Source organism: Candoia aspera, chromosome 13 (assembly GCF_035149785.1).
Source record: "Candoia aspera isolate rCanAsp1 chromosome 13, rCanAsp1.hap2, whole genome shotgun sequence".
Taxonomy (NCBI): Eukaryota; Metazoa; Chordata; class Lepidosauria; order Squamata; family Boidae; genus Candoia; species Candoia aspera.
The window spans coordinates 23450806-23736136 of NC_086165.1; the positions used below are offsets into that span (position 1 = coordinate 23450806).

At 47.8% G+C, this 285331-nt stretch overlaps 5 protein-coding genes across 12 annotated transcripts; 4 read left to right on the top strand and 1 right to left on the bottom strand.

Moving 5' to 3' along the window:
* The first annotated feature begins 6501 nt into the window (after nt 1–6501).
* TP53BP1 (tumor protein p53 binding protein 1) lies at nt 6502–46016 on the top strand. Of its 2 annotated transcripts, XM_063314525.1 has the most exons (24): nt 6502–6557; nt 6640–6762; nt 7909–7966; nt 10678–10865; nt 11894–12005; nt 12468–12559; nt 12833–12951; nt 17388–18132; nt 22233–22349; nt 22743–22958; nt 23208–23259; nt 23476–23568; nt 26740–27220; nt 30248–30400; nt 31610–31887; nt 32385–32555; nt 32659–33059; nt 33163–33354; nt 33605–33787; nt 34009–34209; nt 38375–38469; nt 44867–45066; nt 45226–45371; nt 45697–46016. In XM_063314525.1, exons 4-24 carry the CDS (start codon nt 10772–10774, stop codon nt 45879–45881), a joined length of 4326 nt encoding a protein of 1441 aa, XP_063170595.1. In that variant the 5' UTR covers nt 6502–6557; nt 6640–6762; nt 7909–7966; nt 10678–10771; the 3' UTR covers nt 45882–46016. The 2 variants fall into 2 exon arrangements, with proteins under 2 accessions (XP_063170595.1, XP_063170596.1); XM_063314526.1 differs by having other exon boundaries at nt 6520–6762; nt 30251–30400.
* Nucleotides 45961–83829, bottom strand: TUBGCP4 (tubulin gamma complex component 4). Of its 3 annotated transcripts, none has more exons than XM_063314530.1 (18): nt 83738–83829; nt 83458–83637; nt 83262–83366; nt 81914–81967; nt 77468–77524; nt 77118–77197; nt 76651–76852; nt 59322–59487; nt 58534–58658; nt 58234–58284; nt 58024–58129; nt 57671–57778; nt 57166–57304; nt 56851–57028; nt 56515–56649; nt 52832–52948; nt 47785–47924; nt 45961–47376 (listed from the first exon to the last, which is right to left on the bottom strand). In XM_063314530.1, the coding sequence occupies exons 1-18, from the start codon at nt 83810–83812 to the stop codon at nt 47361–47363; spliced, it is 2034 nt and encodes a 677-aa protein (XP_063170600.1). In that variant the 5' UTR covers nt 83813–83829; the 3' UTR covers nt 45961–47360. The 3 variants fall into 3 exon arrangements, with proteins under 3 accessions (XP_063170600.1, XP_063170597.1, XP_063170601.1); XM_063314527.1 differs by having other exon boundaries at nt 56515–56664; XM_063314531.1 differs by lacking the exon at nt 45961–47376 and having other exon boundaries at nt 47805–49215; nt 56515–56664.
* Nucleotides 83830–88529: 4700 nt separating this feature from the next.
* Nucleotides 88530–204471, top strand: IQGAP1 (IQ motif containing GTPase activating protein 1). Of its 2 annotated transcripts, XM_063314180.1 has the most exons (38): nt 88533–88676; nt 89480–89579; nt 116387–116543; nt 116930–117007; nt 133287–133363; nt 137704–137771; nt 138081–138194; nt 138477–138655; nt 139373–139463; nt 141083–141246; nt 141705–141789; nt 143112–143275; nt 145022–145182; nt 146839–146963; nt 149402–149565; nt 152777–152867; nt 153570–153737; nt 156413–156555; nt 157553–157723; nt 166667–166750; nt 168557–168628; nt 168720–168789; nt 169507–169715; nt 170062–170217; nt 170304–170467; nt 174423–174647; nt 176264–176404; nt 176490–176574; nt 178374–178606; nt 180609–180741; nt 180902–181004; nt 183437–183572; nt 186984–187071; nt 187985–188197; nt 188447–188613; nt 196523–196645; nt 202230–202338; nt 204162–204471. In XM_063314180.1, exons 1-38 carry the CDS (start codon nt 88622–88624, stop codon nt 204273–204275), a joined length of 4980 nt encoding a protein of 1659 aa, XP_063170250.1. In that variant the 5' UTR covers nt 88533–88621; the 3' UTR covers nt 204276–204471. The 2 variants fall into 2 exon arrangements, 1 of the variants encoding a protein (XP_063170250.1); XR_010068681.1 differs by lacking the exons at nt 186984–187071; nt 187985–188197; nt 188447–188613; ... (1 more) ...; nt 202230–202338; nt 204162–204471 and having other exon boundaries at nt 88530–88676; nt 180856–181004.
* A 9545-nt stretch (nt 204472–214016) lies between these two features.
* Nucleotides 214017–216453, top strand: LOC134504583 (zinc transporter ZIP1-like). Its single transcript, XM_063313849.1, has 3 exons — nt 214017–214131; nt 214770–214900; nt 215821–216453. The coding sequence occupies exons 1-3, from the start codon at nt 214017–214019 to the stop codon at nt 216451–216453; spliced, it is 879 nt and encodes a 292-aa protein (XP_063169919.1).
* A 21677-nt stretch (nt 216454–238130) lies between these two features.
* On the top strand, nt 238131–242722 carry FBXL6 (F-box and leucine rich repeat protein 6). Of its 4 annotated transcripts, none has more exons than XR_010068673.1 (9): nt 238131–238463; nt 238567–238725; nt 238812–238875; nt 238976–239107; nt 239244–239351; nt 239845–239958; nt 240837–241068; nt 241476–241735; nt 242289–242419. XR_010068673.1 is itself a non-coding variant. In XM_063314098.1 (9 exons), the coding sequence occupies exons 1-9, from the start codon at nt 238141–238143 to the stop codon at nt 242455–242457; spliced, it is 1551 nt and encodes a 516-aa protein (XP_063170168.1). In that variant the 5' UTR covers nt 238131–238140; the 3' UTR covers nt 242458–242722. The 4 variants fall into 4 exon arrangements, 3 of the variants coding, with proteins under 3 accessions (XP_063170168.1, XP_063170169.1, XP_063170170.1); XM_063314098.1 differs by having other exon boundaries at nt 241486–241735; nt 242289–242722; XM_063314099.1 differs by having other exon boundaries at nt 240915–241068; nt 241486–241735; nt 242289–242722.
* The last annotated feature ends 42609 nt before the right edge of the window (nt 242723–285331 follow it).

Here is a 285331-nt window from a genome sequence, read left to right on the forward strand (position 1 = left end):
CACTGGTTACCACCAAGTCCTCTCACCTTAATCCTAACCCAAATTTGAGGGATGTAGCCTATTTTTGCTAGTGAATGGCCATCCTCAGAAGGAAGGCAAATGATGAAACGTACATTGTTTCATCATTGACCTCCTTGGGGTCAGGTATCATCAGTATGAGGATGATACTCTATTGTATATCCCCAGTCCCTGGTTGACCAAGTGATGCTGCCAAGGTCTTCCTCCAGTGCCCGGAAGCTAGGTGAGAGGAACCTTGACAAAAAGAAGTGAATACAGGTTCATGGTTCTTCTGTGCCATGGATTTCCATCTTTAGTTCTGAATGGAATTGCAAATCCCCAGACAGAACTGCTGAGAAATTTGGGGGTCTTCCTGGACTCACAGTTCCTGTGTAACAATCAGTACACTAGAGCATTCACTCAATGACAGTTCAGAGACTTGCACTCTTTTAACTGTTTTAATGAAGCGAAGTGTCCGATACAAAATCGAAGTTGCGAATGGCTTTTCCCACACGTTCTACAGTTTAAATTAAAAAAGCCTCTAATTCCCCCTTTACTACCCACAAAGGTATGTGCCCCCTCCCTGCACCAGCAGATGGCCTGGATGGTATATGGCCAGATGACCTTGGGCCATAAACACCTAGCACAAACAAAATGATTCACACTCCAGTCCAGCTCCCCCTCCCTGCTGGCGACTCGTAGTCTGCTGACATGGATTCAATGAAGATGGATGCGATTCCAATAAGGTGTTCTGGGAACATCTGATTGGGGAGTCTGACATCCTGCTTTTTCCAGTTGTGCCATTTCCTGGACTGAGAGTCCTTTCTCATGGTTACTCATGCTTTAGTCACCTTGCATGTGGACTACTTCAATGCTCTACATGGGCCTGCCCTTGAAGACCATTTAGAGGCTATAGCTGGTCCACAATATAGTGGTGCACGCTGTTATGGATGTGTCTCAGTGTGCTCATGTAACACCTCTGCAAGCCACGTGGGTTACCAGTGAGCTTCTGGGTGCAGTTCCAGGTGCTCATGGTCACCTACAAAGCCCTTTATGGCCTAAGGCCTGGCCATCCAAGGGATGCATTTCTCCCATTGTTTCTGCCCGTCCTGTACGATCCAACAGAGATCTTTATAAAGCAATGCCATCTGATAGCACCTAGGAGGTGCACCTTCTCTCTCACGGTGTCTGCCCTCTGGAATAGCATCCCCCTGGAGATTTGAACAGCCCTGAGCCTGCTATTCAAGTGAGCCCTAAAGACCCAGCTTTCCCCCCAGATTCTGGGACAGGTTAGAGTGCGTGTATACCTGCACTTAATTATGTCAGCTTTCTTTATGAAGATTGTCTGTTCCAGATGTTAAAGTCATGTTTTCCTTTTTTGGATTTAATGTATTATGCTTTTCTTTTAATTTGTATGCTGCTCAGGGTTGCTGTTGAGTTGAGCAGCCTTAGAAATCTGAATTACAAACAAACAAGCAAACAAATGTTGACACCATAACACAACCACTTCCTCTTATGCACTTGTGTGCAACATCACAATGCAAAATATAAAAAAAGGGAACATCGAAATGCGTGTTTTATAATTTCACATCTGAGTTCTTTAAAAACACTTGGGTGAATGCTGTAATGCGGGTGGTTTGTTACTGTGCAGTGTTTCCAGGTGTCATAGAATATCTATCCTTGCTGCCTCCATTTTTTAATAGATTTTTTATGTTGTCTTTATTATTTCTATAAATAACTCAAGGCGGCCAACACAATACACTTTCCTCCTCCTCTTTTCCCCACAACAACCCTGTGAGGTGAGTTGGGCTGAAAAAGTGACTGGCCCAAGGTCACCCAGCTGGCTTTCATGCCTAAGGCGGGACTAGAACTCACAGACTCCTGGTTTCTCACATTAACCTGTAACTTGCTGCTTTATCAAGACGCCATGCTTTAAGAACTTGGCAATTTTCATTAACAGAACGTGATTAAACATCCCTTGGACTGTCTGATTGTACTGTGTCTTTAAGAGAATCTTTGTGTAATAAACATGTGCATAAGTTAATATTTGACTCCCTGTTGTTAACATTACTTGATCTTCAGCCTTGCTTGAGTTCATGTCTCCACATCCTGGTAATAAATAAAATTTGTCTTAAGACCTGCCAGTGTTTAAGCAAACAACAAGGATTATGTGGTGTCAGAAGTTTGTTTGGATTCTTCTGTTTTAATGAAGACTAATTGTTGCAGCATCTGCCAGCGTGGACTCCTTAAACCCTCCTCCTTTGCTTGTATTACCCCAGAACTGAAATGTTGGAAACAAGTTTATTTCTTATTATTTTATTTTTATTTATTTTCTATCCTGCCTTTATTATTTTTATAAATAACTCAAGGTGGCCAACATACCTAATACTCCGTCCTCCTCCTATTTGCCCCTCAACAACAACCCTGTGAGGTGGTCGGGCTGAGAGAGAGGGACTGGCCCAGGGTCACCCAGCCGGCTTTCACGCCTAAGGCGGGACTAGAACTCTCTGTCTCCTGGTTTCTAGCCTGGTGCCTTCACCACTAGACAAACAAACAAATCTTTATTATGGTCAAAGACCAGCATAAGGAGGGTGGGGTACAGTCAGTTAAAAGCATAGAAAGGCTCTTTTTGATTGGTTGCATTTTCTTTCTGGATTATAAATTTAGAAAGAGAAGTGGCTACAAAAGATGCAAAAGAAGGGAGGAGAGAATCACTGCACAAACAACAGAGTCTACACCAGAGGTTCTGTGAAAGATATTTGAAGAATTGGGGAAAAATGTTAGAGAGACAGTGTCAGTCACTGAATCTCTTAAGGGAGATCTGGAGGAAAAATTTGCAGGTATGAAGAAAAAAATTTGAAGTCTGTAAAACAAATAACTATAGTGATGGACAATGCAAGTATTCAAAGAATATTTCATCTGTATTCTACAAATGAAGCTGTATAAAGAAGAAATTCCATAAGTAGAAGTGGATGAATAGCTAAAGAAACAAAAACTATGAAAGATAACAGACAAAAAAAATGATGAATAGACCTATAACAAAAAGAAACTATATATAAACTGTATATATACAAACTATAACCCGAAACTCCGCATGGTTCACGGAGGAGCTGAGGGTTCTGAAGAGGATTAAGAGATGTCTAGAGCACCATTGGAGGAAGTCAAAGTCCAAATCCAACCAAATGCTAGTTAGAGCTGCTATTAAGGCCTACCTGGTGGCGATAAGAGCGGTGAAGCGTCAATACTTCTCCACCCTTTTCGTGTCCGCAGAATGCCGCCTGATGGCTCTGTTTAAAATCACGTGATCCCTTTTGGGGAAGGTGGGCCTAGTGACTCACCTACAGGGCCGTGCAGAGGAGTTTTTGGAGCATCTGCAGGATAAAATTGCTCAGATCTGCTCTACGCTAGACTCCAAGCGTGAGGCATGGTCCATGGAGATACCAAGGGAGCAGACTTACCTTGTTATCTGGGAGCAGTTTGATCCTGTTGGACCTGAGGAAGTGGACAGGATCCTCTGGACAGTAAACGCCACCACGTGCCAGCTAGACCCATGTCCCTCCTGGATGGTGAAAGCAGCTCGGGAGGTGACATGTGGATGGGTCCAGGCGATGGTTAATACATCCTTGAGGGTGGGGTTGTTTCCATCTGTCTTTAAGGAGGCGTTGGTACAGCCCCTCCTCAAGAAACCATCACTGGACCCTACTATATTGGACAATTTTGGTCCAGTCTCCCACCTCCCTTTTTGGGGAAAGTGGTTGAGAAAGTGGTGGCATTGCAGCTCCAGAGGGTTCTGGATGAAGCGGATTATCTAGACCCCTTTCAATCAGGTTTCAGGCCCGGATATGGGATGGAAACGGCATTGGTCGCACTTATGGATGATCTCTGGCGGGAGCGGGATGGAGGCAATGCATCCATCCTTGCTCTTCTTGATCTCTCAGTGGCTTTCAATACCATCGACCATGGTATCCTTTTGGGGCAGCTCAGGGAGTTGGGGGTGGGCGGCATGGTCTTGCGCTGGTTCACCTCCTTCCTCCAGGGCCGGTCCCAGTCGGTGGTGATGGGGGGGGAGAGATCCAGCCCTCGACCCCTCCTTTGTGGGGTGCCGCAGGGTTCGGTTCTCTCTCCTCTCCTATTCAACACCTACATGAAACCGCTGGGTGAGATCATCCATCACCATGGGATGAGATATCATCAGTATGCTGATGATACTCAACTGTATATCTCCATCCCAGGTGAAGGAAGTGATGCTGTGACTGCCCTCTCCAGGTGCCTGGAGGCTGTGGGGGCCTGGATGGGGAACAACAGGCTTCAGCTGAACCCTGGTAAGACGGAGTGGCTATGGATTAATGGCCTTTCCGTATCCGGGACTTTGTCATCTTTGGTCCTGGATGGGGTTGCATTGCCCCAGACAGACCCAGTGTGTAACTTGGGGGTCCTCTTGGACTCACAGCTCCCGCTCAAAGAGCAGGTGGCAGCCGTGGCCAGAAGGGCCTTTGCGCAGCTTTGTGTTGTGCACCAGTTATTTCCCTTCCTGGATCAGGAGGCCCTTCGAACAGTCGCTTATGCCCTTGTTATCTCCCAGTTTGACTACTGCAATGCGCTCTACATGGGGCTACCCTTGAAGAGTATCTGGAAGCTTCAGCTAGTCCAGAATGCAGCTGCGTGGGCTATTTGTGGCGCCCCTAGGAGGGCGCATATAATACCATTGCTTTGTGAGGTGCATTGGGTACCAGTTTGCTTCCGGGTCCAATTCAAGGTGTTGGTTATCACCTTTAAAGCCCTACATGGCATGGGGCCAGGTTACCTGAGGCACTGCCTCTTCCCTGTTACATCTACCTGCCCCACCCGATCCTGCAGAGAGGGCATTCTGAGGACCCCGTCGGTAAGGGAATTCCATCTGGCGGGGTCCAGGAGGCGGGCCTTCTCTGCAGTAGTGCCTGCCCTTTGGAACATCTTGCCCCTGGAGGCGAGGCTAACCCTAACCCCATCACTCCTGGCCTTTCGGAGGAACATGAAGACTTGGCTCTGCCACCTGGCCTGAGGCGGGGAAGAGAAGAGTCATGCCTGGGGTTGGCTAATGCCTTGAAGTGCCCCTCCCACATGAAGACTGAATAAGATTCAGGAATCTGGACTTTACTTTTATTAATATTACTAATGATACATAATTTTATAAGGGATTTTATATATTTATTGTTTTATTGAGTATTCTGTTGTAAACCGCCCAGGGTCCCTCTAGTGAGAGGAGATGGGCGGTGACAAATTTGATAAAGAAACAAACAAACAAATAAATAAAAGAAGTCTGCGAAGTGATAAATAAGATAAATATGGGGAATGCTCCTGGCACCAACGGTTTGCCAGCCTCCTATCATAAACGTTTCAAAGGTGAAATCTTGCCGCCTTTTCGACAAGTGGTGAATTCTGTTCTAGATGATGGAAAGACACCAGACAGTTGGACAGGTACAAATCTAGCAATGATCCCCAAAGGAGGGCAAGGCCTGACCCCCAAATTATAGACCGACATCCTTATTGAACAGTGATTACAAAATATTTACAATGATGGAAAATGTTTTACAAGACTTTATTCATGAAGATCAATGTGGCTTTTTGCCTAAAAGACATTAGAAATATTCTTAATATATTAGAATATTTGGAGCAACATAATGAAAAACACGTCTGTTGATATTCCTCAATGCAGGAAAAGCATTTGATAATTTGAACTGGACTTTTTTGTTTAAGATTCTGGAAGATACGGACTTTGTGGACAATTTTATTACAGGGTGAAATTGATAGATACTTCAGAAATGGCTCAAATCATTGTTAATGGAGCACTAAATAAATCTTGCGACACACAGTACAGAAAGGAACAAGGCAAGTATGCTCACTTCCACTTTCTTACTCGTTCTTTCACTGGACGTTTTGAATAGAGATACAAGACGAGAGGATTGCAGAAGGTTAAAAAGAAAGTATACAAATTAAGGGCATTTGCTGACAACTTGGTTTTACTTTTGGAAAACCTTATGGAAGGAATAGAAATATTATTGGAAAAATTAAAGGAATTTGGTGCAATGCTGGATTTCCGAGCTCCGAGAACGAGCCCTGATTACTGCGGCAGGCACAAAGAGACAGGCGCGCGACGGAAGGGCCCCACCGCAGCCAAAGGCGTTCCAGGCGGATCGCGGCACCGGGAAGGGGCGGCGCCGGCCCAGCTGCGCCTGCGCAGTGCGCGGAGGACGGGCGCCGCCGGAGCCCTGGGAAAGGCGGGAGCGCTTCCCGCGCAGGTGCCCTGCGGCTGCGCATTTTTCTGCGTCATCGCTCCGCCCGCCCTGCCGCCGCCGCCATCGTCATGGAGCCGTCCGGCTCGGGCTGCTGGAGCGCCGACACGCCTCGCCTGCTGGTGGAGGACTCGCAGCCGGGGCCGGGGCCGGGGCCCGGGCGGGGCGGGCAGGCGGGCGGCGCTCCCCAGCCGCCCCTGGCACTGAGCCCGGTCCTGGAGCCGCCGCCGCCGCCGCCGCCGCCGCCGCCGCCGCCGCGATTCCCCGCGTTCCCGGAGGCCGGCGAAGGTAAGGGGCGCGGGGCGCGGGGCGCGGCCTCCGGGCGCTCGTGCCTGTCCGGGCGGCGTGCGAGTCTCTCTCCGCCTCGCAGGGCTGGCCTTCGGGGCGCTGGCGCTCTCGCCCAGCCAGGACCGGGACCGGGACGGGGACCCGCGCCAGGAGCAGGACCGGGACCAGGCCGAGGAGGAGCCGGAGGGCCGCGGCTGCGAAGAAGGTGCGCGGCGGGGGCGGGCTCCCCTGGGCCGGGCTCGGCTCTCGGCTCTCGGGCTGCGCTTCGCGCGAGCGCGCCGCCCCCGCAGCTGAGCGGCGCCCGCCCGGAGGCCGGTTCCGGCCTGGCTTCGCGTCCTTCCTCCCCTCCCCTCCCCTCCCCTCCCCGCTTCCCCGCCGTCTTGTAGGGCAGGGGGAGCGGGCGGCCCGGGAGCTGCCCGGCGCTGCGCAGGAGGAGGAGGTCTGAGAGGGAGCGCCCCCTTCCTTCTGGCCCGCCCGGCTTTGACCTCCCCTTCCTCGCGGCGCCGGGAAGGGGGGAAAGGGGGCTCTGCCGCCTGCCACCCCTCCCCGAGCCCCTTCCGGCTTCGCCGCCTTGGCTGGGAACCGTTTCCCGCGGCGGCGACGTTCGAAACGTTGGCGGTAGCAGAGCCGGGGACTTCCCCTTGGCTTCGCTTCCCCCGCGCGGTCGGGACACCGCCGTGGGCAAACGGCTGAACCAGAGGCAGTTGAAGCCGGATGAGAATCGGGGATGTGATTTTCTGCCAGGACAGAGGTGGGTGCGAGGCCTGTACCTGGGCAGCAGGGAAAGGCCCTGTGGAACCCTTCTGGCGGGGAGCACTCCTGTGCCCCTTTTAAAATTGGGCTACTCTGCCTGCCACAGCAACAATTGGGGGGCAATTTCTCACGCTAAACAATTTGCAATTGTTTCTGTTCAGAAAGATGACTCTCTTCAGACAGAGAACAGTTTCTTGGCATCACACTTTTTGAAGGACTGATTTAAAATGAAGGCAATAGCATCATTTGAAACCTTCATTTAAATTGTGATGCGATTTTCAGCTTTGGGGCTCACACGTTGGTCTGACCTATACAGCTGGTTTTGTTAATAGCGTGGTGGTTGGTCTCAAAACAACTGTGAGGCCACAGAACTCCATTTGGGGATGCCTAAGTGTGGGCACCTGCTTTGCTGTCCTGGGCAGGCAGGGTCACGGGAAGGCGGTGGGGAGGGGCTGTCAACCAGCCCTTTGTCTGGGTTGGTGCAGACTTGCTCTGGTCTGAAATCTGGTTTTCTCATGTTCTAGTAAAGCCATTGTGGGCAATTTCATATTTTATAACCAAGCATCAATTCCTGGTTCTTTCTCTGTTCTACCTGCAGACCAAGATAAAGCAGGCTGGGACGCAGTAAGAAAATCCAGAAGTGATTATCCTGAAGGGTAAATGTTTATTTATTTATCAAATTTGTATGCTGCCCAACTGGGTGGCTCACAACTAAAGCAGAGAAATACAACTAGTAACAAGTTTTTTAAAAAAAGATGGCAAGAATGACAAACTGGACAGGAACAAGGGAAAGGACAGAAATGAGGACCTCTTGTCAAAGGTCTTCACAGCCCTCCTAAACAACAGCAGAGTGGGGGCCTTCCAGTTCTCGGAGGGAACCTCATTCCAGTGGGCAGGCACTACTACAGAGAAGGGGCGCTTGCGTGGTCCTGATAGATGGCATTGTTGGAGAAACCTGGAGCACTCGAACCAGCCAGGCAGATGCTATGGGCGATAGGCAGTCCCTCAGGTAACCAGCCCTGTGCCATGTAGGGCTTCATAGTTGGTGACCAGCATCTTGAATCAGACCTGGAAGCAAACTGGCCACCCGTGCAGCTTGCGAAGCAGAGGCGTTACATGGGCATACCGAGGCATGCCCATCGCTGCCCTTGCCACTACATTCTGGACCAGCTGAAGCTTCTGGGTGCTTTGCATTTGCTCTCTGGCAAGCAGAAACCCTTCTGATGAGAGAAGTAATAGAATCCTGGGGTTGGAAGGAATTGCGCAGTTGCACAAACTAAGGTGTTTCCCCAGGGAAGGACAGCTTGCATCTTCCTAGGCAGAGAGTTTCTCTGTCCAGCTACTCCTGCCGTTAAGATGCTTTTCCTAATGTCCACCTGGAATGGCCTTCCTGTAACGTAGGATCATCATTAGTCCTTGCCTCCCTGTTATTTAACATACATACTAATCTGCGTCTTATGACAGTTAATTATAGGAAGCTTCTCTTGAAATTATACAATATTACACATGATTTTGCTTTGACTAAATGCATTGAGACAATACTCAAGAATTGACGATTCTTCGTTGAATTCCAGGGAAAAAAGAGTCGGTGGAGAGTTCAGCGGCATGGTCTCCCACAGGGGAGTATCCTTGCCCCCCTGCTGTTCAATATATATACTAATGATCAACCCATCAGTCCTGATACATTCTCTTTTATCTATGCCAACAATCTGGCACTTACAGCTCAGGGAATCAATTTCGAGGAAATGGAAGACAAGCTCACTCTGGCTCTTAAGAATATGTCTGAATATTATAATGAGAATGGACTAAAACCTAACCCGTCAAAAACTAATGTCTGCACATTCCACCTCAAAAATAGGCAGGCCAGATGTAGGCTTGCTACTATCTGGGATGACGTGAGTCTGGCACATTGCGAGATGCCATGTTACCTCGGTGTAACACTAGACCGAACATTAACCTTTAAAAGACATTGTTGCAACTTAAAGCAAAAGATTTCCACCTGTAACAATCTTGTCAGGAAGCTGGCTGGTACTGCTTGGGGTGCTCACCCTACTACCCTTCACATGGCCGCCCTTGCATTGCGCTTCTTGGCGGGAGAGTATGCCTGCCCTGTTTGGGGCCGCTCTGCGCACTCTACACAGGTGGATAGGGCACTTAGTGACACGTGCTGCATCGTTACCAAATGTTTACGCCCCACTCCACTTGATAAATTATATATCTTGGCAGGAATCGCCCTGCCAGGCATTAGAAGGAGTGTGGCACAAGGCGAGGAATATGGAAAGGTGTTACATGATCCGGCACACCCATTATTTGGCCAAGTACCTCCTACAAAAAGACTGAAGTCAAGAAGGAGCTTCTTAGACTGTGCTGGGGAGATTGCTACTACACCTCACACAGAATGATTAAAAAGATGGAAATCTCAAGTGAAGCATCTTCCTAATTAGATAGAACCACTTGAGGAGCTGCCTGGAGGTTTGGAGGAGGAGTGGACGGTTTGGAGATGCTTAAACAGATTGCATGCTGGTTTGGCCAGAACTAAAGATTATATGGAAAAATGGGGGTTTCTCCCTGAAGGCAAGGATATTTGCTGTGAATGTGGCAATATTCAAACAACTGCCCATCTTTTACAGTGCCCTTTGGGACTGACATGCACACAGAGTGACTTATGGGTCAGAAACACCTCTGCCATCAATGTGGCCCGGTATTGGGTTAGAGCTACATTATATAAATTTTATATTTTTATTAAATGTTTTTAACTTCTAGTTAATACTTTCCCCCTCTCTATTTCCTGCATTTCTGACATGAAACAAGACGAGATCATTAGTCCTTGTTGTTCTGCATTCTGGGATGAAGGAGAGACGATATTGACCTGTGTTGCATCCCTTCAGGGACTTGATACGTGTTACCATAATTCCCCTCTTCTTGGCACCACGTGATCCCATTTCCCTTAATCCCTCCTCAGAGGACCGAGTTTGCAGCTTTCTAATTACTTGCGATTGAAAAGCCCAGATTCTTTGATCTCTGCCTGTGCACCTGATGACAAACTAGAGCCAGTGTGGCCTAGTGGTTAAGGTGCTGGGCTAGAAACCAGGAGACAGAGAGTTCTAGTCCTGCCTCAGGCATGAGAGGTGGCTGGGCGACCTTGGGCCAGTCTCTCTCTCTCAGCTCAATCCACCTCACAGGGTTGCTGTTGTGGGGAAAAGAGGAGGAAGGAGTATTAGGTATGTTCACCACCTTGAGTTATTTATAAAAATAATAAAGGGATAAATATAAATAAAATAAATATACCATTGTTTGAACTACCTGAAAAGTTACCAGTTGATGCCCATGCTGGGCTGTGAGAAATATTTGCACTTAAATTCCCCAGTTCAGGCGTTGTGTCCAGCCGTGTTCCTGGAATAGTGCAACTCAATAAAGAAGCTCCTGAGAGCCCAGTTTCTGCATGCCTGCCCCAGGAGAGTATGCCACCAGCGAAGAGTCCTCCTTGGCCGTTAGGGGACGTTGAGCCTGTGTCTTCTACGCAGGAGGACATGTTTGGCCAGAACAGCGCAACAGGTAAAGGGAGGCTGTGAGCTCTTTTGCGCCCACCATTCCCACTCTGGGGTTGGGGTAGCCTGGCTTGCTGCAGCTTTGCTTATCCAGGCATGGGGACGGGGTGTTACAACAGGAGAGGAGCGCACCCTGAGGTCCAAGGCTATGTATGTTCCCGGAAACAGCTCTTTTTTGTGGACCAAGTTTTTACTGAGTAGTAATTTTAAGTAGGATGGTGGGAAACTTAGTAAATGTAGTGTTTGTCTTATGAGCTAAATGCAAATGGAATAAAAGCAAATTTCACATTGGTCCTTTCCCACCCACTATTGCTTGGCGAGTGGGCCGTGCCTGCCATTCAGCGACCTAGAATGGGGTGCCACACCCATTCATTCATTCATTCATTCATTCTTCAAATTTAATTACTGCCCATCTCCCCCAAAAGAGGGACACTGGGTGGTTGCTTCATGTGCAAGGACAGAAATTAAAGGAGGGGCATAATAGCTTCACTTCAGATGAAACATTTAATGCCCATTTGCACTTGTTGCATTACCAAAATCTGTTTTTCAATATGGTAAGTAAAATAAGTTTATTGTTGTAACCACAGGTCGTTACAATGTGAATATTGTAACATTACCCTCTTTTCTTGTGCAGACAACTGTCAGTGGGTTGTGACCTGGATTAGCAAGGCTGAGCAAAGAAACTGGCAGGGCTGTGGGTTTCTCAAAGCAGGGAGATTCTGGTCCTTTTCCTGTGGCATCCTGAGAGCTGCGGTTCTCCGGCACTAAACTACCAACTGACCTTCCAGGAAGCAGCCTCTCCAGGTGGAGCGAGCTTAGCTGATTTACAGAAAGGGGAGGAGGGAATCCCCCCTTGGATGCTGGAGAATGTGAAGCCTCTTCTGGCCACATTGCTCCTTGCAGTCACACAGCAGAGAGGGTCCTTGGCAGTTTGAAGTCGGTGCGGGAAAGCAGCAGCGGCAGCCGGGACGTGAGCTTCAGAGTGATTGGTGTGTGGCCGGAGGTATCACGCATGTTTCAATTCAATTGGGATAGCTCCAGGCAATGGCTGTGCCGTGTCTAGGCTGGAAGAGGCAAGTTCTCCACTGCCCACTCCTGCTGACCCTCTGCACGTCCTTCACCTCTCTGGACAAGGGCCTCTTCCCAAGTAAGTAGAAAGCTGGCCTTGACTGCTCTTCTTTTCTGACTGATGCTTTATTGCTTACCTCTCTCCGGTTGAAATCCCGTGATGGGTGTGGGCCTTTTGGAACGATTCCTTTTTTAATCAGCTGCTTTGCTTGCTGTCCCTACTTTTTCCTTTCGGCGCTCCATGCTTTTGATTGGCTTTTTCTTCTCCAAGAAGTCGAGGTGTACAAAACATTTCAGGGTCGACTCTAAAACTTAAGAATACTTCCAGCCCATTTTGAAGTTGGAATGGCAGATTTGGAGATAAGAACATGTGTGCGTTGAGATGGTTTGGGCATCTCTGCTGAGGCAGGCTGCCATCAGGACTGAGGCCTCTGACCCCTCTGCTCCTAGTCGGGCCTTTCGTGTGTCTTCTGTTGGAGATGTGGAGGGGCCGGGGTGCAGGTGGAGGTGGTCGTTTGCTGACTGTGCTCTTTCCCCTCAGTTGTGCTTCAGGTCTTCCTAGCACAGCTTCTGAGGTCTTACAGCCAGTGCCTTTTATTGTTCCAAGAAGCCCAACTGAACAGGAGGCTGAAGGTACGTCATCCCATTTCGCTAGAGAGAATGGGGGCATCTGTTTGGCCAGGATTAGTTATGATTTTTCTATAATGCGAATGTCTGAGTTTCCCCCTTTGTTCTTAGGGGGAAGAGGGCCGAGGACTGGCCTCTTAAACTTTGGAGCGGTAGTGCAGTGGATTGGCCAGCATTCATTTCCTTTCTTTACTATAAGCCTGTCTTGCTCTAACTGCAGGAATAAGTCCTCCCTGTTTTCTAGAGGGGTTAACCTCCATTTTTTCACCATTTAACCAGGAAAACAGGAAGATGCACCCCTGAAGACTCCAGGCACCCTTCAGGTATCCATTCCAGCTTCTCAAGATGCTTTTCTGTTGATGTCCATCCCCACACCGTCACAGCCTGAGTTGTCTCATGTGAGTGACTGCCTGGGCTGCTTCTGGGGTGGTTGCAGATGGTGACCAGCAAATGAGGAAGGCCCCTAAGTCCCTTGGTTAATGGGTCAATGAGCCTGTCACTTCTACCTGCTTCTTCTATAACAGAAAGATTCTGAAGAAGTGTGATATGGACAGAATATGGCTGTCCTCCTCAGCCTGGAGATAAGCTTCTGGGGGTTGGTTTTTCTGCCCTCTTCCTGAAAAGAGAGGGCTTTCTTGCTGAAGGCCCGTTCCTGGCAGAGGACAGCAGGATGCTCTTTATGGTCTTTTAAAAAATAATTAATTTTTTTAAAAAAAAAGATAAAAAATTAATATAAAGTAATATAAAGTAAAGTAGAAAAAAGAAAGAGAAAGCTAAAAAGTAAAAGAAAAATTGAAAAGAAAGAAAAAAGATACAAAGAAGTGGATTCATATCTTTGTTGTTGTTTATTCATTCAGTCGCTTCCGACTCTTCGTGACTTCATGGACCAGCCCACGCCAGAGCTTCCTGTTGGTCGCCAACACCCCCAGCTCCCCCAGGGACGAATCCGTCACCTCTAGAATATCATCCATCCACCTTGCCCTTGGTTGGCCCCTCTTCCTTTTGCCCTCCACTCTCCCTAGCATCAGCATCTTCTCCAGGGTGTCCTGTCTTCTCATTATGTGGCCAAAGTATTTCAGTTTTGCCTTTAATATCATTCCCTGGCTTTATTTCCTGGAGGATGGACTGGTTTGATCTTCTGGCAGTCCAAGGCACTCTCAGAATTTTCCTCCAACACCACAGTTCAAAAGCATCGATCTTCCTTCTCTCAGCCTTCCTTATGGTCCAGCTCTCGCAGCCATATGTTACTACGGGGAACACCATTGCTTTAACTATGCGGGCCTTTGTTGTCAGTGTGATGTCTCTGCTCTTAACTATTTTATCGAGATTGGTCATTGCTCTTCTCCCAAGGATTAAGCGTCTTCTGATTTCCTGACTGCAGTCAGCATCTGCAGTAATCTTCGCACCTAGAAATACAAAGTCTTTCACTGCTTCTACATGTTCTCCCTCTATTTGCCAGTTATCAATCAAGCTGGTTGCCATAATCTTGGTTTTTTTGAGGTTTAGCTGCAAGCCAGCTTTTGCACTTTCTTCTTTCACTTTCATCATAAGGCTCCTCAGTTCCTCTTCGCTTTCAGCCATCAAAGTTGTATCATCTGCATATCTGAGATTGTTAATGTTTCCTCCAGCGATTTTAACTCCAGCCTTGGATTCCTCAAGCCCAGCATGTCGCATGATGGCGTACAAGTTGAATAGGTAGGGTGAGAGTATACAGCCCTGCCGTACTCCTTTCCCAATCTTAAACCAGTCCGTTGTTCCGTGGTCTGTTCGTACTGTTGCTACTTGGTCGTTATGCAGATTCTTCAGGAGGCAGACAAGATGACTTGGTATCCCCATACCGCTAAGAACGTGCCACAATTTGTTATGGTCCGCACAGTCAAAGGCTTTAGAATAGTCAATAAAACAGAAATAGATGTTTTTCTGAAACTCCCTGGCTTTTTCCATTATGCAGCGGATATTGGCAATTTGGTCCCTAGTTCCTCTGCCTGTCATGAGTGAGGATGGCAAGCAGGGGGCTCCCATCCAGGCTGTAAAGCGCATGTGTAGTACTGAGGAATTAGGTGGCCATTCAAAGAGAGACAGATCGGGCCCGCCTTAGTCTTTGGGGTTTATATGTCTGGTTTTTTCCCACGCTTCTTCAGTTTGTTAGGATTCTCTGTTATGTAGCAGTAATAAAACGCTAGAGACCTATTCCTTGTCTCAGCGTGGTTCCTGGCTGTTAGGACACTGCCTTTTCTAAACCCACACTGTCAAAGGTATCCCGGATATTGTTATCCTTCCTATACAGGTCTTCCATATATTCTTGCCACCTTTTCTTGATCTCTTCTTCTTCTGTTAGGTCCTTGCCATCTTTGTTTTTGATCATACCCATTTTGGCCTGGAATTTACCTCCAGTGTTTCTAATTTTCTGGAAGAGGTCTGTTGTCCTTCCTATTCTATTGTCTTCTTCCACTTCTGCGCATTGCTTGTTAAAAAATAATTCCTTATCTCTTCTGGCTAACCTCTGGAATTTTGCATTTAATTGGGCATATCTCCCCCTATCACTGTTGCCTTTTGCTTTCCTTCTTTCTTGGGCTACTTCTAGTGTCTCAGCAGACAGCCATTTTGCCTTCTTGGTTTTCTCTTTCTTTGGGATGTATTTTGTTGCCGCCTCCTGAACAATGTTGTGGACTTCTGTCCATAGTTCTTCCGGGACCCTATCTACTAAATCTAATCCCTTAAATCTATTCTTCACCTCCACTGCATATTCCTTAGGAATATTAGTGAGCTCATATCTAGCTGATCTGTGGGTCTTTCCTAGTCCCTTTAGTCTGAATTGTGCAACAAGAAGTTCGTCATCTGAACTATAGTCAGCTCCAGGTCTTGTTTTTACCGACTGTATAGATGTCCGCCACCTTTGGCTGCAAAGGATGTAGTCAATCTGATTTCAGTGTTGTCCATCTGGTGAAGTCCATGTATAAAGCCGTCTCTTAGGTTGTTGGAAGAGAGTGTTTGTTATGCAGAGTGAGTTGTGTTGGCAAAATTCTATTAGCCTATGTCCTACTTCGTTTTGTTCTCCCAGGCCATGCTTACCTGTTATTCCAGGTGTCATCTGACTGCCCATCTTAGCATTCCAGTCTCCTGTGATGCAAATAATGTCTCTTTTAGGACCTCTTTTAGGTCCAGTAGGTGCTGCAGATCCTCATAGAACTGCTCTACTTCAGCTTCTTCAGCATTTGTGGTTGGGGCGTTTATTTGGATCACTGTGATGTTAGATGGCTTGCCCTGAATTCAAATTGAGATCATTCTATCGTTTTTTGGATTGTATCCAAGCACTGCTTTAGTCACTTTACTATTAATTATGAAGGCTACTCCATTTCTTCTGTGGTCCTCTTGTCCACAGTGGTAGATCTGGTGGTCATTTGATGTGAAGTGGCCCATTCCAGTCCATTTCAGTTCACTGACGCCCAAAATGTCTTTCTTTAATCTTGACATCTCACCAATAACCACATCCAGTTTGCCCTGGCTCATAGATCTTACATTCCAGGTTCCAATGGTGTGTTGATCCTTCGAACATCGGATTCGCCGTTCACCACCAGCACTGTCAACCGCTAGCCATCCTTTCGGCTTTGAGCTAGCTGCGTCGTCACGTCTGGGGCTAGTTGAACTCATCCTCTGTTCCTCCCCAGTAGCATTTTGACCATCTTCCGACCTGGGAGTGTCATCTTCCGATGGTATACCGACATATCTCTGGTTGTACTGATCCATTTAGTTTTCACAGCAAGAATACTGGGGTGGGTTGCCATTACCTTCCCCAGGGATCGCATTTAGTCTGACTTCTCTGTCATGACCTTCCCGTCTTGGGTGTCCCTTCATGGTTTAGCTCATGGCGTCATAGAGGTGCTCAAGCTCCAGCACCATGACAAGGTAACGATCCTTTGCTGAAGACACTATAATAGTAAACAAAAAATATTCCCAGGAAGGTCTGGTCCATTTGTCTATTTTAATTCCAATTTGTTCAAAAGTGCTTTCACCAAAAAGTAATATTTCAAAATTACTATCCCCTTTATCCATTTTAAACTTTCTTACATCCACTCCTTGTTAAACGTTTTGTCAAAAATTTTAAAGTCTTTGAAACCCTTTTTTTCCCCCTTTTTAGTCCAGAAAGATGGTGGTTGACCAAGTGGAAGTCTCTTATCCTGGTGTTCGGAAAATCTCTCTTTCCAAACGCATTTAAGAAAGTGATGCTTTTGCCAATCTTGTTTCTGTATAGGCTGCATTACAGCTGTTAGCTTGATGGAAATCCCTCAACTCCCAGCTGCTCAACTCACAAATGGAACGCAAAAACCTCACTTCTTGCAGTCTCCTCACAAGGAGCAGCTGTCCGGAGTGCAAGTGGGCGATATCATGATCTCTCCTTGTCTAGAAAGACTGCGCCAGCCAGAATTCGCTGTCTGGCTGTCCATCTCTGCTGCAGTGCCGTCCCTGCTCCTTTGGGGACGTCTAGTCCACCATAGATCCGCACCCAGAAGCTATAGGATGCTGTTTATGGCTGACTCTGGCTGAGTATTCTGCTTGTACTGTGCTCCTTTAAATAAATGGGGCTTAAGCTATAGGGCAGCAGGAAGAGGAGCAGTCCATGCGTGAAGTTTGCGTTGCATATGTGTCTTCACCAGGAGAATGCATCCCCCCACCCCAGGTCATTATCTTTCTTGTCCTTTGGTTGGAGGCGCCCTGGAAGACTAAGCCTCCATCTGAGCTTGGTGTCAGCCACCAAGGCGGCTGGTGCAGGGCTAACCAGGTTGCAAAATGGCAGGAGTGCGGTTGTGCCATCCGTTTTGTTTTTCCTTTGCAGGATACCTTTCTCCCGACTCCAAGCCTGGAGGAAGGCTGCAAGACGGAAGCAGGGAAAGGAGAAAGTTCTGATGTCTCTGCACCGGCAGATGGCTCTGAGGCTCTGGGGGCAGCCACATCCCAGCCAGGGCTCCTAGAGACGGATTGCCTTTTGGCCCTCTCTGCCAGTGAGGGCAGCCAGCTGACCGCAGGGGAGCAGGGGGGGGGCGCTGCAGCTGCTCCTTGTGCTTCGGTGGAGAAGCTTTGCTTGCCTGACAGCTGCGGGGAATGGCAGGCTGAGGAGGACAGCCGGCCCTCACTCGTGCAGTCGGCAGGAAGCACTTGCGACGACCTTAGCAGTCGAGACAGCATACCAAGCCAGACGTCTTTGCTTCCGGAGTGCGAGGCTGGCCCAGGGGCTCCCTGTGAGAAGCCGGGAGAAGTGAAATTGCTGAGTGATGGGCTTTCCCAGGAAAGAGCGGCAGCGGAACAAGCAGAGCGTTCCGTGGTTAGAGAAGCCCCTCCAAAGAGTGATCCACGGGTGGCTGGTGAGCTGGCACTGGCTGGGTCAGGAAGGCCAGAGCGAGGTCCTTTGGACCATCCCAGCGAGTCTGCACTCGATGTGCAGAGCACCTGCCGAAGTATTGATCCTGGAAGGGTGCTGAAGCAGGCCAATTCTGAGCCCCAGCCGGAGCGGGACAGTGGCCAGATCCAGAGAAGAACCAGTATTTTTCCCGGAGAGATTCTGCATGCTGACACCCCTCCAGGTAGGAGCTGTTCCCACAGGGGCAGTGACTTAAGGAAGAGGAGAGCCAGCTGCTCCCATGAGGGGAAGGGGCTGCTGTGCAAGCACAGAGCAGGATAAAATGGCACCCTACTGCCATGTGCTCTACATGAAGTGGCCCTTGAAGGCCACCCGGAAGTTTCAGCTGGTCCAGAATGCGGCAGCGCAGGCAGTGACGGGCGTGCATCAATATGCTTCTGCTTCATGAGCTGCACTGGTTGCCAGTTCGCTTCCAGGGGCAATTGAAGGTGATGGTTGCTACCTTTGTAGCCCTATGTGACCCAGGGCCTGGTTGCTTGAGGGACCTTCTGTCTCCTATAGCATCTGCCTGGCCAGTTTGATCTGGGAGGGTTGGCGCACTCTGGGTTCCGTCAGTTAAACAATGCCATCTATCAGGACCCCAGAAGCGCCCCTTCTCTGTAGCAGTGCCTGCCCTCTAGAATGAGGTTCTCCCCGAGGTTTGAATAGCCCCCCACACTGCTGGTATTTCAAAGGGCCCTGAAGATGTGGCTCTTGGCCCAGGCCTTTGGCAGGCATGACTGAAGCCCCCTTTTCTTCTTTTTTGTTCCCATCTTTGTTCTTTTTGATTTTGTGTTATTTTGTTAATGTTTTTTTAACAATTCGTAAGCCACAAATATAGGGATGTGGTGGCGCTGCGGGTTAAACTGCTGAGCTGTTGAGCTTGCAGATTGGAAGGTTGGCAGTTCGAATCCATGTGACAGGGTGAGCTCCCGTTGCTGGTCCCAGCTCCTGCCACCCTTGCAGCTCAAAAACATGCAAATGTGAGTAGATTAATAGGTACCACTTCAGCGGGCAGGTAACGGCGTTCCGTGTAGTCGTGCCGGCCACATGACCACGGAAGTGTCTACGGACAAACGCCAGCTCTTCGGCTTTGAAACGGAGATGAGCACTGCCCCCTAGAGTCGGACACGACTGGACTTAATGTCAAGGGAAACCTTTACCTTTACCTAAACCACAAATGCAGAGTTGCTGGGAGTCAGGCAGCATATAAATTTAAGAAATAAATAAACTCCATCTTCAGCATCTTCCTGAAGGTTGTCAGGGTGGGGCCAGTCCTTCCCAGAAGCAGCCCCTCTTGGTCTCGGCTCCTTTTCCCATGGGGAACTGGGGATAGTTTCTCCCGAGAGATCCAGTTTGGGTTGAGCAAGCAGCCCTATGAGTGCCCAGGTGCCAGGGCATTGGGCTCAGAGGTTGAAACCAGTACTTTAAATGGCACCTAGAAGCCAGTTGGCAGCCAGCACAGGGCCAGAAGCCACAGGGACTGCTGCAGCCTCCCAGCAGAAGTAAGACGCTTCCTGTCCAGCTTTGGATTTCTGTCAGGCTTCGAGGGGTGGAATACCATGATCCTTCTCTCAATACGAAACTGGCATTTATCTGACATCAGAACGTTTGCTATTCCTGAGGCCTGGACAGACTTGCAGCTTTACTGAGGTGGTCCCTGTGCTTTATTGTTTGCTGGAAGATTTTCTTTGCGCTGTTGCCTAACAGAACAGTTCTATCGTTTGTCTTCCAAACATACCTTTGAAAGTGAAGAATCCTATAGATGCTTCTGCATAGGCAGCTAGAAAACATTAGTAGCATTCTCAGCAGTAAACATTTTAACTATGGATTTTATCCATAGGGTGTGTGTGGGGGGGAGAGGTTTGATGCCACTGCCAGACTAATCAACAGAAAATCAATAGCTCTTCCCAACTTGGTTTGCTGGTCCACCATCCCCAGTTCATTCAAAAATCACGTTGTCATGCTTCATGAGGCTGGTCCAAGGAGGTCTGACTTTAAATGGGGCGGTTTTTCAGCTGGAGATTTGGCTTTTCCCATAATGACACTCAAGAGTTTACACGTTTCTTCCTAGCACTGTTAAAACAAACTATTTCGCTTTCCTGCTTATGACGCTCCTCATTTTCCTTTCCAGGAGACTCTTGACTTTCTCCTTTTAAGTGTTCCTTGGACCGGCCTCAGTATTTTGCTCTTTTTCACATCAGATGTATTCACTTTTATGGTAATTCCTCTCTATTTAAAACCATCATAACTCTTCTGCTGTGATTATGGATTTAGAGCTAAGTCCATTGAGTTCGTGAGGTTGCAGGAGCTACCATTGATCCAGTCCTGTTAATTCTGTTCAGCGTATCTGGCTCGAGCTCCTTCTACCATTTAGACGTTGAAATAACCGCTTATCATCTTGGGCTGTAGGATTTTAAATCTTCCCGAAGGAATCGGGTCCCGCTTCGTTTGAGCCCTCATGCTTGCTCTTCCTTACAGATTTTAGCAGGGCCTTGCATTATCCAGCCTGGAGGGTCTGTCGAGTCCATGCATGCTCGTCTCTGAGCTTCTCCTTCAAAGAGAGAGAAAAGGAAGTGGATGCTTGGGGGTTTCGCTCTCCTTAATTGAAGCAGTTCTCTTGCATGTCTCTTCGCCTCCCCTTTGCTCAGAGCATTTTTTGTTCCAAATGTATTTTCTTTTGCTCAGGCTAAAGTTTCTCTCCTTCTTTCTCAGCCCACATCTCGCCTTCCCTCCCCTCTCCCCACATCTCCTTTAGGCATTCTGTCCTGCCCTCTTGGTCGAAGTGGTCCTCAGGACCTCGTCCAAACGCCTCCTTGAACTGGGGTGTCTTACTCTTCAGCTGGGGCTCCTCTTTCCTCCTGTCCTTTGAGGGGAGCTCGTGCCCCCCTCAGGCCCTCCTGTCTGGAGCGGCGGCCCCCGGGCAGATGGCAGCAGCAGGGCAAGGGGGTCTGCCGGAGTCCTGCGCTGGGCAGGCCTTTCGCCTGGGAGAAATTCTTCAGCCATGTCGGCGATGCTCCTCTGCTGCTGCTCTTGGCGGTGGTGCATGGCGGTGGTGGCGTCAGGCTGCTGCTGGGACACTCTGAGGTTTCTCCCCTGGGCAATGGCCATCGGCTGGGGGTGGCAGGAACAGGTGTCTTCGGTCGCCTCGCTGCCTTTCCCTTCCCATTGGATGGTGAGCTGTGGTGGCGGTTGGGTTGTGGTGGCTGCTTGGACAAGCCCATGTGATTTTTTCCAGATAATTAACAATAATCCTCTGTTTTTCTTGTATTATTCTATGTCTTTGTTTACAGATAGACAGACAACACATACAGTGTGTGTGTGTGTGTGTGTGTGTATATCTTTTATTAAAGATTTTTACATCAGTAAAAGGTAAACATGAAAACATGTTAAGAAAAGTTTAAAAAGTTAGAAAGAAAAACGATAAAAGAAAAAGTGCCGGAAGCAATTCAAGCAGAAAAAGAAAAAAGTGATAATTAAGATAATTAAAGAAGTGACGTCCAGTCTTCTTTACAGCGTTACAAACAAACTTATGAACTTACTCTGTTGAAACTTATTATCCCTACTCCCTCTTTGAAGTTCCATTGCAAGGTTCCCTTCTGTCCCATATTCAACCTGTTTTTTAATCAGCAAATCCAGAAATCACTATTTCACTTCTTCCATTTTCAGCAAAAGTCCATAAAAGGTTTCCAGTCTTTTATAAAAGTACCTGTCTTATCTATGACCAAACAAATCATTTTTGCCATTTCTGCCAATTCTGCCATCTTCACAATCCATTCCTCATTGTGGGCATTTCAGTGTTTATGCATATGGTGATCTTGGACTGCTTGATTCTGTTCCGATTGCAAGCCAGTGAGGGGTAGAGGGGGCGGTGCTGGACCGGGGGGTGGACCTGGCTTCTGGTCCTCTGCCCCAGAGGCTTTTGGGGGGCTTGGGCCGGTCCCTCCTCTCAACCCCAGAGCCAGGGTGGTCCGGTGGTGAAGGAGCAGGACTAGGAGGGGGCAGCCAGGGTCTAATCCTGCCTCGTCCTCAGCCCTAGAAGGGGAGTCAGAAAACCTCTGCCCACCAAGCAGCACCTGGACCGGCGGGGTAGACGTTGTGGCTCATACCCTTCAGCGGAGCAGCCTTCGTCCTGAAGCAGATCGATTCAGGCTGACAGCAGCAGTGGTGATTCTACTTTAAGGAATGCTGGTTTGATTGGATTTTTGTAGGAAAGCAAGATAAACCCAAAGTGTAACTGTCATCAGTTCATGAATGAGCGGTCTGTTTTGCCTGTCATTTCAGAACCTCCCTTTCATGTCTCGTTAGCGAAAGAGGGAGGTGCCCTTCAGCCCCTAACAGGCGTCACCCCCCCTCTTGTTGGCCAGCACAAGAAAGGCCCCAGGCACAGCACCCCCATTGGTGAGTGGGGCACTGGATTTGCTGGGGCAGGAAAAGGGTTTCTGTAGAAGATGCGTGTGCCCTGTGGGTGACGGACACACGAGCCAGAGTGGTGCCAAAACGCCCCCGGGTTTTTTGTTTTCTGAATTGGAGTGACGAAGAAAAATCCTCTGGAGGCAGCGAAACCCAGGTGACTCAAAAGGTTTTGCCCAGCCTCTCTCTCGGGGCTGCTTTGCAGGTTGTCTGAATGGCACTACTAATGCTAGCAGAGCCAGCCAAGGTGGGTGCCAGCCTCCACTGATCTTGCAGAAAAGGAGTTGGTGGTGGGCGGGGAGGGGTTGGCCTTGTGGCCGGCTTTGCTTTAGAAACCGTGGGAACCCTTCTAAAGCTGCCCTTTGAATTGACTCATTCCAGTGGTTGGAAACAATTCGGACCACCCTGCTGTCGCTGTGGATGGCACAGGCGGACTCTCGGCGGGGAGAGCTTTGGCTGGCGCTGCAGAAGTGGAGGAGAGCCGCCGAGGGAGTTCTGTGGTTGCCTGTGAGGAGGAAGGGGGGCTCTCTTTGCGCAGGACCCTGGTGACCCCCGTGATGGAGGAGAGCGATGAGCCACTGTCTTTCAGCTTAGAGAGTAAGAGAGGCTGCCCAGGGACAGTGGTGGCTGGCCCAGGAGGGGCTGGCTTTTTGGGGGTAGCTGCCTCTTCAGTTATCAGGATACTCCCTGGACATCCGGGAGACACAGTTGAGGGAAGTGGACGTTGAGAAGGCCATCTTGAGCAGGAGTGGAACGCAGCCTCTAGCCTTGGGGCTGTCCGGGAGAAAGAGGACGGTTTCTGTTTGAAGGTCAGATTGTTCTGCTCTTTCTCCTTGTTCCCCTTAGAGCCTGAAGCCAGGGAGAGGAAGAGCGGGCTGGCCACCACAAAGGATCTCAGGTAAGACCGTTGGGGTCAGAGATTAAGAGACTCTGGCGGAGAAGAGTTTGTTCCCTGGCATGGGTATCTTGTGCCATGTTTGCAAACTCTCCAACTTCTTTCTTGCTTCAGGAAAACCCATCCAGGATGGGGAAAGGAGGGAAGCTTAACGGGTGTTGGCTTCCATGGCAGGATCAGTCTTTTATGAGTCGCTTGCTGTCTTGCATCTGTCCACAGTTCTCAGAAAATGCCGTCTGTGTTCACGCGAGTCTGTGGAACTCAACCGGAAGAAAAGGCTCTTGGTCCGGGACAGCCTTCTTCACTGTTCAGGCAAGGCTCTGCAACACCACCTAGCTGGGGCTTTTAACTGGGCCTTTTGTGCCTCTGGCCCCCCTTTCTGTGCAGCTGTTCGCAGGAAGCATTCTTCTGCTAAGGCTGGCTGGCTAGGTCCGCCTAAATCTCTGTGTTTCTGGGTCTCTTCTGCTAGGTCCTTTGCCAAGAAGTTTGGACACATTGAATAGAACTAGCTAGAAGCATAATTTAACCTGAGGTATTGTTTCTCCCCCCACCTCCCAGCATTTGCTCAGGAGGCAATGTTGGGTGCTCTGGCTGCATGGGCAAGGGCCAGAGAGCAACAGATCTGGCAAGACCCTTTACCTGAAAGCTGTTCTAGGTTGTGGGAGTTGACATGGTGCTAATGAAACCGGGGGTGGGCTAGAGATACACACTAGCTGAGATACAAAGTGATGTACCTAAAGCTCTTAATACTAAGATAACTGGACCATCAATGCATGGGTAGCAGTGGGGGAAATGGGGCATTCAAGATGGGGTAGTTGTGGAAGGCTCTGGCTGTGTCGCCTTTGATGGAGTCCCTGTGGCTCTTTCTGGTGAAGAGGGTGGGTGCCCCTTGGAATGTCCTGGCATTAGGGTGTGGCCCTCAGGTGGTGACTTGCCCTTTGTACTGAGACTCTTCAGGTAAGTCAAGGTGTGACTCCTGGCCGATTCAGTGGGAAGAAGTGTGTCTGTGCCAGTGCAAACTTGTTTCATACCTGGTACGGGAGTTGGTGTCTAGGAGCAGCAGAGCTGCTGGTCCCTGGAAGGGTGCTGGGAACCCTGCACTAATGCACAAGTGCTGAAGCTCCAGGCACGCCCCCCACACCTGACCAAGGGAGTCCTTGGCCATTGTCCTGCACTGGGCTCACGATCCCACCATCCTCCCGCTGTCCACGTAAGTAGCCTCTGCCTGAGGCACCTTCCTGGGGGACTGGGAGCAAGACCGTCCTGGCCAGGGTTGACCGTACTGGGGATAGAGCCTCCCTTCTCAGGTGAAAGGAGGAACCATGCGAGGGGGAACCGATGTGTCAGGGAGAGCAGGCCCTAGCTGTAATGGTGCTTCTGTGCCAGGAGCTGTTTCTTCTTGGCCTAAGGAAGTTTCCCTGGTGCCTAGGAGTTCAGCAAGCCACTGTCCTACTTCTCACGGTCGTTCTCTGGACTGCCCGTGAATGGCATTTTCCCTCCCCCCGACCTTGTCTCCACCATCTCTCCATCTGGTTTGCTCTCACCTCTCTTTTTACACCACTAAAACAGACAGGGAACAATGCCCACCAGCATTTTTGAGATGGTCCTCATGAGCCATGAGATCCATGGCTTCCTCTTTCCTAAGTGGGGTTACAGGTGGCCTGCAGGCTGTGTGTGTGAAACGCTTGCCTTGTGCGAGGAAAGCCCTAAGGCTGGTTTGGGGACATCAAGTGAGGGGGGCTTCTCACTCTTCAGTTCTTTTGAGAGAGAAGGATTGCCAGTTGGCAAAGAGCAGCACTGAAATGCAAGAACAGTCAGGCCAGTGCACCTGGAGCCTCCAGTGTTCCCAAGGTGTGCAGAGATGCAGCTTTCTGGGAGTGGAGGGCATTTATTGGGTGGGTCTGGCTCTTGGTTCATTTCTCCCCCAGATGGCCCAATTCATCTGTAGACTTCTCAAAACCCTCAGGAGAACCTGTTGCTTTCTTCCAACTCCAGGCTGGCTGATCGGTCGAGCTTGGAAGTGAGAAATGGCAATGCTGTACTTACCCACACATTCAGGTCTTCCTTGAGCAAAAGAGGCCAAATGTCCATTCTCATCCTTAGGGTGCTGGTGTATCTGTATCTCTCAGTAGCCTCAGCCTGGGTACACTGATGGTTGGCTGATGGCCCGTGGCAGTGAGAGGCCACTGAGGCTTGGAAGCCTATCCTGAGGTTCTGGGGAAGTTGCCCTGTTGCCTCTGGAAAAAGCGTCCTGCCTTCCCAGCCCCAGAGATGGGTCTTTCTGGCTGAGGCCTCTCTCACTGGAGGAGAGTGGGAATTCGTGGGTAAGTAAAGAGTTGCTGCTCTTTAATACCGAACAGCTTTTATGGCAAGAGGCCACGTTACGTCAAATGCATCCAAGGGAAACTAGGCGCGTAAATGGAATAGATTAACTGACAAGAAATTGCTTGTTGACTATAAACAAACTCAAATGCTTTGAAATATTTCAAAATGAATGTGGCTTCCCCCAGAACAGGTGTTTTGCTATCCAAACGTATTCCTATGTGGAAGAATTTAATACTGCGAGACACAAATAATTTTATTAATGAAGGCAGGCTGTATTTTGAAAGCTTGAACATTAGGAATTCTTCCACGAGGTAGGAAACCGTAATGAGAAGTCCATTTTAATGTCTAACAGCTCTCGTACTGTGGAGATGTATTCCTTGGCGTGTGAAAAGATTGTATCGAGATCCCAGTAGATGTGCAGAGGGAGGCCGTAGAGAGTGCTGATCCTTTGCAGCATGGGGCTGAGGACATGTGGCTGCTGGATTTCTCCAGAACTGGCACTTTGCTGTCCAGTCAATACCATGCAAGTTTGGTAATAGTTTCCCAGAAACTCAGCCTAGAAGCTGCACAGAGTTATCGTACCTAGATAAGCTGCTTTCATGCAGAAAAGAAAAAAGACACGCCTTTGCGGAAGCTCTGCCTGTTGTGGAACTCAAGAATCGGGCTTAGTCCTTTTCCTCTCTCCCTTTTGAGGACAGACTTTTTGCTGCTGCTTCTCAGTCTTGAGAGTCGGAGTCCTTGACGCCACGTTTACAGAACAGTTCTGTGTGGTCTGAGAGCAATTTCCAGCTTCCTTTCTTACACTGCTCCTGTTGGAATTAAAAGGGCTAAAAGTTGCTTTAGGGAGAGGGTAGCCGTGGCGGGGGGGCATTGGCACCTAAGCCAGTAACGTTGGGAACCTTGGTTGAAGGGAAGAGCCGAGAATGGCCCGTTGCTGCTGTTGTCCAGTGCCTCTGTGTGAGAGATTGGCAGGGAAGCTGGGTGGTGTGGGAGGGGCTTGCTCACATTGGTGTTCTGCAATTGAACAGAGGCAGTGTCAGGCAAGGGGAGCTCAAGGGACAAATAATTGCCCACAGGCTGTCACTGTTTGGAATCAGGTTAGATAGGATATTTGATCTGATCCAACACAGCTGCTCTTAACGTTGTTTTTGATTTCAGGGGTGACTTGTTCAATTTTCCAAGTTCCCAAGAAGAAGATGAGCCACCTCGAACCTGGCAGGACCCGCAGAAATGTGTGTCCTTGGGTCGCAGACAAGTCCTGTCTTCCGAGCTGATTGCTAAACAGCAGTTGGTAGGCTGCACCGAGGTGGGAGAGGCTGTGGATGCTGATGTTGCCCAATTTCAGCAGGGGGAGAATCGGGGGGCCCCAAAGAAGTCAGAGCCAGTGGTGGCATTGGAACGGAAGACTGATGTGCCAGAGTCTAGATCCAGCAACTGCAGGAGCGCCCAGACATTAGGAGAGCCACTTGAAGGCCCAGCAGGCTCGGTGTCCGCAGCCACACAGACAGCCTCTGCCATTCAGGTGGAAACGGGCACCAGCATGGCTTGTTCAGTGCCTCAGCAGTGCAGCACCAGCGCACAAACAGAGGAGGAGTGTGTGTGGCAGCCTGGAAGTGCCCCAGAGGCCCTGCACAGTCAGGTGAGGGAGAAATGGACCGTTCGGGGAGGCCAGCTGTTCAAGGAGCCTCAGTGCAGCTATCTGATGGCAGTGAATTTTATACAGGAATAATAATAATTTCTTTTTACATAGCCTGAGATTACTGACAGTAACTTCCATCAGGTAATCCCAGTGTTGGATACTTCAGGAGACTACAATTTGGGTTTGTTTATTCATTTAGTTACCGCTTTTATGACCCTCTACAATCAGAAGACCCTGGGCAGGTTTCTGTTTTTAGAAAATGATGCAAAGCAATACATGAATGCCAGACACCTCCCCCTCTAGCGGTCGAGTAAAAGCTTGGCGAAGTAGGGCTGTTGGTGGTTGGAGGAATGCCGCGAGGGAGGGGGCTATGCCGAAAGAAAGGTCCAGGATGTGGGGGCACAACGGGAAAGGCCTGCCCTCTGGCCACACCTCCCTGGCCTCTGCCTGGGCGGGAGGCCTGCTGGGGAGAAGTACTTTAGGGGAGAGGCTGCCCTGCAGAGGCGGGATGGGCCTCTGAGTAGCCTCGCCAGCCCTTTCCGGACCAGCAGCAGCTTCCGGGTCACCTCCAAAGGCTGTCCTGTGTCAGGGAGAGCGGTGGTCAAGGCACGAGTCCAGGTGGGGTTCCAACTGGTGCAGCAGGCAACGCTGGGCAAAGGCCCGCTGCCCCACCCAGTCCTGCCAAGGTGTCCCCCACCCCCACCCCAATCTGGCTGGGCCTCTTGAGGAGAGTTTGGTGGCAGAACCGTCCAGCGTTAGGGCGAATGCTAGTTCAGAGGAGAAGTGGGGGTGATCGGCCACCATGGCCTCACCAGCACTTTCCAGACCATCTGCTGGCCACATTCAACAGGGTAGGGAGTTCACCGAGCCCTGAACCAACGTGGCCTCAAGTGCTTCCCTGACACGATTGCAGAAAGAGCTGCCTACTGAGGTGGGGGTGGAGGCACTAAGAGCGATTCTTCCGAGTCCCAGGCCCAGCAGGCCCCCTGGCAGGACATGGTGGTCGATTGTGCTGGAGGCAGCCAAGAGATCTGGAAAGCTGCTGGGAGTCAAGGTGGGGTTGGGTGGCCTTTTCAGTCTCGGGCAGGCAGACGGTGGACCAAGGGAGGTACTGGGTAGCCCTCTCTCAGAGCCGGGCTCGTTGGTTTTCCTGCATGCTGCAGGGGGAGAGACTGGATGATCCTTGTGGCCCCCTCTGGCTTTACTGTTCTTTAATTCCGTGGCCCAGAGGGATGCTGGGCTCTCTTGGGCTGGGCGTGCTCAGGAGGAGCTCAGACAACCCTCTGCCTGAGAGGCTGGAATGAGGGTTCCTGCACTGGGCAGGAGGTTGACCTTGGGGGCCCAGCTCAGATTCGATAGTTCTGAGTCTGTAATTTGGTGCTTCTGGACTCGCTCCTGTCAGTGTGGCTGCTGTGTCTGCCGTGTGAATTTTTTATGTGCTACAACCCTGTTCTGCCATTGTGGTTTCTATAATTGGTGGTAAAGATTAAGGATGAGGTGGCCAACCCCCTGTGAATTATGGCCCTGGAGGGCCCCCCCCCCTTTGCCCCTAGGTCCCTGGCAAACTGGTCATTTTGGGTGAGATGAAGGGCTGTCCCCAGCTGGACTGCCTGCCCCACCCTTGGGGCCGCACTCTCCCCCGCTGTCTCGGCATCCCTGACTCTCCTCCTTCCCTTCCTGCTCCGTACCCGCCCACCCGCTGCTTTGCAGAGCTGTTCCTTGGGAGAACAGATGGGCTTAGTCCAGCACAGCCCAGCTGGTCAGTAGGGAAATAACGGAGGCAGGAGAGTAGTTGCTGGTTGACCAGACCAAGATGCTCTGTGGAGGAGGTCCATGTGTTGGAATTACGTGGTTGGCAGGGCCAGTTGTACAAACGTGCAACAGTGTGATTTCTTGTAGCCTTTAAAGAGTAGGTCGCTTTACCTGGAAACAAACGCACTCCAAAATGAAAGTGGCTGTATGGTCTTTGGGAGGAGCCTTCCCTTTGTCCCTCAGCAGCCAGAGCTCCTTGGTGGAAACTCCAGGGGTCATCCTAGCCCTTCCCAAAGGAGGCCTGCCTTCCTTCAGCAGACAAAGGGGGTCTTTCATTGGCTGGCCTTTGGCTCATGTGTTGTTATGGCTGTGGTAAGTATATAACATTTTTTCCAACAGGTTATTTTTGTTGTGTTTTCTGCCTTTGGGGTTGCTTGTATTCTGCTTATGGCCACAGTGAGGTAGGTTGTGGTTTAAATGTATTTGAATGAAAGCGATACTTTCTTTAAGCATCTGTACTACAAAAACAAAAGGAGAAAAATAAAGCATTTGAATAGGAATCATGTAGAAATAAACTTGCCAATAGTACTTTACTAGATAATCTTACATTCTGGAGTTTTAGGTGTAAATGCTTTTTGACATCGCTTATGTGCAAAAGGTTTAGATTCCATCTGTGTTTTGTTTTTCTTTCCAGCAAGCTAGTGCCATAGATCAAGAACAAAGCATCGGTGATGGCTCTGGCTTGCTAGGAGGAGAATAAGCTAGCATCCTGGCTCGTGAGCAGCGTTGAAAGGATTTAGCTATTCCCAATGGCAGTGCTGTTTAGAAAAGACCCATGCTGTCTGTTCTAAAAGTAGCTCCTCAGACAAAAGGGAAGGGGGAGTCTCAGTTACAATATCCATGCAACTCTCTTGAAACAGGGTGGAAGTGGTTTGCCCCTACTGCCTTCTGAGGACTTTTTGTTTGTTTGACCTCCCAGGCTGGTCTGTAGCCTGTTGATTTCCTAATAGGCTCCCATGTACAAGTACAAGTCAGGTCTGATTCTGCTTAGCTTTCTTTTAATATTGGCCAAACTGGATACATGCTGCTACCTACCATTGTTTAGACTGTGTTCAGCTAAATATGGTGAGCTTTTAGGAGTAGATTAGAATTGGAAGCAAGTATGACCACTTAACATTCAGTGATCTCCAACTAGTAAACTTTTCAATCCAAACATGAGGTTATTTGGTTTTGATGAAAGGAGTCTGGAAATATTTCAGATTTTTTTTTCTTCAGAAGGAGGAAGAATTTGAACTGCCCCACCCACCAGCAGGTAGAGTCCTACAACGCCATGTGAGAACAATTCGTGAAGTGCGCACTCTTGTAACACGGGTCATCACAGATGTGTACTACAAAGATGGCATTGAAGTGGAACGACAGGTGGTTGAGGTAGGACATTTCCAATAAGCCAAATGTTAGATCTTGCTCCTCACAGCAGTAACACTATGGACACCCTGTTGCTGCTGAGAACTTCCTGGGACAGTCTCTTCAAAGATGATGTCCTTAGATGTCAGTCTTTTAGAGTTGCCCTGAGTCAAGGGAAATAATATCTATATCTAGAACTAAAGGAAAGCATGAAGCTGTCAAAAGATATTCCCCATTCTGCTCTTTTCAAATTAGCCACAAATGAGGAAGGAGAAAGGAAGGGATAACCATCTTTGCTTGCAAACCAAGTCAAGTGCACTCATCTACATCTAGAACAATTAAGATTCTGGGGAGCCTCTGATGGTAACATAGTGAAGGCTGAAGGAAGATGGTCAGATGCAGAAGGCTGGCTGGAAGCCTTGAGCAGCTCCCCTTTCTTTTCCCTGAGAGACAAAGTGAAGACAGAAGTGAAGACAGAAGATACTTCTTGGGTGAAGGAACAAGAAAGTGGAATGCCATTTTGCTGCCTGGGCTTGATTGATTCTGTCCTCTTGGCAGGTTGGGTGTATTCCACTCCTCCAAAGCTCAGGAAAAAAAAGATGTTTAGCAATAATATTCTACAGTATATTTGGTTGCAGGGAAACTGCAGGATCCTCACAGCCAAACCCATGTCTTTGACGATAGAGCGAGGCCTGGAGGGCCTGTCTAAGGCTCTGAGCCAATCAGTTGGAAAGACTGAGGCAGGTGTGACCTGAGGGCCCAGCTCATCAAAGAGAGAGACATAAGTATTAAAAAAAGAAAAAGGGGGGGGGGGTTGAGAAAAAAAGGAACTTAAGAGGAAACCACTCCCTAACTCCACAGTTCAGATCTACCATTCAAGATAGGGATGCAAAATTTCTTCTTTCTCCAGGAAACAAAATCTATTTTGCACTTTCCTTTTTATCAGTGGGATGAGAATGAACTTGAAGGCTGCTTTTGCTGGATGGTAATATATTTCAGAGATATACTATATCTCTGATATACAGATATACAGAGATATCTCTGAAATGGGATGACAGCGGAGCATGTGCAGAGCTGCACATTCAAAATGCTATAAAAACACTTTTCTTAGAGCATTGGAATTCCAGTAAAGGTGATGTTCATGGGATTGGCTCATGCACGGGGGTCTGAGAAGAGGGGGTGACAGGAGGATGGCAGCGGCCTCCGCTGTTTGGAACCTCTTGTCTGTTTCAGGAGAGGGAGGAGCCGCACGTGGATTGCTGTGAGTGTGAGGTGGAAGTCTCCCCTTCCCGCACCGGGGCCTTTTCTCTGACCTCCGGGGACCTTGGAGATATCAGCTCCTTTTCGTCCAAGGCATCTGGACTTCAGCGCACTTCTGGCGGAGGAAGCGGTGCTTTCTCGGCCACTCGTAGTGGCCCAATCCCTGGCCAAGGGGTCGGGCTTCCTAAAGAGGGAGCGTTCCAGACGAGGGGGTCTCCAGACTTGGCCTTGCCTGTGGCCAGAAAGCCAAGGTGTGTGCAGGGCCTTTGAGTTGTGGGCATTAGAGGTTGCAGCTGGCAATTTGCACAAAAGCCTGTTGTGCAATTCCTGGGTATGAGAAGGTTGATCTGTGTCTTGGAAGAGAATTTAATGTACTTTTTGTCATGGTTCAAAGACAGAGCTCTGACACCTCAAGCACAGAATGAGTTTAACTTACTGAGGACAGCCATAGATAAATAGAGGTGAAGAGTCAGATGTTTGGCAAACATTTTTGAAGGCCATTTTATTGAAAGTTTCCTCCAAACCCAGATATGAGGAAAAGGAATATCAAACGGTATTCTACTACCTTGCTTTGCAGTATGTTTTTGTGGACTACACAATTACCTTTTTATTTTAAAAGAAGCTCTAGGGTTTTTGAAAGGGAGAGATGGTTTTATGTCCATAGCCATTGCGTAATGAGCCTGAGAGTGGGGCCAGCAGTGGTTGCTGGCTGGCAGGGCAGAAGCTAAGACGCCTCTTGTTTTCCCAGCCCTAAGAAGGGGAGTGGCTGCTGCCCAGCCCTTCGTGACCATGGCACTGCTGCAGTGTGTGAGGAGGGAGAAGACCCAGGCCCCGGCAGCCAGCAGTTTAGCAGTGTATCTCTCACTCCCCGTGGGCGAGGGCGAAGGGGCCGCCCCACTTCCCGATCAACTGGAACAAGGTAGCGGAGTGGTGGTGACACAGTTTGAGTGTTGGCAATCAAAGAGACTGTTTCTTGGCAAGGCTTTGGAAACCTCCTGTAATCTCCCTCTGTGTTTCTGCAGGGGCACCGTGCTAACAGTAGCAGAACTTTCAACAGCCACCTCTTCGGGTGGAAAGCACAGCACGGGCCGACATCTGGAGGGGCAGGAGCAGGCTGACACCTCTCTGCGCCGCAGCGGCTCCCCTGAAATCCCTTTGCAAGAGCAGCCAAGCCTCTCTGATCATCCAGGGCTCTCTTCATCTGGGAATTGCCTTGTGGGCCTCCGGGTGGTGGCCAAGTGGTCATCCAATGACTACTTCTACTCAGGAACCATCATGCAGGATGGTGGGGGGGCCAAATATAGGTTGCTCTTCGATGATGGCTATGAATGTGATGTTTTGGCCCGGGATGTCCTTCTGTGTGATCCCCTCCCTCTGGAAACAGAGGTGACAGCTCTCTCGGAGGATGAATACTTCAGCGCAGGTAACCGTCTTCTGGCTCAGGAGATACTGCGGTGGTCTCGGGTAGCGGGATGAGGGCAGGGGGCGAGACTGGGGCCCGGCCTGTAGTTTTGCCTTTGATGCAGGTGTGGTGAAGGGCCACCGGAAGGAGTCTGGGGAGCTGTTCTATTGCATTGAGAAGGATGGGCAGCGGAAGTGGTACCGGCGGACAGCGGTCATCCTGTCTTTAGAGCAAGGGAACAGACTCCGGGAACAGTTTGGGCTCGGCCCTCACCAGTCCACCACACCTCTGACCAGGGCGGCTGACATCAGCCTAGGTACGGAGTCCACGCCCCTGGATGATCGCGCTGTGCATGATGGCCAGAGTGATGGTGGCTGGGTGGGGAGCCAAGTTACGGGGCTGCTGTGGAGAGGTCCTCACCCTCTGTGAGCCCTGTGTTTGTGCAGGGCCAGAGGGAAGGACGTGGGGTCGTCAGCAGGGAGGGTGCGCGGCGGGGGGGCTGCTGCTGGGGAGCGCAGGATGGCCTCCGGAAGGGGGAACCTGACTGCTTTATCTGGCGGGCCCAGACAATCTGGTGGAGGGAAAGCGGAAGAGGCGCGGCATTGGCTCTCCTGGCACCTCCAGCGGCAGCACCGCTCCCGTCCGCAAGAGCCCGGAGACCCCTTCCGGAAAAAGGAAGCTGGCTGCCGTCTCGGAAGAGGAGCAGTCTCCAGCTAAGCGAGGGCGGCGACTGGCTCTGCCCAAACTAGGTGAGGCTTGCTTGCCTCGTGTGGCTCCCCCTGAGCCTGTGCTGGCTGTGATGCTGCTGTGGGCTCTGCGGCTCCCTTGGCTCCGTCCTTCCCTGCTCAAAAGGCAGCATGGGACAAAGTGCTCCCTGTGGATGTCTTGTGCCTCCACCTTGGGTCACTCCTGGGAAGACCCACAAGGCCACTCCAGGCCTGGGACCCAACACGGCTCTCTCTGTCTGCAGGGGCGGCAAATGCCAGGGAGGGGGCAAGCCCGTCTGTCAGTGGGAGGAACTCGGGAGACCGCGTGGCACCTGATATCCGATGGGGTCCTTTGCCTCAGAACAAAACCCTTTTTTTGGGCTATGCCTTTCTTCTCTCAATGGCAAACGCAACAGATAAGCTTTCTTATCAAAGGACTGCTGGGAGCAGCGAAGAAGAGGAAGGTGAGACTGTCTGGCTTGCTCATATTGACACGTGTTAGTCCTTTCTGAGCACTCAAAGTCCTCTAGGTGAGGCCTTTGATGGTTATGTGTGGGCCGAACTGATGGTGATTGGCTTCATTAAAGCTGCAAGTTAAACTCATTTTGCATGAGGGAAGGGGGAGTTGTTAATATATCAGGTACTTCATAAATATTACATGGGCAGGATTAAGGGTGTGCTGATGGCTGCATTCACAGATCCCACTAGGCCAAAACCAAATACTGCATTCCGATTTCTTACCCTTGGTGTAAAGAGAAAGCCAGTTTGATCTAGTGGTTAAGATGCTGGATTAGAAGCTGGGAAACCATGCTCCAGTCCAGCCTTAGGCACAATATCCAGGTGGGTGAGCTGTGGTTTACAACCTCACTAAGCAATGAGGTTATAAAGCACAACCTCATTGCTTAGTGACAGGAATCCCTGTGGTTCTGGCTGCCATCGTTAACTGAATCCCATGGTCAGTAAGCGAGGCAACTTCTTGCCAGATTCCCACAAACAAAGTCAGTGGGGAAGCCAGCAGGAAGTTGCAAATCCCAGGACGGCTGGCAGATAAAAGGTGCTGCTGCTGGGTGGGGGAGGGGGCTCAGGGTGCGCGGGGAGGTGCCACATAGGGATGTGCAAGAGGTACTGTACAGGTCAGGGAGGGTGTGCAGGCGTGTGAGAGGCGCTGTGGGTTGGGGAGTGTGCATGAGTGGCTGGCGCGGTGCAAGCACAGAGAGGCTGGAGATGGGGTGTGGGTGGGGGAGACACCCAGTGACTTGTGATCTTCCCTGCCAGCTTCGCCGGGGACTTTCTGGGGAAGCTGGCAGGGGAGTTCGCAAATGGTGATTGTTTCATTGCGGGGTGCTTGGCAACCAGTTTAAGTGCAAACAGGTTGCCAAGCACCCAGATCGTGACCACGTTACCATGGGGATGCTGGGATGGTCTGAACACTGAGAACCAAGTTGTAACCACCATTCATTCAGCGCTGTTGTAACTTGGAACAGTGGCTGAATGAATGGTCTTAAGTCAAGAATACCTGTAACAGCAACAATTGTGGGTGAAGTCAATTGTTGATCTGGAGTGTCATTGAGCCAGACACCTGTCTTGATAGGACGCATAGTTTTTCAGATATAGCCTGGGGAGGTTTTTAGTATAAACCAGTGCGCTGGCAGTTTAGCTTTTACATATCCATTTTTTTGAGTGGGCCTCCCTTCACTTAAGGGGAGTGTTCACAAGGGGAGTCTGTCAGGGAGGCTTCAGTTGGGATCCTGCATGGACCAGGGTGTGGACTTGGTAGTTTCAAGGCCCTGCCTAACTCTGAAACTCAAGCAGGATGCCAGCAGTGTTGTCTTCTGGAAACTGAAAAGGTTTTGGTAGTGAGGCACATACAAGGGGCAGAATCTAAGCCATACCTGCAAATAGCATGGTAATGGACCTGACCTACTTTTAGTTGGGCTTGGGACCCAGTCCAGAAATAAGAGAAGCTCCCTCCTGTCTTTGCCACACATGGAAAGGGTAAGGGTAAGGCAGGAACTGGCTGATTGTGGCCAGGCACCATGGCTCCTTCTCAGGCCAGCCTCCAGAAGAAAGGGTGGCATTGTGCATGGATGGGGAAGGCTGTGGGGCATTGCTAAGCATATTGAGGCTTACTGATCACAGCTCAGACTCAGTATGTGCCACGGACCATCCTGACTGTAGTGCCTCCCCTCTCGCTCTAAAACCAGAGCGAGGAGGATCTGCAGCAGTGATTGTTGGAGCAGACTCTGGCCCTGGCCTTAGAACTAGATACGATGGTACCTTGATGTAGGGTTGGAAGTGCAGCCGCCCTGGCCAGCCCCATCACATCACCTTCCTACTGTCCCAGGCTGCAAGCCCACTTCTTCCTTTTTCTTTCTCCTCTGACTGATACGGTCCTAAAGCCCCTTTTGTTGTAGGCCTAAGTTCTTTTAGACCTCCTAACTTCCTTTCTTTTTGTTGGTACACCTTCTTGGTGATGAGACACCTTTCACATACATGCTTCCTTTTAGCTCTTAGCCCTAGGTATCCACAACTCTTCCTTAAATGATCCCAGATTTTGTTTCTCAATGGAATAGTGTGTGATTTACTTCCTTATTTACTTAGCTTATTCATGAGAAGCTCTCAACTTTCTTGTGCTCCCTTTGACCTGAGGACTTCTGCCCATGAAATCCCAGCTATAACTTCTCTAAGCTTGTTGAAATTCTCTCTCCTGAAATCTAATGTCAGCTCTTCTTAAATTTTCCAAAGCATCTCTTTAACCACTTCGATGTTGATTAAGATCATATTTAGGAAAGTCAGTCCATTTGTCTCTTCTTCAACTTTCTGGAAAAGACCATTGAGGAATTTGGGGGCCATTTCATTCTTGCTTGGGATGTTTATAATTGAAGTCTTCCTTTATTGCTAGTGTGTCTTTCTTGCCTGACATTCTGTATTCTGGTCTAGGAGGGCATTACTGTACCCAGATCTTCGGCCTCATTGAGTATCTATAGCACAGATCCATAATATCATTTTTGTTTCCTGCCCTCTATTCCTACTCAAATGCTCTTGACCTGGCCTGTGTGCTTAAATTATAAGATGTTTTTTCTCCATCTATTCTATCTCTTGTCCCCTTTTGTTGGTTCTGTTCCTTTTGACTGCAGTCTTTAGTCTTTGCATTCCACTGCATTCGGATGTCTTATTTTTAAGCTGTTCTTTTTTACAGGGGTCCAGAAAACATCAACAGGAAGGCTCTAGAATCTCTTCTGAAGCATCAGAGAAAAATTGCTCTTTCTGATAAGCTTGGTCTTTTGTGTCACCTTCATCCATCTCTCTGTCCCCTTGCTTCACTTTCATCTATCATCTGGAAGGCCTCAGTACTGCTGTCCCTCTGCAAAGGCTTCATGGGTTCAATCCAAAAATTCCTCATTTTCCCTGGTAAGCTGGACAGGTTCACCTCTAGCCTTTCATGTCTTCCAAGGAAAAATCACTCTCCCTTCACAGCATGGGCAGTTCTTGTCATGTTCAAGGAGAACACCAACTGTAGTGGACAGAGAGAATGGCTCTGAGGACAGGAGGAAGAGCTGCTGCCAAGGCAATGGTCAAATGAAAGGAACTTGTGTTGGGGCAGAACTGTAATATGAGAAAATGTCTTAGACAAGACACTCCCTTGTTCTCACAAAGATGGGGTGGGGGGGAGGAAGTACATAGAGACTTGCAAGATTCTTTTAATATAACTTTACAATAAGAGTAGTATTGGTCTAACATGACTGGTTTCCTGGTCTAGTCTACCTTGAAGTGCTGATATCAACAGGTTGGTTGGTATGTCACCAATCAATCCTGATTTGGAGAGGCCGGGAAACTTTGTGCCAGATAGAAACATGCTGTCTTTTTTGTTGGCTTTCTTTCAAGTTGATGCCAGATGAGGAAATTTCAGTGAAATTTTCCTCAATGGAGCAAGCTGCTCTTGAACATATGATGAGGTAGCCAAGGGAGGCATGCAAAGGATATTTCTTTCGTTGTACAATAAGCATCCCAAGCCCTTCTAAAGGGCACAGAACGGTCCCAGAGATGGGGTAGCCTAGAACAAGAAGAAAAATACAGGAAAAAGGTGCTTCAGAATTTCTGGATTAAATCTCCAGAAGTGTGGGCGGCCAGGGAGGCTTCAGAGTGACAGAAAAAGTCATGCTGTCCATCGCTGCCAAGCTCAGAAACACCAGGAGACCTTTGAAGAAGAGCATTCTGAGAACAGGATATCAAAACGGAGCCTCTTTTGTAAAGGAAGGGAACTTGAGGCGCTCAAGTCAGATGTCCACATAGCATTAAAAGCCTGTGTTCTTTTTCCACGTTCTGCTGCTTTCCCAAAATGGGGCTGCTGCTTTCCTTCACAGCAACCACTGAGGTCCACAGCTTTGTGCAGGGGGTGGGGGTATGTGTCTAGGGGAGGATTATTCTCATGAACTTTATAATCTGCTCTGGGGCTTTGTTGGAGGTGCTTGACGCAAATGCATGAAACCAGTTGCATTCAGCCTCTGGACTGGTTTGAAGGCAGTGTTCGGACATTACATAATCCTTTGACTGGGGGAGAGGGCTCGCTCTACAAAGCTTTACGTGTGCTTGAAAAGTAAGAACTATCCATATACTTCCATGTTCCAGAATTCTTGGAGGCAATACCTTACAACAAACCCTACATTGAACTACAGCTGCAAGCAGGAGGAGGCTTCATCCTAGAGGACTTCAATGAAAGCCAGGTCAGAATTCGGGGGAGGGGAAGGCATGCCTGCAGGGTAGGGAGATGAGATCTGCGCCCCACCTGAGCTCTAAAGGATCGTCTTACCTGTGATGCAGGTGTACATCAACAAGGCAAAGTGGCCACGGTGAGATTTTGGAGTGCTTGGGGGGAGGGAGGGATTTTTTTTAACATTATTTTTCAATTACACGTGTGAGCTGGGGAAGTGTGCCAGGCCTTTTGACTTCAAGGAATTATTTCTGCATTCTGCACATAGTGGATGCTGTATGTCCTGTGGCTCCAAAGGGCTTCAAGGAGTCCATAGTACTTTGGTGATCGGACGGAGATTGCACTTCACTCTTGACACTGTGGTTGGGGGGCTGGGAGTTTTTACTTTTGCTTGGGTTTCTTTGTGGGAAAATGAAGGGGCTTTTCTGGGTCTTTATAACGTTGGGTAGCTCATGCTCTGTGTTCCAGGCACCGTCCCCCTCAGGTTCAGCAGGCAAGTCCCTTAGAGTCGGTGATGTAGCTGGAAGGCCACAGTGGCTTCGAGGAGAGGTTGCTCTTCTTGATACTGGATGCCCAAAGCAGCTTGTTTCATCCCCGAGGTTGTCCAGGGCACCAGGTGCCCCGAGAACTTCAGTGAACTACGTCTCTCGCCCACATTGGTGTCCTACTCTCAAGGCTTTGGGTTCAGCTGTAGTTTGCGCTTGTCCAAACTCTCTCTCCCATTTGCAGCTGCGCCTTTGGGGAGGGAACGTTTGCTGCACTGGAAATTGTGAAGACGGATGGGATTCCTAGAGTTAGACGACAGTGGTCGGCTTCTCCCTGTTGGTTTCTTTCTGGCCCCTGTGCTGCTGCTGCTGCTGCTTGGATTTTCTGATACTGCAACCTCTTTTATGGAGTTCTTATGCACAACTTATTTTTACTGACCATCTTGTGCATTTATAAAACAGAAAGGCAGGGCAACAGATGTAAGGACCAGATTCCTGCTGGAGAAATAATCTTGGCAGGAAATCAGCATGTTCCTATTTATGATCTTGATTTGTCTCCTGACTTTGTGGTCCTGTCAAAATACCCATTGGGGCAAATAAGCTGAAAGAAGGTAACAATCCACGGGTGGAAACTGGTTATTCAGTGAGCAAAGGGAAGCCCAGTGCTTAGCTGGGCTGGTGTGGTCACTCAGCTGTACAGGGCTGCCCCTCCTCGCTGTGGTGACTTACACCCCACCTTCCAGGGTATATAACTTACCAAAGCAGTTTACAAAACCTAACAGGTAAAAGTAAAAATACAGTAAATTGCAGTTGTAAAAATAGAACAAGTCTGCTCTCTTTCCCAAAGGGTAGCCAGTGCTAGTGGGAGCCAGTCCAGCTGCTGCAGCTCCTTCATATGCCTCCTTTCCTCCATTTTCAGAGATCTTAAGTCACCTTGAAATTATTTATGAGGATAATATGATGCATATACATTAGCAGAGGATCCTAATTTCCTTAATGCTATCTTTTAGAATTTGTTTATTCGTTTAGTCGCTTCCGACTCTTTGTGACTTCATGGACCAGCCCACGCCAGAGCTTCCTGTCGGTCACCACCCCCAGCTCCCCCAGGGACGGGTCCGTCATCTCTAGAATATCATCCATCCACCTTGCCCTTGGTTGGCCCCTCTTCCTTTTGCCTTCCGCTCTCCCTAGCATCAGCATCTTCTCCAGGGTGTCCTGTCTTCTCATTATGTGGCCAAAGTATTTCAGTTTTGTCTTTAATATCATTCCCTCAAGCGAGCAGTCTGGCTTTATTTCCTGGAGGATGGACTGGTTTGATCTTCTTGCAGTCCAAGGCACCCTCAGGCACCCTCTAACACCACAGTTCAAAAGCATTGATCTTCCTTCTCTCAGCCTTCCTTATGGTCCAGTTCTCGCAGCCGTATGTTACTACGGGAAACACCATTGCTTTAACTATGCGGACCTTTGTTGTCAGTGTGATGTCTCTGCTCTTAACTATTTTATCGAGATTGGTCATTGCTCTTCTCCCAAGGATTAAGCGTCTTCTGATTTCCTGACTGCAGTCAGCATCTGCAGTAATCTTCGCACCTAGAAATACAAAGTCTTTCACTGCTTCTACATGTTCTCCCTCTGTTTGCCAGTTATCAATCAAGCTGGTTGCCATAATCTTGGTTTTTTTGAGGTTTAGCTGCAAGCCAGCTTTTGCACTTTCTTCTTTCACCTTCATCATAAGGCTCCTCAGTTCCTCTTCGCTTTCAGCCATCAAAGTGGTATCATCTGCATATCTGAGATTGTTAACGTTTCCTCCAGCGATTTTAACCCCAGCCTTGGATTCCTCAAGCCCAGCATGTCGCATGATGTGTTCTGCATACAAGTTGAATAGGTAGGGTGAGAGTATACAGCCCTGCCGTACTCCTTCCCCAATCTTAAACCAGTCCGTTGTTCCGTGGTCTGTTCTTACCGTTGCTTCTTGGTCGTTATACAGATTCCTCAGGAGGCTGACAAGATGACTTGGTATCCCCATACCGCTAAGAACGTGCCACAATTTGTTATGGTCCACACAGTCAAAAACAGAAATAGATGTTTTTCTGAAACTCCCTGGCTTTTTCCATTATGCAGCGGATATTGGCAATTTGGTCCCTAGTTCCTCTGCCTTTGCTAAACCCAGCTTGTGCATCTGGCAATTCTCGCTCCATGAATTGCTGAAGTCTACCTTGCAGGATCTTGAGCGTTACCTTACTGGCATGTGAAATGAGTGCCACTGTTTGATAGTTTGAACATTCTTTAGTGTTTCCCTTTTTTGGTATGGGGATATAAGTTGATTTTTTCCAATCTGATGGCCATTCTTGTGTTTTCCAAATTTGCTGGCATATAGCATGCATTACATTGACAGCATCATCTTGCAAGATTTTGAACTGTTCAGCTGGGATGCCATCGTCTCCTGCTGCCTTGTTACTAGCAATGCTTCTTAAGGCCCACTCAACCTCACTCTTCTGGATGTCTGGCTCTAGCTCACTGACCACACTGTCAAAGCTATCCCTGATATTGTTATCCTTCCTATACAGATCTTCTGTATATTCTTGCCACCTATTCTTGATCTCTCCTTCTTCTGTTAGGTCCTTGCCATCTTTGTTTTTGATCGTGCCCATCTTTGCCTGGAATTTAGCCCCAGTGTTTCTAATTTTCTGGAAGAGGTCTCTTATCCTTCCTATTCTATTGTCTTCTTCCACTCCTGCGCGTTGCTTGTTTAAAAATAATTCCATATCTCTTCTGGCTAACCTCTGGAATTTTGCATTTAATTGGGCATATCTCCCCCTATCACTGTTGCCCTTTGCTTTCCTTCTTTCTTGGGCTACTTCTAGTGTCTCAGCAGACAGCCATTTTGCCTTCTTGGTTTTCTCTTTCTTTGGGATGTATTTTGTTGCCGCCTCCTGAACAATGTTGCGAACTTCTGTCCAGAGTTCTTCCGGGACCCTATCTACTAAGTCCAGTCCCTTAAATCTATTCTTCACCTCCACTGCATATTCCTTAGGAATATTAGTGAGCTCATATCTAGCTGATCTGTGGGTCTTCCCTAATCTCTTTAGTCTGATCCTAAATTGTGCAAGAAGAAGTTCGTGATCTGAACTACAGTCAGCTCCAGGTCTTGTTTTTACCGACTGTATAGATGTCCGCCACCTTTGGCTGCAAAGGATGTAGTCAATCTGATTTCGGTGTTGTCCATCTGGTGAAGTCCATGTATAAAGCCATCTCTTAGGTTGTTGGAAGAGAGTGTTTGTTATGCAGAGTGAGTTGTCTTGGCAAAATTCTATCAGCCTATGTCCTGCTTCATTTTGTTCTCCCAGGTGTCCTTACCTGTAATTCCAGGTGTCATTTGACTGCCCACCTTAGCATTTCAGTCTCCCGTGATGAAAATAACATCTCTTTTAGGCGTGTTGTCCAGTAGGTGCTGCAGATCCTCATAGAACTGCTCAGCTTCTTCAGCATCTGTGGTTGGGGCGTATATTTGGATCACTGTGATGTTAGATGGCTTGCCCTGAATTCAAATTGAGATCATTCTGTCGTTTTTTGGATTGTATCCAAGCACTGCTTTAGCCACTTTACTATTAATTATGAAGGCTACTCCATTTCTTCTGTGGTCCTCTTGTCCACAGTAGTAGATCTGGTGGTCATTTGATGTGAAGTGGCCCATTCCAGTCCATTTCAGTTCACTGACGCCCAAAATGTCTATCTTTAATCTTGACATCTCACCAATAATCACATCCAGTTTGCCCTGGCTCATAGATCTTACATTCCAGGTTCCAATGATGTGTTGATCCTTAGAACATCGGATTCATCGTTCACCACCAGCACCGTCAGCCGCTAGCCGTCCTTTCGGCTTTGAGCTAGCTGCGTCATCACGTCTGGGGCTAGTTGAACTCATCCTTTGTTCCTCCCCAGTAGCATTTTGACCATCTTCCGACTTGGGGGTCTCATCTTCCGATGGTATACCGACATATCTCTGGTTGTACTGATCCATTTAGTTTTCACTGCAGGTGGGTTGCCATTACCTTCCCCAGGGATCACATTTAGTCTGACCTCTCTGTCATGACCTTCCCGTCTTGGGTGGCCCTTCACGGTTTAGCTCATGGCATCATTGAGGTGCTCAAGCTCCAGCACCACGACAAGGTAATGATCCTTTGCTGAAGTATCTTTTAGAATATTACATATCAATTCAATATTAGTATTTGCAGAGTAGAGTTTCAATATTTAATGCATTTTGTGCATTCATGACAAGCTCTATTATGTTTTGAATGGGATTATAATTTTGCAGCAGCTTAATCCATTGTCATACCATTAAGGATTAATAAGTAATGGCTACTTCAACAGAATGAAGGGCACAATGCTAATGCAACACAGTAACAACATAATTCAAGTTATAAGCATCTCAGCTCTAAGTGAAAAGCCCAATTAAGAATCTATATATAATGAGCACAGCATTCTTATCTTTCTGCCCATATCCATTTTGAATAAATTCTGTCAAAGCCACTTTTAGTGTTAACATGAAGCAGGTATAATGGGCTCCAGTAGCTATGAAACACTGAGATTAAGGATATCCCCAATGTCTTTTTTGACAAGCTCAAAAGCTCGTAGCCCAATACTAAATGCGAGGTCACCTGCCTGATGGAGCATGTTTGCCTCCCTTCCTAAGCATTGGTGGGATGCAGGACAACGTTCATGGTTCCTGAAGCCGTGAGTTGCCAGATGAGTATGTCTGTACCCTTAGTGATTTAGGGAAGAAAGGGAAGTGCTGCTGGGCAGAGAGGCAGCGATGGAGGGCAATGCTGTGCATCACCAGCTCTCACAAATTTTTGTATCTGCAGTAAAAGAAAGACCGCCCCCACTCCCTGAAGTTCTGGAGAAGGGACCATACCTCGATGCACTTGGTTACTTAGTCACTTTATTGGCTGCCTCAGTTGCAGGAACAAACTCCAGGTGGCCCATAGAGACAAAAAGGCTAAACCTAGCCAGCAGCGAGGAAGTTCAAAGCAGTCATGCCAGGAAACAGTAGGACAAACATCATGCAGTAGTCCTCGGTTAACAACGGTAATTGGGATCAGAATTTCCACCGCTGAGTGATGCAGTTGGGAAGCACATCACGTAACTGTTGCTTAGCAACGGCAGTTCTGGAACTTCCAGTTGCCATCGTTAAGCAAATCCTGTGCCTTTGAGAGTGATGTCATGTGGTCACCATTTGCAGCGACCTGCCAGTTTCTCTGTTGACTTTGCTAGTTGGAAGCTGGCAGTGAAGGTTGCAAATGGTGACGTGACTGGGGGACGCTACAACAGCGTAATTGTGACCTGGTCACCAAGCACCCGGATTGCGATCACGTGGCCACAGGGACATTGCGACAGCCAGAACTTTGAGGACCAGTTGTAAGCACTACTCATTCAGCGCTGTTGTAAATTCAGTCAGTCGCTGAGCAAGTGGTCTTAAGCTAGGACCACCTGTATTGTGGTGGGTCGTAAGACATTCTGTTTGAGGACCTCTTGGAAAAGCCAGGTCTTTGGGACTTTCCTAAAGGACATTGGGGATATGTGGACTTTGCATGGTGAGGGAGAATGCAGGGCAGCCAGCACAAAGGCATGACTACATGGTCTAGCAAGTTAGCATTGCTTTGCTGCTGCAACCAAGACCATCTGCTCCCCAACAGGGTGGCTTACAATTAAGGCAGGGCCAGATCCATTCTTACCTCCCACTGCTGTTTCTGTTTGCCATGTCACCTTGTGTGGCACCGCCTGGATAAACCTTGAGGTCTAGCAAATGAATTTTCCCACAGGAGGCTGAATTTTTTTTCACCTGCAAGTCTCTGAGGTGGCCCTTGTCTTTGGCTTAAACTTTCTTTGAAGGATTGGTACCAACGTGCTCCCCCTTTCTTAATTCAGTGCAGCGCGGCTTATCAGTGTCTCCTGATAGCTGATCAACAGTGCCGCACCCGGCAGTATTTCCTGTGCCTGGCCCGGGGAATACCATGCGTGTCTCACATGTGGGTCCATGACAGTTGCCACGCCAATCAGACTCAGAACTACAAGAACTACTTGTTGCCAGCTGGCTACAGCCTGGAGGAACAGAGGCTGCTGGAATGGTAAGTGTACAAGTTTGGGCAAGTAGGTGACCTAGTGAGCAGAGGCCTTGTGAAAACCAGCCTGGTTCAGCACAAACGGGGCGAGGGAGGCGAAGATGTTACTGGTCTAGCATGGCAGGTGCATCTACCCTTTGGTGGCCTCATCACCTTTCTTGCTAGGCATCCACGAAAAAATCCCTTCCAGAAGCTGAGGGTGCTCCTGGTATCTGACGAATCCCAAAATTTCTTGGAACTCTGGTCTGAGATTCTTATGATGGGAGGAGCTGCTTCCGTTAAGCAGCAGGAATCATCCACATGGAAGAAAGGTACAGGCAGCTGGAAGCCATCTGGTGAAGGATGAGGGAGAACGATCGTTCGTGCACTTTTTATTGGGGTCGGCACAACTTCCCCCACTGCCTTGCATGTACTATGGTTTAAGGCATGTTTTGCCTCACTGCATAGAAGAGGGCTTGATGTGAAAAATTTAACTGGCATTTAAAGGCCAGTTTCTAGGATATTTTGAGAAGCTGGATGAGTCCCATTGTCTAAGTGGGACACCATCTGTTCCGTTGGAAAGTATTGTGGGATACGCAGTGCCAGGAATCTGTAGTGGAAGCAGCCCCCCAAAGTAACTGTTTCCTCCTCTTGCAGATGTGAGTCTGGGTATGTTTGATGTGGTGGTGACTGACACTTCCTGCCCAGCTGCCATCGCGCAATGTGCGGAAGCCTTACACCTGCCAGTGGTAACCCAGGAGTGGGTGATCCAGAGTCTCATCGCTGGGGAGAGAGTTGGATTTAAGTATCCAAAGTATCAACATGATTATGCCCCACGTTAAAACTCCCTTTTTGCTTTGTGGTGATTTTCATCCTCATCTAGGTTTTAAATTTTCCATGTTGTTTGACCTATGCATGAAGTGCTTGTATATAATTTTAATGTGAACTTTTATGATAAAATAAATGTTGATTTCTTATCTTGGCTCATTATAATATTATGAATTGAGTAATGGAAGGATTTATTAACCATCAGCTACTCTCATCCAGTCCCATAGTTTATTGGATTTACATACACATTCACATGGAGCTATGCCACGTGAACATAGGAAGGAAATTTAGTGTGGGTGTTCTTTTGCTACGCAATATAGGGTTGGGCAATTCCAAACTTGAAACCCTTTCCTGCCTTTTTGCAGGTTTCTTGCAGCAAAACTTTCAGACAAGCTTGCTGAATCCCACATCTTCAAGAAGATCCCTTAAATTAAAAGCAGTGCAAACCAATCTAAATAAATGTACTTGGAAAACCTGATCTGAAGAGCAATATACACAAAAAGGGAGCACGGTGAGGGGATAGCTGCCAAAAGTTTGATTTCCTTTCTGACTGATTTGTGGAGAGAGAACAATAAAAGCATGTTTTTTCTAAGATCTTTGAGATCCAAAGCTATGGGATTAATGTAGGTTACAAGATCAGGCTGGGATTGCTGGCATGTGGAAACAGGTTTCCTGCTGCATGGGGCATTTTCCTGAATCTGCGTGTTTCTCTCAAACACACATGAAGCACTTCACTCCCTCAGTATTTGTTCTTATTCCCCCTATTCCTGGACCATCTACTTCTTGAAAAAATTGACTGCATTAAAAAAAAGACAATGATACCTATTACCTGTTTTCCTTAAGGGCTTCAGCAGTCTTGTTAGGAAATAAAATGGCAAGTGGCTGCCTCACACTACTTCAGGAGCCGTTTTCAGCAAAAGGCAACACATTTTGGTAACGCTGTCGTGCCCTGACTCTTCCAGCCGTGCGTCTCCAGCACAGTCCTTGCACTGTGATGGCTGCCCCTCCGAGCAAGAGAAGCAGATGAAAACTTTGCCTCAGCAACAGAAGTCATTGCATCTCCAAGGCCAGGTTACTTTTTACTTTCTACCCCCATCTCCAGAAATAGAACAAAAATTATTTTTCTGCAGTTAACAACATTGCATTCTTCATAGTCATCAACTGATTTTGGCTTAAAAATGCTGAAGGTGACCATGCCAAGGGGCGGGACTTTTGGCTCTGCCGTCACAGCAAAAACTGCATTTGAAAGCCCAAACCCAGTGGCGTTTCTTACTCTGCTTCAGAAGAAGCCCAAGGAAAGCACTCCTGGGGAGTTATTTATTATACAAAACCCATTTGCAGGTGCTGTGACTGCCCCGGAACAAAACAGACCGAGGTTGCTCAGAGCAGATCTTGTGCCTCCATCCATCCATCCATCTCCTGGAGTTGTCAGGCTGTTGCTGCCATTACAGCAGGGGGACACTTCTTGGAAATCATGGCAAATTGTGGGCTAATCATTCTAATCCCACGCTGTAGAGGAAGAAGAAAAATGACTCAAGGAAGGACATGTTAAGTAGGATAAGTAAATGATGCGCACATCCTAAAATACATGGACAGATTGCAAGAAACGCAGAGAATTATCTAATCACAAAAGACTGAAGGCACCTCAGGACGTGGGAGGCACAAGGCACCTGCCCCCCCTGCGATTATCCCACTTTGTGAAAGGGAGGCAGATCAGAGGAAGGAAAGAGTGGATTGCACGCATGCTGCCCAAACCATGCCAGCCCAGAATGCATCCAGCCCATCTAGAAGCAGTGACCGGGGGGGGGGGGAGCCGCAGGCCTTGGCCACGGTGCTTAGAACGACCTTACGTTCCTGCTCTGCTGCACCCCCGCGAAGCCCTCTGGACATCCTCTGCTTCGGGGTGCTGAGCCTCACCTGCCCAAAGTGCCTCCAGCATGAGTGTAGTACTTGTTGTAGTCCAGGCGCAACAGCAGCTGTGCCAGGTCGGAATTTATCTGGTGGTTGTGAACGCTGGAGAGAATCTTGAACAGAAGGGAAGACTGGCAGCTGAAGCCCTGCAGAGGGAAAGCCACGGATCAGAGCAGCCTCCAGAGCCACCCTTGTCTCTGTTGGGCTGTGGGCACAAGCTCGCCCATAGGGAGTCCAACAGTCCCTTCCTGCAGAATCCTCAAAAAGCAGTTCCAGACAGTTCGTGAATGGCATTGCAATGCCCCAATGTGGAAAATCACCTTGTTTTTGGTCTGGGTTGCGTGGCTGCTTCTGGGGCAGTGATTTTGGCCCTCACCACTCGACAGCCAGGCATGGGGTGGGGTGGGGGGTAGGAAACATGGAAAAGGGGCAGAGGCATCAATGGACAAAGCCTCCTGCAACTCAGGTCACTGAGGGGCTATTTAAGCTAACTGTTAAAGACAATGGTAATCCTCAAAGCTGGTTACCAGCAAGTAGCCAATTTCTGCAAAGAAACAGGCTAAAGCATAAAAGGAAGTTGGGCTCACGGGGGAAACCAAAAGCAGCAAAAAGTTGCAGTTGTGCTGTTAGGAGCTGATAGGAGAGTCACAAGTGCCAGGGAGAGGCGCCTACATAGCTTTGGGATTCTCCTCAAAGAGGGCTGTTCCAAGGGGCCTAAGCAGAACCACTGACAAAAGGACCGACAGGGCTAGGGAACATCTGGTCACTGAAAGTTTAAGTCTCCAGGATAAGGCTAATTACGCTGTAAAGTCTTGAAGGGGCTTGTGGAGGTCATCTTGGAACACCCGCGGTGGATTCCTGCTCTGGGCAGGGGGCTGGACTAGATGATCTCCAACGCTTACATCCTAGGATGCACACATACAAAGTCCCAGCTGGCGGATGCGCTTTCAGGCGCTGCTCAGGGACTAAAGGAACACCAGCCAGATGAGCCATACAGCGTCTCAACCAGGGCGCACCTTTCCAGCAACAAATGCCCAGGACAACTCCCCGTGTGACCTGGTCAGATGAGCTGGTGGCGTTCACAGGTGACCCAGGGGACCTGCGGCCTCCGCTGCAGGCCGTATCTGAACAGCGAGCAGCCTGGTCGTGGTGGCTTAGAGGGCGAAGAGGCAAGCCCTGTGCTCTTCCGGTGGCCAGAGGTCTTACCTTATGGGAGACCCACTAGTCCCCCCTTCCTGGAGATGCCTACCCCTTTGCTTAAGACATTAGGGCTTCCTGCTGGGTAACCCCTGTCGATCTGGCCGGAACTTGGCACTGGGGATCCAACTGGAATTGGCATTTTGTCTTGTCTTTTCCGGGCACATCAAGGCAGCAGCCCAGTCACCCGCACCCCTCCTTTTTCTTGGAGTGCTCAAGATGAAGTTGGCATGCTTGAGCCTGCCAAGGAAGATCCAGTGCCAGGGTCACAGTGGTGGCAGTGGCAGCTGCGGCAGATGAAACGGCCACTGAACAGCCCAGCTCCCCTCGTTGCTGCAGCCCAGTCAATATACAACCAGGAACTCTCTCCACTGGGGAAAATCTTCCCTGTGCTTAATTCTCAGAGGCTGCTGAGCACAAACAGCTTCAGCTTCTGCACAGCCCCAGGATGAACGTCGCCTGCCAAGCTCAGCTTCTCCTGCGCTGCAGGCAGAGACTCTCCCAAGGAACAGATGGAACCTGCCCGTGGCAGCCTCCGCACTCGAGAGGTCTGTCATGAAGCAAAACAGCTAAAACGCAGAACCTCGACTCCTGGGAATCGGGACACCTGGGCACATGCACAGCCGCCCAGCTCAAGCCGCCACCCAGAGAGCAAGGAGGCGGCACTCCATGCGGCAGGGACTCCTGAGGGAACCGGCCCTCTGGGCGAATGAAGCTTGACTGAGTGCTCAGCTATCGCGCAACTTCCAGACAGTCTGAGCACAACTCCTTGCTGTTGGTCAAGAGCACAGGTTGTCTGTTGCTGCTACAAGTGTGAAGAGCACCTCATGACGAGTAGGCAGATCCTTGGGAATCCCGTAAGTAAAAGATACTTTACATTCTTCCTCTACTGGCCTATGCTGTCCTGACTAAGCAAAGACCACGCCGAGACAAGGAGAAAGTCCCTAGCGTTTTGTTACTGCTATTGTAGACAGAAAACCCTACCCAACTGAAGCAGCGTGGGAAAGCCCAGACAGATAAACCCTGAAACTCAAGGCGGGTCTGTTCTGGGTTTCTTTGAATGACAGCTCAAAGTCTCTAAACTACACATGTGTTTTCCCCCCTGGATAGGGGCCTCCTCCTGCTCACCATCCGTGCTCATGACACGTGCCTTGCAGTACAAGTAGTCCTCGACTTGCGACAGCAATTGGGACCGGAATTTCCATCACTAAGTGATGCAGTTGTAAAGCGTGATTGCATCGCTTAGTGACAGCAATCCCTGCAGTCCTGGTTGGTCGTTAACTGAATCCCAGAGTTGTTAAGCAAGGCAACTTCCTGCCAGCTTCCCCACTGATTTTGGTTGTGGGAAAGTGGCAGGAAGTTGCAAGTCCCAAGCCGGCCAGCAGGTAAGTGGCTGCTGCTGTGTAGAGGAAGGAGTGAGGGGGTGCATAAGAGGCATGGCATGGGTTGGGGAAGGTATGCAAGGAAGGGTCGGGGAGGGTGTGAGGGGCTGTGCGAGAAGTACAGGTATGAGAGGGTGCACAAGGTGCTGCATGGGTCAGAGAGGGTGCGTGGAGGTGTGTGAGTGGCCAGCATAGTGCAAGCGCAGAGGGGCTGGGGGGAGGTGCATGGGTGGGGGAGACTTACCCCAACAACTCGCGACTTTCCCTGCCAGCTTCCCCATGGACTTTCTGGGGAAGCCAGCAGGGAAGGTTGCAAATGGTGATCACATGATCGTGCCCAAGTATGGGTACTTGGCAACCGGTCATTAAGTGCAAACAGGTTGCCAAGTACCCATACTGCAATCACGTGACCAGGGGGGTGCTGGGATGGTCATCAAAACATTGGGGGAGATGGGCAGTGATATAAATTTAATAAATAATAACAACAACTCCGAGGATCATTTGTAACCATAATTTGTTCAGCACCGTTGTAATTTAGCATGGTTGCTGACCGAATGGTCATAGGTCAAGGACTACCTGAAGTTGCAGACAGTGAGTGCTTCCAAGCTGGACTCCTCATGCGTGGTATGATGATTGTGGACTCAAACTCCGAAGTGGGAGCTGCTCCTCCCAGTCCTAGGTTGCTAATGGAAGGGGAATGGCTCAAATAGTCAGCACTAGCACCTGTGCCCTGTGTGCTAGGGAAGAGGTCCTCCCACAGCTCTGAGCCTTTTCAGCCTTACCCAACGTGGTAGCAGCTGGTGGCACCAACGGGGATTGTCCTAAAGCCAAGACTGCCCAATTCTCCCTCCCCTCCATTGCTCAGCAGACCTCGACTGGGCCATCCCTCTGACAAGCCCCTCCCTCTCCCTTGACTGCTCTGAGATGGCTTGCCTGAACAGGGTCCCAAATGGGAGGTGAGGTGAGCAAGGAGAGCCGCAGGGGCCACCCCCTTTCCAAAACAAAGGAGGTCTCTACTGGGCAGGGCGTGTGCCTGCACCTGGCGAATCAGGCAGAGCCCCCAACTGAAAAGAGGCCTGATGTAGGGGTGGCGCAACCGTCTGAAAGCAAAGGGGAGCTGCTTTAAAAGGTAAGGGGAGGGGGTGGGAAAATGCCTTTTTCTTTCTAACCATCACAAGCTACTTGAAAACTGAAACTGAAACTATAAATGCAAACATTCTTAAATTAAAATGCGGGGGGGGGGGAGATGTGGGGAGGGCCTCAGAGTCAAGCAGCAACTTAACGCTTCTGGAGTTGTCATGAGCACCGTTGAGCTGAATGCATCAGCACAACGGCACACATGACAATACCACGGAAACAAGAGTAAGGGATTAAAAGATAAGCAAAGCGACGCACAACAACAGACACAGACCCCGAGGAGAAGGGAACGACCCCGGCCGGAAAAAACCAGTCAAGAGAACACAAAGGGGGAAGAAAGAGCGACAAAGACAGGGCGGATCACGAGGCACGCCTGGAGCTGTCAGCAGGAACGCAAAGGATATCGCCCAGCTGACAGCAATCACCTGCCGGAGGAAGAAAACGATCATGAGCGAAGCCCGGGGCACCAGCAGGGGCCCCGCGACCCCTCACCTACCGGCAACGAAGATACAGGACTTGGGGGGATGACACAACCCAAGGGGGGGGGGGTGCTGACCGGCGCGGGCTATTTAAACCCCGCACCGGCACGCTCCCTTCACTCTCAGCTTTTTCTAGTTATGCACTATGCTGAAATAAACCAGAACCTGATCTTCCCTGAATTAGTGTCTGTGTTTTACTCAGTAGTAGGCAGCGCATGACAGGAGTCCTTCATAGCTATTCTTGTTGTCCAGGCTTCTCTGCTGTCAGATCTGGAAGGGCACCCAGCGCTCCCCAAGGCTTACCGAATCACCCCAAAGCACCAAGCCCAGATTGCCCAGCCTAAGCCGAGAGTGGCAGGGGCCTCTCTGGCAGGGATTCAAAGTGGGAAAGCTGATTTGGGGCATGCGCAGGCGGGCGTTCCATCCTACTGGCTGCTCCGTAAAGAAGCCACATCTTTTCCTGGGCTCGCGCAGCTCCAGGAAAATACACGCTTGGCTCAAGGAGGTGCAACGTGCACGCTCACCCACAAGCAAATCACCTTTCCCCTTAAATTGTGGTCACGGCACATGCCTAATAATGCATCCTAGTCACTCCACTGGGCTTGACAGGAAAATTCGAAAGGTCACCTGCCATCTTCAAGAGGCAGCACTCCAATTTTAAAGCCTGAAACGGTACCAAAGATCTGAACCAGGGCCGAATGAAATGGGTCTCTTTTGTTCCATACTTAGAAACTAAGTGGCTTGTTGCATTCTTCACTCAAAGCACCTGAATGTTGTGTTCTGAACATCGAATACTCAAAAACAGCCCGTACTGAAATCACTGGTGCTGGCTTCTGTGGCTCTTCAGGTGGGACGTACCTTAGCCAGGATACTCAGCTGGGCCGTACCCCGTTCATCCAGGGGCCCTCGGTTCTGGCTGACCAATGAACAAAAACTGTGGCAGAGATCTAAGATTTCATTCAGGCAGTGAAAAGCCTACAAAATAATGATCAGAAGTGGGCTATATTATTATGTATTTCATTTATCTCCTCTACCCAATTATACAAATGAAAATACTGAGTATTTCAGCTCTGAGCTGTGAACTTGGATGAGGATTATGGAGAGAATGCTTATCAAATCTGTAGACAGTGCAAAATTGATGGGATACTAAATTCCCTAGAAGACAGAAATCTAGCAAAATGATCTTGATGTGTTAGAGAATTGGGCTAATTGGGTTGAGAAAGTGGTTGCGTTGCAGCTGCAGAGAATTCTGGAGGCAACAGATTATCTGGACCCCTTTCAGTCAGGTTTCAGGCCAGGATATGGGATGGAGACCGCATTCGTCGCAATTATCGATGATCTCTGGAGGGAGCGGGATGGAGGGAGTGCATCCATCCTGGCGCTCTTGGATCTCTCACCGGCTTTCAACACCATCGTGGTATCCTTTTGGGGCGGCTCAGGGGGTTGGGGGTGGGCAGTCTAGTTTTGCGCTGGTTCACCTCCTTTCTCCAGGGCCATTCCCAATTGGTGGTGATAGGACAGATCCGATCCTCGACCCCTCCATTGTGGGGTGCCACAGGGTTCAGTTCTCTCTCCTATTCAACATCTACATGAAACCGCTGGGTGAGATCATCTGTCCCCACGGGATGCGGTATCATCAATATGCCGATGATACTCAGTTATGTATCTCCATCCCGGGTGGTGATGCGGTCGCCACCCTTTCCAAGTGCCTGGGGGCTGTGTGGGTCTGGATGGGGAACAACAGGCTTCAACTGAACCCTGGTAAGACAGAGTGGCTGTGGATTGACGGCCCCTGGGGTTCCAGGAAGTTGTCTTCTTTGGTTCTAGATGGGGTGGCACTGCCCCATTTGGAAACAGTGTGGAACCTGGGGGTCCTCCTGGACTCGCGACTCCTGCTTGAAGAGCAGGTGGCAGTCGCGGCCAGGAGGGCCTTTGCACATCTTCGGGTGGTGCGCCAGCTATGCCCATTCCTGGACTGAGATGCCCTCTGGACAGTCACTCATGCCCTTGTCATCTCCCACATAGACTATTGCAATGCGCTCTACATGGGGCTACCCTTGAAGAGTATTCGGAAGCTTCAGCTGGTCCAGAATGCAGCTGCGCGGACAGTCATTGGTGCTGCAAAATCAGCCCATGCGACACCACTGTTATGCAAGCTGCATTGGGTACCAGTTTGCTTCTGGGTCCAATTCAAGATGTTGGTTATGACCTTTAAAGCCCTACATGGCATGGGACCAGGGTACTTGAGGGACCATCTCATCCCCATAACATCGACCCGCCCCACCCGGTCAGGCAGGGAGGGCATGCTACAGACCCCATCAACAAAGGAATTTCATCTAGCGGGGTTCAGGAGGCGAGACTTCTCTGCAGTGGCGCCCGCCCTTTGGAATATCTTGCCCCCAGAGTCGAGATGGGTCTCCTCGCTCCCGGACTTCCGGAAGAAATTGAAGACCTGTTTCTGCCGCCTTGCTTGGGAGGGGGAGAGCGACAGCTCCACCTGGGGGTGGCTGGCACCATAGCACCCCTTACTGATTATGGTTCCACCTCTGCTTGGGTTTTATTTCTTATTTATATTTTTAACTATAACTTAAGTGGATATGTTTTTACCTCTATTTTATTGTAAACTGCCCAGAGTCCCCCGTTGGGGGAGATGGGCGGTGATATAAATTTAATTAAATAAATTGAAATAAATAAATAAATATCAAAGTGTTAGAAATCAAATGCAGTTTTTGAGTGGGAAAATATCCAGCTCAGCAATAGTACTTATGAAAAAAGATCCAGAATAGTAGCTGATTACAAACTGTGAACCAGCAGTCTGATGAGGTTGCAAGAAAGGCAAATGCAATTTTAGGCTGCGTCAACAGAACCACAGTTCCTAAATTATAGGGCTTAACCATTCCCTTTATGCTGTATTAGTAACTCTCACTTTGAGTGGCGTGTCCGTTCAATTTTAAGGATTCAAACTCACTAGAACGGGTTCAGAGATGAGCAACAAGCAAAACCATGGCGAGATATAATGGCACTCTTCAAGGACCTAACAGGATGTCAATGCAAAAGGCGGTCTAGATCTGTTTTCCTTTATATGAGAGGGCAGGTTATAGAATAGTGGATTGAAGTTACGGGAAGGCAGATTCCAGTTGAATATTCAGAAAAAAATCCTAACAGGAAGAGCAGTTCTTCAGGAGAACCAATTACCCAGGAGACTTTACCCAACAGTCAACCATCTGTACTGGGGGGACAAGTGGGCTACCCCCCATGAGGGGTATGTCACTCTTTCCCATCTTTCCAATGCCTCCTCTAGATTTAAGATCCTGCACAATGGCAGAACATGCTATCTAGACCTGCCAAGCTTAACTGGAGAAATAAAGATGGATGTGGTTTGCTTACAGAGTGATTGTGTGACTTATTTCTTGCATATGTGAGGTTGCATCCATGCCTGACTGGGAGGAACCCTAATGGCAAATGGAAAGCTAATGAGTAAATGCAATAACCCTGGTGGGGGGGCAGGGAGGGTGTGAGAAAGTGTTTCACTAAATCTGGACTGAATGGGTACAAGAAGCAACAAAGGGCAAAGTTTGGAAAGGACACTTTCATGCCAGGCAGGGGATGTTAGACCCAACTTTCACTGTTTATGAAATTTATGAACCCCCCGTGGTGTTTGCATTCACCTGTTACCTTTCTGTCTGCTATCACTGTTCCCTTATATGCATAAAAGGTGTGTAGGTTGGCAATGTTAATGTAAGTGTCGTAATGGTAGATTCCTGCGCTGGGGGTGGGACTTGAATGGCATGATCTCTATGGTCCTTTCCAACCTTTCCATTCTATGATTCTAAGAAAGAAGTGAGTTTTTAAAAAAAACAAAAAGCAACATATGGGTCTGTGTATGGTCACGGCAGAAGCCAGGATGTTTTGCAACGTTAGAAAGGCATGGAGAAGCACAGTGAACGGTGTTGGTGTACATTCAGTTTAGTTAGGTTTCCTTTTCTTATCACCTGTCTTAAATTTGTTGACTACTTCTCCCTCTTTTTCTGATTTGTAATGACGTTGCTCACCCGAAAGGGAACAGTGCAACGGGTATGGATGAGCTTATGCAGGCAAAAAGAATCAACTACACACGTAGGAAGTAGGGACGGCCCGGAATTCACCAGAAGCAAGAAATGAGCCAGCAAGGTGATTCAGAAGTGGCTTAGACTCATAGGTGATCACTGCCAGGCCAAAGAACCACTTGATCCACACTGAGCAGATTGGACCTTATCTCCTGGGTCTTACTCTAAGGATTCAACACCTGGAACAAGTTGAGAGAAGGGCTACTTTTATATATGGGACTGAGCATCAGAGTTAGGTCCTAGGAGATCATTTTTGGTACTGATAAAATCAAAGGGGGACACAAAAGCTCCCCTCCCCCAGAGGCCAAATAACCCAGGAGCCCAGCATTTGCCAGGTTTCCTTCAAGCCCTGCATACACTGACCGGGAGAATGCACTACGAGGATCCAAGAGGGGAAATGGCCATTGACAATTTACAGGCCTAAGAGGTACTTACCGGTTTCAACAGAATGAAGGACTGGGCCAGAAGATTGCTCAAAAAGTGATCGTGTGCCAGTCGGATACTCTCAAAATCACGGGTAGAATTGATCTGTTGAAGGAGTTGTGAAAACTGAGATTCAAGGACATCCACCTGAAAGAAAGCAAACTAGAAAAATTATTTTTAACGCTGAAGGTCAAGGAAAAGTGCAGAAATACTTGTAAGAAGTTGTGGGAGCAATTTCAGCCAGCAGTTCCCAGAGGAAAAATTTGAGTAGGAGGACGAAGCAACTGAGTTGCCTTCTGCCCTAGATGCAGTTCTGGGCCTTTCTCAGCCGCACTGGCAAACTCCTACCTGCAGGTAATATTGCAAATTATCTACGAGAAAAGTCATGTGATGGCGCAGCCGCCACTTGATGGCATCTGTCCGCTTGGATTCCAGGCCCTTGCACTGCATCTGCAGAGCCCAGCAGTGCTGTAGCTCAGCCTGGACTCGCCTCACACTGAGCAGGTATTTGAAGACCACGTTGTACCTGCAGCCAAAAGTGAGCGAAAGTTGGCTGCGCTGGGCCCTTGGCCAAAAGGCGTCACATCCCCAGAACATGGTACTCTCCCTTCTCCCATCCCACCTCAAATGCCACACAATTGACCCAGAGAAAATAGTTCTCACTTTTCCAGGATGGCAGGAGTGAAGAGGATGTGCAAAGGCCATTGAACTTTGTAGGAAAGCCCCAAAGCAGCCCAGCCAGAGGTGGGGGATTCATGGGGAGATAATTCCCGAGAAGGTGTTTCGCGGGTCTGAGAAGGGTCTGAAAAGGAAGTCCAGTGAATAACTTGGATTTAAAGCAGGATGTGGCTGGGCAACAGAAGGTAACAGCTGTCACCAAGAGGCAACAGCTCAACATGTTGGAGCAGGCCAAATCACACGCGCTCTCTGTCACGCAGTCTTGCCTCCTCCTGTAACCTCTCCCTCAAGGAGCATTTTGCAAAGAGTCAAGACAAAGAGGGAGCAGCCTCCTCCTGGGCGGCCATTATGCTAGGTTCCTCGATCCGTGCCTGCTGTCTTTTAGGGGAAAAAATGAAGCTGTGGCTTTATGCGGTGGTCTCTGCTCTAGCAAGGGAGACTCCCATCTGTAATTCCCCAACGCAGCCTGGCCTCTCGCACGAGCACCCACCTCGATGTTCCTTTCCATAGTAATGGATGGTCAGGTGAAGGAAAGGCAGGAGGTTGTCATCATCCAACAGCACTTTGTGAGCTGACTGCTGGAATGCCACGTTCACATCTAAGGGAATGAGTGGAGAACCCTCCTTTCAGCCTGGGGGCAAAAGGAAAATTTGCCGCCTCCACACATGTCACGACAGCAGCAGCTGTCAGAGACCAAACCAGGCACGTTTGGGATCCAATGGTCTCCTCTGCGTTATGGCTGAGATAACGCGGGTATATCTGAACAGGGTCAGTCCAACCTGACAGAAACGCCACATGAGGGGCATTCAAGCTGCAGGGCCTTTCAGAGACTGGGAGACTCACCGTGCTCAGTCACCGCTGATGGTGGCGTCTTTAGCATATGCTGGGCAGTATCAATGAAGGCCTGAAACAATTCTCCTCTCCCCAGCAGATAAAAATCTTTAATGACCTAGAACAAAAGCAATGCCTTTAAAGCCATCCTGTTCACCAGCTTCAACCAACCATCCTTTCCCGGGGGACAGAACCTCAAAAGTTGCAGGAACGCATATTTACCTTCAGCTGTCCTATCAAATCAGACTCTTCCACCATCAGCTTCCATAAGTGCTTAGGAAAGACAAAAAAAAAAGCCCCAGCATCAAAAGCCAGAAGCTGCATCCTACTGCCGTTGCACAATCCAATGCTCCCCCTCACCAATTCTTTGTGCAAGATACTGTCTGCCTACCTCGTGCAGGCTGGCATCCCTTCTACGGATTAGGGTTAGGGTTCTTCTACAATATTCTCCCCGTTATGAAAAGCTTTCTAAGGGTACCTTGCAAAAATGCTTAGCACGCAAAGCCTAATGTTCTGTCTGACCTCAGCCACAGTACTCCGGATCCAGTCAACAACAGACTCGAAGTCCATCAGATTGAACAGGGGCTGCTGCTTGAGACGATGCAGCTCAGCAGCAAAAGTGTCCTCCTGATTCTTCAAGATGGAGCCTGTGAGACAAGAGATTTCCATGGAGGCTTCTCCCTCTTTTCAAGACCTTGTACGTGCAGCTGAAGGCTGCATAAATGCATCGGCTTAGTCAAGATCCCAGAAGCAGCAAACAAGGGAGAGGGGAACATTTGGGAATCCAGGGGAGTTTGCCAAGGGGATTGGTGAGATTTAGCTTACATTGCAGACAATTGAGAAGCTTCAAATACCTAAAAGCAAGAAAATGCACTGTCCTCAGGGAAGCAACGCACTACAGCATTGGAAACAGAGGGAAAACTTCATAAAGGCAAATGGCTGAAAAGGATTGTGAAGGACCTTTTTTGATCTGCTTGTGAGAAAGGCCCTCTTGCAGCCTGTATCACTGATCCTATTCAGATTGGCCTCAGGGTCCTTCTCTACTGGATCCTACCTTAAGGTTCTGCTCATCTGGTCCCACTCAGGGACAAGCAGAACAGGAGCTTTTAGCAAGCCTGGCCTATGTGTAGAGAAGGATCCCCCAGGTTGCTTAGGAACCCTGAGAAAAGAACTGCAAAATTGCTAGGCAGGAAAGGATTTCTGCAGCTGGACTGCAGACAGCATTCAAAGGGTTTCCTGAGCAATGTGTTTGAGGCATCAGGCCCACGATTCTTAGCTCACTTGGAAGAAATCACAACCAACCAGGGTACCTTTTTTGGTAAGGGCCACATTCTGACTCTCAAACATCTGTACAGATTCCCCTACAAAGAGGATTTTTTCAGCAACACGAACTGGTATGTAGGAAGGCAGCATTTCTATCCGCAGAGAGAACTGTTTTGGAGAAGGGGCCAACATGTTCTCTTCTTCAATCAGCCTCTGTCGGAACAAAGATTGGTGGGAAGGAGAGAGGAACATGATTATGGATCAATTCTAACACAAAATGTATGAAAAGGGGGTGGAACTTAAACCCTTTCCAGCTAGCCTTTGTAGAGGATTCGGGGAGGGAGGCACAAGGCAGGAAGGGATGTGCAAAGTGTTCTGAATTTGTCTCTTTAAGGCTCTGGGAGAAACAATGCCAAATTTGGGGAAAAAATACTGCCATTTGAGCTTGTTCCCACTGCACTGACAGATGTTTTCTAAGCGTGCCCAGCCCTGAAACCCTTTTGGACTCTGCTATTAGCAGGGGTGGAAGCAGAGATGGCTTTGGAACCAGTTCCGGAATCCCCCCCAACTTGCACAGGTTAAGCTTTATTTTTTGGGGCAGAGTTTATTCTTCCCTTAATTCTCTTCTAAAGCAGAGAGAACCTTCTAAGGAAGTGAGAACCTGTACTTCCCCTCTACTTTTGTTCCTCCCCTTACATGTTGACATGCTTTCTCATGCTAGATCCTCCTCCTAAATCAGGCTTCCTTGAATCAAATTCCTTCATTTTTGAGTTCTCAGCAAATGTACATTAAATGGAATCCCTCAAATGGTTTGTTCTCCTCAGTGTCTATTACTTCTTCCTCTGAACTAGCATTCGCCCTAACGCTGGACGGTTCTGCCACCAAACTCTCCTCAAGAGGCCCAGCCAGATTGGGGTGGGGGTGGGGGACACCTTGGCAGGACTGGGTGGGGCAGCGGGCCTTTGCCCAGCGTTGCCTGCTGCACCAGTTGGAACCCCACCTGGACTCGTGCCTTGACCACCGCTCTCCCTGACACAGGACAGCCTTTGGAGGTGACCCGGAAGCTGCTGCTGGTCCGGAAAGGGCTGGCGAGGCTACTCAGAGGCCCATTCCGCCTCTGCAGGGCAGCCTCTCCCCTAAAGTACTTATCCCCAGCAGGCCTCCCGCCCAGGCAGAGGCCAGGGAGGTGTGGCCAGAGGGCAGGCCTTTCCCGTTGTGCCCCCACATCCTGGACCTTTCTTTCGGCATAGCCCCCTCCCTCGCGGCATTCCTCCAACCACCAACAGCCCTACTTCGCCAAGCTTTTACTCGACCGCTAGAGGGGGAGGTGTCTGGCATTCATGTATTGCTTTGCATCATTTGCTATTTTTACTGTGCTGTAACTTGCCCAGTGTGGGGGCTGGCTACCTTAGCTGGCTCGCTAACCCAGGACGGGGCCAGCAGCACACAAACGGGGATGAGGGGCTCAGGAAGAAGCAGCAACAGATTTGTTGGAGACTTGTGGGTAGTACTGTAGAAATCTCTAAGCGTGGCTTCAGGGACCCATGATGCACCATCAGCATGCCCTGCAAGTGTGGGTCAGCAGATGCCAAACGTCTTTCTACATCAGGATGCCTTAAACAGCTAGAGCAGTTCTTGGCTGGGCATCCTTGCAACAAGGTGAGCACACAGCCAACTGTGGGTGGGTGGAGGACTCCGTGGCCCCAGGATTTGACTTTGACTTTCAGAAATCATCAAGTTAAAATGTGGAACCTGAAAACACAGAAGCATCAGGGAGCAAAGGAAGCCCCAATTATCTGCTCCTTGGAACCCTCAAGATCCAGGGAGATTTTGTTCTCAGGAAGACTATGCTTACAAGTTGCTGCCTTTAATAACATTACGGCTCTTCATTTTCATTTGCACCCTGGATGTTCTGCCACTGTAAGATTATTCTTGTGGAATAAGCTCCGTCTCCCAAGGAGTGCTTCACAGGAGTCCTCGAGGCAAAACTATCCCTGGGTGCCATGTAGTGCAACTCAAGCCCTCCCTGCCCCCCGCAAGAGCAGCACACCAGCTGGAGAGGGGCTTCAACTGAGAACCCTTAAGGCCAACCACCTGCTGCTGTGCAGAGGAGGAACAGAGTGTGCAACGCAGAGAAGCGGCAGTGGAAACTTGCTGTAATGAGGAGACATGAAGGGAAGGAGCTAAGTGTGACGTGGTGGGGGAGGATTCATCCGTGTGTTTGGAGGTGTTTCTGAGTATTTAGAGGCTTGGGGTGGCTGCTGGGCCTCCTGTCTCTAGCAAGCAGCAGGTGGAATCAGAAAGCCCTTGGGACGGAGGATGGGCTAAAATCCAAACTTAAATGGAAATAGAGTGGATCTCCAAAATATACTTAAACAATCAGGCTAAACATAAAAATGCCAATCTTCTAAAAGAGGTATGAAGGTGGACGGCCAGCAGGGGCAGGATACATGTGGTACAGTGCAGAGTGTCACAAGCATGGCTATCTGACCAATGGACAGAGATGCTGGGGGTGCTTTGTGCAAGGAGCTTCTGGTGCTCGGGGACTGAGCCTGGCCCTTAAGGCCAAAGTAGTTCTACCGGAAGCAGTAGGAGAGGCAGCAGGACAAGGCCCCTGGGGCATGATAGCCAAGCCCCCTCATGGGATGGCAGCTGAGGGAGGGAGGGTCCTGGGGAAGGGGGTAGCCAGTGCTCCCTTAGAAGAATGGGGCCAATTACTTAGGGGCCGAACAGATTTCCTCTCACCCTGAGGGCTTTCCTACCTGGGCTTCCCATGGTAGGTGATATGACAATCAGGAATGTAGCTAGCTGGGTGTCTGGTGGGCCTGCTGACCGCATGGTGACTTGTGTGCCTGGTGCAAAGGTTGTAGGTGTCACCTAGATAGGCTGCTGGGTGGTGCTGGCGAAGAAGTGGTTGTCATGGTGAACGTGGGCACCTAAGATGTAGCTGGGAGATCCTGGAAGCCGAATTCAGGTTGTTAGGCAGGAAGCTGAAAGCCAGGACCTCTAGGGTAGCTTTCTCTGAAATGCTACCTGTTCTAAGCACAGGACCAGCCAGGCAGGCAGAGTTGAAATGTCTCAACGCATGGACAAGACGGTGTCGGGAAGAGGACTTCCTATTTATTAGGCACTGGAGAACATTTTGGGAAAAGCTGGATGTCTTCTGGGGGGATGGGTTCCACCTGAACCAAAATGGGGCCAAACTGCCAGTGTTTAAAATTAAAAAGATGGCAGAGCAGCTGTTTGTTTATTTATGGGACTTATATGACCACCTGTGAGGATCGTGGCCCTTGCACCCTTATTATTAGAAATCCACAGTACAAGCCATTAAGACATATGAAGATTCTTTAATAAGGAGAATTGACCAACAATCTGGCAAAGTCACATCTGAGGCTTTGTGCCTAAAGCATTTGAATAAAATTCTTTCCTTTCCCCTTCTTCCCCGTTGCCATGGCTACCAGACCTTAATGACTCTGCCTGTCTCACTCTGGTTTTGATCTTTCCAGATGGTGCCAGGCAGCGATAACATTTCTCCCAAACCACCTTTTATAATCGACAGGAATGCAAGCCTGCTCCTATACTGTTCAAACTGTTGCTGCACTCTAATGCTGTGCTCTGCTGTCTACTTAACTAACTACAAAAGCCACGTCAGGAGGATGCATCCAGATGCCATCAACTATTGCCTCCTGATTGCACCAGTTCTGACACCACCTATCTCATACAATGACGCAAGGTGGCTCACAACAATTCATAAAACATGGTTAACAACAAAGGTATCCTTCCCCCCAGGTGCCAGACCAAACTTCTTCGCAGCTCAACCCCCATCCTAGCCCAATGCTTGGGGGAAGAGCCAGGTATTTACAGCCCTCCAGAAGGCGAAAAGAGTAGGGATTAAACTGAGGGTGAGGGGAAAGCTGAGAGGAGCTGAGTGTCATGATCACCGTTGAGATGCTTGTGACATCGCAACGGCTCACATAACAAAGAAATGAGCACCAGGCGGATTAAGGAAAAAGGCAACTAGCTAACAAAAGAGAGCAACAGGTGCTGGCAACAAAGTATCGATTCTAGCCAGAGGCACAGGGAAGGAAGAGATACAATGTTGCAAAGGAGGTAATTGACAACACCCGACCACGAGGCACGCCAGAACCGTCAGAAAGATTACGAGCCGGATCGCCCAGCAATGACCCATCACCGGCCGGGAAAAACAATTAAGAAAACACCCGAGGCATAGGAGGGGCTACACGACCCCTCACCTACCGGCGATGGAACCAACGGGGCTCGGGGCACACTCGGAGAAGGAGGGGTGGAGTGCTGACCGGTGCGGGCTATTTAAATCCCGTTCCGGCGCGCTCCACTCACTCTCAGCTTTTCCAAGGGCATGCATTCTATACTCAAATAAAACCAGAACCTAAAGCCTACACTAGTGTCTGTGTTTTACTGGGTAGCAGGCAGAGCCTGACACTGAGGTCCGGAAACAGTCATTGCTTAGGGAAGGAGCTGAAAAGAATTATGTTTGTTCTGAAGGGGAAGCAATATAAATAGGAGAAGATAACAAAGTCAGATGTGATGACCATTCAACAAGGCCGAATGAAAGAAGAAAACGTGGCACAAACCAAAAGAATCAAAAGAACACAGTGAAAGATGAGAACACAGGAGCCTGCAGGCCAAAATAGGTGAACTGGAATGCCTGGTCATGGAAGAGAGTATAGATGTAGTGGGCATAACTGAAACTATTGAGTGAGGGATTATCAGTGGGACAGGCTATTCCTGGTTACAAACTCCATAGAAAGGTCATGGTACTGACGGGGGAGGAGGCAATACTAAACCTACTCTTAGGTAGTGCTGAGGACCTGGTGAGAGAAATATATTCAGTCAAACCGGTGGGGAATAGTGACCATAATGCAGTAAAATTCAACATTCAAAGAAGCAATAACCTACACAGCAGGTCCCACACAGTCTACTTGACTTTAAAAAACGGGATTTCTCAAAACTGAGAAGAGTGGTGAAAAGAAAACTCAAAGGGATGACTGAAAAGGTAAATTCCCTCCAGTAATCTTGGCTGTCATTTAAAACCACAAAAATAAAGACTCGGGCACAAGATATTCCTACAATTAGGAAAATGGCCCCGAAGTCCAAGAAGAGGCCTGCATGGTTGGCCAGCACTGTAAAGTCTACATTATTAGAACCAAGAAAGTATCATTTATATAGTAGAATACCTGTCCTAATGAAGAAAACAAAAAAAAAAAGGTATAAACTCTGGCAAAAGAAACAAAGAATCAGTGAGGGAGGCAAAAAGAAAATGTGAGGAACATAGAGATAAGAAAAAATTCTTCAAACACATTAGAAGCAGGAAGCCAGCCAGGAAGGCCATTGGCCTCTTGGATGAAGGAGGAGTCAAAGGTGTGCTAAGAGGAGAGAAGGAAATTGCAGAGAAGCTGAACAAATTCTTTGCTTCTGTCTTTGGAGAAGAAAAGGTGGGGCAGATCCCCGAGTTTGAGCTCCTGTTCTCAGGAAGGGAATAAGACAAACTGAGCCACAGAGTGGTGAGCAGAGAAGAAGTGCTAGGCCTGACTGACAAACAGAACTCATCAACAGACCACCTGGCCCCGATGGCATCCAACTAGGGTTATTAAGGAGCTCAAAGCCAAGACTGTGAACTTTCTAAGTAAAACACGCAACCTGTCTTTACACTTGGCCTCTGTAGCTGAGGTGGCCAATGTGAGTCCAGTTTTTAGAAAAAACTTATGGAAATTATAGGTCTATCAGGTTAGCATCTGTTCTGGAACTACAACCTTGCTCAAGGATACCCAATGTGGCTTCACTAAGGGACAACCCTGTTTAACTAATCTAGAATTTTTTTTAGGGTGGTCATAAACATGTGGATAAGGGTAAGCTAGTAGGCATCATCTGCTCTGATAAAGTCCTGTCGAAGACTTTTCAGTCAGCTTAACAGCCATAGAATACAAGGTGGATAGAATGGATATTCTACTCTGGATAGGTGGATATTCTACTCTGGTGGATAGAAAATAGAGTAGAATAGAAAACAAAAAGTTGGAGCAAATGGACATTTCTCACAATGGAGGGATATAGCTTGAGGGGTCCCCTGGGTTCTGTCCTAGGATCAGTACTTTTTAACATAATTATAAACAATCTGCAATGGGGCAAAACTAGTGGAATAGCCAAGTTTGCTGATGGTGCTAAATTGTTCAGAGTGGTAAGAACAATTAGGGACTGTGAAGAGCTCCAAAGGGATCTTTGCACATTAAGGGAGCAGGTGTCAAAAGAGCAGAGGCCATTCAATGTGAGCAAGTGCCAGGCGATGCATATTGATGCCAAAAATCCTCACATTGGTGCCCAAAATCCTAACTACTCATACAAACTAATGGGATCAGAGCTAACAGTGACTAATGAGGAAAGACATCTTGGAGTAACGGTAAAGAGTTCAATGAAAATGCTAACAAGTGTGTGCATCTGCTGTAAAAAAGACCAACAGCACGTTAGGGATAATAAGAAATAGTACTGAAAATGGAGATGTCAGTATCATAAAGCCCCTACATAAACCAGTGGTGGCGTCATGAGTGAGGATGGTGAGCAGGGGGCTCCCATCCAGGCTGTAAAGCGCATGTGTAGTACTGAGGAATTAGGTGGCCATTCAAAGAGACACAGATTGGGCCCACCTTAGTCTTTGGGGTTTATATGTCTGGGTTTTCCCACGCTTCTTCAGTTTGTTAGGATTCTCTGTTATGTAGCAGTAATAAAACACTAGAGACCTACTCCTTGTCTCAGCATGGTTCCTGGCTGTTAGGACATCAATCCTAACAAACTCCTACTCCCATCGAAAAAGGGAGGAACAAAGAATTTAAAGGGGAGACATTTGGAAATGTCTTCAGAAAACCAAGAAATTCGGCTCGCCATCCAACAATTGGCAGCAGCCCTGCAACAACACCAACAACAGGTAGATCTACAGGTCAACACCTTACAAGCTGCCATGCTACAGCAGTTACAACAACCAGCTCCGATTAACCCACAACCGGTGCCAGCAGCAGCAGCAGCTCCGCCAGTAGTCTTGAGATCCCAGGGCAGTCTACCAGAGAAGTTTGGAGGAGAAGCAGGACAGTTGAGAACCTTTCTCACACAGTGCACTGTTTTTCAACAGCAGACCGGCAGAGTTTCCCACAGACAGGACCAGAGTCACCTTCATCCTAAGTCTGCTAAAGGGACCAGCAGCCAAATGGGCTATTCCCATGGTGGAGAACAACGACCCGATTCTCAACGACTACCAGAACTTTTTGGCAAGTTTCCGAGCACACTTTGACGACCCGATCAGAGAGGTCACTGCCAGCCGGGAAATTCGGAAGCTCAAGCAAGGTAACAAGAGGGTGGGAATCTACATTGCTGATTTCAAGTTGTTAGGAGATCTGGACTGGAATGAGAGTGCCTTGAAAGACCAATTCAAACAGGGGCTGGATGAAGAAATTAAGAATGAATTAGTGCGCCAGGGAACACCAGCTAACCTAGAAGTCTTATATCAGTTGTCTGTGGTCATAGATGCCAGGCTAGAAGAGCTCAGACAGATGCAGCCGGGGAGAAACAGGGCCCTCAGAGCACTTCCAGGATTTCCAGCTCTCTCCGTGGCATCCACTCACTCAGGACCAGAGGAGCCGATGCAGATTGGGGCGAGCAGGAGGCTTATTTCCGAAGCTGAGAGGCAGAGAAGGAGAGAGAGAGCCCTCTGTTTTTACTGTGGAGCCCAGGGGCACATGGTGAGAGCTTGCCCAGCGAGAAGCCAAGCAACTTCAGTAAGACCCCCAGGGCAAGCAGCTGAAACAAGAGCCATCTCCGCCTCTGCTTCCAACCAGGGAAACTCCGTCGGTCTTCCTCCACAGAGCTCAGCAGGGAGACCGTCAATCAATTAAGGAGGGCTCATTCCGAGGATTCCAGGCAATCCTTTTACTACTTACCAGTAATAATGCATGTCAACCCAGAGCACCAGGTCAAGCTAGAGGCCATCGTGGATTCCGGAGCTTCAACCAATTTTATTGATGTGCAGACCGTACAAGACTTCAACATCCCGACCATAGAATTGCCATGTCCCATAGAAGTGGAGACCATTGACGGCCAGCTCCTCAAGGCAGGGCCGATTAGAAGGTTCACAGAACCGGTGCAACTGACAACGGGAGACCACACTGAGTGGATCCAGCTTTATGTTACTGCATCGCTTAATGTGCCTGTAATCCTAGGCATGCCTTGGCTGAGGATCCACAACCCATTGCTGAACTGGGCTACGGGAGCAATCTCCTTCCCAGCTAAGGAATGCCAGCACCACAAGATTCAAGCCGCTCTCCGCTCTCCAGCAACCAACGCAGTCACGGAAGCAGGGGGGCTCCAGTTGCCAGCCAAGTATGCAGATTTCGCAGACGTTTTCAGCGAACAAGAGGCCACAGCACTACCCCCCCCAATAGGGACTGTGATTGCACCATTGAGTTGATACCAGGAGCCAGGATTCCAGCAAGGAAACAATATCCCATGTCTCCCAAAGAACTAGCCACCTTAAAGGATTACTTGGATTCTAATCTCCAAAAGGGGTTCATCCGACCATCTACTTCCCCAGCGTCTGCTCCTACCTTCTTTGTACCAAAGAAGCCTGACCCATTGGCACCTGCAACCCAGGAGACACCCATGAGAGTGGTCCACGATTTCAGTTTTTTAAATAAACAAACAAAAAAAGAAACTTATCCACTGCCTTTAATCTCTGATTTGCTGGATCGCTTACAGAAAGCACGCATTTTTACTAGGTTGGATCTCAGGAATGCGTACAATCTGATCCGGATGAAAGAGGGGCATGAATATCTAACTGCCTTCGACACCAGGTTTGGTAAATTTGAGTACCTTGTTTTGCCCTTTGGCTTGTCTAATGCAGGAGCCATATTTTCCAGATTTATGAATCAAATTTTCTCTGATTTACTAGATAAGTATCTGGTCATTTATCTAGATGACATATTAATATTCTCTGAGGATGCTACAACTCATGTAACCCATGTACGGAATGTCTTACAAAGACTGAGAGAGAACAAGCTGTTCGCCAAGCTAGAGAAGTGTGCCTTTGATTTAACTGAATTACATTTCCTGGGCTATAAAGTATCAACAGAAGGCATATCCATGGATCCTTCTAAGGTCCAGGCAATTCTCTCTTGGCCACCTCCCTGAAATGTTAAAGAAGTACAAAGATACCTAGGATTTTGCAATTTCTACAGGCGGTTCAAAAAAACTTTAGTGACAGGGCTAGACCCCTCACACAGCTTTTGAAGAAAGGATCAAAATTCATTTGGGGGGAGAGAGAGCAAGCAGCCTTCCAAGAATTTAAGCAACGCTTTGCATCCCAGCCGCTGTTAAGACACCTTGATCCCACGAAGCAATTCATAATGCATTCAGATGCTTCCGATATTGCCATTGGGGCAGTGTTATTGCAATATACAAACAAAACCGAGAATACATTGCTTCCGTGTGCCTTTTTTTCACGCATGCTCTCACCAGCAGAGAGAAACTATGATGTTTTTAACAAGGAGTTGCTAGCAATTAAAGAAGCATTTCAAGAGTGGAGGCACTGGCTAGAAGGTGCAGCCTTTCCTGTGAAAGTTTGCACCAATCACAAGAATTTACAGCTTCTACAAAACACCAGATCCCTCACCCCACGCCAAATCAGATGGAGCCAGTTTTTCTCCCGTTTCAATTTTGTTATTTCTTATGTGCCCGGGGCACAGAACTGTTTGGCAGATGCCCTGTCTCGATCCTTTCAGGCAACCCCCGCCACTCACCAGGAGGTACAGGCTACTATATTACAACCTCACAACTTTGATCAGTCTATGAGGGGGAACCAAACAGAGATTTTAGCAGCAGGCAGACAAGCAGAGGACCTATTTACAAGAGTCAGAGCTCAGCAGCAACAGGACCCGTATGCCAGGGCCAGGATGGATGACCTACAGAGGGGCCCGCAAGACACTGCCTCCCCATTTAATGTGGAGGCAGGAATCCTCTGGCATAGTGGGCGATTATATATTCCCCCTTCATTGAGGGAAGAAGTACTGAGACTTTGCCATGACCATCAAACGGCAGGCCACGGAGGTGTTTTCAAAACTCTCCATAGAGCTCTGAGAGACTACTGGTGGCCTAAGATGACTGCAGACATAAAGGGTTACGTTGCTTCTTGTCATACCTGTAGACGAGCCAAGCCTCTCCCAGAGAAGCCCACAGGACTCTTGCAACCCCTACCCACCCCCAGTAGGCCTTGGGATACAATCTCCATGGATTTCATCACTGATTTACCCCCGGTCCAGGGGCTGACTTCCACACTAGTGGTGGTGGACCTTTTCACAAAAATGGCGCATCTTATTCCTTGCAAGGGCCTCCCATCTGCACCAGCCATAGCGCAGTTGTTCATGGACCATGTTTTTAGGTATAGAGGCATGGTGAATCACTTAGTGAGTGACAGAGGCCCACAGTTCACTTCCAGGTTCTGGAGGGCCCTTTTCCAGTCATTAGGGGTCCAGATCCACCTGTCATCATACGTCATCCTGCTAGTAATGGGCAAGCCGAGAAAATTAACCAATGGTTACAGCAGTATCTCAGGTGTTACACCACTTATCAGCAAGACAATTGGCCAGCCCTGCTCCCCATGGCAGAATTTACATATAATAATTCTGTACAGTCCTCTACCAAGATGTCTCCTTTCCAAGCACTCTACGGGGTTAACCCTCGGGTGTTGCCCACCTCTTCCCAGCAGGGAACTGTTCCAGCCGTGGCTGATTTTCTTAAAGAGCAACAAGCTGCACAGGAGTTGTTAAAGGAGCAGCTGAACAGGACAAGAGAGCTGCAGATGCTCACAGACAAGAGGGGCCAGCGATTGCAGTAGGAGACAGTGTGGCTCTCTACCAAGTTTTTGACCTCTACCAGGCCCTCCAAGAAGTTGGACTCTAAGTTTGTGGGCCCTTTCACTGTGGCGCAGCAGATAAATCCAGTGGCTTATTGTTTACAGTTACCAGCATCCATGAAAATCCACCCAGTCTTTCACAGAGCCTTGCTAGCCAAAGACCCTCCCCCAAGTGCCTTGCGATCGCAACTGCCCCCCCCACCTCCAGTAATTGTGGAGGGGGAGGAGGAATACGAAGTTGAGGAAATTCTGGACTCTAGGAGGAGGGGAAAGGGCATCCAATATTTCATACACTGGAAAGGGTACCCTGAGGAAGAGCGCACGTGGGAGAATGCCAGAGATGTACATGCTCCAGCACTGGTTCATCGATTCCATCAGCCTTTCCCTCACAAACCCAAGCCTCGCACTCTACCAGAGATTCCTCACTTGGATGAGCAGGCAGAGGAATCCCAAGCAGAGGAGTTCGTAAGTTTGCACCTTCCACCCCCGCCTGAAGCCTTGACTCCAGTTACAGAGGAGGGGGGGGGGCCCGCAGCCCTCCACCTCAGGCGTGCATTTCCCAGGGTGGAGGGGGGACGACTCTTCTAATTATCTAGCTATTTTCCAGCAGCGGCCACCTGGGCCAGATGCGTTATCAGACCTGGAGAGCAGCACTGAGTCGTCCGTGGAGGAGTTTTCCTTTGAAGACTTTCCATCGTTCCCATGGGAGCTTGGAGGGGGAGATGGACTCTCATGAGACTCTGGAGGGAGGAAGGAACTCTGGAAGGGAGGGGGCTGAAATGGAATGTAAATCTGGAGGGGAGGGTGATGTCATGAGTGAGGATGGTGAGCAGGGGGCTCCCATCCAGGCTGTAAAGCGCACGCGTAGTACTGAGGAATTAGGTGGCCATTCAAAGAGACACAGATTGGGCCCACCTTAGTCTTTGGGGTTTATATGTCTGGGTTTTCCCACGCTTCTTCAGTTTGTTAGGATTCTCTGTTATGTAGCAGTAATAAAACACTAGAGACCTACTCCTTGTCTCAGCGTGGTTCCTGGCTGTTAGGACAGGTGGGACGCATCTGGAATATTGTGTGCACTTCTGGTCACCGCACCTCAAAAAAGATACAGTAGAGCTAGAGAAGGTTCAGAGGAAGGCAACTAAGAGGATCAAGGGGCTGGAAACACTGTGGCATTTGGGGCTTTTTAGTCTAGAAAGGAATTTTCTTGGCAACGTTTTTTACAAGGTAGGTTGCCAGGTCTTTCCTTAGCCAGCAAAATTCTACTGAAAATCATACAACAACGCCTGGCTCCAATCATAGAAAGGGAACTGCCAGATGTCCAAGCTGGTTTCAGATGGGGTCGTGGCACCCGTGATCACATTGCAAACGTACGATGGATAATGGAAAAATGTCACGAATTTCAAAAGAACATTTATATGTGCTTCATCGACTACAGGAAAGCTTTTGACTGTGTTGACCATGACGGACTATGGAGAGCCCTAGCAGACCTTGGCGTGCCACTACATTTGGTGAAGTTGGTAAAATTGCTGTATGTAAATCAGGAAGCCACTATATGAACTCAATATGGAGACACTGATTGGTTCAAGATCGAGACAGGTGTGCAACAAGGTTGCATTCTGTTACCTTTCTTATTCAACTTGTACGCCAAAGTGATCATCAGGAAACTGGAGCTAGACGAATCAAAAATTGGGGTAAAACTTGGTGGAAGAAACATCAATAACCTTCAATATGCGATAATACAACCCTCCTCTCAGAAACCTAGGAAGGCCTAAAGCACTCATGAGATTCAAAGAAGAAAGGGAGAAGTTTGGCCTCTTTCTGAATATCAAAAAGACCAAACTCATGACAACTACAAGGAATGGAAACATCAAAACAGTAATTGATGGAGAGGAGGTGGAATGCGTGGAAGAATTCACCTTTTTAGGATCACTGGTCAATCAAAATGGCAAATGCAGCCAAGAAATTAAACACCGAATCATGCTGGGTCACATAGCAATGATGAGTATGAATCAAATTTGGAAAAACAAGGATGTAGACTAGTCCGCACTGTCGTGTTCCCCATAACTACATATGGCTGTGAAAGTTGGACGATGAGAAAGTTGAATAGAAGGAAAATTGATTCGTTTGAACCATGGTGTTGGAGGAGGCCCTTGCGCATCCCTTGGACTGCAAAGATAACAAAAATGTGTTAAAGTGCATAAAACCGGTCATGTCACTAGAAGGAAAAATCACAAAACTTAGACTTAGTTACTTCAGTCATGTCATGAGATCAACATTGCTGGAGAAAGACGTTATGCTTGGAACGGTCAGTGGCAAAAGACGACGAGGACGCCAAAGAACGCGGTGGTTGGATGTATTCAAAGCAGACACAGCCCAAAATATAAAGCAACTGAAAGCAGCTGTACAAGATTGGAAATCATGGAGAGAGCTGGCTTATGGAATCGCCAAGGGTCGGATACTACTGAATGGATAATTTGAGTCTAGAACAGAGGCAAATGAGAGCGGACATGATTGAGATGTATAATATTATGCATGGTGTGGATAAAGTGGGCAAGGAGAAAGAAGCTATTTTTCCCTTCCCAAAAGACTAGGACCAGAGGTCACCCAATGAAATTGAAACCTGACAGGCAAAAGGAATTTTCTTTTACACAATGTGTAATTCAACTTTGAAATTCGCTACCGTGAGATGTGCTGCTGGCTACCAGTTTGGCTGAATTCAAAAAATGGTGGGACCAATTCATGGAAATCCTGGGAATCAATGGCTATTAGCCTTGATGGCAGAGTGACTGCCTCTGAAGGCCATCTGCTGGGAGACTAGGGGGCTTCCTTGTGCAGTTGGTTGGCCACTGTGAGGGCAGATTGCTGGACTAGATGTACCAAAAGTCTGATCCAGAAGAGCACTACTTATTTTCCTTCTCACTAGCTTTACCTATACACTGGAGTCTCCTCCCTCGAGTAGCTGAATTGACACTCTTGTTACTGGTGTTTTGTCCACAGATGAAGATCTTCCTTTTAGGGTGGTATTCTCTCCATCAGCACTCAAGATGAAATCATTTTGGGGGGAACCACCTTGATGTAGTAGAATAACCCTGGCAGAAGCATAAATTGCTGGAAGCATCACCCTTGTCAGCAGCGTGTAAAGAAGAGGGCTGAAGCTAATGGCAATCCACAAGAAGGCTAAGGATGACTGGGGCTCTGCAGGCATAAGAAACCAACTCCTCTGGGAAGGGGAACTTAAAATTTCAAGATACTTTAATTGAGTAAATAATAATTTAATAATAATTTATTAAACTTGTGTGCCACCTGACAACAACTCTGGACAGCTCACAACAATCAAAGAAATTACAATAGAATCAATAAAAGATAAAAGATGGCAAGTGCAACAGACCAGATGGAATGAAGCGAGGGGTCTCACTGTCCCTCGCCAAAGGCCTGGGGGAAGAGCCCGGTTTTACAGCTCTTCTAAACAGCAGCAGAGTGGGGGCCATCTGGATCTCGGATGCAAAGAAATGCAAAATATAATAGGATTTTAGGGAATTATCTATTTCCTGCCAATACTTGCTTCATGTAATATATTAATTAGATGAGACCTTATGGATCATACAGGTCAATCTCCACGCACTCCTCTGTAGGGCTTACAGCAATCTAACATCTACCTGTGGCTGCATGGGAAGGCACATTTCAGAAAACACCTTATGCAAAAAAGGCTTGCCCCTGTCAGCCTGGGATCACTGGATCACTCTCTGTTACTCTACTGCAGCTTCTACGGAGATACTTATAGCAAATGTCTAGACCCCCTCATTAGACTGTTCCCCAGATGAATTTATGTAAAACTGTGGGTTAAGGGCTCTTCTGTATCTGGGACTTTGTAATCTTTGATTCTAGATGGGGTGGCAGCCGTGGCCAGAAGGGCCTTTGCACAGCTTCATGTTGTGCACCAGTTACATCCTTTCCTGGATCAGGAGGCCCTTCGAACAGTCACTCATACCCTTGTTATCTCCCATATATTGCAATGTGCTCTACATGGGGCTACCCCTGAAGAGTATCCGGAAGCTTCAGCTGGTCCAGAATGCAGCCATGTGGGCTATGTTTGGCGCCCCTAGAAGGGGTATTTACTGTGCAAGCTGCATTGGGTACCAGTTTGCTTCTGGGTCCAATTCAAGGTGTTGGTTATCACCTTTAAAGCCCTACATGGCATGGGACCAGGCTACCTGAGGGACTGCCTCTTCCGTGCTACATCAACTCATCCCACCCAATCACGCGGAGAGGGCATGCTGCGGACCCTGTCGGTAAGAGAATTCCGTCTGGCGGGGTCCAGGAGGCGGGCCTTCTCGGCAGTAGCACCCGCCCTTTGGAACATCTTGCCCCCGGAGGTGAGATTAGCCCCATCGCTGCTAGCCTTCCGGAGGAAGTTGAAGACCTGGCTCTGCCACCGGGCTTGGGGCAGGGAGGAGAATCGACATACTTGGGGTTGGCTAGTGCCTTGAAGTGCCCCTCCTACGCAAGGACTGAATGAGATCACAGCCATCTAGACTTTATTTATATTTAGTAGCTATGTGAAATTGTTTTATAGTACACTTTTATATTGGAATTTTATTATATATGGTTTTTTGATTATTTTGTTGTAAACCGCCCAGAGTCCCTCCGATGGGAGGAGATGAGTGGTGATAAATTTGATAGATAAATAAATAAACTCCAAGCTGAGAAAGACCCTAAAACAACACAAGCTGTTGCTAAATTTGCATTTCTACATTGCTAATGGCAAATTAATATGAGACTGAGTACTAGTTATATTGTCATCAGTGTCATATGGTTCTGATCTCATTTTACTTTTCGTTTTAACACATTTTCTTATTTTACTGTATTTTACCTTATTTTTATATTCTTGGTGGGTCTGAAACCTATAAGGGAGTCATTCATTTACAATTTCACCCCGTTCAGTGCAGGAATCCACTAAACTATCTCTAACAGGTGGCTAGTCAGCCCCTCTTTGAGGTCCATCCTGTTCTCAGTGCATTGTTCTACCACCATTTAACTCTTCCTGTTAGGAAATGTCTTCTAACAGACCGGATCCTTTCATTCCCTTCAAGATACTGTCCCCCTTGCTCTTGGTTTCAAGAAGTGCCCCTGTGACAGCCTTTTAGATATCTGTATGTTGCAATGATATTTCCCTCCCCCTTGGTTTTCTATTTCACAAATTAAATACGCCCAGCTCATTTAAACCCATCTCTTGTGGGCTCTGATTTCCAAATACATCATCAGACACACAGCCCTCCTCTGAACCCTTTCCAGTTTCTCTCTGTCCTTCTTTAAACTGAGGTGCCCAGACATGAACTCAGCACTCCAGATACTTTACACCCACACTATTATAAAGGTAGGAATTCCCAATCCTCAACTGATGTCTTTGATCTCACTGTCTCACTAACTCTCATTCTAGCATTTTCAGCCCAGTTTTTTAGCCTACCAAGATCAGCTTGAATTAGCTAGGTCACCCAATCAGATCAGTAAATTCGATCAGCATTCCTTCCTTCTACCTCATCCTTCAAATAATCAATAAATATTCTGAAGAGGAGTGGACCCAGGACCAAGCCTTACAGCTCCCCGTGTGATTCCTCATTCTAGAGACTCTGGTGAATGGTGGGCACTCTTGGTTTTTAAATCAGTTACCATCCAGCCCACACTTGCTAAGTTTTCTGAATGCATGCAAAGTGTAAAGACAACATTGCTGCTTTTATTGCTTATAGCATCATTTAAATATCAGTCTTCTTCCCCAAAGACGTTTGTTACTTTGGTTTATTGAGCTTTGTTCACCAAATAAGACCTTGTGGTTGGCAAGGGAACCAGCCTCAGACCAGCAGCCTGAAAACTATATTCTGCTGCTATGTTACTCCTAGGCTATGCTGAAGTAAGTCCATTGCTGCTGTTGGCTTCTGTAAGGTTCTGCAAAGCCTTTGCAAAACACATGCACAAAAGTTGCTTTAAAACATGTTTACATTTGCTTAAAAAATAGTTCCTTTAGCCAATTTTGGTGTAGTTAGCTCTCAACATGGACCTCAACTGTCACCTCATGTAGCTCGAGATCAAAAATTGAGGGAGCAAGCACTTGTTTTGAATTCCCATTTTTCCCTATCACAGAACACTCAGAACATTTCAAGTTTTGTCCTTTAGACCAAAAAATACGTGGCTGAGGCATCTCAACTTTTATCTTGTTGGAGCACAGCCAGCTCAGATAGTTCTGATGAAACATTCCAGGTGGGCTGTTTTGCTCCAAGCTGAAAACAAGCCTTTTTTTTTTCAGTTTCATGCACGCCTCTAGAAAAAGAATGCTTCCTAAGTTCAACAAGTTAAGACTGAGGAACCAGCACAGAAACCTCCTTTTGGAGAACACTTAAAGCCCAGATCATCAATGAGATCAGAACGACTTCGGATTTCTGAACACCAAATCTTACCATATCCTGCAGCTCTCGTAGCTGCTTCCCTGTGAGTCCGCCAATGCCCAGATCTTCTTCTTCTTCTTCAGGCTGGGCTGCGATGATCCCCAGAGAGGGACCCTGCCTTATGAAGAACTCCTCATGCTGGTCCAATAGCAATCCATGCAACATCCAGGCAGAGAGCTGTTTGTACAAAACTGCATGGCACATGGCTAAGACCCTAGAGAAGTGCAGAAGGAAAAAAAGCTCAGGAGCACCAAGCACTGGCTTAACCAGTAGGCAGCAAATGGAACTGGCAGCCAGGCAGTATCTCCTTCTTGAGGAGCTGCGTTCCAATTAAAGCCCATAAATTCCAGATGCTCCGAATTGCTCTCTTTGGCCATTTGCCGAGCTAATAAAAAATGCCACTGAAAGCAGTGGCAGGGGAGGAGGAGGGGCAGATTTCTGGTGTACCCCTAAAGGCCTCATGGATCAGAGTTCCTTACTTTTCTAGAGCCTGATGCACAGGTGGCAAGCCACCACGACTATATTTGTAGACTGTCTCCAAGATCTGACAACCATGAACCTGCCAAGAAACAAATGCAAGCAAATCCGTTCCAGGACAGGAAACCAAAGGTGCCCAAACACCAGCTGCCCTCCAGAAGGCCTGAACCAACCATCAGCGACCACCTGTATTTACCCCTCCTCTTTCTATGTTTCTCAAAGAGTGGCAAAAGAACTTCTCTTCTGCATTTCTCATTCCAGCAAGATGAAAAGAACAAGCTTCATCTCAAGCTACGTATAGCTGGATACATCTTTTTATCAAACTGCTCCACAAACAACAGAAAAACTGTACCTTCTGGGTCTTTATCTGCTCTACTACAATCATCAATGAGGGAAACAGGAGCTGAAACTGTAAAACAAAAATCAGTATTTAAGAATATACTTGTTTGTTGAACTGGGGCAGAAAATAAATAGTTGCTTGGCAGAGTAAGACCTATTTAGCAATCTTGTATCTGGCACATGGAAGAACCTTTCTCCTGGGCTGCCTCCAAGCTATATAACATATTCCCTTTTGGCTGTGACTGTTCTTCTCTCTCTACTTACACTGGCATTTTTCAGCAAAATGGTACAACAAATGCTAAATAGATGCCACACAATGCTATTTTAAATAGGTAGAGCCAAAACAGCCTTAGTTACTCCATCCCATGTGGGAGAGTGCCCTTTCCAATTTTAGAATCTAACATATTAAAAAAGTAGGTTTGAAATCAGACAAAACTCTCAGCTAACCAGTAACTTCAGATTAAAAAAATGTAATACAAATATAGCAAGACACCAAGCTCAAGGCTGAAGCAATGCAACTCTGAGAGCCAGCCAATGAAGAGCACCATCCTAGGCTGCATGGGCTATATTCTATACGCAGAAAGAACGTAACTGGTGAAAAATCCCATCTTTTACTTTTTATCAGCAGAGGGACTCCCCACGTGGATCATCCAGATATTGCAGGCTTCATGTTAAATGTTGAACAACCTGAAATACTCTTCTTCCAAAGGAATGTCAGCCGCAAAATACATTGTTTTGTTTCCCCAAGCAAAGGACCCACTGAAGGCCACCCACCTGCCCACAAGCATCCCTCCCCTTGTGAACGTTACCCTGCAGTAAAGGGGTTTGCACATCCCAATGATGCCGTGAGTTTTAGCCCTGGGATTGTATACCCTGAGAATGGTCATCCGTTAGGGGCAGGCCACAAACAAGGGATCAGACTAAGTCTGACCCACTGGAAAAGGAAATGGCAACTTATTCTGGTGCTCTGCCAGGAAGCCCAACAACGTTCCCGACTGGGACAACATCAAGATGTTACCAGAAGAGGAGCCTTCTGGGTTGGAAGGTATCCAAGCTACTGGGGAGGAGCAGAGGGCAAGGGCTAGTAGCCCTGGTGCTTATGACGTGCTAGATTAAAGTTGAAAGGGTGTCTAGAGGCAACAGAAAAGGCTGATGCTGCAAAGACAGGTATACCTTGGGAAGTGGAATATCAGACCATGAAACAAAAGAAACTTGATGCTGCCAGAGCAGAAAAGTCAAGACTGATATTCTGGGAATCAGCGCTTAAATGGACTGGAATGAGTCACTTCACAGCAGATGAGCATCAGATTTTCAACTGAGGACAAGAAAATCATAGAAGAAACGTAGTGGCCCTCATTATCCACAAAAGGGTGTTAAGAGGGTTTCAGAATTGTGGCTTGAAACAATCCCCCAAATGACAGAACAATGTCAGTCCCAATGAAAAGCAAGCCAGCCACACAATGGTGAAATGAGTCTTTGCTATCCAGATCCAGAGCAGCAGTAGCTGAACAGTTCCGTAACTTGTTTGTCGATGCAACACACACCCCGCCAAACGGTCACGTTCATTTCAGGCAGCTGAGGGGTTACAATGGGAGCAAAGTATCATCTGGAGCAACAGGAAAACTTGACATTGGGATATGAAATGAAGCAGGAGACAACAGTGCTGTCAAGAAAATTCAGTATTTTAGCAAATACCTTCTTCCAGTTCTACACATGGACTAGATTAGCAACACCAAAAATCGAACTGATTACATATTTCACAAGTGAAGATGGAGAAGTTCTGCTGTTATAAAAACAACTCTGGTGCTGTCAGGGAGTCAGATCACAAGCAGCTTCCTCCAAAATTACAAAAGAAATGGCAAAATTGACTTGATTGGGGACAAAGCAACAAGTACTTTTATAAAAGATTGGACACCTTTTATGGACTTTTTGCTGAAAATGGACAAGAATGAACTGGGATCTCTGGATTTGCTGATTAAAAAGGGTTCAATATGGGAAGGAGGGAACTATATAATGTAATTCTAAAGGGGGAGAAATGGTAAAAGTTTGTAACTGCTGTAAAGAAGATCGGAAACCGTGTCTTTAACTTTCTTTCCCCTTTTTTAAATCTGTAGTGCTTCTAGTACTTTTTCTTTTTCTTTTACTTATTTTTTCTTGTTTATCTTTCAATTATGTAAAAACTTTCAATAAAAATTATATATATAAAAAACAAAATTACAAGAGTTAAGGTGGATGGTAGGGGGTGGGCTACACTTGGGGAAGGGGAACTGGCTACTTGAGCAATATCCAAGAAGACCCATTTACAGCTATCCAAAAATACCTTGAGTGGAAATACGGTTAGAAGGCACTGCCTCTGTAAACATCAGGACCAATGGTTGTAGCGCCAGGCAAGTACCTTGAGGTTTGCAACCAAACTACAAGGAAAAAAACCATTCTCTCCAGCTCTTCACGCAAGTAAGTGTTTGCTGTTATGGGCCCAGGACCAAGCTCTGCTCTAAACCATTTTATTACTCATTCCAGTTTGATAAGCATGCTAAGCATTGCTTTCAAGCCAATTATAGATCCTTTTAAGATACACACTATCCAGTATATTTAGTTTGCAAATCAGAATGACATGCAACATATTGTCAAATGCTTTTTCCAGTAGTGTGCAAAACCTGAAATATTTTGAGTTTGAAATGATGTTTCACGTTTACCGTAAGTGTTCCAATGTTGTTTCAGCCATTCTGGAAGCATTTTGAGTTCAACTCTGGGCTGAATTTGAAACTGGTGTTTCAAACTTGAAACATCTTGAATTTAGACCATTGCACTCCGCTAAATATTTTATGTCTACAGCATATCACCCAGGAGGGCCTCCTATACTTCATTGAAATCTTTGGTTGCTTCAAACATTCTACCTTTATTTCTGGGGCATGCAATGAGTAATTAAGTAATTACTCATTGTTAAGTAATTAACTTGCCTAGAGTTGGCTATGGTTAGCAGCGATTCAGAAGTAGAGAGATCTCTATAGCTAGCTCCTTTTTCCTGAGTGAACCAAACTGAAAAATTAGGAGGGGAAATAGCATTTTGCCGAAGTCCAGTTATTTGAAGATATGCAGGGCTGGAACTGAATGTTCAGTTTGTACCTACTACAACAACGAAGAGAAACAACCCATCTAAGAGGATTTAACATCTAAGAGAGCCAGTCTGGGGTCGTGGTTCAGGTGTTGGCCCAGAAACCAGGAGGCGGTGAGTTCTAGGCCTCCCTCAGGCACGAAAGCCAGCTGGGGGACTTTGGGCCAGTCACCCACTCTCAGCCTAACCCACCTCACAGGGTTGCTGTTGCGGGGACAATAGGAAGCAGGAGTATTAGGTCTGTTTGCTGCTGAGAGGGAGGGAGGGAGGGAGAGGGAGAGAGGGAGAGGGAGAGAGGGAGGGAGGGAGAGAGAGAGAGAGAGAGAGAGAGAGAGAGAGAGAGGATAAAAATATAAAGATAATAAGTTATTGTTGTTGTTGTTATTATAGGTAGTCCTTGCTTAACTGCTGAGTGACCTTGGGCCAGTTACTCTCTCTCAGCCCAACTTACCTTATAGGGTTGTTGTGGTGGGGAAAATAGGAGGAGGAAGGAGTAGTAGGTATGTTTGCTGCCTTATTTATAAAAAAAATAAAATAAAGGTGGGATAAAATTTTTTAAAAAACTGTGACCGGCAACTCTGTTGCTAAGTGATGTGGTCATAAAGTGAGACTCATGTGACTATGCAGACTTGCGAAGGCAGTTGTGGCAGTCCCAGTTGCTGTCATTAGGTGAACCCTGTGTGGCCACAGCATCCCGGGGTCACGTGATAGCCATTTGCAGACTCCTGCCTGTTGACTTTGCTAGTTGGAAGTGAAGGTTGCAAATGGCAATCACACGATGCAGGACTGCTTCTGTGATGTCATAATTGTGAGCAGGTTGCCAAGCTCCTGAACTGCGATCATGTGACCATGGCGATGACATGAGGGCTGAAACTACCAGGACCCATTGCAAGTCCCCCTCGTTCAATGCCGTCTTAATTTTGGTCGCTGAACAAGTAGTCATTCAATGAGGACTGCCTGTATTCTCCATCTAATCTAAGAGAAAGATCAGATGCCAGGGCATGAGATGAAAAGCCCCAGTAACCCCTACCCTCAAATGCAGCTTCAGATATGGGCTGCAAAAGAGCAAGAGCAATTCAGCCCTGCACCCCTCTCTTCTGGACTTCTCGATAATCACTCCAAATTAGTTACTAATGGCATAGAATCTTGGCCCTCTCTCTCCGTATTTCAAGCAGGTTCTCAGCTGGCTCCATCAGGTTGAGCCTGGGCTTATTAAAAAAAACAACAAAACAAAACAAAACCTAATCTAATCTATCTCTGCAAGCCTAAAATCTGCCCCTGCTGCATCTGGGGAAGTCTCTTTTCAAAGTGCAGGTGAGAAATGACTTCTCTTGCAGTACTCACCTGGTCCAGAGAATAGTTGACATATGCGATGGTAAGGTGAGGATCGGCCAGAAACTGCCCAAAAAAAGGGATAAAGCATGAGTGTCTACAATGAGCCTTTCAGTGGGAGGTTGTCAGGAGGGTAACCGTCTGCTGTATTTTATTTATCCTGCAACACCTTATTCCAGATAAGGTCCTACTGTCAGAAAATGCAAGCTTGGAAGTGTCTGTCTTGCACAAGAAAAACTACCTTATTGTCAAAACTTGTATTATTACCGTTAAGGTTGGGGTCCTCCTCTGCCGTGCCTAAACATCAGGCTTCCCTCTTGTCCCAAAACCCTGCTATGCGATCTATTGAACTGGCCATTCAGTTCTTCTGTTCCATAGTGATAAGGTCACCGTTGCCCTTCTGAGTGCCTAAGCACTGCCCTTCCAGATTCCTTGCCTCGCAAGGTGCTCAAACCTATAACCCAGAGATCCATCTCATTCTACACTTTGTTTTTGTGACATGGACAGGAACCCAAATATGAACCATGTAAATAGTGCAGGGAATCTTGGGAAATCAGGTCTGCCCTTTTAAGCCTATTACTTCAATCCCAGAATACCACAGAACATTTTCATTTGCCCATTTTAGTGGACTCTGTACAGTCCACCAAAGAAAGAAATTTTAATAAGATGTTCTTATTTTTTCCCATTTTGTGTTGCCACCCCTATAAGGGTACCCTGGAGGGTCAGATAAATTTTATGTACTGTATGCTATCTTTTATCAGATAAGAATGTGTGGCACAGTTACATTAAAGGTTGCTAAGATTTGTCAAAAGCCAAGAAAGGTCCAAGAAGAAATGATTTTGTCAGCTAAGAAATAGATAAACACGAACTTGTTGAAATGGTTAGGAGGAGGCCTTCCTGGTCTGTCCAGCTTGGTACTCTTGTGTACTCCTTGCCAGCAAGGCCAAGGCTGACCCCTTGAAGCCACACTTACCCCTCAGGGCTGCGGGGGTGGTAGTTTCAGCACTAACAAGGGCAGGACCTGTGGGGGGCCTTGAAGTAAAGTGAATTATGCTTCCAGTAGGGTTCACCCACCTATTCTGTTTCTTTCTTAGATGGCCTAAACAAAGAAGCCGAGGGACCAGGTTCCAGCCCGCCCTCAGCCGGGGTGAGCCCCAACGGGGGGCCACTGGGCGCTACTCGGAAGCATCGGCAGCTTCATCCGCCGCCTACAAATCAGCCTGCGGGGGGCTCTGCCCTTGCATTCCCAGCTTCCCTGCAGGAACCGAAGCAACTCCGTCCTGGCAGGGAGCCCAAACTTTGGGGTTGGGCTGGGGCTCCCCCGCGGGAATCCACCCGCCCAGCCTCCGGCGCCCCTCACCTCCTGCTCCAGGCCCAGCAGCGCCTGCCGGTAGGGCTGCAGGACGGCGTCCAGCCCGGTGCAGAAGGCGCGCAAGTAGATCCCCGGCGGGGAGGCGGGCAGCTCCTGCAAGGACGGCAAGGGGTGACTCCTCGGCTAGACCCTCCCCCTCCCCGTGTTGCCCTCCCCCCCGGGCCTCTCGCCGGGACGGGCGCACCTGCGGCGGGGGCGGCGGCACGGCTGGGGCGGCGGGCGGCGGCGGCAGCGGCGGCTGGACGTGCTCGGCGAACTGCTCGATGAACTCGTGCAGGCGGACGTAGAGGGCGCCCAGGCGGCAGACGCGGGCCAGGAGGGCGGCCTCGCTCGGGTGCAGGAACGGCGGCGGCTCCGGGGACACCTGCGGGGGAAGGAGGAGGAGGAGGCGGCGGCGCTCTGGGCCGGGCTCGCGGAGGGGCAAAGACCCCCGCCCCGGCCCCCCGCCCTCCCGGCGCACCCACCTGCAGACCGCCGCCCCCGCCCACGAAGAGGCCGCCCGTGTAGCCGCGCAGCGCCAGCAGCAGCTCGTGGATCATGGCGCCGCGCAGAGACCGACGGGAAGCGGGGGGGAGGGGGCGGCAGCGGCGGGGAGCTGCGTGAGGGCGGGAGTCTTCGTCTTCGCGGGGACCCCGCCCAGATGCCGCCTCCAGGGGCCGGGAGAGATCCGGGGCCTGGCCCTGCCTGGGCCGCCGCTGCCTTCCTGCTGGCGGGGAGGCCCCGGCCCCTGCCCCGCACAAACCGAGGGGAGGACGCAGGGCCGGCAGTCCCCCTCTCCTGCTGGGCTCCAGAGGGCGCCTGGGGCCTCACGAGGGACCCGCGGGGCAGCTCGGGCAAGCCTCTGTCGCGGCCTCCCCCCGACCCCCCGCTAGTCCTGGGCAGCGCCTCGGTTTTCCGAGGAGCCCCGTGGAGACTGGAGGAGGCCGAAGAGCCCTTTTTCGCGGTTACGTTGCGGCGATGAGACTTGGAAATGTCACTTCTCTGCGCTTGTTGCGGCTTCGGGGGGCTAATTCCGTGCTGGGGAGGCTGGGGGCGGGCAAGAATATTTACAGGGCAGCCGTGAAGAATATCCCCCTTCTCGGGCAAATAATGCTGCTCAGATCCGCTGGGCGTTGGGCTTGACTGGGCGAGCCTTGCGGGGTTACCTGAAGCCAGTTTGAGCCTGTGACTCCTGGGGAAGGGAATGGGGTCCTTCGGACCGAAGCCGGGCCATTTGTTCGTTAGCGCCAGGCCCCTCCCGGATTGTTAAGGCTGCCTGGGAGGCGACCGACGGTTTTGTCCGTGCACTGATGTTGGCTTCCATGAAGAAGGGGATCTCCTCAAGAGGGCATCACTGTCCTTGGAAAGAAGCACAGAGGAGTGTGGAACATGTTAGCCAAGCATGAACTCAGTCTGGGAAAACAAGAAAATTCGAGAAAGAAACTCAACATTGACACTCAACTCTCTTTGGTATAAGGAGGGAAGGGGAAATGCTGCCCTTACTGTAGGGGAATAGCTCTCTAGAATATCTTGGAGGAAATGGATTATTGGGAGCCATTTCACTTGGGCTTCAGACTAGGGCACAGTACCAATAGTATTGATTGTGCTTGCTGATGACTGCTGGAGCTGGGATGAGGGTGATGCACCCATCCTGATGTTCCTTGATCTCTCAGTGGCTTTTGTCAGTGTTGAACACATTACTCTTCTGGAGCAGCTTTGTGATTAGGGGATGCTGTGTTTCTCCTTTCTCTGTGGTCATTTTCAGTTGGTTGACAGGGAGTTTGGTCAAGCCTGTGGTGCCTCATAGCTCAATGCTTTTGCCCCGCCTTTTCAACACGTACAGTACATGAAACTGCTGGGTGAGGTCATCTGTCAGTTTGGGGTTCGGTATCAGCAGTATACTGATGATATCCAATTGTATATTTCAACCCTGTGCTGTCCAAGTGATGCTGTCCAGATCCTGTACCAGTGTTGGGAGGCTGTGCAGGTCTGGATGGGGAGCAACTGATTCAAGCTCAATCCTGCCAAGACTAAGTGACTGTGGACCCCCTGGTCCTGGAGACTTTCCATCTAGAGGTGGATGGGGTAACACTCCCACTAGAGACTGCGTGCATCTCGGGGTCTTCTTGGGACTCACAGGTCCTCCTCAGCAGGTGGCAGCTTTAGCTAAGAAGGCAGAGATTCATCTAGAGCACCTGTTGCACTCATTCCTGGATCAGGAAACCCTTCAGAGGGTCACTCATGCCCTAGTCACCTCACAAATTGACTATTGTAATATATTCTACATGGACTGGCCTTGAAGACCACTTGTCCAGAATGCAATGGCACAGACAATTAGCATTCTGCGGTGATACCACATTGCTCTGCAAGCTGCACTGGTTGCCATTCAAGGTGCTGATTATCACCTATAAAACCCTTTGTGGTATGGGGCCTGATTATCTGAGGGACCGCTTATCTCCTGTAGTTTCTGGCCATCAAATAATATCAAGCAGAGTGTATGCACTCACTCCAGATCCCCTTGATTAAACAATGTCATCTATCGGGACCTAGAAAGCATGCCTCCTCCGTTGCAGCACTTGCCCTCTGGAACAGCATGCCTGTAGAGATCCATACAGCTCTAACCCTGATGATGTTCAGAAAGTCACTGAAAACCTGGCTATTCTCCCAGGCCTTGGGTAGGGTAGCCCCCTGTAGGACTTTTATGGACTGTTTTGTGCTGGACGTGTACGATCTATGTTATTTTATTATTGTTTCCTTTTTATGTTGCATGCCACCCAAAGTCCTGTGGAGTCAAGTGGCCTCTAAATTGTATAAATAAATAAATAAATTCCTACAAGGGATGTGTTATATATTAAAGTTCAATCCCATTTCTTCAAAGTTCTCTGTAAAAACTAAAGTATTAAAAAATGCTTCTTGCCCCACTACATAACAAAATACGTACCTGCCATCCACCACCCCTATTGCAGCAAAGGCAACGGGCTAGAGACCAGGAGACTGTGAGTTCTAGTCCCGCCTTAGGCGTGAAAGCCGGCTGGGTGACCTTGGGTCAGCCACTCTCTCTCAGCCCAACTCACCTCACAGGGTGGTGGTTGCGGGGAAAACAGGAGGAGGAAGGAGTATTAGGTATGTTTGCCACCTTGAGTTATTTATAAAAATAATAAAGGTGGGATAGAAAATAAATAAAAACAAAGTAATAAGAAATAAACTGTTTCCAACATTTCAGTTCTGGGATAATACAAGCAAAGGAGGAGGGTTTAAGGAGTCCACGCTGGCAGATGCTGCAACAATTAGTCTTCGTTAAAACAGAAGAATCCAAACAAACTTCTGACGCCACATAATCCTTGTTGTTTGCTTAAACACTGGCAGGTCTTAAGACAAATTTTATTTATTACCAGGATGTGGAGACATGAACTCAAGCAAGGCTGAAGATCAAGTAATATTAACAACAGGGAGTCAAATATTAACTTATGCACATGTTTATTACACAAAGATTCTCTTAAAGACACAGTACAATCAGACAGTCCAAGGGATGTTTAATCACATTCTGTTAATGAAAATTGCCAAGTTCTTAAAGCATGGCGTCTTGATAAAGCAGCAAGTTACAGGTTAATGTGAGAAACCAGGAGTCTGTGAGTTCTAGTCCCGCCTTAGGCATGAAAGCCAGCTGGGTGACCTTGGGCCAGTCACTTTTTCAGCCCAACTCACCTCACAGGGTTGTGGGGAAAAGAGGAGGAGGAAAGCGTATTATGTTGGCCGCCTTGAGTTATTTATAGAAATAATAAAGGCAGGATAGAAAACAAATTAAAAAAAAATGTGTGTAGTCAAATGTTACAAAAAAGAAGAAACAGACCTGCATGGTGTCATCTATATCTGGTTGGGCATACTACGGCCTATCACAACTACACTAAAATCCTAGATTTCTGTATTGTTTCTTATGGACAACTCAACCTCCTAGGCAGTAACCGTCATAAAAATCATAGTGATGGCAGTTGCAAAAATGCTGGCTTCTATTTTTTTTTTTTGGAGACGGATATGCTGACAAGTGGACCCTGCCATAGCGCAAGAATAACGCTAGGAAGAAGTTTTACAGCCTGTTCTGGAATTGCCACTGAGAGGCATTGAAATAAAAACTTAAGCCTTGAAAGAATTTTCATTTTTACCATTGCAATTTGCTGTAAAATATTGAAATGCTTTGAAGCCCAGTTTTTCATTTCCTTATTTAATTTCTTCCATGTTGGTAAATAATTATTTGTAAAGCTTTTATTAATATTTTTAGTAATAATGATGCCTAAATGTTTTAAAGATTTATATACTACTGGAATCCCTAAAACTGGAAATTTCCTTTTGAGTTTTTGGGAGTGTGTGAAAAAACATCAAATGGGATTTATGAAAATTAACTGATAGTCCTGACACCTCTGCAAATTCCTCTTAACACCTTCATATAACTAGCTGAATGAGAGAAGCCTTTGAAACAGTCAAGATAATATCAACTGCAAATAGATTTAAAAGATACATCTTATTTCCCCGTTTTCATCCCGTTAATCTTATTGGACCTAAGTACTATTGCAAGCGCTTCTGTAGCTGGGTTGAATAGTAAAGCTGATAAATGACAACCCTGCTTGGTACCTCTTAAAATCGTGATTGGATCTGAATCAAAACTGTCGTCTTATCTGAGCTTAGATGGTCCGTAAATATGTTCAATCGTCTTACAAAAACCAGCCCCAAATTTAAATTTAATATTTGTTTTAAAAATTGTATTTCCAGAGAATCAAAGGCTTTAAGTATATCTAAAGAACATATGGCTAATGAAGATTTATTAATTTTACTTACTTGTATAATATTTAATAATTTCCTGTAAGGGGTAGATATATTTTTGTTTCGAATAAAGCTCCGGTCGGCCACAGTGCCCAATTTAAGCCCCGGACAGCCCACCGGGTTGCCTCTGCCAAGGCCCCTTAACCGGGGCATTAAGCTCCGCCGGGGGTGCGGGCACGGAGTCTTCCGAGTGCTCGTCCACGTGGCATCCTGGTGGGGCACCCGCTTCCCCACTGGGCGACCCCGGGCGGCCCACGGGCCCCTCCGGCCGGGGGCTTCCTGGGTGCTGGCCTGCCTCGCTCGCAGAGAGCCGCCCGCTGACTACCCCGGGAGAGGCCGCCCGACCCGGGCAACCCGTTTGGCGACGGCGGCGGCGGCGAAGAGGCTCGGCCTCCGCTCGTCACCGCCGCGGCCGCGCCCTCCCCTGAGCCGCCACCCACGGGCGGAGCCGCCCCACCGCTTCCCCTTCGTCTTCCTGACTTCGCCGTCGGACGGCCCGCGCTCCGCTCCGCGCCCACCAGAGAATCACCGCCGCCGCCCGCGCGCCGTGCCCGATGTCTGCTCCGGAGGAATCCGACGGGACGGGCGCGGCCCGGCCGCACTATGGCTGTGAGTCCGCGCGGGGGCAGCGGGGAGGGCCGCGGGGGGCGGCGGGCGCGAGTAGGGCGGGCGGTCGAGTGGCCTCCGCGGCGGCCCGGCCGCTCCTGCCTGGCTTGGCGGCGGCGGGGCGCCTGCGTTGCGGCCGCCGCGCTCCGGCCATCTTGGACGCGGAAGGGCGGGTCCGCCGCCGCTGCTGCCGGGGAGGCCGCGGGGAGAGCGGCCTGCTCCTGCGATCCCTTGCCCTGGGGAGCGCGCTCGGGGCAGCTGCGGATCGGGCGCAGAGCCCCGGCTCCGCCCGAGGGAGCTGCCCGGGAGAGGCTGCAGCTTGGCGATGCCGGCAGCGGCCCTCGCGCTGCGCGCTCTCTGGGGAGGCTCGGCCGGCCCCGGCTCCTTAGCCCGGCCGCCTTTGCGAAAGGAAGGGCCTCCCGTCTCGGCCGCGGTCTGAGGGCAGCCCCTCGGGGGGTGCGGGGGCCGAGGCGGGGGGGGGGGCTGCCTGCCGACGTGGAGATGGGCGACCGTGCCCGGTCCGGGAGCTGGGCCGCCTCGCCCCCGCAGGCCCGGGCCGAAAGGGAGCCGGCGCTTCTTCAGAGCGGGTTCCCCGGTGGCTGCCCGGCCGCGAGGAGGGCTGTCCTGGGGGCCTGAGGAGGTCGCCCCGTCGCCCGGCGGCGCGAGGGCGAGGCCCTCCCGATCGGAGTCGGCGGGGAGGAAGCGGGGCGTTGCCGCCGCACCTCCGTGTCCGGCCGAGGCGTCCCCCCTCCGCTTTTCCCCGAAGACGCCCGGCTTCCCCGGAGTGACCCCGCGCCTCCTTGCAGCTGTCCTAGATAACGAGAGGATGACGGCGGAAGAGATGGACGAGCGGAGGCGCCAGAACGTGGCCTACGAATACCTTTGCCACCTGGAGGAGGCCAAGAGGTAAATGCCCGTGGCACCTGGGGGGAGATGCGGCGGGGTCGCCCTGGCCAAGCGGGGGCGGGGGCGGGGGCGGGTGAACGGGCTGGTGAGGCAGTAAAGGACGGCCGGCTTGTCTGCTGTTAATGGTTTTCAAGGCCTCTTGCTTTCCTTCATTCTGAAATTTAGCAAGAGCCCCTTTTTATGCAAATCCAGGCATTTTAATGCGACAGTATATCTCTTGGGATAATCGAAGGAACGCATTTGTTGGAGGTGGGTTTTGGCGCCTAGTGAGAATTTTTACCAGAACTGAAATTAGCAAGGAGTAGTTTTGGATTCCTTCCTGTATGAAACAGCCTTGGAAATCCATGAGGTTTGGGTACTGTCGGTATAGAGAGAGCCTGAGAATTCAGTAGCTGCTGGACCGGGGCGGAAGAAGTAACCGTTAAGGTGGGACCTCTGTTGGGTGGTGGATGAGGCCCTTTGGTCTCTGCCGAGAATTGAAGTGCTGGGGCAGTGAAGAGGATTTCTGTGATTTATATGTTATAATTGTATTTATATATAAAGCTAATAGGAAAGGTTGTAACTGTATGCTAACTGGTATGAGGAATGGAGATCAAATTTCATTAAATTCTGTGGCTTAAAAATCAGCTAGAAAATTGAAATGCTTTCCTCATCTCAGTGGACGTTTTTTGGGAGTTTGCTTAAATTTTTAGCAACCAAATGATTTGGAAAATAATTAAGACTTTATTTGTTACATTTATATCCTGCCTGCTCATTAAAGAAGCTCATGGTAGCAAACATGTTTTGCTCTTTCTTCCCATGTTTCCCCCCTCACAAGCCAGGGGAGTAACTGTATGGGTAAGAGCCCCTTTTAGGGATTACCTCATGGTGATAAATCTTTCTCTTCCTTTATTGTGTCTGCTGATAGCTGTCCAGCAGCCCTGTGTAGGATGACATCCCTACAGGGTAGGGATGCCCCCTGGAACATCTGGGGCATGATTCAGTTATCTGGCAGATAAAGTCCCTCAGATTCGCCCTACCTTGGACTCTGACTGGGCAGGGCAGACTGAGGTACCTGGGGTACAGTCTGGTGGTATGATCTGGGATGAATTTAAACTGGTGACTCCTGAGGAAGTGGACAGGGCTCTCTGTGCTGTCAGCTTGGCCACCTGTTTACTGGATCCAGGTCCCTCCTGGGTTATGGAAGCAGCCAGGGAGGTGACCTTCAGTTGGGTCCAGGCCCCTTGATGGAGGAGGTGGTGCCACCAGCCTTGAAAGAGGTGGTGGTAGCCTCAAGAGGCCATGCTTGGACCCAACAGTCTTTGATAACTATTGACCCAACAGTCTTTGATAGCTATCAAGCTTCCCCCAAAAAGGAAGAAAACCTTCCTTTTTGGGGGAAGGTTGTTGAGAAGGTGGTCAGTCTGCAGCTGATGAGAACCCTGGAGGAAACGGATTATCTAGACCCATTTAAGCCAGGTTTCAGGGTGGGATTATTGAGACAGCTTTGGTCATGCATCACCACCTGTGGCAGAGCCAGGATGGTGGTGATGCATCCATTCTCGTGCTCCTTGGTCTCTCAATACCGCCAACCACAGTATCCTTCTGAGCCAGCTCCGTGGGTTGGGGCACCATTTTACTGTGGTTCTCTTCTCCGGGGCCAGTTTCAGTCGGTGTTGGTAGATGGGGAGAGATCAGTCCCCAGGCCCCTCCTTTGTGGGGAACTGCAGGGTTCTATTTTCTCTCCCCTCCTTTTCAACATCTACATGAAACCGCTGTGTGAGGTCATCCACCGGTTTGGGGCTCAGCATCATCAGTACACCAATTATATCTTTCAACCCCGGGCCAGCCAAGTGAGGCTGTCAAGGTTCTGTCCCAGTGCCTGGAAGCTGTGCAGGTTTGGATGGGGAGGAACCATCTCCGACTCATTCCTTGGACTGCCCAGATGTGGGGATATTCCATCTTTGACCTTGGATGGGGTGGCACTTCCCCATTCAAGGGTGGTGTGCATTTGGGGGGCCTGGACTCACAGCTAATGAGCAGGTGGCAGCTGTGGCCAGGAAGGCCTTTGCCCAGCTTCATCTGACATGCCAGTTGTGCCCTTTCCTAGATCGGGGGGCCCTTCACACAGTCACTTGAGCCCTGGCCACCTTGCAGCTTGACTACTGCCACACGCTCTACGTGAAGCTGGTCTTGAAGTCCACCCGGAAGTTTCAGCTGGTCTAGAATGTGGCAGCGTGGGCAGTGATGGGCGTGCATTGATATGCCTCTGTTTTGTGAGCTGCACTAGTTGCCAATTTGCTTCCAGGGGCAATTGAAGGTGATGGTTGCTACCTTTGTAGCCTTATGTGACCCAGGGCCTGGTTGCTTGAGGGACCGTCTGTCTCCTATAGGATCTGCCTGGCCAGTTTGATCTGGCAGGGTTGGCGGACTCTGGGTTCCGTCAGTTAAACAATGCCATCTATCAGGACCCCAGAAGCGCCCCTTCTCTGTAGCAGTGCCTGCCCTCTAGAATGAGGTTCTCCCCGAGGTTTGAATGGCCCCCCACACTGCTGGTATTTCAAAGGGCCCTGAAGATGTGGCTCTTGGCCCAGGACTTTGGCAAGGATGATTGATGCCCCTTTTCCTTTCTTTGTTCCTATATAGTTTTGTTTTCTTTGCCATCTTTGTTCCTTTGTTTTGCATTGTTTTTGTTTGTACTGTGCCTTGTTTTTAAATGTTTTTAACAATTTATAAACCACCCAGAGTCACTGGGCGTTGGCTAGCATATAAATTTAATAAATCATCATCATCATTAAATTGTGCTAGGAGATAATGTTTGTCTCAAGGTTACCTATTGACCTTCCATGGCTGAGGGTAGACTAGATGGTCCTCCTGCTACCATATTACATTGGCTCTCACTATATCCCTCCTTCATCTTCATCGTCTAGTTCTAATCTACCTGCCAACTAGGGACAAAACAGAAACTATTTGAACTGGTGGTGTAAAATATAACCCAATCTCTGCATATTCTAACTTTAGTTGACTGATTCTGTTCTGTTGCACTTTCTGGGCCTCATTAAAGGCCCTGGTTATTGCCTAAATGGCTTGAGCACAAGGTTTTGAAAGGATCACTTCCATACAAGCTGGTCTCCAACAACTCTGTTCTGTGCTTCACCTGCAAAAGTACCAAACTGAAAGAAGTGTACTGTGTCTTGGTTGCTCAGAGAGCTGGTATGGTGCTGTTCGTTAAGGTGTTCACCCAGGCTTTTTGACCTCTGCCTATAACCAAGAGTTATTCTTTTACAAAGACAATCCTCAGCCTTTTTAAACAAGATTTACTGAGAAGAAAGGGGCGGCGTTACAAGAATTCTGGCAGCTGAACTATTTCCCACCTAAATCCAATATGTCCCCAGTATGTTAGGGTAGAGTCATCTTTGTTTTCTTCTTGCGTGCCTTCCTGAGAACTGAAGGTCTTTCTACTGACAGAGCTTGCAAGTGGATATTCACACAGCTGTCTCCAGAACCTTTATCGGTCTGGGGATGAACCATAACATCAGAGACAATCGTTCTTCCAGCCAAGTTTGCCCCACAGAATTGTGGATATAAAATGAGAGTTCTATATGTATGTTGTCTTGAGCTGGCAGAGGAAATGTATAATATAAATATAATCTAATGATTTGTTTTGCTTTTGCTGTTCTCTCTTCAATTTTGTAGTTTTAGAGTATTCTCCTGAACTTTTTAAATGGAAATGTACTGTTGTACTTTGTGTCATTTCTAAAGTTAACTAGGAATGTGTCTTTATTAAGCCTGGGGCTTTGCAGGGCTGGCATCACGAATAGCTTTTCCTTGTAGGGGGAAGAAACACGCTGTGATCTGCTCAACACAAATGGCCTGCAATTATCCGGGATCAAGTGCCTAATGTCCTCTCATGGGGGGTGGTTGGGCCATCAGGGAAGCTTTTCTGAGAAGTAACATTGAAATAAATGCTTTTGTTGTGCAGGAACTTAAAAATGTTGCTTGCTGATCGCTTCCAGGGAGCGGGTGACCCTCCAGGCAAGATATTTTGGTTGTCAAGTGGTCTCTGCTTCTGTGTTTTCATTTTGTACACTTTTTTTCCTGGTGTGTAGTACGGATCAATCTCAAGCTCTCTTTATGCTCCTCCCAGTATAACAGGAACTCTTGACCAAGAATGAGATGAGGAAGTGAGTCATTCTTTCCTTCCACCTCTTTCTCTCTTTTGGTGCACGATCTCTGTAGTTTTGTGGGAGATGATCTGTGCAAATAATTGATTTCCCACATGACAGATAACAAAATGCTTTGAAGGGACACATGGATTCAAAGTTTTCACAAACTCCATACAGTGTTGAATAAATCTTTGGCTGTCTTAGTAGGCCAGAACTGTTGTAATTGTGTAATGTATTCTGCTAAAACAAACCATATTAAGGTTTTTAAGGGGCCAAGTGGGTGTCTCCTGAAGCTCCTAGATTCACACACCTGAATTTGGAATCATGGTTCCATCTGCTTTTGGAGCTTGTCCTTGATGTGCCAGACAGACCCCAACATAGCCTTGAACTAATGGATGTGATACCTTGCTTGAGCTTTGCTCAGGTCTGAGCTGTGTAGGAAGCCTACATCTTGTGTGGCCAAACTGGCTGGTTCCAGTTTGGCCAGAGCGAGTGACCTTTGTCCATTTAACTGGAAATGCTCTGCCAATGATATATAAAAATAAAATAAAAATACCCAGTTTTCAAAATAAGGATTTACCCAGCTTTCAGGATGTCCAGCTTCACAAGTAGCTTGCCCAGCTGATTAACTGAAGGTCAACACAAGTTCTGAGGTATAGTGTCCTCTTTTAGCTCAAGAATTGTCAGATGCTAAGATAGTGATATGTGGGGAAAGTGGGCAATGGGTGTATGTACAGTCATTTTGATTTTCAGCAGAGCAGACAAGCTTGCACTGTTATTTTTGGCCAAAAAAGAAACTGAGTCCAGTGACTGACATCTTGAGCTGTGCCAGTATTGCGTGAAACTGTTTCCTTTGTAGCTTGTTGAATGCAAGCTTTCTACTATCGTCATCATGCTTATCAAAAGTTCTAGACTTGTTACAGTTTTGAAATCTGTAGCTCAATACATGAAGTGGTTCTTGTGTGAAAACCTGAAATCTTCCTTCTGCTTTGCATGCTGATTTCTCTTCCTATGATTAAGGGCAGCACTGGGATGTAAGTTAGCAACTGTTATGTGCACCAGAAGAATTATACTGTCATAAAACAATGGCAGGAAGATCCAGAGTGATATATAAAAATATTCTAAAGCAGCAGGAATAATGCAAGGATGAGAAGTAGATTTTATCAAGTTATTTTAATTAGCAGTGTAAGCATTGCACCCTTGTCTTGACTGGTGATGTTCAGTGCATCATCTGCCTGTGATCGTTCGTCTTTGCGTTCTTTTGGGGGATTTTTAAATTGGACTTTCAGGGTGAAGAGTGGAGACTCTGAAAGAAAAAAGAGTGACATCTCTGGGAAGAAGTGTTTGGTGTTGTCTTCACCGTCTCTTCCGCTGTAGACAAAGTGCTGCAGTACGGATGGATGCGGTAGCATTAAGCTTTTACTCCCCTTGGCTTGGTCATGGAATAGGTGCTTCCCATTAATTGTGAGAAGTTTCCAGAAGCATTCTTTGCTCTAGAAATACCTGCCTGTCTGACTGCTTAGGATGGGAGTGAAATGAAAAGCAGGTAACTGTAGTCTTGGCATTAGGTGAATGATACGTGTGTTGCAGATGGGATTCACCATCTTGTTTATATGTTTTAATTTTTTGATTGTACTTTGTTGTTTGTTTTTTATGCTGTGAGTCGCCCAGAGTTGATTGGAGTTGTGCAGGGTCTAAGTTGAATAAGTCTTGGTCTGAGCATGGCTGTCTGGGAAGAATAAGAGGGGGTCTTTAATTCCTTTTCTCCATTTTACACCTGCAACTCTGCCTGGCTGCATGCTAAGCCATAATATGCTTTGTTTAGTTTCGATTTAATAAGTTCTGTGAATTTAGCCATTGTGGCTTGTAAAACATGGCTTATTGCTTGGGTGAACCTCAACAAAATATGATTTAGTGAACCATATGTGAACCCAGTTGCCTGGCTCAGCTACTATGCACGTTGTACTGTGGTTGGTTTGGTTTCAGCTTATATAAATCTACCAAGTTGGAGTTTCTTCAACAACCATGGTTCAACAAAGAGTAGCTTAGTATCATGTATGAACTGAACTAGTTACTGCCTGGGATCATACATCAAACTAACCCAAATGTGATTATATTGTTGGTTCTTGGCATACACTGTGGAGTCAAGTGAAGCTGAAGCTTCTCTCAGTTTCTTATTTGTTAAAACTGGAGGACTGCCTGAACAGGTGGGTTTGGTTTGAGAGGTGATACTGCCTTGGACTTGCCCATTCATTTTTTGTCTCTCAGGTATCTCAGAGTTCTGGTGCTTACCTGTCCCACCTGCATCCTTTGACTGTCCCACTGACAAACCTAGATAAATTCTAAAAAACCTGTGTGGTTGGTTCTGAAATGTAGGGAGCATGACCTTTTTCCAGCAACGACTGCAGGTTTTTCAAATATTCACCACCACCACCACCAAATGAAGAATAGAAAAGAGACATGGCAAGGCAAAGTAAAGTATCACATGGCCAGTGCATAAAAAAACTAGCGGGCAAAGCACATAATAACAAGACTTGGCAATGGCTAAAAGCAGGAAAGTTGAAGAAAGAGACAGAGGGGCTAATTCTGGCTGCACGAGACCAAGCCTTAAGAACAAATGCATATAAGGCCAGAATTGAGAAGACAGCAACAGACAGCAAATCCCATCTCTGCAAAGAAGCTGTAGAAACAGCAGGCCACCTTAGCTGTTGAGAGAAGTTCGCACAGACTGGTTACAAACAACTAGCAACAATGATGCGTTGGGATATCTGCAAGAAATACCACTTGCCTGTAAGCAAGAACTGGTGGGACCACAAAATAGAGTACTAGAAAATGAAGAAGCCAAAGCTCTCTGGGACTTTAGAATTCAAACAGACAAGCATCTGCCACACAACACCCCAGACTTAACCATTGTTGATTAGAAAGACAGAAAAGTCTGGATAGTGGACACTGCAATACCTGGAGACAGCGGAAGAGAAGAGAAAGAACTGGAGAAAATCACAAAATACAAAGACCTGCAATAGAAGAAGAACAACTGTGGCAAAAGAAAGCAGAGTACCAATGGTAACAGGCGCCTCGGGTGCAATCCCAAAACATCTGGAGAACCACTTGAATGCCATCGGCATTGCCAAAATCACCATCGGTCAGTTGCAAAAGGCAACTTTACTTAGAACAGCTTCCATCCTGCGACAATACCTTTTAATATTATTAAACAACAGCATCTGCCTATCCCAGGTCCTTGGCAAGGACTGAATAGGTGGACAAATGCCAAATCCAGTCTATAAATGTCTGGCTGACTGCGACCAACCATAGTAATAATAATAATTTATTAAATTTATATGCCACCTGACTCCCAACGACTCTGGGCAGTTATGGAAATCCTAGAAAAGCCGCCGCAGCAGCGTCACCATTGGGTGTTGCGCTGTCTTTATGGCCTGATAAAGATCTGACTGCTTCATAATGAGCAACGGTCTGGTTGCGCCTGGGCTTGAGGGTTGGGAAATATCTGGAGTTTGGCAACTAGCAGCAGAGGCGAATGTACCTGCACACCTGGTGAAGATCCTTCTGGGCATAGAGTCAAATAACTGCGGCATGCCCGGACGTGCCCCCTTCCTCTGGGGAAGAACGATGTATCCCCAGCCCTCAGCTGCCAGGATCATTAGAAGACTCTGAGCAGGTCTGGCCCTGCTGTGCTCTTTCTTGTGTCCCCCCCCCCCCCCCGTGCCTCAGGTTATGGCTGGGATTGGCAAGGTAGTGCCTGGAGACGCCTCCCTTAGTGCTTGTTGACTCCTTGGCTCATTATTTTTTGAGGTTCTTTTAATTTTTAAAAAGAGAAATTAACCTGGTCTTTTCCAAGCAAGACACGGCCCCTGGCATCACCTGTGTTTGTAGGAATGTGAAGTCCCTGGTGCTCCCTGAGCGCGGCAGCTTGCTTGCAGATGTTTCATTGCCCAGCTAGGCATCCTCATCAGGGCGAGGGAGGGTGGGGTCTGCCGCTGGTTTATACTTGGTCACTTGCCTTGCTGGTGTTGGGGTGTGGTTTCTTCCTTGGTGGTGATAGAAATGGCTCTGGGTCCCTCCTTGGCGTTCTTGGGTAGCAAAAGTGGGGGAGGGCCTAGTGCAACCTCGTTCTTGGTCTGTAATGCATATCCAGAGAGAAAGGCAAGGCAAGCCTGGCAGATGGGACCCCCGAAGGGAATTAGAGGAGGCCAGCTGCTTTTCCCTCGTTGGGTGGCCCAACATGCCATGGTGGGTGTTTTGTGTGGGTATCTGTAACCTGCTCTTCGACTTTGGGGCCGAGATGGTCGCCCTGCAGAATGTCCGCCTTGTGAGCTCCAGCCACTCATGCTCTGAGGAAACTGAGGACACACACAGAGAGGAAAGGGAGCCCCTTTTCAGCACTTTTTAGTGGGCTGTGCTTCTTCTGGAGCAAACTCTGCTGAGACTTCTGACCTAGTGTGATAGCCAGCAGAGTGTGTATCTGACCTGCACAACATGTGGCCCACCAGCACTTGGTAAAAGCTCAATAAATCCACCACTGCCAAATGTGGCTGCCCTGCTGAGGACCCCCAACACCACCAGGCCTGACTGACACTGTCTGCTCTTTCACTGCTGAACAGCTGATTTGTGGGCCAGCTATTCCTTTGCGGTCCACAATTTTTAATTCACCAGTGTGGCTCTGTCCTGTCTATAAGCTGCGCCATCCTGGTGGACGTGAATTGGCCATTGAGGGCATGGCAGAGAGTGGTGTCCCCAGGGGAAATCGGTGACATTTTGAAGGGACTGTAGTCAGAATTGATTCTGGTTACACACCAGCTCAAGGTCACATTCAGAGAGTGTCCACGAATGGCTCCTCATGAAACCACCCAGAGTCCCTCCTCTGGGGGGAGATGGGCAGTGGCAGAATTTGGTGAATAAATAAATAAAATGGGAGTGAGTCTACCAGGGCAACATCAGTGGGGTCAGTCCTGGTGTTATTAACAAATGGACGCTTATGAAATTTGCTAACAGGAGTTGAGCCAGGCAATGCTGGTATGCAAAATGTCTTGAATTTGAAGTGCTCCGTCCGAATTCATCTCAGGCCTACAGCAGCCCTATTCCAACACCCCCTGCCCCCAAAGAGTAGTTTTGATGGGATGTTCTTAACTTGCTTTGAACTTGAAACAGATGATTCGGATTTGACAGGTTTTCACATACCTGTTAGCTAATACTCCAGAAGACAGACAAAATTCAAAATGATCTTGATAGGATAGTGAAATGCACTAAAAGTAATGGAACAATATTTGATAGCTTTAAGAAGTTATCGCAAGATTAATGGTAGAGAAGTGGCCAGAGAATATTACTTTTTTTATTTTACTTATATTTTTGCAGCTTCATCACACTGTTGCCTCATGTTTAGCTTGTGACCAACAAAAATTCTCAGATCTCTTTCACATGAACTGCTTTCCAGTTTCCATCCTTTATTCAATCCTTTGATTTGTCCTACCTAACTTTGCATTTGTTTCTGTTGAAATTCATCTTGCTTTCTGCTTGTTCTAGTTTGTCAAGATCCTCCTGTATCTTGATACTGTCCTCTAAGTTGTTTGCCACCCCCACCATCTTTGTGTTTTCACATTGTATTTCAGGACAATACTTTGAACATTGTTATCCTGAAGTCTTTAAATGTGTTCATGGTAGCAAGGAGCATACTAATCAGAAGGAGGAAGTGGAAACCCAAATTAAGTAAATAAATTTGAGATCCCATTCCCTCCTTATGTCAGTTGTTCTTCTTAGGTCTATTTGAACATACTGTGGTTCCCTTTTGGAGAGAAGATTGAAATACAGTAAGAAGCCTACCTTCTCCCCATCTCTTGATACTATTCTATCTTCCCTTCCAAGCAGTAGAACCAACACTTTTTCATTCTTTTGCTATTGGCAGCTTGTAAAAATCCTTTTGTGTTGCTTTTAGCTCACCTGGCAAACCTAAGCTGCCAGGAAAGCTTACCCTCTTGGACATAGTGAGATAACAATGCCTTCTGGCTGGGAAGAAAAGTCTTCAAATCCTGCCGAAGTAGAGTGGCTATGGATTTGGAAGCCAACTGAGTCCAGAGATGGTTATCTTTGATTCTGGATGAGGTAATGCTCTGTCAGATGGAGCTGGCCCACAATTTGGAGGTCCTCAGGGGACTTCGCACAGCGACAGCTTGTGTGCCACTTACAGCCTTTCCTGAATCAGGAGGCTTTATCACAGTCACTCATGCCCTTGTTAACTCATACCTGGATTGTTGCAATCTGCTGTACATGGGGCTGCCCTTGAAAACACCCAGAAGCTTCAGCTGGTGCCACATGCTGCTGCCCAAGTAGTTACAAGCACACTGAACTTTGCTCATGTAGCACCACTAGTGTGGTGGCTGTATCGGCTGCCAGTTAAATACCACATACAATTCAAGGTGTTGATTGCCATCTTTAAAGCCCTGCATGGCTTGGAGCCTAGATAGTTCTGTAATTACTTTCTCTGAGTTGAATCTGTCCAGAAAGATCTGGTGGAGAGAGCTTGCTGAGGGACCCACCATCAGGGAATACCAACTTCAGGAGCCATATTCAGTGAAGGCCCCCTAAGTAACTTATCCCTAGATACAGTCAAGAAAACAAACAAACGGATCATCAAACAAACCAACCCAGAGTTCTCACCTGAGACACAAATGACCAGCCTCAAGTTATCCTATTTTGGACACATTATGCAAAGACCTAACTCTCTGGAGAAGGCTCTAATGCTGGGAAAGGTGGAAGGAAAGAGAAGAAGAGAATAACCAGCAGCAAGGCGGATGGACTCAGTTACAGTGGTGGACCCGAAGGACCAGATTAGGACCAGATCATTTTGGAAAAAACCTATGTGGTCGCTAAGAGTCAGCAACAACTTGATGGCACATTATCAAGTAAAAAATTGTCATGCTATGTAAAATGGTGGCATATCTCAATGATTGGTTATAATTTTATTAATTTGTTTTTTGTTTTTAATGTTATTATATTAATACCATAAGCTGCTCTAAGTTTCCAGAAATGGAACAGCATACAAGTTATTCTAAGTAAGTAAATAAATGGGCAACCAAGGCACAATTAGGGCTGATATCCATGACTTTAGACCGATTGTTTCAGGTTGTGGAACTACCACCTATGGCCTGTAAAACCAAAATGTTGATGTCCAGGCTTACATCTTGGCCAGAGATAATACATTTGAGTGGCTTTAGGTGTAGGTCATCACAAGTCATGTTTAATTTCCTCTTTTGACCTGTCTTCTATCAGATGATCAGAAACGTCATTTGAGACCAATCCCTATCTCCAGCCCTCTTGCCTTAGCTTGGGAGCCAGGGTGCCAGGTTCTTGGAGGCTCTTTGCTTTGACTGCTGCTAATGTCAGGTCTGCCAGCAATAAATCTCTCCTTACCTACAATTTAATTGTAGATGAGATAGCAGGCCTGGCTTGTATCACCAAAACCTGCTTGAATGAGGAGGGGATGCTCCCTTCTGGAAATGTGGCCTCCTAGATTTTAGGTGTGGCTGAGAGCCAAGGAGATGGAGCAGCCATTGTAATCTGAAGTCCTGTATAGGTGATCCAAGGCACTTAATAATAGATAATGAGGCTTGAGGCTTTAATCCTGAAATAAGTGGGGACTGCTGCTGCTGGACTGCTCCCACTGCACACCATCTTGCTCCTCTATCAGCTTGATCTCATGGCTACTGTGGCAGCATAGTTTCCCAGGCTTATGCTGTTGGCGGGCTTCAATCTACCATCACTGGGATTGAGCTCTGAGGCAGCCCATTTCATGGTCACTATGACAACTAAGCCATCCTTGATGCAGAAATTTTAGACAACTATTGGCTTGTCTCTAACCTCCCCCTTTGGGGAAAGGTTTTTGAGAAAGTGGTGGACCTGCAGGTCTGGAGAAGTAGACCGTCTGGACCATTTTTGATACCGGACCAAACAAGAAATATGGTAGAGGTCATATCTCACTGCCTGTTGGCTGTTAGGGTCTGGATGAGAAGAACAGCCTCAGACCCAATCCCAGCAAGACAGAATGACTGTGGGTACAGAAGCCCTCTGACCCCAAGGATATAAACTCTTTGATTCTGGACTGTTCCAGCTCAAAGAACAGATGGCAGCTGTGGCCAAAGGGATTTTTGCACAGTTCTATCTGGTGTGCCAGTTAACAGCCGTTCCTGGATTTGGGTGTGTGTGTGTGATCACCATTATTTGGAGTCGTCTTGGACTTCAGTCACCATTTTGGACTATTGCAACTCATTCTACATGGCACTACCCTTGAAGACTATCTGGAAACTTCAACTGGTCTAGAATAGAGAAGTTCAAGTACTCTGAGTCTCTTCCCCAGAAGCCTAAACCACTGTTTCCCAACTTTGGTAACTTCCAGATACATGGACAAACTCCAGAAATCCCAGCCAGCATAGCTGTGATTGAGAATTCTGAGAGTTGAAAACTGGAAGATGTCAAGGTTGGGAACTTGATGGCTAGATATGTTTAAGCTTAGAGTGAGGTTGGGCTGAAAGTTACTGAAGTAACAGGCAAGACAGAGCTCCTCAGCCTTCTCTGCTCCCTCCATGTAGTTTCTCAGAGCAGTGGCACTGCCCCGGAGGAAGCAGGTCCATGATTTGGAGATCCTCCTAAACTCATGACTCCTGCTTGATCATGGCCAGGAGGGCCTTTGCCCAACTTTGAATGGTGTGCCCGTTACAGCTTTACCTGGGCTAGGAGGACCCAGCAACTGCAGCTCATGATGTAGTCACTACACATTTGGACTACTGCAGTGTTCTCTGTGTGGGTCTGCCTTTAAAGACCACTTGGAAACAGCATCGGTACAAAGTGCAGCAGCCTATCTGCTAACTGGCACTAGACATCATGAACCAATTACACCTGTGCTTTGGGCCCACATGGTTGCCACAGAGTTTCTGGGTGCAGTTCAAACTGTTGTTTTTGGCCCATAAAGCTCTCTGTGGCTTGACACTAAGGTATCTTCAGGAAGGCCCCTTTCAACCAGAATCAACTTGTCTTATGTACAGGTTGTCCTTGCTTAACATATGCTTGTTCAACAACTGTTCGAAGTTATGATGGCGCTGAACAAGGGGTACTTACCACAGGTCCTCTTAGTTGCAGCTGTCACAGTTTCTATGAGGTCACATGATCGCGATTCAGGTGCTCAGCAACCAGTCTGCAATTACAACATTGTAGCATTCCGCGGTCATGTGATGGCCATTTACAACCTTCCCTGTCGGCTTCCAACAAGCAAAATCAAAAGGGAAGCTGGTGGAAGGTTGCAAATGGAGATCACGTGACCGCGGGATTGATGGCAACTGGGACTGCTGGAACTGCTGTTGTAAGTTGGTATAGTCATGTGACGTCACGCTTTACCATCGCGTTGCTTAGTGATGGAGTTCCTGGTCCCAGTTACCGTTGGTAAGTGAGGATTACCTGTAAGCTGTAAAAATTGCTGTTAGTCCTGTATTACTATGAAATTAGGGGGACCAAGTTTAGGAGAAGATGCTTTTCTGTTGCACCCCAATGTTGTGGAATAGGCTATTAATTAATTAGCATAGGGCCATTGAACTGTAAATTGTTATTGAGATACTGCTTTGATTTCAATTTTTGATAATATTTTTTATGGTTTCACTGTTGTATTGCAGATGTTTTTATTTCTGTAAACAGCCTGCTAAAACTTATTCAGGACCTCTTAGTAGTCCTTTTTATTAGCCATTACTTATGTGTTTCACTTTCTGTGCCTTCTGCATTTCATTTCCTTTTGATTTCTCTTTATCCTGATCTTCCCAGGGTGTCTGATGTTATTCTCAAGATGTATTTCTTAAGGTGAAATAGACCTCCAGATATTTGGTGTTCAGCAAAGCCATTGAGAAAGTAGCCCACTACATTCTGATTAGCAAACAACAACAAAGTGTATACATAGCAGCTTAGGAAAGGTACTTGGAGCGCTCATCAGTGGTTCCTTTGCAGTATTGGAGTGAGTTACTGAGTGGGGTGCCTGTATTTTTCCATATTTTTATTAATGATGTGATAAAGAAGTTGAGGGAATTCTTATCAGATTTTCAGATAACATGCACAATAAATGGGTAGGCTATCTAATACTTAGGTAAAGGTAAAGGTTTCCCTTGACATTAAGTCCAGTCGTGTCCGACTCTAGGGGGCGGTGCTCATCTCCGTTTCAAAGCCAAAGAGCCGGTGTTTGTCCGTAGACACTTCTGCGGTCATGTGGCCGGCATGACAGTCACAGAACGCCGTTACCTGCCCGCCGAAGCGGTACCTATTAATCTACTCACATTGGCATGTTTTCGAACTGCTAGGTTGGCAGGAGCTGGGACTAGCAACGGGAGCTCACCCCGTCACGCGGATTCGAACCGCCGACCTTCCGATCGGCAGCTCAGTGGTTTAACCCGCAGCGCCACCGCATCTAATACTTACGAGAGCCATTTTGGTGTAGAGGTTAAAGCATCAGGCTAAAAACCGGGAGACCAGGAGTTCTAGTCCTGCTTTCAATATGAAGCCAGCTGGGTGACCTCAGGCCAGTCACCTTCTCTCAGTTCTAGGAAGGAGGCAATGGCAAACCGCTTCCAAAATCTTGCCAAGAAAACTGCAGGGAGTCACCAGGAATAAACAATGACTCAAAGGCATGCACGCGCACACACATCTAGTACTTAGATAAATAAAACTCAAAATAATCTTGATAAACTGGCTGAAAATACAAGAATGAAATGTAACAGACAAATGCAAAATTATTCTCTTAGGAAACAGTTCAAACGCATAATATGAGAAATGTCTGGCTTGATAATTATTCATCTGTCATCTCTTCCTCCTCCTCTCTGGAATTTGGTTTCCAAATGAGCACAGTCTTCTCTGTTTCCTATTGCTTCAGCTGTTTTCAGCTTATCAGCAGACAGCAACTTTGTCTTCTCTTGCATTTGGCAGAGAAAATCTTGAAATAGTAGTTGTTTGCAAATGGAATATGGGTCAGCAGTGTGATAAGACTGTTAAAAAGACAAACGCATTGCTGGATTTGTCAACAGTTGTAAGCAACACACTTTTAAATGGTTCAGACAAACTAGAAGAGTTCCAGAAATTAGCAAAAGGATAATTTGAAGAAAAGACACTATCCTATGAAGAGAGATTGAAGGAGCTGGGCATGTTTATCCTTGGGAAGAGAAGGCTGAAATTCTGTTCTTGATTGTTCCGGAACAGAACATGAAAAAATGGATATGTTACAATGAAAAAAGGTTCCTTACTGAATATTAGGAAAAGCTTGTTATGATTAGAGCAGTTCAACAATGGAATGAATAATGCTGGAGTTGGCAGTGTCCCCTCATTAGAGGAATTTAGGTAGTTCTCAGCTTATGTCCATTGGTTCAGTGACTGTTCAAAGTTGCAGCAGCTACAATTTTTCTCCAGCCTGGGCCACCCCCCCACCCGCGTGTGGTCTCTGCCAGCCCTTCAGGGCCTCACACAGCCTCCCTCAGCCGTCTTGGCTCCTTAGCACCTCTTGCCTGGGACCCCCCCTCTTCATGCTTAACGACCCATGCGCCGCTGGCATTATGATGGCAGCTGGGACTGCTGGGATTGCTGTCACTAAGCAATGCAGTGACTTGACGGCTTTATGACTGCATCGCTTAGTGACGGCAATCCTGGTCCCAGTTGCCATCATAACATGAGGACTACCTAAAACAGCTGTGTGTATGATCCTTCCAATTCTATAAATCTCTGGTTTCAGTTTGTGGATTTATCAGCAGTACCTTGTGGGGGTGTAATTTTTGGCGTTCAAGGACACACATCTGGAGAATACCTACTTCGGGGAAAGCTGAAATAAGTTTACTAAGATAATCATGTTTATGCTGCAATACTGTCTGCCTTTTTCTGAAATTACCAGGAGCATTGATATCTTGACATGCTTGTTCTTGGTTCTTGAGCGTTTTTGATACTTTGAAGTGAAAAAGTGGTTGAACAAAAGCTATACAAGTTAGACAGGTTCTTTTGCCCTTCAGAGGAGTATCTTTGTATTCCCACTGTACTACTTGTATGTTGATGATGTTTGTCTCCATTCTTTCCTTTTCTTGCCTGAAATAACTCTTGATTTTTTTGGGTTTTATGGTTTAAGTTGATTATGAGCCATCGCGTCGGTGTTGGCTCTTAGAATGACTTTAAGTTATTCGTACAGATCTGTTGCTTCTATTCCATGGATAAAGTAGTTTGTTTATTCGTTTAGTTGCTTCCAACTCTTCGTGACTTAATGGACCAGCCCACGCCAGAGCTTCCTGTCGGTCGTCAACACCCCCAGCTCCCCCAGGGACGGATCCATCACCTCTAGAATATCATCCATCCACCTTGCCCTTGGTCGGCCCCTGTTCCTTTTGCCCTCCACTCTCCCTAGCATCAGCATCTTCTCCAGGGTGTCCTGTCTTCTCATTATGTGGCCAAAGTATTTCAGTTCTGCCTTTAATATCATTCCCTCAAGTGAGCAGTCTGGCTTTATTTCCTGGAATATGGACTGGTTTGATCTTCTTGCAGTCCAAGGCACCCTCAGAATTTTCCTCCAACACCACAGTTCAAAAGCATCGATCTTCCTTCTCTCAGCCTTCCTTATGGTCCAGCTCTCGCAGCCATATGTTACTACAGGGAACACCATTGCTTTAACTATGCGGACCTTTGTTGTCAGTGTGATGTCTCTGCTCTTAATTATTTTATCGAGATTTGTCATTGCTCTTCTCCCAAGGATTAAGCGTCTTCTGATTTCCTGACTGCAGTCAGCATCTGCAGTAATCTTCGCACCTAGAAATACAAAGTCTGTCACTGCCCCTATGTTTTCTCCCTCTATTTGCCAGTTATCAATCAAGCTGGTTGCCATAATCTTGGTTTTTTTGAGGTTTAGCTGCAAGCCAGTTTTTGCACTTTCTTCTTTCACGTTCATCATAAGGCTCCTCGGTTCCTCTTCACTTTCAGCCATCGAAGTGGTATCATCTGCATATCTGAGATTGTTAATGTTTCTTCCAGCAATTTTAACTCCAGCCTTGGATTCCTCAAGCCCAGCACATCGCATGATGTGTTCTGCATACAAGTTGAATAGGTAGGGTGAGAGTATAGAACCCTGCCGTACTCCTTTCCCAATCTTAAACCAGTCCGTTGTTCCATGGTCTGTTCTTACCATTGCTACTTGGTCGTTATACAGATTCCTCAGGAGGCATACAAGATGACTTGGTATCCCCATACTGCTAAGAACTTGCCACAATTTGTTATGGTCCACACAGTCAAAGGCTTTAGAATAGTCAATAAAACAGAAATAGATGTTTTTCTGAAACTCCCTGGCTTTTTCCATTATCCAGCGGAGATTGGCAATTTGGTCCCTAGTTCCTCTGCCTTTTCACATCTGGCAATTCTCGCTCCATGAATTGCTGAAGTCTACCTTGCAGGATCTTGAGCATTAACTTAATGGCATGTGAAATGAGTGCCACTGTTCAATAGTTTGAACATTCTTTAGTGTTTCCCTTTTTTGGTATGGGGATGTAAGTTGATTTTTTCCAATCTGATGGCCATTCTTGTGTTTTCCAAATTTGCTGGCATATAGCATGCATTACCTTGACCGCATCATCTCGCAAGATTTTGAACAGTTCAGCTGGGATGCCGTCGTCTCCTGCTGCCTTGTTATTAGCAATGCTTCTTAAGGCCCATTCAACCTCACTCTTCAGGATGTCTGGCTCTAGCTCACTGATCACACCATCAAAGCTATCCCTGATATTGTTATCCTTCCTATACAGGTCTTCCGTATATTCTTGCCACCATTTTTTGATCTCTTCTTCTTCTGTTAGGTCCTTGCCATCTTTGTTTTTGATCATACCCATTTTTGCCTGGAATTTACCTCCAATGTTTCTAATTTTCTGGAAGAGGTCTCTTGTCCTTCCTATTCTGTTGTCTTCTTCCACTTCCGCGCATTGCTTGTTTAAAAATAATTCCATATCTCTTCTGGCTAACCTCTGGAATTTTGCATTTAATTGGGCATATCTCCCCCTATCACTGTTGCCTTTTGCTTTCCTTCTTTCTTGGGCTACTTCTAGTGTCTCAGCAGACAGCCATTTTGCCTTCTTGGTTTTCTCTTTCTTTGGGATGTATTTTGTTGCCGCCTCCTGAACAATGCTGCGAACTTCTGTCCAGAGTTATTCCGGGACCCTACCTACTAAGTCCAGTCCCTTAAATCGATTCTTCACCTCCACTGCATATTCCTTAGGAATATTAGTGAGCTTATATCTAGCTGATCTGTGGGTCTTCCCTAATCTCTTTAGTCTGATCCTAAATTGTGCAAGAAGAAGTTCGTGATCGGAACTACAGTCAGCTCCAGGTCTTGTTTTTACCGACTGTATAGATGTCCGCCACCTTTGGCTGCAAAGGATGTAGTCAATCTGATTTCGGTGTTGTCCATCTGGTGAAGTCCATGTATAAAGCCGTCTCTTAGGTTGCTGGAAGAGGGTGTCTGTTATGCACATTGAGTTGTCTTGGCAAAATTCTATCAGCCTATGTCCTGCTTCGTTTTGTTCTCCCAGGCCATGCTTACCTGTAATTCCAGGTGTCATTTGACTGCCCACCTTAGCATTCCAGTCTCCTGTGATGAAAATAACGTCTCTTTTAGGCGTGTTGTCCAGTAGGTGCTGCAGATCCTCATAGAACTGCTCTACTTCAGCTTCTTCAGCATCTGTGGTTGGGGCGTATATTTGGATCACTGTGATGTTAGATGGCTTGCCCTGAATTCGAATTGAGATCATTCTGTCGTTTTTTGGATTGTATCCAAGCACTGCTGTAGCCACTTTACTATTAATTATGAAGGCTACTCCATTTCTTCTGTGGTCCTCTTGTCCACAGTAGTAGATCTGGTGGTCATTTGATGTGAAGTGGCCCATTTCAGTTCACTGACGCCCAAAATGTCTATCTTTAATCTTGACATCTCACCAATAACCACATCCAATTTGCCCTGGCTCATAGATCTTACATTCCAGGTTCCAATGGTGTGTTGATCCTTAGAACATCGGATTCGCCGTTCCCCACCAGCACCGTCGGCCGCTAGCCGTCCTTTCGGCTTTGAGCTAGCTGCGTCATCACGTCTGGGGCTAGTTGAACTCATCCTCTGTTCCTCCCCAGTAGCATTTTGACCATCTTCCGACCTGGGGGTCTCATCTTCTGATGGTATACCGGCATATCTCTGGTTGTACTGATCCATTTAGTTTTCACGGCAAGAATACTGGGGTGGGTTGCCATTACCTTCCCCAGGGATCGCATTTAGTCTGACCTCTCTGTCATGACCTTCCCGTCTTGGGTGGCCCTTCATGGTTTAGCTCATGGCATCATTGAGGTGCTCAAGCTCCAGCACCATGACAAGGTAATGATCCCTTGCTGAAGGGATAAAGTAGGCCCTGAGTTAATTAATTTACAGTGCATTCAGAAAGTATTCAGACCCCCTTCTCTTTTTTCAATTTTGTTATGTTGCAGCCTGATACTACAATCGTTCAAATTCATTTTTTTCTCTCATTAATCTACGCTCAGTACCCCATAATGACAAAGTGAAAAGAGAATTTCAGAAATGTCTGTAAATGTATTAAAAAGGAAAAACTGAGATATCACATGTACTCAAGTATTCAGACCCTTTGCAACAACACTTGAAATTTAGCTCAGGTGCCTCCCATTTCTCTTGATTGTTGCTGAGCTGTTTCTACACCTTGATTGGAGTCCACCTGTGGTAAATTAAATTGTCTGGACATGATTTGGAAAGGCACACACCTCTCTAAAGAAGGCCTCACAGCTGACGATGCATACCGTATCAGAGCAAAAGCCATGAGGTCAGAGGAACTGCCTGCAGAGCTCAGAGACAGGATTATTGCAAGGCACAGATCTGGGGAAGGCTACAAAGAAATTTCTGCTGCACTGAAGGTTCCCAAGAGCACAGTGGCCTCCATAATTCTCAAATGGAAGAAGTTTGGCACAACCAGGACTCTTCCAAGAGCTGGTCGCCCAGCCAGACTGAGCAATCGGGGGAGAAGAGCCCTAGTAAGAGAGGTGACCAAGAACCTGATGGTCAGTCTGACTGAGCTCCAGAGATCCTGTGTGGAGATGGGACAAAGTTCCAGAAGGACAACCATCACTGCAGCCCTCCACCGATCTGGGCTTTATGGCAGAGTGGCTAGACGGAAGCCTCTCCTCAGTGCAAGACACATGAAAGCCTGCTTGGGGTTTGCAAAAAAGCACCTGAAGGACTCTCAGACTGTGAGGAACAAGATTCTCTGATCTGATGAAACCAAGATTGAACTGTTTGGCCTCAATTCTAAATATTATGTCTGGAGAACACCAGGCGCACCGCTCATCACCTGCCCAATACCATCCCAACAGTGAAGCATGGTGGCGGCAGCATCATGCTGTGGGGGTGTTTTTCAGCAGCAGGGACTGGGAGACTGGTCAGGATTGAGGGAAAGCTGAATGGAGCAAAGATATATCCTCAATGAAAACCTGTTCCACAGCACTCAGGACCTCAGACTAGGCCGAAGGTTCACCTTCCAACATGACAACGATCCTAAGCACACAGCCAAGACAACACAGGAATGGCTTAGGGACAACTCTGTGAATGTCCTAGAGTGGCCCAGCCAGAGCCCTGACTTGAACCCTATTGAACATCTCTGGAGAGACCTGGAAATGGCTGTCCACCGACGGTCCCCATCCAACCTGATTGAGCTTGAGAGGATTTGCAAAGAAGAATGGCAGAAAATCCCCCAATCCAGGTGTGCAAAGCTTGTCGCGTCATACCGAAAAAGACTGCTTCAACAAAGTACTGAGTAAAGGGTCTGAATACTTACGTACATGTGATATTTCATTTTCCCTTTTTAATAAATTTACAGACAGTTCTAAAATTCTGTTTTCACTTTGTCATTATGGGGTACTGAGTGTAGATTAATGAGGAAAAAAAATGAATTTGAACTATCAGGCTGCAATATAACAAAACTGAAAAAAGTGAAGGGGGTCTGAATACTTCCTGAATGCACTGTATTTTTGAGCTGCTGCTTGTTACAGGTTATAGTTCAGTAATCTGCAGAGTAAGCTTTTCCCCAATTCATCAGACTGTCAATTGAGGCTAACTAGAGAATAGATTTAATTTTTTTTTTTTAAACTGAAGCCTGAAATACAAGCTCCTGTTTTCTGAAGTCAAGCTGGCAGCCACTGAATTTTGACAGCCACTGCTACTGTTGCAGATTGAGAGCAGAAAGTCCATGTTGCGCCTGGACTCTGGATTTCTCTAGCGTTTAGTTGTGTTATTCAGCCTAACCTAGCTGTCCAAGCACATTCAGGGTTACAGATGTTCTGGGTGTGGTCTGGAAGGATATAATGCCTTCGTTTTAGAATCATTTGCTTCCCCTACTTTCTGGAGTGTTTTAGGTGGAAACGATTGGAATGTTGTAACCATTTGGAACATAGCTTCCATTTCCATTTGCTGTTGGATTGGATGCCTTTTTCTGGGTGTTTCTGTTGGGGTGCTTCCAGGTGAGATAGAGGAAGGCCAGACAAAGTACTTAGAATCAGGCTGCCAGAAAGGTAGGAAGAGAAGTAGTCATGTCCTCTCTCTCCCTCTCTCCCCTCCCCCATCTTTAATAAGCAGTTCCATTCCTAAGCCTATCTTTAAGTCGAATTTGTATGTAAATTAGAACAGTTATTTAGCATCAGTTAGTCAAACGTTTGTCTTAGTATGTAGTATATATTTTACTTTTCTATGCCTATAAAACACTAAGAAACACTTCCAAATACACTCAGACATCTTAAACATCTTAAACATAATAATACACAAAGTAGTATCGTGTGTTATTATTATTATAGTGTAGGATTCTGTATGTTATTAAGAGCCTCGTGTGGCTCAGAGTGGTAGGCCAGAAATCCAAGGGGGCCCTCGTGACTGGCAGCCTCTACTTTTTTCTCCAGTGGAAATGGCATCTGCTGCCACCTACTCTGCCCCCGGAAATAGGCAATGCATAGAGCAAAGCATGGAGCCTCGTGTGGCACAGAGTGGTAGGCGGCAGTATTGCAACCAAAAACTCTCCCCACGACCCGAGTTCAATCCCAGCGGAAGCTGGATTCTCGGGTAGCCAGTTCAGGTCGACTCAGCCTCCCATCCTTCCGAGGTCGGTAAAAGGAGCACCCGGCTTGCTGGGGAAGGTGATGACTGGGGAAGGCAAGGGCAGACCACCCCGCTATGGTCTGCCAAGAAAACGTCGCAAAAGCGGCATCCCCCCAAAGGGTCAGACATGACTCGGTGCTGGCACAGGGGACCTTTCACCTCATCACAGTATTGTGTATTTAATCTGAAACATTGTATTTAACTTGAATTTTTAATCCAATAGTCTTTATGGCAGTCTGTTCTTAGCTAGGAGTCGTCTGTAAACCGGGACGTTCTTAAACCAGGACCTGCTACATGAAACCGCTCAGAGGATGTGAATGGTCAGGGAAGTACATCTTTGCCGCTCACTCGTTTCATGTTTTTCAAATTTTTCACTGGGTTTTGGATATTACTGTGTTTGATGTCAGTGACAATAAAAAATAACAGTAATATAATTTCCAGGAACACTTGTACCATTTACATTAGGTGATCTTCCACAAATAAAGGAATTTGTGGGTTTATTTATTGATAGATTTCACTTCCATTGCTGAAGACTCCATATACCTGTTGTTAAACCTATATGTACACTTCTGGTGTAAACAGTGTGGTGCAAAGTTTTCCAACATGAACAAGTGGAACAAGGTGTTTTTTACCACATTCCATTTGTGACTTGCAGAATGCATCACTTCTGCAGCAGGACCTGCAGTTTTGTGAATGAGGTGATTGTCACTGGCTGTGCTTCCATCACATCAGTTACCCTTCCCTGTTTACAGTTCCCTTCCCCTCCTAATGGTAGCATTCTTTCTGCCTCATGACAGCCTTCTTCATCAAATGGGAAAATACGGGCTGGGGGATACAACCGTCCGATGGGCTTAGAATTGGCTGAGTGGCCATAGCCAAAGAGCAACAGCTCCACTTCAGCTTGGAGGGAAGTACCAGTGTGGAGGGCCGCCGGGCTCTGTCCTTGGCCTTGTGCTGCCCAACATTTTTATCAGAGACTTGGATGAGGGACACCTAATACTGCAACATCTGGCTGAAAAGTATTCATCCAAGACAGGCGCTGCACTATATATACTAACTTTAGGTCTGCATTTGATCTCATTTCCAGAACAAGGTTGTGGGATAAACTCATTCTGTAGGCTTCTGTAGATAGATGCCTACCGTTGTTAACGCATGATCTTTATGGGAATTCCAGAATAAAGGTTTGTTGCAGTACGCAAGACCATTATAATAAAAAGATCCCAATCCAAAGAAGATTGAGACAAGGGCTTTGGGGCCCCTTTGTTGTTTAATCTGTATATTAACCTTCTTGTGGCCAAAATAACTAAATTAGAGCACTACCCCCAAAATTAGCCAATAGGCACATACCCTCTCCTCACTTAGTGACCACAAACCGTTCCTTAAATCAGAAGCAAAATGGTTGTAGAGCAAACACGTGACTGGGGGAGAGAGAGGGAGGCTGCGAAGATCGCTGATTGCTGCCGTCTCATTCAGATAAAGTTCTCTCATGCAGTGTACTGTGCCTGACTTTTTTTTTCTTTTTTTCCCCCCTTGCAGAGCGGAGAGATTGCTTAAACAGCTTTTCTCTGCAGCACAGCGCTTCCCTAAAAAGTGCTAAGCACAAGTTAACAAGCTCAGCTCTGTGACCTTAATTAGTTGATTAGAACCCTCCTGCTGGCTTATGCTGCTGCCTGAAACTGTCCAGACCTTAATCAGTTTCACCTGAAGGCACTTGTTATCAGGCGCATGGCCGTAAATGCACACATTGGTCAGAAAATGAATTTTTTAAAGTTACCATCATATTTGCAAATGGTCACTAAATGAGGTAGCTGCTAAATGAGGAGTGGCTGTACTGCAATCCTTCTGTATGCTGACAGTGTTGTGCTTCGGTCGCCAACACCAGATGGACTCAGGCGAGTCCCGAGTATCCCAGGAAGCCTTTGAAATCATCTATTCCAAAACAACCTAAGTTTCCTGGAGCAATCTAGCATGCACCCTTGGCAGTTAAATGTTATAGAACAAGAAAACGTATTTAAACATTTGGGCATGGTCTTTTGCAGTTCTAGTAAATGCAGTTGTTTTCAAAATTATGCCATACAAAATGCACAAAAAATAGTGGTAGCTACACAGTTCTTTCCCTTCAAGAGAGGGACATGGCATATCTCAGCAGCACTAAAGCTGTATTCAGCACAAGCACAGAAGCAATTATTGTTTTGGTGCTCAGTTGGGGCCTTACTGTTCTTTTGCCCCATTAGCAAGGGCCCAGTTCAAATTCTGAAGGGCTCTGCTTCAAGTGGCCCTGCGTGTTCCTAATGTATTAAATGGGCATTTAATATTAGTATTAAGGAGGGAGGCAGGGTTGACTAAAGCTGAAACAAGTGCACGGAAAGTCTTGGTTCTTTTCTCATTGTAGGCGGTTACGAATCCACATGGAATAGGACAGTTTTGCAGAAACCGCAATACTGTGGTTTTTCGAGGGAGGCTTTTCTAATGATGACCAAGCACTTATTACACTCAAGCGACGTGCCTGAGATCTGGCAGCCCAGCGCGATCAGTCTGCCCTCTCCAGGATTGTTTTCTGGCCCCTTTCTTTAGGTCAGCAAGGTATCTACACCACCTAGCTGTCTCAACTCCGGAGGGCGCTAACTTAGCGTGTTTTAATGCACTCCCTACAGTGTCTCTTGAGGGCAGATACAAGAAAAATCACATATGAGCTAAAGCTGTCCCTTGTGGAGAAGTTCCGTTGAAACCACCTTCCATGTCCTGCTATGCTGTATTTTTTATAAGGGTGCATGGGCCCATCTCATCCCTCCCCATTTATACAGTATCTGGGCAACTCCAATTTATTCTGTGCTCAGCTGTTATCAGACCAGTATCTGTGACAGTGGTCAAGTTTTGTTATCCCTTCGGAAAAACTAGGCATACTTTGACCACATCAATGAACTAGTCACAAACTCAGGGCCGGCTCTAGACGTTTTGGCGCCCTAACCAAAATCGCATTCTAGCACCACCTGTGGTTTGGCTCATCTTCCGGTTTTGTTAGGAATTTCAAAAAGGCATCCTTGCTTGCTTGCTTGCTTTGAATTTTTGAGCTTTACACTTAGGATTTTCAAACCCAGACTTTTTTTTCTTTTCTCAGATATTTTCACCCTATTTGCACTGCACAATTATATTTAACCCTTGAGCAGGTGCACTGGCTCACAGAGTGCGCCAATACTGCTTTTCGGTTTTTTACTGTGTTTTTTGGAAGTCTTTTCAATTTTGGCAGCCCTAGACCGGTGCCTGCTCAGCCTTAGCCTGAAAGTGACTGGCCCAAAGTCACTCAGCTGGCTTTGTGCCTAAGGCGGGACTAGAACTCATGGTCTCCCGGTTTCTAGCCTGAAGCCTTAACTGCTACACCAAGCTGGCTCTCTCATACTTTCAGTAAAGGTAAAGGTAAAGGTAAAGGTTTCCCTTGATGTAAAGTCCAGTCGTGTCCGACTCTAGGGGGCGGTGCTCATCTCCGTTTCTAAGCCTTTAGAGCCGGCGTTGTCCATAGGACACTTCTGGGTCATGTGGCCAGCATGACGACACGGAACGCCGTTACCTTCCCGCCGAAGCGGTACCTATTGATCTACTCACATTGGCATGTTTTCGAACTGCTAGGTGAGCAGGAGCTGGGACGAGCAACGGGAGCTCACCCCGCCGCGCGGTTTCGAACCGCCGACCTTCCGATCGGCAGCTCAGCGGTTTAACCCGCAGCGCCACCGCGTCCCTGCTTTCAGTACATACTTTCAGTACATTGCCCTATTTTCCACCTTAAGCCTGCAGTACCCCGGTAAGTCACTGGGGTGCTGTGTTCTCTATGTGTAATGCATGCTCTTATATTCCACCAGGGGCACTCTAGTTGTTAGCACTTCTTAGAGATTTATGAAGCTTTTGTAAATAAATTTCTTCCACTTCCATTATTAGATTGAATGATTCATCTGGAATCAGACTGTAGTCAAATAAGTTACACCAACACTATTAAGATCTTGTAATCCTATTGTTCTGTATTATTAGCCCTTGAGCTCCCAGAATCCAATTCAGTCACAGGGGCAGTATTACTATGGGATGATTACGTTGACCTGTTTACCCCATGGATCCTCTAAAACCTGGTGGCTGATGGGTACTGTATTGCAAACTCAGTGGATATATAGGGTGCTGTATGGAACTTGTAAGTCATACTGAATCTGGTGACCCCCTCCTCATCCTGTGGAGACTCATGTGGTAGTCAGAGCCATATAGGCCTTTTTTAATTTCCCTTCTGTAATGCCTAATGAAACAGGTATGTTTAACTTCTTGGCTGATGCCTTTCATTTTTCTATTTACCTTGCTATTTATTGTATTTCTACAATACCATTTCTCATTTCCTTGTGAACTGCCCTGGTAAAGTGGGTTTCCAAAGAACTTACAATATGGGTTTTATTTCGATTCTCCTGAAAATACTTCCATAATTTGTTTCTGCCCTCTTTTCTCAGATGGATGGAAGCATGTCTTAATGAAGAACTGCCCCCCACAACAGAGCTAGAAGAAGGACTCAGGAATGGGGTCTATCTGGCTAAACTTGGAAACTTTTTCTCCCCCAAAGTGGTGTCTCTCAAAAAAATTTATGATCGTGAGCAGACTAGATACAAGGTAGGTGAACATTTCCTGTTCTGCTGGGTAAGGAAGTTTTAGTGTTAACAAAAACTGATTCAAGAAACAATTCACAGATGAGAAAAAGGCCATGGATATGTGAGAGATGGTGTCAGTCATTAAGCCCCAACTAGGATGGTACAAGAACGACATCAGTTAAGAGGCTGTTGTGGTCTGCTTGATCCCATTAAACATTCTGGAAAGGAAGGATGTGGGCTGCCATGGTTGAAAGGCTCAGGTGCTACTCTTGTATATCAGTGCTTTACAGTAGTATGAATACTTCGTAGCACCTCATTTGTTGAACAGTGAAACTGTTGGCTAGTCTGTCCTGGAGCTGCAGTGCCTGTCTGATTTTCATATTACTTTCTTCTTCCTTTGTGTTTCAGGCCACGGGCCTCCACTTCCGTCATACTGACAATGTAATTCAGTGGCTGAATGCAATGGCTGAAATTGGCCTTCCTAAGGTAACCTTGGCTGGAATGGAAGCCAGATTGGGCATCTTGGAATGGGGGAGTGGGCTGATCTCACCATTTGATATCTCTGGGGATTAAAATCTTTTTCTGCAAGCATTCCCCGCAGTGCAGTTTGGCCCGAAAGACTTTCTAGATTTGATGAACAGAGATTATGAATGGAATGATTGTGATGAATGGAATGGGTTGGGAATATTTTGGGACCTGCATGAGTGGGTCCATGGAAAAAAGTTAGACATGGGGAGGAACCACATGTTATATGGTACAGTGGATGGGGTGGGACAATTGAAGGGAAGACAGTTTTGAAACCTATTTAATATTTCCCCCTGCCATCTCATCTTTTCGTCCTTGATAGCCTTATCGCTGTTTAGGATTTGTTAAAGGGAAGTCAGAGGCCGTGTATTTTTTTTATTTGATAGAGAAAACTGGCTTGATCTAAAAAACTAATTGGATGGAGAAATTGTAAAACCTCCTAGGTTTGATTGCTAAAGAGTAATATGCAGTACCAATAAAGCTTGAGGATCATAGGTTATAATCTCTAATTATCCATCTGGCTGGCCAAGTCCCTATCCAGCAATTTACTGGTGTCTGTAACTAGCGATGGACAAAGGAGGTGAGACTGGGCTACACCTATTATATTATTCTTCCCACTGCCTAAGCAGTGGAAAGTGGCTGTCTCTCAAGGGGAGATTGGGTTGAGAATTTCAGTTCAGGGGATTTCATCATTAACATTGGGATAAAGGGATAAGATGGTAAGATGGGAACCAGTAATTCTCAGACCAGGTAGAACTGCTAGGTAAATAGAGAACAGAAGCCTCCAATTCTCAAGGCCAGGAAATATCTCTTCTTAAAAGGGTGGGAGAAAAAGATCTAGGAATTAAATCCTGAGGCTGACGTACATACATACATACATACAGCTTGATCTCTGTGTTCTGTGGTAGGCAGAACTTTTTATTTATGTATTGTATTTTTACACCACCCATCTCGAAAACTATTCTGGGCAATTTACAAAGAAATTAAAACAGTAGGAATTAAATATCAATTAAAATGATACATTATAAAAATATAAAATATACAATAAAAATATAAAATATAAAGCCGAACATGGCGAAATCACAGTCTTATTAAAATTTCCTGGGGCTGCGTCAAGGCACCAGTCACCCCCATGACAAACTATCCTCTCTTCCACCCCAAGGGAGATGGCACAGCCGTGTCTTGAGTCCCTTACAGAAGGCCAGGAGAGTGGGGGCTTGCCTTATCTCTGGAGGTAGCTTATTCCAAAGGGTGGGAGCTATGGCAGACAAGGCCCTCCTCCTGGACCCCGCCAATCTACAATCTCTCATGGACAGGGTCCGTAACATGCCCTCTCTGCCTGACCAGCATATGACTTTTGCATATATGAAACTTCTATCTTGTCCGCTGTGAAAAAGCATATCTAGTTGTGTTGAATCTGAGCAGCTTCTGCTGTTACTGAAGGCTTGACTGAGTTTCTGGAGAGTTGATCATTATTGCCATGCTTGGTGTGAAGTACAGTACTCGTCTCGTTTCGTGTCAGAAATGCAGGAAATAGAAAGGGGGAAAGCATTAATTAAAATTTAAAAAGTTAAAAACATTTAATAAAAAACTCTAGCCCTATACCAGGCCACATTGATGGTAGTGGTGTTTCCGACCAATAAGTCACTCTGTGTGCATGTCAGTCCCAAAGGGTACTGTAAAAGATGGATAGATGTCCTGTCTTGGAGCTAAGAACCACGCTGAGATGATTGGTTGGTTCTACTCTACTAGACAGAAAATCCTGCTAAACTGAAATGCAGTGGAAAATCCCTCACAGATAAAGCCCAGAAATCTAAGGCGGGTCTGCTCTGAGTTTCTTCAATGCAAGATTCAAAGCTTCTAAACTACGCATGCGTTTCTCCCCCTGGTGAGGGCCCCCCTCCTGTTCTTCATCAGTACTCATGACAGTAGTTGTTTGAATATTGCCACATTCACAGCAAATATCCTTGCCTTCAGGGAGAAACCCCCATTTTTCCATATAATCTTTAGTTCTGGCCAAACCAGTATGCAATCTGTTTAAGCATCTCCAAACCGTCCACTCCTCCTCCAAACCTCCAGGCAGCTCCTCAAGTGGTTCTATCTAATTAGGAAGATGCTTCACTTGAGATTTCCATCTTTTTAATCATTCTGTGTGAGGTGTAGTAGCAATCTCCCCAGCACAGTCTAAGAAGCTCCTTCTTGACTTCAGTCTTTTTGTAGGAAGTACTTGGCCAAATAATGGGTGTGCCGGATCATGTAACACCTTTCCATATTCCTCGCCTTGTGCCACACTCCTTCTAATGCCTGGCAGGGCGATTCCTGCCAAGATATATAATTTATCAAGTGGAGTGGGGCGTAAACATTTGGTAACGATGCAGCACGTGTCACTAAGTGCCCTATCCACCTGTGTAGAGTGCGCAGAGCGGCCCCAAACAGGGCAGGCATACTCTCCCGCCAAGAAGCGCAATGCAAGGGCGGCCATGTGAAGGGTAGTAGGGTGAGCACTCCAAGCAGTACCAGCCAGCTTCCTGACAAGATTGTTACAGGTGGAAATCTTTTGCTTTAAGTTGCAACAATGTCTTTTAAAGGTTAATGTTCGGTCTAGTGTTACACCGAGGTAACATGGCATCTCGCAATGTGCCAGACTCACGTCATCCCAGATAGTAGCAAGCCTACATCTGGCCTGCCTATTTTTGAGGTGGAATGTGCAGACATTAGTTTTTGACGGGTTAGGTCCATTCTCATTATAATATTCAGACATATTCTTAAGAGCCAGAGTGAGCTTGTCTTCCATTTCCTCGAAATTGATTCCCTGAGCTGTAAGTGCCAGATTGTTGGCATAGATAAAAGAAAATGTATCAGGACCGATGGGTTGATCATTAGTATATATATTGAACAGCAGGGGGGCAAGGACACTCCCCTGTGGGAGACCATGCCGCTGAACTCTCCACCGACTCTTTTTTCCTGGAATTCAACGAAGAATCGTCAATTCTTGAGTATTGTCTCAATGTATTTAGTCAAAGCAAAATCATGTGTAATATTGTATAATTTCAAGAGAAGCTTCCTATGATTAACTGTCATAAGCCGCAGATAAATCGACAAAAGCAGCTCCTGTGATTAAACCTAATTGAAAGCCATCCTGTATATGCTGGACGAGATTAAGTATCTGGCCTGTGCAGGACTTTCCGGGCCGAAAACCAGCTTGCTGGGGGATAAGAATCGGCTCAGTAGCAGGCAGCATTCTATTTAGAAGAACTCTCTCACAGAGTTTAAAAAGTTGACAAAGGAGGGAAATTGGACGAAAATTCTTTGGGTCATTCAGTTCTTTTCCTGGTTTCAAAGGTGCAGTAACCTGGGCTTTCCTCCAGATCTTCGGAATACGATTTAAGGTCACACATACATTAAAAAGTGACAGCAACCGTTGCTTAGCAAAATCCCCAAAGTTTTTTATTTGTTCACCACAAATATCTAATCCTGCAGCTTTTCCATTCTTCATATCTCAAATTGCTGTTTCAAGGTCTTCTCTATCAAAGGGGAAGGTCAGAGCACTGGCCTCCCCTTCCATTGCCCTTGGAAGCCTGCATTTCTTAAGTCTCTCCTTAACCCTGCTGTTTAACAACAGCTGATGAGCGATTTGGTTTGCTGTAATGTTCCTATATTGGCATGAATTAATTGGATCATTATTCAGATGCTTTAAGAGTTTCCAACCCTTCTGGCTATTCTTTGTCAAATCAGTTGATTCCAAGGTGGCCTTCCATTTCTCCCTCCAGGATTCTGCGAGGAGTAGCATTATATTATCGCCAGCCTCAGTTGTTTCTTCAGAAAATGGGTTTTCATTAAACGTTCTAACATAGTTATTAAGATGAGGCATAATATCTGGAGAAAGCCCTGATAAAAAGTGGGTTTGGCAGCCTCTTGGGATGGATTGTCTGGACGCATGGCTTACAGCTTTAACAAAAAGATCATAGATTTCTGGTATTGGTTTAATATTTCGTAATTCAGAATCAAGTACATCGGAGAAATCCCTCCAGTTTGCTTTTTTAAAATTAAAGCGATGCTGAAACGGAATATTTCTTGGCCTAATAACAGAATGCACCTCGCATGTTAATGGTCTATGCTGCGAGTGAGGGATTGGATCCCAAACCCTCTTGGTGCATTGGTTGCTAAGATTGTTACTCACAAAAATCAGGGTTGTACCCTCTTCTCCACCTATCACTATTAAAAAAAGCTGGAAGTTTGGCATCGTGGATTAGAGTAAGTAAAGGCATTAGTCGCCGACTACAACTTCACCGCTATCCATTTCGCAAAAACCTTAGGCCACCATTAGATTTGTTGTTTTAGCAATGGTATAATGACCATATATAGTTACTTCTCAGTCTCTTTATTAGAATACAGCCAGAAAATACAGGAAATTTGTATGCAGTATTCAAAAACAGAAAAAAAAATCAGAAAAAACAGCTTCCATAGGCTAAAGTGGCAAGTATTTAGTGTGACCTCCCCTTACACTAGAGCAGCAGCAGGCACCTGGCTCCCATAAACCTAAATGGAATGGTACCCTAATTACTGTCATTGCTAACACCTGTATATGTCCCACTATTTCATGCCAAAATGACTGCTGCGGAATGCCATGCTTGAGCATTACATATAGTACATACACATGTATGAGTAATTCATTGGAAGCTTGCTAAGAAGACCAACATCATTCCAAGCAAAATGCCAAAGATCACAGAATTGGACAGACATCAAATCATACTTTTGCATCAGCAAGGCCACTCTCAGGGAAACCAACGAAGAAACTAGATAATCAAGATGTGGTATTCAAGCTGTTATAAAGAAATTTGAAGAATCAGGAGAGGTCAAGGACAAAAAAAGGACTGGAAGGCCAAGAAAACTTTCAAAGTCTGTTGAGAAGTTCCTCATAGCTTCTTCTTTGAGAGACCAGAGGAAGACCAGCAGGGACCTGGCTCAGCTTCTGGCAGCTGCATCAGGATGCCACGTTGACCCTTCTACAGTCTGAAGAAGCTTGATCAGGAATGGTCTTCATGGAAGGGGAGCAGCTAAGAAACCACTTTTGCGGAAGGGGAACAGGGTGAAAAGGCTAAGATACGCTAAAGCTTACAAAGATTGGAATGAGGATCGGTGGAAAAGAGTATTATGGAGTGATGAATCCAAGTTTGAAATTTTTGGGTCCAGTTGTTGGCAATATGTGAGAAGAAGAGTTGGAGAGAGATGGATGAACGAGTGCTTGTGGCCTTCAGTGAAACATGGTGGAGCGTCTGTCCTGGTTTGGAGCTGCATTTCTGCTGGTGGTATTGGTGATATTGTCTGCATTCATTCATTCATTCATTCATTCATTCATTCATTCATTCATTCATTCATTCATTTTCTATCCTGCTTTTATTATTTTTATAAATAACTCAAGGCGGCGAACATACCTAATACTCCAATGCTGCAAAGTACAGGCAGGTTTCAATTCATCATGCCATTCCTTCTGGAAAGCGCCTGATTGGGAATGGTTTCATTTTTCAGCATGATAACGATCCCAAGCACACTGCTAATGCAGTGAAATCATATTTAGCAAGAAAAACAGCGATAAAACATTGACAGTCATGGACTGGCCTCCACAGAGTCCAGACCTGAATATTATAGAGGCAGTATGGGATCACCTGGACAGAGAAAGAAATAAAAAACAACCTACATCTAAAGAAGAACTCCGGGAAGTGCTGAAAGAAGCCTGGTATAATATACCAGACGATTACTTCAGAAAACTTCAGGACAGTCTCCCCAAAAGAGTTCAAGAGGTGCTTAGAGCCAAGGGAGGTCACACAAAATACTGACTTTTGCCTGAAGAAGCCGTTTTGTTCTGAAAATAGTGTTTGTTTAAATTTTGTGTACATATTTCCTGTATTTTCTGTTTGTATCTTAATACAGAGACTGAAAAATAATTATGGATGGTCATTAAAACTTTGCTAAAACAACAAAGCTGGTGGTGGCCTAAGACTTTTGCACACTACTGTATGTCAGCAGAAATCTGCCTACAGGTAATCCTTGTTTAGTTACTGTCTCAGACAACAACTGTTCACAGTTATGACAGTGATGAAAAATTAACTTTGCGACCAATGCCCGCATTTACGACCTTTGCAGGTCTCTCTCTCTTAGTCATGTGTTCACCATTATGGTCAGTTACTACGCATTATCCAGTGGGTATGGGTAGATGTAATTGGGGAGAAGTTGTCCCTCAAATAACCTGACCCCATGCCATGTAGAGCTTTAAAGGTCATCACTAGCACCTTGAATTGGAGCAGGAATCAGAATGGAAGCCAGTGCAGCTTGCAGAGCAGAGGTGTAACGTGCCGTTCTCAGGGCGCACATAACTGCCTGCACCACTGCATTTTGCACCAGCTGAAGTTCCAGACACTCTTCAAGGACAACCCCATGTAGAGTGCATTACAGTAGTCCATTTGGGAGGTGGCTAGGGCATGAGTGACAAGAGTAGAGCCTCCCAATCCAGGAATGGGCATAACTGGTGCACAACATGAAGCTGTGCAAAGGCCCTCCTGGCCACGACTGCCACATACTCTTCGAACAGGAGTCGTGAATCCAGAAGGACCTCCAGATTGCGCACCAGGTCTGTTTGGGGCAGTGCAACTGCATCCAGCACCAAAGACGGTAAATCCCCAGATACAGAGGGCCCAGAGCCTCTCAGTCTTGCCCTGGATACAGAAGACCCAGAGCCACTCAGTCTTGGCTGCCAGGATCCAGCCGAAGCCTGTTCCCCGTCCAGACTCCCACAGCCTCCAGGCATCGGGATAGGACATCAAAAGCATTGCTTAATTCGCCAGGGACAGAGATGTATAATTGGGTATCATCAGCATACTGATGATACCTCACCCCATGGTGACGAAGAGAGCACTGAGCACTGTGGTGCCCCATATGGTAGGGGCTGAGATCCAGACCTCTCACTCCCAATCTCCCACCGGCCTTGGAGGAAGGAAGTGAATCAGTGCAATTGCTGCGCTCCCACTCCCAACCCCTGAAGCTGATGCATGGTTGATGGTATCGAAGGCTGCTGAGAAGTCAAGAAGAGCAAAGATGGATGTGCTACCTCCATCCCACTCCTGCCAGAGATCATCTAAAAGCACAACCAGTGCCATTTTTGTCCCATATCCAGGCCTGAATCCTGACTGGAAGAGGTCCAGTCTCCTTGAAGAGGTGGAACACCCTATTGAAGTCCAAACCAAACACAGTTCTTACACACTTTTCTCAGACTCTTATGGTATTAGATCAGGTGGTCACAATTCTTTTCTCATTTTAGTTCTGTTATCTTTTACATCCCTAGCTTGTAGAATAAGTAGGAAGATACTTCATCATGAAAGCCAGAATATTTATTATCTTACAGCCTTCTTCCCACCTCCATTTTGTGACTGGAAAACTTTGCCTCAACCCTCACTCTTTGCCCATCCTGAAAAGTCTGGAAAGGAGAATTTCACTGAACCTGATTGAATCTGTAGTAAGCAGGAGTAGGTTCCATATGTCCAGGCTTGCATATCTTGTCTTTGCCTTACCTGTTTTCTTGAGAATAGGGAGAATGGTATCACAATGACAGCTGGTCAGAATGATCCATCTCCATGCTTTTGGTGGCCTTGCGTTAGAGCAGGTACCAAGGGATATGTTTTGTACTTGTTGCCATGACGAGCTTCTTACCAACTGGCTGGCTGGACTGTTGTATTTTGTCTCCTCCCCACAGGCCTTGGGACACAATTACTTTGGACTTTATTATTCATGTATCCCAAGTCAAGGACCTGGATGCCATTTTAGTGCCAGTTTCTAAGGTGGCTACATTATTTATTTTCAAATATTGCTACCGCCCATCTCCCCCCAGAAGAGGGACTCTACCTACCTACCTACCTACCTACCTACCTACCTACCTATCGCATTTCTATCACTGCCCATCTCCCCCCAGAAAAGGGACTCATTTATTTATTTATTTATTCACATTTCTATCACTGCCCATCTCCCCCCAAAAGGGGGACTCTGGGCAGTTTACAATAAAATTCACCTTAAAAACCACATAAAATCACCAAGTCAACACCTACAGTACTAAAATAATAAATATAAATGTGGAATCCAAGTGGGAAATTTCCATTTGGTAGGGAGAACTCTACATCACCAGCCACCCCCAGGAAGAGCTGTTGCCCTTCCCATCCCAAGCGAGGTGGCAGAACCAGGTCTTCAAACCCTTCCAGAAGGTCGGGAGCGAAGGGGCCTGCCCTAACCTTGGGGGGTAGAATGTTCCACAGGGCGGGCGCCACTGCAGAGAAGGCCCACTTCCTGGACCCCGCCAGATGAAATTCTCTTACAGACGGGGTCCACAACATGCCCTCTGCATGATCGGGTGGGGTGGGTCGATGTTATGGGGATGAGACGGTCCCTCAGGTAACCTGGCCCCATGCCATGTAGGGCTTTAAAGGTGATAACCAACACCTTGAATTGGACCCGGAAGCAAACTGGAACACAATGCAGTTCACCCAGTAAGGGTGTTACGTGTGCTGATCTCGGAGCACTCATCACTGTTCGCGCGGCCACATTTTGGACCAACTGAAACTTCTGGATACTCTTCAAGGGTAGCCCCATGTAGAGCGCATTGCAGTAGTCTATATGGGAGATGACCAGGGCACGAATGACTGTCCGGAGGGCATCTCCATCTAGGAAAGGGCATAACTGGTGCACAACCTGAAGTTGTGCAAAGGCCCTCCTGGCCACAACTGCCACCTGCTCTTTGAGCAGGAGTCGTGAGTCCAGGAGGACCCCCAAGTTACGCACCAGTTCTGAATGGGGCAGTGCCACCCCATCCAGAACTAAAGATGACAACTTCCTGGATACCAAGGAGCCATCAACCCACAGCCACTCCGTCTTACTAGGGTTCAGCTGAAGCCTGTTGTTCCCCATCCAGACCCCCACAGCCCCCAGGCACTGAGAGAGGGCAGCCACCGCATCACTTACTTCACCCGGGATGGAGATATATATCTGAGTATCATCAGCATACTGATGGTACCTCATCCCGTGGTGACGGATGATCTCACCCAGCGGTTTCATGCAGATGTTAAATAGGAGAGGGGAGAGAACTGAACCCTGCGGCATCCCGCACAGCAGGGGTCGAGGGTCGGATCTCTCATCTCCTATCACCACCGACTGGGACTGGCCCTGGAGGAAGGAGGTGAACCAGCACAAAACCACGCCACCCACCCCCCAACTCCCTGAGCTGTCCCAGAAGGATACCATGGTTGATGGTATTGTAAGCCGCTGAGAGGTCAAGGAGAGCGAGGATGGATGCACTGCCTCTATCCCGCTCCCGCCAGAGATCATCCATAAGCAGTCTCTGTCCCATATCCCGGCCTGAAACCTGACTGAAAGGGGTCTAGATAATCCATTTCATCCAGAATCCTCTGAAGTTCTAATGCCACCACTTTCTCAACCACTTTCCCCCAAAAGGGGAGGTGGGAGAGTGGATGAAAATTGTCCAGAACAGTAGGGTCCAGCGATAGCTTTTTGAGGAGGGGGTGTACCAGTGCCTCTTTAAAGGCAACCAGAACCACTCCCTCCCTCAAAGATGCATTAACCATTGCCTGGATCCAACCACATGTCACCTCCCGGGCTGCTTTCACAAGTCAGGAAGGGCATGGTTCTAGATGACACGTGGTGGTGTTTACAGTCCGGAGGATCCTGTCCACTTCCTCAGGCCCAACAGGATCAAACTGTTCCCAGATAACAGAGTAAGTACGTTCCCTCAGCATCTCCCCAGACTCTGCCCCACGCTTAGAGTCCAACGTGGATTGAATCTGAGCGAATTTACCCTGCAGATGCTCAGCAAACTCCTCTGCATGGCCCTGTAGGTGGGAGACAGAGCCCCCCCACCTAATAATGATTGCGTAATTTTAAACAGGGCCATTGGGTGGCATTCTGCAGATGCAATAAGAGCGGAGAAATATTGGCCTTTCGCCACTCTTAACCGCCACAATGTAGGCCTTAATAGTGGCTCTAGCTTGTGTTTGGTCAGATTCAGTCTTTGTCTTCCTCCAGCGGTGCTCTAGGCGTCTCTTAACCCTCTTCAAAACCCGCAGTTCCTCCATGAACCACCAGGAGTGCTGGGTTTGAGTGGGCAAGAGAGGCCGCACAGGCGTAATCCTGTCCAAGGCCCCGGCCACTTCCTTATTCCAGGTTGCGGCCAGGACCTCCGCTGGACCGTGCAGCAGATCCCTGGGTATAACCCCCAGCTCCTTCTGAAACCCTACTGGGCCCATCAGTCTCCGGGGGCGGACCAGCCGAATGGGTCCTGCCTCCCTGCGGAGGGGGGTGGCACGAGAGAATCTCAAGGCCACCAGGGCATGATCCAACCATGACAAAGGGGCCAGATCTACCTCTCCCCTCAGATCACATTGCCACTGCTCTGACAAGAAAACCAAGTCCGGAGTGAGGCCACTGTCTTGAGTTGGGTCCCGAACAATCTGGGACAGGCCCATGGCTGCCATGGTAGCCATGAATTCCTGAGCCGCATCTGAGGCATGCCCCAGGGAAGGCAGGTTGAAGTCCCCCAAGACCACAAGTCTGGGGAACTCCACCCCCAGCCCCGAGATGGCCTCAAGCAGCTCAGGCAGGGAGGTTGCCATGCAGCAGGGAGGCTGGTGCAGCAGCAACACTCCCAACTGTTCTTGGGAACCCAACTTGAAAACAGGGTCTCACAACCGGCCACCTGTGGAACAGGGCCCCTGAAGGCCACTAGAGATTCTCAGATGACAACTGCCACCCCACCTCCCCTGCCCCGGTGTCACGGCTGGTGCCACACCTGAAACCCGGCCGGGCACATTTCTGAATGGGCTACCTCCCCTTCCTGACCCAGCCAGGTCTCGATGATACACGCCAGGTCTGCCCCCTCCTCTGTGATCAAGTCACTTAAAAGGGGGGCTTTGTTGTTGACTGACCTCACGTTCAAAAGCGGGAGCCAGAGACCAGGGCCCTCAGGGGTCTGCTGACCAGGACCTGGGTATGAACCTGGAGGGCCGGAATACACTACCGGTAACAAACACCGGGAGCGTCTTGCCCGGAGATGGCGTGCCCTCCAGTTCCTGTCATAACACCCCCAGCCTGTCACCACCTCAATAGTGAAACCTGCCCTATAAGCCCCAGAGTTGCCAGGCCCAGTTGCCTCCACTCCCGAACCACCGGCCACCCTGGGATAGCACAAGGGTCCCCTCCCCCATGCACACATCCTCCCACCCTCAATCCACCTCAGGTGGAGGCAGGCCCTGCAGCGCACCAGCTCCTGCTCTCAGCCCTGTTAGGGCCTACCCCCCTGTCCACCCACTCACTGTGTCCACCCCGCCACCTCTCTCACTGGTCACGGGCGGGGCACTCTACCCGTCCCTACCCACCTCCTGTCTCTCACTCGGGTGGGTACTCTTACTCTTATTTTCAAATTTTGCTACCGCCCATTTCCCCCTAGAAGAAGGACTCTTCTTATATTCCTATCATGGCCTTCCCTCCACTCCTGGAGGCAACTCATTTTTTATTCAGAAGTTATTAAACTAACCTCTTTAAGATTCTGAAACCCCAACTTGCCCAGCCATCTTGTTTCCAAGAAAGGCACACAATTCATATGGCATTTCTTGAAGGCTCTAGTTGATTGGATGTTAAACTCTCTGCATCCTCTGCACATCACTTGCAGTCAGATAAAGAAATGGAAAGGATATTGTGACCTTATAGTAATACTTTTGTTACGTAAACTACCAACAAGGCAGCTAGCTGATCTTTTATTTATGATTGATTTCACTAATAATAAGTAAATTCATGATTCTGCTTAGATACCTCTGTTTCATTTCTGTTGACACCAGAAAATAATGTACAGATTCTGGATAGTGTTCTGCACAATAACATAATTTTAATTCTTCCCACCCACTTCACACAGATACTTCTCAGGAATTTCAGCAAGTACTTAATATTTTGATCTGCAAGAGTGTACTTGAAAACCTTCTGAGAGGAGTTAGGGCTGAATATTATCTTTGTTATTTTAGGGTCCTGGAGAAATATAATGGCTTTTTCTTTGACCTCAGCAATTGCATTTTCTTGTCATTTTGGACTGATTATCTGACTTTTCCACCCTACACATCAGAGACTTAATTGTCTCTTAATCTTCATACCTTTCATATCTTCTTTTGGCCATGTCACTGTTTTTCCTCCTTTTTGAAATTGGACATCCAGATTTCAGTCCTGAGTTCTAGCATTTAGCCTTTCCACTGCCACAATGAAAGATGGATATCTTTCTGTCCTAAAAATGCCTATCCTTTGTGGAATCCAGAAAACATTATTGGAAATAAAAATGGACAAGGTATTTGGTGGGTGTTGGAGCTGCAGGGGATCTCATAGTTCCAGTTCCAGATGATCTTGTACCTGTCAGGGAAGCTTCCAGGGATGTTCTATTGCATCATTTTCTTATATCTGCTTGGCCTAACTCTGGATTTTTGTGATGTATTGAATTTAGAATTTAGGGATCTCCCATCTTTCTACCTAGATTATTTATTTTATATTTTAAAGTATGTTCTACTGTGAAAAGTGGATCTCTTCTGAGAAGTGAGCAACACGTAAAAGGTAAAGGTAAAGGTTTCCCTTGACGTAAAGTCCAGTCGAATCCGACTCTAGGGGGCGGTGCTCATCTCCGTTTCTAAGCCTTAGAGCCGGCGTTGTCATAGACACTTCCGGGTCATGTGGCCAGCATGACAACACGGAACGCCGTTACCTTCCCGCCGAAGCGGTACCTATTGATCTACTCACATTTGCAAGTTTTCGAACTGCTAGGTGAGCAGGAGCTGGGACGAGCAACGGGAGCTCACCCCGCCGCGCGGTTTCGAACCGCCGACCTTCCGATCGACAGCTCAGCGGTTTAACCCGCAGCGCCACCGCGTCCCTCGAGCAACACGTAACTTTTAACAATTTAAAAAATGTTTTGTACCTGACCCCTCCAAATGGAACAATTTTTCTTTTCCACCTTTTGCATAGGTTTGCAATTGTTTCTCCTTTAATGTGTCACAAAGTGTGCAGTCTTTCCCCTGTTCCCAAGAGCTAAAGACTGGCTAGATCAGGGGTGTCCAACCTTTTGGCTTCCCTGGGCCATATTGAGTGAAGAGGAATTGTCTTGGGCCACACATAAAATATATAATTTAGTTACTGTATATAAGTAATAAAACTTCATTTATTTTTTAATATTTTTTATTATAAAATTTCAAAAAAGAGGGCAACATAAAACTAGGGGGATATTTGACCTTGTTTTTCTAAAACTAATGCATCTGTCTGGTTTGATGAAAGTGGTTGCAATTCTCAGTGAGTTCTCAAGGTGCTTGTCAGAAATTTTAATTCTAATTTTACTCTTCGTGTGCTTCATCCTTGAAAATAGTTGCTCACAAATGTACATGCTGCCAAAAAGCGATGTCATGAATAAGGCGTAATTGTGAAGTGAGGGATATTTTTCTCTGGGAAGATAGGTCTTATGAAAGTCCAGTAGAGAGACATGATCAAATTTTTCTTTGAGCTGAATGTCTGATTGCAACTCTCTGCATTCCATTTGAAAATTCGGAGGTGATGTAGTTATGTTGACTGAAAATGGAGTCAAAAATATACCAAAATATTGATGATTTTTCAGGAAATCTTGAAACCTGTTCTCAAATTACTGTATCAAACTGAAAAGCAAGGCTGCATATTTCTCACTGTTCACAGGACTGTGTTTAGCCATTGTACTAAAATGTATAAAATTATTTTCCATAACTTGAGCTTGCCGTACTTTAAGTTTCATTTCAAATGCTGTTATGATTTGAAACATTGCAGTGATAAGTTGGTTTTCACCTTGAAGACACATGTTTAACTCAGTTAAATGAGTGGTCAAATCCACCAAAAATGCTAGATCTGTGAGCCATTTTTCATCTTCAAGTTCTGGCACAAATTTTCTTTTTGATTCCATAAATGACTTGATTTCATTTTGCAAATCATAAAATCTTTTCAGTATTTTACCCCGACTTAGCCACCGTACTTCAGAATAGTAAAATGATGTCCCATAATCAGCATCCATACTTTTAAGGAACTCCTGGAATTGGCTTTTTAAAGCTTTCGTGCATAAATTTTCTTGATGTAGAATGATACTTTATCAAACGTGAGTTGCCGGCGGCACTTGCATCCTCTTCTATCAATTTTGTAAGTCCCTCACTTTTACCAACCATCGCCGGGGCGCCATCAGTAGATATACCAGATATGTTGACAACGGTTAAAGAAGATCGCTTTAATGTCATTTTTACTGCTTCGTACAAATCAAGAGATTTAGTTGTGTCTTTTAATGGCACCAAAGAAGCCATTTCTTCAGTGACATTGTATTTGTTATCAATACCTCTAATAAAAATGGCAGGTTGAGCCGTATCTGTAGTATCCATACTTCCATCCATCCATTGCCAAAGCATAAAATTTGAAATTATCAGCTTTACTCTTCAAACCTCTTTTGATAGATTTTCCTGTTTCTTCAATTCGCCTGGCTATAGTCTGGTGAGACAAACTGATTTTAGAAAAATCACTTTTTTTTCCAGGACAAATTATCTGCCACGCTTTCCATACATTGCTTAATAAACTCACCATCAGTAAATGGTTTTTATTTTTTTTGCAATCAGATTTGCTACCAAATAACTAGATTTTATGATAGAGTGCTTTTGAGTTGTTTAAAAAAAAAATTGTTGAGACGACAGACTTTTTTTCAGTTCCACTAATTTGTCTTTATGACAAATTCCTTGATATGCTTCGAATTTGGCAGCATGTGTTTCCATATAATGCCATTTCAAATTGTAGTCTTTGAAAACTGATAGGTTTTCCCTAAAAATTAAGCATAGTGCCTTAGTATTTGTCTTGACAAAAAAGTACTGATCTGTCAAGAATAGATGGTGAGAATCTGTGGACCAAACTCATGACAACGGCAAGGAATGGAAACATCAAAACAGTAATTGATGGAGAGGAGGTGGAATGCGTGGAAGAATTCACCTTTTTAGGATCACTGGTCAATCAAAATGGCAAATGCAGCCAAGAAATTAAACACTGAATCATGCTGGGTCGCACAGCAATGATGAGTATGGATCAAATTTGGAAAAACAAGGATGTAGACTAGTCCGCACTGTCGTGTTCCCCATAACTACATATGGCTGTGAAAGTTGGACGATGAAAAAGTTGAATAGAAGGAAAATTGATTCGTTTGAACCATGGTGTTGGAGGAGGCCCTTGCGCATCCCTTGGACTGCAAAGATAACAAAAATGTGTTAAAGTGCATAAAACCGGTCATGTCGCTAGAAGGAAAAATCACAAAACTTAGACTTAGTTACTTCAGTCATGTCATGAGATCAACATTGCTGGAGAAAGACGTTATGCTTGGAACGGTCAGTGGCAAAAGACGATGAGGACGCCAAAGAACGCGGTGGTTGGATGTAATCAAAGCAGACACAGCCCAAAATATAAAGCAACTGAAAGAAGCTGTACAAGATTGGAAATCATGGAGAGAGCTGGCTTATGGAATCGCCAAGGGTCGGATACTACTGAATGGATAATTCGATTTGTCCATTTTTCATTGCATACTCTTCTTTCATCTGCAATTTTTCTTTTTTTCTTTTCTTTTTTGGGTTCTGTTTTCTGTTGAGACGATGTTAAACTCATGTTGGAATAAATTTATTTAGGAATAAACATATTTTTTAGGAAATAACACAACAAGATCATCGTAAATCGTTAGGCAAATAAACAAAGCAAAGTTAAATAATCAAATAAAACTGAAATGTCTACTTAATAATAACAATAAACGCCTGTCATCACAGAACACGTGTAGGTAGGTTGAAATATATATAATGCCAAATCTCCACAAGCTGATGTGTGTAGCGGGTGGTGGTGTTAGCACTGCACTGCCCTCTCCCCTACACAGCGTTCCATTGTTTCTACCTACGCAGTCCGCGATCGAGCCACGAAAAAAGTAGCAAAATGTTAAAAGTTTACAATTTTGGGGGGCTGCATTACTAGCTGTTCAGGGCTGCATGTAGCCTATGGGCCATGGGTTGGACATGCCTGGGCTAGATCCTCTGAACAGGAATAAGCATTGTGGAAAAGGTTTTTTCTTTTAAATGCAAATTCCAATAGTATTCTTTTTTCTTTTTTTCTTCCCTTTTTCCTCTACTTTCAGATTTTTTATCCAGAGACAACAGACATCTATGATCGGAAGAACATGCCACGCTGCATCTACTGTATCCATGCGCTCAGGTAATAATAAATTACCTGATAAGTAAAATATCATCAAAATATTATATACCACTGTTCAAGTGGCTTAGAGAAAAAGATTAAAAGAAAAAAATTATATATAATAATTTGAAATATTGAATGGAACCCACATATAGGAGTTGATGTGGGGGATTTTGTATCTCAGGTGCAAAGGTAACAGACAAAATTGACTTACTGTAATATATTAATGTTCCCATATAGCAGGCATAATAAAATAAGCACATATATAATTAAATGTGCTGAAGAAAATTCCCTCTTGGGAATAGTAGTATAATCATTGTGGAAGTAGTTGTCAGTCCAGAATTTAGCACTGTAGATAGGATCAAAAGATACTCCCAGGATTGCTGGCCTGTTAAGTTCTGTTTCCTCCAATATAACCTGAAGGAAGAATGAACGCTTCACAAAGCTTTGATTCATGTGCTGACTTTGGCTTGTATTTTAAAAGAACGATTAGTTTGGGAAGAAGCCAGGGGCTGAGACTTTGATTTGTTTAGTAAATACCTGGAACAATGGTGGGCAAAGTTTTGCAGCAGCAGCAGCAACTTGGACAAGGGCTCTCTTTGTTTACACATACACACATGTGCAAAGACCTCCAACCCATTCATACATATGCAGGATTACTGCCAGGGTCAGTGTTTCAGTACCCTAGGGAAACCTTTGGGTTGCCACTGTAATTTAAATAATCCCTCATATATAAGAATTTCTGTAGTCAGATTTGTATAAAATTTGTGTGCATGCCTTGAATATGCTGTTTTTTGGAGAGTGGATTTTGTTGTGATTGGACTTCTTTGTTAACTGCTGCAGGCTGGATTTATCTACCAGGAATGAATAGGCCAAATAAAAAGCCGTCAACCAGGACGGAAGTATGTTCGCTGTAGGAAAGTTAAGAAGCCATTAAGGAAGAATCCCCATGACTCCTTTGTATCAAGAGTGAGACATATATAGAGTGGCTCATTGTCCAGTTTTGTGCCTTTATCTCCCCCACATGGTATGCAACGAGCTGAGTGTGTGGGAGGCTGGCTTTCCAGCTGTCTCTTGTTTCGGCAGTGTGTAGATCCGATACCAGGTGGCTTGACTGTGTGGGAACGGCCTCTCGCACCCCCTCGCGTGTCTGACACCTGGGGAATGGGAGAGGTGCTTAAGGAGGGCGAGCAGTCCCAAGCCAGGAGAAGCACTGTGGTGAGCAGTTCCCAACCAGGTAGAAACGGGAAGAGGGCAGAAGGCGCTAGCATGAAATGCTCTGATGGTACTTGAGTCCTGATGTCAAACTTACGTCCATTAATTCTTTTGAGCTTTGGCTCACCCCTGACAAGACTGAGGGGCTGTGGGGTTTAGCCGCCCCCCGATCTTCCATCATGGATTGAATGGGTAACTCCCTTCTAGGCAGAACTGGCGCGCAGTCTGGGTGTCCTCCGGGATTCACAGCTCCTGCTTGAGGAGAGGTGGCAGCCGTGGAAAAGCCATTGGGCCTCTGCACAGTTACATTTTGTTTTCCAGTTGTGTCCATTCCTAGATCGAGAGGCACTGCTCATAGCCACTCATGCCTTAGTCACCTCCCAGTTGGATCACTGCGATGTGCTCTACATGGGGCTGCCCTTGAAGAGCATTTGGAAGCTTCAGCTGGTGCAGAATTTAGTGGCACATGCAGTATTGGGCGCTCCTTGGAACACCCATGTAACACCTCTGCTGCATGAGGGGCACTGGCTCCCAGCAGGCTTCCGGATGCAGTTCAAGGTGTTGGTTGCCACCTTTAAAGCCATATATGGTATGGGGCCAGGCTATTTGCTGGGCCTGCTGTCCCCAGTGGTTTCTGCCTGTCCAACCAAATCTGGCAGAGTGGGAATGCTCTGTGTCCCATTGGTGAAGCAGTGTCACCTGGAGGGTCCTCAGAAGTGTGCCTGCTCTACCCTGGTGCCTGTCTTGTAGGACAGCCTCCCCCAAGATATGAATGGCCCTGACCCTGCTAACCTTCTGGCAGGCCTAGAAGACCTGGCCCTTCCCCCAGGCACTGGGGCAGGGTGTGAATGGGTCTCCGATAAATGCAGGTGTCTCTGTTGTATGTGAGACCTTTCAGGGGCTTTGCAGTTTTTTTTATGCTGTGGATTGTGATTTTGTTTTTGTTCATCTGTTCAGCACTCAGAGTGCCTTTGGTAGATGGGTGGTCATATAGTGCATTAAATAAATAAGTAAGTAAGTAAAAAAATTTGGTGCAAAGTTTGTCCCATTTGCTCTACATAGAATCCAGAGGGGCATTGCTGTCAGATAATGGCATATATCACACTGGGGGAAAGCGTGGGAAGGTGTGTGATGTGGTGTTGGTATCGATGTGGGGGCAAAGTAGACATCTGCATTTGTTGCGGGGTCTGGTTCCCAGGTTGGCATCATTGTCCTGTTGTTTCTTGTTGCTTGTGAGAATCTGCTTCAGGCTGGGTGGAGTCTGCACACAAGTCTGGACCTGCCCCCCAGTGCTTGAGAAAGTGCCGTGTCACTGTCCAGAATGGGCTGTAGTTTATTCATACGGCCTTTGAGTGGCTTAAGCTGTAGGTGACAACCAGTGGTGCACTGTTGTTCTGTTTCTGTGGTCCATCTACATTATATTGTATTATTGTCAGGATGAGGATCCTGCCAGTGTATATATGGGAGATGTAGTAGGTAGATTGCAAGCATGCTTAGATAGTAGTTAGGAATGCAGCTGAAATAGCTTAGTGAGGCAGTGCCTGAGCTTCAAGGCCAAAGGAGCTATGATATCAGAAGCCGTTAGAAGACGCACGCAGCTGCCCGTAGGTGGGTAGCAAGCTTTTAGGAATTTAGGAGGGGCCAAGGGGCTTTTTGTATCTGTATTGGTGGGCTTTTGGGCAGATTGGTCTTTGAACTGCAACTGGTTGCTATGCTTTAATAAAAGATTTCTTTCATACGCTACAGTGCCTTGTGTTTAAAGCTTAGGGTTAGGGAGCAGCCTGTAGATTGTCTTTTGCTCCTGAATGAAAGACAGGTATAAGTCTAATTAAAAAATAATCTTTAGAGGAGATTAGTGAAATGGGCAAAAGAGGAGAATCACTCTGCTTTCACTTGGTTGCTCTGGGTTTCTGTGCCATTTAGCCACTGGTCAGTTTTGCTGTGCAACCATCTGTGGGCAATCTTTCTTCTTCCCTTAGAAACAAAATTATGTGCCAGGCCTGATGCAATTAGAGGGCTGAGGCCAACTGACCCAGCCTCCTGGTGGGGGAAAGGTAGCCAGGCCAAAGCAGATACCCAGAGATTGTGGGAAGGCTGGGAGAGTAGTTGGAGAGAGGCTGGAGGGAAGCTGTGAACCCAGCCCGTTTGCAGCCTTCTCATGAAGGGCCGCTCAGTCTGGGCTGCAAAAAGCCTGGGAAGGAGAGCTTCAAATTCTTCAAAAAGACTCTTCCTTAACAACCTCTCTAATATATGAGGGCTGGAGGTTCCTCGGCCAGTTTCCAATATTCTGTATTTTACCTACACTAATCCTGGCAATAAAAACAGCTTAGAGGAGACTGTGGAATCCTGCTTCCTCGGGTGTGTCTTGGCACGAGAGAGTGGGCTGCCACATTAGTCCACTGCTTTCAAGATTTTCACCTCCTGGCGCTGTTAGGCCCTTCTGCGTAGCCTGCTGCTGGGGCAACAGAGAATGGTGTGTCCAAAAGGCACCCCTTTGACTCTGGCTACACCCACCCTCGCTCCAGCCCTGCCAGATGGGACCGAAAGTGGGAGCATTGCCAAGCCCTTATTTAAAGCACTCCCCAACTCAGTTGCAAGGTTACAGTCTGAAAGAGGCCAAAGAAAGAATAAAGAAACATGAACTTAAGATTGCACAGTTCTTCCTGTGAAAGCTAAGCATAGTTGGCCCCTGCATAGCATTTGAATGGGGGACCCTCAGGGCTGTAGGCTTGAGTGGGAAAGCAGAATGTGTGCCGGAAGAAGGCAGCATCAGACTACTACGGTACTCTGACTAAGAGAATCACCTGGACATTGCCATTAATTCCCCAGAGTGTGACCTCAGCCCAGAGACTTGATCTTTTTGTTGTAGTTGAGTTGCATGGGATCAGGGCCTCTGGGCAAAGGTGCTGTAGTACGGAGCTTCCTCTCCCTCAGCTGCAGCACCAGAGAATGGTGGCTACCAAATGAATGTTTCTTTTTCATAACATTTATTTTTAAGAAAAAATGCCCTCTGCTCTTCTTGCAGGGATAATTTCGTGTGTGTATCTGTGTGTGTATAAGTACGCATGTAAAAGGGGAATCTGAGCGTACTGTGTGGAATGGGGCTGGGGATTCCAGGATGCCTGATTTTCCATCTCTTTTCTCAGTCTGTACCTGTTCAAGTTGGGGCTGGCTCCACAGATTCAGGATCTGTATGGCAAAGTGGACTTCACAGGTAAGGGAAGCTCTTTCCTGTCTGCTACTTTGCCTACCTGGGGGAGGGGCGATCCAGGATTTTCAGAAAGGGCTGCTGCTACTGGAACCCCATTCCCATCTCTGCCTCCTGCCAAAGAACAAGCCCTTGGTTGGGATGAAGGGGCTCTTGCCCGAGCACTATTCTTCCCCCGTGGATAGCCAGGCCCATAGAACAGGATGAATGGCAAGGCAGAGCATCTCTCCTGCCTTTTCCTTAATGTGTCTGTTGATTGCCTATTCCCAAGAGGGGGATTGGTCATTCTGAGATAACCTTTCCATTGTGTTTCAGAGGAAGAAATCAGTAACATGAGGAGTGAATTGGAGAAGTACGGAATTCAGATGCCCGCCTTTGGCAAGATTGGGGGGATTCTAGCTAATGAGCTTTCTCTGGATGAAGCAGCATGTAAGAGCAAATGAGTTTCCCTTTATTCTCACTGGACACTCTTCCATATTAGAGTTAATGTTACAGACGCATCATGTGTTCATTATTATTAACAGAGCAGAATATTTGGCCAAAAGAAATACAGACTTGATACCCTGGCCTGGGTTTTCTCATTGCCTGGGGCCAGGCATCGGCAATGGGGTAAAGCCTCAGGCACCCGCTGTTGAAGAGATCTCTTCCTGGGCTGCTGAGTCTTCCTGCTAGTGGCCAATGCAGCCTTGCCTTGCCTCTTGTCCCCTCCAGTGCACGCAGCCGTGATCGCCATTAATGAAGCAATCGACCATCAGATTCCTGCTGAAACCTTTTCGGCAATGAGGAACCCCAATGCCACGTTGGTGAACCTCAATGAGCTCCTGGCACTGGGGTACCAGAGCACCCTCTATCAAGCCAAGCAGGATAAGGCCGGAAATGCAAGGAAGAGGGTAAAATTGTCTCATTTGGCCTGCTTACATCGGGTGTTTGTTCTCTTGGCCTTGTTGGGTAGAAGAAAATGCCCAAGGCATAAAGGCTCCTCTGGCCATGGGGCAGGGTGTTTCCTTTTATGCATTTGTTGTACTAATTTGACATCTGCCCCAATCCAAAAAGACCCTCAGGGCCTGTGCACGTGGCTCGTGCTCCCTCCTGAATGTATGCATTAGAATGAAGATGTTTTGGAACACAGTAAGTCTTTGCATGGGAATTAACACATGATACGTCAAACTGATGTTTATTAGAATATATTCATAATATTTACACAACGCTTAAAACTGAAAGCTTTTTAGAAAATGAACCAAATATTGAGGTGAATAGGTAGGTTAAATATACACTGCCCCATCTTGAGATGCCATCTGAAATGCTGGAATTTGGGATAGTAATTTGGTCTCTGCCATGTTTCAGGCACTTACTTGTTTGTTGTATTTGAATACTGCTGTAATCTCCAAGAACGTTTGGCAGTTTATAACTTCTTGCATGTTGTTTGCAAACTTGCTGCCTTATTTATTGCCTGTGATTTTCTTCTTACAATCAGGTACTGCTGGATCTCTGTGTAGCCTGTGTGTGAGTCCCATTTGTATAAGCTTTCTGGTAGAATATTGTCAGCCTGAGACATGTGGGTCCCGTGGGTAGTTCTGAGTTCCTAAACTCTGTCGGTTTGCCCTTAGATTGCCTCAGAGGATACAGGAAGAGAGCGCGATGTATATGAAGAGCTACTGACTCAAGCAGAGATTCAGGGCAACATCAACCAAGTTAATAGTAAGTATTTATTCCAGTACATCTTTTGATGCTTTTTGTGTGAAAGTGCCTCTAGGGAGCAGAAAATTATTCCGTATTCCTGGGCATACATGCATTGCTGTATTCATAGTTTTCTTCCTGTTCTAAAGCTGAAATTAGAAGGTTGGCTGGACATAAGCAGCACAGCTGGAAGAAGTTGAGTAGTTAAATGCTTCCAAAATCCCCTATGAGATACATATAGCTCCTGCTCTTCAAGTGTTCCAGAAGTCTCTTAAGCCTGGCTCAGTTCCTGGGCTGAAGGTTAGGGCTAGGGCGTCTCTGCAACCCCTGTTGAGTCGTGGTTGGTTTTTTAAATGCTACGTGGTTTTGTCCGTGCACTCGTGTTTCTTTAATTTTTTAAAGTTTTTTAAAATATTGTAAGCCACCCAGAATCTTTTTGGAGTCAGGTGGCCTCAAATTCTAATAAATAAATAGTGGTGAAAAGCTTAGGCCCTCTATCATTTTTAGACAAGATGGAAATGGAAAAACAATAGTTTTTCTCTCCAAGCTTGGGAAGATGAGGAAATCCCAAAACATCTTTCTCCCTCCAGCAATTCCCCTTTGCAAATTGCTGACGTTCTATAACAGTCAGCGATGAGAAGTCATTGGTCTGTCATCTATTGATTAGGTAACCACCTGAGTAGATTGTGGAAATCCTGTAGACCTATATCTTGATTTCAGCAGAGCATTTGACACAAAACCCTTAGGAAATAAGCTAAGTAAGCATGACAATTAACTGGCCCCATTGTTGGCTTGAAAACTGCAATCAGAGAGTGTCCAACAATGAACACTTGAGTGAGGCATCACAGGGATGCCAAAGAGTTCCATATCTGGGCCTGAAATTCTGATTAGGGAATGCTTGTGAAATTTGCAGATGTACGAAATGTGGATGGAAACAAAATCCAAACTACTTGGTAGAGAATTCCTATGAAAACATTAGAGTGAAATTTCATACAGGCAAACTATTCCCTTAAGGAAAGGGAATAAAATGCACTAGTATGGGATGGTAGATGTCTGACTTGGCAACAATATATGTGGAAAGGATCTTGAGTATGTAGTTCACCACAAGCTGAAAGACAGTCAACAGTCTGGTAAGATCATCAAAATGCAGGTCCAGTAAGCCTCTATCAACAAAATTATCTGTATTGATCAGAACCCCTCCTTGGAATCTGCTGGATATGTTCAAGTGGAGACAACAGAGCTGAAATTTGGATTTCTGCACTGAATCGGATTCAGTGGCCTAAATGGTCCCTTCAGCCCTTTGCTTCTATGATCCGCTCCCTGCTGGCTAGAATATAAGCTGACTGGCACTGGATCAAGTAGCTGATTGTTTTGGTGGCTGTTGGCAATGAGGATACATTGATGTATTCCTAATAGCCAGCTGGGAACAGTGAATGGCGTTCTTGATTCTGAAGGCCGTGCCTGTGAGCTGTGGGCTGTTCACCACGCCCTGACTATGAGAACCTGTTGATGTGCTTGTGGAGCTCTCAGGTGCGGAACGGAAACAGAGGCGAGTTTGCTTGCAGTTCTTTTTAGTTGTGATGGATGAAGCGGGGAAGCCCGACTGGGTTCCATAAAGATTTCCTCTTCTTTCTCTCTAGCACGTTCAGCCTTAGCTAAGATTGATCTGGCTCTGGACCAAGGAGATGCAGCTGCGTTGTGTGCAGCACTGTCATCAGCGGCCCTGGGCCTCCGTGCGCTGTATCCTGAGAACAGTGATTGGTATTTCAAGCAACTTCTTCGAGAGAAGCAACAGAAGCAAGAGGTATGGGAGAGAAGTATGTCACAGGTCTTCGTTCTCCTTGGGCCTTTGCAAGGGCCCCTTTAATTTTGCTGTGAGATAGTCCATGATGCTAGATGCGCAGAGTGTGCTGTGCTCTTGGGCACAGTGTAGAAATGAGCTCCTGGTCAGTGTTGGTATTGGGTTAACCGCAACGGTGCCTGCCTTTTTTCTGAAATGCCTCTGCACTGGTAGGATGCAGCATTGCCAGAAAAAGTCACTTTTTCCTCCTAAGCAGATTTCTTTCCTGATACAAGAAAAGGTGAAAGGAATACTGAAGGGCCCTAAAGTGAAGCTCTTGTTCAGATCTCTTGTGTAGGAAGCCTCCCCTGCTCGCTGCTTACAGCATCTCATTTTGTTCTAGTTCAGATACAGTTTAGGCAGAGCATTCTTGACAAAGGCCACGGAGGCAGTGAAGAAACCCTTCTTTTTTTTTCTTTCAGGATGGCAGAGATGGGCCTCTACAAAAGGAGGAGTTGCAGGCTGGGGTCGATCATGCCAATTCTTCAGCACAGCAATACCAGCAAAGTAAGGTCTTGGGGCTGAGTTCAGCATGAATGAAGCTCCATCTAGAACAGCAATTGTGGTGGCTGGTGACAGTTTTTGGAAGAGCAGGGCCACCGAGGGCAGAGCTTTGTCATTCGCAGGGGCAGGGGTAGGGGTAGGGTCCCTTCATTTTTCAAGTATGTTAAGGCTAATGTAGAGCCTGCATACGCTTTTCCCCTTCAGAACGTTGGGAAATCACACTATCAGTTGTGTTGGAAGATGTTCTAATTCCCATAAAATAACTTTGAGGGCACATGTCCTGGTGCCTCAGGTGTGCCTGCCTTTGATCTAGGCAGAACACTGTTCCACCTTCTGTGTCTTACAAGCTCCCTCATGCAGTGCTTCAGCCAGCTCTCTCTTGCTTGTCACACAAACAGTGTATTTGAAAACTTTATCCTGCCTAAATCAGAGGTGGGCAAACCACAGTCTGGGGTCCCCATGGTAGGGGGTTATCACAAACCACTTCTAAAGCACCTCTGGGCATCCCTCAGAGTGGGCCAGTACAGGCCGGGCTTCAACTTTCCATGGCTGGGTAAAGTGACGGAAAGTGGTGGTTTCTCAACTGCAGGTAATCCTAGAGAGAGCAGGTTATTTTGGCCCATTTCATACTGCCTTCAGAACCGCTACTATGGATGTACAAAACACTTCATGTACGAAACAGCTGTTTCCAGGTGCATTTGGGCCATGTGTGTTCTGGACTAAGGCACTTGCGGGGAGGGGGTACATTATTTGCTGGGTTGGTTCAGTAGGAGAGAGCATGGAGAGTGGCAGGCTTCACCCACTGGCATTAAACTAGGAGCCTTGCAGCAGTAATTTAAGGAAAAATGCATTGATGAGCTCTGCTTACTGCAAGAACTATAAAAAAAATTGGAAGACTTTATGTTCAAACTGTTGAGGCAGGAAACTCCAATTCTCGTATCAGAGCCGGACATATAATAATCCTTCAAGGTCAGGAAATGAGCAGCGAAATGGCGGTGGTATCAAAATGGTGGGAGGAAGAGACATGAGATTCAGGTTTTGGGATTAACAGATTAACAGCAGGATACCTGGGTAATGCTAGAGGCAGAACTTTGTGTGGGGGGGTTTCCAGTTCTTTGCACTGAATCTCCTTACAAGGTGGGGTTGGGGTTATCTGAATGTTTCATTTTCATGACAGAAAGGACGGGTCATGCTGTCTTACGTTCTCCTCTCTGCCCCCCGTGTCTTCCACGGGCTGTGTCTGGAGCATGACAGCAGCCTGGAGCCACTCGAACCGGGCAGGGGTGCTTTCTGCTCCTGAGGCTCGCCTTTCTTTTTTGCCCCAGAGCTGGCAGCGGTTGAAAGGATCAACGTGGCCATCCGTAAGGGCCTTTCTGAGAAAACTGTTGTGGAGCTGATGAGTCCTGAGGCCCAACTGCCTCCAGTTTATCCTTTTGCTGCTGAGTTGTACCAGAGAGAGCTGGCCACTCTGCAGCAGCAGAGCCCGGATGTAAGTAAATGGCCCGCATTCTGAAGTTTATCCATCAGCTATGCTCCAATGCATGGACCGACATCTCGTGTGCGCAGAGGATGTGCATGTTTCATCCAAGTGTATCTTCTAGGGTCACATGAGGAGAAGCCAAGTGTGACTGCAGTTCTACGCTGCAATAATAAATATGTGTTCCCAGCAGTCCTGGGAAAGAAGCTGTTTCATTAGCCATCTGTACAACAGACCCCTTAATTCCCTGGAGTTGCTTCATAGTTGGAGTTTTAGCTGAGGAAGTTACTGAGAAAGCCATCCTGCACTTGGCTTTCTCTGGTTTTAGGGTTCTTCTTGACTTACTTGTCTTCAGCATATGTGCATGTCTCCAAAAAGCTTGAGATTTTCTGTTTCTTTATTCCCTCTGCCACCAATGTTTCCCGTGCAGCCTGTCTTTTGAGGTTCCTTCAGAATATTTCTTTTCACTAATTTTTTAGAGGGAAATTATTATAAAACATGAAGATTAGCTGCTGGCACTAGTCAGAATTTCTATTCTTTTTTCTTCCAAAATGAGGGTATCAGTTCAAGAATTCGGCTTTCTCTGGGGTTTACTCTCAGCCTAGACTGCTTGCAGGAGGAGATGGCCCTTTTGGTTCCTAACCCTGAAGCCCCATTTTAGGCAGGAAGGTTTGGATGGCAAATGGGAAGCCATCATTGAATTTGGTGGTGGACTTCTTGTCTTGGGTCAAAAGCTTCCACTATTAAGGTCCTGAAAGAAGTGAAGATTCAAAGAAATCCTCCCTGCAGGAGGGCGAGGCTTCTTAAGGCTGTGGACACTTTGGCAGCAGCAGTTTAGCCATTTAATAAGACAGAAAAAGGAAGCCTTGGGGGTTGACTGCCAACATTTCCAGGGAGCCATGCAAAAGCCTCTTCCTGAAATGTTGAGAAGTGGTAAACCAGAGAGCACACTTAATACTAGTTGGCATGTTGGGGGCACACATTTCCCCATTCACTCAGTACACCCAGAATTGCTGTGTGGGGTTTTGACATCCCCCCCCACCCCGTAATTGAATTTTCTCTTGCCTTCACCCTACTCCCACCTCTCTCATCCTCAGCGCTGCTGTTGCAGGTGGTAATAAAATGTAGCTGGAAAGCCCCAAAGGCCAGAGACTTCCCAGAGCAAGCACAAACAAGAACAAAGTCTTTACTGTAATCCAGGAACAGTTGCCGTTATGGACAGCTGGTGGTCCCTGAACAGGCAGGAGAGTGTATGGGAACCATACTTCAGATCCAGTGTGTTTTTTTCCCTGGGTAGCCTGGCAAGTTTTAGCCTTCCTTTTCTGGTACTGCCTGTTTACACTCTCTACAGTCTTGCTCTGAGAGGCTCCTGTGGCTGCTCCTGGGGAGGTGTCTCAGAGATCCTGCTGGCACTTGCAGAGCCAGCAGCCTTTTGGCCACTGCTCTGAACAGGCCCCACGCCAGCCAGGATGGCTGAGCGCTCCTTAGCAGGAAGTGAAGGTCAGTGTCAGTCGGGAGGAGAAAGGTGGGAACAACAGGCTGCAGCGCAGCTGTCAAGAGGTACAGATGTGTCATGGTTGCCCGTTTACTGACTAGGATGGTCAGTGGTTTCTTTTCCTTCTGGGAGTCCCATCTCTTCTCTCATGAAAAGGGGGACTGAAGTTAATGAAAGAACTGCTGAACTGATCTAGCACGCGAGATAATTCTGTTCTCTAAACCTTGACAAGGATGGCCCTAATAAGCCCTCTCTGTTTTCAGGGTAAACTCACCCACCCAGAGCTGTCGGTGGCTGTGGAAATGCTCTCTTCAGTGGCACTAATCAACCGAGCCCTGGACTCAGGGGACACGAGCATGGTTTGGAAACAGCTGAGCAGTCCTGTGATAGGTCTAACGAACGTTGAGGATGAAAACTCCCAGAGGTCAGTTCTTGCCAGATGATCATATTACCTCGCCTAAGAGGTTCGCTTGTAGACTGTAGTAGTACAGTAGTGGACTGGAACAAAGTCTCTTCTGTAAACAAAATCACATGGTGCTGCTGAAGGGAGCTGTGGAAGTGTCCCTGGAGAAGGCTTCCAGAAGCCGTTCGGAGCTCAGCTGGTGCAGGAGCAGCAGGTGTGAAGCCAGGGCGGCAAGAAAGTACTCGAATTCCCTGGGGAATAAGGGAGTGGGAAGGGTTGCAAGATTCTGTTTTTAGAGCCTGCTTCAACAGAGTAGAGTTCTAGCCGTTCTGTGGAGTCGGTTTCCTGGTCTGATTACCTTGAAAGGCTGATGGCTGCAAAGTCTGGGAAGTCTGGTTGCTAGTAAGAAAAATGCTATGAGTGGAATAACGATCTGTAAGAGAGACAAAGGCAGGCAGCACCGGGTTTTTTTAGTTTATTTATCTACTTATGATGCCATGTGGATTTGAGGTAGTTTACTAAAAATGAGCATAAAATCCTTACAGTAATAAAATAAATAAAACATCATCCCACTCTAACCCATATTAGTTCAGTTCTCAAAATCATCATTAATTAAAAGCTATGCAGAAAACCTCCATCTTGACTGCCTTTCAAAATATCAAGGAGGGTGCCATCTTTATGACTCCTTTTTTCCAAGCCAGAACATTGCCAATCCACATAGCCTGTTCTCTCTACTGCATTGCTCTTCCATGGCTGGCCAAGGTTGCCTTGGGTTGTTGGGACTGATTCACCAGACTCGTGGTAGTTTCCAAAAGGCTTTAATCCAGGACCCACCTACCCCACTCTCTGCTGTTTATGGCCCCAGTCAAATTTTCCAACTTTACCTGCCATTCCATTTTTCCCACCACGTTTCAGCCTTTGTGTTGGAAACTTCTCTTCAGATTCTGATATGAGAGGAATAATTATGAAGGTTGATCTTCTGTTGCTGAACCCATCTAAGCCGTGCTTTCTGACTGGCCCTCTAGCCACAGCATCCTGGCTGTATCCGCCACTTGGCCTCTGGCTTCCTTCTGAGATCAATTGTTTGACCAGTCCCTCTTTTTCTCCATCTCATTTTCTCTTCCTCTGAGAGTCCTTGCAGTTCCAATCCTTTTTCCACATAAAAATCTTCTTATTCTCACCACCCACCATGTCTAGTATTTTTGTCTATATCCATTCAGACCTCCTCAATGTTCACTTGCCAGATGATGGTCAGGAATGTCAAGTTGGTTGGATGTTATTTAGGGGGAAAAAACCCTTTGGTGATGAAAGAGCAAGTTTGACACAACATGGGAGAAGGCAGTGACACACAAGCGGACTGTGTTTGTTTTGGGACATGGTTGTCAGGTTGGATACTTTTGCTTTTTTTATTACTGAAAGCCAGTCCAAAGATGATATGCTCTTTTCCTGTTGAAGAATATAAAATTGCACCACTGGAGCTTGGTGGTTGCTGCTGAATTTTGGCATTATGATCACATGGGTATTGGCAGAAAGAGGTTCAAAGCCATCTGTTACTCCTGGACTAGGGAGATACAAGTCATTTTTCCAGGCATAATTCCTTCATGATTGAGTGTTTGTGCTTTTTTATATCTTCAGTGGTGCTTCTTGAGGTGTCATCTTGTATTTTGGCCTAAACAGATACGTTGATGAGTTGTTCAAGCTGAAGGCTCAGATGCAGAGTGAGGGAACTGAATTCCTTACATGGAATGACATCCAGTCATGTATTGACCATGTGAATATTGTGGTACATGAAGAACATGAGAGTAAGTGTCCATTCACTGGAATTGGGGAAAGGTGGGGAGAGTTGGTCTTGCATTGAGTTTCCTAGCTTGCAGCATCCAGGAATGACAGCCTTATCACAAAAGGTATCAGCTTGTCCCATCAGCTGTAGCTATTAGTTTGGACAAAGCTGGAGAACTACTAATATTTGAATGCATCTACCCAATATGATTGGTACTACTGCTGAATCCAGAGTAGACCTTCTAGAGTGGCTTTGGATGAATTAGTCTGAGTTCCAGTTATAGCCTCTCCCAACATCATTCAGAATGGAAAGTGGACTCCCTGGTTCTTTCTCATTTTTATCAAGATGGTTTCTGATCCAGCTTTGTGATGTTGACTTTGGACATTAAGTTTCTATAGCTTATAATACCTAATTACTTTGAGTTTTAAGAATCCCCTTACCAAGATATAGGGCATTTTTCAGTGTTGGCTGGGTTCATACAGGATGCTAAGCCATAAGTTGACTTTTTTTGTTTAGTCCCATGTTAAACAAAGCTATTATATAATATTGATACAAATGGTTTATGGCTTAGTGTTATGTGTGTACATAACCACAGTTACATTTAACAAACCACAGTTAAAATACAATACATGTTATACAGTGTCTGTGAACCCACCCACTCTGTCCAGATTTTGCAATTGTTTGCAAAAGTGTTGCACAGTTGAGGACATGTTGAGTGTGTTTTGGCCAGAGACAGGCTGCCTTTTTTGGTTTTTTAGAAATTAGCCTCTGGTGTATTTTGGAGAAACTGATTGACTAGGTGATCATGAGTGGTCACCCTGTTCCTGTTCGTACTCATGATCCTCCTCCTCCAGATCATGTTGCTCATTGGATACCAATGCAGTTCATTGCCATCAAAACAGGGAGGTCCTCTGGATTGGTAAAGTCAGCATTGATCAATTGTAGCTGTCCAGAATTTCAGACAGGACTATTTTCCATCCCCATTAGAGACTGAATCTTGCAGAGCAATAGAAAATGATGTGGCCACAATCCCTCCTCCCCACTTTAGCTATAAATGGCGACTGACCCAAAACTGACCCAAGAGGCACTTCTTCTCCTACCACCATAGAGCTGGTTTACATTTTTCCTCTCCCAGTGGCAGACAAGTGGGCTTCGTTTTGGGAGGCCCTTTGAACACAGTCACTCATGCCCTGGTCATCTCCCATATAGACTACTGCAATGAGCATTACATGGGGCTACCCTTGATGAGTATCCGGAAGCTACAGCTGGTCCAAAATGCAGCCACGTGGGCAATTTTAGGTGCCCCAAGATCGGCACATGTTACACCATTGCTTCACAAGCTGCATTGGGTACCAGTCTGCTTCCGGGTGCAATTCAAGGTGTTGGTTATTACCTTTAAAGCCCTTCATGGCATGGTTCCAGGGCACCTGAGGGACCGTCTCATCCCCGTTGCATCAACCCATCCCACCCAGTCAGGCAGAGAGGGCATGCTGCAGACCCCGTCTGCAAGATAATTCTATTTGGTGGAGTCCAGGAAGCGGGCCTTCTCTGTGGTAGCTCCTGCCCTTTGGAGCATTCAGCCCCCGGAGGTGAGACAAGCCCCATTGCTCCTGGCCTTCCGAAAGAACCTGAAGACCTGGCTCTGCCGCCTCGCTTGGGGCAGGAAGGGGAGGAGTTACTCCTGGGGATGGCTGGCGCCTTCCAGGGCTCCTCACATGCATATGAACTGAATTAGATCTTTTACTGCCATCTGGATTTTATTTTTATTTTTATTTTTTTATATTTATATTTTGTATTTATATTTTATATACCATTTATGGCTATTGTTTTTAACTTGTTAGCTTTATCGTAAACCACCCAGAGTCTCTCTTATAGGGGGAGATGAGAGGTGGCAAAATTTGAAAAATAAATAAATAAAAAATAAATCCCTTAAGCCATTACCCTTTGGCAGCCTTCTTCTATGTGTCTCAGCTCAGCCTTCAGTTATACATCCTGTACAATAGGCTGCTGTGGGCTACTATACTTGTACAAAGAATACTAAGAAAAAAATAAAGATTTCCCAGCATGAGGATTTTTTTCCCATTTCTGGCCTCTCTTGCACATTTGTAGCTGAAATATCTTTAGAAAAAATACTAGAAGGTATTTTAGAAGAGGCAAGCATACCAATTGCCTTTTAGGTGGATTAGGAACTACCTTGCACCCTCTAAGGCCAATACATAACCCCTTAGCTCCTTAAATATCAGTAAACTTGGGATAAGCCTATGTAGATACTCTTTCCTTTCCCTTGGAAGAGGGAGGAGAATGTGATGTGAAAGTTTTAAATGTTTGATTGATTAAACACCCTTGTTGTAGTGGGTAAACCATTTGAGGGCAAGGAACAGAAAGGTCATAGCAGGTGCCATGTGGTATCCTCCTGTATAAACTAGATGGGATTCTGCCTTTCTCGTATGTTTGTTCCAGGAATTTTAGCAATTGGACGCATAAATGAGGCTTTGGATGAAGGAGATTCTAGAAAGACGCTGCAGGCGTTGCAGATTCCTGAAGCAAAACTGGAGGGAGTGACCCCCAAAGTAGCACAGCATTATCAAGATGTGCTGCTCCGTGCAAAGAGGGAGAAAGCACAGGTGAGTAAATAGTTACAGCAGAGGAAGGTGCTTTGATTTCTAATGCTCTGAAGTCTTCTGTCAGACTTGACAACTTAAATGGCCTCTCAAAGCCGAGAGGGAGATGGTATAGGGCTTCTTTCATCCCACCCCCCGCCCATCCTTCTGCTCGTTTTGATTAATTAGCTCTTTGGTGTGGGAGAAACCTCTTAGATGTTGGAAGCTAGGCCTCCTCAGATATTCTAAGTCTGGGGTTCCCCAGCCTTTCTGGGGAATAGACCATAATTGGGACCGGCAACTCAGTCATTAAGTGAAGTGGTGACAAAGTGAAACTGCAACTGTGCTTATGATCGGCAGTTTTCCTTTGTTCTACAGACCTGCAAAGGTTGTACATGCAAGGATTGGTTGTAAGGTTACTTTTTATCACCGTTAAAACTGTGAACAGTCGCTAAATGAGGCAGTTGTTAAATGAGGACTACCTGTCCATGTTTGTGCTCTCAGGCTTTTCCACTTATAAAATGGCTGAAAAGTCGCATTTCCCACTGACCATTTCAGAGTGCAACTGGGCATTGTCCAGGGGAAGGCCTTTCTGTCACCTGATTGGGCAAAAAAGATTAGTGCATCCAGTTTCCCAAGTACTCTGCTTTGATTGATTGATCCTCCATGTATGGTTTCCATTACTACAGTCATACCCTTCTCTCTCTCACATTTGAGGATTATGCAGAATGATACATCTGTTCACTTTTAGCTGTCACGTATCATTTTTGCCTTTCTCAAGCACAGCAAAGGGCTCTCCTGATGATTGACTGTGATGGCAATTTTCTTGCAGAGAACATTTTCTTCCACCAGCATCATTGCGATGATGGATGTCTACTACACTGTGTGTAGTGATGATTATACCCCAAATAACACTATCCTATCAGTGAACTGGAGCTGCTTGGTCAAGGCAGTTAAACTCACCTTGAAGGCATTGTATTTTAATTAATTTGTCCAAATTACTCAGATAATTTGATTCTGGACTGGTACATTAACAGTGGGAAACATAAAATCACTTTCCCTTCTTGACAACACTCACCAAGTGTGGGTCTGATGGTGCTTTTTCCTGTTCATGATTCATTTAGCTTGGGAAGCCTGCTAGCTTGTGACACCCTCCACTGTTCACCTCCAAGTGTCTGTTCTTAGAGGCAGAGAGAATTTCTCTTTTCACTTTCTTGGGATGTATCCTTTGCTTTCTCCATCTGTTTCCAAATCCTTGGAGGTCTGAATCAAGTGTCTAACTATTCTCATAACTCTGCATTCCTATTTTAGGAGAGAAAATCACTGTAGTTGTATAAATGCTGTATCAAAACAGTACGTGTGTCCCACTCTTTCCCAATAGCCAAGTTTTACTTGTGTCCAATGTATCTTTACAGATTTCATAATCTAACAAATCTAATTTTATCTATCTATCTATCTATCTATCTATCTATCTATCTATCTATCTATCTATCTATTTTCTATCCTGCCTTTATCATTTTTATAAATAACTCAAGGTGGTGAACATACCTAATATGCCTTCCTCCTCCTCTTTTCTCCACAACAACAACCCTGTGAGGTGGGCTGGGCAGAGAGAGAGTGACTGGGCCAAGGTCACCCAGCCTGCTTTCATGCCTAAGGCGGGACTACAACTCACAGGCTCCTGGATTCTAGCCCGCTGCCTTAACCACTAGACCAAACTGGCTCTCTAATTCATAACTATGCTGACTTAGCCTAATGTTGCAGTAACATCCAGAGTCCTCTCAGACATATTAAATATAATCTATGCACCACCATTGTAAATACACTTAGCCTTGATGAACATAAAGGAATTTACAGGTAGTCCTTGACCTATGGCCATTCATTCAGCGACCATTCGAAGTTACAACAGCGCTGAACAAATGGTGGTTAGGACCAGTCCTTGGAGTTCCGGCGTTGCAGCACCCCTGCGGTCACATAATTGTGATCTGGGCACTTGGCAACTGGTTCACACTTACAACCGGTTGCAGTGCTCTGTGATCACATGATTGCCATTTGCAACCTTCCCTGCCAGCTTCCTCAGAAAGTCAGTGGGGACGCTGGCAGGGAAGGTTGTACGTTGCTGGGGTAAGTCTCCCTCACTTGCGTACCCTCCCCCAGCCCCTTTGCACTCACGCCATTCTGGCCACTTGTGCACTCTCTCACACCCTTGTGCACCCTCCCTGACTCTCATTGCACCTCTCGTGAACCCCTTGCACCCTTGCGTGCCCTCCCCAAACCTCCCCGCGCACCTTCAGGCACCTTCCCCAACCCACGCCTCCCCTGCACCCCCACGTTCCCTCCCCCATCCAGCAGAGCCACTTACCTGCCTGCTGGCCTGGGACTTGCGATTTCCTGCCGGCTTCCCTACTGACTTTAGTTGTGGAAAGCTGGCAGGAAGTTGCTTCATGTAACAACTGTGAGATTTGGTTAATGATGGCAACTGGGACTGTGGGGAGTATTGCTGTCATTAAGCAATGCAGTTGGGCTTTACGACTGCATTGCTTTGCAACGGAAATTCCGGTCCCAATTGCTGTCGTAAGTCGAGGAGTACAGGTAGTTCTCGACTTATGTCCACAACTGGGATCAGAATTTCCGTTGCTAAGCTGTGCAGTTGTAAAGCGTGGTGTCATGGGACTACATTGCTTAGTGACAGTAATCTTGGCACTCCCCGTTCCATCATTAAGCAAATTCCACCGGTCATTAGCCGAGCACCCACCCCAATCCAAGCCATTCCGGGCTTGGACCCTCCCAGCCCCAAGCCTTGGTAAGGTAAGGGATGGCCTCCTCTTCAACTCCCCACATCAGCCTATCTCCCTCCCATCTCTGCCCTTTGGGCTGCACTGCACCTTGCCTTGCGGTGTGGCAAGTAGCCCCACAATCGCACGACTCTGGGGCTGCTTGCCACGCGGCTCAGGGGCTTCTTGGCACACCGTGACTTGGGGCTGCAGGAAGCCCCTGAGCCGCAGCGCAGCACAAAGCCGACATGCCCCGGGAAGCCCTGGCTGCCCCAGCCCAGTTCCAGCTGCCCTCGCCAGCCCGCGCTCCGAGGCCCCTGCCCCTGCGCTCTGACCCAGGCCGAGGCTGGGCTTCATGCTGTGCTGCGGCTCTGGGGCTTTGCAGGAGGAAGGAGAAAGCCCCAGCCCCAGCGCAGAGGCATTTTGCTTCAACTTTCCTGTAGGGACTGTTTTTCTTTCAGGAAACTCAGGATGAAACTGCCGTCCTGTGGTTGGATGAAATTCAGGGTGGAGTTCATCAGTCAAACAGCGATATGGAGGAAGCACAAAGATGTAAGTCTCCATCTTCTATTTCAGCAGTTTTAGTGATGGCTTTGCCATCCCCCGCTTATGGCTGAGGTGGGCTGCTTTAGGAGAAGCCAATAACTTCAAGGAGGGACTGGTATTTCAGCTGCTGGTGCTTCTCCTTGTTGCAGTGTTCATTCATATCGCTTCTGTGACGCCGCTGCTGTTTCCTTCTTTTCACTTTGCAGTCATTTAAAGTTAATAGTGGTAATCAGAATCATCATTGTTCCAGTCTGGTGTGGCTTGATCTCTAAAAGGGCTGTTGAGCTTGATCTGCCTGAATTTAGGGACACCATCTTCCTAGCCTTGTCGTTGGTCTGGTGGTGTAAACAGCTGGATGTCAAGGAAAAGAAGCTTTTTGTTTGCTCACGAAACTCAGAACTGGAATTGGCCTTAGAGAAAGGCCTGGTTACCGGAGTAGCTCTAACAAAGGGGTTTTCCTTCTATTTGGTGCCCAGTGTGTTTTCTTCTTTCCCCACTTGGAAATAAGGAGCACTGTTCATTATATGTTATATCCATCCTCTGGGAGCTCAAGGAAATGGATAGTTTGCAACTGGATGGTTGCCAAGGAAGTCTGATGCAGTCACATTTGATTTGAAGATAAAAGTGGAATGTTTTGGGGTTCCTTGAAGCCATGTGTGCTGTGAAATACATTCACTGAAAAACTTTTTTTCTTGCACTTCATCCAAGTTTCCCTAGGAATTTTGGCCATTAATGAGGCAGTGGACCAGGGTGATGTTGCAAAAATGCTCAGCTTCCTGCGTTCGGCTGATGTTGGACTGTATGGGGTGACCCCAGAATGTGCAGAGGCATATCATCAGGAACTGGCAGCAATAAAAAAAGTGAAGTTGGCTTCTGGTAAGAGCATACTATTTTGTTGCCTGGGAATGGGCTGGTTGTATACAAGCAATGAGTTGTGTGCAGGTCAGACTATCCAGCTGACTCTGTATACTACTAAAACTCTCCTGTCTGTACTTTGTAACCTCTATGTGGGCGAAACTGTGTGTCATAGGGCAACAATTTTTGAACCAAAGTACCTCAAATGGGCTAACTTACAGAATGCATCCAAAATCTGGGACCCACGACTCCTGTGGAATAGAAATTTGGCAAATTTTATAAAACATTTTATGACATAAAAATGATCATAATGCATTTTATGACACAATACAAAATGTCATAAAACATTTCCTGTGGCCAACCCCTGATGTTTGACTGTGCTATACAATTCAATATGAATGACATGGGCTATTTTCAAGGCAGATACATCTCTGAATATCTCCCTGAATTTTTAAGAACTTTTTCAGTGAAGGCAGTACTTTAGAAGCTCTGCCATTGTTGAGGGCATTGAGGAATCTGGTAAGGAAATATCTCTAAAACGATGACCTAACGGGTCATGGGTTGTCTAGTTCTAGACTGTTTTTTTAAAAAAATTATTAAATTTATATCCTGCTTTCCTCCAGGAATTTTAAGGCAGAACACAAACACTTTCTCCTCTGGTCTTTTCTCCAAGGAGCAGCAGCCATGTGGAATAGATTGGCTGAGCATGGATGATCCACTGAGCTTCCATAGCTAAGGGTGGATTGGACCTGGATTTCAGCAGCCTTGATTTAACACTTTCATTACACCACACTGGGAAGGTAGAACAAGTCTGCCTCTTCAGATGCAGGTGTCCAAAGGCTGTCTTTTCTTTTTCACTAGAGAACGATTTCTCTGTGTGGTCTGCTCGAAATCCTGGTCCACCTTGCGATGGAGGGACCCCACAGCTTCTGGTTGGCTTTCTGATCTCCTCTCACTTTTGCCTTTTTTCTTCTTTGTTCCCAGAATTTCCCAGCTCTTCCAATAGTTGGTCCCAAGCCTGCTGTTGTTTCCTTTTGTTTTTCCTCTGAGATAGCTCTCAAGTGTGCAGTGTTATGCTTGAATCATGTTTTTCTGAAGTAACAAGTCACTTTTATTGTATGGTTCTTCAGCGAGCCTGTGACCTTGTCTTTCCCCTTCAGTTTTTAGAGTGCAGACTTTTATTCCAATAAAGTGGTTACAAAAATTTGGTATAAGCTGTTGGTACAGCAATTTTATTGTCTCTCTATGGCTACAAATAGTCTGTGTATGTTCAGTGTTGCCCAATGGATGAAAACTTATTTAACCTTTTAATCGCATGATGCATTTGCATTTAGGTGTGTATGCAAAAATTCTGTCCATTGTACCATCTTTACCTGAGTGTGTAGTTCAGTTTGCACTGGAAACTGTATTATAATTGTCAGGTAACATTGTGCCTACAGAAAACCTGGGGGAAAATTTTTCTTGATATAGAGCCATTTGCCCTATAAAAATATTGGCACTGACAGTTCCATGGAGCATCTTTTGCACCATCCGCTATTATATCCTTTGAGATGTTAAGGATTGAAGCAGGTATCATAGAATGTAGAGTTGGAAGGGACCTAAGAGGTCATTGTCCAACCCTCTGCACACTGCAGGATTCACTACACCATCCCTGATAGTTGACTATCCAGCCTCTGTTTGAAAACCTCCAGTGAAGGGGAAGAAACCACTCCATGCGGTAGCTTATTCCACTGATTGGCAGCTCTTACTGTCAAGAAGTTCTTCCTAATGTCTAATTTCTACTTATATCCTTGAAGTTTCATCCCATGAGTTCTAGTCTTATTCTCGGGAGCAAGTGAGAAGAGGTCTGAACCCTCTACTGTGTGACACCCCTTGAGATATTTGAAGAAACTGTTGTGTCCCCTTCCCACCTTCTCTTCTGCAAGCTAAACGTTTCTAGGTCTTTTAACTGTTCCTCATAGGACTTGCTTTCCAGTCCTTTCACTATCTTGGTAGCCTTTCTCTGGACTTCTTCCAGTTTATCGATGTCCTTTTTCAACTGGGGTGTGCAGAACTGAACGCAATGTTCCAAGTGAGGCCTGACCAAGGCAGAGTAGAGTGGCATCATTACTTCCCACGATCCAACTCTACACTCCTCTTGATGCTCTTCAGGATGCCGTTGGCCTTCCTTGCAGCTGCTTTACACTGTTGTGACTGTTGAGCATGTGATCCACCAGTACACCCTTCTCATGTGTGCTGCTCTTGAGCAAGATTTTCCCCACTCTGTACATGTTTCTTTCGTTTTTCTTTCCTAGATGCACAACATTACATTTCTCCCTATTAAATTTCATTCTCATAGAATCATAGGGTTGGAAAGGGACCTTGGAGGTCTTCTAGTCCAACCTCCTGCCCAAGGCAGGAGTCTTCATTCCATCTTGGACAAATGGTTGTCCAATCTTTTCTTGAAAACCTCCAGTGATGGAGCACCCATTCTCTTTGTTTCTGCCTGCTATTTTAGCCTAAGTCTTTCTGAATTTTTTCCCCTCTCCCCCTCCCAAGTATTAGCTACTCCTCTTGCTTTGTATTGTCTGCAAATTTGGTACCTATACATACAAAAAATACATTTTATTCTGCTGTGCTCTCTTTGTTTTGGCAGCACATTTGAGCTGTGCTGTAAGAGTGGACCCCACATCAGTAAGACTTTCCATTCCTTCTAGGAAACAACAACAGCGACTGGGTGAAGCACTGGGTAAAAGGAGGATACCATTATTACCACAACCTACAAACCCAAGACGGAGTCTGGGAGGAGCCCCAGGGATTTGTGCAGAATAACACACAGCTCTCCCGGGAGGATGTCCAGGTACATGGATCATGTTCTCTCGTCCTCAGCAGCACTAGGGTCAGGTTCATCATGTACCAAAATGAGAGAGTGGATCAAGACCAGGAATTATTTCTTGTTGTGCACAGCTGTTCTAATGTTTGAGCCATCTTGGCTTGCATAAATATCTTTGGTGATATATAAACAGAAGCGTCCAGTATATATAAGAGATGGGATAAATAAAGAAGAATAAGTCCAGACTTATTGAATCTTGCTTCAATACTAAATGTTTATGTTCACAAAGGTGAACATGCAAAAAATTAGATCAGTGTACTTCTTACAGAGAACAAGATTTATTTATTTATTTATTTTTCAAATCTATTACCGCCCATCTCCCCCCAAGAGGGGGACTCTTTACAACCTTACAAAGGTGAAATGTTTTAAGACTCTGTCCTTGGAATGGTCAAAAATGCCTCATTGGTTCCAATATTTGAAGTAATATTTGAATTGTTCCACCTTGTTTATGTAATACACTTTGAATTATGTTATTTATTTGAAATAATATAATTCAAAACAAATTACAGAAACAAGGTGGAACATTCATTGAATTTAAAAGCTTATAACATAAAATTCAGAACATCTGCTGAGGCTTATTTATAAAGTTGTTATAAGTTACTGAAATATAAATAAGAAACTGATTGATTAAATGGATACACAATTTAAACTGGACAATTGACATGCAGCAGTGGCAATACTGATGGAACATAAATATTAAATTTATGGTGGAGGTTGGTATAGGATGTTTTTTCACTGTTATTTCAATGTAGTGTTGATTGCCAAAACAGATAATTCCACACGCCTGCCTTTTGGCAACGTTGCAAACGGAGGTGGAGTAGATGCTAACACCTAAGTTGGTAATTAGCAATCCCTTGCCAAGCATTCAGCCCCAAATCCAGTTCCACATGTTGCTGGTGGGAAAAGGTGCGTTTTCATCTGTCACTGGGAACCTGCTTTATGTTCTCTCCCCTGGCAACTCCAGAGCACCATCTCAGCAGTTACAGCAGCGTATAACCGAGAGCAGCTCTGGCTGGCCAACGAGAGCCTGATCACCAGGCTACAGGCTCGCTGCCGTGGCTACCTTGTTCGCCAGGAGTTCAGGGCCAGGATGCATTTCTTGAAGAAACAAGTGCCTGCCATCACCTGCATCCAGGTACGGAGAGCTCTATCAGATTTGCTGAAAAGAGGGAGGAAATAACGTTAAGGAGATAAATGTACAGCAAGGTTTGGAATGTGGCCCTGCCCTGCAGATGTACACAGCCCCCCTCCCCTTTTTTCATTGGCTATTAACAGAATCTGACTAGGGAATGTTGTGTGGTCCCAGGCTAGCCCCCCGCGGGGGTGGTGGTGGTCTGAGATGTCATGTGAAGAATGAAGAAAATACGCACATTCTGTTGTGGTGGAACTAGCAAGGGGAGTTTTCCCAGCTGAGCAACAGGCTCCTTGGCAGAGCGAAACTCTCCAGTGCTGCAGCCTTTGGCATATGAAATGTCCTTGATTTCTACCTTACTGATGCTTTTTCCTTGCAGTCTTTAATCACAGAATCATAGCCCATAAGGGTTAAAAGGGACATGGGTGGTAATTTAATTTCAACTCCAACCCAGGGTAGGAATCCATTACTTCAGCAGCCCGAGCAGATTGCCATCCAACCTTTGTTCAAACACCTTTGTTCAAAGGAGAGTCTACAACTTCCCAAAAGAGTCTGTACCGTAGTGGAACAGCTGCTTCCATTAGGACACTTTTTCCTGACGTTCAGTTGAGCTCTGCTTTCTTGAATTTAAACCTATTCTTTCTTGTACTGTTTTCTAGAACAACTCTAAAGCATCCCTCTCCGTCTTCCACACTTCTGATACTTGAAGGGAGCTGCTATACCTCCCCACATTCTTATCTTCTCCAGAATAAACCTAGCCACTGTTTCCAACCACTCCTCATAGGTTTTTCTTTCCAAGCTCCTTATCATCTTGGTTGCTGTCCTCTGTACACTCTCAAATTTGTCAGTAGTATTCTTCCTGAAATGTGTCCAGAACAGGATGCAATATACTGTGGAGAGTCTGACCAAAGGAAAACAAAGAGGAACAGTGACTTCTCTTGATGCTGACACTATACGTCTGATGGTGCATTTCCCTTGTTTTAAAGCTGCACCAAACCTTTGGCTCATGTTCAACTTGTGATTCACTAAGATGACCAGATCCTTTTTGCATATATTGCTGCCTAGTATAATTGTTCCCCATCTAGTACTCGTGCCTGATTTTTCTTCCCAAATGTCGAACTTAGCATTTTTCCCTGGTTTCTGTTCATTGTTCCAGCTTATTAAAACCCTCCTGATTGGCACTTGACACTTCCTACCAGCCTGACCTGGAACTATCCTTGTTTGGATACATTGTTCAGCTCCATATACATCTAATGGTAGCATAGTCTGGCCCTCTCTACCACTGTCTGTATTTTAGGTGCTTTTTCCTTTCCTGGGACAGCAAAATTTGTTCAGATCAGTTCCAAGAACATTTCATCTTTCTTTTCTATTGACAAACAATGGGAAGGGGAAGAAGGCTGTGAGCAAATGACTGTGCAACTGCAAGGAAAGTCTGGCTAGGAAAATGACGTTGATGGAAGAGTTTCCGTTTCTGATTCAGTGGTCTTGAATTATCTAGATGATCTGTCTATTTATTTATTAATTTATCTATTAAATTTCAATGTTGCACAATTCTGGACACCTCAATACAATAAGAGTAATGTAACCCCCCCGACACACAAAATGCAAAAAATCAACCAATACAAGTACAAAAATAACTACAAACTAATTACAAAATGGCAGTCTAAACAACAAAGCAAAACATCACAAACACCCTACCCCAAGGCCTGGGTAGAGAGCCAGGTTTTCAAGGCCTTCTGGAATGTCATCAGAGTGGGGGCCATACAGATCTTGGAGGGACCTCATTCCAGAGGGCAGGTGCCAATACAGAGAAGCCACGCTTCCTGGGTCCCAAAAGATGACAGTGTTTAATCAAGGGGACCTCAAGCATGCCCACTCTGATGGATCATACCAGATGGCAGAAACCACGGAAAACAGGTGGTCCCTCAAATAGCTGGGCCCTATGCCATGTAGGGTTGTATGTGTAACAAACAGCATCTTGAACCACACCCAGAAGCACCCTGGACACCAGTCCAGCTTGCAGAACAGAGGTGTTGTGTGGGGATACCAAGGCAAGCACATCACTGCTTGTGCCACTGCATTCTGGATCAGTTGAAGCTTCTGAGTGGTCTTCAGGAGCAGTCCATGTATAGCACATTGCAGTAGTTGAGCCATGAGGCGACAAGGGCCTGAATGACTATCCTGGAAAAGGTGCAACTGGCACACTAGATTGAGCTGTGCAAAGGCCCTCTTGACCACAGCTGCCACCTGCTCTTCAACCAGGAGCTGTGAGTCCAAGAGAACCCCCAAATTGCACACCACTCCTGACCAGGGAAGTACAACCCCATCCAGGAATAAATATGGAAATTCCCAGATCTGGGCAGTTCCAACAGCCACAACCACTTAGTTTTGATAGGTTTGAGCCTGGGTGAGATATACATTGAGCATTTGTATAGCACTGTTGCTTCTTCGATTATCTTCCATTTTTTTTCTTGTTGTTCCATAACTCTTGTTTTCCATAGTTCGTCAAAGCTCAGAATGACCTGAGATTTGTAAAGGGTACTGAGAATAACAAAAAGGGTATATTTTTCAGAGTAAAAGAGAGAAGAATCTATAACAGCTGCTCAGCAAAGATGACAAAATAGAAATTGTAACAGTGAAAAGACAGAGCATGCTACGTACCAACCCGTAGAAATATCAAGTTGCTTTTCATTGTAAAAATCCAGGAACTTCAGCTCCAGTAGATACTTTGGCTGTGCTATGCTTAGGCCATGGCTGGGCAGGGCCAGGTGTGTGTGTGTGGGGGTTGGTGGTGGTGTTGATGATTAGCTTCCTGTTAAAACCCTAGCCTGGACCAGGATACCTTGGTGACAATAACTTAATGTTTTGATCACCCTTCAGTTGGATTACCATAATACAGCAAACTTGAGGCAGGCTTTGGAGAGGAGACCATCCGGAAGTGCAGCTGCTCCAAAGTGCAATGGTTACACTATAGAGTAAGATCACTACTAAAGACTCTGCATTGGTTGTTCAGTGTGCTGGTGATCTACAAAGCATAGCGTGGGTTGCATCAAACACTGCCCTGCCAAGATTGAATCTGCCCATCAAGAACAACATTACAAGAAGGCCTGCTTGGAGTCCCCATCTGTATGGGATGGGGAGACAGAGACCAAGCAGCAGAACTTCTCCGATGTATCCCTCATACTTTGAAACTCTTTGCCTTCAGAGGTTTGAGCACCCACCTGGCATGTCATAATGCTGTTGAAACAACAATATTCCACCATGCTTTTAACCAGGATTGAATGTTTCCGATGGACATTGGGGAGATTTCTATTAGTTGTATGTCTTTCTTTTGGTTTATATTCTGCATTCTCTGTTGTATGCCAGAAATTAAGATAGATGGAACCATAATGAGGGAATTACCACTATACTTGGAGTTTCAGTCTCCAGGACGAAATGAATTGCATCCACCGGCACCAAAGGAACTAATGAACAGTCTGGCTGAACCTTCATGTATGAACTTGGAGAATCCTGGAGAACTGGTGAGCTGCCAGATGACAGGAGAAGAGCCCATCTTGCCCCCTCTTCAAAAAAAGAGTTGGGGTTTGCCAGACAAAGCTTACTTCATTTTTAAATCAGGAAACATTCTTAATAGATTGCAAAAGTGGGATGGATGGATGGGTGATAGATAGGTGTGGGTATATTCCATATTTCTACTGTGCTGCAGTCCAGAGACTCTAAGCTTACAGAAGGTATAGAACCAAATAAAACATCCACAGTATAACAATCAGGAACCACAACAACTACTACCACTGAAACAGAAAACTACAAATAATAAAAATAGAAAATTAAAATTAAAATGGCATGATAAAATCAGGAGAGGCTTTCCAGAACAGCTGCGTCTTTAAAAACTTCCAAAACGTCAAGGAGAGGGCTAGCCTGATTTCAACCAGGAAGCTGTTCCACAACGTCATGGTTGCCACAGAAAAGCAGCATCTCCTCCTTTCAGCCCCCTGGACCTCCTGAAAATGTGGGATCAGTAACAGTTTCTCTCTGTTTGAGCTAATAGGTTGGGCTCGTACTGGCTAGAGAATTGGTCCTACAGATACCCAGATGGCAAGCCATAAAGGGCTTTATAGGCTAAAACCAGCACCCTCAACTGTACCAGGAAACCAGTCAGCAACCAGTGCAGAGTCCACAAAGCCAGTGTTATAAAACAGGAGCCAGAAAGTATGTGGGCTGCTGCATTTTGGACCAGTTGTAGTTTCCAAGTAACTTTTAAGGGCAGCCCCATTGAGAAAGTCAAAGAATACCATACCAAAAAAGAAGTCAATATGTGCTTCATTGATTATAGAAAGCTTTGATTGTATCAATAATGTCAAACTGTAGAATCTGCTTAGAAGAAATGGGAATCCCAGGACATCTCATTGTCTTCATGAAAAACCTATACGCAGGTCAGAAAGCCACAGTGTAGATAGAATATGGCAAAACAGACACTCCATGTTGACGAAGGAATGAGACAAGGCTGTATACTCTCCCCTTATTTATTCAACCTCTATGCTGAATATCCAGGGAAGCTGGATTGGAAGAAGAAAAAATTGGAGAAAGAAACATAAATAACCTGCGCTATGCTGATGACACTATTCTGAGAGGTGAAAATGCAAAGGATTTGCAAGCTCAGGCAGTAAGTGTCAAGGAACACAGTGAAAAGACCGGACCAAGATTATATATAAAGAAGACCAAGCTAATGACAATAAGTATGACAACCAGTCTTAGAATTGACAAGGAAGATATTGAAGTGGTCAATAGGTTCTCCCTTTTAAGATCAACCATCAATTAAAGGAACAAGCAGTCAAGAAATACACTGCAGACTAGCCTTTGGTAGAGTAGCCATCAAGACCTTGGAAAAAATATCAGATGTCCAAAAAAACATCAGAATAATGCGAGCCATGGTATTGCTTGTGATACTCTATGGAAGAAAAAGTTGAACCTCGAAGAAGCAGGAATAAAGAGCACTGATGCTTTTAAACGTTGTTGTTGAGGAAAACTGAGAATACCATGGACAGCCAAGAAAATAAATAAATGGGTCATTGAATAAATCAACCCAGAGTTCTCACTTGAGGCACAAATGATAGGTTCAGATTACCTATTTCCAGCATAGCATGCAAAGAGAACTTGCTCTTTGGAGAAAGTTCTAATACTGGGAAAAGTGGAAGGAAAGTGAAAAAGAAGATGACCAACAAGATGGAGGGACTCGGTTACACTGATGATGGGTGCACAGTTTGAAGACCTGAAGGACCAGGATAGGGACAGATCGTCACAAAGAGAAACTATCTGTGTGGTTGCTACTGTTAAGTCGACACTGATTTGATGGCACATAATAATCACCAAGTAATCGCTGTTGCTGTAGTCTGTAAAACTTTTGACAAAGTACCGCTGATCTTTTAATTAGCAAGGTTAAGTGTAACAAACAATACATGAGCATCTTCAGCAGGAATAAGAGAATTACTGACAAATCGTGCATGATGATGTCATCACTCTAATGCCCCATCAGGACACAGGTATGTAATGGTGGCATTTGTGTAAGTTTACTGTGGATGCAGGTGCAGTTAAGTGGATATAAAACTGGGTTGAAAGTGACACTCAAAGAGTGCTCATCAGTGGTTCTACATCAACTGGAGAAGGGTATTAAGTAGGATGCCAGGTGTTTCCACATCATATGAATAATTCCAATTCCGTGTTGGTCTAAAACGTAAATCCTATGAAGAGAGATCGAGAGAGATGGGTGTCTTTAGACCTGAGAAACGATGATGAAGGTAATGATAGCACTCTTTCAAATACCCAAAGGGATGTCACCCACAGAGAACAGGTCCTACCCTTCCTAGCATTCCAGAGTTCAGGACACAGAATAATGGATTTAAATTACAAGAACATAGATTTCCTAATACTGTTTAGGAAAAAATTATTGATAGGAAGTTGGGCAGTGGAAGCAATTACTGGAGAAGTGGAGGGGTCTCTTTCATAGTATGACAGTATTGGAAGGGATCTAGTCTAACTCCTTGCTCAGTGCAGGCTCCTGGACAGATTAATGCAGAGACTAGACAGCTGCCTGCCTGGCATGCTGGAACTGGGATTCCTGCACTGAGCAGAGGGTCTCTCAAGGCTCTCTCCTAGTTCCAAGTTTCCATGCTGCGACTTCAGTTCGGCATTTTCAGGGAGACAGTAGCTGCAGAGAAGCTGTATCTTCATAACTGATCCATTCAAGCCTACCTACAAAGTCAGCTTAGATGAGTAACAACCAAACATTACTAAAAAACCAAAAAATGTATAGCAACGTCTCCCAATCTTTGAGGGGTTGGTGGTCCTATAGCTTTGAATTATATTCTTTTATCATAATTTTTATTAGATTTTTTTTAAAAAACAGATAGATATAGAAACATAGAAAAAAATACAGAAAACAAAATTAAGAAAAAGAGGAAAGATACTGTGAGGAATGTAGACCTTTAATCTTAACTCAGTAACTCTTGCCACAAGCCGTTTAGGAAAGGTAAAAAGTACTTTAATTAAGATACAGTAAGTGTCTAGTTACAGGTTCAAAGCCTTGAATGAAACTTTCCCACGCAATACGTTCAGTTAAGTCATTCCATTCCCTGTCACTGCCAACCCCTCCTCCTCGTTAAAATAAACTGCCCAGTACTTTGCCACTTTTTTACTGCACCCCCACTGCCTCTGCTTTGAGCCTACTGCGGTTTCCAGATGGTGCCAACTACCTGCCCTTGATAAGCAGCTTCGCCAAACAACCTTCAGCGACTCTGTTGGAATGGAATGCTGGCAATTCCCCCCCCACCCCCCCACCCCGCACCTCTGTGTTACAATTCTAACTTCACTTATTTATTCCCAGCTACTCAACCCCAATAAATCATGACAGAGTATTGCGTTCAGACAGCATTAACTATTGTGTCTGAATGCTCCTCTGACAGATAAAGAAAAAATGCAATAGATAAGAAAAGAAATATTTAAAGAAACGACTTCTGATCTTCCTTACGACAGTTACAAACATACGTATTGTCACTCCTCCCCCCTCAAGGTTATATGACATAGTTCACTTCTTCCCACATTCATCTGTTTTCAATTAGCCAATCCAGAAATCATCAAGTCATTTTTATCAATTTTCAGCAAAAATCCATAAAGAGTTTCCAGTCTTTTAAAAAAGCACTTATTATTTGATCCCTGATCAAACAGGTCAGTTTTGCCATTTCTGCTAATTCTGCCATCTTCACAGTCCGGTCCTCCATTGTGGATAGTTCTTTGTTTTTCTACCTTTGCGCGTATACAGGTAGTCCTCAACTTGCAACCACAATAGGGACCAGAACTTCTGTTGCTAAGTGAGGCGGTTGTTAAGGGAGTTGTACCCGATTTTACAACCTTTTTTGCTGCAGTTGTTAATCAAATCACCGCTGTCGTTAAGTGAACCACATGGTTGTTAAGTGAATCTGGCTCCCCCCATTGACTTTGCTTGCCGGAAGCCCCCTAGGCAGGTCATAGATGGCAGTCAGTGAGCCCAGGACGCTGCAACTGTTGTAAATACGTGCCCGTTGCCAGGTGCCTGAATGTTGATCACGTGACTGCAGGGATGCTGTGATGGCTGTGAGTGTGAGGACTGGTCGCAGGTCACTTCTTTTTTTTTGCGCCGTCGTAACTGATGGTCGCTAAACAAATAGTTTTAAGTCAAGGACTACCCTCAGTAGCCTTGTTGCAGTTACCATATATAAAACCAATCTTCCATGTGTCTTTTCTAATTGGCTGTCCATAAGTCTTAATGGAAAAAATTCTGGCTTCATTGGAATGTTAATTTTTTAAATTCTCTGCATCATCATATGTATTTGTAGCCAATATTTTTTTGCTCTTTCCCAAGTCCACCACACATTTCCAACAATGATGAGAAGTACCTTTATACATCTTAGATAATTTCTCTGGCGACATATACCAGTGGAACATCATTTTATAGAAGTTTTTTTAGATTGTAAGACTCTGAATTTCAGTCCTTTGAACCACATCCTTTCCCATTGATCCATCTGTATATTATAACCAAAATTCTTAGCCCGTTTTATCATGCACTCTTTATTTATTCATTTCTCAAATCTTGCTACCGCCCATCTCCCCCCTTTGAGGGGACTCTGGGCGGTTTACAACAACTCTTACAACAAGAGTTTAGCTTGTTCTTCTTCCATTTCAAATCTCAACAGCGGTTTATACATTTTAGCAATGACGTGTTCATCATTTGTAAATAATTCTGTTTCAGATTCCCTTATATGTTGTTCTGTTCCCGTTAGCTTTTTATGTATATTAAACCTCTCTCATAATTGTGCAAATGAAAACCACTGAAAGCTAACTCCCTCTGCAGTCAACTGTTCTCTTGATTTCATCTTCCTGTACTAGTAAATGCTGCTGTCAATAGGAGAGAATCTCTGGAGCTCAGGGTTGGACTGTGGGATCCTTGGTGCCCTCTGAGCTTGGTGGCTGGCTGGCAGACGTTTCAAAACCGATGGTGTTACTTGGTCAGATAATGAAACGTCTGCAAGCCAACCAGCTCAGAGAGCACCAAGGACTCCACAAATCGTGATACGTTAACCATTTTTCTTTGCCCACTGTTTCTTTTCTATAAAACTTCTTGGGCTGAAGCCAGTAAAGGTATTTTTGGGCACAGCCTAGGTTTATCTGTTCCATATGTTTAATATGGCACTCCTAACATAATTTTTGAAATTTACATTAACTTTATCGGACCATAAAAACCCATGCCACCCAAATCTCAGGTTGTACACTTCCAATTCTAACATTCTCTTATTTCTTAGTAACAGCCATGCTTTCATCCACACCAAACAGCAAAGTACAGTTTGGCAGATCACTGATGTGGGATGGGTTCATGCTAGATCATCCAGGGAGCCCTAACACTCTATTTTGTTTTAGTCTCAGTGGCGTGGCTACAAGCAGCGGAAGGCGTATCAAGATCGTTTGAAGTATCTGCAGACTCACACAGAAGAAGCCGTGAAGGTAGCTCTTTCTGGCCAAGTTGGAACAGAACGTCTCCGTCTCTTAGTGAAACCCCAAGTGTTGAGGCTTCAGAGTGCCTTCTCTGATGACAGCTAAGAAGTAGCTGCAGCTTGCCCTCTCCTGGGCTAGCTACCTTTGGCGCTTCAGCCTCATTCCGATCTAACTTCTCCCTGCCCACCACAGCGTTCTCCTCTTCTGCCTAAGTCCCTCCTGTGCTTTATAGCAGATGGAGGAGAATGCATCCTACTGCTGTCCTTGGAGGCAGGTTAATAAATCCTGAAAGCTTTTGCAAGGAAATGGGAGGGGGAAAGAAATGTTCTCAGTGCTTGTCCTGCTTTATTAAGGTAGCTGAGGTACACAACTATAGAAGGACATGTTAGAAAATGGAGTTGTAGTTGCCTCCCCCTTCCCAGTTTAGCAAGCCCCTGCCTGCCTTCCTGCCTTCCTGCCTTCCACAGCCACTCCTCGTTTAGTGACCATTCGCAAATACAATAGTAATAAATGGTAATAAAAAAATTGTTTTCTGACCATTGAATGCATTTACAACCAAATTTTGTGTGCATGACAACAATGCACGCTGGAGTGAGAGTAACGCTGGAGTAACTGCACGAGAGAACTTTATCCGAATGAGATGGCATCAACCAATGATCTTTGCAGTCTCTCTCGTGCGCGCTCTCTCTCTCAGTCACATGTTCACTTAGCGACCATTTTGCTTAACGACCTGGTCATTGGAATGAAACTCAGTCACTAAACAAGGAGCAGGTATATAAAATTTGGTAAGAAAAAAACAATATGCTAAGTTCAAAGAAACAGGGAAAAAATGTATACTAATATATAAGGTAAGAAAAATGAAATATGTAGCGCATGCTAAACTTGTAGTTTGTCATTCCGGAATGCAACACAGAAATAAGTTTCCATAAACTAAATTTTCCAAGCTATGCCAAATCTGCATGCCTTCATTTTTAAATATTTTTGGGTCCCACCTAATCAAAATCTCTTTAGAATATGAAGCTAAGAAAATTGCTTTACCAACTAAACCAAACCAACCATTTCTCTGAGAAATATACTGTATTTCCTATCATACTCCTCAAATGTTTGTTCTTTTAAAAAGTTGAAATCAAAAGAGGTTTTTGGACAAAAATTCGCTTGTGTTTGCAAGTCATTGGTAAGTGAGTAGCCTTCAGACATTGAAATTATAAATAAATAAATCTGTGAATCAGTGTTTGAGGAGACCCAGCCTCAGAGGATCAGGCATTTATCTCAAGCCACTGCTTGTTTTTTGTTTGGGTATAGGAAACAAACACATTTATGGTTAGTTAAAGAAGGTTTAGCATCTTGTATGAACTTAGCCAATCCAAATATATGTTTATAATTGATTAAATGTTTAGGATTAGCTGCAGTGATAAATTAAATGTTTATAATTACTTGCAAAAGTAGAGTGAGCAGACATACTACAATTTAATTTGGTTTTCTAAGATCATCCCTGATGGTATGGCTAATCTGAGTATGGATTTAACACATTTTAGTTAGCAAACAGGTATTTCCAAGGGGGAAAAAAGGTCAGATATTTAATAAAGGCAGCATTGAGGCACAGTGGCATAATTTTATATTTGGTCTTCTAGCATTTGTCCTGCCACAGATCCATTGGTGGTAGAAGTCTCCCAAATCTGGCAGGGTATTGGACTCCATGGTCCTTTCCAATTCTGGTATTCTGTTACAGTATGTGACAAATTGCTCCATAACTACTGAACTTTGGGATTTTTCTTCTTCCTAATGCTAGTGATTTTTTTTTTCTTATTTCCATAGATTCAAGCAATGACTAGGATGTATCAGGCCCGAAAACGATACAAAGATCGGCTGCAATTCTTCCGGGATCACGTAAGAGTCATTTTGCCTACACAGATGCATTGAGGCATTAGAAATATTAGTGAACTAGGATGAAAAATGTCTGCCCTTGTTTTCTGCCTAGATCAATGACATTGTGAAAATCCAGGCCTTTATCCGTGCCAATAAAGCTCGTGACGACTACAAAACCCTAAGTAAGTCCTGCAGAAAGAGTTCCTTTAGAATTACATCCTGGACCCCACCTTAAAATTATCTTTCTGTAATTGGAAATGTGATGTTCCCTGGTGTTGTATGCAGAGGCTGATACCAATGATCTGGAGCAAAATTGCTGGGAAAGAGGAAGTGACCCTTGCCCATAAGTAATGTGGGGGTGTGAGAATAGAAGAGAAATGTGTATGGGAGAGGTGTGGGGTGTACAGCAAAGGGACCTTCAGAGTGTGCAGTAAGGTGTGTGTTGTATGTGCTGGAGTGTCACAGAATACTAGAGCTGGAAGGGGCCATGGAGTCCAGCCTCCTGCTCATGCAAGAACCCACAGCAAAACATTCCAGGCACATGACTGCTAGTCTCTGCTTGAAGGAAAGCCTACCATTTCTCAGAGTCATTGGATCCACTGTGAAATTGTTCTGGAGGTTAGGAAGAAGTTCCTGCCTTCCTTCCTTTATCCCATCCTTCCAGTATCATTATGAGCTTAGGGATGTGGATGGGAAATGTATAGTGCAAGGAGGAGGAAGTTGTAGGGTTTTGTGTTTGAGGGTGGTCCCCAGCCCATGACCTGGTATGTGGGGCCTCTACAGAATCTATAGAAAGAAGGTATTTTCTATTTTCAGTAAAAGGTTTGCCTCTTCCACCAACAAAATATAAGATGGACAGTTTTTCAGTCTTCTTTGGCTGGCATCTTTTTCTTCTACAGTAAGTGCTGAAGAACCCCCCATGGCTGTTGTCCGAAAGTTTGTTCACTTGCTGGATCAAAGCGATCAAGATTTTCAAGAGGAACTAGACTTGATGAAGTTGCGTGAGGAGGTTGTGACATTGATCCGCTCCAATCAGCAACTGGAGAATGACCTCAACCTTATGGATATCAAAATTGGATTGCTGGTGAAAAATAAAATCACACTGCAGGTACTCCATACATACTCTTGGAAAGTGGTTGGAAGGACTTGTAATATTGCCGATTTTTACACAAATGTAATTATGCAAGACAGACTTTGAAATTATTTGTTGACAATTAGTACATTTTAGAAAAGGTATCTTGAAATGTATAAGGCTAGAATTGTTTTTCCTGACTTCTCGGATCTATATTCCCAATGGCTCAGTGTCCTAAGTTATTGGAGGAATTTTGCATGTTGAGCATGACAGCCATAGGAAGTTAGGTGACTCACCACCAGCTAATTTCCCAAACTGAGCAACATCCAAGCCCCAGAGAGCAGTCGGGTCTTGAATTGCTCCATCCTCTGTTCCTCTACAGGAAGTTGTCTCTCACAGTAAGAAGCTCACTAAAAAGAACAAGGAACAGTTATCTGACATGATGATGCTGAACAAGCAAAGGGGAGGCTTGAAGGCTCTGAGCAAAGAGAAGAGAGAGAAGTTAGAAGCTTATCAGCATCTCTTCTATTTGCTGCAGGTAAGAGAGGAATGCCACTTTGAGTTCACTGAGCCACTTCATTCCCAACATGTCTCCTCCATGACCTTCTTTCTCTTTTGCTGCAGACAAACCCAACGTACCTGGCTAAACTGATTTTCCAAATGCCACAGAACAAATCTACAAAGTTCATGGACTCTGTGATTTTCACACTCTACAACTACGCATCCAACCAAAGAGAAGAATACCTCCTGCTGCGCCTCTTTAAGACTGCACTGCAGGAGGAGATCAAGTAGGTGGACTTGAGGCTAATGCAGCAGTCAGTGCATGTATTGGCTCTTGGAGATTGCCTTCACTCCTCCACATCTCCTGAGGATGACTTTTCCTAAAGTGTGATGATAGCATTCCTCTTAAACCTTTTCAGAACAGTGTGTTTGTGTGTGCGTTGTTCCACAATTGTACAGGATCAAATGAAGAGATAGTGGGATCTGTGTTTCCGCAGGCTGCCCTCTTGGAAAACAAATTGGGCCTTCTTTGTGAATTTCAGCTTTTCCATGAATGGCAGCTGGGCAGTCTTCAGGCTGTATGGGTGGCCCCAGTGCTTCAGAGTGGTTATGAGCTCTCAGAAAATGATAGGGCAATTGTATAGAGATTCAGGAAGCCATCTTTAGGTGGGCAAGCTGACTGTTCACAAGGTGTGGGAATTCTAAAGAATTTGAAGGCAGAAGAAGAAAGGATTTTATGAGGGTGCCTGCTTCTCCGCTTCACTCAGCCCATCACCAAGACCAATTTTCTTCAATTAAAAAGAATCATGCCACTGCTAGGAAGAACATCTGGACCTCTGAATGGCCCTTGACTTTTCAGCCTATTGCCTTCTTGTGTGATTAGAACTATGTTGGAAGGCAAGCTCACATGCCAGGAGAGATCTTGCAGTAGAATTCTGGCAGGGCGTGAGAATGAAAACCTGGCATTCAGCTGCCATGCTGCAGTGCAAAAGTAGATCAGGTGATACTTGATCAGAAGGGTCAGTCAGCAAAAAAAAAAGGGGGGGGGGAATTGTGACCCACAAAACCACTGTGGGTTATTGTTTTGACCACTCCTGATGACTTTGAATATTTTTATAGTAATTTTACTGAAGATTATAATTACAGCAGTAAAAACTAATACAACCTAAAAAAGATAGAATAAAAAGAAAGAGTAGAAGGTATAGAAAAGAAAGAAAAAGAGGGAAAAATAGAGAAATAGAAAAGAATATAGTAAAGAAAAAGAAAAGGAATATATAAAGAATTCCCACCTTCATCACAAGTATAAACAATTTTAGTACTGTAACTTATCACCTCCTCTTAAAATACAATAAATGATCTCTTCCCATATCCCATCTCTTATCTATAAACAAATCCATAAAGTATCATTTCAGTCCTGGTGTCAGCAAAAGTCCATTAAGGGTTATCAGAAATAACCCTTGATTATTTTAACCTTGATTAAATAAACCAACTTAATATTCCTTCCTTCTAACAATCTTAATCTTTACTCCATTCAAATAATGTTGTAGAACTTGATTTTTTTTCATTTGTTTCTTTGCCCCTTCTCACAAGATTTTTCAAAACTTTAACAAGCCTCTTTTGTAAATCCAATATAGGAAAATAATCCAGGTCAGTCTCTCGGCTTATTGTTTGTGTATCCCTTTTAATTATTAAAACATCAGCTGGTTTCTTTTGTATGTCTAGTGTAGCATCTTTTTCCATGTCATTCTTGTAGCCTGTCATTTGTAAATCCACCTTCAACTCAGTCTCAGTCTTGTCATGTAAAACTTGTTCTTCTTCCATAACATCTTTTAGACACAGTCTCTCCATAGAGGCAGATGTCTCTGTTGACACCATTAATATTAACTTCTGGATCCATTTTTCAAAAATATCCTTCAATATATCCAATGTTAGAATATTTTGCTTCATTCTGTAATTGTAAGTCAGGTTTATGTGTTCTTCTCCTTTAATTGTAATCTTTAGTTTCCTCTAGTGTCCAATTTTTAAAATCTTACCTTACTATGTTTTTTTTTTAAAAATCAAAACAAAAGCATTTTCCCACAGGAAGGATTCTTTATAATTAATTCCAAAATCTTATTTCAAAAGTATTTGGACTCTTTGTTTGTTTGTAACTTTCTAAATTCAAAGTTTTAATCACCCTTTTGCTGTTTATTCAAAAAAACATTTTTTAAAGTTCTTAAACTTGTAGTTAAAACTTTCTTTCGCTAAGGATTGATGGAAATTCACCTGGTGCTGTCAAACTTGTTGATCCAAAGGTTCCCAATAGCTGAAAACAGTTGACAAGCAATTTCCAAAAGCGATTAGAAAAGGAAGTATGCGAACCTAGCATCCTTTCAAAAAAGCCAACTGTACTTTGAGCAAGCTGGCCATTCCCTCATCTCCCAGAGCTTTAAACCCACTGGAGAGCGCTGTCTTGCAGTCTCCTCGCGAGGAGCAACTGTAAGGAGCACTTGTGGGTGATCTCAAGTCCTCTCCTTATCTGGAGAGGAATTATGAAGAGCTGGACTACTCACTGGCTCTTCATTCCGCCATAGTTGTCAGCTCCGCTTTTTGTGGAGGTGTCTTCAGTCCAACATTTTTTCCTCTGGAAGTCCCTGACGACTTTGAACATTTTGTGAAGGAAAGAACAGTTTGTGAAGGAAAGAAATGGACTGATAGGACATTCTCATGCAAACTCATCATGTGCCCCTTCTCTTGGGGACCTTTGAGTCTGGAGCTGAATTGGTGGTTTTAGAGGTAGCACCTTAGGAACCTCCAGATGTTTTGGACTTTAGGTTAGGGTTAGGGCTTACCGTAACACAGTCCTACCAGCAGCAGCTAGCATAGCTAATAGGAATGGATTATGGGGACTGTAGCTCAAACTTTCTGGAAGGCACCAGACTCTAAATATATAATTAAAATTGTCTTGTCTTATTTGGTGGTCTAAATGAAATGTTATGGATGTCTGTTTTTGCTTTCAAAGTTCATTTCCTTAGCCAATCCATGGTTATTTTTACAACTTTCTAGCAATGTATTGTTGCTGTCTTTCTATTGTTGAATGACTAGATTCTGAAAGTGAGCTTCTGACCTTAGCATCTCTCATAATCCTTAATTTACCAACTGGAAACTTACACCCCACTGCAATCTAGCAACACTCAGTGGCTTACATTGCTTATTGCTTGTCTTGCATGTGGGCACCCCCAGATTAATCTCTAGGAGTTCCAGATAAAGGATGAGGTAGCAGTTGGTAAGAAAGGTACTCTTAGCTTGAGACCTTGGAGAACAAATAGTTTAACCAGGTATAAAGCATTTCCTGTTTTACTCTCTTAAACTCTACAAATGGTTAAATCCTGATTATGGAATTCCTGCAGTTTGTAGTTACTGGCTCTGAATAACTAAATTGATGTGAGAAATATCTCTGAGCATAGACTTGTTTGAAGATATTGAGCAGACATCTGCCTTGGAAAAGCAGGAGTTCCCCCAGAAAATTATATTCCAATAGGACCCCAAATTCATTGTGTGCAGAGTATCCCTGCTTCTCCAAGAAGTCTTCTCTGGTGTAGAAGCTATAATTAAAAAGTAGAGACTCTGTTGAGTCAGGCTTAACTCCTGATGGCTACATGAACAACATCTTCATGGTAACAGTATGAAAGTGATACACCTCTGCTGCCTCCCCAGTCTAGCTTACACCCCTGAGGTTTCCTGGTGGTCTCCCATCCAAGCAGGGATGTGTGGCTTACTGAGCAGGTGATAGCAGCAAGCTGTACCAAAAATTCAGAACAAAGTCACCCCCTCCCCAGGAATCACAAAGAAAACCAATTTAAACGGGCTCATCAGTCCATCTCCCTTGAGTACCAACATTAAATGGCAGCACAATATCCAGATTCAGGAGTGAGCTGTAATTATTTAGGACACAGTAGCTTGGATCAAAGGAGGTGGTAAAATTAGTTCTGGTAGATTATTCAGAATCCCCTTGATCAGACCATATCAGCTGGTGTGTAAACAAACAATGGATCTGTTAGCAAAATAGAGAGGACTTAACACAGCAATCAGTTTACTGCAGTATTAAGACAAGTTTGATCTGAACTGCAAAGGCTGATGCGTACTCAAAAGTTCCTCAGGCAGGACATGAGAACAAATAAGGCAGGAGGTTGGCACCATGCTCACGAGTGCTACATTAGAAGGCCCTTGAGTTACAACAAAGGTGTTCTTATCCTTTCCCAGGTCAAAGGTGGATCAACTACATGAGATTGTGACTGGAAACCCCACAGTAATAAAGATGGTGGTGAGCTTCAATCGTGGTGCTCGTGGGCAAAATGCCCTGAGACAGATCCTGGCACCGGTTGTCAAGGAGATCATGGAGGACAAATCCCTCAACATCAAAACGGATCCAGTGGATATATACAAGTCGTGGGTCAACCAAATGGAGTCCCAGACAGGGGAGGCCAGGTGCGGAGCTGTCCCCTCTCGGTGGTTCTGGCATTAACGGTGCTGGAGGCGCCAAACAGACCGGAAGGTTTGCAAGTCTGGAGAAAAGCAGAGCTCTGGCGGGCTTTACTAATGGCAGACAGATTCATTGGCGGCATATTTTGTGGTGAAAAATACGATGGCATATTTTTCTCCTTTTTATTTATTTTTATTAGACATTTTAGAGAAAATATAAAAACAGGAAAGGCGTAGAAACAAAACAAAAAAAGTGATAAAAGGGTAGGATTCAAGTGGATAAGCAAGGGATTTACAAATATCATAGAAATTACTGTTTCCCAGTATATCAATAGTTGAGTGTACATAAATGAATATATTATATTATTTTAAAAGCATGAAAGTCACTATTGAGCTCTAAGCAGAGAATAAAGATCAGGAACCATGGTCAGCACAGTATGAGTCACAGAACAATAAAATCTGTTCATATGATTCTAGTTTAAGAAGGCCTATAAAATCTAGGAACGGTTCCCAATTCATCAGATTTATTTTAAGATACAGAGTTATTCTAGAGATGAAAGCATGCTCCTATAACTTAGTTAACCATTCTTCCATAGAAGAATGGAAAAAGCTTGCAGAAGTTAGCATGTATGAAGCTGTATTTTGTTGGAATATACGGTTTAGTGAAGTTTAGTAAAAAATATTGCAGGTTAAAATGGGAATTCAGCTTTTAAGATTTGTTTCATTTCAGTATGAATCATTTTCCAAAATTGTTGAACTTTACCACAGTGCTATCAGGCATAAAAGAATGATCCAACCTGATTATTGCATTTCCAGCAATTTTAAGAATATGAACGGTTCATTTTAGCAATCAGGACTGGATTATATTCCAATATACCAGTTAGAGAAAATAAGTATAATATTTGGGATAAATGTAGTATTCTTCTTCCATTGAATTTCCCAGACTATACATTAACATTTTGTAAATTAATTACCAAGAATAATGAAAATAAATGTTCTTTCTCTTGCATGACCAGAAAATGGTTTCCAAGAGGCCTTTCAAGAAAAGGGGCATGAAAGCCTTAGCAGGCAGGGCCAGGCCAATTCAGATATTTTAGTCATCCCTGACTCATACTCAGTTTCTTAAAATTGAAAACAAACTGTTGTGAATCAGCTGAACGTTGGGTATTAAAGCAAGGACAATCCTTTTGTTCCCCCGCCCCCATAAGGTGGGGAATTAGAAAAGGCCAGAAAGTTGCTGTCTAGAAGATAAACAGATTAATTTAAGTTCTTTATTACATTAAAATCTTAAATCAGCTTTAAATTGATATTACTGTTGACATCTTTCATTTGTCAGCTGCTGTCTTTCTCCTCCGTCTGCCCGAAATGGGCCTGTATCCAGTTCAGCGTGGTTTGGGCAGCAAATGAGGGTGGGCTTCAGGAAAAAACGATGAGGGTTACACTGCCCTGCTTCTGCTCATGGCAATGGCTGCTCACTGAAAATCCAGCCCCTGCCTTTTGCTGTTTCTGGGGGCACAGAGGAGCCGCACCGGGCCAGAGAAGAGGTGAAAGGGGGGCCAAGGGCACAGCAGCAGGGTCAGCCCTCAAAATTTGTTGCCCTATGGCTTTTTTTTTTTGGACAGTAAACTGCCATATGATGTTACGCCAGAACAGGCACTGACCCACGAAGAAGTAAAGACACGCCTGGACGCCTCCATCAAGAACATGCGAACCGTAACAGACAAATTCTTGCTGGCCATCATCAGTTCCTTGGAAAAAATCCCGTGAGTTCCACAAGCTGCTCCTATGGCCAATTTTTCTGGTTTTTACCTCCTTTTACCTCCCTCACTGCCTTGATTCCTTCCGCAGTTATGGGATGCGTTTCATTGCCAAAGTCTTGAAGGATTCACTGCATGAGAAGTTCCCGGATGCCAGCGAGGATGAGCTTCTGAAGGTAAGGAGCCAGATCAGAGGGCTGGGTGGGGAGGGGTCCCACTGTTCTGAGGGGTGGGGGGGATGTTCTGCAGCTTCTGCTTCTGCCTGCCTCTTCCTGCTGGGCTTCTCCTCTGAATAGGCTGTCAGCCAAAGCTTATGCAGCTCTTCCTTCTTTTCTTAAAAGAGAGAGAGTGTCAGGTAAGGAATGTTTTTAGAAGAGGCATTTGGTAGCCTTTGAAACACCAAATGGGTGGCACCTTGCTCTCAAATGCTCTCTGTTTACAGGAAAGGAGGCCCACCGGGGCAACCTTTCAGTTTCCTGAATTGGAGCAAGGAGCCCCTCTCTCCCCGTGGCTTGGTGGGATTGTGCAAGGCACCGTACCTGGCAGTTTCTCTTGCAAGACAGAAAATCTTGTGCCTCTTCCTATGAGAGACTGAATGCTGTTTTCTTCTCTTTTCTAGCTCTGTGCTTTTCCACACTGAGGCATCGAATCTAGGCTTTCTCTGCAGGTGAATTAACTTTTTTTGAGAGTACATTTAGGGCAGAAGGAGATCTCCCTACGAAGCAGCTTTCTGGTGACAATATATTACATCAGCAGCTGAGATTTAGCGTGGCAAACAATGCTGGACTATGCCAGAAGGGCCCTTAAGAACCAGCCTCATGTTTCTCGCAGCTCTGACCTGAAGGCAGCTGTGTTTCCATCGTGCCTTTCTCCTTCTGAGTTCTGCAGGCATGTCCTTGTTTCTGCCCGCCCTGTGGGCATCTCCCTGTGGGCATGAGAGCCAGTTTGGTCTAGTGGTTAAGGCAAGGGGCTAGAATCCAGGAGGCTGAGAGTTCTAGTCCTGCCTTAGGCATGAAAGCCAGCTGGGTGCCCTTGGGCCAGTCCCTCTTTCTTAGCCCAACTCACCTCACAAGTTTGTTGTTGGGGGGAAAATAGGAGGAGGAAGGAGTATTAGGTATGTTTGCCATTTTGAGTTATCTATAAAAACAATAGGTGGGATAGAAAATAAACAAATAAATAAATCTCTGTTACTGGAGAAGGCACTGGGCATCTTGAAAGCATGGAAAAATGCGTATTTCCTTTAGCTCAGCTGCTCCTTCTTTGATCATCACTATCTAAAGTCCTGAAGGTGAGAAGAGAAACTGCCTTGGGAGCAGCAGTGTCCAAATTCAGTGCCCTGGGAAATTAGGGCTTTCTGCTCTGGCTGCCTCTGCCTCACAAAATAAAGGGATTTTTTTTTTGAAAAAAAGAAAGCTATAAAAGCCAGAACAAAGAAGACAGCTACACTCCTGAATTAATCCTGGCACATTTTGAGTTGTTATTTGTTTAGGAAATTAAATTTTTTACATGCCTCTAAAACCTTTCTAAGGAGCTCTATACAATTACCTCACTTCTGGCTACTCTTAGGAAAAATACATAGTGAAATACATCAGGAGGAATGCGTGGGTGCACCTGTCAACTCTCTCTGGTGCTGGTCACTGAACATCCAATATATGAAGGCTAAGGAGTATTTGAGTTACTTAGCTACAAAGGAGCTCAATTTCAGTTGCAGTGTGATCATGTAGTTCCTGCTTTTCTTGCTTTCTCTGCATCTGAGAAAAACATTTCCCAAGTTGTATCTAATTACCTTTAAGAAAAGCAGCAGCTGACTTTCTGCCAAGTGTTTGCAATTTTCTTTTTCTTCTAAGATCTGGTGTCTTCCCTTGCATATCTGAGCAATTAAGTAGGTTGGCATGGGAAACAGAAATAGGCAGGGCTATTCTGGAAGATCCAGAGGCCACAGGGAACCCAGTTGGTATCTTCTCTCTGTTTCCAGATTGTGGGCAATCTTCTGTACTATCGCTACATGAATCCAGCCATTGTGGCACCTGATGCCTTTGATATAATTGACCTGTCAGCTGGAGGACAGTTGACTACAGACCAACGGCGAAACCTTGGTTCCATTGCAAAAATGTTGCAGCATGCAGCATCCAATAAGATGTTCATGGGGGACAATGCACATCTTGGCCTCATTAATGAGTTCCTGTCTCAGTCCTATCAGAAATTCAGGTAGGGAATTTTAAGCAGTAGGTGGGTAGTATGGTAGAGGATGTATGTTGAAAATGGATTATGTTCTGGGAATGCCCTGAGAATTGTAGTGAAGTGTTCATTACTGACAGAAAGCAGGAACATTGCCATTCCCCCCAGCCACCTGTTCGCAAATACCACAAATACACCAAGCTATTCTTGGTATATGAAATGCAGCTTTGATTATCAGCAGGACCAAAACAAAATCTTTAGTTGTTCAGAAATGCCTTTTATTAAAATATGTTATTAGAATATTTTACAGTGTTTAATTTAAAAGAGAATAATGCACAACAGTGCAACATGAACATTGCTACATGTTTTTCACTATTTCCTGGAGTTTTCTAGATATTTTTCTGCAATGGGGAAATGTTCAATTTGAGAGAACACAGGACTTTTTCTTTCACCTTTGCTTCTTTATTTATTAGGTTTATGTCCCTTGCGGTATGAAATGTCAATCCTTGTCAAATAGTAATATTAAACTGGCAATTTGATTGCCTAGGAAGAAGATTTCAATAAGATTTTGAAATCAATGATGGAGGAGGCATGCTCAGGTGTCCGTTGTTTTACCATTTCTAAGTACCAGCTCTTAGTAAAAGAAACATGAACTTGATACCATTGGAAAAAAATAAAGAGGCCAAATACCCGCTTTCATTTGTAAAATCTTCTGGACTGCTTTATTCCAGAAACTGTCTAGTATTTTGCTAACATCGGGCACAGCACTTACAGATTGAGGTGTCTCTAAGATGTACCTTGGTGGGAGCATGATGGTAGTTTAATTGTGTGAGGTTCTGGTTTTTATTTTTTATACATTTACTGTGGCCTGATTGTTGTTAGCTGCCCAGGGTTATAAGCTGGGCTGTTACATAAATCATTTAAATAAATGTGCACACACCCCACATTCTTTATGGATTTTAGTGTGCAGTGCAACCAGTCTCCCATGGTCAGGGCTGAATGTATGACACCAAAACTGCATTTTGGATTTGCACTCATGAAGTAAGTCCTAGGATCCTGGCCCTTTAATCTGCTTGCCAACTGGGAGGTCTCCTTTCAGAGCAGAATTTGATTCTGACTTGAAGGGAATTCTGGCTGTAATGACCACTTCTGTCTGCTTTGCCACAAACCAGAGAGTAAAAGCTGAGTGAAGAGGGAATATACAGTATATTGATGTTATCTCCACTGATTAATTTGTGATTGTGGAATCAGAGGCCCCTTGAAAGCACATTTGGAATCTCATGGCACAGCAGTTCAGGGGCCATCTGATTATTCAGGGCATCAGAACTCATGAAAAGAAATGCCCCAGAAGCCCAACCGCACTTTGAAAACAAACCATTTTCAAGGGAAATTGAACTCATTTGGTAACATTTGGAGGATGAAAAGGCATCTCAGCCTCCTTCTCTGGACTCCTAGGTTTTCTGTATTTAAAGTGGAAGCTCAGCCAGAGTCCTCCATGGCAGAAAAAAAGAAAGTCAAGCTGCAGTTGAAGATAGCAGTCCATTAAAAATTAGCCAGATAGCTCCAGTCCAAAAGTGAATTACAACAAAATAAGAATAAGAAAAACAACTGTTGATCAAATTAACAAGGCTGCCCAGTTTCAGGTGAAGCATGTTTGATCCTTTAATTGCCAGGACAGCAGAGCGACTTGGGTTTCCTCAGCCCCTGACCCCTGGGCCAACCAAGAAAATAGTTTGGATAGATCCTCCTTGCAGATGAGAACCTCTCATGTGCATGGAGAGGACATGGCTCCATGCAACAGCCCTCATGGCATGAAGTGTTAACTCTTCCAATGTTGCTCTCTGATGACACTATCAAAACAGAACAGGCCCTCTAAATGGACATGTGCGAGCACTGTAAACAATACAAAGAGCTGTAGTGTTCTCAGCATGTCCCTCGTGGTGCAAGATAAAATGCTGCCTGCGAAGGCCTCTCTTGATCCACAGTAGAATGGTGCAGGACAGGACTGGACTGACTTTTCTTTCCTTTAAAGGCGCTTTTTCCAGGCTGCTTGTGAGGTCCCAGAACTGCAAGAGAAGTTTAATGTTGATGAGTATTCTGACTTAGTGACACTCACAAAACCAGTGATTTATATTTCCATTGGAGAAATCATCAATACACACACAGTAAGTCTTGCGTATTGATTCTTGGTGCTGTGCGCATACCAGCGTTCAAGTCTCTAAGCTCTGCAATGGCCGGGCAGTATATTCTATTGCAAAGAATGTCTTTTTTTCCAAAAGGTTTGGAAACCATATAAAGCAGCTTTCTCTCTTGTACCCAAATCAGCTGCTCCTGGATCATCAGGATGCCATTGCTCCAGAGCACAATGATCCTATACATGAGCTTCTGGATGACCTGGGAGAAGTTTCTACCATTGAATCTCTGATTGGTGAGCTTTTCCAGTTTATTATGGCAGAGGGCCTGGGTACCTGAGAGACCACTTATCTCCCACTGTTTCTGCCCGGCCAGTACGTTCCAGCAGAGTGGGCGCGCTCCAGGTCCCCTCCATTAGACATTGTCTTCTTGTGGGACCAAGGAAGCGTGCTTTCTCTTGTCATGGGTGCCGTTGAGCTGAAGTCATCAGCGCAATGGCACACATGACAATAGCAAGGAAACAGGGGAAGGGGCTCAAGATAAGTAGCCATCAACTCACAACGACTAAAGGTCAAGAAACAATAGCTAAACGGATCACGGAGCACACCCAAGCCATTAGCGCTAATACAACGGAGATCGCCCAGCTGACAGCAATCACCGGAGGAATAGAGAAACCGATGATGGGCGATCCCGGAACGCCAGCAGGGCCTCGCAACCCCTCACCCACTGGCAGGTCAACGTGTTGGACAAAGGGGGGTGACGTGACCGCGAGTGAGGGGGCGCTGACCGGCGCGGGGTATTTAAACCCCGCACCGGCGCGCTCCTGTCACTCTCAGCTTTTTTCCCGATGCTGTACCTGCGCTGTGAATAAACCAGAGCCTGTTCCACCGAACCAGTGTCTGAGCATTATTCAGAGGTAGGCAGCGCATGACATCTCTGTTGCAGCCCCCACCCTCTGGAACAGCATCCCCCAGGGTTAGGGATGGTGCCCTCTCTCCTAGGGTTCCAGAAAGCTTTGAAAACCTGACTTTGGTCCCAGGCCTGGGGTTGATGTTTATTATTTTTCAGTGGCACCTTTTTTGTTGTTTTTACTGTCCATTAGATTACTTTAACAGGGACGCAGTGGCGCTGCGGGTTAAACCGCTGAGCTGCCAAGCTTGCCGATCAGAAGGTCGGTGGTTCGAATCTGCGTGATGGGGTGAGCTCCCGTTGCTAGTCCCAGCTCATGCCAACCTAGCAGTTTGAAAACATGCAAATGTGAGTAGATTAATAGGTACCGCTTCAGCGGGCAGGTAACAGCGTTCTGTTTAGTCATGCCAGCCACATGACCACGGAAGTGTCTACGGACAAACGCCGGCTCTTCGGCTTTGAAACTGAGATGAGCACCGCCCCCTAGAGTCACACACGACTGGACTTAATGTCAAGGGAAACCTTTACCTTTACCTTTGATTACTTTAGTCTGGGCTATCTGTGTGATTCAATTATTTTAGCTGTTTTCAGGTTTTCCCTAGTTTTGTATGCCACCCAGAGTCCCCTGGAGTTGGGTGGCCAATAAATTTAAATAAATAACAACAACAATAATGATAAACTTCCATAATTGTTGAACTTTTGGATGTTGAAAAAAGCAGCCATAAACAAGCTAAACAACAAGGCTATTCCATATATATATATAATATATATACATATATATATATATACATATACATATATATATATTCATATTCAACACAGAGTGGTTTACCACAAATCAATAAAAAGTTTTGAAAAAACACCAATACACCCGAAGGACAATAAAACAGTAAAAAAGAAAAAAGAAAAAAAATGAGTAAATAACTGTCAGGCTCTGCCTAAAATTAAATTCATCATGCTTTCAAGCATGATTCTGACATGCATGATTCTTTCATGAGATTTATTGAGAAGCAATGGGTACAGTTACAAGAATTCTGGCAACTGAACTATTTCCCATTTAAAACCAATATGTCCTCAAAGTACATAGCAGCAGAGATTTCTTTTTTTAAAATAAATTTTACTGACAATTTTTACTTGAATAAAAGAAAAATAAGAAATATCAATCTGCTAGTCTTCTGCCTGTCTGTCCTACATAGTGGCTGTTACAGTTTGCATTGTATGTTGTAAATAACTCCTGTTTTTTCTTCTTTGGCTGTTGGGTCTTTTGGGTTGCTTAATAAGTTTTGAAGAGTTTTAGTTGGTTTATGAGCTATGGTGATGCCATGCGGTTGTAACAGTCTGTTGGTGGTTTCTGAGATGTTTCTGATGTATGGCAGTGTTATCCTTTTCATAGTTTCCATCGGTTGGGTTGCAGTGGGTTGGGTGGTGAGGCACTTTTTGATAAAGTGGAGTGGGTATCCATTTTGTTGGAAGATGCTGTGCAGATGTTCTTTCTCTTTTTTCTGGTGTTCTGGGTCGCTGCAGTGTGTAAGTGCTCGTCTGAATAGTGTTCTTACACAGCTTCTCTTGTGGGAGGTTGGATTGTTACTTTGGCAGTGGAGCACTTGGTTGGTGTGGGCAGCTTTCCTGTAGACTTGTGTTTCTAACTTGCCATCATTTCCTCTACTGATGAGGATGTTCAGGTACCCATTTTAAATATATGTTGTATTTTAGCCATCTTAAAGATATCTTTTACATTCTGCAATTTCTCATTGTTCAATAGTTAAAACCAGTCATTAATGAAATCTAAAGAAAGGAAACACCCTCTTTCTCTTACAGGAGAAGGATGTGGCAACGTGAATGATCCCAGCAAGGAGATGCTTGCCAAAACAGAGGTTTCTCTCACATTGACAAACAAGTTTGATGTTCCTGGTGGTGAGAATGCTGAGATGGATGCCAAGACAATCCTGCTGAAGTAAGTGAAGGCCATGACATCCCTGCTCTATTTCTCTTGCTTTCTCTAAGGCAGCGGGCTGGATGCTGTCCTTTCACTTCCTTATAATCACCCTGGAACATGCATGCCAAATCTGTAGCAATGGTCTGCTGTCTTTCAGCGCTGGCACCCAGTTTTCCGGCATAACAAGACAGAGAAACCTAGGTATCCTTGGAACCTTGCATGTCTAAAAAAGAGGATAGAAGGATCTGAGGGGCAAAGTGGACATATATTGCCCTAAAGAAGACCTGCGGTATTGGAACTGATAACTTTGGATACCTGAGCCACAGAGCAGTTGTATGTTCCTCTAATCATGCTACAGCCTGTGTAAGGGTTGAAGCCATGATGGATTGTGTACAAGTTGTGCAAGGCTGTCTTAGGGATACTGAGAAAAGCTGCTTTTTAAACCAGATACCCGAGTGGAGGAATCCTGTTTCAGGGATTGGCAGCATTTCTCTTGCTTTGCAGGCATTGTGATTGTTGTTTCCTAAAGATGGAACAGATAGTCATTTCACAAGGGGTATTTTCAAACAGAGACTGGAATGGGTGGCTGCTGACCCTTTTTGGGGTACCACTATGCTACTTTGGTGTAGTGGTCAAGGCACCAGGCTAGAACCAGGAGACCCTGAGTTCTTGTCCTGCCTTAGGCATGAAGCCAGCTGGGCGACCCTGGGCCAGTCACACCCTTTCAGCACTGGGAAGCAGGCAGTGGCAAACCACTTGTGAAACCTTGCTAAGAAAACTGCAGGGACTAGTCCAGGCAGTCGCCAGGAGTAAACAATGACTTGAAGGTACCAAAGGGGTAGGGGACAAAACAAAACAAAAGCCCAAATCAGTCACAATACATAAGCCCTGTATCTCTTACTATTTATTTCCCACCCCAATCAACTAGGGCTTTGGGTGGTGAAAAACACAATTGATATACATATTATAATTAAATTGATATACTTATTATAATTAAAACTATAATAAGTCCAAACAACTAAAAATTAAACTTAGAAGAGGTGCCAGGATAAAGTGGGGGCTGAATGCCTGCTGGAATAACAGTTTTAACTGGCCTCCAAAGTACAGGAAGGGAGAGATCCTTGCTTGTGAGGGTAAGATATTGCAAAGAGTAGAAGCCCCACTGAAAAGGCATTTTGCCTGGCTGATGCACCATGAGCTTCACATGGCGCAGATTCTACCTTGGCAAGGCATTGCCTGATAAAGTTGGAACAGTGCAGCCAAAGGCTTTAGAAGTACTGACTAGCACTTTGAAATGAACCCAAAAGTCAGCCGATAGCCAGTGAAGTGACTTCGGGATATGTGTAATTCTACTCTGGTGGGAGGTCCCCCCAGGAACCTTGCCACCACATTTTGAACCAGCTGTTGCTTCCAAGTCATCTCTTAGGGCAGCTTCCCATAGAATGCATTATAGTAGTCTTAACCGTATGGTGAGTTAGTCAGCATTGTTAGGGCGTCCTGGTTGAGACAGTTGTAATGGCCTGTGGGAATGACCTTGGGAGACAGGAGGAAGAACCACACCCTGGACAACTATCAGGCAAAAGATATCTCAGCCCACAGAAGGAACCCTCCCTAGTTTTCTACAAGGTAAAAATAAATGAGGGGAGAAGTGCTTTTAGACTTGCAAAATTCTGTTACTGTAACCTTTCAATAAAGGTAGTGTTAGTACTCATGGTTTGTGCTTCTTGCCTGGACTACCTGCAAGGGCTGACTTTAGTTGAATAATTGGTGTAGCAGTAGTAGCTAAGCTATGGCTTCCACCTGCTGTTTCAGCAGGTTGCTATGAGTCAGAAGGAGCCCCAAACCATGCACCAACAACTTTGGGGAAGCACTACCATGTCAAGAATAACTACCAGGACTGATGTTCAAGGAATGCTCTGATGTTAACTGGCAACAAGCAGCTCATTCTTGCCAGAGTTTAGTTTGAACATGTTTCATCCTGTCCAGATCTTGGCTGCCTCCAGGCACTAATTCAAGACTTTCATGACATTTCCATCTCAACTTGGAGTAGGGATGTATAATTGGGTGTCCTTGGCATATAGCTGACAGTTCATCCAAACCAGCAGACAATATCTCCCGATAGCTGCATGTAGACATTAAATAATATCTACATAGAGGATAGTATTTTGCCTTGGGGAACTGCATAATGAAACTCCAAACGGCTTGATTGCCTCTTCACTGGCACCATCAAGTGGACCTGCCCACTAAGGTAGGAGCAGAACCACAGAAGAATACTACCCCCAAATCTGCAAGAGGTCCAAAATGATACCATCTGAGAACTAAGACCAAGATGGGTGCATTCCCAACACCCAGGCCCTGACAAGTCATCTAACAGAAGAACCAGTGGTGTTTCTGGCCTTTGACTGGGCCTGAAACCTGACTGGAAAGACTCCAAATAGCCCGTTTCTTCCAGGATCCTCTGAAATTGAACTGCCACCACCTCTACATTTCCAGAACGGGGATGTCGGAGACTGATTGAAAGTTGTCAAGAACAGCTTTATGTCCAGGGAAGGCTTCTTCAGGAGAGGGTGCATGACTGCCTTCTTTAAGACAATTGGCATCATGCCCTCCCTCAAAGAAGCATTAATGGATCCTAGATCCAACTGCACACACCTTGGCTGGCCACCCAGAGGAGACAGGAGGGGTATGGGTCAAGCCTGCAGGCTTAGCATGCAAATCCCAGAGGACTAGGTCCATTTCCTCAGACTCCACCAACTCAAAAAAAATCCTAGATGATAATTCCAGAAGATACTGCCCCACTCAACCCTGTAGGATGCTGTCCAATTGGCATTGAAGCAGCCTTATCCGCTAAGAAACCAGTTTCATCCACCATGCCTATTGGAGCTGTGGTTTGCCCATCCTTCCCCAGAAGGGTCCAGGTTACACAAAATAGGGCTGCCAGTTGGGATTCCATGGATGCAATAATTATGGAGAAGAATTGTTGCTTCGCCACTCTTAATGCACTGTCTAGGCTTCAGCTTGAGCTCTTAGTAGTGCCTAGACATATCAACTTCTGGTTTAAAGCCCTCCAGGCATCTTTTTAGTCTCTTTATTTCCCTTAGCTCCTTAGTAAACCAAGGAATGAATTGGAACCAGCAACTAGAGAGAGGCCACATTGGAGCAATTGTATCAAATGCTTTGGCTCTCTCCATGTTCCTTGAGTCAACCAGGCACCAGACAGAATTTTTGCCAGAAGGTTGAGGAAAACCCCAGATGACCCCTGGAAATGATCCTGATTCATTGGGTGCCTGAGCAGACCAAAATATGTGTTTGCCCGTATTGCAGAGGTTCAGAGTAGTCATGACCCACAGTTTGACAAGGCAGCTCAGTGGCAGAATAGAAACAGAAATAATTTATCATGCTTTCAATTCTTTTCTTTTTTTTGTCCAGCACAAAGCGTTTAATTGTGGATGTAATCCGTTTCCAGCCAGGAGAAACATTGACTGAGATCCTTGAAATTCCAGCTGCTGCTGAGCAGGTATGGAAAGATAGTTTGCTCATGTGTTTGACACAGCTCTGTAGCTACAAGTAATAAGGTAAGGCATCCCTACCTGTTGTGCCAGTTCTGAAGTAGTGACTCATGGCCCCCTTCCTGGTAGGAGGCCCTCCGGTCAGTCACTCATGCCCTAGTCATCTCCCATATAGACTATTGCAATGCACTCTACATGGGGCTACCCTTGGAGAGTATCCGGAAGCTACAGTTGGTTCAGAATGTGGCCGCGTGAGCAATCTTGGGTGCCCCAAGGGTGGTACATGTAACACCTTTGCTGCGGGAGCTGCATTGGGTGCCAGTTTGCTTCCAGGTCCAATTCAAGGTGTTGCTTATCACCTTTAAAGCCCTACGTGGCATGGGTTCAGCTTACCTGAGGGACCATCGCACCCCCATTGCATCGACCCATCCCGGTCAGGCAGAGAAGGCATATTACGGACCCCATCCATAAAAGAATATCAGTTGGCAGGGCCCAGGAAGAGAGCCTTCTCTGCTGTTGCCCCTGCCCTAAGGAACACTCTTGCCCCAGGGAGGAAGGCCCCCCATTCTCCTGGTCTTCCAGAAAGGGATAAAGACCTGGCTCTGCCATCCCACGTGGGGTGTGAGGAGGGGTAACCAACCCTGGGGGTGGTTAGCGCCCTGAAGACACTCCTATAAATTAAGAAGTTGGATTATATATTTTTTTATTTAAGAACATTCTTTTTATTGTATTTTAATGATTATTTATTCTTGCTTTATTGTAAACTGCCCAGAGTTGCTCTTTGAGTGCGATGGGTGGTAACTGAATTTGAAATATAAATATAAATATATAAAGACATGAGGAGAGGAAAAATCATTTAGTTCTGCATTTTTACTTGGTTTAGATTGTGATTTGCAAATGACATGTTGACCCCTTTTCTAGGAAGTTGAGCACCAAAGGGCCATGCAGAGACGAGCTATTCGGGATGCTAAAACCCCTGACAAAATGAAGAAATCAAAAGCAGTCAAGGAAGACAATAACTTGAGTCTTCAAGAGAAGAAGGACAAAATTAAATCAGGGCTGAAGAAGCTGACTGAACTGGGCATGGTGAACCCAAAGAATAGATACCAGGATTTGATCAATGACATTGCAAAGGTAGGTATTGTGGGAAGCTGGAGAACTGCCAGGAGGAACAAAATCAGCCAATGACTGTTGTTCAAACAGCAGTTTGGGGAAGAAGGGATGATTCTGTTGCGTGGCAGATAAGTGCTCTGTATAATCATCCCACACCTTGGAATATCTTGTTCACCAAGTTTAGATAATGGCCAGGTAAAAATACCTGGCATCTCAACACCAGATCTTCAGGTCAAAGCCTAGTTTTTATATATTCCTCTCCTGGTTTAGGATATCCGGAATCAACGGCGCTATCGCCAGAGGAGAAAAGCGGAACTGGTGAAACTTCAACAGACCTTCAATGCACTTAATTCCAAGGCTACTTTTTATGAGGAGCAAGTGGATTACTATAAGAGCTATATCAAAACTTGTTTGGATAATTTGGCCAGCAAGGGCAAGTGAGTGCCATTTCCTCTAAATCTTTGCAATTTAACTTCTGTCATAGTAATAATTACTGAGAAGGGACTGAAAGTAATTGATGTTGTGATAAATAATATTTACACAAATGTCTCTATATCATTGTTATTACTTTTTTTGTATATTTAATTGTTATATTAAGTTGTTAAATAGTATAGACAGTTCACAAGGTGGGACAAAAATATTTGTTGGGTTAGAAATAAGTTTAAAGATGGTTAAAAACATAAAAGCTGTAACATGGAAGGTTAGAGGCTTGGGGTATGTGTTAAGAAGATGAAGAATAGAAGCACAATTAAGAAAGGTAAGACCAGACATAATTTTTCTGCAAGAAACGCATCAAAAAATGGGCGGAATTAATGAATTGAAGCTAAACTGGATTGAATAAATATGAAAAATTGTATGGTGCTTCAAAAGCAAGGGGAGTAGCAACACTGATTTCTAAAAGATGTGGGTTTATAATGGAAAAATAAAGAGAGATGATAAAGGAAGATATTTAACGATACAGGGTCAGATAAGAGGTGAGGGTATTACATTAATAGATGTATATGTACCAAATGAAAAACAGAGTGAATTTTTTAGTATTGTAGTAAAGCAGGTTGAAAAAGAAAGTAAAGGGATGATTATATTAGCAGGAGACTGTAGTATGGTAGTAGATAGGAAATTAGATAAATCAAATGTAACATTAGAGGAGCTGAAAAATAGAAAAACGATGTTAAACAGATTGATGAAACAGATTAATTTAAAAGATGTCTGGAGAGAATTGAAAGGTGAGGAAAAGGCATTACATACTTTTCACAAGTACATAATACATATTCGAGAATAGATTATATATTTGCTTCAAATAATGTGCTAACAAAAATTACAAATGTAGAAATTGAAGTTATAAAAATTAGTAACCATTCAATGATGAGTATTCAAATGAGAATGAAATGTGGAAGCAAATAAGGAAGCAAAAAGATGGAAAATGGATATGAATATTTTTAGAAATGAAGAGCTAAAAGAAAAAATTAAACAGATAGTGGAAGGAAATATAGCAGGTTAATGATAATGGCGAAACTGAACAAGGAATATTATGGGCTCAATGAAGGCAGTAATAAGAGGATTAAGTATTAAAGAAGCCTCAGTATTAAAAAAAAGCAAATGGAGGAAGAGATAGAACGGAAGACAAGAGAATTAGAGAGAATGTATAATATTAATAGAGATAAAAAAATTTGAATGAGATATTAGCATTTAAAAAAGAATTGCAAGGAGGTGAGATGGAAAAGGTCCAGAGAAATTCGATTGATTTAAAAAGAGAATATTTTGAATACACTAATAAAAATTCTAAGATGTTTACTAGGGCTGTTCAATTAAAAAAGACAAAAATAGAAATAATATTTATTTATTATTCAAATTTTGCTACTGCCCATCTCCCCCAAAAGAGGGACTCTGGGCGGTTAGGGTATAATTCAAGATATAAAAGGAAACAGATGTAATTTGATGAAAGATGAGAAGTTAAATACAACTAAAGGGAGTTCAGAAGTGAAAATTCTCAAAGAATTTTTATAAAAAGAGTTTATAAAGAATTTGAAAGTTGGAAAAACACCTGGGATGGATGGCTTAGGGATAGAATTTTATAAAGTGTTTAAAAAAATTTTAATTCTGAAACTGGAAAAATTATTTAATAGTATTTTAGAAGGAGGGGAGATTCCACCATCCTGGCAGTATTCTACAGTAGTTTTGATTCCAAAGCCTGGAAAAGATAAATCGGAAATTGACTCATATATACCAATATCATTGAGGAATCAAGATGTGAAGATATTCACAGCAATATTAGCGAAACGATTGAATGGGTTTATAGGAAAATATATTAGAAATGATCAAAACGGATTTATAAAAGGGAGACAAATGGCAGATTTAATGAGAAGGTTATTAAATGTAATTAATTATATAAAAGAAAAAGAGGTAAAAGCTGGAGTAATATCTTGTTGTTGTTGTTGCTTATTTGTTCAGTCGCTTCCGACTCTTCGTGACTTCATGGACCAGCCCACGCCAGAGCTTCCTGTCGGTCGTCAACACCCCCAGCTCCCCCAGGGACGAGTCCGTCACCTCTAGAATCTCATCCATCCATCTCACCCTTGGTCGGCCCCTCTTCCTTTTGCCCTCCACTCTCCCAGCATCAGCATCTTCTCCAGGATGTCCTGTCTTCTAATTGTGTGGCCAAACTATTTCAGTTTTGCCTTTAATATCATTCCCTGGCTTGTCGTGGTGCTGGAGCTTGAGCACCTCAGTGATGCCATGAGCTAAACCGTCTTTCACTGCTAAACCATCTAAACCATGAGCTAAGCAGTCTTTCACTGCTTCTACATTTTCTCCCTCTATTTGCCAGTTATCAATCAAGCTGGTTGCCATAATCTTGGTTTTTTTGAGGTTTAGCTGCAAGCCAGCTTTTGCACTTTCTTCTTTCACCTTCATCATAAGGCTCCTCAGTTCCTCTTCGCTTTCAGCCATCAAAGTGGTGGTATCTGCATATCTGAGATTGTTAATGTTTCCTCCAGCGATTTTAACTCCAGCCTTGGATTCCTCAAGCCCAGCATGTTGCATAATGTGTTCGGCATACAAGTTGAATAGGTAGGGTGAGAGTATACAGCCCTGCCGTACTCCTTTCCCAATCTTAAACCAATCCGTTGTTCCGTGGTCTGTTCTTACCGTTGCTACTTGGTCGTTATACAGATTCTTCAGGAGGCATACAAGATGACTTGGTATCCCCATACCACTAAGAACTTGCCACAATTTGTTATGGTCCACACAGTCAAAAACAGAAATAGATGTTTTTCTGAAACTCCCTGGCTTTTTCCATTATCCATCGGATATTGGCAATTTGGTCCCTAGTTCCTCTGCCTTCCCTAAACCCAGCTTGTACTTCTGGCAATTCTCGCTCCATGAATTGCTGAAGACTACCTTGCAGGATCTTGAGCATTACCTTACTGGCATGTGAAATGAGTGCCACTGTTCGATAGTTTGAACATTCTTTAGTGTTTCCCTTTTTTGGTATGGGGATGTAAGTTGATTTTTTCCAATCTGATGGCCATTCCTGTGTTTTCCAAATTTGCTGGCATATAGCATGCATTACCTTGACAGCATCATCTCGCAAGATTTTGAACAGTTCAGCTGGGATGCCGTCGTCTCCTGCTGCCTTGTTATTAGCAATGCTTCTTGAGGCCCATTCAACCTCACTCTTCAGGATCTCTGGCTCTAGCTCACTGACCACACCGTCAAAGCTATCCCCGATATTGTTATCCTTCCTGTACAGGTCTTCTGTATATTCTTGCCACCTTTTCTTGATCTCTTCTTCTTCTGTTAGGTCCTTGCCATCTTTGTTTTTGATCATACCCATTTTTGCCTGGAATTTACCTCCAATGTTTCTAATTTTCTGGAAGAGGTCTCTTGTCCTTCCTATTCTATTGTCTTCTTCCACTTCCACACATTGCTTGTTTAAAAATAATTCCTTATCTCTTCTGGCTAACCACTGGAATTTTGCATTTAATTGGGCATATCTCCCCCTATCACTGTTGCCTTTTGCTTTCCTTCTTTCTTGGGCTACTTCTCGTGTCTCAGCAGACAGCCATTTTGCCTTCTTGGTTTTCTCTTTTTTGGGATTTCTTTGTTGCCACCTCCTGAACAATGTTGCGAACTGCTGTCCATAGTTCTTCTGGGACCCTATCTACTAAGTCCAGTCCCTTAAATCTATTCTTCACCTCCACTGCATATTCCTTAGGAATATTAGTGAGCTCATATCTAGCTGATCTGTGGGTCTTCCCTAATCTCTTTAGTCTGATCCTAAATTGTGCAATAAGAAGTTTGTGATCTGAACTACAGTCAGCTCCAGGTCTTGTTTTTACCGACTGTATAGATGTCCGCCACCTGTGGCTGCAAAGGATGTAGTCAATCTGATTTCGGTGTTGTCCATCTGGTGAAGTCCATGTATAAAGCCGTCTCTTAGATTGTTGGAAGAGAGTGTTTGTTATGCAGAGTGAGTTGTCTTGGCAAAATTCTATCAGCCTATGTCCTGCTTCGTTTTGTTCTCCCAGGCCATGCTTAACTGTAATTCCAGGTGTCATTTGACTGCCCACCTTAGCATTCCAGTCTCCTGTGATGAAAATAACCTCTTTTAGGCGTGTTGTCCAGTAGGTGCTGCAGATCCTCATAGAACTGCTCTACTTCAGCTTCTTCAGCATCTGTGGTTGGGGCGTATATTTGGATCACTGTGATGTTAGATGGCTTGCCCTGAATTCGAATTGAGATCATTCTGTCGTTTTTTGGATTGTATCCAAGCACTGCTTTAGCCACTTTACTATTAATTATGAAGGCTACTCCATTTCTTCTGTGGTCCTCTTGTCCACAGTAGTAGATCTGGTGGTCAATTCATGTGAAGTGGCCCATTCCAGTCCATTTCAGTTCACTGATGCCCAAAATGTCTATCTTTAATCTTGACATCTCACCAATAACCACATCCAATTTGCCCTGGCTCATAGATCTTACATTCCCAGTTCCAATGATGTGTTGATCCTTAGAACATTGGATTCGCTGTTCACCACCAGCACCGTCAGCCGCTAGCCGTCCTTTCGGCTTTGAGCTAGCTGCATCCTCACGTCTGGGGCTAGTTGAACTCATCCTCTGTTCCTCCCCAGTAGCATTTTGACCATCTTCCGACCTGGGGGTCTCATCTTCTGATGGTATACCGGCATATCTCTGGTTGTACTGATCCATTTAGTTTTCACGGCAAGAATACTGGGGTGGGTTGCCATTACCTTCCCCAGGGATTGCATTTAGTCTGACCTGTCTGTCATGACCTTCCCGTCTTGGGTGGCCCTTCACAGTTTAGCTCATGGCATCATTGAGGTGCTCAAGCTCCAGCACCATGACAAGGTAACGATCCTTTGCTGAAGGGAGTAATAGCACCAGATATTTTTAAAGCTTTTGATTTAGTAGAAAGGCCAACATTAAAAAATTTAGCTCAACAAATGGGATTTGGAAAAAAAATTCAACATATTATTACAAGATTATATGCAGGGAATAAAGCTTCAGTATTAGTTAATGATGGAATAACAACAATTTAACCTAAGCCGAGGGACAAGACAAGGTTGCCCTTTATCTCCAATTTTATTTATTTTAGTGATAGAATTAGTAGCGAATGTGATAAGGAAAGATAAAGATATAGAAGGAATAGGACAAGGAGAAAAAGTAAAGATTAGTTTGTTTGCGGATGATACTTTATTAACTATTGTAGAACCATTAGAAGCTTTAAGTAATGTTCAGAAACATTTGGAAGTTTTTGAAGAAGCAACAGGTTTGAAAATAAATTGGAATAAATCTGAGATGATGTTAATAGTATTAGAGGGGAAATAGAAGAAATTAAAAAGAAATATAAGATTAAACTTATAGAGAGTTTTAAATATTTGAGGATAAATATAGCTAAAAATTTACAGGATTTAAAAGCATAGAATTTTGATAAACTGAAGGAAGAAATAAAAGAAAAAATACTAGGATATAAAAAATTGAAATTGTCATAGTTCGGGAGAGTAGCATTATGCAAAATGAAGATTTTACCTAAAATAAATTTTTTATTTTGTATGCTACCAATAAAGTTATCATAGGAGGTGTTAAAACAATGGCAAAATATTATATTATTATGTATTATTTATAAAAATGAAGCCAGACTGCTCACTTGAGGGAATGATATTAAAGGCAAAACTGAAATACTTTGGTCACATAATGAGAAGACAGGACACCCTGGAGAAGGTGCTGATGCTAGGGAGAGTGGAGGGCAAAAGGAAGAGGGGCCGGCCAAGGGCAAGGTGGATGGATGATATTCTAGAGGTGACGGACCCGTCCCTGGGGGAGCTGGGGGTGTTGACGACCGACAGGAAGCTCTGGCGTGGGCTGGTCCATGAAGTCACGAAGAGTCGGAAGCGACTAAACGAATAAACAACAATGGTTTCTAGTGGTTAAGGTGCTGGGCTAGAAACCAGGAGTCTGTGAGTTCTAGTCTCATCTTAGGCATGAAAGCCAGCTGGGTGACCTTGGGCCAGTCACTCACTCTCAGCCCGACTCACCTCACAGGGTTGTTGTTGTGGGGAAAATAGGAGGAGGAAGAAGTATTAGGTATGTTCACTGCCTTGAGTTATTTATAAAAAAATAAAGGCGGGATAAAAATTAAATATATATATATTATAAATAATTTTTGTAATGGCGATAAAAAATCCAGAATAAATAAAAAGTTATGGTATGTATCCCAGAAAGAAGGAGGGTTAGGTATTCCAAATATTAATATGTACTATATAGCTAATCAAATGAGATATGTTCCTAATATGATATATGGACCAGAAAAATTGATCTGGGGAGAAATGGAGTTAGGGGAGATAAGTGATAAGGATTGTTTTCTTTTTATACAAAACAAAAAATGTTTTAGTGAGATAAAAAACCCAATAAGTAATGCTACTTTACAGGTTTGGCATAAAAATAAAAACATATTTAGTCCTGGAATATCACCACCGATTTTGAATTGTAGATTTAGAAATACTCCCAGAGAATCTTAAGGCAGGATTAACAAAAGATATGGAGCGAGCTGGAGTATTAAGATTGAAGGATTGGTTAAGTAAAGCTTCTAGTAGAGAGGATATAAAGGGAATATTTGGACAGAGTAAAATATCTTGGTATAATATATTGCAATTGGAGTCATGGACTAAGAATTGAGTAAAACAATATGGGAAATGTAGACAATTAACAAAATTTGAGGAATTAATAATACAGTTAAAGCAGAACGGTACAGACAACGTAATAAAAGGGTTAGTACGTAAAATTTATAAAATACTGATAGAATGTAATGTAGTACAACAAGGAATGAAATTTAGGTGGGAGAATGATTTAGGTATTAATATTACAGAAGAGGAATGGTCAAAAATTTGGACACAATTATGAAAAATATGTCTATTAGAATTAAAGAGAATTGTTATAAGCAGTTTGGAAATGGTATATGACTCCAGTAATACTAAACCACTATAATAGCAATAATTCAAAAAATTGTTGGAGGTGTAAAAAAGAAATTGGGACGTATTTACATTTATGGTGGGAATGTGAAAATGATTAAAAAAGGTTTTTGTTGAGATTAATGAAATGCTATCTATTAATTTGCAAATAAGTCCAAAAATTCCATTATTGTTAAATTTAGGAAATATGAAATTAGAGTGGCAAAAGAAAGAGACGATAATAATTTTTGTTAGTGCCTTAAGTTTAATAATAGTTAAAAATGGAAAGTGGATTATGAGTATGAGCTTGAAGATTGGTTTAAAGAAGTATGGAATATTGCTATTAATGATAAATTGACATGTGAACTAAAATATAAAAAGGGTTTGGTGAAAAGGAACGATTTTGATGCTATATGGGGTGAATTTCTGGAATATGTTCTTGTTAAAGGGAAGGGAGTAAAACTGGATCAATATATATTATCTTTTAGGAGAAGAGGACTTATTAAGAATTATTAATAATAAAAATGTGTGATAATAAAAAGAGATAAGGAGGTTTATAGGTCCCACAGATGATGGGTGCACATAGAGGTTAAGTTATAAAGTTATATGTGTTGTTTTGGTTGTTTGATCAAATTATTTTATGTTTTTTGTTGTTATTGGTTGTGTGTAATTAGTATTTTAAATAATAAAAAATATATATTAAAAAAAATACACAAAATATAGACGTTTTTGGGAGGAGAAAGAGGGGATCCTTCTCTTTTCAGGTGTGACAATAACTTTGGGCCAGGTCCATTTCAACATTTGTCAACTCAGGGCAAGCAGTAAATGTCTCATAGATATTGCTGGACTTTCCTCAACAAGATACTGATCTGTCTTACCTTAGGGTCTCAAAAAAGCCACGGGAGATGAAAGGAAAAAAGAGCAAGAAGATTTTTCTGAAATATACAGCAGCCCGACTCCATGAAAAAGGAGTCTTGTTAGAGATTGAAGATCTGCAAGTTAGCCAGTAAGTATTTTCTGTACCAGTGGAGCAATGTGGGAATAAATAAATCTTGCATAAGTGGCATCGTATTTGCAACTGGAGAAGGCAGAGCCATTTATGAAATGTTTCTGCCCTTATCTTTCTCCATCATCATGAGGCAGAGGCGGCATCTGTCATCTGGAAAAGACATACACATCCTTGTTGCAGATCTGGAACAGTTGTTGGCTTTCCAGGTTGGGCTTGTGAGCTCATACAGAGAAGAATCTAGGATCTATAGTAAAAGATTCACCTTGCTGTATCCTGTAGCCATTGGTGTGCATCAGAAACTTGAACAGATGATGGGAGGTTGCATCAGAGGTTGCATTGGAGATTTGGACAGGACATCTGTGTATGGTCCTATGAGTATCTTGAAATGCCAAGCCAAATAGGCCTTGTATGTGAAAACCAGTACTCTGAATTACACCCAGAAACCTACTGGTAACCAATGGATTGACCATAAAACAGGCATTATATGATTAATTTACAGGCCACAGCATTTTGTAGCAATTGCCATTTCTGTGTGGTTTGCAGAGGCAGCGACATGTGGAGTGCATTGCAGTAATCTAAAAAGTTGATGAAAGCATGAGCTACTTGGCCAAGTTCCAGTTCAGAACTGAAGCTGGCATATATGCCAAAGCTGAGTGAAACCCCTGCCCCTCCCCAGCCATGGCCTTCACCAGCCTATCAAGAAGTAGCCAGGAGTCTAGGAAGACCCCTAAATCAGCGACCTGCTCTTCTGGGTGGTGGAGTGCCACCTTTTCAAGGACTATCACCAGAGATGATAGAGAGGCCTTCTGCACAAATAGCAGCTCTGTCTCAGTTGGCTTCAGTTTCAGCCTGACTCATGCCATCCAGATCTGAATGATGTCCAGATACCAGTTCAGGACTTCAACTGACTCTCTGGCTCAGCATTTCTCCCCATCCAGGTCCCAGTAGAGGTTATCTTCCACATCCACCAATGCCATTTTCATCCCATGAACAGATCTGGATCCAGAATGAAATGGATCTAGCTAATCTTCTTTAAGAGTGCTCTGCAGCTGACAACACACCACTTTCTCAACATTTTTCTCAAGAAGAGAAGGTTGGAAACTGGGTGATAGTTGTCTAATACTGCAAGTCCAAGGTTGGCTTCTTAAGGAGGGGATGCACCATAAACTTTTTCAAGACTGATGAAAACATCCCCTCTTCCAAGGAAGCTTTGACAGTTCCCTGGACCCAACTTGTAAAGCCCTCTAAAACTGTGATATGTGGGAATGACCTTGGGAGAATGGGGCAAGGGATGCTGCCTAGGGAACAAATAAGAGGCAGCATAGCCCACAGCTGGATAGTGGGAAGGGCTGAAAAGGAGATGGGAGGAGAATTGTACTTTCAGACTTGCAAGATTGTTAATGTAGCTTTACAATAAGGTAGAATTAGCTCATTTCCCTGCAAGGTGGGGTTGATACCACCAAGCCAAAAGGCAATCAGAGTGTGATCTGACCACAGCAATGGACTGACAGTGGTGGTCTTTGCTACCAGGTCATGTTGCAACTGCTCTGAGAGAAAAGCCCAAACCCAGAGTGCAACCACTGGTATGCATCAGGCCTTCAATGACTTGGACAATTCCAAGGCTGCAAACTCCTGAGCTGCCCCAGACTTAAGGTCACCTGGTAGAAAGTTGAAATCCCTGAGGACAAATAGTTTTGGGTCTCCATAGTCAGCCTGGTGGCAGAACCCAACAGGTCAGGTGGAGGTGATGCTGGGCAGCAGAGAGGGCAGTACAACAGCAGCAGTCCCATCTCTTCCCTAGAACCCCAACTTCAACCACAGGGTCTCATGTTTGGTTATCAGATTCTAATTCTATATTCTAATTATAGTCCTTGGTTAATAACCACTCGTTCAGCAGCTGTTTAAAGTTATGACATGCTGAACCAGTGATACGACTGGTCGTTGAAGTTCCGGCTGTCCCAGTACCCCTGCAGTCACGTGCACACAATCAGGGCACATGGCAACTGACTTGCATTTATGACAGTTGCAGCGTCCTGTGTCATGTGATCGCCATTTGCAATCTTTCCTTCCAGCTTCCCACAAGCAAAGTCAGTGGGGAAGCCTGCAGGGAAGGTTGCAAGTCTCTGGTGAGTTGCTTGCACTCCTTTTTTCCCCCAAGGAGCCTGGCTACAGTGCCTGCAGCACTCCCCGGCCCATGGCAGCCACCTGTGCACACTCCCCCACCCAGCAGCAGTTAACCTCCAGCCCCGTCACGCTGCACCGGCCACCCGTGCACCTTCGCGCACCCTCACGCACCCAGCAGCAGCCACCTCCAGCTCTGCTGCGCTCGTGCCTTGGCCACCGACACACGCTCGTGCACCTGGCAGCAGCATCCCTGGCCCCCTGTGCTTGTGTCTCAATGGCCACCCGCACATCCTCTCCCACCTGGCAACAGCCACCCTCAGCCCTGTTGCATTCATACCACAGCCACTCGCATGCCCTCCCACATCCAGCAGCAGCCATTTACCTGCCCACCAGTCTGCTATCGAGCCTCCTGGGACTTGCAACTTCTTGCTGGCTTCCCCATTGACTTTGCTTTTTGGAAGCCGGCAGGAGGTTGTGAAGAGGTCCTCACTTAGCGACCTGTGATCTTTGTTTAACGATGGCAGTGGGGAGTGTCAGGATTGCTGTCCAAGAAATGTGGTCACGTGACATCGTGCTCTACAACCATATTGCTTAACAGTGGAAGTTACCATTCTGATTGCTGTCGTAATCCAAGGACTACCCGTATGACTAAACCACCTCAGATTATTTTCATATTGATTACTTACTTTTGAATTAGTCTAAACTCATTAATCACCCATTCATTAGAGAGCCAGTTTGATCTAGTGGTTAAGGTGCTGGCTAGAAACCAGGAGTCTGTGAGTTCTAGTCCCGCCTTGGGCATGAAAGCCGGCTGGGTGACCCTGGGGCAGTCCCTCTCTCTCAGCCCAAGAGCCAATCAGGCGTGGTATGAGAGTTCTAGTCCCTCCTTGGGCATGAAAGCCAGCTGGGTGACCCTGGGCCAGTCCCTCTCTCAGCCCAACTCGGTGCAATGTAGACTAGCCTCCTCGTGGTGCACCCCGGGCAACGTGATTTGTCACGGCTCAATAGGCTGCACATCTGGCTGCTGGACCTCACAAGGATTTCCCAGCAAGAAAAAAGCAGCATGAACCCAAACTGCTATGCCATATGATTTTAAAAAAAAATTGATTCTTGACCCAATCTCTTGTTTAACCAAGGACATTTCTTAAGTAATTTGTTTCTACTGTGTTTCTTCATTTCTCCTACAGATCCATTTATCACTTCCATATGATAAAACGGGCAGAAGCATGTTCTTATGTAGTTTTCCCTTTTTTCAGCAAATGTTAATTCCTTGCAACAAATCAATCTAGCTGAAAAAATTAACACAATAACTATGAAAAATATAAATTTGGCCATCCTTTGCATTTCCGTAATAGATGAGCCTTGCCTAAACAAATGTGGATGTTTTCTTTAAGGTGTATTCTCATATTCCATTTTAGCATTTTTAAAAATCTGCTCTTGGCTTTTTGTGCTTCGTTTTTCAATTCTATATTATTGTTACCTTTAGTCTTATTGTTACTTTTAGCTTGTTTTTTATTTTAATTTTTGTTAAAGATTTTAAATGCAACAGTAAAAGGAAATACACATTAAATTCAGAAAAAGAGAAAGAATGAAACGTGCAAAGAAAAAAAAGGAAAATAGAAAAAAGGAAAGTAGAATAAAAAAAATATTTAAAGTAACTTCTAGCTTTCATCACAAAAAGTAAAAACAAATTTGATAACTCATCACCCCCTATAAAATTACAAATATCTCTTCCTCCCATAACCCATCCCTTCCATCTGCAAAATCAACTTTTCAGTCCTGGTGTCACCAAAAGTCCATAAAGGGTTACCAGAGCTTTATAAAAACATGTCTTATTTTAATCTTGATCTAGAATTCATGCAGATGTTGTCCTTCCCATGCAAAAGCTTCTTTGAGGCTTTAGCATACATCTTTTGTAAATCCAGTGGAAAGTGATTATCCAGGTCTTTGTCTTGGTTTGTCTTTTGTATTTCCCCTTTGATTTTCAAAGGCTTAACCAGCTTCTTTTGTGTATCCAGTAAAAAGTCCCTAACAGGGTCGTTCACTTGGCTGTTCTCTATCTTGTAATCCACACTTTTCCCAGTCATTTGTATTTGCAGTTTGAATGGCTTGCCTGTTTTGTAATCCACATTTTTTTAATCCAATATTTGTGATTCCACTATTTTGCATCCAGCAAAATTTGTTTTACATCTGTCATTCATTAACATCTTTTAGACGTAGTCTATCCATAGAAGCAGACATCGTTTCTGATATTAAGACGCGCTCTCTGCCTTTTAGTTTCCCTCTTTTGTCTTCTATTTTTTGTACTTTTTCTATTTTTATAATGGTTTTATAATTTTTATTTGTAAGCCACCCAGAGTCACTTTTATATTGAGATGGGAGCTGTATAAATTTAATAATAAAATAAAAATATTGTTGATATTGTGGCTACTAATTTCTGGCCCCATTCGTTGAAGATCTCCTTTAATATTTCAAATGTTGTAGTATTTTGTGTCATTTTGTAAATCTCAGTCCTTAAAGGCAAGGTTTTTTTCTTTTTTGCCTGGACTTTAGTCCCCTTTAGTGGCCAATTTAAATCATGAGGTCTCTTAACTCTGTTACAACTTGTAGTAGTCAAAATAATTCTGGTTCTCACGAAAAGCTGTTTTATACACACACACTTGTTTCTGTTCCTTGGAGACTGCCTAGACACGTCCCTGCAGTTTTCTTGACAAGGATTTTGGAAGTGGTTTGCCACTGCCTCCTTCCTAGGGCTGAGAGAAAGTGACTGGCCCAAGTTCACCCAGCTGCCTTTGTGCCTAAGGCGGAACTAGAACTGAGAGTCTCCCGGTTTCTAGCCTGATGCCTTAATCGCTACCCCAAACTGGTTCTCTTGTTTTATATAGTTAATTTCAAAATCTTACAGTAAAAGTTTCAATATTCCAAATTTGTCTGGACTCTTAATTCATTTATAACTTTTTTAGTTCAAATCTTATTTAGCTTTTTGCTGTTTATTTCAAATTCTTTAAAGTTTATAAACATAGTTAATCTTTCTTTTCAGGAATAAAGATACACTAAGGTGACTTTTCAGACTTGTCATTCTGAAGACCTCTAATAGCCTTAAGATACTTAAATAAGCAGTTTCCAAAAGAGATTAGAAGCAAGGTTAGCAAATTTAGTGTCCTTTAAAAGGTGCTGGTCGTGGTTGTGAGCTTGATGATTAATCCCTTTGTCTCCTGACTCTCAGACCCAGCTTTAGTTTCTGTTTTTTTGTTTATCAAAATAATAAAAATGGGGGAAATGATTTTGATTGAAAAGTCATTTGGCTGACATCTCTGGCAAGCCAATCCATCCCTTAAATCTTTGTCCACTGAAACTTGTATACTCTATTTTGGTTTTTTTTTTTTAATCCACAGCTGCAATAATATTTCCATTAATGTAAATAACATGATGTCTCCTCATGTATCCATCTGCATAGGTTTAAAAATGTGATATTTGAAATTGGCCCAACAGATGAAGTGGGAGATTTTGAGGTAAAAGCCAAGTTCATGGGGGTTCAGATGGAGACATTTATGCTACATTATCAGGTATGGACTTTACTGCTATTTTGGTCATCTGCCTATAAGTGTTTTTCAAGTTACCCTTGGGTTGCCTGGGGGAGGGAGGATGTTAACTTTGCAAACAATTACTGGCACATATTTTTAAAAGAAAATAAAAATCTGGGTGAAGAATAGAACGATTTGGTTGAGTTAGCTAGGCAAAAGGGGAAAGAAGATAATACAGTGATAAAAGCTTTAGGACTTGTATTTAAAGGTATTGTTGATAAATCATAGATCTTTTTTAAGTGGTGACAATTAAGCAAGGAAGTATATGTTAGTATTCCTATATTTCATTCTGGTACCAGAAACTATAAAATAATCTATCAGTATCTTTGGGGTTTCTATAAGAAAGAGTGCTACCTTCTATTCTGCTAGCAGTATTATGTGCTGCATTACCAACTTAACTGGAAAATTCTTCTTTCAGAATGTTAAACCAGGGGTATTCATCATTGGCTACAGTGAAATATTCTCATTACGTATATCTAATTTTGAAAAGAATGTCATTAATTCCAAAATAACGTATTTTAAAAGTAGGAGGGAGATGATACAAGGCTTGGTGTAGATATGTGCTAGGACTAAGAAATTTCATTTGGGTACATGTATTTGATATTATTTTAGCCTGTTTTAATAGCCTTAAATATTAATACTTATACTAAAATGCTTGTTTATTTGCTTATTTATTTATTGAATGACAAGCTCTGGTTGGGGCACAACAAAGTCAAAACAAAAATAGAAGTTAAAAATAAACAGTTAAAATAATATAATAAGAAACCAATAGCAAACAACATAGGCATCCTTAAACCAAGGGCTGACCAAGTACTGGAACAATACTGCTTTGGCCTGTTGATGGAATGCCTTTGCTTCTCATAAAAATAGGCATCCCTTTCTATTCCTTGAAATGAGTGGTATAGCACCTGCATCTTTCCCAGGGATGCTTGATGCTTAAAGACTGTAAACGTGTTCCCTTACTAGTAGGCCAAATAATGGCTTAGCTTTAGCCCATTAAGAGCTTTTTTGAATATAGAGCAATACCTCACAATCCTATTCAATTATACTTCCAGTCCCAATTGCAGGATTAAGATGCTTGTTCTCATGGTTCTTTCTATATCCTGGCTTGCTTCCATGTTCAGGGATATAGATCTTCAGATATATTCTGATAGATGCTGCCATCATTTTTCCGGCATATCTGGCCTGTTTCAGTGTGGCAAGAAAGTCTGGGTGCAGGATGCAGTACATCTGGTGATGGGCTGCTCATCAGCAAGCCCTCTTTGAAAAACAGTCTGGGCTGATAACATGGGATGTCCCATACTCACTGCTTGATAGTTTTATCTTGATTTGATTGCACTTTTCACCAAAATCTTGCACTGAGCATCATTAACCTTTGATGATACAGCTTTGCAGTTGAGATGGCTCACAAATGTCTAGACACAAATAATTTTAGGTGAATAGCCAGCCATTTTGATTAGCCACTGAAAATACATTTTTCGTTTCTTTACCATAGAAGGTATTCTCTGAATCACTGTGTGAAAATTATAGTCCCAACTTGCATTTTTGATTGTAGCTGTTATTTTAATGGAATTCTAGTAAAAAAGGCAAACAAAACAAACGTAGGAAATTTGGTTGAGAACTTTAAATCCAGAAAATACTTGCTCCCCCCAACACAGAGCTATTGACAAAAACTTTCCCATTTCTCAACCACATTCTTACTACTTGCCATTATTTTTGTTAGAATCAGGTTTTGACACACTTGGGGTTCTGTTATCCTTAATTCTTGGCAAAGCCTTGACGCAGCATTCTCTCTCCCTCTCCAGGATCTGTTGCAACTGCAGTACGAAGGTGTAGCTGTCATGAAGTTATTCGACCGAGCAAAAGTGAATGTTAACCTGCTTATTTTTCTTTTGAACAAGAAATTCTATGGGAAGTAAGTCCCATTCCTGGAAAGCATTTGGAAAGGGAGCTTTTCCTGTGGGCTCATGGTAAAATCCTGCATAGGATCTTTGTCCTCTGTATGGAATCTCCAGCTACTTGCATCTCCTTCTGACATTGCTACACAAGTTTCTTGCATATTGTTTCTTGAATACTTGCTAAGTGGTCACAATTAATTAAACCATTGTTAACGCCTTTTCTTGTCTCTGAGTGCTTGTTCCACGTAGAAGAGAAGCTAGTTGAACCTCTAGAGGTCTAACAAAATTCCTAGCATGCTGAACAGACAACTAAAGGAGAATGATGCGAAATATCACTTATTGTGGATATTGAAATATCTATAGATCATATACAGTGTGAATGTTTATGTTTCCTTTATTGGCATCAAGCTCCACTACAAACTTCCTTCTTTTTGCAACCAAATTTTTTTTTTAACCCCTTTATCTTGAAAATATGTTTCTCTGCAAGCTGTAGTACAAAAAGGGCAAAATGAAACAAGTTGCTAATCACACATTTTTAAATAGAAAATTTGGTCCCAATGGGAAAAATAAGTGGCTTACTGTTGGAAAAGAGGGTGTGGGGTTGAGGTCTCCTATAGAAACATATAAATCCCTTTCTCAAAGTTCACATTTATAAAGTTCAAATGAGACTCAAAATAGAAAAATACATATATAAAAATCAGTATCCAACTTTTCTAACAATTTTTTGGAATATACACATATAGCTATTAAACCAGCACAAAATCAGACCTTTGATGCCTTGGAAGGTAAGGCAGAACACTTAAAAACATCACAAGATTCTGCATCAGGGCTTCCCAAACAGTGAGGTGTGCCTCCCTTGGGGAGGTGCAGACAGTCCAGGGTAGATATGATGAACCTTTTAATTACATTGTTAAAAAAACCATCCTCTCCAAAGTTTCACTATATTGTTTTCATTGTTCATTTGTGTTCATTTGGTTTTCGGATGTTTTGGGGAAGTGTGTCCCTTAAGATTACACTAAAAGGTGTGATGGCAAAATGTTTACAAATTCCTGTTCTAAATGGTGGAGCTGCTCATAAGCCCTAAAGCGGGGGTCCCTAACACCCCCCCCCATACCGGTCCATGGTCTGTTAGGAACTGGGCCGCACAGCAGGAGGTGAGTGGTGGGTGAGTGAGTGAAGCTTCATCTGTACTTACAGCCACTCCCCATCACTGGCATTACCGCCTGAGCTCTGCATCCTGTCAGATCAGCAGCGGCATTAGATTCTCTGTTAGAATGCAGGCTGAGTTTTGCATCCTATCTTTGTGAAGCAGGGTTTTCTGCAGTGACAGCAACCAAAACAAGATTATGGAGTAGACTGGACCTAGGCACAGAAAACGAAGTGTTCATGGACTACATTGCCTACACGTTCGTGTGTTTCTACTTTCAAAATGGTGGAAACCCATTTTGGTTAAACCGCTGAGCTGCCGATCGGAAGGTCGGCGGTTCGAAACCGCACGGCGGGGTGAGCTCCCGTTGCTCGTCCCAGCTCCTGCACACCAAGCAGTTCGAAAACATGCAAATGTGAGTAGATTAATTGGTACCACTTCGGCGGGAAGGTAACGGCGTTCCGTGAGTCATGCCGGCCACATGACCACGGTCGGGTCCTTAGGGACAACGCCGGCTCCAAGGCTTAGAAACGGAGATGAGCACCGCCCCCTAGAGTCGGACACGACTGGACTTTACGTCAAGGGAAACCTTTACCTTTACCTTTACCAGCCTCAAAATAGTTTAAAAAGTATCTCCTGCTTCACAGTTCAATTTTCTGTCATATAAAATCACACATACACAAAAACTGGAAAGATCACTTTGGAAAACAGACAAACAAGGGCACCGTAAACCCACTCTCTAATCCAGAGATATGTGTGTATCAGATTACAGCTCCCATCTTGAAAACTGAGCAAACTGGCACTTCTCCAGCTTGGCGAACAAATGGTTTTGCAGCTGTTGCAGGAGGGTACGTACTTGACAAATATGCTCACTCTCAGAGGTGGAAAGCATCAAGATGTCATCAAGATACATGATCAGATACTGATCCAGCAGATCCCAGAATACCTCATGCATAAAATGCATGAATACCCCCAGCGTGTTGGATAGTCCGAAGGGCATCACAGTATATTTGAAATGCCAGTAGCGGGTACAAAACGCTGTCTTCCATTCGTTGCCCTTCCAGATGCTCATGAGGTTGTAAGTCACCTGCAGGTTCAGCTTGGTGAAAACTCAGTTCCCGTGGAGATGCTCCAGCAACTCAGAGATTAGGAGAAGGGGGTAGCAATTCTTAATGATGACTTTGTTCCGTTTCCGGTAGTTGTAACACAGCCATCATTCCCCTGATTTCTTCTTCACAAAGAGTACAGGGGCAGCTAAAGGCAAGGGAGAAGGTCAGATAAAACCCTTCTTTAAATTAGTGTCCAAAAAGTCCTTGAGAGCTGCCTGCTTCAACTCTGTCAGGGAATAGAGGCACCCCACTGGCAGTTTGGCACCAGGCACCAGATCGATGGGGCAATCATAAGCTAGGTGCAATGGTAGTTGATCCGCTTCCTTCTCATTAAACACATCTGCAAACTGTTGAAATGGCAGAGGAATTTGTGGGGTGGTCCCTTGGACCTGTGTAGCAGCAAGGGTTTTGAGCCCATGCTGAACACTAGCGGGCTGGGAAGTATTTGTCCTGTGGTCCATTAGATCTGTGGGTCATGAGTCACAACCCATTTGAGCCCTAACACCACAGGGAAGTGGGGCATGGTAGCCACATAGAACTCAATCCACTCCAAATGAATTCCTATGTGTATAAGTAAGCATTGGGTGGTGGACCCCATGGGGCCAGAGGGACCCTAGTGACCTCTTGTGGAACCCGAGGGTGCCATGGAACCCTGGTTGAGGAACCCTGCCTTAAGGCATCTAGAGGCTGTCAGTCCTTGCTTCCCTGGCACTAAATAAAAGGGGTCCACAAAACCCTGAGTATAGTCTCTACTATTGATAGCAAAACCCAAACTGTTCGTGGCTTCCCTCAGCCACCTCATGCAAACCTGAAATAGAACAGGAGGGAAGAGGGCATCCTGCGCTGCATGACCTGAGGGCTCAGACACCCTTTCTGCACACAAACCGGCTGGGACTACTCCAAAGGGCATTGTGGTTTCCAACCCCCATGGTCACCCCAGAACAATAACACAGCTGATGGTACTGAAAGCCACTGAGAGGTCCAGCAGGACAAGTTTGGCTGCATTCCCATGTAGGCCCTGTCCCAGGTCATCAATGAGAATGACTGGTCCAGTTTTTGTCCCATGCCCAGGCCTGCACCTGTGCTGAAAAGAGTCCAGATAATCTATTTCTTCCAGAGCTCTTTGTAACTGTCCCCTCATCATCAGTTGGATGGATATTGGTTGGAGACCGGTTAATCGGTATCCAGGGTTAGCTCCTTAAGGAAAGATGCACCAGTGCATTCTTCAAGGACAGGGGCACCTCAGCCTCCTGCCACAAGGCATTTGGAGCAGTCTAGACCTGCTCCCTTCAGCAAAGGATCGTTACCTTGTCGTGGTGCTGGAGCTTGAGCACCTCAATGATGCCATGAGCTAAACCGTGAAGGGCCACCCAAGACGGGAAGGTCATGACAGAGAGGTCAGACTAAATGCGATCCCTGGGGAAGGTAATGGCAACCCACCTCAGTATTCTTGCCGTGAAAACTAAATGGATCAGTACAACCAGAGATATGTCGGTATACCATCGGAAGATGAGACCCCCAGGTCGGAAGATGGTCAAAATGCTACTGGGGAGGAACAGAGGATGAGCTCAACTAGCCCCAGACGTGATGACGCAGCTAGCTCAAAGCCGAAAGGACGGCTAGCGGCCGACGGTGCTGGTGGTGAACGGCGAATCCGATGTTCTAAGGATCAACACACCATCGGAACCTGGAATGTAAGATCTATGAGCCAGGGCAAATTGGATGTGGTTATTGGTGAGATGTCAAGATTAAAGATAGACATTCTGGGCATCAGTGAACTGAAATGGACTGGAATGGGCCACTTCACATCAAATGACCACCAGATCTACTACTGCGGACAAGAGGACCACAGAAGAAATGGAGTAGCCTTCATAATTAATAGTAAAGTGGCTAAAGCAGTGCTTGGATACAACCCAAAAAACGACAGAATGATCTCAATTCGAATTCAGGGCAAGCCATCTAACATCACAGTGATCCAAATATACGCCCCAACCACAAATGCTGAAGAAGCTGAAGTAGAGCAGTTCTATGAGGATCTGCAGCACCTACTGGACAACACGCCTAAAAGAGATGTTATTTTCATCACAGGAGACTGGAATGCTAAGGTGGGCAGTCAAATGACACCTCGAATTACAGGTAAGTATGGCCTGGGAGAACAAAACGAAGCAGGACACAGGCTGATAGAATTTTGCCAAGACAATTCACTCTGCATAACAAACACTCTCTTCCAACAACCTAAGAGACGGCTTTATACATGGACTTCACCAGATGGACAACACCGAAATCAGATTGATTACATCCTTTGCAGCCAAAGGTGGCGGACATCTGTACAGTCGGTAAAAACAAGGCCTGGAGCTGACTGTAGTTCAGATCACGAACTTCTTCTTGCACAATTTAGGATCAGACTAAAGAGATTAGGGAAGACCCACAGATCAGCTAGATATGAGCTCACTAATATTCCTAAGGAATATGCAGTGGAGGTGAAGAATAGATTTAAGGGACTGGACTTAGTAGATAGGGTCCCGGAAGAACTCTGGACAGAAGTTGGCAGCATTGTTCAGGAGGCGGCAACAAAATACATCCCAAAGAAAGAGAAAACCAAGAAGGCAAAATGGCTGTCTGCTGAGACACTAGAAGTAGCCCAAGAAAGAAGGAAAGCAAAAGGCAACAGTGATAGGGGCAGATATGCCCAATTAAATGCAAAATTCCAGAGGTTAGCCAGAAGAGATAAGGAATTATTTTTAAACAAGCAATGCGCGGAAGTGGAAGAAGACAATAGAATAGGAAGGACAAGAGACCTCTTCCAGAAAATTAGAAACATTGGAGGTAAATTCCAGGCAAAAATGGGTATGATCAAAAACAAAGATGGCAAGGACCTAACAGAAGAAGAAGAGATCAAGAAAAGGTGGCAAGAATATACAGAAAACCTGTATAGGAAGGATAACAATATCGGGGATAACTTTGACGGTGTGGTCGGTGAGCTAGAGCCAGACATCCTGAAGAGTGAGGTTGAGTGGGCCTTAAGAAGCATTGCTAATAACAAGGCAACAGGAGACGACGGCATCCCAGCTGAACTGTTCAAAATCTTGCAAGATGATGCTGTCAAGGTAATGCATGCTATATGCCAGCAAATTTGGAAAACACAAGAATGGCCATCAGACTGGAAAAAATCAACTTATATCCCCATACCAAAAAAGGGAAACACTAAAGAATGTTCAAACTATCGAACAGTGGCACTCATTTCACATGCCAGTAAGGTAATGCTCAAGATCCTGCAAGGTAGACTTCAGCAGTTCATGGAGCGAGAATTGCCAGATGTACAAGCTGGGTTTAGAAAAGGCAGAGGAACTAGAGACCAAATTGCCAATATCCGCTGGATAATGGAAAAAGCCAGGGAGTTTCAGAAAAACATCTATTTCTGTTTTATTGACTATTCTAAAGCCTTTGACTGTGTGGACCATAACAAATTGTGGCAAGTTCTTAGTGGTATGGGGATACCAAGTCATCTTGTATGCCTCCTGAAGAATCTGTATAACGACCAAGTAGCAACAGTAAGAACAGACCACGGAACAACAGACTGGTTTAAGATTGGGAAAGGAGTACGGTAGGGCTGTATACTCTCACCCTACCTATTCAACTTGTATGCAGAACACATCATGCGACAAGCTGGGCTTGAGGAATCCAAGGCTGGAGTTAAAATCTCTGGAAGAAACATTAACAATCTCAGATATGCAGATGATACCACCTTGATGGCTGAAAGTGAAGAGGAACTGAGGAGCCTTATGATGAAGGTGAAAGAAGAAAGTGCAAAAGCTGGCTCGCAGCTAAACCTCAAAAAAACCAAGATTATGGCAACCAGCTTGATTGATAACTGGCAAATAGAGGGAGAAAATGTAGAAGCAGTGAAAGACTTTGTATTCCTAGGTGCAAAGATTACTGCAGATGCTGACTGCAGTCAGGAAATCAGAAGACGCTTAATCCTTGGAAGAAGAGCAATGACAAATCTCGATAAAATAGTTAAGAGCAGAGACATCACACTGACAACAAAGGCCCGCATAGTTAAAGCAATGGTGTTCCCTGTAGTAACATATGACTGCGAGAGCTGGACCATAAGGAAGGCTGAGCGAAGGAAGATCGATGCTTTTGAACTGTGGTGTTGGAGGAAAATTCTGAGAGTGCCTTGGACTGCAAGAAGATCCAACCAGTCCATCCTCCAGGAAATAAAGCCAGACTGCTCACTTGAGGGAATGATATTAAAGGCAAAACTGAAATACTTTGGCCACATAATGAGAAGACAGGACACCCTGGAGAAGATGCTGATGCTAGGGAGAGTGGAAGGCAAAAGGAAGAGGGGCCGACCAAGGGCAAGATGGATGGATGATATTCTAGAGGTGACGGACTCGTCCCTGGGGGAGCTGGGGGTGTTGACGACCGACAGGAAGCTCTGGCGTGGGCTGGTCCATGAAGTCACGAAGAGTCGGAAGCGACTAAACGAATAAACAACAAAGACCTGCTCCCCTTCCAAAACCTAGCAGCACATACTTCTAACCTCACCAAGGACTTTGCCCACTTCCTCAGGATTAACAGGTTGAAATTCTCTCCTGATAACCTCATAAAACGTCACCCCAGCACCTCTTTGGATTTGTCCAGCTGGTGTCCAACTGGTGTCCAACTTTGAGCAAATGCAGGAGTTTGTATCTACAAAATGCTCCTCTACTAACATGTCCTGGTGGCCCACTAATAGTTCTTGCTAATGCAGGTAAGTCCAGCATCAAACCCAGAAAACAATTTCATACACTACCATTCCAAAAATAGTAGGGAGGGACACTCAAGCTCCTCTGAATAAATCTGGCAGAATGCGGCATGGTCGTGACATGAGGGCTACATGAGGGCTTCATCAAGGTCCTCAACAATCCAAGATCAAAAGCGGTAAAGACATTCACTAAGAGGCAAAGGCAGAGCCCCAGGTTGGTCCAAAGTTTAGGATACTAACTGCCAGATTCCTTCACAAAGGCTGGAATTCCCTTACAGAAACAGAAAATGTCTTCCCGTCCAAGGAAGGGACCCAACACTGGGAAAGCAGCAGCTTGAGGTCAAGATGCAGAAGTCAGCCACAACTGCTGAAGCCAGGCTATTCAGGGGTTAGAGGTACTCCTGAGCAAGTTGTCCTACCAGCCATGCAACCTGATTGTGATGAACACCTACCCAAGTTTCCAACCAGACTCACACAAGCAGCTTACGGATATCTGATTTATTACTGGATAGAATGCAAGTTCAAGAGCAAAGCTGAGAATGGCAAAAGCGCGGGTCTTTCAAACAATTAAAGCTTAGACAGTTCCAATCCCTCCCCCCAGAGTCAGTAAGAGTCCACTCCCCGCAGCCTGCAGGTGTTCCTAACGATTCCTCCTGAACAGTAACACTTGTCAGCACCAGCATGGCATGGGAACTGGTTACGATGTTCACAGGGACATTGGAACAGGAACCATGACACTGGTGTTCCTCTGCCCTTCCACTTTCAGGGCAGGATGGCGCTTTCACGGGATGGCCAATCGAAGCTGAAGGTCCTGGCTTCTGGGGCTGGTTTCTCAGAGGCAGGCGGGCCAGGGAGGTCTACTGCTGCTCCTCCAATATGGATTTCAGGGGGAGGAAGGAGCGGCAGCAGGCATCCCATTGCCACTTGTGTGTGCTGTGGAAGGGATGCAACTAACCACATGTGTGCAAGGGCTTCATTGAGCACTTGCAGGGATTTATCTACTGTGTAAAGCAAGTACACAAGTGTGCTTGGCAACATCACACATGTGGCATGATTTGAATATCACTCCAGTTGTTGCAGACACTGCTCAGCTTGCATTTTAGAGCCACTTTGGTCTAGTATTTAAGGCCTAGAAACTAGGAGACTGAGAGTTCTAGTCCCGCCTTAGGTGTGAAAGCCAGCTGGGTCACCTTGGGCCAGTCCCTCTCTCTCAGCCCAACTCACCTCACAGGGTTGTTGTTGTGGGGAAAAGAGGAGGAAGTAGTATTAGGTATGTTTGCCGCCTTGAGTTTTTTCTAAAAATAATAAGGCAGGATAGAAAATAAATAAAAATAAGCATAAATGAAAATAAATAAAAATAAGCATAAATGAAAAAAAAAATAAAAATAAATTTTGGCCCAGCCACCCTGCTGGCTAACTCTCCCTTCTGGATATTCAGCCTCAGAGAGAAGTCCAAAGCCTGGTCCTCAGAACTGAAGGAAGCGCTTCAGGGGTTCAGTGAGCAGGCAAAAAAATCATGAATATAATTCTTCCTTCATCAGTTTCAAACGTAACCTCTGGACTTCTAAAGCCGTAGCCAACAACAGTGTGACTGGATCTGCGCAACATGCTTGACCTGGTTATGAAATTAGTGGAGTTTTTAAAGGTTAATAAAAGAACTCCAAGCAGCTAACAACAATCTTGCAGAGTGGAAGCGTGAACCGAATGAGAACTTGCACATTAAGCTAAATTATCTTCAGAAATAAATTCAGTCTTCACATAGTAGTTAGATGAATCAAAATAGAGATAGCTTGCTTTTATTCAGTAGATCTGGATACAGGTAGATTCATAGCAGAAAGCACTTAAACTGGTTCTTTATAGACACTTTCTATGGAACTAGAAAGTCTGTATGCAGGCAAGACGGTAGGGGGAGGACCTGCATTCAGCAGTACCTCCTGCTTGCATGTGTGCCAGAAGGGTAATGGTGATTGTTAATCCTCAAGCCCAAGGAGGAGGAAGTGGAAATCAGGTGACCCACGTGACATCCCACAAGCACAATAGAGATGCATTTGCTAGAGAGACCCCCTTATGCTTATGAAACAATGCTGAGTAATGCTGATAATTCCAACAATTAGCTCATGTTCTAACCATACCTGGAACAATCATCCAGCCAAACAGGTGGATCTGCACAGCAGGTAAAGCCATAAAAAAAAAATCCTAACCAAGGTTACAAGCACCGAACTTTGCTTTTTGTCCTTATCATCATACAAATCACTCCCCAAACTACGGGGGAGGGGCAGCCTTACAACTCACAGTATTTATGCAAAACTTTATGCAGAATTCTCCGTGCACCCAACTTCCTACATCTATTTCTCCAGCAGCTGCACATAATCTGAAGGGGCTACTCTGCCTGCACATTTCATGCAATTCAGCAAAAAGCAAACACATCAGATTTATATATCCAAATCTGAAGTGGTTGAATGCCTCCTTGATGGGCGGCGGGAGCGGGGGAGAGAACTGCCATTCTGCTGCAGGTACTCAGGCAGGCTGCTGCGGGCAAATGCTTCTGGGCAGGATCAGCCCTGCTCCACTGGCAGGGCTGGAAAGCCTCTTGCTCCAAGCGCAGTGAGCTGCTCCTCTTTGGAGGATCAGATGTGACCCCTCCCCTCCATCCCCTCCCCTCTGCAGCGGCACCTTGAAGGCCCGGGCAGGACGGGGCGTGAAGGCTTAAAAGTCTGGCCAGCTGGGGGTCGCATCGAATCTGACGGGGCATCATGTGGTCTGTGCAGGCGCTAAAGCTGGGCTGCCTCTTCGCCCTGGCCCTGTTACCGCTGCTCTGCAGCCTCCTCCCAGCGCTGGTTTTCTGCCTGCACAGGGCCACTGGCAATGGTGCGTGGGGGCTCCAGGTGAAGCCAATTCAGCGGCCTGCTAGAACCACTGAAATGGAGCAGAGCTTATATGCTGGCACAGAAAAAGAAAATTATCTTCAGTGAGCAAGCCAGAGAAACACAGGTTATTGATCTTACACATTCAGCCCTCCCAAGCATAAAGAATCACATGCTTAGACATATTAGGTTAAGAAGTAAAAAGAAGCTTACTGACTTTATTCTTTGTTGTTCTGTAAAATCCATCTTGGTGGAAAAGATGAAGTTCCTTTTTTCTTCTTTCCTTTCTAAATACATAATTTGCCCTAAACTCTCAGCCCTACACCTGCCAAGAGGTGTGTGAAAGAAAGGGGCAGAATCCCTCATCAAGGCCCAAGCACATGGCCCTGATGAAGACAGCAGCATCCATGCTGCCTCTCCCTGGGTGGAGAAGGGGGAAAGAGAGAAAGATGAAGTGGGACTTGCAACAAACAGCTTCCTCTGAGTTGCATTGTGGGACAACTCAATTTACATGTTGATGAGGCATGCTGGATTTGCCAAAACTTCCAACACAGGGGATGGGGTGGGTTGCGTGGCATGGTGATGCGTTGCATTGCCAGGCGGGCCTCCCTCAGTGTCCTCCTCCTTCCTGGCTCTTGGCAGGCATCTCTAGGAGCAGGCAAAGCATCCTGAACTGCATGGTGGGTGGAGTCTTTATGGCCGCTTGCTTGCTGGACATGGTGCCCAACTCGCTGGCTGATCTTTGGGAGGAGTTCCGTCGGCAGAGCCCCTCAGTATCTGGGCGTGGGGCAAGGGGCAGGTGTGGGGCGAGGGGCGGGTGTGGGGCGGCCCTGCCTGGCAAGAGATGCCACCCAGCTGCTCTGCTCGGGGCTGACCCAGTGTCATGACCCCGTTGCAAAGCACACAAGAGCCTCACAACGTGGATCATGATCATCAGGAAAAAGAGGAAGCATATAATCAAATCAATGCTCAACTAATCACCCAAGCACCCACACCCATGAACTGATCTACAGCTTCATAGAAGGACATCACAAGGTAATTCAGATAAGCATCGATAACACAGAAGGACTCACGCTTTGTGCCCCGGAGGACGCACCTGCACCAATAGGACAAAGACGGCAGCCGGGAAAATGCCCAAACAACCATCACAAATCCCATCAACATCTAAATCTCCCGTCCGGTCAGGGGAATGGGGACAATGGAGGGTGGGGGAGCATGGGGTCCGGCAAGGGGGTATAAACAGGACACCATGCCACCACGCCTCCATTCCCATTTTTCTTTCTGTCAAGCATTCCGTTCCAATAAACCAGAAATCCTTAATCCCTATTAAGTGAGTCCATGACTTATTCGGAGCGAGGCTGACCCTGACACCCAGGCTCTCCTAGGGCACCTGAGCCTGTGTCGTGTCGCAGGCACCTTGTGTGCTGTGGGATTGTGGCAGCTTCGGGGCTGGGTGGGACTGTGATGGCTCTGGAGTGGGGCCGGCCGGGCTGCTCCCTGCAAGGATCCCACAGTGGAGTCCCCATGCCCGCCTTCAGCCGGGTCGCGGGCCCTGCGCAGACTTCCGGAGAGCTTGGCTTCCCTGGGCGGCTTCGCGCCGAAAGTCACGTGGCCAGAGAGAGCCCCCTTGGCCAGCCACGCTCGTCTCTCGGGCCGCGGTGACGACCCTCCCCCCCCTCTTCCCTGTCCCCAGCTGGACTTCCCCATGCCCGAACTCATCCTGGCTCTGGGCATCCTGCTGGTGCTGGTCCTGGAGCACGTGGCCTTGGACTGCAGCGAGTGGCAGGCGGCCGGGGCTTCGCCGCCCCTCTTGCGCCGCGAAGAGGCCACCATCAGGGAGCAGTGGGCCGGGGCCGAGGCGGCTAACACCCCCTCGCCATCGCCCTTCCGGTCGCTGGCGCTGATCCTCTCCCTCTCGCTGCACGCGGTGTTCGAGGGCCTGGCGCTGGGGCTGCAAGACTCGGGGAGCGGAGTCTTGCAGCTGGCGGCCACCGTTCTCCTCCACAAATCCGTGATCGCCGCCGGTCTGGGCCTGCTGCTGCTCCAGAGCCGCCTCCCTTTGCCCTGGCTTGCGGCCTCTGGCTCCTGCTTCGTGCTCATGTCCCCGCTGGGAGTGGGCCTCGGCATGGCGGTCAGCCACAGCTCTGGCCTGGGTGGTTCCCTGGCGCGGAGCGTGCTGGAAGGGGTGGCCGCTGGGACCTTCATGTACATCACCTTCCTGGAGATCTTGCCCCAGGAGCTGCGTGTTCCTTCCGGCCGCTTGCCCAAAATCCTTGCTGTCCTCTTGGGCTTTTCTGGGATGGCCGGGCTGTGCTTCCTGGGCTGAGGCCGTGCCCCCAGCCACCCACCCTGAGCAAGCGCCGATCAAGGCCTCCCTCCTCAGACGTGGGCTCTGGCAGCTGAGAAAAGGCTCCTTCCTGCACCCCAACGCGGAAATGGTTGGGACTGTCCTCAGCCTCCTCTTTCCTAAACGGTTTTATTAAATAGGCTTGTCTTGGTCTGGAAAAGAGGCCCTTCTGGTTCTCATTTACTCTCTTCCTGCCGCACCTCATGATGTTAGATGTTCAGTGTTCCCATCCATTGTAATTTGGTGCCTGTGCTCTTTGCTGGAAGTCTGTCTCCCCGCACACACCCCAAGCACCTCTTTCCAGCCAAGCGGCCACTGGGCATGGGAGTGGCAGAGGGTGGGGAGATGCTTGGGTCAGAACCCGAGAGCCAGTGGGGCTGCAGCACCCTCTTCTGGTAAGAAGCCTGGGAAAATCCCATCCTGGTGGCTGACGGTGGAGTCCTGTGACTTGTCCGTCGAAAGTCGATGACTTACACTGGGACCTTCTCACAGAGTTGGGAAAGAACCTTCCAACAGAGTCCAGCTCTGCTCAGGGCAGGAACTCTGACCAGTCAGCACTCACCATAGCATCTTCACGCCCATCCTCCTCCACCTGCCCGCAAGCGCTTTTCAAGGCAGGTGGCTGGCATTTCCCGCCGGTTCCTTGGAGTCATCTTCAACCTCTCCCAAGAAGTAGGGTACTTCTTCAGCGTCGGCTGCCCCCTTGGCTGCTGTCATCCACCGCGATGAAGGCGGCGATTTGGCTGGCAGTTTGCCTGCTTGGTCTCCAGCCTTGACTTTTGGGCAATCAGCTGCTTGGTGTCCTTCCTTTCCTCAGCGGAAACACTGACCCCTCGCATAGCGCCAATCTCTCTCCTCTTCCCAGGCTCTGTAGCCTGGCCAGGCAGCAGTTGCGGCACTTCAGGGTCCCCTCATGGTGGCTGGTGGCTTTTCAGGTCATTTGGTTTGCATGTAGGTATGCTGGGCATGCTCAGCCTTGCTGGCCAGACAGATCCATTTGTACAATGTCTCTGGGTCATCTCTGCACAACACCCACCGCAGGACGGTGTTGTGCAGAGATTGTCCCTCTTTAAATCATTCTATTAAGGTAGACTGGGACCAGTCAGTAATTTTCCCAGCTAAAACCTTAAACTCTAAGGCATAATCAGCTACAGACAGTTGGCCCTGGCTAAGATCCTTCAGTGCCCTTTTAGCCCTTGCTTTGGCTAGCGGATCTTCAAAATGCAGCTTTAACGCCCACATAAATTCCTCGAAATCCTCAAGCTTAGGGGAGCTAGCCTCACTTAATTGAACATATCAATCGGCTGCTCGTCCCTTCAGCTTGGTGGCAATGGCAGTTATTTTAGCCTCTTCGGAAGGGAAGCAGGGTCCAAACTGTTTCATATAATTTTTTGCATTAGTGAAGAAGAAAGACAACTTAGTTGGATCCCTATCAAACTTGACAGAAAAGTCTTTCACCCCCGCTCCTGTCGGAGCTGAATTAGTGGCTGCTTGAGTGGTTGGGCCCCTGGTTACAGTAGTTCTCCTGTCTCGGGGTGGGGACACTGATGGACAGGCTCTGCAGGGTGGAGATTCATCCCGGCTTCATCTCCGGCCCCGCTCCGCCGGTGGTCCGGGTGAGGGGATGGAGGATGATTGCGTGGAGCTGGAACTTCCTTTGCACCTTGGCTCCCCCCCCCCCCCGCCCACATGACAGAGACAGGGCTCTTAGCATGTACTCCATCGATTCTAATTTGGCCTCTACCACTCTTAGCCTTTCAGGGGTTTGAGATTCAAACTAAAAAACCCTCGGTACAAATGCAATTCCTCCCCCCGTAGAATCTTCCCAGGCTCACAATCCCAGGTGCTCCTAATGGCTTCTGCTGGTCCGGCACCCTTTAATCAAGGGACTCTGAATGCGCCAACTCGGTCAGGCCGTCGAGATGGGCTGAGCAGCAGGGGGCAGGCAGCCTCATGAAGAACTGGGCCCTAGAGATCTACCTGGTCGGTGCTGCAGTTTGCTGCCCACCTGCAGCCATTGGGAATTGGGAGGCCTAATCAGCAGGATTTAGAAATCGATCGCTCAGTCCTGCAGGTGGACGCAAGCCACACCCAAAGTCTAGGGGGGGCAGGACAAGGGATCAGGACACGGCCTCCATTCAGTGGCCATGGAAGGTGGCTCCCCCAGATGCTCTTGCATGCCTCGCCAGCCCTGACACACGGACAGCCCTTTCTGATGGCTGCCCTGCCCCCAGCCCAGCTCATGCACCGCACTTCCTCCCTGGTGACTGAAGGGGCAAGCAGGACCTGCCCAGGATTCCCCAGCTGCCGAAGGAACCTGTGCATGTGGCGGCCAGAGGCGAGGCCAACCATCCCCAATGCAGTGCCCTGGGCTACGCTGTGCCTCCACTCCCCTGCCCTGTTGGCAGGGCAGCTGCACAACCCCAGAACGGAGGGAGGAGGGCAGGGGAGCATGGCCAATGGGCGGCTGACACACAATACACCTGGCCCGTCTCCAACCCTGGCCTGGCCACATCTCTGATGTGCTCAAGCTCAGTGACGATGACTTTGACAGTGGCCTCGCCAACCGCAGCATTGCCCTCGAGTTCTACATGCCCTGGTGGGTCGGGACAGCTGCACTGTGCTCACCAGGCTGCCACCACCATAGGTGCTCCGGTGGAGAGAAGCAAAGCAACTCATTCCCCAGGTGGCCTGTGGCCCCATTGCTGTGGGTGCTCCTGAATGGCTGCTGCAGTGCGTGGGTGCCTGTCAGTTGGCTGCCACGAGGTGAGGGGGTGGAGCAGGGGTGACAGGTGCAGGGTAACCAGCTGTGTCACCTTGCAGGTGCAGACACTGCAAGCACATGGCACCCGAGTCGGTAGCCACCCAACTGAAGGGCATTGTCCCCCTTGCAAGCGGGGTTCGGGCCAGCCTGGCCCCACAAAGAGCTTGGGCCCACCCCGCTCGCAGGCAGTGTGGCTCTTTCCCATTGAGCAGCTGCAGCCTGAGGGTGGTGTCCAAAGGGCACCCTGCGGGTGGGCAGAGGCCTTTGGAAGGCTGCCTGGACCAAGAACACATGCCATCCTCTCTCTGCTAGGTCAACTGCATGGCCAATTCCAACACTTGCAACAAGTTTGGGGTGAGTGGCTACCTGACGCTGAAGATCTTCCAGAACAGGGAGGAGTCTGGAACCTACAATGGCCCCAGAACAGTGGGTGAGCAACCCCAGATCAGGCTGCTCTGGCCCTCCGGGTGTTTCTGAGCTGCTAGACTGCCGGGGCCCCTCCCAGTGCAGGAACACCTGAAGGAGCCCTCCTGTCACTCTTGGAGCCCAGGGTGCAATGGGTAACTTCCGTTCCACCTTACACCAGGTTTTGGAATTATCAGGGGTCAACTCAGCATTGTCTCATAAGCATATGGGGGTCTCCTTAGCAAGCACATCTCTATTGTGCTTGTGGGATGTCACATGGATCACCTTATTTCCACTTCCTCCTTCTTCTTGGGCTTGGGGATTAACAATCTCCATTACCCTTCTGGCACACATGCAAGCAGGAGGTGGTGCTGGAATGCAGCCCTCCCCCAACCATCTTGCTTGCATGCAGACTTTCTATTTCCATAGAAAGTGTCTACAAAGAACCAGTGATGATTAAGTGCTTTCTAATATGAACCTACCTGTATGCAGATCTACTGAATAAAAGTAAGCTATCTCTATTTTGATTCATCTAACTACTATGTGAAGACTGAATTTATTTCTGAACATAATTAAGCTTAATGTGCAAGTTCTCTTTTGATTCACGCTTCTACTCTGCAAGATTGCTGTTAGCTGCTTGGAGTTCTTTTATTAACATTTAAAAACTCCATTAAGGGTTATGGGCCCAGGACAGACCAGTGGAACCCAGCAGAGTCTAGTATACTGACCAAGAAGTGTTCTTCAAAAGGCTTTGGCTTCACAACCAAAAAGAAAGCTGCTTGCACATTTAAAAGGCAAAGTTCAGAAAGATTTTTTTTCTTCTCTCTGAACAATGGAGAAAGAGGAGGGAGTTTCCCCCATACCAGGATTGACTGAGGATAATGACTCAGCATGGCTATTCAGATTGAGGATGCAGCTAGATCTTGAAGATTGTTTAGATGCTCTGGATTTACCTGAACCTAAACCAGAGGATGGGGAGGAAGCAAAAAAAAAACAGTGGAAGAAAAAGGATAAGAAAACTAAAATTCTTATTGCTAGGTCTCTTCCAGATCACAGATTAGCAGAGATTAAAAATATTTCTGTGAAATTTGACCAATCAAACAATAATAAAAATAAAATATAAACAGGGCACAACACCCCCGCCCCCACTAGCACTGATGTTACCTAGTCAGGTAATGAAATGTCTGCAAGCCAACCGCCAAGCACAGAGAGCACTGAGGGCTCCACAGTTCAACCCTGCGCTACGGAGATTCTCTTCTATTGGACTTCATTCTGGAAATCAAGAACTTTGTCAGCACCTGATCATTCGAGCATTCACACAATCAGTCAGGAGGCTGGGATTCCTTTAACTGTTTTAATGAAGCATAATGAATGGGACAGAAGGCAAGCTGAGAATAAAGATTTCCCACTCAAACCTAACTTAAAACTACATTCCCTTAGTTAGTCCCCTTTCCCATGAAACCATGTCACTTCCCCTCCCATCCAGATGGTCTTTCTGGCATATCTCAACCCCATGTCCTTGATGTGCTCCATAGCCATAATAAACCACTTCACACTCCAACTTCACACCCCCTCCCATCTGGCAACATGGGAGAAGGAAATGATGGGAGATGCTCCCATAAGGGCTTCTGTGAAACCTTTGATCGGGGAATCTGACATACCACCCCAAGAAAGACTAAAAAAATTAATCAGGTATCAAATAAATGAAACAATGAAGCTAGGAAGGAGAGGGCTTAAAAGGATACTTAGCACAAAACTTTTTGGTTAAAAGAGGAGCATTAACATGACATGCATTAACCCACTCAGGATCTTGAAAATCCTTCCATTGAATCAAGTACTGTAAAGATTTGCAAAAAAAACTAGAGTCCAGAATGTCTTTAACTTCAAAATGCTGATGGCCATTGACCATGATGAGTGGAGGGGTTGCTGCAGGCTGGTGCCACTTAGAACGCTCCAGTGCAGGTTTAAGGAAGCTGCAATGAAAAACAGGGTGAAGCCTTTTTAGTGTGGGGGGTAATTGCAATTGAACAGTCACAGGATTAATAACTTTTGTGCTGGGGAAAGGTCCAACAAACTTAGGGGCAAGCTTCTTTGAGGAATGTTGGGAACGTAAAAATTTGGTAGAGAGATAAACAAGATCGCCCACTTTAAATTGCCACTCTGGATGCTTGTGACGATCAGCAAATTTTTTCTGAGTCTCATGGGTGTGATCTAACACCTGGCGGATGACTGGCCAATTAGTGGCAATCTGTGCAGCCCAGTCAGCTATGGAGGAGTCAAGGATGGGTTGCAACTGAAGTTCAGGTATCAGAACGAAGTCTTGGCCATAAACAATATAAAAAGGGGAAAACCCAGTGCTTTGATGAACTGCATTATTATAAGCAACCTCAGCAAAAGGCAGGAGGTCCACCCAGTCGTCCTGTTGGAAGCTAATGTAGCAGCGTAAGAACTGCTCTAGACTGAGCTGGTTCAGTCGCTCCGTCCATTGCCGGATGGCTCAACGAGCTGAGGGATAGCTGGACACCAATTAATTTCAAAAATACGTGCCAAAATTTGGAAGTAAATTGGACGCCTGTCAGAAATTACATGCGTGAGACACCCGTGAATTTTATAGATAGGCGTGAGAAACAGCTTGGCTAATTGCTGAGCAGTTGGGATTTTAGCACAAGGTATAAAATGAGCCTGCCTGGAAAACAAATCAATGACAGTCCAAATCAGTCTTGTTTTTACTCTCAGGTAAATCCACAATGAAATCCATGGCTATTTCCTTCCATGGAGCCTTGGGGGAGGCTATGGGTTGTAAAAATCCTTGCGGCTTCCCCCCCTTTCTCTTTGCTTGGGCACAGACATGGCATGATGTGACGTAGGACTGTACATCAGCACAAAGGGAGGGCCACCAAAATTGGCACCTCACCAAGTGCGGAGTTTTTGTGAAGGCAAAATGACCTGCAGATTTAATACCATTCCATGCAAAATTGTCTGGCAAAAAGACTCAGGCGCGTAGATTTTGCTGTAACGATACCAGACATTGTCAATTTCAGTTAATTGGGTTTTGTTACATTGTAGCCAGGGATCATTAGGCAGCACCTGAAGCAGTTCCTCTTTTAGATCAGCCTGCACTTTCACTTTCCCGGCTACTGCTTGTTTGCGCGTTACGCAAGCCATTCCACGCTGCTTCTGAGAGAAAACTGTGTCTACAATTTGAGTTTGGGCAGTGGGATACTGCGAGAGGTGAGAAAGTGCATCAGCAAGAAAGTTCCTCTTTCCCGGAAGGAAGCTGAGGGTAAAATTAAAACAGCTAAAAAATTGAGCCCAACGAATTTGTTTGCCTGTAATGGTTGCCTATCCTAAAGTACTTTCAGACTCACAAGCAAGAGCTTGAATAAAATCTGGTTTATTTAAGAATAGTATGCAAGTACAAAGAAAGCTGAGAATGAGCAAAAACGCGCCAAATACAAACTAAAAACCCTTGGTGCGAATGTGATCCCTCCCCCTTCGTTCAACTGTTTCAGATTCCCCATCCCAGGTGCTCCTAACGAGTTCTGCTAATCAACAGGCAAAAAGGACCTTGAACACAAACGATAACCCAAACACATTCCATCCCAATGAAGAGAGATAGAAAGCCTGGTACAAGGCCTCCCAGCAGCTCCCTCCCAACCGGAACGCGCGTCAGCACCATGGCATGTGAAACATTACAGTGTACATTGAACATTGCAACGATGAACATGACATACCGCCTCCCCGGAAAAATACATGGAAAAGAACAGTTAAGGAGCAGGCTTCAAAGGGTATGCTAAGTGAAAGTGGCGAACTAAAGCAGGAGCATTGACGTGGCGAGCAGGCACCCACTCAGGGTGGGGAAAGTGCTTCCAATGGATTAGGTATTGGAGGGAATTGCGAATCTTGCGGGAATCGACGACTTCCTTGACTTCAAAGTGTTGCTGGCCATCAATCATGATCGGAGCAGGCGGAGGAGGTTGGGGGTGCCAGTGGGTGGAGTGATGGACCGGCTTGAGCAAGCTGCAATGGAAAACAGGGTGTAATTGTTTCAAATTATGAGGCAAGTCCAGCTTGACAGTAACAGGATTGATAAGAGCAACAATAGAGAATGGACCAATGAATTTAGGGGCAAGTTTCTTTGAAGGTTGAGGGGATTTTATGAATTTAGTAGAAAGATAAACCTGATCCCCGATTTTGAAGGTGTGCTGCAGAGAACGGTGTTTGTCAGCGTGGAGTTTGTAGGCAGCCTGAGCATTGCTTAAAGCCTGCTTAATCACAGGCCAAGAATCAGCAAGTTGAGCAGCCCAATGGTGAGCCGAGCAGGATGCAGAGGGGGGCTGCGGCAATTCAGGGATGGGAACAAAGTCCTGGCCGGAAACAATCCGGAAAGGGGTCTGCCCAGTACTCTGATGGACAGCGTTGTTATAAGCCACCTGTCATGTTCACCATTCCAATGTTACCGTTACATTGTAACATTTTGCATGTCATTTGGCTGATGCATGTTTCGTCTGGGAGGGGATGAGGATTCCATCTCGTGGGATTGTTATATGTTAGCAGCTGGATTGGAATGTGTTTGGGTTATCTCGTGTGTTCAAGGTTCCTTTCCTAGGACATCAGCAGAAACGGTTACCAGCACCTGGGGGGGGGGGGGGAGTTTGCAATGGCAGGGCGAGGGGAGGGATTACATTTGAGCCGAGGGTTTTTAGTTTGTATTTGGCGTGCTTTTGCTCATTCTCAGCTTTCTCTGTATTTGCATACTATTCTTTAATAAATCAGATATCATTAAGTTCCTGCTTGTGAGTCTGAGTCTATTAAGGTAGGCAATCCTTACACCACCTCAGCAAAGGGCAGCAAATCCACCCAATTGTCCTGATGGTAATTGGTGTAAGCACAAAGAAATTGCTCCAGGGTCGAGTTAAGAATCTCCATAGATCCATCCGTCTCCAGATGCGACGCTGTACACAATGCGTTTGGTGCCAATTAATTTCAAAAAAGACCGCCAAAATTGGGAGGTAAATTGTGTGCCGCGGTCAGTCACCAAACAGGAGGGGCAGCCGTGTAAACAGTAAATGTGGAATAAAAACAGGCGGGCTAGCTGCAGAGCAGAAGGCACAGAAGTACATGGAATAAAATGGGCTTGTTTTGAGAAAAAATCCTTTACAACCCAAATGACAGTTTTCTTTTGACTTGGTGGGAGATCAACGATAAAGTCCATAGAGATCTCATCCCAAGGACGAGATGAGCTGGCCACAGGCTGGAGAAGCCCTTGTGGTTTGCCACCTTTCCGCTTTGACATGGCACACACAGGACAAGAGGCAACATAGTCCTTAACATCCCGCCTCAATGTAGGCCACCAAAATTGACGGCGGACTAAATGCAGGGTTTTAACAAAACTGAAATGGCCCGCCAACTTATCATCATGGGAGCATTGTAGCACTGAAACTCACAGGGTTTCAGGCACATAAAGGTGGTGGCTGACCCATGCCAGATCATCTTTGAAAGAAACTTTGTCTCTATTAGCCAGCAACCAAGTGCCAGATTTCTCACTGCCTGGAGAAAGTCCGTTTGCAACTGACAAGGAACTGGTGCTCTTCGGTTCGGGGAAGGGGCGGGGCCCTGGGCTGGTGGAGTTTGAGTCTGGCTTTGGGTGACAGCAGCCAGGCCCAATTGTGGCACAGTGAGAACAGTCCCAACCACTTGCGTGCCTTGTTCAAAGTCCTGAGGTAAGTGGGACAAAGCATCTGTGAGAAAATTTTTCTTGCCCGGAATGAACTTTAATTGGAAGTTAAAATGACTGAAAAATTGAGCCCAGCAAATTTGTTTTGGGCTAAGGTGCCGGGGGGTGCAGAGAGCTAAATTCCTGTGGTCCGTCCAAACTTCGAACAGGCAGGTGGCACCTCAAGGAGGTGGCGCCAAGTCTCCAAAGCGGCTTTCACAGCAAAAGCCTCTTTTTCCCAAACATGCCACTGGCGCTCAGTCTCAGAAAATTTTCTGGATAGATAAGCGCAGGGTTTCAGGATATTGTCAGAGTGTTTTTGCAACAATATAGCCCCAATGGAAAAGTCAGAAGTGTCTACCTGGACTACGAAGGGGCGTTCAGGATCTGGGTGCCTCAAAATAGGCTCTGCAGTAAAGAAAGTCTTTAATTTCTTGAATGCAGCTTGGCAGTCTGGTGTCCAATTTAACGCTGCCCCAGGATTTTTTACTTTGCGTGTTTCCCCTAACCCCTTTGTGCGCAGCAGGTCGGTGAGGGGCAAGGCAATTTCAGCAAACCCCTGGATGAACTGGCGGTAATAGTTGCTGAACCCCAGAAAACTCTGCAGTTGCCGTCGGGTACGGGGGTGTTCCCAATTTAAAATGGCCCTAATTTTCTCAGGGTCCATTTCAATTCCCTTGTCAGAGACCCGATAGCCTAAGTAGTCCAGTTGGGTCTTGTGGAATTCACATTTGGACAGTTTGGCATAAAGCTTGGCCTCCCTAAGTTTTTCCAACACCTGCTTAAGAAGGTGTTCATGCTCCTTCTCGTTTTTGGAGTAAATGAGAACATCGTCTAAGTAGACCAAGACCCCTTTAAATAAGTGATCATGCAATACTTCATTAATCAATTGCATGAACACTCCTGGCGCACCGGCTAAGCTGAACGGGAGGACTTTGTATTGGAAGGATCCCAATGGGCAATTAAAAGCGGTTTTCCACTCGTCTCCAGCTCGTATGCGGATGCGAAAGTAGGCTTCGCGAAGGTCGAGCTTGGAGAAAATCTTCCCTTTTGATAGGTGGGCCAGCATGTCTTTCATTAGAGGAAATTTGTTACATAGGGAGACCGAATTTAACCCCCGATAGTCCGTACAAAGCCTGAGCATACCATCTTTCTTTTCCCGGAAGAGCACAGGGGCACCAACCGGGGAATTGGCAGTCTCAATGAACCCCCTTGACAGGCTTTTGTCAATGAAATCGCACAACGCCTCTAGCTCTTTCTTAGTCATTGGGTAAATCTTTGGTTTGGGCAGTTGCACGTTGGGAAGCAATTCAATTGCACAGTCAGTTTTGCAATGGGGGGGCAGTTGGTCCACGTCCATTTCCCCAAAGACGTCCGCAAAGTCTTGATAATGGTCCGGCAGACCTTCCAACTGCACCAAGCTGGGGCGCGGCGTGGCAATTGCAGCCCTACCCCCCCCCCACAGTTAAAGGTCTCCCCACTGTAGGAGCTTGGTAAAACCCATCCCTAAATGTAATGGTCTGGTGCTCCCAATTTATATATGGGCTTCACCAAGTTAACCAGGGAATTCCCAAAACTACCATGGGATCGCCCACAGGCGCAATGATAAATTTTAAAGCCTCTTTGTGGCTGCCCATTTGCATCGCAACATTTCCAGTGAAATGAGTTGCTGGACACCCCCCACCCCCCCGCCATTGACCCGTCAAGCTGGGTGAAGATCAAGGGCTGCTGGAGAGGAAAACTAGGCAAGTCTAACGCAGCAACTAAATCGGGGTGGATGAGGCACCTTGAACACCCAGAGTCAACCAGAGCCCAAACTTCTGTGGTTTTAGTGCGGGAGCCCAACTTCACTTTCACGGCTAGAGTGGGGCAATCAGCACTCACCATAGCATCCTCGCGCCCATCTTCCTCCACCTGCCCCAGGGCGCAGTTCAGGGCAGGTGGCTGGTGTTTCCCACCGGTTCCTTTGCAGCATCTTCGACCTCTGTGAAGAGATACATGTCTTCTTCGACATCGGTAGCCCCCTTGGCCACAGTTAATTGTTGCGATGCCGGGGGTGACTTGGCCGGGACTTTCGTCGCTCGATCTCCTGTCTTGAGTTTCGGGCAATCTGCAGCTCGGTGGCCTCCTTTCCCACATCGGAGACACTGTCCTCACGCATAGTGGCGATCCCTCTCCTCGTCCCCTGCTCGGTAGCCCGGTGATGCAGTCGTTGCTCCGCTCCGGGATCCCCGTATCAGGGTTGGTGGTTTCTTGGTTCACCGGGTCTGCATGTAGGTGCGCTGGGCATGCTCAGCCTTACCGGCCAGACAGATCCACTCGTACAGAGACTCTAGGTCGTCTCTGCCTAGTGCCCATCTGAGGACGTCTCGGTTAAGTCCTTCTTTAAATCACTCTATGAGCGTTGACTGGGACCAGTCGGGAACCTTGCCCACCAAAGCTTTGAATTCCAGGGCATAGTCGGCCACCGACCTCTGTCCCTGAGTAAGATCCTTGAGTGCTTCCTTAGCCCTTGCCTTGGCCAGGGGGTCCTCAAAATACAGCTTCAGGGCAAACATGAAGTCTTCAAACAACCCGAGTTCAGGAGCGTCAGCCTCCATCAGTTGGACATACCAGTCCGCTGCTCTGCCCTTCAGCTTAGGGGTAATGGCTGATATCTTAGCCTCCTCTGAAGTGAAGTACGACCTGAACTGTTTCATGTAGGTCTTCGTGTTGGTTAGGAAAAAGGATAATTTGGTGGGGTCCCCATCGAATTTGACAGCAAAGTCTTTCACCACCTTCCCTGTTGGAGGGGAATCAACCGCGGGCTGAGCGGCAGGTCCCCAGGTCACCCCAGAGGACCCTCTTCATGGCAAAGCTCCGTCTCGGTGTCGCCTCCTGCCCCGGGTTATCGGTGGTCCATTGGGAGGAAGGGGAGAGGGTTGTGCAGAGCAAGGACTCTCGTCTCGGCTGCCCTGGTCACCCATCGCGATAGACAGGGTTTTCAACAGATCCTCCAATGAATCCATCCTCGCCTCCAACCTTCTCATCCTTTCAGGGGTCACCGTTTCCTCCCTCTGTCGAACGTCCGGCTGTCCCTCTGATGCCACTTTGGTCGATTCCTCCTCTGGGGTTAGCAGGAACCGGTACTTCCAGGAAGCCCTGGATGTCTCTGCCTTGGGTTCCCCCTCATCGCTAGATCCCCCCAGCTCAGGGCTTGAACCGGAGTCCCTCGGGTAGAATGAAATGTTGGGGGGGAGAGGGCTCTGCGGTACTGGGTCACCTTGCGGTTCCAGCACCCCGGACGTTCGTTTCAGTTCTGCCATCATTAACTACTTTCCTCACAAGAATTGCATTTGGCAGGAGTTAACGGATATCACAAAAGTGATTCTCAGCTTTATGTAATGGTTGCCTATCCTAAAGTACTTTCAGACTCACAAGCAAGAGCTTGAATAAAATCTGGTTTATTTAAGAATAGTATGCAAGTACAAAGAAAGCTGAGAATGAGCAAAAGCGCGCCAAATACAAACTAAAACCCCCCTTCGTTCAACTGTTTCAAATTCCCCATCCCAGGTGCTCCTAACGAGTTCTGCTAATCAACAGGCAAAAAGGACCTTGAACAAATGATAACCCAAACACATTCCATCCCAATGAATAGAGATAGAAAGCCTGGTACAAGGCCTCCCAGCAGCTCCCTCCCAACCGGAACGCGCGTCAACACCATGGCATGCAAAACGTTACGATGTACATTGAACATTGCAACGATGAAGGAAGTTGAGGGTAAAATTAAAACGGCTAAAAAATTGAGCCCAACGAATTTGTTTGCCATTCAATTTCCTGGGGGTTTGTAAAGCTTGGAGGTTTTTGTGATCAGTCCAAACCTCAAAGGGATAAAGAGCACCCTCTAGCAAATGCCTCCAGTGTGTGAGAGCAGTTTTTACAGCAAAAGCTTTTTTTTTCCAAATGGGCCAGTTGCGCTCAGAGTCAGAAAATTTGTGAGAGAGGTAAGCACAGGGGCAGGGGAAACCTGTTTCATCTTTTTGAACCAAAACTGCCCCAATAGCGGAGTCAGAAGCATCTGCTTACACAATAAAGGGATGAGTTGGGTCTGGGTGGGCTAGAATGGGTTCTCTAGTAAAAAGAAGTTTTAAACGGTCAAAAGCTGCTTGACATTCAGAAGTCCAGGCAAGTCTAGCCCCTGGGGAGGTAACTTTTTGGGTTTCCCCCCTCCCTCTAGTTTTCAACAAGCAGAGGCAAAGCAATTTGAGCAAATTGGGGTATAAAATTTTTGTAAAAATTTGCAAAGCCAAGAAAACTTTGAAGTTGGTGCCTGGTGCGAGGGGGTTCCCACCCCATGATGTCTTGTACTTTGGCGGGATCCACTTCGACCCCTAGAAGAAATACGATAGCCCAAATAGTCTAGCTGAGACTTGTGGAACTCACATTTAGAGAGCTTGGCATTCAGTTTAGGATTTCTCAGTTTGCACAAGACTTTTTTGACAAGCTGAACACCTTTGAAGTTGTCAGAATAAATTAAAATGTCATCCAAGTAAACCAGAACCCCTTTGTACAGATGTTCATGGAAGACCTCATTGATATGCTGCATAAACACTCCAGGGGCTCCTGCCAACCCAAACGGGAGGACCTTGTACTGATAGGAACTGAGAGAGCAGTTAAACACTGTTTTCCATTCATCCCCCACCCGAATTTGAATCCTAAAGTAGGCTTCTCTGAGGTCAAGTTTGGTAAATACTTTCCCCTTCAATAGGTGTGATAGCATGTCCTTCGATAGCATGTCCTTCATTAAGGGAAGAGGGTACTGATTGTTTATTGAGATGGCATTTATTCCACGGTAATCCTTGCAGAGTCTCAGCCATCTTTGTTCGCCCAGAAGAGCACCGGGGCTGCCAAAGGTGAATTGGCAGGCTCAATGAACCCCTGCTCTAAGTTTTTGTCAATAAATTATACGAGAACGTGTTTCTCAGTTTCTGACATGGCATACATTTTAGGCTTAGGTAGTTTAGGCTTTGGGTCTATTTCAATGGCACAGTCAGTTTTTCTGTGAAGAGGCAACTGGTCACACTCTTTCTCATCAAAGACATCAAGAAAGTCTGTATATTCAGGTGGAATGTCGGGTTGTGGCAAAGGTTCCACCAGAGGGGTGTGGTTGAGGAGGGTGCCAGCTACCTCCCTCCCCAGATGTAGTATAGTAAAGAGGTTGCTAACCCCATTTTTAAACAATAAAGCACCTGAGTCCCAATCAATTTGTGGCTTTCTACTCTTTAGCCATGGGAGTCCCAGTACAATAGAATAGTTGGCAATAGGGGCTACAATAAATTGCAAGGTTTCTTTATGCCCCCCCCCCCAACCTCATGGCCAAAGTCTCAGTCCAGAATTCCACAGGGCCCCCGTGGGCAACTGAGCCATCCATCTGAGTAAAAATAATGGGATTTTTAAGTCTCTTGGTTTTAAGGCTCAGTGTGTCAATTAGGGTGGGGTGTATCAAGCATTTTGTGCACCCCGAGTCTAATAACTGTCAAATTGGCTTTGTGCCAAGTCGTTAAGTTTTTTAATTCTACTTTCACCAGCAAGGTGGGGCAATCATCACTCACCAAACGGTCTTCTTTGTCATCTATGTCTGAAGTAGGTGCCCTGGAGTTTCCACCTGCTTGTGGGCGCGATTTAGAACAGGTGAAATTAGTTTCCCGCCGGCTCCAGTTCCTCCTGTTCGGAGTCTTCACTGGAGTCAATCAGAGACTTCATGTCTAGATCCTTTTGGGACAGCGCTGCTGCAGCTGCTGCCTTGCGTCTGGTCGGTGGGGTTTTAGTTGATTTGGTTGCTCCTTTCAGTGCTTCTGGGCATTCTGCTGCTCTGTGGGTGTCCTTCCCGCATTTAAAACAGCTGCCTCTTTCCCCTGGCCAGTCATTCCAATCATCCTTGTCATGGGAGTGTTTTTGCTGGGTGAAGGGAAATTGACCTGGGGCTATGGTATTTCTTCCCATCATTTGCGCTCAGAATTGCCAACGGAATTGATATTGGGTATTCTCTACCTCCCCTGCAAGGCAGATCCAGTCCTTCAAAGTGGGGGGTCTCCACGGCAGAGTGCCCATCTCAGAATTTCTGGCTGCAAGCCCCCTTTGAAGTAATCAATCTTAGTGGTTTCTGACCAGTCCATAACTTTTCCGGCAAGAGCTTTGAACTCCATGGCATACACCACCACAGTTCTTCCCCCTTGCCTAAGTTGCTGGATACCTATCTTCACTCTCATCTTGTCCAGTGGGCCCTCATGAATTCATGCAGGCTGCTCAGCTCCGGGGCCATGGCATCGTGCAATTGCACAAACCACTCAGCAGCAGGTCCCTGGAGTCCGGCGCCCACCTGGCTCACTTTCTTATACTCAGTGGAGAAGCAAGATCCATATTCCTTCATGCATATGGACACGTTTGTCAAGAAGAATGCCAACTGTCGTGGGTCTCCATCAAACTTAACTTGTCCTTTGGGGTTGTGCCCTGTGTCGCCCCACTGGGCAGAGCTTTTCCCCAGTCGCCTTGGCTCTCTGGGTGGCCTCCACTCCACTAGCGCCTCACTGGGGATTCGAAATCCTGGGTTGGGGTTAGGGTACGCCATCTTTGTGAGTCCGGCAATGCCACCCTGGATAACTGAGTTGAGAATTCTACCAAGGGGTATGCCATGGTCTCCAGGGTTCTCAATACCTGCTGCAACACTTCCATGGCAGACATCCTTGCCTCCAAATTCCACATTTCTTGCGGAGTTCCATTGGGGTCTGGAATGGTCCCATGCCACTCCGGACTCTGCACCCTTACTTGTGCCTCCACGGGTGGAGGGGCCCTTCCCTCTTCTTCTCTGGCACCGATCTAGGAAGGACCCATCTGTGGTTCTTTGATAATAATGCTCGACATCTGAGGCTCTCTTATGAAATTGAGGGAGTGGAGGGCACTTTCCAACTCCATACTGTTGAGCCGGGGTTCCATCTCGCACTCGCTGTCTCCGCTCCGAGCTCTCCTCCATTTCAATTTTTTCTTCTTCCACTTTGGCATACAGCACTGTCCTCTCCGATGACAGTAGAGGCGATGGCTGCTTAGCCCGGGACTTTTCGTGTTTAGGCATGGTTCAACTCTCAGCTGATTACTTGCTCAGGAAGAGTTTTCGAAAATATGGATTCGCAGCTTAATGTCAGCACCTGATCACTCAAGCATTCACACAATCACAGTCAGGAAGCTGGGATTCCTTTAACTGTTTTAATAAAGCGTAATGAATGGGACAGAAGGCAAGCTGCGAATAAAGATTTCCTGCTCAAACCTAACTTAAAACTACATTCCCTTAGTTAGTCCCCTTTCCCATGAAACCATGTCACTCCCCCTCCCATCCAGATGGTCTTTCTGGAATATATCTCAACCCCGTGTCCTTGATGTGCTCCATAGCCATAACAAACCACACTCCAACTTCACACCCCGTTCCATCTGGCAACATGGGAGAAGGAAATGATGGAAGATGCTCCAATAAGGGCTTCTGTGAAACCTTTCATCGGGGAATCTGACAAGCTTGTTACTAGCCATCTTTTTTGAACACATTATTTACTAAGAAGACTGTAACAGTTACATATTGTTTAAATTTGAATTCTTGATCTAAAGCCAGTGGTGGATAAAATTTTCCCAGTAGTGCTATGGTGCAGAGACTTCTCTCGTTTCTGCTGCTTCTTGTGTTACTAGCATCAAGCTCAGCATTTAAATAATCTGGACACATATCAGCAAATATTTTCTGTTGTGGTTTTCCAGAACTTCTTGTATCATTTTGGAGTGATATACTGCTTTCCTAATGGAATAGGCTATTGGAACATGTGCTTTATAACCAATGAACACTCGCCATCAACAATGATTATCTAAAAGAAGCCTGAGGTTTGTAGGAGTAGGAAGGGGGAGGGAGGGAGGGAGGGAGGGAGGCTTCAAAACAGAATCAAGGCCAAGCTGAACAACAAGCATGATTTATCCCGAAATGCCAAGTATGAATAGACAAAGGGCTAGGTAGGTCCAAGACTGGATGTGAGACACATTTTGTGAGTGAGAAGTGATCACCTGTAATAGCCAAGAGAGCACCACTCACTAGGAACAAAGAGAGGGTGGTGAGCCTGGAATTATGCCAATGAGAACTGGCTGACTGAGTGCAGGAAGATAACAGTCAAAATCAAAGGGTAGTTAGTGTTAGCCTATCAAGAAATCTCAAGTCAAGTGAGGTGTTGGAAAAGCTGCCACCAAGCATCTGGCTGAAGGCTGTGGATTTAGCATTAGTTTAGAATTTAGATCGGTAAACACTGACAAAATTTGTTCTTTAGATGCACATCTCTGTTTCTATGTCTTCTCAAGAGGCAACACTTTTCCCATAAAGAATACATACCAGTAAGGTACAGTTCAATGTGAATTTATCTTGTATAGGCATAATCCAAATGACATATAATTCTGTAACTAAGAGATTGGGCTGTGGATTAGAAAATCTATAAATGGCCTCCTGATGAACTCAACAGATGTCTCAGGTAAGCCACGATCTCTTAGCTCAGCACATTTACAAAAGGAACAACACATATTCATTCAACATGGCTGTGGTAAAGATTTCAAAATGTTTATGAGAAGCACTGTGAACGTGGACAAGATACGGTGAGTTTCTTTGCAACTAAGTATTGAAATGAATTCAGCAGTTCCTGTACTGCAAATCTGCCATCGACAAGAAATGGAAAAGCAACAATACAAAGGAAGGATCATATCTGAAAGCTTAAATTTAACAGAATTTGATCTAGGGTAAGCCTACATCAGGTCTACTTGTAAGTTGCATATATTGGCAAGTACTAAGCGCTTGCTCTTCAGCAAAGGATCGTTACCTTGTCGTGGTGCTGGAGCTTGAGCACCTCAATGATGCCATGAGCTAAACCGTGAAGGGCCACCCAAGACGGGAAGGTCATGACAGAGAGGTCAGACTAAATGCGATCCCTGGGGAAGGTAATGGCAACCCACCCCAGTATTCTTGCCGTGAAAACTAAATGGATCAGTACAACCAGAGATATGTCGGTATACCATTGGAAGATGAGACCCCCAGGTCGGAAGATGGTCAAAATGCTACTGGGGAGGAACAGAGGATGAGTTCAACTAGCCCCAGACGTGATGACGCAGCTAGCTCAAAGCCGAAAGGACGGCTAGCGGCCGACAGTGCTGGTGGTGAACGGCGAATCCGATGTTCTAAGGATCAACACACCATTGGAACCTGGAATGTAAGATCTATGAGCCAGGGCAAATTGGATGTGGTTATTGGTGAGATGTCAAGATTAAAGACAGACATTTTGGGCGTCAGTGAACTGAAATGGACTGGAATGGGCCACTTCACATGAATTGACCACCAGATCTACTACTGTGGACAAGAGGACCACAGAAGAAATGGAGTAGCCTTCATAATTAATAGTAAAGTGGCTACAGCAGTGCTTGGATACAATCCAAAAAACGACAGAATGATCTCAATTCGAATTCAGGGCAAGCCATCTAACATCACAGTGATCCAAATATACGCCCCAACCACAGATGCTGAAGAAGCTGAAGTAGAGCAGTTCTATGAGGATCTGCAACACCTACTGGATCACGAACTTCTTCTTGCACAATTTAGGATCAGACTAAAGAGATTAGGGAAGACCCACAGATCAGCTAGATATGAGCTCACTAATATTCCTAAGGAATATGCAGTGGAGGTGAAGAATAGATTTAAGGGACTGGACTTAGTAGATAGGGTCCCGGAAGAACTCTGGACAGAAGTTCGCAGCATTGTTCAGGAGGCGGCAACAAAATACATCCCAAAGAAAGAGAAAACCAAGAAGGCAAAATGGCTGTCTGCTGAGACACGAGAAGTAGCCCAAGAAAGAAGGAAAGCAAAAGGCAACAGTGATAGGGGGAGATATGCCCAATTAAATGCAAAATTCCAGAGGTTAGCCAGAAGAGATAAGGAATTATTTTTAAACAAGCAATGCGCGGAAGTGGAAGAAGACAATAGAATAGGAAGGACAAGAGACCTCTTCCAGAAAATTAGAAACATTGGAGGTAAATTCCAGGCAAAAATGGGTATGATCAAAAACAAAGATGGCAAGGACCTAACAGAAGAAGAACAGATCAAAAAATGGTGGCAAGAATATACAGAAGACCTGTATAGGAAGGATAACAATATCGGGGATAGCTTTGACGGTGTGGTCAGTGAGCTAGAGCCAGACATCCTGAAGAGTGAGGTTGAGTGGGCCTTAAGAAGCATTGCTAATAAGAAGGCAGCAGGAGACGACGGCATCCCAGCTGAACTGTTCAAAATCTTGCGAGATGATGCGGTCAAGGTAATGCATGCTATATGCCAGCAAATTTGGAAAACACAAGAATGGCCATCAGATTGGAAAAAATCAACTTACATCCCCATACCAAAAAAGGGAAACACTAAAGAATGTTCAAACTATCGAACAGTGGCACTCATTTGACATGCCAGTAAGGTAATGCTCAAGATCCTGCAAGGTAGACTTCAGCAGTTCATGGAGCGAGAATTGCCAGATGTACAAGCTGGGTTTAGAAAAGGCAGAAGAACTAGAGACCAAATTGCCAATATCCGCTGGATAATGGAAAAAGCCAGGGAGTTTCAGAAAAACATCTATTTCTGTTTTATTGACTATTCTAATGCCTTTGACTGTGTGGACCATAACAAATTGTGGCAAGTTCTTAGTGGTATGGGGATACCAAGTCATCTTGTACGCCTCCTGAGGAATCTGTATAACGACCAAGTAGCAACAGTAAGAACAGACCACGGAACAACGGACTGGTTTAAGATTGGGGAAGGAGTACGGCAGGGCTGTATACTCTCACCCTACCTATTCAACTTGTACGCAGAACACATCATGCGACAAGCTGGGCTTGAGGAATCCAAGGCTGGAGTTAAAATCACTGGAAGAAACATTAACAATCTCAGATATGCAGATGATACCACTTTGATGGCTGAAAGTGAAGAGGAACTGAGGAGCCTTATGATGAAGGTGAAAAAAGAAAGTGCAAAAGCTGGCTTGCAGCTAAACCTCAAAAAAACTAAGATTATGGCAACCAGCTTGATTGACAACTGGCAAATAGAGGGAGAAAATGTAGAAGCAGTGAAAGACTTTGTATTCCTAGGTGCAAAGATTACTGCAGATGCTGACTGCAGTCAGGAAATCAGAAGACGCTTAATCCTTGGGAGAAGAGCAATGACCAATCTCGATAAAATAGTTAAGAGCAGAGACATCACACTGACAACAAAGGTCCGCATAGTTAAAGCAATGGCATTCCCTGTAGTAACATATGGCTGTGAGAGCTGGACCATAAGGAAGGCTGAGAGAAGGAAGATCGATCCTTCGGAACTGTGGTGTTGGAGGAAAATTCTGAGAGTGCCTTGGACTGCCAGAAGATCAAACCAGTCCATCCTCCAGGTAATAAAGCCAGACTGCTCACTTGAGGGAATGATATTAAAGGCAGAACTGAAATACTTTGGCCACATAATGAGAAAACAGGACACCCTGGAGAAGATGCTGATGCTAGGGAGAGCGAAGGGCAAAAGGAAGAGGGGCCGACCAAGGGCAAGGTGGATGGATGATATTCTAGAGGTGACGGACTCGTCCCTGGGGGAGCTGGGGGTGTTGACGACCGACAGGAAGCTCTGGCGTGGGCTGGTCCATGAAGTCACGAAGAGTCGGAAGCGACTAAACGAATAAACAACAACAAGCGCTTGCTAATAATATTACCAGCAGGTCTCCTAAGGTTTGCTTTTGATCTTTGGTCTTTTCGTTTTAACTGATAAATAAAATAAAAATACAATAAAAGCTTGCCTTAGGATTTCTGATACAATGCCAAGCTGATGTTGGGTTAGTGATGACTCAGCTGTTGCATGTTTCAGACATACCCTATCTGCCATAAAAAGATATGCTGAAATGAGAATTCATGTAGTGATGACTATGGTGATAAACCTTCCATTGTTGTGATAATGTTCATACTAGTACATTGCAATTTTTCAAAGGATGGGAAAGCATAGCTGAGCATCAGAATGCTGGGTTAGGGTTAGGTGAACACCCATTTTTTTATTTAAAGAAAGACCCTTCTACAAAAACCCGTGGCCCCCCACAGGAGGCGGGGCACCAGCATACTACAAAGGCGGAAAGAACGAAAGTGCGAACTACAAAGCAAATGCAAAAACTACGGAAAGCCCCCCAGCCCCAACTCCCCCACGTCCCCGCTCCCCCCTGCAAAGCAACATCCCTCCCCCACGACTCCCCACAAACCCCCCAAACAGTCCGCCTCTCCGGTCCCGATAGAGACCAACACCGGCCTCGGCCCCGCGGCAACCGGACAGCTACCCGACGAGCCTCCGCGGGCGGGTTCGGGATCAGCCTCGGTGCCGCGGAGACTTTGCCCCCGTCCGTCGCCTTTTACAGTCCAGATGAGGGCGCCGCCGGCCCGGCCCGGCCCGGCCAGCAGCGGACGAGCAGCAGCCCCGCGCCGCTTAACCCAAACCCTCTCCGGGGCCGAGCGCCAGGCGGAAGCCGCCCCTGGGGAAAGCCCCACAGACCGGGGTCAGCCTGCAGCAGCGAGGACGATCTAACCGCCAGCGAGCCTGCGCGCGATAACGGGCGGCGCCCTGGGCCACGCCCCCTTGCCAGGCCCTTCCCGGCCTCCTCCGCGCCGCGCGCTTCCCTCCCGGCAGCCCCCTCCCCGGGCCCCTCCCCGCGGATTCTGGGAGGCGGGGCTTGCGGCCATGCGGCGTGGGGGCTGTACGGCGCCCCCCAGGAGGAGGAGGAGGAGGAAGGGGGCGCGGGGGCGGGAGGGGGCCCCGCAGTTCGTGGTGCACGAGACAGAGGAGGCGGCGCTGCTGCTCGTGCCCGCGGCGGGCGAGGAGGGCGCGCGCGGACCCCGCAAGAAGCGGCGCGTGGCCGGCGGGGAGGCGGCCAAGGGGGAGGCGGCAGGGGGGGTCCCGGCGCCCGACAGCGGTTGGGGCGCGCGCCTCCCGGCCGAGCTGCTGGTGCGCGTCTTCGGGCTGGCAGTGGCGGCAGAGGGCGGCTCGGTGCCCTTCCTCTGCCGGTGAGCGGCGGGCGGGCGGGCGGACGGGGCGGGGAGGGGGGCGGGCGGGCGGGCGGCCCCGCGAACCCCCGCTTCCTGCCCGCCTGCCTGGTCTCGTCCGCAGGGCGGCCCGTGTGTGCCGGCTCTGGTACCGAGCAGCCTCGGCGCCCGTCCTATGGCGGAAGGTGGCGGTGGGGCACTGCTGGGCGCCCCCGGGGCAAAAGTGGCCCCCCGCGCTGCAGAAGAGGGCCCTGGGCACCCTCGAGTGGCTGGCGGCTCGCAGGTGAGGACGGCCGCGCGCCTGCGCGCTATCCCCCCTTGGAGGGCTGCCCGCCCGGGCCCAAACCAAAACCCGTCTCTGCCCCGCAGGTTCTCTCACCTGCGGGACTTCACGCTCAGCCACTGGAGGAGCCACGTCCCGCCCGTCCTGCAGGTGAGCCGGGCCGGCGGGCCCCGTGTCGGCCTCTGTCCTCCCCACCTCGACTGCGGGCCTGGTGGGTGAGATGAACTCCCTCCTGCCCCGGTTTTTTCAGGCCATTGTCGGCTCCTGCGCCCTCCTCTCGTCTCTCCGGCTCTCCCACTGTAGTGGCATCACCACCCAGGCTCTTTGCCTTGTGGCCGAGTCTTGCCCTTGGCTGGTGAGCCTGAATTTGCAGGGTTCCCAGGTGAGTGCTTGCTGGCGGTGGCCCAGAGGGAGGGGGCAGGCCTGGGCTCCTGCTGGCCTGAGCCTGCGGGGGTGAGGGCTCTTCTTGAGGATGGGAAGGGCCTGCTACTCCTGCAGCCTGTTTTCTGGCTTCCCAGGTTGACCCATGGGCAGTCACCAGCTTCTTGGAGGTTGCTGGCATGCGGATGCAGCAGCTCTCGCTGACGTACAGTAGCCGCATGAGTGCCATCATTGCTCTTCTGGTGGTAAGCAGAGGGGGAGCTCTGTATAGCCTGGGTAGGAGGCCCCCCTGCCTGCCAAGGAGCAGACCTGGCTTCCTCCTGGCTCCGTGGCTGTCTTGTTTTAGGGACATGGGTGGTCTCTGGGAGGCTGGGGCAATAATACCACTGCCAGGAGCCACTGTTTTGATTTACAGCCTAGAGCAGTGTTTCTCAATCTTGGTCGCTGGAAGATGCATGGACTTCAGATGCATGGCTGCTGTGGAATTCTGGGAGGTGAAGTCCACGCATCTTCCAGTGGCCAAGGTTGAGAAACACTGGCCTAGAAGGTGTTATTGGAACCATTTTGACCAGCTCCAGGCCAGTTTTAGGTCGCAGTTTGAGTGCTACTCAAGGAGTGCACCTGGAGGAATGTTGGCTGGTGTTGGGCACAGCCCTCCTAGTGAGGGCCCCCTGCTGGTGGGGTCTTCGGGGGCTGGGATGGCCAGCCTGCAGCATCTGTGTCTGGTTGCCCCTCCAGGGCGGCTGCTGTCCGGACCTGCAGCTCCTTGAGGTCAATGCTGAAATCAAGCAAAGCACCCAGCACTTCCAGCTCCCCATCGAGCAGCTCCAGGCAGCCTCTCCGCAGCTGCAGGTGCGCATGGTGTCATTTTCCCTTTCCCCAGGTCAGACTGGACCATGGGAAGTTGCCTTCCCCTGCCTGGTTGTGGGGACGAATTAGCTCCTTCACAGGAACCCTGGTTAGAGTTTCCTTCAAGGGGGTTGGATTTGCATGTGGGAAAGGGAAGGAATGACTGGTATGTTATTATTTATTTATTAAAGAGATTTATATGGCTGCCCAACTCACTCACGGTGACTCTGGGCAGCTTACAGAAATAAAACCCCCAATACAAAGCCCACTGCACCCCCACCCCCCGGGGACAGCAATGCATTCACACAAACCACTTGATGGGCTCCGCATCAACGTGGGATCCCCGGGCCTGCTGTCAGAGCCATGTCTTCAGGGCCTTTTGGAAGAGTATTAATATGGGAGCCAGTCTTACCTGTGTGGGGATGATGTGCCACAAGGAGGGAGCTGCCACGGAAAGGGCCCTTCTTCTTGGTCCCACTACATGGACCTCCTTAATGTGGGGGGGGGACCCATAACATACCCTGCCTACCCATTCTGGTGGGCCGGGTAGATACTGGGGAAAAGTGGTCCTGCAAATAACCAGGCCACATGCCATGTAGGGCTTTAAAGGTTGTAACCAGCACCTTGAATTGAACCTGGAAGCAAATTGGCAACCAATGCAGCTCCCGCAAGAGAGGTGACACGTGTGCAGATCTCAACCTGCACAAAACCATGTGGGCCATCACATTTTGAGCCAACTGAAGCTTACGGATACTTTTCAAGGGCAGCCCCACATGGAGTTTTGGAGGGGGGACTTTTCTGCAGGGCTTCCTGTCCTGTAGACCAAGGCCTGTCCCACGCTGGCCTCGTCCTCGGCATCTGCCTGGTGTTCTGGCCCCCAGGTGCTGCGGTTGCTCAATGTCACCTACTACCCGAAGTTGCTCCCTAGCTCCTCCCCGCCGTCTCTGGGCTTCCCGCAGCTGGAGGAGCTGTGTTTGGCCACGACTGCTTTCTCTTTTGTGGATGATAACATGCTGCGGCGGATCCTGTGCACGTCAAGCCGGCTCCGGGTCCTCGACCTGCGTGGTTGTTTCCGTGTGACGCCCAAAGGGCTGGAACAGCTGCCGTGCCCAGGTGGGTGCAGAAAAGTGGTCCTCCAGTTTCTAGCCCTGCCCCTTAGGCTCAAGCCACACACCTTAGTGGATTTGCACGTGAGAAAGCAGCCTCCTCCTGTGAAACTGGTCGCTTCCTTCCTGCCATCATCCAGGAGTCTGAACAGCAATATCTAGGTCTTGTGGCAGATTCTTGCAAAGCGAGCAGTTTTGCCTTTATGGTTCCTGGTATGAATTGGCTGGACCAGCTGGTTGTAACATTCCCTCATAGGGTGCTGTTGTGGCGGTCTGCTGGGTGGGGCAGAGCAGCCTGCTGGCTTTGGCAGCTGTTCCAAGGATTATTCCCCAGAGAGTCCCTCCCCGCCTCCCTCCCTGTCTCCCAAGGGAAGGTGCTCTGGCCATCCTGCTTATCCCTCCTGATACCCAAAGTGTTCTGCAGATCTGGAGCAGCTCTACCTGGGCCTGCACTACAGCGCCAGTCATCTGTCCCGGCCCCTGGAAGGCAGCCCGCTTCTCACCTGGAAATGGCGGCACAGCTTGCGGGAGCTGGATTTGGCTGGGCAGAGCTTCAGTGAGCAGGACCTGGAGCGGGCGATGGCTGCCTTCATTCAGGGAGGGGGTGACGGAGGGGCCCCAGTGTTGTGCTCTCTCAGTCTCACTGGGACCAAGGTTGCCCTCAGTACTGTCAGGTGAGCTGGTGGCACCCACCTTGGGGCTGTCGTCCCTCTTTTTTCTTCAACCTGTAAAAAAAAAAAACCTGTAATGGAGGGAGGGATACACGGGTGGGGGGAGGAATTGGCTTGGCCTTTCTGGACAGACCCCGCTCTGTGCTCCAGAAATGGCCTCAAAGCTTGCTTTGGAGACGTTCTTTAGCAGGGCCGCGTAGCCTTTGATCCAGTCTCCAGAAGGTACTTTGGGATTCTAGGAAAAGGACACCTGCTACAATTAAACACTGGTGTGTTTGGGCTGTGATGTCACACAAGCCGGTGCCCCCCAGAAGTGTTGCAACTCTGGGAATTCTCAATTTTGCAAGGAATCCCAGCCCCCACGTGCCTTCAGGGGCCTGGATATAGAAAGGTAGGGGGGAGGCATTTTCTGAGCCTTGGAGGATCAGGGCCCTTGCAACCTTATGGAGGCCAAGTTGGGGAGGGGGCTGTATGGTACCAGAGGCATTTTGCGAGCCAGCAAGTTGGAAAAGAGTCATGGTCCTAGCAGAACCTCCTCTTTTCTCCATCCCATAAGCGCCCTGATTGCCAGCTGCCCTGCCCTTGCCTACCTCAACCTCTCCTCTTGTCGCCATTTGCCCCGGGGCACGAAGAAAGCCTATCGTGGTCCTGATGAAGTCCGCCAGTGTTTGCACCAGCTCTTGACCAGCTTGGAGGAGCAAGACAGACTGGGGGGTGCGGCTTAGAGGCCAGTTCTCCGAGCTCTTTGGGCTGCAGCAAGATGAGAGCCTTTTCCGGAGCTGCAAACTTTCCAGGGTGGCTGGTCCTTTGCTCCTACTTCGAAGGTGCAGCAAGGAAATTCAGCCCTTCCCCCATGGAATCTCCCCACAGTGTCAGAAAGAAAAATGTTTAAGCAACTTCTCAACTCTCTCTTTTGAACCTATTTCTATTCTATTTTTTAATATTTGTAGATTCAAATTCTGTCTGAATAAAAAGGTTTTTATTTCCGCAGTCGGCGCTGTGTCCTCTTCGGGTGGGTCCAGCACAGGGCTGCTTTCTCAGAAGCTCTAACATCTCACTGCTCCTCGCTTATTCTCATCCTGGGCCCTCTCCCGTTGAGGTAGGGGCTGAGCACCCCCTGCCCCCCCCCTTTGCAGTGGGTGCCAGAGGGGCATGGAGCCCAGGACCCTAGTGGCCTTATGGGCTGTGTAAGGTCTTCTTGGGCTGTTACTCATTTTACCTTCCAGTGGACATTACTGACCCCTGATGCAATTCAGCCCTTTGGGGATCTGCTCCCTCCAGCCCCCAAGCCCAGGAAGCTGGAATTCTCAAAGGGGCATCCCAGTTTGTTGATATCAGCACTTCTTTGAAGGACACAGTCCTCAAATCTAACTGAAAAGAAGCTAACGAGCTAGGTGTAAAAATTCTGAGGAAAGCCCCGCCCCCCCCCCCATCCCTTGGTAATTTGGGTGAAGGAAATGCTGACTGGATTGTGGGCTATCTGTGGCCCTGGGTCAGGTTGGGTTGGGCTGGGCTGTCCCTTGTCTTGTCTGATGGCTGCTGAGAGAGGTTGATGTGTGTCCATGCCATGAAATCTGCCGCTCAAACTGGATTCCATTTTCTTAAACTATTGTCCGCCTCGAGCCACGCCATGGAATTTACTAACAGAGCAATTTTCAAACTTGCTAAGGATGCAGAAGTAGGCTGAACTGCAAATTTGAAGAAAGGTAAAATTTTGTGGTGGTAAAAGGTACCCTTCCACATACATGTGAGCATTCATATCAAACCTATGAGATGTCCCCCCCCCCACCTCCCCAGACACATGAACTGCTTAAAGTGCCCTTGTAAGAAATCATTCAGGGCAAGCTGAATTACCCTTGAGTGGTGACAGGAGGAAGAATCAGCCAGGAATCTGTGTTCCGGCAAACCAGTTTCTATTTACTGCCCATATCTCACAGCGTGGCTAGCGTCCTGACCTCGGAGGAAGGGCTAGAAGGTAACCCAGACAGGCTTATCAAAAACATTCCAATGTCAGGTTGTAATTTACACTCCGTCTGCCTTTTTTTTCATCTTGTCTTTGCAATGTTGTGGGCCAAAGGTATATAAGCTGTGGTTCTGCTTTTGCTCAAGACTGCTCAGCAAGCTGCAAATGCTTTGTTGGGAGCTTAGTGTACATTGTTTTATGTTTGCATGCTTAATAAATTTACGTATCTTCAAAGTGATTTGGTTGCTTTAGGTGAATCAGGTTTTGGCTAGAATAATTTTAAAATGTGTGGCTAGGTCAACTCACCCTGGTTTGGTGAAAGAGATTTGCTTAACATGGTTCACCTCTAAACAAGTTGGGCTAGAAGACCAAAGCTTAAAATATTCTGTGGTATTGACTGACGTGTTGTGTTGCTTGATTATATTTTAAAAAGGGTCATGTAATTATTTTAGGCTGCACTATTAGAAGACAAAGCTAAGAAAGCTAGATCGCAGAAGGTAAAAGTCCCTGGTAGGTAAAGGTTAGGGTTAGGATTTTTGGGTTAGGGTTAGAGTTAGAGGGTTAGGGTTAGGAAACTATTTTTTATTTAAAATGCCCTTCTACATAGGGTTAGGGTCGGGGTTAAGGTTAGGTAACCACACCTTTTTTTAGGTAACTACCTTTTCCTTATTGAAAGAAAACCCCTCTACAGAACCCGAACCTCCCCTACTCGGGAGGCCGGGCAACAAAACAGCACAAAAAGACGAACTGAAACTGACAAACCACCACATTGGAACCCGAAAAAACCCAAAGCACCCACCACTGCCCACAGTGCCCTAGTCCTGCTGGTCCCACAACGGGAAACCCAAAAACCAAGCGCCCCGCCCCCAACTGAGTGGCCCCACAACCCGCCGCCACAGGCCAGTCTGGTGGCCCGAACCAAGATTCCACCCTGCCCCTGCCCACCCAAAAACCCCCTCCCAGAATCCTGCTGACTCCCTGCCCTGCCCAGGACCCCCAAGGGTTCCCCCTTGGGAGGAGGAGGGGGAGGAGCGCCCCCTGGAGTCCAGAACCCCCAGCAACGGAGGTCCACCCTCAGCCAAGTCCAAAACGGGGACAAAAGTCACAGGCTGGCCCCAGCCTGGAGTCCATCTGACCCCTGGCCTGCTGTCCAAGGAGGCTGCCCGGCCTGGCAGTCCCTCAAGTGATGGGCAGGGTGGCCACTGCCGACTTCCACAGCCAGAAGCACCTCCAGCGCGTGGCCAGCCACCGGTCCCGCTCCGCAGCACAGACGATCTCCAGGCACGCCGCCATGTCCTCGGCCACACGGGTCACCGACCAGTCTGGAGAGGTGACGCCACCGTGCTGCGACTCCTGGGGCAACTCCCACTGCCACTCCACCAGGAGCACGGCACGATGTTCAACAGCCAGATGGTGCTCCAGGGCACGGCACAGAACCAGCCACCACTGCCTTCTGCAACTGCCAAGCTGCAAAAGATGTCTCCTGTGCTGTGTCTGACTGCTGCTGACCTGCTGCAGGGCTGCCGCCTCCCTGGGCTGCATCCGTAGTCCCGCTCCTTGGGTGAAGCATCCATGCTGGCCCTGCTGCTGCCACAGGTGCTGATGTTGGTTCCACTGTGGCTCCCTCCATGTCCGCTTCCCCCGCCTCCTTGATGGCTGCTGCTACTGCTCCTGTGCCTTGGTGGACTGGGCCACGGAAGTGCTCCTCCTCTCCACGGGCCTCCTCCCCATCCTGCTCCACCCCATCGCCCTGCTGCTGCCCTGCAAGGGGAGATGGCACAGATGAGCTCCGGGCAGGCAGGGCCGGCTGGCCCACATGCAGGCCGCACAGCAGGGTGACTAGCCCAACCAGCTTGACACCGGACATGATGGCCTCCCAGGGCTGCCGCAGCAGGTCTGGCAAGTCCAGGAGTCCAGCCACCGCCTCCCACATGGCCCGTACCACACAGCACTCTGCTGCAATGTGTGTGACTGAGCCCTCCAGCGCCACCCCCCCAGGCCAGTGCATCCTGGTGGCAGATGGTGTGCGGGCAGAGGCATGCCATGCCCTTCAGCCAGGGCTGTACCACAGCTGCCAGCTTCCCGGGGACCCCATGGAAGAACTGGCATGGGAACTCCCACTGTGCGTAGGGCACCTGCCGGTCTCAGAAGGCCTCCAGGTGGGGGTCGCCCTCATTCTCCCCCGGCGCTGAAGCCCCCCCTCTGCACCCCAGGGATCCACCACACTTCGCCCATGCCTGCGCCCCCGGGCCTCGAGCTATGGCCCCACCACTGCCCGCTCCATAGCCTCCTCGTACACCTTCCACATCATCCTTCGCCACAGATGGGTCTCTGCCTCCCCCCGGCTGGCTCCCGCTCCCCCTGCAGCCACGGGGATGGCCCCCACACTGGGAGGGCGAGGGATGGGCGGTGTGGGCCAGGCTCAGAAGGACTCGTGGAAGTGGGTGGCGGGGATGCTGTAGCACCGCAGCATGTCCAGTAGGCCTGCCAGGAAGCTGGGCAGGCGGTGGTGAGCCGCCCCTGAGAGGCAGAAATCCAGCTGGCCCTTATCCCACCACACATGGCCTGCCTTCTCCTTGGACCACCAGTGCCCCAGAAACAGTGAGGCCCACAGGGTGCCCTTGACACCCACCCAGAGCAGGGGGAGAAAGGTTGGCTGGGGAGGAGGGGCAGGAGGAGTCCGATGGCCCACCCCTGAGCCCCCCCTCATTGCCCCATGGCTCCCACGGCTGCAGCTTTGCAGGCGCAGGCGGCACCCCCCTGCCCACTGCTCCCCCACCCAGATGGATGCCCCCCTGAAGATCTGGGTGAGGAAGGCTGACCAAAGGGCCAGGGAGATGTCATGATTACCATTGCGATGCTTGTGACATCGTGACGGCTCGCATGACAATGCAGGGAAATGGGTCCCTGGTGGATTAAGGAAAGAGGCAACTAGGTAACAAAAGAGAGCAACAGGTGCTGGCAACAAAGTATCAACTCTAGCCGGCGGCATGGAAGAGAAAGATACAATGTTGCAAAGAAAGCAATTGACAAGACCAGACCAAGAGGCGCGCCCGAGCTGTCAAAGAGATTACAAACCTGATTGCCCGGCAATGAACCATCACCAGCCAGGGAAGCAATTAAGGAAACGCCCGGAGCACAGGAGGGGCTCCACGACCCCTCACCTACCGACAACGGAACTGGCGGGGCTCGGGGTGCACCTGGAGTAAGGAGGGGTGGAGCGCTGACTGGCGCGGGCTATTTAAATCCCGTTCTGGTGCGCTCCACTCACTCTCAGCTTTCTTAAAGGGCACACATACTGTTACTCAAATAAATCCAGAACCTAAGCCTATGCTAGCGTCTGTGTTTTTACTGGGTAGCAGGCAGAGCCTGACGTAAAGCTGAGAGTCACCAAACCAAATTTGCCAAGCTCCACCGGACGAAAATTTTCTGCGGGAGAGATCCACTGGCGATAACGGAACCGGGGATGGCCATGGAGTCAGCACTTCACACCAGAGGCGTGAAGGACGGCCCACAGGAGGCAGAGACGACCCGACAGCTGCTGGAGGCGCACCCGAGATGGGACACGGGCACCCTCCCTGCCCACACCGCAACCCAGTTCCAGACCTGGAGCTCCAGCCCAGATGGGAGAGCCCCAACGGAAGACGAAGTCAGGGGCCAACAACTCCTCACATGGGCCGGCAGAGCAGGACCCCAGATGGGAACACCCTACTCCACCTGGAGGTTCCGCTACCCCCAAATACCCGAGCAGGAAGGTGCAAGACTACAGACCGGACAGCATCTGGCAGCACCAATGTCAGACGACCAGGGCACGCCAGACAGGGTCACGGCTCTGGAAGCCAAGGTACGAGATCTGGAACACATGCTCCAGTCCCTGACATTGGCAGACCAGGGCACGCCAGACAGGGTCACGGCCCTGGAAGCCAAGGTGTGAGACCTGGAACACATGCTCCAGTCCCTGGCATTGATAGTAGGCGAGCGCTCAAAGACTGAGGCGGCACAGGGGCCAAGAGGGGATCGGGGCACCCTACCCACCCCGTCAACAACCCCGAGCGGAAGGGGCCAAGCACGAGACTCTGTTGCAGGGCTTCGTGGCCCCAGGCCAGTGGGGGCCATCCCTCACCACCCACAGGTAGGGGTCCCGCAAATTGGGGGGTTCGCCAAAGACTTCCCCGTAAAATTTGACGGAGACCCCACGAACCTGTCCTTCTTTCTTACGAATGCAAGGGACTACATGGCCCAATACGGCCATTCCTTCGGCACAGAAGCAGCCAAAATCTCAGCAGTGGCCACCAAGCTCAAAGGCAGGGCTGCAGGCTGGTACGTGCAGATGTCCGAGTCCAGAGCCCCAGCCTTGGCCAATTTCCACGACTTCCTAGCCGAGCTGAAGCATTACTTCAAGGACCACCTGGCGAAGGAAAGGGCCAAGAGCACACTTCAAGTGCTTCACCAAGGAAGAAAAGCGGTGGCTGACTACGCCCTCGAGTTCAAGGTCCTCGCAGGCAAAATCCCGGAATGGTCTGAGGCCACCTTGATCGACATGTTCAAGGGTGGCCTCAACCGGGAGGTGCTACAATGGGCACTCTACAGGGATGACCCAGCCTCCCTTCACGGGTGGATTTGCCTAGCCGGAAATGCGGAGCACGCTCAGCGCACGTTCCTGCTCACGACCGCAAATGACAAAATCCCTCCCAGCAGAAGAGGACCAGTCCCACAGTCGGGCCCGACCTGGGACGCAGACCAACAATGGAGGCTTGCCCGCGAGCAATGTACCAGGTGTGGGAAGACGGGCCACCGAGCGGCGGACTGTTTCAAAGACAGGACAACAGATAGCCCACCCAGACCAACACCGAAGACACTGCACAAGCCATCCAACACCCCCAGACGTCTGACAGGAGCGCTAGCAACCCCGGACGAGGAAGCGGACACCTACCTCGCAGGGGACACGATCGACGCCCAAGAACAGCCGGCGGAAAACGCCCCCCACCTGCTCTAAGCAGCGCCGCTGGGCAGGTGGTAAAGAAGGGGCACAACCCCAGGGTGACGATTGCTCCATCCTGGCAGGGACAATTGAACTCTCGTATGGCCCTAGAGCCATCGCGGTCGAGGCTCTGGTGGACTCTGGGTGCTCCAGAAATCTGATCCACCCAGACATTGTCGCCGCACTAAAACTGCCCTGCTCCCCCCTCCCTAAACCGCTGGCATTCCAACAACTCAACGGCTCTACAGTGGTGGGGGGGGGGGGACCGGCCATCCAGGGGACCAGAAAGGTCACCTCGACAATGGGCACCCACAAGGAATCCATAGACTGTGGTAACCTAGATAGGGAAACCCATAGTAGTTCTGGGGATCCCCTGGCTAGCACGCCACAACCCACACATAGATTGGAGGACACGCTCCATCATGTTCAAAGACGGGGTCTACCAGGCACTGACGCCAGACAAATCATCTGCTCTGATGGTGGGGAGGGCAGAGGTTGTCGACCAAACCCATGACCCCCCCCCCCAGAAGGACTGCCGGAGCAATACGTGGACTTTGCAGATGTCTTCGGAGAAGAGGAGGCAGACCAATTACCCCCCCACCGCAAGATGGACTGCACAATTGAACTGCTCCCAGATGTCCCATTACCCAAGCCCAAGGTCTACCCCATGACCCAGAGAGAATTAGCGGCGCTGCGGGAATTCTTGGACAAAAACCTCTCCAGGGGCTTCATAGAACCAGCGAACTCACCGGTTGGAGCACCCGTCCTATTTTGTGAAAAGAAGGACGGCACCCTGAGACTATGCACCGATTACCGTGGATTAAATTCCGCTTCCCTATCCAACAAATACCCCCTACCCCTCGTAAAGGACATGCTGGCACACTTGTCAAAGGGAAGGGCGTTTTCCAAACTCGACCTCCACGAGGTGTATTACAGAATCCGCATCAGGGAGGGGGATGAGTGGAAAACGGCGTTCAACTGCCCCTAGGGCTCCTTCCAATACAAGGTACTGCCTTTTGGTCTGGCGGGGCCCCCGGGGGTCTTCATGCAACTCATCAATGAGGTACTGCATGAACATCTGTTCAAGGGCATACTAGTATACCTGGACGATGTCCTCATCAACACGAGGATGCAGAGGGAACACGAGAGGTTAGTGAGACAAGTCCTCACTAAACTCCGGAAAGCTAAACTTTACACCAAGCTGTCCAAGTGCGAGTTCCACAAGTTGCACTTGGACTACTTAGGCTACAGAATCTCTGACAAGGGCATAGAGATGGACCCAGCGAACGTTCAGGCAGTTTTGAGCTGGGAGCGCCCACACACCAGGTGCCAGCTTCAAAGCTTCCTTGGGTTCGCAAACTTCTATAGGTCCTTCACGAGGGGGTTCGCAGAAATTGCCCTGCCCTTAACTGATTTACTGAAAACCAAAGGCATCGGGGAGACATGCAAGGTAAAAAACCCAGGGGGCGCGCTTAATTGGACTCCCACCTGTCAAACCGCATTTGACAGGTTAAAAGCGCTCTTTACAGCGGAGCCAATTCTATCCCACCCGGACCCCGAACGGCCTTTTGTAGTGCAGGTGGATGCTTCCGATTTCTCCATAGGGGCCATCCTGCTGCAAAAGGATTCCGCTGGAATCCTGAAGCCATGCGCCTATCTCTCCAGAAAATTTTCAGAGACAGAGAGGCGCTGGCACATGTGGGAAAAGGAAGCCTTTGCAGTTAAAGCAGCACTGGAAGCTTGGCGCCACCTGTTGGAAGGGGCAACCTGCCCATTTGAGGTCTGGACAGACCACCGCAACCTCGAGGCGCTCCGCACGCCCCGACGCCTCAGCCCCAAACAAATCCGCTGGGCTCAGTTCTTCAGCCGGTTCAACTTCCAGCTGAAGTTCATCCCAGGGAAAAAGAATTTCCTGGCAGATGCACTCTCCCGACTGCCACAGGATGCGGAGCCTATCTCCGACATCGTGGGGACGGTGCTCTCTGATTCCCAGCTGGGACTGGCGGCGGTCACCCAGGGGCACGCTCGGGGACAGCCTGGCCCCCCCTCACGAGCAACCCTGGCGCTACCCGCCCCTAGACGCAGGCAACTGCAAATGCCAGGTGGGTTATGGTCCGATTTTGCAACAGTGTTAAAAATCAGACCCCTGGCTCCTCGCCAACCCCAACAAGGTCACCATGGACCAGGACCTCGCGTGGGCGGAAGGAAGGTTATATGTACCCGACTCTCAACGACAGGCGATCCTCAACAGATCACACAACAGCAAACAGGCTGGTCACTTTGGGTTCTTGAAAACCCTACATCTAACTCAGAGGCAGTTTTGGTGGCCCTCACTGAGGAAGGACGTCAAGCAGTATGTGGCGTCCTGCCCAGTGTGTGCAATGGCCAAGCGGCCGGCTGGCAAACCCCAGGGGCTGCTGCAACCCGTGGCTGAACCCTCCTGCCTGTGGGATGAAATCTCAAGGGTTTTTAATTGTGGACTTACCGCCTAGCCAAAAGAAAATGGTCATATGGGTAGTAAAAGACTACTTCTCAAAACAAGCCCACTTCATCCCCTGCGCCTCGATCCCGTCAGCACAATAGCTGGCGAAACTGTTCCTAGTCCACGTGTACCACCTACACGGCTGCCCCTCCCGCTTGGTGACCGATAGGGGCACACAATTTACCTTGAGGTTCTGGCGGGCTTTTTTAAAACTGATAGGTACCCAGCAAGCCCTGTCAACCTCCTGGCATCCCCAGATGGACAGATCTACGGAGATCCTTAATGCCACACTGGAACAATTCCTCTGCTCCTATATCAATTACCACCAGGACGATTGGGTGGACTTACTCCCGCTTGCAGAGGTCGCATACAATAATGCGATACATCAAAGCACGGGACAAACCCCCTTTGGGGTCGGGTCGGGAGTTCATCCCCATCCCTAAGTTACCCCAACCCCCGTCTCCAGCAGTAGCCGCCTGTGAGTGGGGTACGAAACTTGCAGATTCCTGGCCGATCATCAAAGACGCGCTTAAAGAGGCACAAACCGCCTACAAAATACAAGTGGACAAACACCGGCACCAACAACCAATGTTTCGGGTGGGGGACATGGTCTACCTATCCACCAGATAAAATCACCGCAACTGTCCAAAAAACTGGCCACCTCAACGCTGGACATGACAGCCTCCCAGGGCTGCCACAGTAGGTCCAGCCAGTCCAGGAGCCCCGCCACCGCCTCCTACATGGCCCGCACCATGCAGCACTCCGCTGCAAAGTGTGCGACTGAGCCCTCCAGCACCACCCCCGCACCAGTGCATCCTGGCGGCAGAGGGCATGTGGGCAGAGGCATGCCGCACCCATCAGCAAGGGCCGCACTGCTGCTGCCAGCTCCTCGGGCACCCCGTGGAAGAACCGCCAGTGGACCTCCCACAGCCTGTAGGGCACCCACCAGTCTCGGAAGGCCTCCAGGTGGGGGTCGCCCCACCCTCCCCCAGCACTGAAGCCCCCCTCCACATCCCCAGGACCTGCCGCGCTGCACCCACACCTGCAGGCCTTGTGCCATGGCCCCACCACTGCCCACTCCAGGGCCTCCTGGTACACCTCCCTCCGCATCATCCTTTGACATGGGCGGGTTTCCTCTGCCACTGCCAGGCCAGCCCCCACCCCCTGCAGATGCAGGGGCATGCCAGGAGGATGAGGGGCAGGTGGTGCGGGGTGGGCCCAGAAGGACTCGCAAAAGTGGGTGGTGGGGATGCCGTAGTGCCACAGCGCATCAGGCAGGCTGGCCAGGAAGTTGATCAGGTGGCGGTGAGTCACCCCTGAGAGGTGGAAGTCCACCCAGCCCTTGTCCCACCACACATGGCCGGCCCACTCCTTGGACCGCCAGTGGTCCAGAAACAGCAAGGCCCACAGGGGGCCCTCAACACACCTGCCCAGAGCTGGGGGGGAAAGGCGGCTGGAGAGGAGGCACGAGAGGAGCCCAGTGGCCCCCCCCGAGCTGCCCCTCACCACCCCATGGCTCCCGTGGCCGCAGCTCCACCCGCATGTGCAGACGGCACCCCCCTGCTGCCGCCTCTTCACCCAGACAGATGGATGCCCCCCCCCCCAAGTTCTGGGTGAGGAAGGCTGACCACAGGGCCAGGGAGAGCTCCGGCATGGCCAGGCCGCCCTCCGACACCTGCTGGTAGGCCACCGCCCATGCCAGCAGGAAGTGCTCCACCCCCCAGAGGAAGCAGAAGAACAGCCCCACCGTGGTCCTCATGAATGCCTCTGGTGCTGGGAACACCACCGCCAGCTGCAGCACCTGTGGGAGCAGGTAGGTGCCCACGTATCAGGCACAGTGTTAAATGCCCAGGCACCAGCTGGATTGCCACCAGCGGGCCACCAGCAGCCTGCCAGCACCCCTCTGCCTGGTCCCAGTTCTCCCGCCACATGTGCCCCCGCATGCTCAGCACGTGCACCATTAGGGCGCTGGCCCCAGCTGTGGACACGATGCACGGTGGGCCTGGACCAAGCGGATCCTCCACGTCATCACAGCCCAGGGATGCCACCGCCGCCCCCTCATCCCACCAGCCCTCCAGCAGCCAGCGGTGCAGGCCATGCTCATCTGCAAGCGGTGGCGGCCGCCACAGACTCATGACCCAGCACTTCTGGCAGTTCACCTGGGCGCTAGACACGCGGCTGAAAGCCTGGAAGATGGTCCAGGCAGTGTGTGCCTCCACTGCTGACCACACAAGCAGGGAGACTTTGTCAGTGTGCACCACAAACTTCACTGCCTTTGTCCGGTGCACTCCCCCAATGTGGCCCACCGGGCAGTGGAAGCTGGCCAGCTGGACATCCACCTCGAGCGCCCGCAGCGCCACATTGAGGGAGAGCACATACAGCAGCGGGCTTATTGGGCAGCCTTGCTGCATGCAAGGCCCTGCCTGCCCGGCAGGGCCTGCCTGTGGCAGCTGTTCACCTGCGGCATCACCATCGCTGCCATGTAGAGCTGCTGCACGAGTGCCACAAAGCCAGCCGGCACCCTGTGCCAGCGGAGCACGTGCCAGAGGAAGGCATGGTGGACCCTGTTGAAGGCCTTTGACTGGTCCACCTGGACCAGGAAGCCCTCCCAGCTCCCTGTGCCCACCACACAGAAGACCTTGCGCAGCAGGCAGAGCGAGTCGGGTAGCGCGCGGCCCACCACCCCCACCCCCACCAACCGGTCTGACAGCACACATGCCAGCATGCGGTAGTCGATGTTGGTGAGGGCGATGGGCCGCCAGCTAGTGGGCAGTGTCAGGTCGAGGCCACCCGGCTTTCCAAAGAACAGGAGGATGGAGCGGTACATGGAAGGTGGCAGGCGTGCCGCACCCACCATCCCCGCCACCCTGCCCTGCCCCCAAGTCCCTGGCCACCCCCACGGTCGCTGAGCATGCTCACCCGCAGCACTCATTGAAGAGCGTTGTGAGCGGCCCTGCCAACAGCAGTGCAAATGAGTGGTAGAAGGACCAGGGTGAGGGTGAGGGTGAGGGTTAGAGTTAGGAAACACAAATTTTAGGAAACAAATTTTTATTGAGTGTTGACCCTGCTACAAGGACCAGTGGGGCCCTAAAAGTGGCCACCAGAGGTCGTATCAATAAAAAACATGAGGCATGGCAAATTTAAATAAGAAAACAGAAGATGCAGAAAAGTCAAGTTCGTCGATGCCATGGCCAGAGACGTCGCCACTGACTGGATGGGAGCTGAGTCCATTCTGCATCCATAATGGACATTAGTCTGGTGAAGATGCAGTTCATTGTTTGGGCAACCCACATAGAGGGGACGGTACCCCCGTGACTTTCAATTGCTGAATGAATCTGTTAGATCGAGCAGAGGATGCAGAGCATGATGGTGTTGAGCAGGCAGATCATCGTCCAGGGGATGTGGCATTGTCTTACATGTCGCGGCGACCGCTGAGCTGGTGGACTGGACGTCAGAGGTTCTGCAGCCTGATGGGTGCTGGTACATGGGTTAGGGTGAGGGTTAGTGTTAGGGAACAACAAAATTTTTTAGGAAACGACAAAATTTTGGGTTAGGGTTAGGGATGATTTTTTTTTATTGATATGATGACCCTGCTACAAAGTCCCCGGCACCCTAAAAGCGGTCACTGGCAGGCACAAAGAACTGTGATGGCACGACGGGATGTGCCATCCCCTAGACAAAATATTACTACATCGGCAAAAAGAAGAAAATGTCAACGATAAAAACAGGTCCAAAGTGGCAAGTCAAATCGGTGGTCCGTTCCGTCGTACATCACATGGGCTGCGAGAGTGCGTCCTGTGACTGGTCAAGGGACGGGAAGAGCTGCGTCTGGGAATGCACTGGTAGATCGGGGCATCCCTTCTGGAGGGCTGAAGGGAGGAGGGAAAGCAAGTCTTGGGGGCTGGGGTGGCTGGGTACAGGGAGAGGCAAGGGGGGTTGGAACGGGGGAAGGAGAGTCGGGGGGTGGGGTTGGGAGCAGTGCCGAGGTCGTGTGCGGTGGGACAGAGGTGGGTGTGTCAGCAGGGGAACAGGGGAGGGGAGAAAGGGCAGGAGAGGAGGAGGAGCAGCGGAGGAGCCGAGGGCTCCAGTGGAAGAAGGGGCTGAGGTGGGAGTGGTCTGGGGACTCAAAACTGCAAACCAGTTCCTCTGGGGCAGTGGGGAGTTGACAGGATTGGAAGGCTGGGGGTCATGGCACATGTCTGGAAGAGGCTCATTGGAGCTACGTGGCTTCTTTGTTGTGGAAGGGAGATACTGGAGATGTCATGGGCGTGCTTTCCTGTTGAGGCCAGAGTCCTGGAACTCCATATGCTGTCAGGTAGGTCGTCATCCAGAGGTGAAGAAGAGGTGACGTCGCTGGAGCTGAGAGCGGGATCTGGTGGAGAAGGCCTGTTGGAACGTCGCGGTGGTGCTGCCGGTTCCCCCCAGGAGGTGTGGCGTGTGTCTGTCCAGAGTCTGATGTCCATTCCTGGGAGGACCTGGCAGTGGACTGCTGAGAACCCCTCTGGCAGTGAACTGGTGCACTGGCAGGTCATGGAGAGGCCTCCGTGGCGCCCGGCTGATGAGCTGCGGGTGGAATCTTGCTACCCGTAGAAGGTTGCTGTGAAGATGCTGGTGCCGATGGGTCAGTGGCGGCAGATGTTGGACAGCGATTGGCGGCAGCCTGTGGGCAGGCAGCATAGGTATGCACATTGCCTCTGCACAGGTTGCAGTGGATAGATTCGTGGCAAGTCGCAGTGGGATGCCCCTCATGCCGCACCTGGCACAGATAGTAGTGCAGGCGCACCGAAAATGGTCGTAGGACCTACAGCTAAAGCAGGCCTTGGGCTGACCGGGATAGTGGGTCATGCCACGGTAGTTCCCCAATTAGAAATACTTGGGGAGCCGGTGGATCCCTCCTGGTGGAAAGTGCATGTGTGCACGAAATTCGCCAGTCCACATGCCAAATTCATCAAGGACCTTCTCCGGTTGGTGGAGGAGATGGCCGTGCCACGATAACCAGGTGGCGACATCTGCAAGCAGGATGGCCGTGGTGCGGAAGACCACCACCGAGTGGATGTCGCCCTCAATGTGGATATCGACTAGAAAGTCATGGAGGACATTAGGGAGATAGCGGGCCAACTCGTAGCACCCGTGGACAAACCGCCCGAATGCCAAGGAGACAAAACAGATGTCAACCTCCGGGGAATCCGGTGGTTGGATAACTGCGGTCAGCTGTTTGATGGGAAAGCTGAGGCGGGAGGCGATGACCTCACGGATCAAGTACTGGCACGGCAGGAAGCCCGGTGCCTGGCCAACATACCAAAATCACAGGATGTAGCATTCCCTGCCATTGACAAATGGGGGGGGGCGTGGGAAGGTCCCTGGCAGGGTGGGCCCTCATCTGGCAGGGGTCGGACTGGGGGTCGAAGCCCACAGAGGTCAGGATGGCAGCAAAGTCAATGGTGGATGTTGCTCGAGTGGCCGTCAGGGTGTTTGGCCGCGGGTGACTTTGCGGGCGTTGGGAGGCGCCTGCTACTTGGGCATAGGAGAGTGTGCTGGGAGGTGCCACCAGAGAGTGGGACTAGCCGGAGGCCTGAGACTGGTGATCAGGACCCAGAGCCATTGCAGGAAGAGGCGCAGGCTGGAGAGGAGTCGGCATAGATGCCGTGGGCAGTGGAGCAGTGTGCTCAGGCATTGCACTACAGGTGGCAAGTGCTGGTGGAACAGCTGGATGCTGACCAGGGTCCCGAAGTGATGGACGAGTGGGCAAAACTGGTGTCAAGAGCCCGAGAAGCGGTTGGCTGGGACGGTGCGACTGGCTCATGTGGAGGCCATTGAGTCAGTGCAAGCGGCTGCGAAGTCTGTTGTGGTCCATCTGAGGAGGGGAGGCCCCCTGGCCCTGGATCGCTGGACAGCTCAGGTGGTGGAGTAGCCCACAGAGGGCAGGTGAGACCCGCTTGCTGGACACACGAGGCACTTGGTGGTAGCACAGGCGAGGCTGCGGGGATGAGAGGTATCTGGGGGACCAGGTCAGGATGGTCAATCTTGCTGCGTTTCCCCAGGCGGTGGGGGGGGGGAGATACTCTGGCCATTGACTTGGGAAGCACAAGGATCATCCCTGGACTGAGATTGCTCAGCCTGTTGTTGCAACGTGTCAATAGCATCCGCCAGCCAGCTGGGGTATTCATCGGGAGAACAAGGTGGAGGGGTCATCTTCCCTGTTAAGGAGTGGGACCAGGGCCTGTGGAGCAAGCTGCTTGCCAGCCACGACGGTCTGGAAATGATCGAGGAGACCGTGGTTGGTCATCCAATCTGGCCAGTACATGCCCCCCCTTGGCTTCTGGGAAACCAGGAAGTGCTCAATGACTTGCAGGGTGAGAGACCTGGTGCAGGCCACCCGCTCAGTGGCTGTGGAGCCGATTGGGAGGCCATCCCTGAACAAGGGAAGGAGAGTATCCTTCTCTGCAGTCAAGATGAGCCAGTACCTCTTATAGCCATACTTGGTCAGGGAGGGAACTGACACATTGGGCAGGTTGAGATGGGCCACCACCATGCCCCAGAAGCGAAGCAGGACCACCCTGGCCGGACCTTCCATGGAGACCTGGGAGGCTGGGAGATTGCGGCAGATCTGTCAGGCCAGTGCCCATTCTTCTCGGATAGCGGCCTCTCAAGAGACTGGTGGGTCTCAGTCCATGTCCCAATAGGGAGTGGCCACCTGGTGATGGAGGTGCAGCGGCTTGCTAGGCCGGGAGTGGGCTGCAGGTGCCAACGGCGAGCGGTCCCTGTCACGAATGGGCCTGTTGAGTTCAGATGTGGACCTGCAATGGGGCAAGGGCCGTTGAGGGCAATGAAGTCCTCTCCTGTGGTAAGGAGGGGTAAGACTGCTGGTGGGACTCATCCTCAGCCAGAAAAGCATCAAGCAGAGACTCCATAGAGGATGCCTCAGACCAGCCAGAGCTGGGGAAGCAGTTCTCCGAAGCAGTCTCCGGGTCGTCGAGGCCCCAAACCTGCCATCCCATAGCCCGATGGTTCCAAAAGTGGGCTGAGGGGGCAGCATCATCCGTGGCCCTGGGGGGCTCAGACCCACCTGCGTGCTGGCCAGCCAGTTCAGCAGGGTGGTCTAGCTGGGCCAGAGCAGGGACAGCGGGAGTTGATGTTGGTGGGGTCAACTGCTTGGTGACTGCTGCTGCTGGGCAAGGCACTGCTGCAGTGGTGGCCCATGGCTGGCTGACGGGAACTCGTCCAAGAGTTGGCAGCTTGAGGAAATCCACCACATCATCGGGGAAGTAGTCTCCAGGTGGCAACTCATCAAAGGCAGCTTGAGGGCGGTCGACATATTCCAGGTCTGGAGGGAACATCTGGAAGTAGGCGTCCAATTGTCTAAAAGCGGCTTTGGTCTGCTCCATCTCTAGCTCTGGGGAGAGTGGGGGCCCATATGGCTGCTGTGGTGGTGATCTGGGTCCCTGGGACGGAGCAGGTGCTGGAGCCCTCAGAGCCGTCTGTGGCGAAGAGGCAGCCATCTCAAAGGTGACTGCGCAGGCAGGAGAAGCTGCTGATTCTGGGGGGGTAGGGAGGAGCCCCACCCCTGCTGAGCACCACGGTGGATGACTCAGGGCTGCTGCCCGGTGAAACAGCTGATCCACGGAGGAAGAGGCTGGCCGGATGCTATAGAGATGCGGGACTGGGAAGCCCTGCCCGGCTGGAGCACTGCACCGGTGAGGGGGGCCGGAGAGGGTTGCCCCACCCTCAGGGATCACCCCCCGGTGATTTCAAAATGGCCACCTGGCTGAAAATCAGCTGATCCGCGGTGTTTAAAACACCCAGGGGTCGCCTGAAAATGGGGTGGGGAGCCAGCACTTGGCAAAAAACGCTGCGCGCAGTGTGTGGGGGGCCTGGGGAGGGTTGCCCCACCCTCGGGGTTCACTCCCTGGTGTTTCCAAAATGGCCACCGGGCCGAAAAACAGCTGATCTGCGGTATTTAAACACCGCTAGATCACCCAAAAACAGGGCGGGAGCCGGTGCGCGGTTAAAAAACACGGTGTGTGGGGTGTGGGGGCTCGGGGAGGGTTGCCCCACCCTCGGGAAGCACCCCCCGGTGGTCAGCAATGGGCCCCCAGGCCAAAAAACAGCTGATCCACGGGTCAGAAATCGCCCATGGATCGCCCGAAAAAGGGGCAGTGAGCTGGCGCATGGCAAAAAAACATGGCGTGTGGGGTGGGGGGGGCCCAGGGAGGGTTGCCCTTTCCTCAGGGAGCACCCCCCCCGGTGGTCAGCAATGGGCCCCCAGCCCAAAAAAACAGCTGATCCGCTGTGCTAAAAACACCCACGGATCATCCGCGCAGCTACAGGAATGCCGTGCAAAGGTGGGGGGGCTGGGGACGACCCCCCTGCCCACTTGGAGTTCCCCCTGCAGGTCAGGGGCCAGTGCTGCCCAGAAAAACAGCTGATCTGTGCAGGAAAAAAGGGTGTGGCCAGCAAAAAGAAGCCTCGAGCGGGTGGTAGAGTAATCCAAAATGGCGGACGAGCCCAGGAACGTGGCGAGGGAGAAGGGCATGGAGACCTGGCCTGGATTTCTCCCAAAAAGGGGGCCAAAAACGGCCAGAACCTGCAGCAGGGGGTGCCCCCCACCTTCCCCCAGGTGGGTCTGCCTGTCCGGGGTCCAAACAGCCAAAAAATCCCCTAAAGAGGAGTTGCTCCACCAGAGCCTCAACCAAACACACCCTTCCTGGGTTAGGGTTAGGATTAGAGGATTAGGGTTAGGGTTAGAGGGTTAGGGTTAGAGGGTCAGGGTCAGGGTTAGAGGGTCAGGGTCAGGTCAATAATTTTTTTTTTTAGGTCAATAATATTTTATTGAGTTATATACCCTCCTACAGACATGACTGGTGCCCTATGCAGCAGTCCAGTCAACGAAAATGTCCACTAGAGAAAAAAGTCACCTACAAATGTCCAAAATTTTTTACTGTTGATAACGTGGTCCTGTCAGAAAATCACTCTAGTTATGGGCAGGGATCATGCAGGGCAAGTGGTGGGAACAAGGATGGACGTAAGGGAATTCTCAGGAGGTGTGGTTCATGGGGATGGGAAATGAAAAAAGAGGTCTAAAGGCTGGGAATAGATGGATATACCTGAGAGCTCTGGAGTCAACACCTGTGATTCGTTTGGGTCAGCAGCTTGGGTGGTCCCTTGGGGCTGGCCTACTGAAGATGGATCCTGGTACAAAAGGGAATCCAGGAGATGCTGGGGTAGGGGGATCAGGAGGTGGAGTCGATGGAAAGGGGATCTGTCTGGTGGCCGGGGCTGAGGGGGGAGGGAGGGGAGGAGTCCTTGGAGGGTGGGAAGTCCTGTGATGTGGGATGGGGGCTGATGTGGGTGGAGGGAAGTCTGGAGGAGGGGTAGTCTGAGGGGCTGTGGGCTGTGTGGAGGTTGTGGAGATGAGGGAAGGGGAGGGGTCGCCCTGTGGCGGCTGGGGGACTGGGGCATCTGGAGATCGGTCGTCAGTGGGGTCGGGATCTGGCAGTACCAAGACTGCAAACTGGTTCCCGTGGACCAGCAGAAACACTGCTGCTGTCATCGGGGGGTGGGGGCTCTGTTCCTGGGTCGAGTGGGGGCTCTCTGGTCTGTGCACTTTCTTCAAAGTCCCAGATTCTTGCTGCAGGTGTTGGCATCGTGCCCATCTGTTGCTGTTGGCTTCCTGGAAATCCTTTCCATTGTCTTCCTGTTGGTCATCTTGAGTGGCGGAGGTGTCACGGGGAGGATGTATCGGGCAGTCATCGAGTTCTGCGGCTGGTGTGGATGGATGGTCGGCATCTGGTGGGGCTGGGCGAGGATCGGCATCATAGGAGGAGGATGCAAGGCCAGACGTAGGCTGTAGGTGGCTGTCATTCATGCAGCAAGTTGGGGGCTGCAAAATGGAGGAAGCTAGTGCAGCTGAAATACTCATCGGTCTTGGGGAGTTCCCTGGTGTTGGTGGTATTTGTCGGCTGCTGTGACCATGGTGGCACAGAAGGCCCCACTGCTGCCCTTGGACATGCCGCGTAGGTGTGATCGACACTCCCACAGAGGTTGCATCGGATCTTGTGGGTGCACTTGGTGGTGGCGTGGCCACAAGTCCCGCATCTAGTGCAGATTGGAGTGGAGCATGCTCAGTGGAAGTGGTCGAAAGACCCACAGCTAAAACAGGCCTTGGGCTGGCCTTGTTGCCCCCAAGGTAGAAATATTTTGGCATCTTCCGGGCTCTGCCCAGCAGGAAACGGACGATGGCACGGACCTCTCCGGTCCAGAGGCCAAACTCATCTCTGACCTTTGTTGGGGCTGCTTGGACTCAGCCGTAGTGGGAAAGCAAGATGGTGATGTCTTGGAGCAGAATCACCATTGTATGAAAAAAGACCATGACCTGGTGCATGTCTCCTTCCACATGAGCCTGGACTGTGAAGTCATAAAGCACATCAGGCTTGATATAGCAGAGGTCATGGCAGTTTTGGAGAAAGTGGCCCATTGCTTGCAGGGACACAAAGCAGATATCGACTTCCATCAATCCCAGGGGCTGAATGACCGCTGTCAGGTCTGACAGGGGGAATCCCAACCGTGAGGTGATCAGTTCTGCGGCCCTGTATTGGCGGGGTTCAAAAGTCGGGTTATCTCTCACATATTTGAATCAAAGTACATAGCGTTCATGGCCAGAGGTGACAAAGGATGGACATGGCCGTGAACTGGCCTGATTCTTGTTGTCTTTGTGGAAGTTCTCATAGCGACTCATCCCCAGGGACTTGAGGATGTTTACGAATGCTGGTGCCGAACATTGCTGACCAGCGTCAGGAGAGGCAGCCCCCGGTTGCGGGTGAGAAACATGTGACCGACCAGCCGCTGCCGCATATGATTTCAGCTGGGTGACTGGCAGCGCTGGAGTTGTGACTGCTGGTGGGGGTGCCGTGGAAGCGTTGGGTCCGCCAGTTGGTTGGGAGGATGCGGATGACTCCGGTGCTTCCTGAAAGGTTGGCTGCTCCCAGTGGCTGGGCGTAGACTGACGTGGGTCATGACTAGCCATTGGTGGTCAGTTCCACGGAGCAGGCCATGGCTGGAGCTGATTGGAGGTCAGGAGCCCTTGTGTCCCTGGCTGCAATGATGACTCACTGGTAGATATAGCTGGTGCAGGGCCTTTTTGGTCTGTGCCATCCACTGCTCTGGGCAGAGCTGGGAGTTCTGTCAGCTGCTCTAATTGCTGTGCAGGAGTGCTGTTCTTTGTGGTGGGTGTGTGTTGTTGACCCTGGTAGATGGCTGGGAGTGATGCATCTATCTGCTGCATCACCACTGGGGATGCGGCAAAGCAGGAAGCAGTCAATGAGTTACCATTTTCAGGAGCCATGGAAGCCATCTGGTGAGACAGGAGGCCCATTGGTGGCTTGGAGGGCAGGTCTGGAGGGATCAAGGAGCTCTTTTGCTGGATACTAGTGGTCCTTTGCTGTAAAGCTGCAACTACATCCTTGAGCCATTGATGGCAGTCCTCTGGGGTCAGGATGGTGGAAGGGTCCTCCTCCCTATCCAGAAGGGGGACTGTGGCTTGGGGATTCACTTGCCGGCCCTGTTGGAGCATCAGGAAGGCCCTAATGAGGCCTGGCTCCATCAGCCAGGATGGCCAATCACGAAAGCTCCTGGGCATGCGAGAGATCAGCAAACGCAAGACCACTCTTAGTGTGCGGGAATGCACCTGTGCCACCTTTCGCAGATGTGAGTTGTTAAGCAGGATGCCATCTTGGAAGACAGAGAGCAGGACGTCTTTCTCCGTGGTCAGGATGTCCCAAAACTGCTGCTGGCCATATTTGTCCAAACTGGGGACTTTCACATTAGGCACGTGGAGGTGGGCCACCGCCAACCCCCAAAACTTGAGCAAAGATTAGGGTTAGGGTTAGGGGGTTAGGGTTAGGGTTAAGGGGTTAGGGTGTTAGGGTTAGGGTTAAAGTTAGGGTTAGAGTTAGGTAAGAACTCTTTTTTAGGTACGAACTCTTTTTTATTGAAAGATTGCCCTGCTACAGCTCCCATTGGAGTCCTAAGAGTGACTACCTATGGCCTCATACTTGCATACAATTTTAAAAGAAAAGCAATTCCCCAAGGTCTGTACCTCCCTCATGTCCGAATGCTGCTGGGTGGCCTTGATGTTCTGCACCATTCCTCGTGGAGGAGGTGACCGCTGTGGAAATGAGACAGCTCTTGTGACTGCATCGTGGGTGGCTGCTTCCTGTGCCATGGCCACAGGTGCTCCCATCTTTCCACTGGGAGGCATGTGCGCTTGGCCTCTCTGATGCTTGCCATGTGATCTGCAACTTCTGCTGCCAGTGCTGCCCAGTTCAGAGGAACTTGCCACCCTCAGCATTCCGTGGCGACATGTCTGCTTTGGAGAATGCAGGGTACGTGGAGGATGATGGTATTGACCAGTCTGATGGTGCTCCATGGGACCGCGGGCCATGTCACTTGGGGCGGCTGGTGACTGGTGTGGTGCCTGGTGTGGCTCTGGCTCTGCGGCTGGCGGTGTAATGTTGTCTGTGGCCCCTGTGACTGTGTTGGGGAGGCGCTTGTCTGCTGTGGCTGCTGTGGTGCTGGTTGCGTGTTCTTTGGTGGGAGCACCCCTGAGGTCGATGGTGGGGGTGTGGACTGCTGGTGTGTTGAGGTGGACATCTGCTGGCACTCAGGACGGGATGGCATGGTTGGGTCGTTCCCTGAGATGATCGTGGTCCACTCCTGGTGAGCCAGGTGAGGTAGGTTCAGCAGTAGTGCGACTGCCTGCCACAGGTCTCTGGCTACTGGGCATGCAGAGATGAAATGCTCCACTGAGTCCTCCTGCTCTTGGCCTGTCACTGCTGTGACATGGAGGAATGCTTTCTGAGGGCAAAGGTGGTCTGCCCAGTTCTTGCGCCATGGCTGAGCTTGGATCTGGCCAGGCACCAGATGGTAGAAGTGCCATCTGGTGTCCCAGTAGAGGTACGGGAGCCGCTTGTCTCGGAAGGTGGGCATCGAGGACTGCTCCTGGGCATGGTGTGCGGGGAGTGCGCCGGTTGCCACTTTTCACCGGTGGGCTCTCAGTTCCGGGTCGAGGAGTTCACTGTGTAGAGTTTCATGGTACATGGTCACCTGGAGCATGTGCCCGTGCTGCATCTGCAATGTGTGTGCTGTTGTCGGGCTGGCCTGAGGCGCCATTGGTACTGTCGGTGGGGCACATTGTGTGGAGATGAGGTGATATTTGCGGATGAGCTCCGGGAGTTCCTGGAGGAATGACGGCAGTCTCTGTCAGTCTTGTGCTGTGAGGTGGAATCACGTGTTCGCTTGATGCCACCATCGCGTTCCCGCCCACTCTGTGTCGTACCAATGCACAGCGAAGAGTGCTGCCCAGGCTGGTGCTTCTGGTCTTGGCTGGTGGTGTGCTGGTGGGGCCATCGCCTGTTGTCCCGGTGGCGGGAGGACATGCACTGCCCCTTCGAAGTTCGTGGCTAGGAAAATGGTCCATAGGGCAAGGTCAAGGGCCAGTAGTCCGAGGCCTTCTGCGGAAATCGGCATGTAGGACACCACTCATGGGAGCGGGAAGTAGGGCATCCCCCAGAGGAACTTGAACCACTGAAGGGTCACCCGTCACAGGAACTCGGCTGTCAGGGGGTAGATAGCCTCTAGGAGGTGGGCTTGGGGTAGCAGGTATGTCCTCAATTAGGCTGCTCTCTTGTAGATGGACAGAGTCCAGTGCTGCCACTTCTCCCATCAGTGTTCCCAACAGGCAGCGCATCTGTCCCAGTTGTCCTGCCAGGCATCTTCCTCGAGCCTATAGTGGAGACCTAGGATGTGGATTGTGCAGTGTCTGGTTGTCTGCTGTGGTGTCCCTGGGCTATGCATGCTGGGTGGACTGCCAGTCGGGGGTGGGCGGTGTGCCATCATCCCTGGTGTCGCCTCCAGGGTTGCTGAGGTTGTTTCTTGTCCTGTGTCAGCATCCCACTAGCCTGTGACCAGCCAGGCCCTGAGCTGGTTAGGTGGCTGCCTTTGGGTGTGCTGCAGTTCTATGATGGTGCCTTTGTCTGGGTTGATCTGTGCGCCGGAGTTGTGTTGGAAGGCGTCGAAGGTTTCCTTGACTACCCTGGCTTCCTGGCATGTCGTTACAATGATGGAGACGTCATCTGCATGTGCTACAAACTTGAGCACTTCGGTCGTTGTTGGTGTCTGTGGCACTGTGTGTAGGCATGGGAAGCCCTGGATTCGGGTGTCCCTTTGCAGTTTCCATAACATGACATTGAGGTAGATCACATACAGGATGGGGCTGAGGGGACAGCACTGTCTGATTCCCACTGTGATTGGGAGCGGCGCGCTGTGGCAGTGGTTGATCTGCAGCATCACGGTCACTGCTAAGTAGAGCAGCCGGATGGTCTCAATGAAGGGAGGAGGCACGCCATGCCACTGGAGCGCCTCCCACAAGAAAGCATGATGGACTTGGTTGAATGCTTTTGCCTGGTCCAGCTGGAGGAGGTAGCCTTGCCAGGTGCCTTCGCCCACTCTCCAGAAGAGCTCGCGGACGAGGCAGAGGGAGTCTGTCAGTGCTCGTCCTGGTATGGTGCTGGTTTGGGTGCTGATGACCCATCGGCTCATGGTGGTGGTGAGCTGGTTGGCGAGGACTTTCGCCAAGAGCCTGTAGTCCACATTTGTGAGCGTGATGGACTGCCAGCTGGCTGGGAGCGTCTGGTCGAGATTGCTGGGTTTGCTAAAATACACCATGACGCCCTCGTAGAAAGAGGGTGGGAGCTGCGGCCGTTGTCCATGCGCTGGTGTGATGCATTGTTTGAAAAGCTCAGTGAGCAGCGAGGTGAGGCAGTTGACATATGCATGGCTCAGGAGACGCCATCTGGGCCTGGTGCCATGTGTTTCCCCACGGTTGCGATAGCTGCTCGGATCTCCTCCTCGGAGATTGGCCATAGGAGGTCTGTTTCGATGAGGCCAGCATCCGGCCAGCGAGGTGGGGTGTGTGCAGTGAAATACGCCTCAACCTCTTCTGCCACGATGTCTGTTTTGGCAGAGGAGAGGTGGCAGTAATGCTGCTCCATCACTGCTAACATGCCTGGGATGTCGTGTAGGACCAGTTGGTGAGGCGAGCTGCAGAGGCCTCTGAAAAGGGTCTGTGGCTGTCCGCAGGATCGGACGCCACCGATGGATGGCAGGGTAGCCTCGTTGTCGGCTTCCGCTGTCTCCCTCCATTCAATGGGTGGTACCACTCCCCCAGTGGCCCTTGTGTATTTGTTGTAGACCGTTCGTTGGTGTGTGGCATTGAACGTTGCCACAATGGTGGCTCTTGCCATCATGAGGGCGGCATGGTCGATGGGCTGCCCATCTTGGTGGCACGCCAGGAAGCGGCTGACTGCTGCGTGGTGGGTTTGGGTGAGCCACTTTCGCTGGCATTGGTCCCACTTTTGGCACAGGGTCTTTACTTCCCTTTTCAGTCATTCCCACCATTCCGTGATGTCGGCAGGGCTGTACATGTCGCACAGCGATATACGGGAGTCGAGCAGTCTGCCCAGGGCGGTCCCCAGGCCCAGGTCGTTGGCCAATGTGTGTGCTGTGAGGTGCCAGAGCGGGTGGCCGCACTGGATAGTTTGCCCCAGGTCAATGGCGGCTGAGAGGATGACGTGGTTTGACCATGGGGTGACTTCAAGCTGGCAGAGCTCTATGTGTCTGCAGTCGGACAGCCATATGTGGTCCAACCTGCTAGCTGTCTGTTGGCCGTAGTATGTGCAGATCGGCCACGGCTGGTGTGATTCCACCTGGGGTGCCATTGGAGTGGGCTCACCTGTGGCTGCTGTGGACTGGGGTGGATGACTCTTCCTGGAGGTGTGTGGCACTGGCGGGAAGAATGCTAGGTGGTTGCTGACTTTGGTGGCTGCATCTGCAAGGTGCATTGTAGTTCTGATGCGTTTGAGGAGTCATTTGTCCAGTGCAAGTGGCGGGGGTGGAGTTGGCTGTCCTCGATGGTCCGTGGCTGGTGCGGTAGGGATTCGGTGTCCTTGTGCTGTGGTGTGGATGGGCACTTGATCATATGGTGTTGCCCGGTTGTTGAAATCCCCTACTATGAGGAGTTCATGGTTAGTGGAGCAGACTGCTTTAGGCGATGCCATAGACTTCTCTGGGCTTGGCTGTCTCTGGCCGAGCCATAGATGACACAGAGCTGGTAGTTGCCCAGTATCTGTGGGGATGGTGCTGGTGTGTTTTGGGAGGAGCGGAGATTGAAGTCTATGAAGGCGAGTCATCCCGGGTCAACTTCGATAAACTGTTGGATCCATAGGCCTGTCCGGGCCCGTATGAGGATGCCGAGGCCGGCGTAGCCCTCTGCCCCATAGCTCCAGTAGGATGGTCCATGGGGCCACTGCTGTTGGGCTGCTGCCCGTTGGCGCTTGTTGGAGAAATGCATTTCTTGCAGTGCGATTATGTCTGCAGGGTGGTTGGCTAGGGCTCTCAGGATGGCCTGCTGGCGAGATGACTGGCACAGCCCATTCGCATTCCATGGCTAACTCCCCCATGGAGCAGAGTCTGGCGGTTGTGCCTAGTTTGGCGGAATGCTGGGCCCTGAATGGTGTGTGTTTGAGAGGGATGAATATGTCAACTCGGATGCTGCTTTCGAAACCGTGATCGGGTGTGGGCTGTACAGTTGCTGTGGTGGACGCTGTTCCATATCCTAGTGGGAATATGGAGAGGAGTCGGCAACCCGAGCCGGGGCATGTGCTTCATGAGACAGGTCCAGAGGGGCCTCAAGTGATTTGCCCTGCTGTACCGGGTCCATGTTGGCTGAGGTGTTGTGTTGCGTCGGTACGTCAGTACGTGAGAGGGTCTGGCTGTTGTTGGGCCACTGCGTGATTAGGCTGAGTGGCAGCGGCATCCAGGAGATGCTGGATGCTGGTGTGGATGCTGGTGGGGCGCTGTCTAGTGGTGATGGCAGGGCTGGGGTCTCATGAGCCTGCTGTTGTTGCTCGCTGGTGGGAGATTGTTGTGTGCCGGAGTCCTTGTGTACTTGTGGTGGTGACTCTTCATGTGTGGGTGGGAGCTGGGGATCTGGAGGCGTGTGAACACAGGTGGGCTGAGATGATGGTTGGTCCTGGGTTGTGCAGGGCTGCTGTTGGGGGGGATCCAGGGCTGTGGGAGGTGAAGGTGCCATTGCAGGAGTGAGCGAGCCCAGATCCTCTGCTGTTGGCCCTGAGAGGCAGGGCCTGGCTGTTGGTGTGCCAGGAGCTGGGGGCTTGGCTTGTCCTGCTCTTGCCATGGCTGGTCCCTTGGAGGCTTTGGTGCTTTGGTCATTAGTGCCATTGGTGCGTAACGGTTGCTCAAGGTAGGAGGTGTTGGTTCACTCGTGTCTGGTGGAAGTTGTTCTGTCGCGGCCATCGTGGTGCCTCGCGGCTTCTTCAGCTGTCCCTCCTCTTTCTGCCTGTCATGTTCACCGTTCCGATGTTCTGACATCGTAACGGTTTGCTTGCCATGGTGCTGATACGTGTACTGGCTGGGAGGGTGCTGCTGGGAACCTTGTACAGAAAACAGGCTGGATTGTGCCAGGGAGGAATGTGTTTCGACTATCTCTTAAATGTCAAGGTCTTTTAGCCCGTTGATCAGCAGAGCTCGTTAGGAGCACCTGGGAATGTGGGGAGGGCTGCTTGTGAGGGAGGGGGTGGAGTGATGTTTGCAAAGGCGCTATTTAGTTTGAGTTTAGGCGCGCTTTCCTCATTCTCAGCTTTTTACCTGTTTGCACTCTTTTCTAAATAAACCAAGAACCTGAATCAAGATTTTGAGTCTGGGAGTTTTATTTGGACTAAGGCATTCATTACACTGCCTGTGTCAGCATCAGTTTTGTTCCTCCACTCTGTAGCTCGGGTCTGTCATTTTGGTGTCTGGGACTTGGTCTGGCATGCCCCTGGAGGGGCTGCGGTGGCACCTACTGGTAGCACTGTGGGGCATTGGCTGTTGTTGCTTGCCGGGTGCTGCTCCCGGAGCTGCGTGGCTGCCCTGCGCCTTCCGTTCTGAAGAGTTTGTTGGAGCATGCTGCTTCTGGCTTCCCGTTGTTTGTAGGGTCATTCCTGCTTCTGCTGATTGCTGCATCTGGCATGCACGTTTGTGGTCCTTGGGGTGTATGGCCCGTGGTGCAGATGTCAATGGAGTCGCTGCAGGGGACTGTTTGGGTGGCTCTGGGTGTGTCCGTGCTTGATTTGCTGCTGCTTTTGGGCATGTTGCGTACGTGTGCCCCCCCTCAGTGCACAGGTTGCAGCAGATTCAGGACTTGCACGGAGAGGTATAATGGCCCCTTGCATTGCAGCATGCACAGATGGGTGTGGTGCAGTTGCGCCGGTGGTGGTCATATGCGCCACAACTAAAACAGGCGGGGGGTTGGCCTGGGTACCATGTCATCCCTTGTGCTGTCCCCAAGTACAAGTATTTCGGGAGGTGCCTGGCCCCTCCTGGCGGAAAGCGAATAAGCGCTTTCACCTTGCCATTTCAGATCTCGAATTTGTCCCGTACCTTGTCTGTTTTGATGATGATGTTGCCGTAGTGGCTGAGCCACGTTTTGATATCCTGCAGCGGAATCGCTGTCATGCGGAAGAACACGTAGATGGGACGCACGTCTCCTTCCACAATGGTGACCACCGCAAAGTCCTTGAAAATCGCTGGGTGGAAAAGGGCTAGGTTGTAGCACTCCCATACGAAATGGCTGAAGTCCATATAGGTGGGAAAGCATACATCCACCTCCCATGACTCTGGGGGCTGGATGACTGCCGTCAGCTTCGAAGGCAGGAATGCCAGGTGTCGGCCGATGAGTTCCTTGACTATGTGTTGCCATGGGTGGAATTCCTGCTGTTGACCGATGTACTTGAATCGTAGTATGTATCTTTCATTGCCATCAGTATCCATTGGGGACTGGCAGCCACATGATGGGCCTGCGGATGCCCCTAGTGAGTTCCTGTCGTCCGGTTCCTGCTCGGGGATGCCTGCAGACTGCATGAGTGAGGCGAATTCCTGCACAGGGTCATTGTGGCTGTCACGTTCATCGTATGCTCACTGTGTTTGGTCTGCTGGGTGCTGTGCCCTGGCGATTGCTGCGTACGATGGAGGTTGTGGCAATGGTCTGTGCTCGGTTATTGCAACAGGAATTGCTGTGGGGACTGGGCTCGCCTGGCATTGTGGCTCCTCGATATCCAGTCTCACTGATTTTTGCTGTCTCTTGACTGCATTTGCGCTGCGGTCTGGTCCTGCCTTGGGCTTGGCAGGTTCACGTGGTGGCTCATTGCAGTCTTCCTGTGGGGTTTGGTGAGCTTCAGGTGGTTGCGGTGGGAGGGGTTGGGCCGCAGATGGTGCTACTGGTGGTGACTAGGTCATGTTTGGCAGGTTCCCTTTTTGGTGCTGATGCTGCTCACTGGCATGCTGGGGAAGAGACGTTGTGGGCTGCTCCTCCTGGTATTGCGCTTGTTCATGTTCTTGGAAGGATCTGGTCATTAGAGGTGCACCTGGCTTCCCTGTTTTGTGATTTTTTTGTGCGTTGCTACTTGCCTGTTTGCTGCTGAGCTGGATGCGGAAGCTGTCCTGGGTGAGGACGGCCTTTGCTGGGGACGCCTTTCCCTGTGTTGGCTGGAGGCGGTGGTGGCTGCAACTGCTGTGGTGGGTAGGCGGCCTCCTCCTTGTCTGCTTGGCAGAGGGTTTGTTGGCGGTGCTGGAGGACTCGGACTACCTCGTCGAGCCACTCCGATACTCTTGCACTGTGAGTTGTGTGGAGGCAGCAGACTCTATGTTGAGCAGTGGGACTCCTGCCTCTGGGTGTGCTCGCCTCTCCTGCTGTATCCCTTGGAATGCTCAAATGAGGCCTCTGTCTGACAGCCACTCGAGCCACAAGGTAAAGCCCTGTGGCTTTCGGGAGATCAGGAATCGCTGTACCACGCGCAGTGTCAGGGATCTCACCCTGGCCGCCTGTTCATAGGCTGCCATGGTGTGGAGGATGCCATCCCAAAGGGTGCTGCAGATGATCTCCATTTCATTCGTTAGGATCTTCCAATACTGTTTGTGCCCATATTTCGTCAGGGATGGCACATCTATATCAGGGAGTTGGATATGAGCCACTGCGAGGCCCCAGAAGCGTAAGAGGTGAACCTCTGCTCCTGAGGTGGAGGCGAGGTGCTGGTTCAGAAGAGCCTTGCATGGTGCGGTGTGCATACGGTGTCACTCCTTGTCATGACCTCGTTGCAAGGCACAAAGAGCCTCACAACGTGGATCATGATCATTAAGGAAAAGGGGAAGGAGATAATCAAACCAGGGATTAACACAAGCACCCAAAGGCACCCACACCCATGGACCCATAAGCAACTGAAAAGAGAGACGTCAGAGGAATGAAGATAAGACGCACATGGTGCCCCGGAGGACACAACCGTCGCAGGGAGACAAAGAAGACACCGGGGAGAACGCCCAAGCAGCCATCAAGGGTCCCATCAAGAGGGATCGGGGCATTGAGGGGTGGGGAAGCCCGGGGCAATACAGGAGGGTATAAAAGGGGCGCCCCCACACTACCTACCCTGTTCCCGTTTTTCGTTCTGTCAGCTATCATTCCAATAAACCAGAAATCCTTAATACCCATTAAGTGAGTCTGTGTCTTATTGCGAAGCGAGGCTGGCCCTGACATAAAAACGGGAACCCCCAAAAATTTTTTTCCACCTGGTACCTGTCCAACAAGCTTGTGAGGGACCCAGCCAGGCATGGAGAACCAGGAACCGAGGAGGCGCAACCCTTCGGCGCCCGGCGACGAAGCCCCGCTCTCGCAGGGCGGGATGCAGCTGAGGTCCGGGCAATGCAACGCCCCGGTAAGTATGGGACCCAGCTGGGGGGAAGCGGTGGGGGAGGGACCCACCCCAGCACCCCGGAGCCCGCGAGGCACCGGGGGCGAGACGAGGGGACCCTCTCCAGGCCCGCAGGCAACCCCGGAGGAAGCGCGAGACGAACCGCCACCCTGGGCGCCCGAAGGCGAGGGCGCGCCTGGCACCGCGGCGGGAACGAGGGACGATCCGTCCTCCACCACGGCCAACGGCGAGGGTGAGCGGAGCGGCGAACACCTCAGCGGGAAGCCAGGGACGGCGGAGAGGCTCGACGCGTTGGAGGAAGGGATGCAGGCGGTGCGGCAGATGCTCCAACAGCTGACGGCGGCGCAGGGACTCCGCGGCAGAGGCGGCGCAGAGGCACCCCCGGACGAAAGGCGGCGGGGCAAGCGGGGCGGCGGTGACGGCGGAACTCGGCCCAAGGAGCCCACCCGACGATTGGAGGCGCACCGGGACGAGAGACGGGGTGGAGACCCAGCGGACGGCGGCGACCACGGCGGGGCCCGACCCCAGGAGGCCACCCAACGATCGGAGGCGCGCCCGGATGGGAGACAGCGAGACCCCCACGCACCAGCGCAAGGCAGGTGAGGGCGAGACCCCAACCCTGGAAGGAGGAACGGGACAGACGCTTCGCAAAAGGGCAATGCTTCACGTGCGGCAGGGAAGATCACAAAGCAGCCGCATGCCCCAAAACGACGCCCAGAGAGAGCCCAAGGAGGGCAAAACAGCACCAACCCCAGCGCCAAGAAAGCGACCAGCGGCGAAGGGGGAGTACCGACGCAGACACGTCCCCTACAGTTCAGAGGAGGAGGAAAGCAACCCCGATGAGGCAGCGGGAAACGACAACCACCTGGCCTAAGGGGCGCCGAAGGACAGGTGGAGGACACTGACAGGCGCTTCGACAAAGGGGTGAGTGAGGAATGCCCCACCCTCTACGTCCGTGTCACCCTCACCCATCGAAATAAAACCGAAAAGGTCTGGGCACTCATTGATTCGGGTTGCTGCAAAAGCCTGATGCACCCTGACCTGGCAGCCGCACTCGACCTCCGCTGCTATCCACTTCAGCACCACCTGGTGTTCTCGCAGCTCGATGGATCTGCAGCGGGAGGGGGCCCGGTCACCCAATACACCGGAGAAACTGCGCTACGGCTCGGCAGCCACGAGGAAAAATTGGCTTTCATCGTGGCACCAGTGGGGCAACCCCGACTCATACTGGGGATCCCATGGCTCGTGCAGCAAAACCCAGTCATCAACTGGAGAACCAGAGAGATTAAGTTTGCTGACGGGCGTTACCAAGCACCTTCAGGGAACAGGGTTCCCCGAGCAGCCATGGGGGGGGCGACGACGACTGCAGAACACAGAGAGACAGCACTGCCAGAGGGACTGCCAACCAAATACGGGGATTTCGCTGACGTTTTCGGCGAGAAAGAGGCGGACAAACTCCCCCCCCCACAGAAAGACGGACTGCACCATTGAACTGGTCCCGGGGGTACCCCTACCCAAACCAAAAATATATGCTATGACCCAGCGAGAGCTAGCAGCATTAAGGGACTTCATAGATAAAAACCTGGCGAGAGGTTTTATCGAGCCAGCAAACTCTCCAGTGGGAGCACCAGTCCTCTTTCGCGAGAAAAAGGACGGGTCATTGCGGCTCTGTACAGACTACCGCGGATTAAACGCAGCAAGCATTTCAAATAAATACCCCTTACCCTTAATAAAGGACATTTTGTCCCACCTGGTATTCTCCAAACTGGACATAAGGGAAGCCTACTACCGCATACGGATACGGGAGGGGGATGAGTGGAAGACTGCTTTCAATTGCCCATTGGGGGCATTTCAATATAAAGTACTCCCATTCGGACTGGCAGGAGCACCGGGGGTATTCATGCAGTTAATTAATGAGGTCCTGCGTGACCACCTTTTAAAGGGGTTTTTGGTTTACCTGGATGATGTATTGATCTACACAGAAACAGAACGTGAGCACGAACGCTTGGTAAAGGACGTGCTCAAGAAACTTCGCAAGGCAGAGCTGTTTGTTAAGCTCTCCAAGTGCGAGTTTCACAAAAAACAAATTGACTACCTAGGGTATAGGATTTCTGCAAAAGGGATAGAAATGGACCCCAGCAAGGTCCAAGCCATCCTGGCATGGGAACGCCCACGCACGAGGAGACAGCTACAAAGCCTCCTGGGATTCACTAATTTCTACAGGGGGTTCACGCCCAGGATGGCAGAGACTATTTTGCCCCTAACTAACCTGCTAAAGACTAAGGGCTTGGGGGACACGTGCAAATCGAGGAACCCGGGGGCGCTACTGAATTGGACAGCTGACTGTCAAACGGCATTCGAGAGACTGAAAACCCTCTTCGCAGCTGAGCCAGTGCTACAACACCCCGACCCCACCAAGCCTTTTGTGGTGCAGGCAGATGCCTCCGACTTTTCCATCGGAGCCATCCTGCTCCAAAAGGGCTCCGACAACCACCTAAAGTCCTGCGCCTACCTTTCCCGCAAATTCTCCGAAACGGAGCGGAGATGGCACGTATGGGAAAAGGAGGCGCTTGCAGTAAAGACAGCCTTGGAAACGTGGCGGCACCTGCTGGAGGGGGCCTCCTGCCCCTTCGAGGTCTGGACGGACCACAAGAACCTGGAGGCACTCAGCACGCCAAAACGGCTCAGCCCGAAGCAGGTGCGATGGGCTCAGTTTTTCAGCCGGTTCAATTTCACGCTGAAATTCATACCGGGCAAGAAAAACTTCTTGGCAGACGCCCTTTCCCGACGGCCACAGGACGACACGCAAGCCTCCGACATCGTGGGAACAGTATGGACCGAGAAACAGCTCGGCTGCCCAGCTGTCACGCGGAGCCAGACAAGGAATCAGCGCACGCCAGCACGAACGGCGGGGAGCGATCGGAGCCGACGCTCAATTTCACCGAACTGGCAACAAAGACTCACACAAGCACTACAGCAAGATACATGGTTGCAGAATAACCAACAACATGTATCTTTCAAAGACAACATCGCCTGGAAAGAGAAAGCCTTGTACGTGCCCGAATCACTGCGGGGGGAAATCTTACATAGAGCGCACGATGACAAATCTGCAGGGCATTTTGGGTTTGTAAAAACCCTCCACCTAACGAGGAGGCAATTTTGGTGGCCAAACCTCAGAAAGGACGTAAAAGACTACGTAGCCAACTGCCCCATATGTGCCACCACCAAACGGAAAGGAGGGAAACCCCACGGGCTGCTACAGGCGGTAGCCAGCCCCTCCCGGCCATGGGAAGAAATTTCCATGGATTTCATTGTGGACCTCCCACCCAGCCAAAGAAAAACTGTAATATGGGTGGTAAAAGACTATTTCTCAAAACAGGCACACTTCATCCCGTGCGCAACTATCCCCTCCGCACAACAGCTGGCACGTTTGTTCCTAACACACATATACAGGATCCACGGCGCCCCCTACAGGTTGGTGACCAACAGAGGAACACAATTCACGTCAAAGTTTTGGCGGGAATTTTAAAAACTAATCGGAACCAAGCAAGCACTGTCCACTGCGTGGCATCCACACACGGACGGATCTACAGAGATCCTAAACTCAACACTTGAACAGTTCCTGAGGGCATTCATAAATTATCAACAGGACAACTGGGTAGACCTACTACCTTTTGCAGAGGTGGCCTATAATAACGCGGTACACCAGGGCACTGGCCACACTCCATTTAAGGTGGTCTACGGAAGGGACTTTGTACCGATACCAGAATTGCCGCAACCCGAAACCCTGCCCTGCTCACCAGACGATTGGGCGGCACAGCTGGCAACAACCTGGCCAATCATCCAAACGGCCCTAGCAGACGCACAAACAACGTACAAAAAATATGCGGACAACCACAGGGCGGAGGCACCGAACTACAAAGTGGGAGATAGGGTCTACCTCTCCACTAAGTTCATAAAGACCTCGCAACCCTCGAAGAAATTGGCACCGAAATTCATTGGACCTTTTAAAATCATACAGGTAATCAACCCAGTTACTTTCAAACTGGAACTGCCTTACAATTTGAGATGGGTCCACCCAGTGTTTCACTGTGCACTACTGAAGCCAACGAGCACATCCAAATGGCATACGGAAGAACCTCCACCCCCACCCATAATGATAGACAACCAACAACATTTTGAAGTAAAAGAAATACTGGACTCAAGAAAGCAAAGAGGAACGCTACAATACCTCGTGAAATGGAAACATTTCTCACACCCAGAGTGGGTCCAGGCATGACACGTCATGGCTAGACAACTAACAAGACAGTTCCATGAGGCATACCCGGAGAAACCAGCACCATAGAACATCTTTGGGGGGGCAGCATGTCATGACCTCGTTGCAAGGCACAAAGAGCCTCACAACGTGGATCATGATCATTAAGGAAAAGGGGAAGGAGATAATCAAACCAGGGATTAACACAAGCACCCAAAGGCACCCACACCCATGGACCCATAAGCAACTGAAAAGAGAGACGTCAGAGGAATGAAGATAAGACGCACATGGTGCCCCGGAGAACACAACCGTTGCAGGGAGACAAAGAAGACACCGGGGAAAACGCCCAAGCAGCCATCAAGGGTCCCATCAAGAGGGATCGGGGCATTGAGGGGTGGGGAAGCCCGGGGCAATACAGGAGGGTATAAAAGGGGCGCCCCCACACTACCTACCCCGTTCCCGTTTTTCGTTCTGTCAGCTATCATTCCAATAAACCAGAAATCCTTAATACCCATTAAGTGAGTCTGTGTCTTATTGCGAAGCGAGGCTGGCCCTGACACTCCTCTTTGATGGCTGCTTCTCGTGAAGTCCCAGCCTCAGCTCTTTATTCTGAAAAGATGTGTCTGCCGGCCTCCCAAGCACATGGTGGGGTGGTGATACTGGCAGATATGGCTCGCTCATGGTGGGGGGAGCGGTCCCTGGCCGAGGGTGTGGACCTTTGTCCCGAGTTGGATCACCACCATCCCAACCCCCGGTGCATTGGTTCAGGGGTGCATCCCCTCCGTGCAAGCGGTCTTGCAAAACGACTGGCTCTCACTGCCTCGTTCACTGCCTCTTCCAGAGACTCCATCGAGGATTCCTTGGACCACCTGACATCCTGCGTGGCATCTGTCAGGTCTTCATGGTCCTCGGCGATGTCCCATGCTCGCCGGCTGTTCAGCCAGTGTGTCCAGTTTGCCGCTGTGTCAGCTTGTGGTCCCAGCATCTGTCACTGCCATTGCTGGGGTTCCTGGGGTGCCACTGCCTCGGGAGCCTCTGAGGCCTGTGAGGGGGGCGTCTCCAGTACCGTTGTGCTGCCGGGTGAGGTAGGGTGCTGTGGGCCCCTTGGTGTGGACAGTGGGGTGTCCTTGCTGCCTGTTGGGAGTGGGTTGGTCGGCTGCTGTCCTTCCTGAATTGGAAGGGTGGGTGTAACCCCTTCCTCTCGGCTCCTCTGGGAGGGTAGGAGTGCCTTCCTTTCATTGGAGTGCACGTCTGCCCTGGAAGGGCTCATTGTGCCCCTAGGATTCATCCTAGGTGCATTTGCTGCAGTGTCCCCATGCTGGTGGGGGGTGCAGGGGCAGGTCTCCTTGTCTCTTGTCACTCTGGGGCCAGAGTGTCACCATGTGGTGTTGCAGAGGGCTGCACTGAGCAGCAATGGCGAAAAGCGCCCAGTTGCAGAGGAGATGAAAACTTTCAGCTGAGAGGTGGGGTGTGTGGCCACTATCCCTCTGCACCACTCAGCTGTTTGTCACTTGTCTGATTAGGTGCGCCCGTGGGTGCCCTGCTGTGCCCCGTAGTGGGGGGGGGCTCAAAACAACGCACCCCGCTTTTCCCTGGAGTGTTCCCCAAAGTCAGGAAGTGCAGGTGGGGGTCCAAAAATGTCCAAAAGTCTCTCAAAATTGATGGTATGGACTGAGTTGCTGCTCAGCTGAGTCCTTTTGCAGGCAAACCGAAGCTTGGAAATACCTCGCTGCTGCTGCCGAAAACAGGGCTTTTTTGCCAGGTAGAGTGTGGGGGCCCCTGAATTCTTCCTCCAGGTGTCCCTTGGGGGTTCCCCAACTTTGAAGGAGGTGGCATTGGCCTCCTACAGTGGTGAATTGCGCCGGAATTTGCCAGTTTCTGGCTTAGGAGAAGTGGCTTTCTCCAGCTCCTGAGTCCAAAATGGTGGACAGGCTGCCTCCCTTATTGGCAAGAGGGGGGAATTTGAAAGGCTTCTCCCTCCTCTCCTAGGGGTCTGAGTGGCCCACACCCCACATGGGGGGGATGCCCCCCACCTTCCCCCAGTGGGGTCCGCTGGGCTGGTTCGCCTACCTTGACAATAAACAGCTGTTTTTCACCAAAATCTGGAGCTTTGAAGACAGAGCAACTCCCAAACACACCCTTCCTGGGTTAGGGTTAGGGTTAGGGTTAGAACTACACAATCATTTAAAAATATTACTGTTCCAGATGCTGTGAAAAGCTTGATTATTTTATTTAAAATGCCTACTTTCATTTCAGGATTAGATGTTTATTTTAAAAATCAGCTCATTTTAAAGGTCACAATATGATATATAAGGATTTTCTAGTATGTGTGCCAATGTCTCCCTTGCGTTGAAGAAAACTGGACACCTTTGCAGTCATGTCTGACCATCTCTTGAATCAGTGGTATTAATTAAGGAGTGCATATTTGCAAGAAGAAGATGACAGTCTTTTCTGCAGTTATGCATTTCTAGTGGGCCTTTTGTGGCATGCAGAGAACTGAAAATTCTTGGACTGCAACCCTGTATGTGCTTAGCTATGAGAAACTCCCCCTGATGTCAGTGGGCTTATTTCTGAGTAGAAAGGCATACAATGCCACTGTGAAAGTCTGCAGGGAAAGCAAACACTGCCATTATTAAAACACACCTTGTTCTTGTTTTAACTTTGTCTGCAGGTGCCCTCTGCCTGTTTTGCAGCAAAAGGAGAACGGGGAAGGAGACAGTCTTCTGCTTAGTTGCCATGTTTACCAGAGTGTGAGCAGGATCACCACAGACCAAATATTTTCAGGTGGTGGAAGTCAATACACGTAGATTCTAGACTATGGGACATAGTGTTTGTCAGTAAATATGTTCTGTTTATCCACATTTAAATGTTACTGATTAAAAATATTCCTATGGTATAATTAAGACAGATAATGCAGAATATAAGAAAATTAATAATACATTTTAAAAATGCGGAAAAAAAAGATTCCTATGGTGTCCAACAATACTAAAAGCAATGATTAATCACACAACAAAATGAACATAAATGGACAGTGAAAATGCAACACATGGCCTACAACCAACTTCCAAGCCCAGGAATAGCTAGTTTCTTGCCAGCAGCAAACTAATCAAAGCCATGTCAAAGCTGGAAAATAATCCATGTTTTCCTCTTCTACCCTGAAGGAGGGAGGGATCTGCGCAAGCCTCCTGGGTTTGACCATGCCAGTTCCAGGAGCAACTTGGGGGGAAATGGGTGGTGGCAAAATTTAATAATAAGTGAATTTAATAATAATAATAAACTGCCAGAATGTCTCTTCCTACAAATTATTCATTCCTTTATTTGTTATTTGCTAAGTTTAAATGCCACTCCAATAAAGAGGTGATTCTCGGTGTTTCCCAAATCTCATGCAGTCATTGAATTAATTTTTTTTTTAAAGTTAGTAATAATAACAGCAACAGCAACAACAAAACAACCACACTAACACTAAAGAGAAAAGGGTTAGGGAAAAATCACACAACCCACAAACATCTCCCTCCAGGAAGGAACCTTCCCATCCTTCAGGCCCCCAAGGCTGAAACAACCCCAGAACCCCAAGGACAACCTGGTCTCAAGGGGGCACTTTTCCAGAGGAGGGGATCTGCTCTGGAGGCCCCCTGGACAGGGTCGGGACCCACAGGGAGACCATCCGCTCAGATCTTTTTGGGCCACCGGGAGAAGGTGGTCCTGAAGATACCCAGGTCCACATCCATGAAGGGCTTCAAAGATAACAAGTGCCCACTTGAGTTGCACCTAGAAGCCAGCTGGCATCCAGTGATGCTCTCAGAGTAGTGGTGTTACATGAGGGAGCCAGCTAGCACCCACATCTGCCTGAGCCACTGAACTCTGCATCAGCTGCAGCTTCTGAACCCTTTTCAAGGCAGCCCAAGCAGAGAGCGTTGCTGCAGTAATCCAGCTGAGAGCGGGGGTGTGCAGAGGATGAGCCTTGTGCTTCAGAACTGGGGGGAAAGGCAGGTCAAAGAGGGGACATGAGAGAGAGAGATCCATTATGCTTGGTACAGAGAGGTCCCTGAGATGCCTCCTCCTCAGTAGCTCCCCCCACCAAAAATAATCTGAAACTGGGAAATAGACCAATGGTTTGTTCTCAGTGGATGCCTTTAATTTCCTTCGTTATTCTGCATCAAGTGAAAATGGCAGAGATACTAGAGCAGAAACTACTGGCGTGGCTTGTCTTTCTCCGGAGCTAGCTGTGGTTTTAACTGCTACTGCTAATCCTGTTTCCAGTGGTATCTGGATCCAGAGGAAAAAAATAATGTTCCTGATCTGAGAAGCACATTTGTGACAAGGAACAGGGCGGGAGCTTTTAACGGAGACCAAATTTAGAAATTAGGGAAGAGCGAACAGGAGGACGAGGAAGTCAAGACAACCAGAGATGGGAATGAATTACGTCTCTCCTTGACTTGCATTTGGAATTACAAGAAATGGTAAAAGACATGGAGCTTGTGTTGACCGCACGTCATGAATCCCAAAAGCCTCAAGTTCAGATCTTCGCATGCATTTATGTCTGAATTTTTTTCCCTCAGTGCAACAGGGTTGTTCCTAAAGTCCAATAAAGGAAGAAGGATGCACTAAGTTGATCAGTGCTTTATCCCACAAGCATGCTCCATTTGTCAGAAGGATGACAACAGCATCACTCTGAAAGGTCTTCCCCTTTTGTATGTGTGTGCAACATCACAGTGTACATGCAAAAGGAGATGGGGTTCTTGCATTGCCACACTGCAATAGCTCTGTGTAATTGGCAGCAGTGGCAATATGTTTATTGTGCGCTGGAGAGAGGAAGGATAGGACCTTCCCTAAATCTTGCCCCTCTATATCCTTTAACCTTTGTTTCAGCTCTTGTTTTGCCTGGTGGAATTCCATCTCAAGAACTGAAGATGGGAAATAGCCTAGCTTTGAAAGATCGGAGTCAACGGCCTTAATCCATGTGGATTGAGAGTTATCCTGCAGAATGAGAGGTGCTAAGCCCTTGGGGTAGAATTTGAGCTTCAGCCAAAGGTTAGAGAGGCTAAACGCACTCTTGACTCAACTTTTGTCATGCCTGTTTCGAGATGTAGATGTGCATTTGAAATGCATCGAGGCATCAGGAGTGCTGCTCCAATAAATTTAGACTGCACTCTTTCCAGAGGTGGGAAACATGAAGATGGGGGGCCAACTAGGGCCCCATAGAGAAGCTGAGCTACTGACTTGGCCTGAGAGAGTTTGAGTGCAGTGCCAGGTTTAGCAAAGAAGGAAGAAAGTCCCCCCTTACACCAGGCCTCATTAGTGTATGAAACCAGATGGCTTTCAGGGAGATTACATCATCTTCTGGAAAAGGACAGGCTAGTGGTGACGCACCATTCGTAAAGGCTGAGAGCCATTGGTGTTTATCTGAGACCTCCCAGTTCCAAAGCCAAGTGGAATCTCCACATTCCAGCGCTTGCATTATGAACCCGCTTGTGGTCTGCCGAAGGTATCCTGTTGCCACTTACAGAAGCACGGTTGGCTGCATTTTGTCCTGATTTAGCAGCTCTGAAATCTGAAAAGGGGAGCAGAGCTGTTGTGTTATTGGTCTGAGTGGAGCTGGGAAGCCACTGGCAGCCAATTGCCATGAATCCAGCACTCCAGGTGGGCGGGCAGGCGAGCCCCGCTGCGACAGAGGCCTTTGCGGACCACGTGGGGCGAGTGGCGCCTCGGCTCTGGGGCAGCCAGCCCTGCCTCGCTCCAGCCCTCCGGGAAGGGGCCGTGCCTTGGGGGCGCCTTCGCACCGCCCGCCCCCGTCCCAGTGCGCCGCCCGTCAAAAGTGGCACTCCTGCCGCCCCCACCAAGAGCCCGTTTGGTGGGGCCGGCCGTTCTTTTACAGCGCCAGCAGGGGTGCGCCCCCCCCTTCGCACACCTGTGGCATCGGCGGCGTGTTCAGACGTGGCTCTCCACTGCCGAGCGCTTTCGCGGGGAGGCCCCACCAGGGCTGGCGCGTCTCCCTGTTCGCTGCCGAGCCCAGGGAGGAGAACGGACCTGGAAGCGCTCTGCAGGCGTTCAGGGGCACACCGCCGCCTCGGCTTGGCTCGCTGCGCTCGGACAGCCCCGCTCGAGCGGAAGGCCGGGAGCACAGGGGGGCGACCTCTCCCGGATCGCCGGCATGCTGCGAGCTGCAGCGCAGCTCCCTCGCGGGCGCCCGGCAATGAAGGTGGCATCAGCCAGTGGGGATAGGCGGAGAGACGCAGCTGCGTGCCCCCAGGGGAACGGCTCTGCCAGCCTGCCCGCCCTCATGCCCAGGGCCCTCCTGACACCCGTTCGCCTGAGCGCCAAGGCTGTTGGCTGGCTACAAGGCCTGCCATTGTCCTCCGAAGTCGACCCTTTTTGGCAGCCTTTCTCAAGTTGTGGCCCTGGAGAAGCCCTTGAAATCTTTTTCCGGCCCCAGGGAACCCCTGCCCATTCAGGCTCAAATAGAGGCCAGAATTCACACATTTATTACATCCGTTTCATGGGTACGCTGTATGACAGGCATTAACAGTGTTCTTAAAGTGAAAATAGAGAATGAAACTTACCGCCTTCTGTGAAGTTGCCCCAATCTGAAGCAATTTTTAATAAACCGTGATCTCCCAGAGAAGCCCTGGGGACCCCTCGCAGAACCCTGGCCGAGAAGCCCGGCTCCTGGCTTTACAAGCTGATGCCGCCACGTAAATAAGTGGTTGAGGCTTCGGCCTTCCAACAGGTAAAAGCCCTGAAGCTCGCAAAGGGGCACACGGCCTTCGCCTCCCTCCACAAGGTCCGGCTTTCCTTGGAATGAGCTGCTGCCCCGGCGCAGTTGCCCCTTTTCCGACTGCGGCCGAACTCCAGGCCAAGCTGCAATAATTGTTACCGGGAACTTTAGGCCTCATTGCTAGCTTTTGAATAAAGGTGACATTAGCCCTTTAGCACGGCATCTGTTTTCCTTTTACCCGTTTTCTTTTTACTCCAAACCATTTCTTTCTTTTACATGCAAAAACCAGCCTTTTCAGCAACTCAACAGCAGAGAGCGTATCCTGAAAGTCCTTGAATACACTTGCAAGTTTGAAGATGGATACGAACCCAGCTGGGAAAGGGAGTGACCTACCGATAAATTTGCCACTTGTGGAGTATTTTCTGTACTCAATGTTTTCTACTGTTTAATTCTCACAGGCAATCAATCTCTTTTATTGTTGGATTAGTTGCTTTCTGAGGTATAGCATATACCAAATGTATGTATCACTTGTTTCTGTTCCCTGTAAAAAGACAACACTCTTTTTTTGATTGATTGATTGATTGATTGAATTTTTATCACCACCCATCTCCCTCCAAAGGAGGGACTCTTTTGCTTTGCCTGAATTACTTTGAGATCCGTATTTTTGGACAGGCGAAGGGGCCGCCTTTGTAAAGGCAAAACGGTTTTCTCCCCCAAAGTCAGGAATAGGTCTTCAGCCTGTTTTAGGCAATTCTCCTAAAGAGCTCTGCTCTTCAGCCGCGTTACTCTACAGCAGTCCGGCTGAGCTAACAGGCCAAGCTCCAGGCAGGGATCCCACCAGGATGGGCTCCAATTTTGGGTGAGCCGGCAGGAGGTGACACGAATGGGGAGGGGGCTGTCCCCCAGGGCTCTGGTCCCCAGCGCCTGCATACCTCCCTGCCCACTGGGACCGCTGACTCAACACCTCCCCACACCAGCCTGGCCAAAAGAGAGCTGCATTTCCTCTTCTTCCTGGCTCCAGGGGCTGGCTCTCACCTGCAGAGCAGCAGCCAGGCCAGGCCACTGAATCCACGCCACAGGGACGGTCACCCAAATCTCAGCCTTCTGGCCGGGAAGCAGCTGATGGGGCTAGACGAAGGCTCTGTGCGTCTTGTGAATGGGGCTAGAAGCTGGGGAAGGAGAGGGGGACTCTCTTCTGAGGATTCAGCCACTGTCCACTTGGCCTGGAGGGTTCAGGAGGGGACCGGGGGCCGTCATGCCAAGCACTTCCACCCAGCCACGCCCAACCCAACAGCCTGAAGAACTAGCAGCCAACAAGGGCTATGGGAGACGGTGACTCCGAGCCGAGGAGATTTTATTCCGATCACGTGGGGCCGGATTGCGGCAGGGCACCTAACTGGAATAAGCGGCAGTGACGAAGGTGGAAGGCGGTGGCCAGCCTGCGTCCTTGAGAACAGAGGGCCCAGATCAAATCACAGCAGCACCATTAAGCTTTCCGGAGACTGGCCACTGAATCAGCCCAGCCTGGTATTGGTCAAAAATCTGTGGATCGAGATGCAGGTAAACTGTAATTAGCTTTATTCATATTTGGAAGCCAACCACTGGCAAAATTGAAAGCACAATGAAAGCTTGGTCACTTCCAAAATACACGGTATGTTGATTTCTGAAAGCTGAATAAGAATAATAGTTACAGGCAGAAGTCAATTTTGAAAAGGAGATCTGTGAAGACGAGGAGAAGTGTGGTAAGGATCCAGCAGCTGGCCTCCTTTCCTTCTGGCAACTCTCTTTCTAAGAGAAGAGAACCTCTGTGGCTCCGGGTTGAACCGTGAGCCCTTGGTGCTCCCTGAGCTTGGTGGTTTCCTTGCAGATGTTGCATGGCCCAACGAGGTAACCTCATCAGCGCCAGGGAGGGTGGGGGGTGCTGTCTGTACGCGTGCAGAAGCTTGCCCTGCCAGTGTGGGTGGAGGGGAGCTTTCCTCCTTGCTGGCCCCATGATTAGAGCCGGGACTTCTGCCAAATGGCTTCTCCGGTGTTGACCCCCGCTTCCCCTCCTTCACCACGCAACTAGGAATCATCATGAAACAGGGAGCCCATGACCCCACTTGGGAGCAGAACGTCAGCTGCTAGGCAAAGGGGTCATTAAGGGAATCCGCCCTGATTTCATGATCTTTCTTGCTGTGTCGGTTAAGGGAATCCCTGCGGTCATTAAGCAAAGCACATGGTGGTTAAACCAATCACAGGGTTCCCTCTTGGCTTTGCTTGCTGGAAGCTGGGTGGGAAGGTGGAAAACGGCGATCGTGTGACCACCGGACGCTGCAAGCGTGGTAGATGGGAACCGGTTGCCGAGCGCCCAAATCGTAATGACGTGAGCGTGGGGCTGCTGTGGC

Coding starts and splice junctions, on each gene's coding strand:
- TP53BP1 (XM_063314525.1), top strand. CDS start 10,772: ATGCCACCAGCGAAGAGTCCTCCTTGGCCGTTAGGGGACGTTGAGCCT. Junction 12,952..17,387: donor CACAGCCTGAGTTGTCTCAT/GTGAGTGACTGC, acceptor TTTCCTTTGCAG/GATACCTTTCTCCCGACTCC. Junction 33,060..33,162: donor GGATGAATACTTCAGCGCAG/GTAACCGTCTTC, acceptor CCTTTGATGCAG/GTGTGGTGAAGGGCCACCGG.
- TUBGCP4 (XM_063314527.1), bottom strand. CDS start 83,812: ATGATCCACGAGCTGCTGCTGGCGCTGCGCGGCTACACGGGCGGCCTC. Junction 58,130..58,233: donor ATTTGATAGGACAGCTGAAG/GTAAATATGCGT, acceptor CTTTTGTTCTAG/GTCATTAAAGATTTTTATCT. Junction 57,029..57,165: donor ACTCCTGCCATCCTGGAAAA/GTGAGAACTATT, acceptor TTTTGGCTGCAG/GTACAACGTGGTCTTCAAAT.
- IQGAP1 (XM_063314180.1), top strand. CDS start 88,622: ATGTCTGCTCCGGAGGAATCCGACGGGACGGGCGCGGCCCGGCCGCAC. Junction 143,276..145,021: donor TGCAGCAGCAGAGCCCGGAT/GTAAGTAAATGG, acceptor CTCTGTTTTCAG/GGTAAACTCACCCACCCAGA. Junction 145,183..146,838: donor GAGGATGAAAACTCCCAGAG/GTCAGTTCTTGC, acceptor TGGCCTAAACAG/ATACGTTGATGAGTTGTTCA.
- LOC134504583 (XM_063313849.1), top strand. CDS start 214,017: ATGTGGTCTGTGCAGGCGCTAAAGCTGGGCTGCCTCTTCGCCCTGGCC. Junction 214,132..214,769: donor GCACAGGGCCACTGGCAATG/GTGCGTGGGGGC, acceptor GGCTCTTGGCAG/GCATCTCTAGGAGCAGGCAA. Junction 214,901..215,820: donor TCCGTCGGCAGAGCCCCTCA/GTATCTGGGCGT, acceptor CCCTGTCCCCAG/CTGGACTTCCCCATGCCCGA.
- FBXL6 (XM_063314098.1), top strand. CDS start 238,141: ATGCGGCGTGGGGGCTGTACGGCGCCCCCCAGGAGGAGGAGGAGGAGG. Junction 238,464..238,566: donor TCGGTGCCCTTCCTCTGCCG/GTGAGCGGCGGG, acceptor TCTCGTCCGCAG/GGCGGCCCGTGTGTGCCGGC. Junction 241,736..242,288: donor GTTGCCCTCAGTACTGTCAG/GTGAGCTGGTGG, acceptor CCATCCCATAAG/CGCCCTGATTGCCAGCTGCC.